We start from the raw sequence: 288358 nt of genomic DNA on the forward strand, positions 1-288358 counted from the left end.
AGTGGGCAAAATGGTTAACGTCTGTTACGAACGATCCTAATAAAGCAGAATGTATTATGTAAAAAGAAAGAAAAAAAATTCTTTAAGTAATAAGGGAATATAAGTTGTCACAAGCCACCCCACAGGTACAAAACATATTTCTAAGAGTAAGTGTTTTCAGAAGCAGACTCTTGTATCTAATCTTTTCAAAGCAAGTGTGGCGAAATTAAACTCTAGTAGTTCTGGTTAGTCAACATTGTGTTCTCCTTCCAACATGGATTCTTCCGATACAAAAATCCATTTCGTACAGTCTTCTGAAGAACTTCATGGTATACATGGTGTTGTTCCAAGTGCCAGTAAAACCACTTCAGACCTTTGTATTGTTTTTTCGTTTCTTTACTAAGTTTTTAGGAGCACGTCTTATCTTCTTCGAAATTAACAGAAGCATTTTTTTTTTTTTTTAAAGAATTCTTAAGTTACAGCTGCTCATTAAAGAGAAGGGTGGCCATTTTTTTTTTTTATATATATATATATATATATATAGAGGTTTAACGTTGATATGTAATATTATTTAAAGATGTCTTATAAAGTTTCTTCACTAGCTCAAGTAGCAATTCTTTGATTAGCTGATGCTGGTTTGCCTATCTGCTTTTATTAGCCTTTTGTATGGCTCTGTGTCTACTGTATGGTGTTGCAAACGGAAAGTAGCTGATCTTTCGCAGCACACAGGTTGAGAATCACTGGCCCAAGCTTTTATCTAGCTCTTACAGGCATTCATCATCAGTACACCACTGTCTTGTTAAATGTCACCGGTCAGGGAAAATGGTTGGTCTTGCACCTGGAAATCAGGGAAAGATCAGGAAAAATGATGAAAGTAATGTTGTAAGAACCCTGGTTCAATAAATGTACAAGATTTCTGCCGTTTAATAAGTAAAAACATCGGTAGTGCAGAAAGAAGAAACATCATTAATAAGTTTCTCTTTTGTAAGTTCAGTATTTACACGTGATGATTTACTATATGTGGTTTGAAAATAATGTAAAGATACGCTGTTTCATAGAAGTCCTGATATTTTTTCCGTTCTCAGTTGGCAGTCGGATATGTATTATCGTATTATTATTATTATTATTATTATTATTATTATTATTATTATTATTATTATTATTATTATTAAAACGCCTGTTCATTAGTTTATAATAGGAATAAGTATCTGTATTTAGTTGCTTATATAGTATCTTTATAGTTTTCCTTCATCATGAAACTTTTTTTTCTTTAAAGTTTGTAACACTTTGTTTATCCAAAGACATTGTAATGATGTTTTCTTGGGGATTTTATTGTAAAAATTGTAAGATATTTTCTTGTAAACATTCGTTACTACTATATTGGGGGCCGCGGTGGCTCAGTGATAGAGCGTTCATCTCTGGTGCCTGGGGACCTTGGTTAGATCCCAGCTCACACCAAATGAGCTTTGTGGTAGGCAGATACCGTGTGCGTGGGTTTTCTCGGGGTTCTCCAGTTTCCTCCCACTTTATTCATTCATTTCTCATCATCATCGTATCCCTTAGCTTAGCCGGTATAACCGTGGGACGTAAAACTTAAAGATTTCCTTTCGTTACTACTATATTATTAGCGACATTATAAGAGCTTCCTACATTAAAATTAGTTGGGTCTTATATATTATTGTGAGCTTGGCTTTCTTAAAATTATGTCAGTGGTAAATGAAATATGATGTTTATCTACCTTCACTAACACAGGAGAATTGTAAATTAATGCCTCATTCAAATTTGCAAATTTGTTAAGAACAAGTCTAAAATCTTGGTGTTATTATTGAAGCCATGTAGAAAGTTAACTTTGTTTTATTTTATTTATTTATTTATTTATTTATTTTTTAAGATTCAACTGTATCTCGTATTTCAATTATTTTTTGAGCTGTTTGCTTTTCTTAGAGATGTGTAGCACAAAGGCCTTTTAAATTCCAGATAAAATCAAGATCTTAAAGTCACTTAACTATTTATTTCTTAATATACAAATATTTAATGTAAAAGGGTTGCTATAAAATCACAAACATTGGTATCAGAACAAATGTAATGGAGTCTAAATTTAGTCATTATAATGTACTGCTTGTTAGTCAATCTAACCTCAAAATTATGCCCATCAAACCTATTGGTGTTTTAGAAGGTTAAAAATGATGGTGATAGCAAAACCACTTACCTTAGATTTGTCTGTTGGTTTAGTACATCTGTTTATAAAGAGTTGAACACAGAGTCCTGCAATCGGATTGCTTCTTGGTTCTTCCTGTGCACTATTTTGATGTCAACAGTACTGGTACCATAGAATCGAATGACAAAATATCAATATTCCAGTGTTCTGAATTATTATGTTATACTTTTTCATTTATTTACTTATTTATTCTTGCAGATAAATGAAAAAGTGAATATGTGTTAAATATAATTCTTAACTTTTCGTGTGCTTCATTTTGTTCTGCACAAAATAAAATTTATGTTTCCTCTCGTAATCACAGGATGTAAACATGTTATAAATAACACTTTACTTTCAAGGTTGAGTCGTTTTCAGTACATATCATCGTGTTTTCCTCTTCACTAGCATAAACCCGTCGTTTTTGTTCAGGTCAGTTACTCTCGACTGGATGTTTAGACAGTAAAAACCTAGAAAATAGGCAGGCAAATAGGCACTAGGCATTAAAACGTAACTCGAAATAATGAAGATAAATTCTCAATACAATTAAAAATAACTTCGTCATAGATAATGTTCAAAGAATATAGAAACATACCTGTTTGTTAATATCTTCTTTTACTGTATATATAAAAGTGAAGCTTGGCATGCATTCCATGTATATTTGTTAAATACATTCTATACAGCACTTTATCACTACACATAACATTCCAAATTTTATACACTTTATCAGCACACAGCAGTCCAAAGTTTTACTACACTTTATCAGTACACATAGCAATCCAAAGTTTTAAGACATCCTATCAGTACAAGCAACAGTTATATTTCTCAGAAGAGGCAGAATCCTTTCTTGAAATACTAAATTATATATATTTTCCCCAATAAAGTCTTATTTTGAGGAAAATACATAGAATAGACACCATTAAGCACTAAAGCAATTATTGAGGCTGGAATGGGCGAAATAGGCAAAATAGACAAAAGAAAATTGGCTAAAATTGAAATGGTAACCCTTATATAAACTTTAAAAATCATTTTTGATCATATCTTTAATATTAAAGAATAGGCATTTTCCCTAACATCCGGTCTCTAGTCATAAGCAATAAATAATAATAATAATAATAATAATAATAATAATAATAATAATAATAATAATAATAATAATAATAATAATAATGCAATGTTAGCTCACGATATACTGTAAAAAAAATCTTGTCATTATTCATTATTTAAAGCCAATCGGAGCACGCTATTGTTTTGGTATTATTAGGCATTTAGTTTTACATTCCATGTGCTACCCAGATATCTCATACCCAGAGGAAATGTTTGGTAACTTCCGAGCTCAATTAATTTTTATCAGTGCTTTCTATGCATATGTAAAATATTCGTGTAACATTGAAATGCACTAAATTCTACTGTTCCCAAGTTACTGTTGACGAATTCTTTCCTTATTAAGATATGCTGATAAATGTAATACTTTTTCCTTTACGTCTGATAAAGGTAGTTTTAATTCATACTCGAATAGATGGGCAAATTTTGAAGAGGAACTGATTTAATTTCAGGTGGTACTAAATTGGACAAGATGTTCAGAAATGTTATAAAAGGAAATCTTTGTACTTTTAAGTACTCGAGACATATCCGCCGTATATATATAGTTTTATTTACATCCGCATAACGCATGGTTGAGCTGCTGTATTATTCATAATGCTATAAATTAAAAATAATTTGCTGACGCTACAACTCACAAAAACCACAGCCGACTAAATGGATCATGTTGAACTGGACGGTGCGTAGTTAGCGTATCAGCTTGTATAACCATTACATATGGCCTCCACCACCTCTTAATTCAATAGTCGTCCATTATCTCATGATGTTAGGTGAACACTGAATGCTTTTTAAGCAGTCCCTCAAACAGTACAATCTTTATGGTTCACATTCATATGATTAATGTTTTATTTCCCGGAAAGCAAATATATATATATATATATATATATATATATATATATATATATATATATCTTCTAAAAAAAATATCTTCTAAAAACCTATATGGATACTTGTAACCAAGACTTGATTTTCACGAAGATATTATTTTTAACATGAAGCAGTTATATCGTAAGACGGTCCCAACAAGCTGTGTTCGACCTAACAGTATTAAGTCTGTAACTTAAAATCGAAATTTATTGTTCTTCAAGAGTTGAAAAGTTATTACCATTAAAAAAAAATTCAGGGTGCTTCTGGTGCTATAGAGGTGTCAGTGATAATTTTTTTCTACATCTTTTTGATCATGAGCTACAAGATTATGGAGTAAGAATTGGGCTGTCTGCAGCTATTTGTGTATATATATATACAGGGTGTTAATGAACTATACCGACAAGCTATAAGATGTGATTCCTCTCATCAAAATAAGAGAAAAAGTTCATATGGACTTAGGGCGAAAAGTGCATAGTTTCAGAGCTAGGACTGTCCAAAATCGCGAGAAAGCTAAACTTCAACAGGCCCTATTTCAAATTCCAGAAACTGTGGATGGTGGTCCTTATCAGCGTAAAGGAAGCCAGGTATAAACAATCCAAAAGTGCATATTTCATCAATTTTCAATAAGTGTACAAGATATTCCCTACAGGTTGTAATTCTCAGATATGCTCTCAATAGAATTTTCAGATTTCAAGGAGGGTTGACAACAATGGGACATCCAGTGCTTCGGAGGGAAGTCGTAAGTGTTAAGAACCGGCAGCTCCATATTTTTTTGTGTTCAGAATAACGTGTAATGTGATGATTTCGTCATGGTATAATTTACGTTTTTTCCACTTATAAGCGTGAAAGAAAACATTCCAGCATGCGTTTTCCCAAGTACGAGAGACCGTGCTGCTGACGGTTCTCAACACTTCCGACATTACGCCAAATGATTCTGTGTTCACTGCTATCAAAGTTTATCATTTGCCTACTTTGGATCAATCATAAAGTCAGAGCATATCTCAAAATTCGGTTGATGGCATGTCTGGGAATCTCACCCTACAGGAAATACTCTGGACACCAATTGAACATTAATAAACCATGGATTTTTGGATTGCGTATGCGTGACTTATTTTACGCTGATAAGGACCACCATCCAGAGTCTCTCGAATTCGAAGTAGGGTCTGTTGAAATTTGGCTTTTTCGCGATTTTGGACAGCCCTAGCTCTGAAACTATGAGCTTTTCCCCACAGGTCCATATGAACTTTTTCTCTTATTTTGATGTAAGGAATCACCTCTTACAGTTTGTCGGTATAGTTCATTAACATCCTGTATATATATAAATGCAACATTTGGGAAATTATATCGGTTGTAAGGGCGCCACAGTTAAAAAATTTATATTCACAATTTGTGTCCGTGTGGGTATTGAGTTACCTTATTCTGAAATCCAAATTTATCTGTCCTTATTCCTTCTAGGATGTACAAGGCTACAGACGGACGAATAACATGAATATATAGGTATGTCGTCATTTCGCTGTGACCTCAATACTAGAATGTGTGAGAAACTGTGATGATGGTACTCCACCATCTTGTGTCAAATGTGATAAATGTTGATCAAAAAATGGCAGAGCAGTATGATTATATATATATATATATATATATAATAGATGAACTAGTTATAATATTTATTTCTTTATTTGTTACAGGCGTTGATGGCGTGGGTGAAACACGATGTCATCAATAGAAAGAAGGATGTGGGTAGACTTTTGAGTCTAGTGAAATTGCCGCTGTTGACTCCTCAGGTAAAACATTGCGCATTATAATACGTGTAATTGTTAGGAATAATGCTTCTGGACTTACGTCTACATATTATTTTAGTTGATTCTTTGCTTTGAAAACAAAATTAATACTTTCATCTTCAAGAGCACAATTAACTTAAACATTATAATTTTAATTTTTAATTAATTGATATAACCAATAGTGCATTATTATGACGTTAATTCAAAGTTCGAAGTTGATGAAATAATTTATATTTAAAATTAACGTCAAATATGTAACCAGCATTCTAAGAGTAGAATTTCAAACTTTAATAACTATTCAATTTCTCAGTACTCAACTTCATTTGTATTACTTAGACGGATGCAAAATCTTTGGAGTTAAGCCTAGGAAGAGATGTAGCTGGCCATGTACATATCAGATGTGTAGTCAAAGACGTTATAATTGAAGTTCCGTCCAGTCGTGCACAAAATAATACACTGAGCTCCCAACTACCATTTTTCGTACTGGTTCCCCATGATCAAAATTTGAAATAAACAAATTAATAATACAATAACATAGCTTGGAATCAAAGGAATTTAAGGTACTTTTTCCAGAAGAAAAGGTAAAATCCGTACTCAGTTTTCTTACCTTTATTAGTAGATGTATTCTAATTAAATTTCGAGTCGGGAATGATTTTTACCTATAGTAACCAATATCGTAGTTTTAATGTTTACAGCAGTTTTAATTTCTGGTGTAAATTCGTTTGATTCAACATAACTGGGACCTTGTTGAGTTTATTGGAAAGCCCAGTTTATACTAACAAAACATAAACAATGGATACTTCTGTTAGTTATTTTTTGATATAATTTATAGTAGACACCTGTAGAAATTGGTTTTTGGGGAAAGCAGGATTTATTAGGCAGGGATAAACATGCAGTCACATAATGGTATATGTATTTTGATGCATTTTTCTGGGTGCTTCAAAAATCCAAAAGAGCAAATGTTTAATCTGCTCCTTCTATCATACCCTTGCCTTTGTAGTGTCCATAGTTTATAGTGTTTTCATTGAAAATCGTTAAGGTGAACCTGTTTTCCACTTTTTACTCACCTAAATTACACATACAATACTTATACAAATTGATAATTGACCTCTCTCTCTCTCTATATATATATATATATATATATATATTTAAATAATTTATGTGTATGCTGATTCCTGTTTATTTTACAGTTCATTGCTGATTATGTTGAAACGAACCCTTTATTCAAAGAGGATCGTGTTTGCCAAGATCTGATCATGGAGGCTTTAAAGTATCACCTGCTGCCGGAAAGGAGACCCATGTTACAGTCGCCACGAACGAGACCAAGGAAATCTACTGTTGGCGCCCTCTATGCTGTTGGAGGAATGGATGCAAATAAAGGCAGGTTGAATAGCTTTTAAATAGTCTTATAGTATGCATAAAACCCGATGAAAGTAGCCGAATCTGACAAGTAAGGGACCATATGGTTGTCACGCAAATCAGATGCAGACATACGCCATCCGATTGAGCATAAAAAGATATGGAGAACACAGAAATTTAAGGTGCTAAGGGCCATAGGGAGCGGAGCGAGGAAAGAGGAAACATTGAATGTCGGCAAAATTGGAGAAAGTCAGGAATGACGGGAAAAGTTAATTTCTTGCAAACAGGGAAAGAAAGTCAACCAAAAGGACGAAACTAAACATAGCAAGGGCATCAAGGACGAAGAAAGATCATAATCAGGGTTGCCATCCGGACCGCAGTGTTGCCAGCGCTGCATAACATTGATATGGAAGATATAGCACAGTATAGCAATTCATGCACAAGGAAAAATATTAGTAACACAAAAGACAATTGAAAAGACTCTGTACACGTGCGTAAAAAGGTTTAACGTAGTCGTGAGTGAATATTACACCCGCGTGAATACAAACGGAGGAAAACAGAGAATAGTACGCACCATTTGTAGTTTAATTGCAGTTGACGTGAAGATCATGTGTACCCCCTTCACTTTCATGTCTATATTTGTCCTCCCTCATGTACATTATTCACTCACGACTATCGTTAAATCTTTTTACGCACGAGTACAGAGTCTTTTCAATTGTCTTTCGTGTTACTAATATTTTTCCTTGTGCATGAATTGCTATACTGTGCTATACCTTCCATATCAATGTTATGCAGCGCTGGCAACACTGCGGTCCAGATGGCAACCCTGATTATGATCTTTCTTCGTCCTTGATGCCTTGCTATGTTTAGTTTCGTTCTTTTGGTTGACTTTCTTTCCCTGTTTGCAAGAAATTAACTTTTCCCGTCATTCCTGACTTTCTTCAATTTTGCCGACATTCAATGTTTCCTCTTTCCTCGCTTCGCTCCCTATTGCCCTTAGCACCTTAAATTTCTATGTTCTCCATATCTTTTCATGTTCAATCAAATGGCGTATGTCTGCATCTGATTTGCGCGACAATCATATGGTCCCTTACTTGTGAGCAGTTAAAGTAATGCGTACACTTCGCAATTCGTTGTAACAAAATGGAAGTAATAATATAGTAATACAGTAATACATACTACAGTAATGTAGTAATACAACAAAAGAGCTTTGCCAAAAATTCATATTTAAAATCAAGCGTGTCAGTATTTTACAGATTAAACTCTTGGGGGCTACCACCAGAGATCTTTAATTTTTTACTTATAGTGATTATATCCTTTAAACATTGCACAGTATTCTTACCGAATTTGGTATACCAGAAGAAAAGTAATTATGTTAATGAATGAGTTAAGTGATTTCGTCACTTTCGCTCTCAACCGAAGTGAAACCACACATTTTCGGTTTCAAATAATACATCTTCTAGGTAAAGAAAGCATAGGTCCTTGTGCGTTTCATTTTAGTTTCTTGTAAATAAGTTTGCCTCCCCTGTTTATTTTTGATCTATTTGCTCTTTAAAATTTTCTCTTTCAGAAACTTAAACAGAAATCGCAGTTCTCTCTTTCATTATAATATTTAGAAGTTGATGCAAAACAACAAGTTCTATATGCAGCTCATGGCTTTGGAACTAGCGGAAACAAATGAAAAACAAATATTGGCGGAGATATGTAATGCTTAACCGGTCCATTAAGATGAGTTTGAATGAAACCCAAAGTGAAGTTCGAGTAGGGAAGTACGTGTCCACGAGCTTTCGCATTGTGAGTGGTCTGAAACAAAGAGATGCGTTATCGATATTATACAATTTTGCTTTCGAATATGCTATAAGGGAAGCAACCAAGGCCTACAGCTGAATAGCACTTACCATGTTATGGCTTATGGTGATAGAGTATGCCAGTTTAATAGGAGATGATATAAAGACAATAGAAAGAAATGCATAGGTTTTATTAAACGCTTGCAGGGATATAAGTTTAGAAAAACTTGTCGTGACCGTAATTCTACAAACTGTGGGTTTGTTACGAAAGCCTTTCCTGCTGGTCTCGTATGGCTAATGCATGTGCCTTTAGTACACGTGGTCTTGGGTTTGATTCCCGGTGAGAGAGCATAAAAATTTTAATTTTACAATGATTTACTTTCATCAATCATCCGTCTCCTTTAGCGTATAGGGCATAACCGTGAGACGTTAAAGTAAATAAGAAAAAGATAAAATATCAGGTATACTTTTAACAAAGTGAACATCTTCAAATATCAGCATTAATAGGCCAAAACTATGTTCACGGTGAAATTAAATGTCGACTGAAAGCAGTCAATTAGTGTTATTATTTAGTCCAAACCCTAAGTCTTCGCAACTTTTGTAAAGAATTTGAAGCTTAAAATTTAGAAAACAATAAGTATGCTTGTTAACCTGTATGGTATGGTTTGAGGGTAGAACTCAGACTAGAAGTATTTGAAAATGAAATCCTGAAGCAAGTATTTGGTCCCAAGAGGGACGGGAATGGGGAATGGCTGAAACTTCATAATGAGGAACTGTATAATTTATACCGTTTATCTAACATACGAGAGAGAATCAAATGAAACCGCGAGTATTTTTTTCCCACTGTTCTCCCAGCAGCAGGGAGAATGTTTTTTTGATATTATTTTTCTACATAGTTCCCTCCCAGTTCAGTGCATTTACGTCATCGGATAGGAAATGCTTCGATACAGCGTGAGAAAAATTCTTTTTTTGACACTGTAGCCACTCATGCACCACCGATTGGACGTCTTCATCAGACTTGAACTCCTGCTCTCCAAGGTACTCCTTTAATGGACCAACGATATGGAAATCTAACTGTGCCAAATCTGGCGAGTATGGCGGATGTGGAGGCGCTTGAAGCGCAGGTCGTCGATGATTTCAAAGCAGGATGAGGACGGGCGTTATATGTTGAAGCAAAACACCTGCACTTTAACAATACCTTTTGCTGTGTGCGTATTGCTGGCTTCAAATAATTCTTGAGAAGGTCGGTAGGTGGCACTACTCATATAGTGGGACATATAGTGTTCCAGAATAGGACCATTCTTATCCCAAAATAAAGTCAACATGACTTCCCTGCAGGCTGCGAAACGTCGCCATTCTTTGCTTGCACCGTACATATCTGGTTGAGAATGGTGCACCCAACTTTCATCCCTGGTGACAGTCTGAGCTAGCAAATTCTCATCCTCCTCTTCAAAATGCGTCAGCTGTCGAGGAACCCACCTGGCGCACACTTTTCTGTAGCGAAGTTCGTCATGTACTATGTGTTACACTGAATCGAAACTCATTCAGCAAGGAAGCCATATCATCCTGGATTTTCCTGAATAAGCAAATCTGCTGCTGCTATGGACTCCTCTTTCACAACTCGATGAGCCTAACCCGGACGGGAACATCAGTCAACCAAGTCATACCTTCTGTGAATTTCTTGCACCACTCGTGGATTTGCCGTTGTGACAGACAGGCGTTACCATACTTCGTTTTCATTCTTCAGTGAATATCAACCGGTTTCACACCTTCATTCCATAAAAATCGAATAACGCTACGCTTTTCTTCCGTAGTGCAGCTGCGTAGTAGTGCCGCCATATTGAATCAGCTATTACTCAGCTCCATCCCCATCTACCGGCACTGCTTTGTACTACAAGCTCGGAAAGAATTCAAGGACTGTGTTTGCAAATTTCGCAACGCTTCGAGAACAAAACAGATTTTTAATGCACTTTTACGGTTCTCTTGCGGTTTTCATTTGATTCTCCCTTGTAGTTAAGGTCATTAAGTCTAGGAAGTTCAGGTGAGCATATGTAGCCAGAATGGATGAAAATAGAAACATTTTCAAACTTTTAGTTGGAGATCCAATCAGTAAAAGACAATTAGGAAGACCTAGGCTCAGATAAGAGAACAATATTAAGATGGATCTCGCGACATGTAAATTCAAAGTAGGAACGATCCAGTTCGCTAAGGACACAAGTCAGTGGAGAGTTTTTGCGAATGCGGCATTCATTAAGCCTTTGCCTTCGATGTGCCACAGAATTAGTTAGTTTAATTATATTATTTACGTGTGATTAAAGGAGACATGTAAATTCTGCTAACATGGCCACCTGTCGAACTTTCTGACCTTGCAGTTTCTCGTAAGATAATATTACTAGTTACTCCGTAAGTTTCCCACCTGTCTATTCCGAAAGTTAGCCACTGGTTAGCAATTTTATTTATACTTACAATGTTAAATTCATTCTTATCTTCACCTTTGAAATGAGAAGGTGATAACACGTTGTCCTAGTTTTTTTTCGATACATAAAGTTGTACCTTTCCAATACATCTTAATTAATGTTCATCCAAAGACCTAAAAGCAAATGGGAAGCCACAGAAAGCCATATTGACTTGTACAAGAACACAGGAAATAGTGTACTTAGAAAGGTAAATAGATAACTATAGGTATATGTATAGATAAACAAATATATGGATATACAGGGTGTTCCGGGATTAACTAACATATATTTCACACATGTTTCTCATATAAAATCAATAATAGAAATAATATACAGTCTCTGAGCAAAGTACAATATTTTTATTAAAATATTATGAGTAACAGTTTCACCCTAAACCTTTGGCTTCGTTCAGACACATTATAATCATATAATCAAAGAGTCTCAAATTACACAGTCAGAGAGATCCAATTAAAGAGCACATCATATACAATAAATAAAACAGTTTCATATCTTCCATTACGTATCTAGCGTATGGAATATATTCTAATATTTCTTGAATACTTGAACTGGCGATATTAGTGCGTCAGCGCGTGACATGAAAGGAATTCTCCATAAGTCACTTTCATTTAATTAAATGTTTCTTTTGGTGTATGGGCTGTCATGTACAGGAACTTCGTCACCACTCAGAATTCAAATGGATTCATCTTTATACTTTCATTCGCTCTAGTACCTGTAACTGCTCATAACCTATAGAGATGCATATCAATACACGTAAAATTTCATTATTTTACATTACCTTCAACTACGTTAGAGAAAATCTTTGATGAACCTCCCTCGTACTAGAAGTAAACCTGTGAGTCTGAGTTTCGAGTACTAAACCTAGGCTATAGTAGTAAAAATAATTATTATGATATATTGCAACACTAATATGGTTATTTAGCCCTGCTCGGTTTAGTGATTACCGCGTGCGCCTTTAGTGTACGTGAACCCGGGTTCGATTCCCGGTGGGAGAGCACAAAAAATTTAACTCTACATTCATCCACTGTCATTAATCATTCCTCTTTTTTAGGCTAGATGACATAATCATAGAACGTTAAAAAAAACAAACAAACAAAAAAACACCATAAATATTTGTACTTTACGTGAAATATTTTTCATAAAATTGAATAAGCAAGCTGATGCTTTCACATCTAAAACATCAAAGAGCAATTTTGTTTGATGCACATACTAGCACACCAGGGCGCTGAGGTTGAAATTGCCTGCAATTTCTTTGAAAAATAATACAGATTTGAAATAGAACATACGAGAGTTATTCTTCTAAATCTCGTGCGATTTGATTAATAAATGAATCAGTTTTGTCAGTTCCGATGACAACGAAAATGCAGGGTCCCGAAAATTAAATATTTAGCTCCAAAGAGTATGTCTGCTAGGTAAGGGAAGCATAGGCCGGTATGTAATTTACATTTATTTTCGTTCCATACATTTCCTTGCTTCCCTTATTTTTCTCTATTTGTTCTCTGAAATTTCTTGTTTCAGAAATTTAGACGAAAATTGCGATTCACTCATCCTTTTTATTGTTTATGTAGCACATTTCTTTCGAACACACCGAAAACAAAGTGCCGAAGTACTTATGCAAAATGTCATGTTTCACTTATCCATTGGGACAACAGAAACAGGTCACCTGCGATCGTTCCATTGGTAATTGCTTAAGGTAAAATAAGTGTAAGAGAAACTAAGCAACATTATCTTGAATATACACTAGAAAATTGTAACGCTACAATCAAATGATAAGCTAGAAACTATAAAATTAACAAAGTGAAGTTGACGACAATAACAAATACAATATATATATATACAGGGTGGTCGTGCATGAATGTCGGAAAATTCGAGAGATGAATCTACAGGTAAAAACAAGCAAAAAATGTCATGTGAATATTGGGTGAATGCGGCTTCGTTTGGACGCTAGAGGCGTCTGAAATGTCACCTTCCGAGGCGGCAATTTGCAATATCTCAAGAACGGAGAGAAATACGAATGTCGGGTCAAAACATATCAAAGGAAACCCCATCCGAAGAATCCAATTATGCATAAGTAATGGCGAAACAGTGGCGGCGCTAGAGAGGGGCACAAAGAAAATGAATGAAACATGGAGAAAAGTGAACAATTTACACTGAAAAATTGTAGGAGGGGATGTTACTTGGAACATGCAACAACAAATGTTAATGAACAAAGGCAATAATGGCTACGCTGTAGGGACACTATGAGAGGTGGAATGTTGAAATACAGTATCATTTTAACGGATAGAAATAGAAATGTCGGGTGAAAAGATATCAGAGGAAATCCCACCCGAAGAATCCAATTATGCACACATACTGTGGAACAGTGGCGGCGCCTGGGAGCTGCAAAGATACTGTTAAACACTCTTAGTGATGAAACGTGCAGATCGTGAAAAACACGTATGGAAGATGAGACCCAGTGTACTGTAAAAGCATGAGGTATTGTACTTACCATGGTCAACATAATGCCATACCATAGCAGCTGTTCAATATGTCCTCCTTGTTCTTCAAAGCAGACAACTACACGATGGCGTAAGGATACTCTGACTGGTGCCAGTATCGCTGGCGTTTGCCGTAATGTGGCAAATGCAGCACATACACGCTGGCGAAGATCTTCAACATCATGCAGGGGCCGTGTATACACTAGACTCTTCACGTAACCCCACAGGAAAAATCTAGGGGATTCAGGTCGGGTGAACGTGAGAGCCATGCTTGTCTTCCACCATGACCTATCCACCTGCGTGGAAATGTTTTGTTCAGATATCCACGAATGGTATGACATGAGTGGGCAGGGTCGCCGTCATGCATAAACCACATACACTGTCGTGTCCTCAGTGGCACATCTTGAAACAGAATATGTAGGTTCTGAGTCAGAAACTGGAGATACGGTATTGCGGTCAATCGCTGTGGTAAGAAGTGTGGTCCCATAATGTTGTCGCCAATAATACCAGCCCACACATGCAATTGGAAACGCTGTTGATGCTTCGTCTCTACAATTGCATGCAGGTTGTTGAGTGCCCATCGATGGTCATTGTGGAAATTTGTGATGCCATCCCGTGTGAATAATGCCTCATCCGAGAACAATACCTGTGTTAGAAAGGCTGGTGATACACGGCTGCGGCGGTATAACCAACGACAGAAACGTCGTCGGGTTTCATCGTCACCATCGTATAACGCATGCGTTCGTTGTACGTGGTATGGTCTGAGATTATTACTATGCAAGATGCGATTATTACTATGCACGACTTGATGCGAAGCGTGTTCCTGCTTTGCTATTCGTCGGGTACTAATATTCGGGTTCCGGGTCGCATGTCGGAGTACCCTCTCTTCCAGTGGGGGTGTTCGAACGCGTCGTCGTCTCGAAATGTCTGTGTTGGGAAGGAATGACCCAGTATCCCGCAATCGCTGATGAATACGAATAAACATCTGGAATTTGTGGTGCTGGAATTTGTCGATCTGAGTAGCGTTCCGCATACAACCTACGTGCTTCTTCTGCATTACCTTCCGCTAAACCGTACATCAAATGCATATCTGCCATTTCGGCGTTAGTGTATACTACCCTATTCATTGTGGTGCATTACACATAGCACTTGTCCGTCCGCGCTTGTCAACATCAACACTGTTTCACACGACACAAAGTAAACCACATTCACATACACATGGATCACTGCCCTGCCTGTAGAGTTTAGCACTAAAACGCTTGTGCTATTACTGTCATTGCCCCATTCAGTACGAATGAACTGTGCGCTGTCCTCTGCACCTTCGATGCGAACGCTCTCGTTACCACGCTTTCACTACTCCTATAACCAACTCTACTACGCGACGCTCTGCACGCCCCCTTGTTCCACCTACTGTAGCTATGCGCCCTCTGTCATCGGACATGTATCATACAGTACACCTAGAGTTGTATTCCTTGTTTCCTGATTGCTTTTAAATAGTTGTGTTTTCACCAATTTCAACTTTTCTCCGCGTTTCATCCACTTTCTTTGTGCTTCCCCTGGCACCACCACTGTTTCGCCATCACTTATACATAATTGGATTCTTCGGATGTGATTTCCTTTGATATCTTTTGACCCGACATTCCTATTTCTCACCGTTACAAAGATACTGTATTCCTACAATCCGCCTCCCATAATGTCCCTACAGACTAGCCGTTGTCCTTTTGTTCATTAACATTTGTTGTTGTATGTTCCAAGTAACATCCCCTCCTACAATTTTTCAGTGTAAATTGTTCACTTTTCTCCATGTTTCATTCACTTTCTTTGTGCCCCCCTCTAGCGCCGCCACTGTTTCGCCATTACTTATGCATAATTGGATTCTTCAGATGGGGTTTCCTTTGATATGTTTTGACCCGACATTCGTATTTCTCTCCGTTCTTGAGATATTACAAATTGCCGCCTCGGAAGGTGACATTTCAGACGCCTCTAGCGTCCAAACGAAGCCGCATTCACCCAATGTTCATATGACATTTTTTGCTTGTTTTTACCTGTAGATTCATCTCCCGAATTTTCCGACATTCATGCACGACCACCCTGTATATATATATATATATATATATATATATATATATATATATATATATATATATATATATATATATATATATATATATATATATATATACAGGGTGAGTCAAAATAAGTGTTACAAGCCAATATCTCGCGAACTATACATCATATAAGAAAAATATTAAGAGACAATGTACAATACAGAGGGGCCTAAGAAATGAGTCAAACATTAGGTTTCCCCCGCCCCCCATTTTGGGGGGAGGGAGGTAAACGTGAAATTTTCAAATGAGAACATAGGTCGAGTGATACCTCGTTCGAAAGAGCTTGAAAAATTGAACATTTTTTGTAGGAAACAATTTTTGATATGGGGCACCGTTTTCAAGATGGGCCCCAAAAATGGTCCTGTATCCGATAAAATTTCCAGTACTTATAACTAAGTGTTACAAGCCAATATCTCGCGAACTATACATCATATAAGAAAAATATTAAGAGACAATGTACAATACAGAGGGGCCTAAGAAATGAGTCAAACATTAGGTTTCCCCCGCCCCCCATTTTGGGGGGAGGGAGGTAAACGTGAAATTTTCAAATGAGAACATAGATCGAGTGATACCTCGTTCGAAAGAGCTTGAAAAATTGAACATTTTTTGTAGGAAACAATTTTTGATATGGGGCACCGTTTTCAAGATGGGCCCCAAAAATGGTCCTGTATCCGATAAAATTTCCAGTACTTATAACTAAGTGTTACAAGCCAATATCTCGCGAACTATACATCATATAAGAAAAATATTAAGAGACAATGTACAATACAGAGGGGCCTAAGAAATGAGTCAAACATTAGGTTTCCCCCGCCCCCCATTTTGGGGGGAGGGAGGTAAACGTGAAATTTTCAAATGAGAACATAGGTCGAGTGATACCTCGTTCGAAAGAGCTTGAAAAATTGAACATTTTTTGTAGGAAACAATTTTTGATATGGGGCACCGTTTTCAAGATGGGCCCTAAAAATGGTCCGGTATCCGATAAAATTTCCAGTACTTATAAATCGGAAACGTATGAGTAGGAAACGATTAAACAAAAAATAAAAAACGGAAACATCATAGGCAATGTGGAATGATGTTGTCGTGGTGTCCGCAGGGCCCTAATAATGGGGCTCCGGGACCAATTTCAAAATTATTAATGGGAATATACCTGTAGGTTGAGTGATACCTTGTTTGATAGATCGTGGAAAGCCAAACAGCTTCGTACGAAATTTGTTTTCGTTTTGGGCAAGCCTGTTTCAAAATGGCCGCCAAAAATGGTTTCACATTCAGATAGAAAGTGCAGTGTTCAATTTGAGTATTACACGCCAATATCAACGCAACGAACTACGCATCAAATAAGAAAAGTGTTAAGAGTCAATGTACAATACAGAAAGCCTGAAATTTGTGTTAAAGAAGTTCCCTCGTCCCGCTTTTGTATGGTGGGGTGTACATGGAATTTTCAAATCGCAACATAGGGCGAGTGATACCTCTTTGATAGATCGTGAAATACCAAACAGCTTACTACAAAAGTTGTTTTGATTTCAGACAAGCCTGTCATAACAGCATTACCACAACCTAATATCCTGTAAAGTAGTAGGATAACGTTTAGTAATTCTACGGGTATGTGCGATGTTAAAAATTGTAATTTCAATCACTGTAAAGCAAATAATTTCAACACTTACCATGTTACAAATGATGCTCGATATGTCCTCCATCCTGCTCCACACACCTCCGTAAGCGGCGGCATAGGGATGTTCGTACATCATGTAGCATCTCTGGAGTGATAGATGCACACACACCTTGGATACGCGCCTTCATATCATCAGTAGTTGTTGGTACGTTGGACATTACCCGATCCTTAACATAACCCCAGAGGAAAAAATCAAGTGGGGTTAGGTCAGGAGATCGTGGAGGCCAGTGAATAGGACCTCGACGCCCAATCCATTTATTCGCCATACGGTGGTCCAATAAGGCTCTGACCTGACGTGCGTTGTGTGCTGGAGCACCATCATGTTGATACCACATTCTTATACGTTCAGCGAAAGGAATATTCTCTAACAACTCCGGGTATAGTACATCACTGATAAATGCGGCATAGGTATCACCAGTAAGACGTCCATCAAAAAAATATGGCCCAATGATATGGTTACCAAGGATGCCACACCATACATTAAGAGACCACCGATGCTGATGAGCAACTTCTCTCTGCCATAGTGGATTTTCCCTAGCCCAATAATGCATATTATGTCGATTTACGTGTCCTGTGTTTGTAAATGTAGCTTCATCGCTAAACAAGATGGTGGATATGAAGTTGCGCTGTCTGTTTTCCATACCTTCCAACCATAGACAAAATTGCAATCTGGCATGAAAATCATTGCCAGATAATTCCTGATGTAAGATGATATGATACGGATGAAACATGTACTCGTGCAAAATACGCACTACAGATCTTTGGCTAACTCCACTGGCCTGAGCGAGATATCTCGTGGTAACATGTGGGTCTACGTGCACTGCTGCCAATATTCCTGTTGCACGTTCTTCATTGGTTGCAGAGCGGTAACGACCCCTACCTCGTCCCCGGACAAGACTACCATGTTGCCGCAAACGTCTCTCCAATCGCAGAAATGCCATGTGAGATGTTTGTTGGCGTTGGGGATAGCGCATTGCATACATTGGTGCCGCGCTACGATAGTTTCTTCTACATTCCCCCAACACCAGCAACATATCTACACAATGATCAAACACCGCCATTGCTCTATTCAAACGCTACCCAAACTAATAATATCAATACGATAGTGTTCGTTTACTTATACGGAAAACTTATCACCAAAGTTTATATCCCGTTCTTTCTACGTCTGCACACTTACACTTACATTTATTACGTTTCCATAGCGATTACATTAATAGTTGACGATCAAAAATAATCTAAAGATATTTCTTTGCAACTTTCTTTTCTTTGTATAAAACGGCTCAAATAATTCGCCTCTGATCCTTTTTTTTTATAAGATGGTACAGATTGTTAATGCAATATACAACGTTATCGTTGTACTATGTTCCGAAGGCCATCGGTTCCATTCCCCAGGCAATGACATTGACGGGCTTTCCTTACTCTAACTGGGCACATGCTGAGATGTTGCCTACAAGTAGGGCCTAATGTTCCTATGTTACCTTCCTATCCCTTTCTCATAGGATTGTAGTGATTGAGGAACGACGTCTTTTTGCGCATACGTATTAGTATTATTCATTGTCTTATTATTTTCATTCATATTATTATTACTAGTTTTATTATTATTTTGCGTATTCTTCTTCTTCTTCTTCTTCTTATTATTATTATTATTATTATTATTATTATTATTATTATTAATATTATTATTATTATTATTATTATTACGTTATAGGTCGATTTTGCCTCCGAAAATTTTACTTGTTATTCACTTACAGTATGATGATGGAACCTCGTGTTCGACATATTTTTAGGCCTGTTTGTATTGTACATGGACTCTTAACACTTTTTATTTGATGCAATAATTCGCGTGATATTGGCTTGTAACACTCAGTTTGAACACTGCACTTTCTATCTGAATGTGGAACCATTTCCGGCGGCCATTTTGTAACAGGCTTGCCCGAAATCAAAACATTTTTTTTTCTAAGCTGTTTGGTTTTCCATAATCTATCAAACAAGGTATCACTCGACCTATATTCAGATTTGAAATTTTAAAATTGTTCCCGGGGCCCCATGATGGGGTCCTGGGGCACCACAACACCATTCCACGTTGCCTATGGCGTTTACCTTTTTCATTTTTTGTTTTATGTTTTTCTACTTAGCCGTTTCCGATTTATAAGTACTGGAAATTTTATCTCTTACAGGACCAATTTTGGGGTCTATCTTGAAAACGGTGCCCCATATCAAAAATTGTTTCCTACAAAAAATGTTCAATTTTTCAAGCTCTTTCGAACGAGGTATCACTCGACCTATGTTCTCATTTGAAAATTTCACGTTTACCTCCCTCCCCCCAAAATGGGGGGCGGAGGAAACCTAATGTTTGACTCATTTCTTAGGCCCCTCTGTATTGTACATTGTCTCTTAGTATTTTTCTTGTATGATGTATAGTTCGCAAGATATTGGATTGTAACACTTATTTATAAGTACTGGAAATTTTATCGGATACAGGACCATTTTTGGGGCCCATCTTAAAAACGGTGCCTCATATCAAAAATTGTTTCCTACAAAAATTGTTCAATTTTTCAAGCTCTTTCGAACGAGGTATCACTCGACCTATGTTCTCATTTGAAAATTTCACGTTCACCCCCCTCCCCCCAAAATGGGGGGAGGGGGAAACCTAATGTTTGACTCATTTCTTAGGCCCCTCTGTATTGTACATTGTCTCTTAATATTTTTCTTATATGATGTATAGTTCGCGAGATATTGGCTTGTAACACTTATTTTGACTCACCCTGTATATATATATATATATATATATATATATAGGTAAAAATATGTATCAGTAATATGTAAGTTAATTGTGTATACTTATAATATGGTGCTATCAAATCATCTGGCCATGTTATATTACTTACTAAAATAAAATGAATGATAAAGTATCTTTGTTATTTACATAGAAATATATTAACATGTTCTGTACTGCATGTACAATTGCACAGTGCTGTGGTCGTGGTCGCTTGAACGCAAAACAAATAAATCAGTGTTGCAGTCCAGTAATAAGACTCTGAAGAAAGAGTAAAACCAATTACTCTTCTGAGTTCTTTAAATTTATTTTTAAAACTGTAAATGCAATTATACCGGACTTCATTGAGAAATAAACAAAAGAGCAGCTTTTTATTAATCAACTAATCAGAACAAGACATCCACATTTAATACTGATATCCGCAAGAATCTCTTTAACAAATTCTACCATAGCATCATTATCAATTTCATGAAATACTCAGAATCGTAATTTGTGAACTATTCTTTAGTCTTTCTTCGGAATCTTAACAGCAGGAATTGGCAACATTAATTACTTTCTATCTAACTTTTTTTTTCCAACTTTCTCTTAGTGTTATGTGTTTTCAGTATGAATGCAGAAGTATCATAATGTTTATTGTTTGATTCTTTTAGGAGCAACCAGCATAGAGAAATACGATTTGAGAACAAACAGTTGGACGCATGTAGCCAATATGAGTGGTCGACGATTACAGTTTGGTGTTGCTGTGATCGATGGCAAATTGTATGTTGTCGGTGGAAGAGATGGACTGAAAACTCTTAACACCGTTGAGTGTTACGATATTAAAACTAAAACATGGACCATGCTTCCTCCAATGTCCACTCACAGACATGGATTAGGTAAGTATCTTAGTCTTAAGTCCTATAACAGACTGAATTTAAATATGTTTCTGTACACGAAGCACATACTAATCCAACATTTCACCTCGAAATTTCCTTATCAAAGTTGCCTAACTGTCCTACATTTTTCAGCATATTGGGAAAACCAAAATATGACGCATACGCAATTTTTAGTACTTCACAGTTTTTATTATTATTACTGAGCAGTTTTTATCATTATTTATTTATTTTATTCATTTATTAACTAATTCCGGACAAGCAGTTGGCCTTCCCCTCGTGAAACTAACGTCCAAAAGACTGACAACGACCATAACTTTCCCTTTGCTATTAATTTCTATAGCAAGCTTTGTAGTTTTCAGATATGTCTGTAAAATGTCTTCAAGAGAGCCTTTTATACGAATTTTGGAAAATCACAAGAAAACCTCCGACTGCTGGGGAAAACAATTCATTCGTAAATATTAAAGGAAGAAAAGGTACCGTACTTATCACAAGTTAACCTTATTACAGCAACTTGTACAGTTTCCCACTAGTCTAGTGGCTGATGTATGCACTTCCGGTGCCCATACTCCTGGGAATCGAACGCATTACCGTTGTTCGGATTTCACCGTAAACTGTAAGTAGATATCCCATGTAGCCCGGGTTCTCCTAAAAAGGGATTCTGAACTTTATCGAGCTGACTAACTTATAACATATCGTATCCTTATCGTGTTTAGATTACTTTTAGCTTTTCGTATCAACAAGCTGCAGAATGACGAGCATCCATAAGTTCACATATTAGTTAGGGTTAAACTGTGTAAAATGTGGTCCATTATATTGATGGACATCAGTGCACAATTTGTTCGTACAAGTAGAGGTGACCTAGATGAAGTTATCGTGAGATTCGCCTAAGGGACACCCGTTTAACATTCGATGGAAGATATGTGATTGTGGCTAAAGTGTACTTTAGAGGAAATACTATATCTGGTACTTTATTTTCCCGAAGACACTCAAGGAAACCACGAATTTTCCACGTCTTTCATTTAAGCACCATTTTAACGGATGCGAACCCAAGCTTCAAAATCTAAAGTGGGACAAATTGGCAATGCTACAAATTATTGATATTGTATTATGTTTTAAATGCATATAACATACTATTGTTCCAATTCTTGAAATCGCTTTAAATTGAAGGCCACGGTGGCTCAGTGGTAGAGCGGTCACCTCTGGTGCAAGGGATCATTGGTTCGATCCCAGCTCGCGCCAAGTTAGCTTTGTGGTGAACAAACACCGTATGCGTATGTTTTCTTGGGGTTCGAGGTTCTCTCGTCTCCTTTAGCCTAGCCGGCATATCCGCGGGACGTAAAACCTTAAGATTTCATTTCATTTTCGATTTAAATTGAAAAATTCATTTCATAAATTCTTTTTTTAGAGAGACATCGCATATTTTAAAATTCAAGTAACAAGGTACCTAGACCGGCATACCGATTCGTACCAAAAAAAAAACTGCTACTTACTGAAATAATTTGTTGTTGATACGTTCCTCATTTCTTAAAAAAGCGTTCAAATGAATTACATATAGTAGACTTAGATGAGGAACTAGCAGAAATCGACATCTCAAAAACATTACTCAGTAGTATTTTGAACTTAGTATTTTAGAAGGAAGTGGGCATTTACTACTTCTTCAAACCCCGTGTATGTGGGTTTTCTCGGGGTTCTCCCGTTTCTTCCCACTTTCATCATTCCACCATTTCATTCATTTCTCATCATTACCGTCTCCTTTAGCCTAGCCGGCATAACCGTGGGACATAAAATTCAAAGATTTCATTTCATTTTTACTTTTTCAAACCGCAAGTGATATACCTAATCACTTTGGCTTCAGTTTCGGCTTTCTGTAGAGTGAGCACGGTAAGGGATGGTATGAAATATTTTAAACTGGGTTAGTGTAAATGTCACAAGACTAAGCTCCTTCTCTAATTTTTACCACTTCCGTTTTTAATACAGGATCCCCGTAGAGCAAAAACGGGAAAAGATAGCGTTAAATGTATTGTTGAAGAAGATTCAGCTTTCCAAGAGTAGAATCCGTACTTACTCCTCTGTTGAAACCGAGAGTCGTAGATTTAATCCCATTCATTTTCTGTATTGGATTTTCTTAAAGCGAAAGCAGTAAGAGGTAGCAAGAAATGTTTCTAATTTTTTTTTTAGAAAGAAAAGGAAAAAGAAACAATTGATGATAATAGTTAATAGTTTACAGATATTAAACGCTCTTGAGGGACAGCTTATTATATTTAAATTTGATCAAATAAGATTTTCTGTTTAAGAAACAAAATATTGCTAAAAGTCTGTAAATTTATGTGTTAAAAATATTCAAGAATAATTTCCAAAATAATAATTACCACATATATACTGGTATCAAAACAATTTTCTGAAATAAATGTAAACATATCTATAAAACAATATTTCCTGGAGCTAAGTTAAACATTTGTAGTCAACGAAATAGCATCTTCATACAAAATTACTGTAAGACAAAATTCATTATTAACCTTGATATAAAGTTGTTGCAAGTCTACCCTTTGCCCTTTGCAAATATTCCAATGAAAAAAAAATATCAACATGTAATATTTTTGTCCTTACCAAAGTGATCCTGGGAGACGTGTGTGTACAAAAGTCAAATATTTATTAATATATTCAACATACGGAAACCATTTTTAATATATTGTCTCTTAATGCTAAGTTCTTTTAAAATAATATATTTTTACAGCAGAAGATTTTGATAGCCAAATATTAAAGTTGAGTCACAGTCGCTGTTTAGGATGACAACATGATTTATAACTAATATTACGGCAAAGGGTATTTGTAAGGGGAGACTTATCCACTTGTAAGAAGAAACGAGTAATGTCTGACAACACGCTGCAGATTCTATTCCAAATTTTGGTCCTTCCTTTTTTCTTACAAGGAAAATACGTGGGCACGAAGGGTGAATACGCACAAAAAAGAAAGCATTTGTAAGTTAGCACGCCGGAAGCAAACAGTGATGTCCGTTTTTCTGCAAGATGCTGTAAACGTCTGCAAAAGCAGGGCAAAGTAGAACATGTGTCGTAATTACAGGGAGTCTATAAAATCTGACCCCGGGCCATTTTTGCGGAAACGGTTGGGTGGATAGAAAAAGTGGCGAACACGTATCCCATTATTTTTAGAGCACACATTTTGAATGAAAAAGTTGTGTCTCACGGTCCCCAGGAGGGTCCTAGACAGGGTGCAACCAAAATTTTTCAAATGGTAAGAGGGGTCAAGTAGTATATCGTTGGAAAGGTATTGTGAAAAGAAACGAGAATGGGGTCTTGACGCTCATTCTGTTCTAAATGGTAGACAGGCAAAGTTTCAAAACAGTTGTCATGAAAGAGTCTGTGACCACCATTTTGCATAGGGTGCACATACAGACTCGGGACTTCGTAATGTAGTAGCGGGACTTCCTCCACGTTATCTACGTGCATCTCCTACTGTGACCTCTCATGGAGGTTTCTAACATCTTGCAGACAAACGAACGTCACCATTTGCTAGATTGTAAGAGAACTTGTTTCATATCTTGTTTCTTTTCAACGATCTACTACGTAACCCCCTTACCATGTGAAAAGTTTGGTTGGATCTTGTCTGCGACTCTCCGGGGAACTCTGGGACACAGCTTTTTTTTCATTCCAAATGTATGTCCCTAAAAATAATGGGATACATGTTCCAATTTTTCCATCCACCCAACCGTTTCCGCAAATATGGCCCGGGGTCAGACTTTATAGACTCCCTGTAATTATGACACATGCTCTACTTTGCCCTGCTTTTGCAGACGTTTACAGCATCTTGCAGAAAAACGGACATCACTGTTTGCTTGCGGAGTGCTAACATTACAAATGCTTTCCTTTCTGTGCGTATTCACCCGTTCGAGCCCAAGTACTTTCCTTGTTAGCCAAATTGCCGTACGATGTACTTTTCGTATGAACCGAATTCAAAGCATGAAATGATCTGCCTCACTATATTAGCTTCTTCGCCAACAGTAGGTGTAGTCTGATCTTCAGAATGTTTAACTGATCTATATTTGAAGTTGCCAAGTTTTTGTTTCGAGTTTCGAAAATAATTTCAAATTTTCTGTCTTTCCGTCCAGAATATTAACGCGGTGCGTAAATGTAGAAACCAAAACTGAAGTCGACGCCAAGCAAGTTTTCCAGCAAATTAGATATTTTTAACAGGTTTAGTCTTCAGAGGTGAAAACAATAGCAGATACAACGTGGAGTTTTGATGCTCAAAAGTGGAATGACAATAAAATGTAGTACGTATTTCCTCGCAGCACGAAGCTATTAAAATTAGCAGTGTGAATTTTCTTAGAAGAATTTGAAAATCTTAGTTTTCCAAAGTACAATCCAAAATTACGATATCTATTTAAGATATCGTAATTTACCTTCTTTCTCCAAACGTTTTTCCTTTGGCATGAATCCACGCTCTCTTTCGCTACGTCATATTCTTTCATTTTGAATTAATATCCTTTTCCCCAGCGCCTTATATGTGATGAAGATGAAAACGTAGTAGGATCCTGGGAATTTTAAAATCCCAGTCGTTTCTGTTCTGTTAGTAAATCGTCCGCGCGATCCTTTTTTGCTTCACCTCTTTTTTGTTTTCTCAATAACGTTTAACAGATTCAGCTGTTTAACCCTGCTTAACGGAAATTTTTGTGGTCGAAGATGGATCTTAGTAGAATCAAAATAAGTGAGCAAATCTTTGTGCCCCAACTCATTGTGAAAATGTACTATAGATCGAAATAACATTTAGTAATAAATCTTAGATGCATCGTTTTACTTGTACAAAATCAGTGTTAAATCACGTAGAGGAGAATAATAAGTTTCTTTTGTCCAGTTAATAGTCCGTAAAATAAAAATGGAGATAAAAAATATCCAAGTAACGTACTACATTGTTCATTATTTATTTATATAATAATGCGAAAATGTAATGTAGAGATTGCCTGGCATCAAATAATTGGAAAATCATTTACACCATTATAGAATTTCTACAACTAAATGAAATTTAATTATAAAATAAATAAATAAAAACGGACTAATCTGATAAAGCAATTTAGCGAAAACTCATAATTAGAAGATTATAATTAAAATTTATTTTTAAGACCAGTCCGTATAATCAAATGGAAAAAATATAGTAATTTTTATATCCAAGACTGATAAAATTTTAAAAATTTAATTTTATGTATATCAACAGAGATCAACAATTTCAGAGAAGACCTAATAATTTGGTTTCAAGGATTATACGGAACCGCACTGACAAGGAATTTTAACTTACATTTTGGACTATTAAGACAGAATATATAACTTATACCAAACAAACCAATAAAGTGTAATAAAGAATACAGTTCGAAGCTGCCTAAATAAAACCTAAACCCTACTTCTGGGTTAAAGAAAGAAATAAAAACTACGGGTGAATCGAGAGTGCGTGAGTTATTTGCATAGATTTTTTTAAGAACTTATACGTATACACTCAGTTTAGAATCCAAAATATTTCATATGAAGACAAATACCTCCAGTATTATTATGTAGTAATTATCTCTAATGTTTACGAAGATATAAATATATATATTAATAACTAATAAAGAAATATACACATTAATAACTAATAAAGAAACTAGTAAGATGAAGATTTCTAGAAGAATCGAAACATCGTTTCAACGGCAAGCCTAAGAAAGCAAACTACATAATATTCCATTAATGATAGACTGTTTTTTCAAAACCTTTTTATACAATTATAACAATGAAACTAATAATTTTTAGCATGTCTTTACTTGCGGCGGTGGTTAAGTGATATATATGTAATAATATATGTTAATCTTTTAAACTTAACAAACACTACAAAGTGACATTATTAGTATTATGAATAATAATATGATATAATTTACAATATCGTCGCCACTTTAAACAATTCATGTATTAATGCAAAACTAATATACGTAATATTCAGCAATATAATTGACGTGGACTTAAGGTCTGCAATTGTAATATTATACCTTGTAAAAGGTTAAAATAAAAACAAATATACTGTAGTAAATGTAGTGTAATGTAATGTTTATATTCTAATCAATAGTAACTATTTTACTATATAAAACATACGAATTAATTTTAAAGACTATTGAAAACACGTTTTAGACAGTTTTTTTTCATTAATATTGAATTTCATTAATATTCATTAATTAAGAAGCTGTTACATTGGGAAGCCTGAGTAACTTGCATTTGACTGTTGATCTTTTATTTATGTTTCCTGTTTTTTCACTTGACTTCCCTGGTTTTGATGACGTTTTCCTAAATATTAGATTGCCGATAATGACTGTGGCTGAACAGACGAAAAATATGTCAAGATATTAAAATGCCTCATATCGCGGATTGTTAAGGTGTTTCATTATATTGTAATACCGTGCAGCTTTAATAGAGATGTACCATCAAGGCAACCCAAGAGATTAAGATCCAGAAGTTATTTAACTTTTTTTTTCTGAATATTTAGTTATATTTAATCAGAACATAGAAAGATTAAGACTTCGTATGTATTTGTGTATTTTAGGTGTTGGCGTACTGGAAGGCCCCTTGTACGCTGTAGGTGGTCACGATGGATGGAGCTACCTAAACACAGTGGAGAGATGGGATCCACAGGCACGCCAGTGGAGTTATGTTGCTCCCATGTCTACACAGCGTTCGACTGTAGGAGTTGCTGTGCTCAATACGAAGTACGCTTTGAGAGCTATTAACTTATTTTTCTACCAGATAAATTGATATTAAACATTATTGACGATCCAACAAAAGTAATGAAATTTTCGTGAACAGTGCTGAAGTAAAGTTTTTCAATTGCGGAAAAAAAGTCGTAGTTCATTGGTTTTTAGGCAAATCTACATTAAAATTATTTTGCGAAACTATTGGTCTAAGTCCAAATTTGATTAGTCATGACTCAGGAACAAACAGCATGGAAGAGGTAATGTTTCTCTAACTTGTATAACAAGTCAAGGTTTACTACCATGCCAAGTTTGGTCTAAATCAGATGAGTTCGGTTGAAGTAATACGATATATAATGTCCTTGATGTTTCGGAGGAAAAAAAAATCAGTGAAGAACGAAAATATGTTTCTCTGCATATTATTATAACAAATAAATGAAACTTTTTCTAGCATGTATGCAGGTGAAGTGAGCCAATTTTTAAGGGTCGTAAGTAAGTCAGAACTAAAATCATTTAAAGTGTTCATTATTTTAAGATATTGCGTAAAGTTCTTCTGTTTGTTATATTTGTCTAAAGGTTCACTTTTCCTTTAGAAAGTAATAGATATTATTATTATTATTATTATTATTATTATTATTATTATTATTATTATTATTATTATTGCTATCTACTAATAATAATAGTGCTGTGCATTATTGAAGTTATCGATCGCTTCCTCTCACTAATGTCAACCTCAAACTATAGGCGTAAATTTCGAATCTTCAACAGAATACATACTATGTTCTATATAATAAGAATCTGAGTGGTTTTAATATATATTCACAGAAACTATGTTATTTACAACTGGGGAAAATGCACTCCCTAATTATTGGCCCATTTCAACTCCCAAGAAATTGAAACGATTGGAAATCGTTTAAAACAAAGAGAAAAAATCCTTTTTTTAAAACGAAAGTTATCATAGAACGTTTTCTTTTAATCTTGGGAGAAGTTCTCATATTTGGTGATTTCAACTTAATCGGTGGTTACGAACGTTATCATAAAACATGTTTTCTAAACGGGGAAGGGAGATCACTCTTGTTCTCGATTAATTTTAAATCAAAGTATTGAAAATGATTCTGAGGCCTCAAAAAATAAGTGCCATATTCCACAAAGATCTTTTTTTTTAAAAAAACGAAATATATCGTACATTATGGTTTTTAATCGGGAGAAGGGGGAATACACAAATGCTGATCGAGTCGAATGGTAAAAGTTTCCCTACGTTCGCTTCAGCTATTACTCCATTGCTAAAATAATGGAATGACGGAATGACTACCAACTAAAAATAATAGTCGCTCATAATACGTAGGACAAAAGTAATTCAACGACTAATATTGTCATTAGTAGTGAACGTGTTAAAAATGCTATCAACTTTGACCTTTTTTTTTTTTTTAATAATAAACTGTAGAAATGAAAGAAAAACCTTATAATTTCTCTGTGTAACTTACTAATACCTAGTTACGCCATAAATTCCGTCACAAAAAAGATACTCGCGTAACCGCTACTCAGGAAATAACAGGTGGTGTGATTGTATTTATGACATAAGAGAACCTTCTAGCAGTTAACACGGGCCGGTTGAAAAACAAATCTCAATGGGACGAACAGTTGCTGGGACGAACAGCTAATTGCCTTGCACATGTGTGGTGAAAAACCGAGATACATATTCAACCTCCTGTGGTCACTGAACATAACTTTGCGATTTCTTTATCGTGCCTTCACAAGATTCTGTGAACTTTCAGCTGTCAATGATCGGCCAGGATCAGGACATCTAAGGTCAGCACTGATACCAGGGGTGGGGAAAGTAGTGCGAGAACACATACGCCGGAATCCACCACGGAAATAGAACACTATGTCCAGAGAGGTACAAATTTCGACACGAACAATGTCACGAGTCATCAGGGATAATCTTCGTATGAGGACCTATCGTCGGACCACAAGCCATCGCTTAAATGACAGGCTTAAGATCATTAGGTGTCAGGGAGCAAAACAAATGTTCCAGTGGCATGCAAACAATGGCCATGAAAATATCCTTTTCACAGGTGAAAAGGCTGAGGAAAGATGTAATAAACAGTGTGATTAAATGTATGCCAGGACATTTTCAGAAGCAAAGACCAAAAACAGTAGGTAAATTGATTTCAGGTGTGACAGGCTAAAGTATTATTCACACTTACGGAAGCAAAGTAAATTTTAAAAAGTTTATATTGTGATTATATTTGGCTTTGAGCATTGAAATAACTGACTGTTTTCTTCTCTCTCTTTCTAGGTTGTATGCTGTTGGAGGAAGAGACGGTAGTTCATGTCTGCGCACAGTAGAATGTTTTGATCCTCATACCAACAAGTGGACGTGTTGTGCACCAATGTCCAAACGTAGAGGGGGTGTTGGCGTCGGGGTAGTTAATGGCTATCTGTACGCGTTGGGAGGTCATGATGCACCCGCTTCCAATCCTTCTGCATCAAGATTCGATTGTGTTGAGAGGTAAGAATACGGACATATTGGTTTGTTCGGAATTCAACTTCACATCACAACACCAAGACCACACAGAAGTTGTAAGTGGAAACTTCATATTTACCAAAGAAGTCGACTTTTCGTGGTGAGCAGAAAAATGTGTTCAAAATCTCTGCTATATGTCTTTTGCTGAAGACACGTGTATTTACAGGCATTCTTTGAATATCAAAATAAATTTTTCACCCAAAATTCACGAACTAAGTGAAGATTTTTGTTTCAAAACTGAAATTATCTGTAATTCAATTTCGTATCTTCGTTAGAAAATGTGCGTTTTGCATTCAGACGTTTCGTATGGAATGTGAACCGATAACTTCAATGTGAAATCCGATCAATTACACGTGTTCTCACCAGATCCTAAAACAATTCCACATGAAAGGCAAAATCTCTTAACTTTTCGGAAGCCACAGAAACATAATGTATGAATCTAATAACTGATGTCTGTAATAGGAATATTGTTGTTGAAGTTGTTTACGTGAGCTTGCATTTCAAACTCATAACGCTTGTTCAAGAATAGGAAAAGAGGGCAAGTTTTCAGTCAGGTCCCAAGATAAACAGTGGCATAAATTCACGAAATAGTGCAGCTATGAAACTCTATTTCTATAAGCAGGAAATATTGCATTTTTGTTTTGTTGTGATTATCAGTCGTTGCTGGACAGTAAGTAATTTAACTCCGAAAATGAATAGGGAATTTACTGAAACGGTTCCCCTGTCGTAAGAATTATTCTCGTTAAATTGGTCATCAGTTGGAGATTTCCTCTTCTTTTCTCCTTCCATTCTGCCTAACACATGTCTCAGAACATAGTTTATCTCTAAAACGACCTTTTCAATTATGTGCTTCTCCTTTTAATTTTCTCCAACAAGGTTCTCCTTCCAACTCTTGTGTATACAACCTCAACACAGCCTCATTACTAGGGACCGCGATGGCTCAGTGGTAGAGGTTTACCTCTGATGCATGGGGCCCCTGGTTCGATCACAGCTCGCGCCAAATTAGCTTCGTGGTGGACAGATACCTGTGCGTGGGTTTTCTCGGGGTTCGTGTTTCCTCCCACTTTCTTTATTCCACCATTTCATTCATTTGTCATCATCGCCGTCTCTTTTAGCCTAGCCGGCATAACCGTTGGACGTAAAATTTAAAGATTTCATTTCATTTTGCAGCTTCATTATTTTTCCGTCTACTAGGCCAATCTTCTTCGTACCTGTATCGTGAATACTTCTAATCTTTTTACTTCCATATTGCAGCGAAATCTCCCTTAACGGATTCCTTCTTAAACAGGCAGGAGGTTATGCGTTATCCTGGTAAAAATATATTATTTCTGGGCAGAAACTTTCCCTTTAATGTTCAATCTCACATACAGATACAGACAGTATTCTTTTTTCTAACGTTTTGGTAACGTCTTCGTATTATGGACAGGAACTATTCTCAATTCACTTATTTAACACAGAAAATATTTTCTGCAATTTGAAAATAAACCTGCTATAGAGCACAGTAGACAGAAAATCTGTTCTCCACAAAATGTCTTTGTCATAAGACTGAACCTCGTGAGCTGCTACCGGTACATTGAAACAGAACACGGAACAGTTGCAATCTGAACTTGAGATATTATGTTCTCTGTCTCTGTTTACTTGTCTCGTACGCATGTTCTCTCGTTAATCACTTCGAAACTGAACAATTAGAATACAGTTTTCTTTGACGTACAAATGTAACATTTATTCATTATAAAGTTACTTGAATCCTTTATTTGGCACTGTTGCTCTCAAGCAACGTCGCATTCTATTGCATCATACGCACGAATTATAACTTCAGTGATCATTTAATTGATATTATTCCTTTCATACAATATTCATATACATGATTTACGGGTCGCTTGTTTAGATATTTCCAATCTTTGTTAACAGAGGACAGTCAAATTTAGTATTGCAGCTTTATTTCCTGCGTTGTTGTTGTTGTTGTTGTTGTTGTTGTTGTTGTTATTATTATTATTATTATTATTATTATTATTATTATTATTATTATTATTATTATTATTATTATTATTATTATTATTATTATTTTAATTGGTGGTTTCTTTCTCTGTAGGAACATATTTCAACGAAACTGGTGTTAATTACTGAAAATATTCTTATGATACTTGACCATAATAGGGCAATGCTGCTCAGTAGCAACACATAAGGTCTACTTTATGTTGCTTTGAAATAAACATTCTGCATTTTGTAACCAAAGTACAAAAATAAAATACTACGACAGTGTTTCTTCCAGACATGTTTTTGAGGCACAGCCCTCCCCCCCCCCCCGGAGCTCTGAGAGTGCTCCCCGGACGAGACCAAAATAATATGTCTATAATATAATAATAAATAAAATAGTACCAGAAGTGCCCCCCCCCCCCGGAATACTGCCTGTGCCCCCCGGAACATTTTTTTTTTTTCTGAAAGAACGACTGGACTACGAAAATACGATCAGGAAGACATGGTTCAACCATAAAAGCAAACTAAATATTTTAATGGTGATGCTATCAATGCTTGCCAATTAAAGGGTTTAAAAAATGTAAAGGAGAGGATATTCACTTTTACTGGCAGTTGTATGTAGTGATTTGTTTCTCCATAATATCTTCTATCTTCTATTATCTACCTATCTTATCCGTTAGTTTATCCTTATGTTTATTCCTGGAGAATCTGAAGTCTTCAAACAAATTTTTCAATATTAGGTTCCCTCTTTCTTAACCCTCTATTCAAACCTGAACTGATAGAAATCAAATATTTCCGTTTTTAATATTGATCACCGTAAAGCAAAAATTGTAATAGGTAACGAGAAGCGGTTTTCTACAATCAAGTAAACGTTCCAAAGATATATATCATCTGTATTCTTAACATTTTATTGAAGCAGGAAGTGGTATAAATTTTCAAGGCCATTCTTGACGTAAAAGCTTGTGGTCAAGAATTTTCCTACTCGGATTTTACTTTCAGATTCATTTAAACACATCTTAATTAATCTGACTAGCTTTTCGGGATTTGTACAATGTTTCCCTCCTAACCGACTCGTAGGTCTTCCTAAAATCGATAAATAATTGATGTACCGGAGTACTGTATTCCTATTTCCTTTCAAGTATTTGTCGAGTGGTAAATATCTGGTCGGAAGTTGATCGATTTCCCTTAAATCTGCACTGATAATCTTCAATAATTTCATCTAGTATGAGGTCAGTCTTGCTAATAGGATGTTGGAGAGGATTTTATAGGATATTGACAGAAGAGAAATGCCTCGATAATTATTGCAGTCAGTTTTGTCGCATTTCTTGTGAACTGGAACAATGATTGATTCTTTCCACTCTTGTGAAAAGTCCTCCTCGTTCTTCCCGTACAATATCTGATGATATTTCGGACCCTAATACAACTAAAAATAACTTAGCACTCTTCATCCCCAACAGTCAGCTTACCTCAATAGCCATTGTGCAGTATATGATGTTTCGCAACACAATACAACTCTAGCCTAGCACTCTTGATCTCCAACATCAAGTTTTACTGTACAGTATCCAGGACTGCATTAAGGTGTAAACAATGTGACTATACTCTCTTACATTGTTCCACCACCAGTGAGGCGGAGTGTACAGAACCAAATGCACGGATTACACTGGTACCGTTATTGCGGGCTACTTGGACCCATACCAAAAACTCGTTTAAAGTCCCATATGCAATGCAATAATGAGTGAGTTCAGAGTTAGATCCGTTAGATGGGATCATAATGCAGGCGTACACACATTGAAACTAGTTCTCTGGTAGGCTACGATTGAGCAGCATTGGTGAGAAAGGTCGTTGACGAAAAGAGTGTATTTATTGAGCGCCAAACTTTTATGTGTGGACACTATTTGCAAGGAAGTGGAACCAATGCTAAGTAAACACATAAGTAGTTACATATAGGTTAATGTAACTGACATGGTAAACTTTCTCATATACAATAAGATGTGTGCGTAATTGCATTATACAGTATATGAAGTGTGTACATATGACCTGGAAAACATGGATATTTTGTCCCACATCTTTTGTTATCTTTATCCCACCCCATCCTTTGTTATCTTTATCAATGACAAATAAAGGTCTGTTGTCACGTGTCACACAAGTAAGGACTTTTCATTGTTTCCTTAAGGATAACGGTACAAAATGGTACATCAATATAAAAGATTGCCTGCAGGTCGAAAATATGCTGATTTTTCATAACAGCTTGAAGAATGTTTATCAGCAATTCAGTCGGGGAAAATGTCGCGAAAAGAAACAGAAGCTCACTTCAAGATAAGTCGTTCCACCATAGAAAGAAGATGAAAGAATAGGTCAAGGCAGAATCCGGGCCATCTGAAAGTGTTCACTGAAGAAGAAGAATTAGCCTTCGCTAGTCATCTTGATAAAGTTTGTGATTTTGGATTCCTCGTTAATTAACTTGATTTCAGATTTATTGTGAAGTTCTATTTAGCCATGCATGGGAGAACTGTCATTGCTTTCTAAAACAATCTTCCCAGTCGAGATTGAGTGAGGTTATTTTAGAAAATGCACCTCCAGTCAACGACTAGATTCGCTGCTAATATAGATAGGGCTCGTGCAGCTGCAGAAGTAAACGTAATCAGCTATTACAATCATTATATTTGATAATACCTCTTAACATGTTCTCTTTGTGGTTTGCAGTAAATAAAAAGTGTTGTTCTTTGAACACCTACGTCCTACTTAGTCTCAGAGCAGATTTCAATGGTTTTCTGTAGGAAAATATGGGGGTGGGTTCAAGTAGCCCGAACGCGAGTCTTACTTGGACCCATTTTTTACAATAATCGCCTGTGCTTTGTTTTCAATATATGTAACTAAAACTGTCCTCGATATGTGCAATAAAGCCTGTAGTTCCACTTAATATGGGTTATAACAATAACTTTCGAGTTTTCGTGGATGAAAATAGGCCGAAAGAACGAATTTGTTGCAAAATTGGGTCCAAGTAGCCCGCATCTACGGTACCTAATAAGCGATAATGGGAAACTCGGTCGCCATGTCATGTCAACATTATTTTTAGTATAGCTCTCCCTTAAATTTCTTCTGCCGCCCTGGGTCCAGGCCCACAAGCCTGACAGTATCTGGTGATTTTTCTCATTCTAATATAACTAACAATAAGTTAGCACCTTGTATCATACCAGAAGTTTCACTGTATAATATCTGGTGATATTTCACATCGTAATATAACTGAGTTTTGTAAAGTTGGCCACGCTTGGTTGTACAAAAGCTGACTTAGCTACATAAGTATAGTCAACTTATGAAATAATTATAGAATATGCCTGATAGTATTACCTCAAATGATTCAAGGGAGCAAATTAGCAGTGCCAAGTAGTAGCCAACCAAGAAACCTATTCCTCTGTGTCCTATATGCCTTCATCGATCGGAGTAGAAAAAAAAATCAAACTGTTTAAATACTTTTTGCGAAGAGCTTCGCCAACCAAGTTTATAATGTAGTTACTGAAGGTAGGTAGGGATCCCCAGTGCGGATGTCCACATGAACGTTGGCATGAGGCAGCGTGTGTCATGGAAAGTGAAAAGTGAAAGAATTAAAGAAAAAAAGTATAAACATTTATAATAGTAACTAAAATAATGTATTAAAATATTTGTAATTTATACAGAAACATGTTTTAATTAAGCTTGTCCCTTGAAGGGGACAGACTTATTATGTATATTTAAAAGCAAGTAATGTTTTTGCGAGAGGACATATCAGGAGAATTTAAGCTTATGCATCTTGAGCATTGGGAGCACGAACGAATTCTGAAGCCAAATTATTATCGATAATAAGAAAAATCCTTAACCGAGTTTTTGATGAATGTTTCTCGACAGAATAAATAGAATTCAGTTGAATGTTCTTATCAAAGCTGCAGTCGATACTCATTACTTTATACTTTGTATAGCCTCTGATGATCCCTTTTATATGAATAATTTTGTCTCGTATTATTCGAGTTTTACGTATTCCATTGGTCTTTTACCCAACAAAAGTATTCGCTCGTTGCAAGCAGAGCAACCATTTTTAATGTGATAATACAGTTGCTAACAGAAGTACGTACTTCTTACACGTTCTCTTAGCAGTAAGTTTGAAACGAATAGCTGATTTTATTATTTATTTATTTTACTTGCGACTAAACAGTAAAACCCCTCTAAACCGTACATCTGCGGTTCTTTCGAAGCTGACGTTGTTAGAAGTATATGTCTGAGATAAAAGGGTAGAGGTTTGAATCATAGCCTTACTGCGTAATAAACAACACTACATTACTACATGCGTCAGTACATTATAGTATATGCGGAACAGTACTAACATATCATGTTGCTAGTGTGAATTCTTTTACAATATCATGTGGAAACATATCTTGGATTGAACTGTGTAATGCAATACAAGGTACATATTGTACAATGCAGTGTGTAATGTACATAATATGTTAGCAGTTAACTAAACACTTAACACTTCAACAGTAGCAGAGACACAGAGGGAAACAAAATTCAGAGAAAAAATAATTTCTGCAGCATATGGTTGTTTTTCGAGAATTTCAATTTTTCGTGAACAAGTCAGTTACGAGGGTCTCTTTCCTCTTCTGTAACTTATTCTTCCAATTTTCTCACACCAAATACAGTTGGCCACTCTGCCAACCCCCCTTCACCTGATCTTGAAATCTCATCATTGTTTTTTTTTTTTTTTTTTTTTTTTTTTTTTTTTTTTTTTTTTTTTTTTTTTTTTTCATGAGAATAGGTAATCTGTTTTACTCCCTCACCTTCCGAATTCCAGCAATCTTATCTGGCGTATCATGAGATCATAACTTGCTGTCAACGGTTGATTCATTCTCGTTTACCTTTGTGCTGTCTCTTTTAGGTGTCCAGCTTTGTTTCAAATTTTCGTGGCCAGTATGCAGGACAGAGAAGTATCCAACGTACAAGATAAGTAGAAATCAAAGTTAAAGGGTTTCACTGTGAGATGTTTAAATCTATTTTTTATGGCAGCTTAAAATTAACAAGTGTACTTTTTTACAGATACGATCCGAAGACTGATACGTGGACGACAGTAGCCTCCATGAGTATAGGAAGAGACGCAATTGGTGTATCCCTTCTAGGAGATAGACTTTTTGCCGTAGGTGGCTACGATGGTCAACAGTATCTAAGCCTAGTTGAGGCTTACGACCCACAGACTAATGAATGGCAACAGGTTAGCAGAGTTCATGTATTCAATATTACGTTGTATTTTCAGTTCGTTTAATTCATTCAAATTGTTTTCTTTGTATTTATTTATTTATTTACTGTGGATGTGCGGCTCTGTATCTAGTATAATTATTATTTAAATTATTTTATCTGTTTTCTGAAATCTCATTGCCTTAAATAATGAATGGATCAAGGGAGGAAGATAAATATATATAATACTAGAGTGACACATATCAGAGATAAAATTTATATTACAGATGATTATTCCACTATCTGATGATCAGTCATAATTAATTAACAACACAAGACAGAACTTTAATGCTTCGCACCAAAACAAAATTAGAACTTACCTCTGTTCCGGTGTATCAATATCTACACGATGTTGTCATCAATAATACTTTACTTTCTTCTTTCATTCCTTTTTGTATTTTATTTTCAAAATATAATTGTTGTAAATACACTTATTCCTGGGATATTTTTCATACCTGATTACTTATCAAACTTACTGCTTACCAACAATAAATTTTTAAATAGTACGGCTTGGGATTTAGAGAAGAAAAAGAAAGGTACCTTTCAATTTTAATATCTTTTAAATAGGGAAATACACTCAATTTCGTCTTCCACTTGGTCCGTCCTCTATTTTAGCTTTTCTCTTCTTTATGTAAAATATTACAACATGCTTAATATTATAATATATGTATCTTTTCTAATGTAGTCAATTATAAACTAATGTGCAATATAATATCCCGTATAATTGGGATATTTGTTTAAGACACGTCGGTTACACGCTAATCCTTAAACGATGTATTTGTTAATATATTCAATATGGGCTATTTAAGTCACACTTCACATACTGTCAGTAGGATTTACGATTTACATTTTTGGGCTTTCGGCATCTATGGCCATTTAACCCGTCAACATACGAGGAATGACGTCTCCGGGGAAAGAGAAGGAAGAAAGGATTGGGGAAGGAAGGAAGCAGCCTGGAAGCTATAAGTTAGGTACCACCCCGGCGTTTGCCTGGTGTGAATGAGGGAAACCTCATTCAGGATGGCTGGCCTGAAAAAGCTTTTTACACTTTTTGGACCGATTGCCCCCACCGAGAATAGACCCCGGGACCGCTCGCACCGAAGGCGAGAGCGTTAGCGACTACGCTACGCGGGGCCACCACGGACTGTCAGTATCATGACAGTGAGCGTGCTGCGAGTCGGTTCACACAATTATGTTGAAAGCATACAGAGCATTGCAAAATGAGCCCCGGAGCAACGATCAATATCATACTCAGGTGAGCTCCTTAGAAACACCGTGGAAGTGAACCATCGGAAAAATGTTCCTTCCATTGTAGATGAATTAGGCATACTCCATACCAGTTACTTAGCGGCTCCGTAAGATTAGAAATTTGAACTCAGAGTACTACATGAGTTGACACTTGCCAATATGAATCGCTGCCTTAAGGTATCCAGTTCTCTAAATGTAAGTTACAATCGGAAAGATTCCCTGCATCAGATTATCACTTTCGATGAGAAATGGTCTTGTAACTATGAACTCGTGAGTATTCATAAGAGATAGATCATTATATTCATAAGAGATATTCATAAGAGATAGAACGTTTTTAAAAGATACTAGGTAAAAGTTTTTTTTTTTTTTTCATTTTTCAGTTTTACATTACAATTGAAATAACATTTTTGTCTCTCTATTTTCTTCAGGTGTCTCCCTTGAACACTGGACGCGCTGGAGCTTGCATTGTAGTCATAAAGAACCAATATCCCTGTTGATTAAGACCGGGATATAGCACTGAATATTTCGACGTATTCATCATGTTTCCGCAAGTTTAGAATATAAAGAAAAAAAGAGAGAATCATAAACTAGAAATTCGTGAGATATTTTACAATTCCATACGATATCGTGTACCGGATTTACTTTAAAGCGTTTATTTCGAAACATTCCAGGTAAAGACTAGTAAAGCAAAGGCAGCGAGAAGGTAAACTTAACGAAGCAAAAAATGTTAGTAAGTAAATACCATCTATAGTCATGCACAAATAATTTTGGATAAATATTTCTTGGCATAGTGGTGCCAATAACGCATTCTTTTATGATTTGAATCTCAAGTTATAACACAATTATGTTTGTCATGTTAAACACAAATTTGTGCGTAGAATTTCCCTGGTTTAACATGCAGCATGTAGAAATCACAGATATATCAAGTTGACCTTAGTTAGTGCCATAAACCAGTGAAAGTTGTATTATAATATTAAAATTTTTGTGTATTCATTTTGGGAAAATTCCTAGTTATTTATTTTTATATCTTCAAAAAAGGTCTCAAGTTATAAACATTTCACTTTTTAAATAAGAAATTTTAAACATAAATATGGAATAATTAAATGGGACATTACTTCTTAAGTGTGAAGCACAATTTATTCGTTAGCCGCCATTTTGCTCAGAACTCTGTTCCAATAAGGCTTATATATTCTTTTACAGTTGCCAGCAAAAGGGGTAGACTCTTCCCTGTGTAATATTCCATCAAAAATTCGGAAGGGTATGAACCAATTTGAATGCAGTTTTAAGTAATTTAGGATTACGCCCCATGTCTGTCAAAGGAAATCGTACTTAAAAATAGTTACTCATTGTAGTCATTCATGCTCTTTTTTCCCCCCAATTTCATTCTTTGTTTTCTTTATTCATTCAAAGAAAGAAAGAAAGAGAAGGAAATATAAATTTGTGGGAGCCCTAAGAAAAGTTCCAAATGAAGATTTTAGGTTTAAAAACATGTTCTTAAAAATATTAGAAATTAAACTTTCATATGATAAATTTCCGGTTTCTGGAAAGAAACATTCTTTCCAGAAAGAATATTGGAAACAAAATTTTCAGATGGAAAATTTCAGGATTAGAAACATGCTTTTTAAATATATATATATATTCAGATGTTAAATTTCAGGTTTAGAAGCATGCTTTTCAAAAACTATTGGAAACAAATTTTAAAGAATAAATTTTACAATCCATAGCTTCAAAGTGACAATTGTCTTCTATCTATGCACTACTGGTTATTATTTAAAAAGCGTCACATATGCGTCATTTCTATAAATAGTTGATGCGTGGCTGTCATTGTATTAACAGCTTCAATCTTTGTTGTTCTTGGCCAGTTTACTTTTAGAGAGTGATGTGTAATAAGCATATTATCTGTTGATTCTGAGTATGTAGAGCGGAGTCCACTACATCTTATTTCAGATAATCCCTCTTCTCAATTATCTTACGATCCTCAATCATCACCAAAAATTCTGATTTTCTACCTAAACAAATACAAAATAGTCTTACGGAGAGACATTATTTCATGTAACGAAATAAGAGATGAAAACGAACTGATGCTCTTGAAAATAATTAAAACTCGACTGGCTGTAAACTTCATTTGTTATATATTTTTAAAAGATATGTAAACTTGGACCTTTTGTAGAAAACGAAAGTGAAATGTTTGTAGTTTGAATAGTCATTATGATAGTCGCTAAACTTCCAGAGTAATAGTTAACCCAAAAAGTTGCTCTATTTTCCATGGTTCGGAATATATATATATATGCATTCCGTATGTTTAACTATTTTCTTAATTATTTACAGTTTATATAGTAGAACCATGGGGTATAACACCTTAAAGAACATTATTTCAATGTGCCGTGTCTCAATTTTTTTATGACATTTCAGAAATTACAGTAGTTTCTTCAAATATTAAAAAAAAAAAAATGGATGTTAACGTTTTAAACGCTTCGTTTACAAACGATTAATAAACAAAAGCATTTTCTAGCATACAGATGTTTAAAATTACTGAGAAAACGGTTAATTAACTAAACGTTTTGTAAAACAGTTTTTGTAGAAAAAGAGGTTAAACGTTTAATAGGGTACACTAAAAGGAGAATGCATAGTCATATTATTCAACATAAGTTTTTGTTTTATTTACTATTATGAATATCAAATTGTTTTCTAAAATATAAGTCTCAAAATAATTCATTACCTCTTCAACGTTATTAGTCACTAAAATAATGTCATTTAGATACAATTATACGTTAATTAAAAATATGCGCATTTTTAGGTAAAATAAGTCGTGTGCGCATTATCTGTGGCGTCGTATTGACCACCATTAATAATAATTATTAACTTAGAGTCCATAAAATGTGTTTTTTTTATAATAAAAAGATTCAATATGTGAATGAAATTTCCATATATATATATATATTCTAAAAATATGATTGAAGTCAGAAATCTGAAAGTTAAGATATCAAAACCCATGTACAAAATTCTATCTAAACTACCGAACCAAATATCTTCCAATATTAAACTGCCAAATGAATTTGTAATTTAAAACGAACGTGTACAGCTATATAATTATTTCCAGACGTTTGAATAGTTTGGAATATGGTCATTTCTTAAATATTATTCCTAATTACCTCCTTCTATTGGTCATTTATAAGGTTTCATGCTTCTGTCTAACGAAGAAGTTGCATTTTTCTTTAATACTTTACTTATGGACTATTTAGTATGTCTTTTGCAGAATTCCGTTTATGCTAATAACAGAAGTTATTAACGTGTAATTGTTATTCTGGCAGAATTAACATTGTTACGATAAATACATATTCCTTCTTGAAATATGATCTTTGAAAGAAATACTAGTCATGTATTTAACAACATTCCAACGAAAGTGTATTTGAATTCTTTGTTTAGTTATATTTATGCTGCTTTTATTCCGCTGGAAATTTGATATAAATGTATAAGGATAATAATTATGTATTATTTGTATTATTATCAGTATTAATTATTATTCTTACTGATCTCAAAAGAAAGGAATAAAGGATTGTTAATAATTCTTGGTGAGAAATTTTTATGTGATTAGAAAGGGTGTATTTTACTTTTTAGAATTAAGTATTTACAAACAACTGAGGGTTTTTTTAATGCTTTGTTTGTATTCATTGTACAGTCGGCAACAAAACTTCTGTTCAATTTTTAACCGTTTAATTTTTTTCAATATTTGTAGCATAAGTTAATTTTCTTCAAAATATGTGTTAATTGAGAACTTGTTCTCAAAATACATACATATATATATATATATATATATATAATAGGGTGTTCTAAAAATGGCGTCCACGGACCACAGAGTACTATTCTACAGGCCAACATAAAGCGAAAATGTTATATGATGGTTTGCCCTCCGGGACCTCCTTCAGCTGCTGTGGCAACGTCGCATATTAACTTGGAACATTAGCATCCAAATACATTAAGGAGTTAAATCGATTGTTATACTAATAAGTGATGATAGTATTAATCTATATCGACTTTAGCTGCCATCTGGAAAGAATCGATGTAACTATTTGATGGAGTCGTAGATCTGTTCTATGGTTCTTTATCTGCAACGTTGCCACATAATACAATTCGCGTCTCCAAACTAGATTCCGAAAGGTATACAATTATATATATTTTTCGCTTTATTTTGACTTGAAGAATAGTTCTCTGTAGTCCGTGGTCGCCATTTGTAGAACACCTGTTACAAAGAAAGAAAGAAGATCGTCAGTTAACGCTCTTTGCTGAAACTAAGCTAAAATGTCATTCTTTCCAGTGCCGAGTGTTTTTTTACCATTTTCAAAACTTCAGTTTACTCAGTGATTAATTTGTAGCAAATCAAACTGACAAAATAAATAAACAAGTAAAACTGGAAAATATTAGTAAAATATCTCAAGTAATAACCAAGCTGAATTGAAAAAGTTGCAAATACGGAAAAAAAGAAAATAAGATTTTGACATGAGGAGTATTAAATAATATTACAGCATTGGTGAACTGATGAATTTATTTATTCATGTAGACTCGAGATAGAATTTTTGTTGCCGACAGTACTGTGACAAAGTTGCTCTTTTTAGTTTTTCGGTAATGTATCATTCCAGTATGGTGATGGTGTAATGAATGAAAAAAATATCCGTTCTTTAAGCTTTGCAGGACAAGCACAGAATAGAAGCCATAAATAATTAATGATAGCATGTGTAGGAGTAAATCTATAAATTATATTCGTATAATACTACAAGAGACCAATTTCACACTAATGAAGTGATACTAATAAACACATCAAAGAAACAGCTAATACACTGTTGTTTCCATAACTAAGCTCATTTTTTTGTTACATTCTTCCTAGTACTTTGATGTAAATCTAAAGATAAAAGTTATTCGCTTTAAGTTTACTTTTTGCTTTAGTGCAAGGAGGCTTCTTGTAAGACACATTGTAGTCAACTAACATGCAAGGCAAAAAAGTTCGATTTGTACTGTTAGTTACATTTGCGTTGTGAGAGGTAGAAATGCACACTTGTACTAAAATGTCTTGCATATGAGTGATACGAGGCCAGTCCGGAGAATAAAGTCTTTTTGTATCTTCGAAATGTAATGACGGTTTGACGTTTGCGCAGCAACCGCAAAAATGTTAAATTGGTTCAGTTATTTACTGCAACGAGGCATCTTAATTGAGATTTTATAGATTTTTTTCAGCCATAATAGACAGTTATGTCATGTTTTTACATGACAAAATTACAAACTTCGCCGAAAAAATCCTCAAAAGTAAATTACCCTTTGTAGATTTTTTCATAGGAAATTACTTATGCTATATGTTAAATTTTATTAATGAAATATTTGTTAATCAGATATCAACAAAATCGCATGAGTCGTATTTCACAAACCCCCCTCCCAAAAAAAGCGTAAAGTACCCCTTGTGAATTTTTTGTAAGACGTAATTTACACAGCCTTATGGAGTTATTAAAGAAATATTTATTTATGAAATATGAACAAAATCGCCTTACTTGTTTTGAGAGAACGGTCCGAAAACACTTACCCCCAAGAATAAACTACCTCGTATATCTTTTCACGTCAAGTTAGTTATGCACAGTGTCACGTTATTATTAATGGAATTTTTTTTATGAAATATGGAAGGTAATCGTTTGATTCGTTTTGGAGAAATAGTCTGAAATTCACCCCAAGAATAAACTACTCTCGTAGAGTTTTTCAGGAGAAATGAGTTATGGTTTATTGTAAAGTTATTGATGAAATATTTATGTATAAAATATGACTTTTTTGCGAAAATCGCTCCCCCCCCCCCTTCAAAAAATTAAACAACCCCTTTTTGATTTCCCCAGAGAAATACTTATATCACGTATGAGATTTTAATCAGAAATTAATTTACGAAATCTAAACAAAATTTTTTAGATCCATTTTTTAGAAAACTGTAATCTTTTATATTCACCCTTGAGTAAACTACTCATATTTTTAAGAGTTGGAATAAAATACGATTCTTCTTTCCCATGAAGAATCACATAATAATCTCAAGTTTAAAATTTGGTTCAGATACGTTGAACAGTATGGCTTCTAGGCGACTGCACCTCCGGACGAACAGACGGACGGATATCGAAAAATATTTTTTCGACGTGTGTAAATCTGGTAAAATCTTCAGTTCGATTTATTCATGATCACATATTTTCTTCTCACCTTACGTCACTCGAAAGTGAAAAGGCACTAAACTTCAGCAAATAAACAAACAAAAAAGGCTTAAATGAAGACACTTGCATGAATTTAACCTGACTCCTTTTAGAGAGATAATAAAAAGTGAAACATGATTTCGTATTTATCAGATTCAGTACAAAGCTTAGTACAAAAAATGGATCATTTTTCTTTTCTACATATTGTAAAATTCTCTCTGTAGAGAGGTAGGTAAAGGTAGGTGGAGTAAAATTAGACTTTGGAATTGATTACAAAAAAATTACAAAGCCCCAAAGTAAATTAAGCAACTGAGGTTGAAATTCCAAGAGCTCGGTGCAAGCTAAAACAGAAGGAAGAGAAGCCTAGAGTTTCGCAGCAAACTAGAGGCATTAAGGTATTGCTTTTCCTAGAACTCCAGGCAAGCTGAATAAAAAAAAAAAAAAGCAACCAATTGCTAACTAATAACTGTCCATCAAATCCTCTTCGTTATATAGACACTTCGGCTGGCGGTGGCGGAACTGCTCCCTTGTCATCATATGACTGTAAGTGGTGCTGATAGTCTGTCGTGTGCTTTTGTAGTAAGCCAACGTGAGGTGTACTACTTCATTATAAAATACATGTTGTTTACAAACAGGAACATGTGTGATGTTTATAAACACAAGCACGTGGCACATTACAATATACAAAGCGAGATTTTTGCATCAGCCATTCGAATTACCGGAGTGTAAGCAACAAACTATAGGTTCTGTCCCAAACGTATTTCGAAGAGCGCTACGGCATAATTCGTGTATTAGTACATTACCCGACTTATGAGATACACTTGCAAGCACTTCTTAGTTCATACTAAACTTGACGTTTATTTTAAAGTTTCTTTTAAAAATTATAATCTGGCTTTATTTTCCGATGTGCCTCGTATACGCTATTGTAAATTTCAATTATTTGTAGGTGTGTTTTATTTGTAGGCTTATGATAAGTATACCATTTCATTAATCAGTGTGTTTTGTAGCTGAATTAGTTATATCTCATTAATTACTTCTGTAGAAGTTAGTATTATAATAAATGAGAAAATAAATACAGGCCAATATGACCTTTCAAAATTATTACAATGTGTTCAAACCTGTGATATAACGTCTTTTGGGAAAGACCAATGTTCTGTATAGGATATGTACTTGATATTTTTTTTTAGTATGGTGCATTCAAACAACAGGAAGAACAAATGGATGAACACCACTTTAGCTTAATAAATTGTGAGATTCGTATATTAGTACAGAAGGATAAATTTTTGAATTTCCAAGCATATTCTTACCGTCAAAATGTGAACCTTGTCAAATGTTTAATGTCCATATTGTGTACATGATGATGTTTAGAGAGAAAAATTAAGTGCTTCGTTCAAACTATTTTTTACGTTGCACCTGACATATGAGTAAAAATTCATCTGAAAGATCTCGATTTCATTATAATTCAATTTATTGTATAATTCCCTTTTAAAATAGAAATGTAATTGGAAAGAGAAATGGTGCTGAAAATTTTGTACGAAGAATCGTTGATACTGCAGTAGTATTCGAATTATTGACAAGTCTAGTTGTTTCCGTGTCCTAATGAAATCTTGAAGTTTTCAATGAGCAATTAAAACTCTTTCGCTTAGAGAAAATTCAAAATATGTACTATTACGTATTTAGTGCACTATGGAAGATCATAGTGTTGAAATGTTTCATAGTTTCCTGACACGTAAGTGTAGAGTATGTTGATAAAATAAAAGGAAACAAATTATTTTTGAAAATATCTGCTAATGTGCAAGAAACTTTCTGATTTTTGCAAAAATATGAAAAGTTGCGAAGCTTCACCATACATCCTAGTTGAGAAGTTTCTAGACTTTTGCATACAATTAAATTACACTAAAAATGTCAGCGTCACATGAACACTTTATTCGTGGACTTGTTTAGAATGTACGAATTTCCTCGGTTTTAAATAATTAAGTCACATTTACTTTCAAGTGTGACATTATTATAGTGTGGATAGAACAACTTGAAAACAGTTCATTACTTGAAATATCAAGTAATATTATTCAATATGTTAACCTTCTTTTCACACATTTATCCCAGTGGCTGATAAGCGGATAAATAAGTATTAGATAAAGAGGGTAGCCAGATCATCTTCACGTTGGTTTTGAACTTTCACGTGCTAAATGTAACATTAAATGGGCGAAAGGAAAAGGAAAAAAAGTACATAGATTCTTCCGAATACGTTGGAATTATTTCAGGTACTTTTGCTTCTACTATCTTCCCAGTTATGTTCATTCTGAACATTTATGCGACCATTCCCGAATCGTTCATACCTTTTATACATTTTTTAAAAAATGTAATGAACGTTTGTGAAAACCGGTTATGCTTGTGTATAATATTGATTACGTAAACTCGAACAGAAATTTGTAAAAATGTAAATCCACATTTCACTTTCTCTCGACTTAAAAAAATTGCAGACAGCATTAATTGTTTTCAGCAGAACACGTGTTTCTTTATGAAAATGGGGAGTCTATGTACATGTATATCTAAATTCAATTTCTTACCAATTTACTTTCAAAAGCGTAAAAGAAAGAACAATTTCAAAGTTCGGGTTTCGCAATAATTTAGTAGTTAAAAAGTACTGTGAAACAAAAAGTAATAATTAGTACCTTTGAGGGTCTGGTTATCACCACACATTTTACCCGACTGTGTAACAGATATAGCAGCCAATTTGATAAATTTAAATTAATTTCAACACTTCACTTATGCGTTTGAGGTTTTTCTTTTCAATAATCACCGCTTCTTCGTATAAAACTTTCCAAATTGTGTATATATGTATGTATATGTAGACTATGTATAAAAATAATCCTAAATTGTAAACTGTTTACATCTCTTCATACGTGTTGTATAGTCCTATATTTGTGTACAATCGAGATAAATTACTTGATTCATTAAGAATTGGCTTGTCAAAATGATACAATTAAACCTCGAGTTTAGAATGGAGACATTTTACCTTACTGTTTCGTAAGTATGAAATAGCAAGAGTATGATATAATAGAGAAGCACATAGATAGCAAAATTTACGGTACAGTGAGATAGTTTTAAAAGGACTATAAATATAATTGCGTCATTTTCGTTGTCATTTTAGTAAACTTTATCATTGTTGTACTTAGATTAGATGAAATCTTTGTATTTAAAAAAAAAAAAATACTTGATGGGACATTTTTGAAGTTATTTGAAAGTGTAACACTATTTTTTATTATTATTAAACCCGTCGTATTTAGATATGCTTTGCTTTAATAGATTGGAAAAGTAGCAAGTTTCTACTGTTCAGTTACCATGGCGACGTCCACGCTTTGCTCTGAAACATGTTTTTAACTAGAAGTAACTACTATTCTCATTCCGTTTACGTATTAGTTTGTGCTCGCCAAGTTAGTTGTCAAAGCAATAATATTCCGTTGTTACGGCAGGTTACGGTGTTTACTGACACATAAAAGCTGAAATTAACATAGATATACTTTTAGGTCAGGAAGACCTGGTGGAATTTAACCAGAATACCCAAATACTTTTTTTTTTTTTTTTTTTTTTTTTTTTTTTTTTTTTTTTTTTTTTTTTTAATGTCCACACTTTGAGCTATTAGAACAAGAGAATAGTTAGTGAATTGGTAAATTTAAGAACACTTATGGCCGTTAGCATCAATGAAGTCCAACTGCTGAACGAGGATCATAACCAAGCTCGGTGAAAATGTCTGTTGCACCAACAACGTTCAGGGTTAAGTCTCAGTCAAATGGTAGATAAACTTGGTTTTAACTTGAACTGCCAAATTTGGGGGTTTAAACTTCGTTGATCCAAGTCAGTCTGTTTACATTCAGTAATGTCTTTGTATTTTTCCACTAATGAAATTAAATACATTTCTCATGTTCAGAAAATTTTTTTACTCGCGGTTTCATTATGTTTTCCATCACAAATACGATCACTGAAATTAGACTACTCACAACTCTATACACTCAATCTCGAAAGTCGAAAAGACCGGCACGCGGTATGTTTTCTTCATTTATTACTTTGTTAAACGAAGATTAGAGACAAAAGACGACAACCAATCAGAGTCGATTTTACAAATTGACCGAAGTTTACTTAAACGAGATGTATTGAACTTCGACTTTCAATGATGCAACAAAAGTCCTGGAACCACGTTTAAACTTGAAAGTTTAATGTTGAACGCGTGTGAGTGAACGCTCGTTTAAACTTCGTTGGTGCACACGGCTGTTAATGAGACACGTTGTTTTAAGTAAATAACGAAATCTGACCAAATTCACCAACTATATATCAATAATTTGTGTTAATATGTCGGCAGTTTACCACTGCCCTCATCAGATACACGATGAAGAATTATTGAAACTGTTCACAAAAATTTAAAAAAATAAAAAGTTATTCTTTCGACAGAATTTGTTACTTATTTATTGTCAGGTATAGGTAAGATCCAAAACTATTATAAACATTACACTAGCAGCTTAAGGTACTTTTACACTGCTAGAAGAACCACTTTTAATACTCAATGATGAAATTAAGGTAATTACAAAACTTCCTTAGTTCTAATAGAAATTTATTTGAAAAATGAATTATATAAATTGTTCAATTGATATTCTTGATGTTTTATGGTAGGAATATTGTACTTTTCAATTTTTTCATTGCAATCCTAATCATTACATAAATTTGGTTTTTAGTCAATACATTATGTATTTGTTTTCGTGTTCTTCAGTTACTTAAAGATGTTTAGTCAGTTTGGTTATAATACCATTTTATATGGGCATCTTTTAATTGACAAAATAAATCATTTTTACGTGTTTGAAAAAAAAAATAGAAGAGTAAGTCACTAAAATGCAATGTTCTCACTGCGTAGAGTAGTTCTAGAAAAAATAGAGCGGAAAAACCTGCAGAAAGAAGAAAGAGAAAACTCAAATACAGAGTGGCCCAAAAAGTAGGTATACAGACCGCATTGATCGAGTATGACATTTTAATTTATTAAGATAGTGAAATTTATTTGCTTTGGTTTGTTCCGAGCTTAAGATATAATTGAAAATAAATTGAGAACAGATAAGGAAGAAACTAAGTCAATACCTGTATGGATAACAATAAGTAAATAATATAAAATGTCATGACCAATCAGTACAGGACTGTATATCTACTTTTAAGCCACTCTGTATAAAAGTAAACAATGAGTGAGTTCATTAATTTCCTCACTTCCTGTGACAGCGGAAGTGTAAGATTTCAAACGTTGCAATTTCGGTTCCAAACAGTAGATTGCTAGATAAAGAAATCATAAATCAGTATATAACTCAGATTTTTTTTCATGCAGTAGTTTCTTCAGTTGATTCTTTGAAGTTCCATTTTTCAAAAGTAAAGGTAAAAAATAGTTTTCTCTTTCAATATAATATTTCAAGGCCAATACAGAACATAGCCATTGTAATACACATGTAGCACATGTTTGGAACCCACTGCAAATGATGGCGAAAGTACATGATGCTTGACCCATCCATTAGTAGACCATATACTGCTGTCTACTATTTAGGAAATAAAAAGTAAATACTGAAAATATTTATGCGTTATCCACAGATGAACTGTATTGCTGTAGGCTACTACCAGCAAACGTGGTCGTCACCATGGCAGTAATGAAGATTTGATGCCATGACTTTTCCAGCCTGTTAAAATTGTCCTTTTGCATAGGTTTGGTTTATAAATTGTATCTTTATTACTATTATTATTTCAAATGTAGGTATCGAAAGGTTCACTTGTACACAATCACTAGCAAATAATAAGTATTGTCGTTGAGCACATATGTTTCTTGTAGAAATTGGAATGTAAATGCACCATTAATATTATTATGTTCCACAATATATTGTTATTTAGAGTCAAAAAATAGATTCGTATATTTTATATGTCTGTTTCACTTTTTATTAAGGAAAATAAACTCATCTTTTCCTATAAGTTCCTGTGTTGTAAGTTTTCCTTGTCTTTTATGGCAGAAAAAGTTTATCTCTGTCAGGATGTTTCTGCAGATATTTGATTTGCATTTCCATGAGTCACATGTGAAAGCAACTGACTACTCTCAGACAAACAAAGCGCTCGGGCAAAATTTGATGTCTATGTAGAGATCATTAGAACAATAGGGGTCCGGCCATCCGATCCTCAACTCCGGGTATATCTATTAGGGAAATGTTAAAGTGTTTCGGTAAAACGTGACTTTTACGGAAATACTGATTTTCACATCAAATTTTAATTAGTAGAAAGTATTTTACATTTTTTTTTTTTTAATTAGTGGGTACCAAAGACCGCTTAAATAAAATATTTTTGTACATCTTAGTGGTAGCCTAATCGGCTAGTAATACATAATTCGCTAGTCTAGTGGCTATTGCCTGCATCTTTGGTGTATGGGAATCTGATTTCAATTGCCAGTGAGTCGTAAAATTTGAGCACATTAGGTGGTTCGATTTCACCTTAAACTGTAGGTCCATGTTTCATAGCCTCGCTTTTGAAAAGGAATGCTAAACTTCAACAAACAGTAACAATTGAAGCCTTGACTTCCATAAGCACACAAGTCCAGCTGAAGAGATATTGAGAAAATCAATTAAAAAGAAAAAACTTAATATTTCTTGGAAATTTGAACTTTGAAATCAGATTTTTTTTCATACTTACACGTTGCTGAATAACAAATGCCACTAAGTTTTTAAAATAATGAGTATTACAAGTAATTTATCTATAATAAAATAATGAAAATACTGGACTTGTGTTATTATGGAATCTGTTGTATTAGTTTTAGAGACTATAACTCTGATTTGGAAAAGGAATATACTGATGTTTAAGCAATAATATCTGGAAATGAAATAACAAATAGTCAGTATGCATAAACCCACTCTCTATTTTCACAATAATGTAATACAACAAACAACACATTTAGTTTACTCATATCTTTCCTTCACTTAATCAGAATCCCACTTCACTTCCTAATTCCTCAGCACTAGGAGTCTGGTATTTATCATACTGGTCCATAAGTCTCTGAAAGTAAGGTTCCTTTGCAGGTAAAATTGAGGACAGGTATTTTTCAAATCCCTGACTTTAGCAGCTTTCAGAGGGATTTCACCTTTGTATGCTCTCTCCAAGTTTTTCTCATCAATTTTTGCTTTTCGTGTTATTATGAATATTTCTGTAACTAAGCCGCTTGATGTCTTGCTTGCAGTTATGGTTTTTGATCTGTATTCAATTATTTTATTAAATGTCGGCTGCTTGCTTACCAAAAAAACACAGGTCCATGGACTTGAGTGCTAATAAAACTCAACACGCGAGTAACATGCGGAAGATACGGGAACCTGTGTTGTTTTGAATGTCAAACGATAGAGCTCAGATGAGTGCCAAAAAGTGGACTTATGCTGTTATGGAACAAGCAGCTTCAATTGTACACTTGCTGGAGTAATATACAGGAGTCTCCATACTACATATTCATCTTTCAAGGAATGTCTGTAGGTTATATATTATCGCTACCCCCTCCCCCCAAAAAGAAAACAGTCACTGCTTCTTACTCTTTTCCAATACATGCCTCCAATGGGATAACCATCTCGCTGCGTTTCCTAACGTCACACTTCATACCAGACTGCGTGTGTTAGAACCTACAATAAAAAGAATACGAGGGTGGGTTGATAAGTTCTGGCCCTCACCAAGAAAACAAGTTGATAGGAAGGGAAGTTTGGTGTTTTTATTCAACATTCCCCTTGTAGTGCAATGCACTTTTCACATCGCTACTGCGGTGCTAGCAGGCCAGACAAATAGAAGTCGGATGAATGCTCTGCAAACCAGGCCTCTGTTTCAGAAATGACGTCATCGGCGCCATTGAAATGCATTCCCTTTAAAAACATTTTCAATATAGGAAAGATCCAAATCAGGCGAATAAGGTGGATGTTCCTGTATTTGAAACCGTAGGTCCTCCAATTTTTGCAATGTCAGACGTCCTTGTGTGGAGGCGCATTGTCCTGGAGGAAGATTACCCCTTTTGACAGCTTTCCACGTCTGTTCTCCTTTAGTGCTGCTTTCAGTTTGTCCAGAAGAGAGGTATAATAAGTTGCATTGCTGGTTTCACCCGATTTCAGATAATCCAGCAATAGAATTCCTTCACAATCCCAAAAGATTGTAGCAAGGACCTTAGCAGAGGAGCACTGTGTCCTAGCCTTCTTCGGACGTGAAAAACCTCTGTGGCGCCATTCCGCCGATTGCTGTTTCGTCGTCGGATCATAGAAATATAAGCAGGTTTCGTCCACTGTTACCAGGCGTTGCAAAATTTGGCCTTATCCGCTTAAAATTAGGACAGAACTGCCGTACTTGCCTCCACCCGTTCACGCTTCTGATCTGCGTTCAAGAGTTTTGGAATCCATTTTGCCGCGACCTTCCTCATACCCAAGTCTTCATGGATAATTTTCCACACCCATTTATGACTAATGCCTAATGTGTCCTGCCCCATAGCAGAACATGCCGCGATCTGCGATGTGATCGCAGAAAATTTGCCACGCCTGTGCAGAAAAATTGCCAGAGGAAAAAAAAAAAGTAGCCACCAGAAAAGTATAAAAACATGCCTGCTATGTGTAGGTGTCTTAAATGCACGAACGACTCGCATAAATATAGTCTGTTTTTTATGTCGCGTAAAACGTTATTTTTAACAATCACAAGTGTTTCTTCTGCAGAAAATTTTTTACTTAAAAAGCTCATCGCAGAAGGAAAGTTCTGCCATCGGGGTGTCCTCTGTCTGTTTGAGCGGGATTCGGCGATTGTCGAGAATCATCCGGTGAATGGCGTCAGTCATCTCGGGAGAGGTCACTGAAATTGGTCTGCCACACCTTGGATCATCGTTCAGACCAAACTGCCCAAGTTTGAAGTTCACTGTCTGTTTCTTCACAGTGGCATACAATGGTGCCTTGTCCCCCAATGTCGTGACAAGGTCGTTGTGAATCTCCTTCGGCGAGAGTCTCTTTAGGAAGAGGTACTTGATGAATGCACAGTGTTCAAATTTACTAATTTCTGGGATGTAGGCTGATATCCTCACTTTGGGCCTTAAAAAAAAATAATAAAATAAAATAAAATAAAATAAAATAAAATTGGTTTAGTCAAACCAAATTTTGCACAGTAGCTTCACAAATTATAAGCCTCATAAACGTATATAACTTTTATATCTAGCTTTGTTTGAACCTGTGTAGGCTGAGAACTTACCAACTTATCCTCGTATATAGCTGTATCCTCGTTATCAGCACAGTACGACTATTTTTTGAGTAGAAGGAAAAAGTTGATTGATGTTTATTGTGAAACGTAGACTTTGCAACTCTTCCTTTAGAATTTTCAAAAGAAAGACAAAATAAACTTCTAAACAAGATCACTAAGATAAACACTCAAGTATGCTATTTTGTAGAGATCTTTCAGTAGCATACAAAGAAACACAAAAAGATAGGAGAAATATCTTTCTTTATTATCCTTTTTAAAAACATTTTGTTGAAGTTCCTAGCATTTTAAAAGCCTTATTTCATGAACACGATGGATATAAATTTTATATATATAATTATTATTATTATTATTATTCAGTATCCAATAATCATTGCCGCTAGAAAACAAGTCTAATCATTGCTGATCTAATAGACTGCTGTTGTATAAGTGACGTCTGTTAAACCTCTGCCGTTGAGGAAATAAATCAGGCATTGAAAGTTATATTAATTTATTGTTAAAAATATAAAATCTAAGGTGAAGAATTTTGTACTAACTTTTCGATCATAGAATACGGAAATTATCTAAATAATATTGTAACCGACATCAGTAAGATGTGAAACAGATTTCTTCCTTTAACGGGCTTAGCAGGTGAATATTTCTTGTGAGATATAATATGGTTCGATGAGTCCTTTATACCTTATTTCAAACAACAGGCCATGTCTACGTATAGCTGACGCTCAAAGAAGCTTATGCTCCGATGTGACCTCCCTATCGTGAAACATGGTGAAATCTCTGTGACGCTGCAGGCCGCAATTCTATGGTATTACATGGCTCTTGCAATTACATTCGCATGACGTATTATTGACAGTAATTATGTGGACATTACGCGTATCATTTAATTCAGACGCTTCCGAACAAAAACGAAATTTTCGAAGATGATGAGTCAATTGATATCTCTGGAGCTGTTGCGGCGTGGTTTCATAAACATTGGGATGAACTAAACACATCTGGTCCATCCTAACTTCAGACTTCAACGTTATTAAATACCTTCAATACTATAATTCAGACTCCAGAGCAGATATTTTTTCCTATCCTCGCTGACAAAACTGAGTTCTGCATTGCATGAGGAATTGTAGAATTTTCGTCTAGAAATTATTCATGGCATATACTTCAATATCGTGACGAAACAGCTGATCTGAAGACTGATAGTGGCCTTACGCAGTATTAATCATGTCACGTTGTCATTCATCTTTTTGGAAGCAAGATAATGTAGTAGGGAACGACCTGCTCTGCACCCATGATGGCCTGTGCACTCATTAACTGCACCGAATTTACTGGAGTGCAAAGTTCAGAGTCCAGGTAAGTAGTAGGTGGAGCTAATTCTGTAGATCAAAAAGTTCCCAAACACATCCATATTCATAGATGCATTGATCTTATAATATAAAAATAGAAATTATTAATGGCATTTATTACCAATAGATGAGTCAAGTAATTCGTCACTTCCGATGACAACGAAAGTGCAAGCTTCCAAAATTTACAGTTTCGTTTCCAAACAATGTGGTTGCTAGGTAAGAACAGCAAAGGCCGGTTTATGATTCACTTCTGTTTTCATAAAATACGTTTCTTGTTTTTGAAATTCAGACGCAAACTGTAATTCTCATCTTTATAGTGTGTATAAGCAACATAGATCATAACTACTGCAAGTTCTATATGTAGCACTTTTCTTGGAAATCCGCCTCATACAAATGGTACCTGAAGTGCTGGCGAAAATACATAATGATAACCCATTCATTCTAAATATTAATTGCTTGAGATTCGCTCTTCTAAATTTTTGAAAAATGGTCTATTTTTCTTTCAAACTAAATCTATTCCTCTTTCTCTGTACTTCATAGTTAAAATAGTGATCCAATACTAATCTAGTGTAATACCCAGATTATTTTGCTGTATAATTTTGTCAAACTGCAGATGATTTTGTCACGGTTATTTGTTTAGCTCCATAGAAGCCTTAGTGTTCGTTGGACTGACAAGTCTTTTTAAATTTTTTTCCTTCTTTTTCCTCGGCAGCAGTATTATACGTACAGTAGATACAAGCAAATTAAGTCTGCAGTAACATGGGTAGAAGATTAACTTTTTAGGGGGCATTACCTCAGATTGAATTAACATGTTTCTACCCTGATGTTACAGATTATGTAACAAACTCACACATTACAAATTCCTGAGAACTGAGCTAGAAATTGCTCTTTGCCCTTAGCATTCACAAAGTTCACAAAAACACGAAGAATTGACAGTGGCTACTACATCCGAGATTTAGTTTTACCAATATGTGAATAGAACTGACACAGCTGTTCTTACGGTTCTTCAAGGAGAGCATGATAATAATGTTGTTACATAAATTGGCAGAATATAAAACAAAATTTTAAGATCTCTGTGAAGATTATCCACTCGAAATTATGCATTTTCAGTCGTTTACAAAGTAGTGCTAAAGAAAGATATATATATATATATAGTACTCTCCCACTTTCTTTGGCTTACCAGCCTGATAGATGGTGAACAAGTAAAGAATACAATTAAATCTGGCAACTATCTAACTGTATAGGCGATAGGAGCAAGCTGTTTCTCTCCTGACAACTTAAGAACCCAGAAAAATTATGTTTTCCTGTGGAAGCGACACTTTTTGGGGGGAAAGCTGCAATATTGCAATATATATGATATATATGATAGTGCACTCAGCTGGAGATAGTGAGCTTCCACGTTCTAGTTATAATAAACATTTAAGTCAAAATTAGATATAATGGCAGAATAGAAACGTTAAGTGGTAATAAAGGAGTTCAAGCCAATATTATTACTTCAATCTGTATCGTAGATTACAATTACAGTGAAACCTCTCTAAAGCGGACAGCTGTGGGGAATCAAAAATTATCCGCTATAGAGAGATGTCCGCCTTAGAGAGGTTTCAATATTTTCTTACGTAAATTAATAAACAAGGTAATATGCAATTAGAAAAAAATATTTTTGCATGAATCGCGTATTTATGAATATTACCAAAATGTTACTGTTCCTGCATTATTTTGCGTCATCCAATTCCCTATGTTCGAGGCACAACATGGGAATAAGATGTTATAGTTCTCTGTACTTTACACTTATCGCTACTTACTACGTTTTCGGTGTGTTGCTTTAATTTCTGAGTTAATTGCAGTCCAGTAATGACTTAAAAAAAAAAAAGACAATATGCGTACCCGTGGTCAAAATTACGTAACTTATCTTCTGTTTGGTTAGAGATTCCAGCGGGACAGTAGAATGATGTGTCATCCCAAACATTGGGCAACTGTCAATCACTTTTGTTTCTGAAGCAGGTTGGGTGGGAGTGGAATGCAAGCAAAGATATAAGGGTGTTGTGAAACAGGGTACCTTCCTCTGGGTTGCTGAAGAGACAGTTGAGGAGGCAAAATGTTGTCACACCTTCATGTTCTTCCTTGATGACTTACGTATGAATTACTAAAAGTGTATTTTTACTGTACTTTTCAATTGTTTTTAGAGAAAGTGTCCGTAATACGGAGGTAAATAATTCTATAAAAGACAAGAAAGACTGTCCGTGTCCGTACTAGAGAGTGTCCGCTTTAGAGAGGTTTACCAATATGTTTTTTCCTATTACAGTGTTTGGGGATTACAAAATATGTCCGTTATGGGAGGTGTCCGCTTTATAGAGGTGTCCGTTAGTAGAGGTTTCACTGTATTATGAAAAGAAATTCAATATTCGTACCCCAAAATTGATTTTATCGAGCATGATTTGACATGAAGAGACAATTAAATTAAATTAAACAATAAAATATGTTTACCCGTTGAGTTTTATTACATGGGTTTACTAAAATATTAAGTTTCATAAAAATTAACAGTTTCAACGAGGAAGTGGAGAATCGAAATTGGGATGTTCAATTCCAAAATCAATTTGCTAATCACTTGGCTAAGCTAATAGTTACTTTAGAGTTTAACGTCACTGAGCAATATGAGATGATCGCCTACATTTTAGAGAAGTTTCCAAACCTTATGTAATACGTTCAAAGTTGTTTCATTAGAAATCGAGCTGAGAATTTAGTGTCACAGACATGAGCTTCATGGTAATCTTATAAAATACGTTAAATTTGACTTCTCGTCACTGCTAGATTAGTCGATGAATTATTCATAATTTATACTAAATCCCATGAACATTGAAGCAAAATAAGTAAAATGATGGGATTGACATTTTAACCTGTCCACTATTGCAAGACTGACAGGGCAAATGGTCATACCATTACGCAGAATGGATTTCAAATACATCCATTATTACACACTTCCTTTTTCAGAAACTTGTTCTTATAGCAATCTATTGATTTCCTAATTAAATTCAATTTATAGAAAACTGTATCTTATATAGCAGATAATACTCATGCTATAAGGTATAAAACAAGTAAACATTTGATGTAAATAAATAAGAAAATTAAGATATTACAGATTACTGTAATTGCGATTTAATTCAATTTTAAGCGGTATACATTTTCTATACGATTATTCAAATCGCTTTATAAAAATCCAAATTATGAATTACACTAACTTTCGTAAATGAAAAATACAAACATACAGTCTTGGGAAGTAATGTAACGGAAGTAACGCGTTACTTTTTTTCCAAAGCAACTGTAAGGGTAACGTGTTATAAATTTTTAAGTAACATACCTAGTTTGCGTTACATTTCTGATGAGTAACTACAATATGTGTATGTTCTTTTCGGAAACATATATTTCTTTTCTGTAAGTGAATTTCTCAAAATAGAACAATGGAGCATGAACTACGTATGTCAGTAACCGACACACAGAAAAACAGATAAGGTCATAGTGCCACTTGCTGTTTTCGGAAGATGAAGACAGGCTCAGGGAAATCACGTGTACTGATTGCAAGCATCTTTTGGTCATAGATTTTAACAGCTCCAAATCAATACATTCAGTGAGTGAACTACGAGTGCAATGGTAGTCTATTTTACTTTGATTGGTGTTGTTTTTATAAAGATGGAGAACGAAAATATTTTACTGTTCGAACATTTGAGAGAATACTATTTCTTAAAAGCTGAGGATGATGCTGGACAGAATTTAAAGTAAAGAGTCTGAAGTGCCCCGGCGGGAAATATTCCAACACCTAGGGTGCAGGGGCGGATCCAGGGGGGGGGGGCAATCGCCCCCCAGAAGAGGAAACTTTCTTATTTTATATTAACGTGGGTTCCTGTCACCACGGCATGGCGCGTCCTCAGGTTGCGGATTGAGGGAGGCCTCTAGATATAGAGGTTAGCTGCGAATATACTGAATAAGCAGTCGCGGACAGACGACTAGGAGTGGTCCTCCAGCTTGGGGGTTTGGGTAAGACTAACACCCTCATTCTGTAAAAAAAGGTACTTGTTCAGAAACATTCACAAAAGCCTCGGACAAGGACTGATAACTTGGCACGACATCAGCAAAAGAAAATGGACATGAGATTTGGAACATGGAATATTAGAAGTCTTTATAGGGCAGGCGCGTTAAAATCTGTAACGAGTGAGTTAGAGAAATACAGGATGGACTTAGTAGGAGTTCAGGAAGTTAGGTGGGAAGGAAATGGATCTGAGAATTCCGGAAATTTTACGTTCTTTTACGGGGAAGGAAATAAAAATCACTAGTTAGGAACAGGGTTTTTCGTTCACAAACGAATATTACCAGCAATTAAACGGGTTAAATTTGTTACTGACAGACTTTCTTTTATTACTCTTAAGGGACGGTGGTGTGATATTATTGTTTTAAATGTACATGCTACAACTGAAGATAAGGGTGACGATATAAAAGATAATTTTTACGAAGAAGTGGAACGGATATTTGACCAACTCCCGCGATACCATATAAAGATTCTATTAGGGGATTTCAATGCGAAGGTAGGACGAGAGGATATTTTCAAACCGATTATAGGGAACGAAAGTTTGCATAAGGAAAGTAATGACAACGGTGTTAGACTCGTGAACTTTGCAATATCCAAAAACCTAATCGTGAAGAGTACAAAATTCCCACATCGCGACGTGCATAAATACACTTGGACATCACCAGACGGAAAAACACATAATCAAATTGATCACGTTTTAGTAGATAGAAGAAGACAATCTAGCATAATTGACGTCCGGTCGTTTAGAGGGGCTGATTGTGACACTGATCACTACCTGGTAGCAGCGATAATATGGGAGAGATTATCGTTGAATAAAGGTAATACTCAATGTCCGAAAACGGAGAGGTTTAATTTAAAGAAATTAGAAGAGAGCCAGGTAAGAGAGGAATACCAGATTGAAGTTTCGAATAGATTCTCGGTTTTAGAAGACTCGGAGTGCACTAGTGTTGAGGATACTTGGATTGAAATTAGAGATAGCATTAAAAGTTCAGCAATAGAAAAATTGGGACACGCGGAAATACGTAGGAACAAACCATGGTTCGACCAAGAATGCATTAAACTAGTAGAGAAGAGAAAACAGGCAAAATTACGCTGGCTACAAAATCCGAATGAAATAACTACACAAAATTTCGCAGATATCAGGCGGGAAACTTCCAAAACTTTTAGAACAAAGAAACGGGATTTTTTGAAAGCTAAAATTAAGGAACTTGAAGATAATAGTAAAAATAAAAATATTCGGGACATGTATAAGGGGATCAGCGAATTTAAGAAAGGCTATCAACCTCGTGCTTATATATTAAAGAAATCTGACGGAACAGTTCTCACTGATACGGATAGCCTCTTAAATAGATGGAAAGATTTCTTTGACGATTTGCTTAACACGCAGCCAAAAACTAATGTGCGTGGAGAAAAGGAGATACACACCGCAGAACCGTATATTCCAGAACCCAATCGAATAGAAGTGGAAGCCGCTATAAAGAAATTAAAGAAACACAAATCTCCGGGTATAGATGAAATTCCGGCTGAGTTAATTTTAGCTGGAGGCGAAAAATTGTGGAACAAGATACACAAACTCATTCTCCTTATCTGGAACAAGGAAGAATTGCCACAAGAATGGAAAGAGTCAATCATTGTTCCAATTCACAAGAAAGGCGACAAAACTGACTGTAATAATTATCGAGGCATTTCTCTTCTGTCAACATCCTATAAAATCCTTTCAAATATTCTGTTAGCAAGATTGACCCCATACGCAGATGAAATTATTGGAAATTATCAGTGCGGATTTAGACGAAATCGATCAACTATCGACCAAATATTTACCATTCGCCAAATACTCGAAAAGAAGTGGGAATACAATACCCCGGTACATCAACTATTTATTGATTTTAGAAAGGCTTACGACTCGGTTAGGAGAGAAACATTATACAACGTTCTTACAGAGCTTGGAATACCGAGAGAGCTAATTAGATTAATTAAGATATGTTTAAGTGAATCCCAAAGTAAAGTCCGGGTAGGAAAATTTTTGTCCACGAGCTTCCACGTCGAAAATGGCCTGAAACAAGGAGATGCGTTGTCGCCATTATTATTTAACTTTGTGCTGGAATACGCCATAAGGAAAATCAAAGATAGCAACCAGGGTCTAGAGTTGAACGGCATTCACCAGGTTATGGCATATGCTGATGATGTAAATTTAATAGGGGATGATAGGAGAACAGTAGAAATAAATGCAGAGATATTATTAAACGCTTGCAGGGACATGGGTTTAGAAGTAAATGCAGAGAAAACTAAATACATGGAAGTGCATCGGGACCGTAATACGGCAAATTATGGAGGCGTTAAAATATTAAATAATACTTTTGATAAAGTGGATACTTTCAAATATTTAGGATCAATATTAACAGACGAAAATCATATTCACGAAGAAATTAAATGTCGACTAAAAGCAGGGAATTCGTGTTACTATTCGGTTCAAAATCTCTTGTCGTCGCGAATTCTGTCGAGGAATTTGAAGCTTAAAATATATAAAACGATAATCATGCCTGTTGTTCTGTATGGTTGCGAAACATGGTCGCTTACTCTGAGGGAAGAACATAGACTGAAAGTATTTGAGAACAGGATCCTGAGAAGAATATTCGGACCCAAGAGGAACGAGAATGGGGAATGGCGGAAGCTTCATAACGAGGAACTACATAGTTTATACGGTTTACCCAACATTGTTAGGGTCGTCAAGTCTAGGAGGCTTAGGTGGGCAGGTCATGTAGCTAGAATGGAAGAAAGTAGAAACGCTTTCAAAGTCTTGACTGGTAGACCCATAGGAAAACGACCATTAGGAAGACCTAGGCGCAGATGGGAGGATAATATTAAGATGGATCTCGCAGAGATAGGAATACAAAGTAGAAACTGGATCCAATTAGCTAAGGATAGAAGTCAGTGGAGAGCTTTTGTGAACGCGGCACTGAACCTCAGGGTTCCATAGGCCATAGAGTTAGTTAGTTAGTTATATATAAATAAAACCCATCCCAAAGTTTGGAGCCCTTAAAAGTAGCAGTATGACAACCCCCCCCCCCCCAGAAGTCGGTCCTGGATCTGCCCTGCTAGGGTGCCATAATTAACGATATACAGTAAGGGGTTAATATGAAAAACTGTGTTCTGACGAGCAGGCCTACTTCATTACTAGAAAATAGTTTGTTGATGGTATGTAATATTGGAGTTCTTTTAGATTAGTTTGCGTATCCTAGAGTCTCGTTGATTATAGAGTTTGGAACAACTAGATTTAAAAAGCATGTATCGATTTTTAGAGTTACTGGCAAGTTTTGATTCACACCCAGTTCATGTGTTATAGTCAGTGTTGGGTAAGTTACTTGTAAAAATGTAACGCGTTACAAGTTACTTTACTTTCTCTTAAAATGTAACGCGTTAGTAACGCGTTACTTGCCTCAAAAAAGTAACTGTTACTTTACTTCGAAAGTAACGCGTTACTAACGCGTTACTTTTAGGTCCGAAACTTTGAATATGGGAAAAAAATCTTATTACTTCAGTTTTCCGTACTGCTATTATACCGCTATTATTATTATTATTATTATTATTATTATTATTATTATTATTATTATTATTATTATTATTATTATTATTATTATTATTATTATTATTATTATTATTATTATTATTATTATTATTATTGCAGTTCTGAATCGATTTATGTAATTGCAAGGACAAATTTTTACTTGATAACTATATGAACATTTTAATGTAATGTAACATTGACTAAAATGCCATACTGCGTTACTCGTAGGGATGGGCACTTGTGAATTCGAGCAAGTTTTCTTTGAAACTCGATTCGACTAGAAAGACATCTTTGAGCTCGACCCGAGAACTCGGCTTAAAAAATTTCCTCCAACTCGATTCGAATTCGGGTCGAGTTTCGAGTCGAGTCGAGTCGAGCTAAATCTGGTGTATAGTTTCGAGCACTCTCTTCAAGTATCTTACATAGACAATATAATTACTATCAATGGTACTACTACTACTGCAACTTTATTATTATTATTATTATTATTATTATTATTATTATTATTATTATTATTATTATTATTATTATTATTATAACAATACTGGGTATATACATGAAAGATAAGCGGTTTATATATGAATACTAAAAAAGTAGTTGATTGCCAACCTCGGTAGTCGTGAAGTTTAGGAGTCAAGGACATTGTTCACGAACTTCTGAATTTGGGTTGAGGGTCTAGGTTGAGTATTCGGGCTCGAGCCAAACATTGTTAAAAGTTATAGGGCACTGTCCAAATATCTTCAAAACTACTCGGCCCGGGTTTAGAATTGTCAATGACTCGAGCAGATCGGCTCACAGCTCATTCACTATCGACTCCAACCGAGAAGTGAGCTGAGCCAACAACTCACCCAACCGAGTCGGCTAGAGCCCTTCACTCAGTTGAGTCGAACCGAGCAGATGGCTTATCCCAACCAAGCCAGCTGGAGCCGATGGTTCATCCCAAGCAAGCCGGCTCGAGCCATCGGTTTAGTTAAGCCGAGCCGAGCTAAGCTTGTATAAAACAAATCGCGCTATCGAGACGAGACGAGATGCGAGCAGTGTCCCTCTCGTGAGCAACACTAAAAGTATTTCATATTACTGCTTAGCTTACATTTCTCATGGCTTTCGCTTTCCAGTGTAATCAGGCCATGATTTCAAAACGAGTTAAAACGAGCGAGCCATTTATCAAACTCGAATCGACTCGAAACTCGACGCCAAAAACAGTGAATCGGCTCGGAACTCGACTTGAGAATATTACTTTTGACTCGAGTCGAAACTTGACTTTGATTCGAGTCGAGTTTTAGCTTGACTCGTGCCCATCCCTATGCGTTAGAAAAATTTTTGCTTATTATTATTCTGCTAAACTAATTATATAATAATAACAATGTTGCTATGTAAAATTAAAAATACAGAATATAGAGGAACATTACACTACAACTGACAAAATGAGAACACATGAATTGGGGGTTAATCAAAATTTGCCAATAACTCTAAAATTGATACATGCTTTTTAAAGCTAGTTGTTCCAAACACTATAATCAACGGGACTTCAGGATATGCAAACTGATTTAAAAGAACCCTAATATTACATACCATCAACATTACATCAATAAAGTAGGCCTGCTCATCAGAACAGTTTATTCATATTAAACCCTTACTGAATGTCGTTAATTATGGCACCCTAGTTGTTGATAAATATTTCCCGCCGGGGCACCGCTTTTATTTTTAAATTCTGTTTACCAATGGCTTATATACGATTTTGTTTCGGGGGCTTTGCTAACTTTCGGGGGGGGGGGGGGAGCTTTGCCTGAAAACTTTACTATAGTAAGTAAGATTTCGGGGAGGATTAAGCCCGGAAGCCCCACCCCTAAATACGCCACTGCTGTTCACCATCATCATCAGCTTTTAAGAAAAAGTATTCTTTCAAATGTTCGAACGATAAACTATTTTCGTTCTCAATCTTTATAAAAGCAACACCATTCAAAGTAAAATAGACTACCAGTACCATTGCACTCGTAGTTCATTCACTGAATGTATTCATTTGGAGCTGTCAAAATCTTAGACAAAATCTTCCAGGTGCTTGCAATCAGTACACGTGATTTCCCTGAGGCTGTCCTCATCTTCCAAAAACAGCAAATGGCACTATATTTTGTTATGTAAATAAACAAATCAAATTGTATTTATGAATGTATTTGCAAGCCTACCAACGTAAAGTTCGTAAGGCAAAACGGGAAAATGCACATCGAGATTTCCCATTCCGCCTTGCATTAAGGTGAAAAGTGATAACAGGTTTTACATGCAAATTTCATTGCTAGAGGTCATAAGGCGAAACGGGAAAAGGCGAACAGTGCAGGAATTGTCGGTCACTGACATCGTTCATGCTCCATTGTTCCATTTTGAGAAATTCACTTACAGGAAAGAAACATTTGTTTCCGAAAAAAATATACATATATTGTAGTTACTCATCCGAAATGTAACGCGAAAAAAGTAACGCAAACTAGGTACGTTACTTAAAAATTTGTAACGCGTTACCGTTACAGTTACTTTGTGACAAATGTAACGCGTTACTAGGAAACGTTACTTGCGTTACGTTACTTCCCAAGACTGGTTATAATTTTATTATTTGTAGTGTAATTCTTCTATATAGTCTGTATTTTTTAATTTTACATATTATTATTATTATTATTATTTAATTAGTTTAGCAGAATAATAATAAGCAGCCATTTTTTCTAACGCATAGGGATGGGCACGAGTCGAATCAGATTTAATTTTCTCGAGTCGATTCACTGTTTTTGACGTCGAGTTTCGAGTTGAGTCGAGTTTGATAAATGGCTCGCTCATTCAACTCGTTTTAACTCGTTTTTAAATCATGGCCTGATTAAACTGGAAAGCGAAAGCCATGAGAAATGTAAGCAGTAATATGGAATACTTTTAGTAGTGTTGCTCACGAGAGGGGACACTGCCCTCGTCTCGTCTCGATAACGAGACCTCAAGAGATTTTTATAACGAGCTCGGTTCGGCGCGGCTCAACTGAGCCGATGGCTTGAGTCAACTCGCTTAGGGTGAACCATCGGCTCGAGCCGGCTTGGTTGAGATAGCCATCTGCTCGATTCATCTTAACTGAGCCGAGAGCTCTAGCCGGCTGTCTCACGTGTTGTTGTGTCGGTGAGCTGTTGTCTCGGCTTACTTTTCGGTTCGACTCGATAGTGAATGAGCTATGATCCGAGCTGCTCGAGTCGTTGACAATTCTAAAACTGGGCCGAGCAGTTTTGAACATACTTGGCCAGCACCCTATAACTTCTAAGGATGTTTGGCTCGAGCCCGAATACTCAACCTAGACCCTCAACTCAAATTCAGAAGCTCGTGAACAATGTCCTTGACTCCTAGACTTCACTTCACGACTACCGGGGTTGGCGATCTACTAGATTTTAGTATTCAGGGACAAACCGCGTATCTTTCATGGTAGTAGTAGTAGTACGAAAAATTGAAGTAATAAGATTTTTTTGACATTCCAAGTTTCGGACCTAAAAGTAACGCGGTAGCAACGCATTACTTTTGAAGTAAGATAACAGCTATTTTCTGGAGCAAGTAACGTGCTACATTTTTACAAGTAACTAACCCAACACTGCAAACATAATATGCCTATATTTCATTTCTCTCTCTCAGATATATATATATAATATTGGAATAGGTTTCAGGTACATGAGTAGTTTTAATTTTGGACGTGCAGTTTCAGGTAGCTATTAAACTCAGAAATCTGTTCTCATTATAATCGTGTTAACTAGCTCATTTTAACGTGTTCCTATATAAATGATAGACATGGCGAATAAATGTGACTGAGCTTTGAAATATGACAATTCATCTAATTTTCTTTTTTCAAGCATTTCAAAGTAGAATTTTATATTTTTTTTAAAAAAAAAGTTTCTGTATATTAAAAAACGTTCCGCACTCAGGCTCGAACTACCGTCATTTGATTGTTGAATTTCAACAGCATTACTAAACCCGTTTGACCACGGAGGCAACTTATAAGAGAATGCTTTGTAATATTCCTAATAGAATCGCTCCAAGCGCAGGTTCACACTTGGAGTTTCAAATAGTCTTTATTTTTTTATTTTTTTTATTTTTTATTTTATTTATTTATTTATTTATTTTTTATTTTTTATTTTTTTTATTTATTTTTTTTTGTCTTTTCCAGTAATTGCAACTAAAGATACTGATTGATTAGTTTACATGGAAACCTTGCAGCAATGAGAACTAGTCAAGAGTAGAGATGGGCAGAATCGAATCCAAGAATCGATTCCACTCGATTTCTTAATATACTCGATTCCCTATACTTGGTTTCTCTGGAATCGATTCTGTATTCGGTTTTATGCTCAATTACTAGCTCACCTCACCTCCCTGGCAGTGCATTCTACAAGCCGCGTACGTACGCGTATATATACAGAACACATTTCTGCTATTCATATACCAACTGATGGGAAACTAACCCTCACGCAGCGTAAAGAGCTCTGACTGAATTCGTTTATGTGGCTTACGCTTTGTTTCGTCCTGTTATCAGGGGAAGGGGACAGTAAAACAACTCATGAAAGCAGTAATAAGTCTGAAACAAGAGAGATTCGAGTCCAGCAAAAACAGTAGGAAGTAAATAGCAACGAAATGCGGCAGAATGAACTGCAACACGATTATGTGCACATGATGGACTCCCTGTTTTTTATAGCGTAGAATGGTTGTTTACGTATTAAAATATTTTAAAAATGCTAAAGCAAGATATATTAGGGCTTTAAAATAAAAATGAGTGGTCCCATTTAAAAATGCAATTTATTATTATTGATTTGTACAGAAGAAAATAAAATTTTTAAATTGCATGTATAGAAGAAAATAAATTTTTTAAATTTGCAAGTATAGCATAGTGGGTTGCGTGCCACTCAGGAGACTTACACCCACAATGATAAATGACTCGTTACATGCCAGATGGCAGAGTTTTTGCTGAATCTCCTCTCCAAAGTGAAAAGGGATATTGTAGTAAAAAAAAAAAAAAAAAAAAAAAAATTACAAGGTGAGCGGCTACTGAAAATGTCCGCATCAACAAAATAATAATAATAATAATAATAATAATAATAATAATAATAATAATAATAATAATAATAATAATAATAATAATAATAATAAACTTTATGCATGGAGTGTGGAACGCAAGTTTAACAGCCATTGGGGATGGCAGAGTTTTTGCTAAATCTCCTCTCCAAAGTAAAAAGAAATATTGTAGTAAAAAAAAAAAAAAAAAAAAAAACTTACAAGGTATAAGTCCCAAGCTCCACGGCTGCTTCTTGAAGTTTTAACCCAAACTGTATAAAACAAAGGATGGATCAATTTTCTTCCTGTCTTCTGCCTCTTGCCCGTGCTTTTTTATATTATTGAATCTCGTGACGTATGATGGTGAAAAATCCAAAAATTGTTTTTAGTAAGTATTTTTGTTCTTATTTTTCTCTAGAAAAGTCCATCACGTCACGAGATGTTTGTTTTGGAAAAAGCAACGGGCCGAGAAGCTTATGTAAAGGTCACCTGGCTGTTGTCTTCGATGAGAAAGTTTGTTTCCCTATTCACACAACCTTAACCATGTTGTCACTTTCTAATTACTGTGTACAAAAATGTACAATAAAATATAATTCCAATTTTTTTTTAAAAAAAAACTTATGCATTTCCAGGTGCCAAGTATTATATAACAGTATTCACATTGGCGAGCCAGAATTTATTACATAAGTTTACCCGATTTCTTTTAGTTGGAGAGAATTTTAAATTGAGGAAGAAAATATTTCATAACAGAATATAAGAGGTAACAGAACATAGGAAGATTTTAGTAAATATAAATAATATCTTTGTAAATAAACTGAGGTAAATGATAACATTCTAGCCCCACTAGTCTAGTGACTAACGCGTGCGTCTTTGGCGGAATGGGTCCTGGGTTTGATTCTGGTAATTACAGCAGTGAATGTGTTGGCGTAATACAACTCTGGACCCACTACATATCTCATAATTCCCGTGGTTCGTTATTATTATTATTATTGTGAGTGTATTTTAACTAGTGAATTGTGAGTATAGATTAGCTCACGAATTTCTGCCGCGATTGACAGTAACGAAGAATTAGAATCGCGGCAGAGAACCGTGAGCTAATCTATAATGAGTCCAGAGACGGTTATAGGAGTTAAACACTATAGGACCAGTTAGACCTAAGTCTGTGATAGGTATATCATGAGTTTTCTGTACACTTCCAAAAATACATAAATAATAGCTTAAATTATTTTCGTCACTCAAAAACTGGGGTACATACGCCCCCGGCCCCGGGTTATAACCGCCACTGAATGAGTCGAAACAAGAAAAAATACTGAGTTGTTGTATTGACTAGCGACGTATACAGGAATTTATTTTGAGGGAGTCCATAGCTTTTCCGGGTGCGTTCAAATTCAATTATACTAAATTTACAGATAAATCGAGATTTCGAGGGCTCGAACCACCACGACCCACCCTGCCTACACACCTGGTACTGACCACGTGTCATTCTGTGGAGCGTTATTGTCTGGCGCAATAGGGACATTCATAGAATGAATGCTACAATTATTGTAGCAAATTAGTGTTAAAATACACGTATGAAACACATGCAATTTAGAAATTGTGATGGTGCCCAGTGGCGTATTTAGGAGTTTGTTTCGGTGGGCTGAGCACAACAAGTGAATAAGTACTTATATATTTTTTTTCCTTTTGGGTGTCGACAAATTTTAATGAAGTTATGCATATAACAAATTTATTTCGAGGAGGCTTGAGCCCGATAGCTACCCCCTAAATGCGCCACTGTTGGTGCTATTGACGGTGTTGCTATTCACTCTTTATTCAATTTTGATAGACCAGTAACGAACAAAATAGGCTGACAAAACAGCTGCTTTCCTGTACTTCCACTTCGAGCGCAGCCGGTCTCAATTCTGCCTCTGCTCACTTTTCACAACCGAGTCCAGGACATCTGCCTGCAGAATAGATTCTGTTTGTACTCGGAATCGTTCTCTCATAAATGATTTCTGAGTTTCGTACTCGATTCCCTACTTTTGCTGGCTGGAAGGCGCGACGATTGGCTGGAATCGATTCCGAATTCCTTCGGACAGCATGCACCGTGGAGTGTCATGCACCTCCAGAACTCCATCCCCTTACTTGGCGAGCGGTAAACAGTGAGAGTGAACTTCAGTTAGTCGGTGAAAGGGCGAAGTGGCGTAACTTGAAAACGTGATTTTGAGTTATGACCACCATTTATCCTCATTTAACCTTCTCTATCAACTATAAATTTCATACCGGATAGGGCAGAATTCGGTTCACAGAAACACAAGGGCGCCGATTTCTCTGTACCTTTGGGAGGACCCATTCATAAAAACTACATATAACAATACATGTAAAAATATACATATTCCTAAAAATACATGGGGGCCCACATGAGCTTTGGAAGGGGGGCCGGGCCCCCCAGGATCGGCGCCCTTGCAGAAACAACGGGGATACAATAGATATGAAAAGGGGAATGCACAATGAAACATATAGCTATGCATAAAAAAGTGGGTGGGCTATACAAAATCTACTTCTAGTTCGTGTTGCTCATCGTGAAAAAGACCAAGACATACTGTACTTTAATTTAAAAAAACCTAACCTAACCATATATACATACATAATTGTAATACCAACTACTTAAAATTGTTACTACTTAACGGAGAATGTGTAGATCGCAAGAGCCCGCTAGGGACGGGGGGCTAAATATGAAGAAAACCTATTCCGAACAAGTCCACAATCCGGATTCAAGAATACTCAAATTATAAAGCAGCAACGAGCCCAAAGACTCAGAGCTACCTTTACACAAAATAACTTGAACTGATTTTTAATTCAAAAATTTGACTGAACACACGTACACGAACCTAACCCCAACCATTTAATTCACATTTACTACATTTGAGAGGTGTAAATTCTGACGTTAGAACTTCTGTAGCGACAAAAATGTTTTAAATTTGTAAACAAATTTCAAAGAAAATATTAGTCTGATGTGTGCGAAGAAGTACATTCATGAGAAGTAAGCAAGTTCCTAGTAAATTTCAATTGATGTGAAAAGAAAATATGTGCTGCCATCTAACAATAATAATTTAATTATAAGTAATACATTGCAATCTACGACAGTGGTTCTCAAACTTTCCGATAACGCAGACCCCTTGTGCATTCGAAAAGTGATTCGCGGACACCCTTGCAATGCTATCTGAAATTTTACATGGTATTAAAAACTACACAGACAAGAAAAAAATCAAGAAAAAACATTGCAATAAGTCATTTATTTTACATACGTGATTGTTTCCTAGTGAACGAAATTTCAATTGAAAACAGTAACTTTCAAGACTGAAAATCATTGTACTTTCTTTAAAAAAGGAAGTTCACTTGATTAGCAACGTTCTCAAATGTGGGATCACTAATATGAGGAATGAAATTCTTTCTGTTTTTCCGTAATTGCACTGAAATCCGGAATAAGTTTTGTCATCACCAATCTTAGGTCCGATTCCACATTAAGACGATTTCCCTTTGAGGCTTTAACATTGCAAAGAGCAGAAAAGGTCTATTCACGTAAGTAAGTGGTAGGGAAATGCATCAAATGTTGCAATGCCTTTTTAGACAACTCTTCAGACAGGACAGAAATTTAGTTAAGTAGAAAAACATTTATTTACAAACGTAAGTATAATTTCTAATTGCTTTTTTTTTTTTTTTTTTTTTTTGTAACTGAAAAGAATATTTCTTGCATAACAGCTGTCAGTTCCATTTTATTATAACACATTTCAAATTTTAGACACGTCGCGGACCCCCTGGCTAGGTCCCACGGACCCCCAGGGGTCCTCGTACAACACTCTGAGAACCACTGATCTACGATATAACTAACGAAATTACAGTAAGTGAAAAGAAATAACATTGACTGTCCATGGTACGATTAAGAATGGTAGATGCACCAGCGTATGAAATGCAACCATTGAGTTCATTAAGAATTTATATGAAGAAATTAAAAATAACTCCGCATACAACGAGAACGTAGGCGAAAAGTGTCTGAAATTGAGAAGATTGTTTCCAAAACCTGCTATTTGCATTCATTGCGATTTTACAAAAGACCATAAATTCTTCTGCCCTTTTCTGAGGACACAAACTAATAACGATAAAATAATTATCGTTAATATAGAAATATAACATATTTCATGTTTTGGTATAGGCCTAATTCTTTTATATTGCAAATTCAAATTAGTTTTCATTTCAAACCTTTTTTTTAAAACAAGTTTCTTTTTCCAAAACAAAAAATTAAAACCTCCCTTGGGTTATACTGTATTTTTTTTTTAAAGACTGTGATATAGAATAAAGTTCAAAAAAGATCTTCATTTAGAATATTGGTGGTGTCCTCATTTGCTGAGGGGGGTGCGGTGGCTTAGTGGTAGAGCGTTCACCTTCGGTGCTTGGGGTCCCCGGTTCGATCCCAGCTCGCGCCGTGTGGACTTTGTGGTGGACAAACACCGTACTCGTGGATTTTCTCGGGGTTCTCCCGTTTCCTCCCACTTTCTTCATTCCACCATTTCATTCATTTCTCATCATCACCGTCTCCTTTAGCCTAACCGGCATACCGTGGGGCGTAAAACTAAAGATTTCATTTAACTTTTTTTCCTCATCTGCTGACTTAATTGCTGTTTAAAAACAATGTAAAATCCAGTCCCATATCTGCTAACAGTTGTTTGACATTATTGGCTTTTGCTGTTGAAACGTGACTGGTTTTCTTCTGTTCTCTCAGTAGTAGAGGAGCATTAGTAAACCGAGTGTTCCTCTTCAAGATTTTGTGGTAGGTAGAACTTATCGACTATACTGGTTTGAAGGAGATCTCATCTGGCCGATCCCAATCACCTTTGCTTCTGTGATTTTAAATCCTTTTTCACCTTTGAGAAGTTTGTTCACTGATGAACTCCAATCTTGTACCAGTACCATCACGCTTCGCCCAAGAATGTGCAAGACACAAGATCATCAGACACAAGATCATCATATAGTCTGTGGACAGAATCATAGTGTCCTTTCTCCGTATTTTCTTTTCTAAGATTCCAAATGCCCGGTCCGCCGGCATATAGAAATGTCCCCTAACTGGAAAGAACCACTCACACTCAATGCTGCTTGTTAGGCAAAATTTATCTATATATATAAAAGAGAACGTACAATATTTTGTCCGCTCATCACGCTAATACGGCTGAACCAATTTCTTTCATTTTTGGGGGGTTATTAGGATTTGGACCCTAGATGGTTTTTATCATATCACTTTAATTTTTAATTACCAGTGTCTTGAGATAATTGACCATTCAAGTGTCCATAACGTACAAATCCTTTGTTATTAGTTCATCATAGGTAAAAATAAACGTATTTATATGCAACCCGCATGACCGTGTCACTCGGCGGGTTAACATAAATGACAGGCGATATACAGCGGAAAATAGCTTGAATCTTCTGTTTAAAATTTTTTAATTGATTTGCTTATTTTTACAGACACTTTTACAATATGCCAGCACCGGGATGACCGCAGCGAAGCGGGGCGGGTTAACATAAATGACAGGCGATATAATGTTAAGATTTACTGCAATCTTCTATGGTTTTTATCATATCACTTGAAAGCGAAAAAGTAAAAATTATCTAAGTAACAAAGTTTATTGCGTTCCGGGGTGACCGCAGCGAAGCGGGGTGAACGCTGCTAGTGCAACATAAATAACATATCATAGTTTTTATTTTGCCCTGTACAAGAGTCACAGAACAGTCTTAACTTTTTCACTGTACCAACTTTTATCGTTGGTAGCACAACACTGTTGAGGAAATGGTGAAGACACCACACAGTTTCATTGCTTTTTCGTAAATACTCGCTTTCAACCCACCTGTAGAAATGTACAGATTGAGGGTTAAGTGAACCGTTTTCATTGTGTATGACAACTGCAAAAATATAGTAGCAGATTTGCCTAGAACAATATGCCTGACCTATTGGAGTAGGTTGATTTTGCATTAGATCAAAATTCAATCTCAAGGAACCTTCTGGCCATAGACTAAGCTTTTGGAAAAATGTTTTTGCCAGTGCTTTGTGTATCTTGAAATAAACTGTTAGCATATGTTTTTGTTCTTGCGTGCTTGAGTCAGAGTTAGTTTGGGTCTTTAGTTTCACACATTCACTGCAGGCCTTTAGCCAGCCTAAAACTGTAGAGGGAGCCCGGTAGAAGTTGGGGAGCCAACCATATTATAGTTCATCAAATAGTAGGCCTAACATCAGCAATTCATCATATTTGCTCTTGAATGTTTAAGTATTTTGCTTCTACATAATTCTATTATCCCCCTCTACACACACACACATGAAGTTGACATTCTGTAATCTACATGAAAAAGACGTAAATTCTATTAAATATAACTCTAGGTATTGTTAACTACACGAAATATAATTAAAATATATATGTTTTAATAGTCCCACATGTAATACTAACATTAAGATCAAGAACAAGAGATGATCTACTGTGAAATAAGGAAATTAAACTTTACTTAGGCTCTTGTTTAGGGTTTACTTGCGAAGTTGCCCATCCGTTTTTATCAAAATTTTGAAAATTTACGTGGAAGAAACTGATAATTTGATTGCTTGTGTGCTTGATAACATATAAGTCAGGGATGAATTCAGGGGGTACCCCGGGGGGAATGTCCCCCCGAAGAAAATTCATTCCCCCCCGGAGAAACTCCCAAAATTTCAGTCACAAATGTAGAAATTACTTCACCCAATTATTTGTTTTTCTTTCCTTGCACGTGAAGACGAAATCCGATCTCTCAATATACATATAAATGACGCAGACTCATTCTATATAAATATTAAACATGTAACATCTAAGATAGAATGACAAATAGTCAATAAAACCTGTATTTCTTAACGCTATGACCCAGTTTGACAGAACATGAAATTTTCAATTGTTGAAGAAAGGTTTGTATTTTAGTAGGTACTATAACGTCCGTGAACTTGCCCCCCCACTTTGAGTACTAACGATAAAATTAGTGTCAATCGTTAGTGCATCGTTAGTGCTTCTTAGTGCCCCAATCCCTAACGTTAGTGCTTAATTAGTGTAGGAGCTACAAGCAAAAAACCTTTGGGGGGCCAAGTTCACGCTGCCCCCCACTTCAAGCACTAACGAAATAACTAGTGCCATTCGTTAGTGCATCGTTAGTGCTTCCTAGTGCACAACCCGTGACGTTAGTGTTTCATTAGTGTAGGCTCTAGAGCCAAAACAATGGTACACGCTGGTCCCCCCACTTCAAGCAATAAGGAAAAGAATAGTGCCGTTCGTTAGTGCATCGTTAGTGCTTCTAGAAAATACTAAAAGTTTCGTTAGTGCTTCACTATTAGTGTAGATATAGCCAATTATAAGTCACGAAACTCCCATAAGAAATACATGGAGAATTTTTCATTGGGTCAAATTACCGCCAAATTCAAAAGCACTATTGACCTCTGCTAGTGCAATCGTTAGTGCATCGTTAGTGCTTCTTACTGCAAAAACCGCTAACGTTAGTGCTTCATTAGTGTAAGAGTTATAAATAAAAACTTTTGAGGGGGACAAGTTCACGCTGCCCCCCCACTGCAAGCATTAACGACAAAATTAGTACCAATCGTTAGTGCATCGTTAGTGCTTCCAGAAAATACTAATAGTTTCGTTAGTGCTTCACTATTAGTGTAGATATAGCCAATTGTAAGTCACGAAACTCCCATAAGAAATGCATAGGGAATTTTTCATTGCGTTAAATTACCGCCAAATTCAAAAGCACTAATGATCTCTTTTAGTGCAATCGTTAGTGCATCGTTAGTACTTCTTAGTGCACCAACCCTAATGTTAGTGCTTCATTAGTGTAGGAACTACAAGTGAAAAACCCTTTGGGCCTAGCGTGAACTTGGCCCCCCCACTTTGAGCACTAACGAAAAGATTAGTGCCATACATTAGTATATCGTTAGTGCTTCCAGAAAATACAAATAGTTTCGTTAGTGCTTCACTATTAGTGTAGACATAGCCAATTGTAAGTCACGAAACTCCCATAAGAAATGCATGGGGAATTTTTCATTGCGTTAAATTACTGACAAATTCAAAAGCACTAATAATATTTTTAGTGCAATCGTTAGTGCATCGTTAGTACTTCTTAGTGCACCAACCCTTATGTTAGTGCTTCATTAGTGTAGGAACTACAAGTGAAAAACCCTTTGGGCCTAGCGTGAACTTGGCCCCCCACTTTGAGCACTAACGAAAAGATTAGTGCTATTCGTTAGTATATCGTTAGTGCTTCCAGAAAATACTAATAGTTTCGTTAGTGCTTCACTATTAGTGTAGACAGCCAATTGTAAGTCACGAAACTCCCATAAGAAATGCATGGGGAATTTTTCATTGCGTTAAATTACCGCCAAATTCAAAAGCACTAATGACTTCTTGTAGTGCAATCGTTAGTGCATCGTTAGTACTTCTTAGTGCACAAACCCTAATGTTAGTGCCTCATTAGTGTAGGAACTACAAGTGAAAAACCCTTTGGGCTTAGCGTGAACTTGGCCCCCCCACTTTGAGCACTAACGAAAAGATTAGTGCCATTCGTTAGTATATCGTTAGTGCTTCCAGAAAATACTAATAGTTTCGTTAGTGCTTCACTATTAGTGTAGATATAGCCAATTGTAAGTCACGAAACTCCCATAAGAAATGCATGGGGAATTTTTCATTGCGTTAAATTACTGCCAAATTCAAAAGCACTAATGATCTCTTTTAGTGCAATCGTTAGTGCATCGTTAGTACTTCTTAGTGCACCAATCCTAACGTTAGTGCTTCATTAGTGTAGGAACTAGAAGTGAAAAACCCTTTGGGCCTAGCGTGAACTTGGCCCCCCGCTTTGAGCACTAACGAAAATATTAGTGCCATTCGTTAGTATATCGTTAGTGCTTCCAGAAAATACTAATAGTTTCGTTAGTGCTTCACTATTAGTGTAGATATAGTCAATTGTAAGTCACGAAACTCCCATAAGAAATGCATGAGGATTTTTTCATTAGGTCAAATTCTCACGAAATTCAAATGCAGTAGTGGTCTCTTTAGTGTTGCCACGAGACGAGACGAGACGAGACTTCAGGCTGTCTCGTCTCGTCTCGTGCAAAGCATGTCTCGTCTCGTGTCCCATCTCGAAAAAATGTGCTCGTCCCGTCTCGTGTCTTGTCTCGAGAGGTTCTGTCCCGTCTCGTCTCGTCTCGTTTGTCTCGTTTTGTCTCGTCTTGTCTCGTAAAAAATATAGCAGCATACCATGGGAACGAAAGTTAAATGTAGCAGGCTGCACCATGCTAATCAAGATCCAACTAAGTTGCAAGTATTAACCAGAACACAAAGACAAGAAATGTCACGGTAACTACACCGTGAAGCCTTCACCTCTGGTGTATGTGGTAGTCGGTTCGATCTCGGTTAGTGCCATGTGAGCTTTGTGGTGGACAAACATCGAATGTGTGTGGGGGCCGCGGTAGCTCAGTGGTAGAGCGTTCATCTCTGGCACTTGGGGTCTCGGGTTCGATCCCAGCCCCTGCCAAGTGAACTTTGTGGTGGACAAACACCGTGTGCGTGGGCTTTCTCGGGGTTCTCCCGTTTCATCCCACTTTCTTCATTCCACCATTTCATTCATTACTCATCATCACCGTCTCCTTTAGCCTAACCGGCATTACCGTGGGACCTAAAACTCAAATATTTCATTTCATTTTTCGAATGTGTGTGTTTTCTCGAAGTTGTCTAGTATCCTACCACTTTCTTAATTCCACTAATTTTCCCATCATCATCCATTCGGGGTGAGCCAAAGTTGCCTAAAGATCTTAAAAATAAATTCAAATAAGCTCACAAGGCAAGGACAAATAATTTACAAGATAATATATCTCTGCTGTTAGTTGTCTGAGGCTTCTCGACCCTGGCTTTTTTTTTTTTTTTTTTTAACATTCTGAAACATTGAAATTTGTTTCACTAGTTTCAATACACGAATATACAGTAAATTGCTACGTTGAAGATGAAGACACTAATGTCAAATAATGTTTACACGACAAGCAAAGTTCGATGTAAAGGTGTCACCATCCACGACACTATCTTATACTATCAGCCCACTTGCTTTATAGTGTCTGTAAAGATATATATATATATATATATATATATATATATATATATATATATATATATATATATATATATAGAGAGAGAGAGAGAGAGAGAGAGAGAGAGAGAGAGAGATGGGAAGATATATAGATAAATAGAGAGATAGATATGTGTGTACACTTTGATTTCATACATTCCAGCCTTTAGGTTTCCATACCAATCCAAAAACTACTTTTCATTTTAGCATGTTTAGATTTGTTGCAATTATTATTTTTTTTTAAAAAAGCTCGGAACCAAATAATTTTATTGAGTAATGGAAAGTATTTGATTTAAATTTTATATGTTACTGCACAGTAAGCTCTACTTAAAGTGCCATAGTAATGGGAGCTGAACGACACATCGGACCAAAGAACACTTGGGGCCAGTCTTCACCTCCATGGTATAAATCTGTTCCCATAACCGCGGGGTGTGTGCCACTATATGGTGGTTGCCCCGTTTGTGTAACAAACTCATGACAGTACACCTAGATTAGCTAGTGGTCTAAAAAAAAGTTGATTTTTGGGTGGCCATTTTGGATTAAAGTTTCTTATATTGTCGTGATCTATTCGCAATCATACAACGTCGAAATGTTGACACATTGGGTACGGGGATTCGAACTTGTAACCGCAGATGATTGTATAATTTATCAATGAGGCATGTTGTGTTAATGCACGAATGATATCTTAATCAATCCATCTTAGTTTTTTCTTGCCATTCATTAGCATATTTACTTGGCCCTGTATAAAACTTTTTCATAATATATCCACCACCGGTTATTAACCACTTTATTGAAACAATCACAATATTATATTTTAGAACTGGCCTTTGAAATTAATTCTTTATTATATTTGCTTTCCAATTCTTTTAACTTCGTTTGTAAACATATTTATTTGGCTTTGTATATACATACTGTTAGACTTCAGTTTTTCGTTCTCTTTACACAGAAAGGAGAGCTCTTCCTTTGGTTTATGCCCCTTACTCTCCACAAAACAAACGAAAAATAACATAAACAAATAGTTTTTCTTTTTTTATTTCAGTCACAATAGTTATTTCATCTGGCTGCACCCCAATGTCTGATTTGTTTTTTCTTTAAACACCTAACTTCCGTACATTTAATTCTTTCATTATTTACTTCAACACGGTTCCGTATAGTAAAGGTAAGTTTGGTGAAGGCACGTCTTGTTTAAACTTTTTCTTGGGTAGAATATTTAGAAGCTCACATTTTAAATTATGTCCATAAGCTTCGGGAATAAAATGATCGGAATAGACGCTGGCGTTTTCAACTTTAAAGATATCTTTCCGACAGCATTTCTTTCGCCAAACTTTCCGCAAAGGAACCGAGGGAAATACATGATAAATAACTTTGGAACCCGTAGTATTTCTACTATAATTGCGACAAATACTTAGTGTAGAATTCGACATGCTTATAGGCTAACACGAGCACTACAGTAATTAATGTTTTCTTAATACAGGAAAGCAAGAATCACTCACTTTCCTGCAAAAATCAAAGAAACAAACAAGGGTGAATGACAAGAACCTTGGGCGAAAGCTGTTTCTGCTCCCGCCGTGACGTCACAATTTTACTGCATCTTCGGTTTTCAAAGAAGGGTAGTTATGACGCGACCTTAAAAGAGGAAAGGAACAGTAGGGTCGGCGAACCTTGGAAGCAGAGGGCAATTTCGCACACTGGTCAGATCAAACATTTCGGCGTAACAAAACGAAGGTCCCCCTGTAAAACCTCTTCATTTAAAGTGTTATTGTTAGTATCATAAATTTGCTGAAAGCAAACAATTTGAAGGGTTCGTCGACAATATCTGCTTTTTTTGTCCTGCGCCCGCCTTCCAAACGAAGAGGTGAATTTTACAACATGACTGCTGTATAATAAGCGAGCGATTGGTAAAATGGTAAAAGTGTATTTTTATGTGTATGTGTGTGTGTGTGTGTGTGTGTGTGTGTGAGTGTGAGAGAGAGAGAGAACGAGAGAGAAGACAAAATCTTAGTTGCAAGATGACATACTTCAATTGCCGTTTTCGGTTAATTTCGGTTCATATAGCAAAAAGAATACCGCCACCAGAGAATCCGCCATCTCAACCAGAACTTTCAACTACAGCCTGTAATGAGTGTAGACCTTATCCAGTTTTCAAATTGAATAGATGGGGTGGTAGTTCGGTTTCTTGACCTTGTAAAAATCTTCCCTGTCTTTGATTTTGTTTGTCATCATTCCAGCCAGAAATGAAAAAAAATGAGAATTCCTCAGTTTACAGCAAGGGGAATTGGGGACAAGACATTAAGGATGATATTCCTGGAAGCTCATGTATCTCGATTGATTCATTCAATAGACAGAGGACACTTTTCTATGAAGGCTTTTCAACATGTTTTCTCACAAAGGGGATTTTCCTTTTGCAATCTATATGACCACTGGCAATTTCAATCTTGGCCATTCCCGCCAGCGTTTGCATTTTCGAGACACGAGACGGGACGAGACATTTCACGAGGCGTCCCGTCTCGTCTCGTTTTCGAGACGGGACAAGCAGTCTGTCTCGTCTCGTGTCTCGTCTAAAAGGGTTCCGTCTCGTCTCGTGTCTCGTCTCGTTTACGAGACGAGACGAGACGGGACACGAGAAATGTCTCGTCTCGTGTCAACACTAGGTCTCTTCTAGTGGCATCGTTAGTGTTTCGTTATTGCTTGCTAGTGCACCAAGACGAAAATTAATGCTTCTCATCGTGAATGCTTTTATATGCTAGCGTATAGTTAGCTTCCCCTAAGTTTTATTTTCTACCATCCATACTGTTGATGCACTAATGTTTGCAGTTCTGTAATAGGTGGTACTAAACTACACTACACCATAACCATTACACTATATGTAAAGTATATTACACTATATGTAAAATGCTAAGTGTCTAAATTTAGCCCCGCACGATTCTCAAGTTCTAGTAAAACTATTTACATGTTTAGTGCTAAGTAATTTCACATTAGTGCACTAAACACTAATGATAGTACTATCATACTTTAGAAGTTATTAATGAATAACTCGTTCGGGGCTAATTTTAGATTTTTCAACTTTTACACATTTTCTTAGTAATTGGGCCACAAAAGTGGGACTAAAACCAGTGGGTTGTGCATTAATAGAGCCCTATTAAACACTGATTGCTATCATAGTTTAGGAGTTATAAGTGAATAACACATTCCGGGCTAAATTTAAATTTATCGAAATTTACAATAATTGTCTCACAAAGGTGGAATAAACGTCAAAGGTTAGTACAGCGTTAATACTCCAAAAAAGCTCTAACCGCTAGTGAAATCGTAGTTTGGGAATTATTAATGAATAACTCGGACGAGACTGAATTTAAAAGTATCGAAAAACACTAATTTTCTCATAAAGGTAGGACAAACGCTAAAGGATAGTGCATCCTTAACGCTTCAAAGAATATTAAGTAATAACGTTAGTGCTATCATATTTTTGGACTTATTAATGAAAACTCAACCCGGTCTAACTTTAGGTTTTTCTACTTAAACAGTTTTACACTAATTGTACCACAAAAGTAGAACAAACACAAGCTCTTACTGCATTGCTAGAGCTCTATAAAACATTAAGCATTGTCGTTAGTGCTTTGATGAATAGTCCGGATAGGATTGAATTTAAATTTTCGAACTTCACACTAATTGTCCCATAAAGGTAAGATAACCACCGAAAATTAGTGACTGTTAGTGCTTCATGAAACACTAATCACTTAACGTCAGTGCCGCCACAGTTTAGGAGTTTTACCAAATAACTCGAGCGGGGCTAACTTCAGGTTTTTCAATTTTTACACAATTATTGTAAAATTAGATAAATTTTAATTGAGTTCCGTCCGAGTTATTCACTGATAACTCCTAAACTATGATAGCACTATCGTCAATGCTTAGTATTTTTGAAGCACTAAAAACGCACGATCCTTCAGCGATTATCCTACCTTTTGATTGACAGTTATTGTAAATTTCGACAAATTTGAATTTAGGCTCGTGCGTGTTATTCGTTAATAACACTTAAATTATGATAACAGTAGCATTAGTGCTTATTCAGCGGAGGACTAAACGCTGGTTTGCTCCATTTCTGTCAGACAATTAAATTTAGTACACAGTGACTTATTCGCTTATAACTCTTAAACTATAATTGCGCTAACACTAATGCTTCGTGTTTCGAGAAGCAATAAGGATGCATTAACTTTTGACGTTTATCTCACCTTTGTAGGACAAAAATTGTAGAATTAGAAAAATTTCAATTTAGTCTTGCAAATAATATTCACTAATATAGAGTTGAATGAAAGCACTAACGTTAGAGTTTAGTGTACTAATGGGTACTAACGATGCACTAACCATGTCCAACGTTTTTTTTTTTTTTTTTTTAGTATTTGAGATGCGTGCGGGGCTAAATTTAGACAAGTAGCATTTTCCATTTTGTAAAATTCTTCCACCAAATTCAAAAGCACTAATAACCATATATTAGTGTAATGGTTACTATTACGTTCGGGAAATTAACACAGTGAAAAATACCCCATGCATTTCTTTATGCGAGTTTCGTGACTTATAATTGGCTATATCTACACTAATAGTGAAGCACTAACGAAACTATTAGTATTTTCTAGAAGCACTAACGATGCACTATCGAATTGTAATAATCTTTTCGTTAGTGCTCAAACTGAGGGCCAAGTTCACGCTAGGCTCAAAGGATTTTTTTACTTGTAGTTCCTACACTAATGAAGCACTAACGTTAGAGTTGGCGAACTAAGAAGCACTAACGATGCACTAAGAATTGCACTAAAAGAGATCATTAGTGCTTTTGAATTTGTCAGTAATTTAACGCAATGAATAATTCCCCATGCATTTCTTATGGGAGTTTCGTGACTTACAATTGACTATATCTACACTAATAGTGAAGCACTAACGAAACTATTAGTATTTTCTGGAAGCACTAACGATATACTAACGAATGGCACTAATCTTTTCGTTAGTGCTCAAAGTGGGGGGGCAAGTTCACGCTAGGCTCAAAGGGTTTTTCACTTGTGTTCCTTCACTATGAAGCACTAATGTTAGGGTTGGTGCACTAATAAGCACTAACGATGCACTAACGATTGCACTACAAGAAGTCATTAGTGCTTTTGAATTTGGCGGTAATTTAACGCAATGAAAAATTCCCCATGCATTTCTTATGGGAGTTTCGTGACTTACAATTGGCTATGTCTACGCTAATAGTGAAGCACTAACAAAACTATTAGTATTTTCTGGAAGCACTAACGATATACTAACGAATGGCACTAATCTTTTTGTTAGTGCTCAAAGTGGGGGGGGGCAAGTTCACGCTAGGCCCAAAAGGTTTTTCACTTGTAGTTCCTACACTAATGAAGCACTAACATTAGGGTTGGTGCACTAAGGAGTACTAACGATGCACTAACGATTGCACTAAAAGAGATCATTAGTGCTTTTGAATTTGGTGGTAATTTAACGCAATGAATAATTCCCCATGCATTTCTTATGGGAGTTTCGTGACTTACAATTGGCTATATCTACACTAATAGTGAAGCACTAACGAAACTATTAGTATTTTCTGGAAGCACTAACGATGCACTAACGAATGGTACTAATTTTATCGTTAATGCTTGAAGTGGGGGGGGCAGCGTGAACTTGGCCCCCCAAAAGTTTTTTATTTATAACTCTTACACTAATGAAGCACTAACGTTAGCGGTTTTTGCAGTAAGAAGCACTAACGATGCACTAACGATTGCACTAGCAGAGGTCAATAGTGCTTTTGAATTTGGCGGTAATTTGACCCAATGAAAAATTCTCCATGCATTTCTTATGGGAGTTTCGTGACTTATAATTGGCTATATCTACACTAATAGTGAAGCACTAACGAAACTTTTAGTATTTTCTAGAAGCACTGACGATGCACTAACGAACGGCACTATTCCTTTCCTTATTGCTTGAAGTGGGGGGCCAGCGTGTACCATTGTTTTGGCTCTAGAGCCTACACTAATGAAGCACTAACGTCACGGGTTGGTGCACTAGGAAGCACTAACGATGCACTAACGAACGGCACTACTAGTAGTTATTTCGTTAGTGCTTGAAGTGGGGGGCAGCGTGAACTTGGCCCCCCCAAAGGTTTTTTGCTTGTAGCTCCTACACTAATTAAGCACTAACGTTAGGGGTTTGTGCACTAATAAGCACTAACGATGCACTAACGATTGACACTAATTTTATCGTTAGTGCTCAAAGTGGGGGGCCAAGTTCACGGACGTGGTACTATACTCTCGCTCTATATTATATATTAGTAGGTCGCACTAGCACAGATTGAGATAGGAAAGGAAAGATAGGGAAGATCGTTTGATCATTCCATATGATCTCTGATGTCAGCAGACTTCAGTTCTTGAAAATGTACAGTTTTTGCATTATTTGAAATACAGCGTCTAAATCTCATTTCTCGCATCGGAAGTAACAGGCGTAAATGTGTTTTACGATTGTTAAAATAAACACACCTTTCTTTAACTAAAAATAAGTCAGTTAAAGGGTGAGATTCAGAAGGCGTCATTTAGAGGGATCAGGGAGGAACAGTTATCCCTCCTGGATTAAAGATTTATATAGAATTTATCAATATAATAGTAGTATATAAGTAAAAGATTGCTATTGATGGTGACGAAGGAGGGGCAAGCGGAGTGACGGCCCCGGGCACCGAAGAAAGGGGCGCACGATTCGGGAGAGAAAAAGAAAAGAAAAGAAGGAAAGAAAAAAGAGGGAATAAAACACATGTGCACATGTGGGCATGTGCACATATTTAAAATGAAAGGAAAAATGTAATAAAAAGTGCTCAAAATCAAGGGAAAGCAGGGTTTACGAGGGTCACTACGAAAGTTTTGAGATACGCATTGTTGTAGCACAGTATTTGAATTCCAACAATTGCGTTCGGTAGTGGTATCCAGAGCGAAGAAGCGAAGTAAGTTTCAACTCGCATCGCTTATCGGCGTGGTCGTATCGCCTTCATTTGTTTGTTGATGTGAGCAGTATTTGGCTGTCTAGAATGGAGCTCGAAAGGGAACATTTTCGGGCAATGATCCTTTACGATTTCAAAAGTGGTTTGAACGAGACACAAAGCCTTGACCGTTTGCAGAGGGCATTTGAAGACCTTGTTCCTTCCCGTGCTACAATTTTTCGGTGGGTGTTTTTGTGAATTCAGAAGAGGCCGGACATTGCTTAAAGATGAAAAGAGAGCTGGTCGTCCGGCAACAGCTGTTTCAGATGAAAACATTGCCGCTGTTGAACAAATGATTCGAGAATATCCTCGAATAACTTTCAAGGACATTGAATCTACAGTGAACATTGGATCGCTAGCAGTAACAAAAAATCTTCATGATCATCTTCGGCTCAGGAAGGTTTCATCTCGTTGGGTGCCTCACACTTTGACTGAACAGCAGAAGCACATGCGTGTGGAATGGTGTGAAGAAATGCTTGCAAAATTTGATGGAGGCAATTCTCGACGCGTCTCTGACATTGTTACTGGTGATGAGACTTGGATCTATCAATCTGACCCTGAAAATAAACGCCAGTCTACAGTTTGGATCTTTCCAGACGAAAATCTACCCACGAAAGTGAAGCGACCGCAAAGTGTGGGGAAGAAGATGGTCGCAACTTTCTTCTCCAAATCTGGCCATGTTGCAACTGTTCCACTTGAAGAACAAAGGACTGTTACTGCTCAGTGGTACACCACTGTTTGCCTAACAAAAGTGTTCCAGAAGCTTTGGGAACGGCGTCCAAGAACTGGATTGCGTGGGATCCTGCTTCATCATAACAACGCCTCCGCACACACGGCCAACATCACAATTCAGTTTTTAGAATCTACGTAGGTCAAACTTATGACTCATCCGCCGTATAGCCCTGACCTGGCTCCGTGTGATTTTTTTCTGTTCCCCATGATAAAAGATCGCATGCGTGGGAAGAGATTTTGCAGCCCTGAAGAAGCTGTAGTGGCTTACGAGAATGAACTTTCAACACTTGAAAAACAAGACTTGCATCCTCGAAAACAACTTTTGGAAGCAGTGATGCCAAACGGTGTACATTGTAATGCTGAATATTTTGAGAAAATGTAAGTGTTAAATTGATTTTAAGTATGTAATTTATTTCACATCTCAAAACTTTCGTAGTGACCCTCGTACTTTTTAAAATTTTCTCACCTTTCGCAGCTGGTCTGTGGACCTCACTCATATGTACGGAGGTTCCGTCGTATACCCTCGCCCCAAACGCTGAGTTTCCACGACACGGCACTAATCCTACTGAAGATTTCGTAAACTAAACTATTGATGTGTATGAAGTAAAGAAACCAAGGCTAATATACTTGATTTAGAATCAGAAGTGTGAGAAAGAATGATTACTACTTTTTGTTAAGATATTCCTATGTATGTTTGTTTTAGAACAAAAAATATTTGAGTTAATTTAAAAAACTTCTACATTAGTAACAAACAGGAAATACTGAATATAGGAAAAAAATAACTAAAATAGCTACTGTAAATAGCAGTTAAAGTTTAGTCTAAAATATTTTTGCCAGTCTTTATTTAATGTTTTAGATAAAATTAAACGATTTTTAAAAATATAATCTCACATTGAATATTTATCAGCAATTAGTCTCAATATTAGCTAAGATGTGCATGTGAATGGAATTGTTAAATATGCTGCTTTCTTGCAAAAATACAGAAAAACAACCTCCCCCCCCGAAGAGTTGACATCCCCCCCCCGGGTGAAAATGTCTGAATTCAACACTGATATAAGTAAAGCGTAATTTATGTGCAATATATTTTGATAAGCGGTTATAAAGACGGGACTAATTAGCAAGTACAGAGAACTACTTAGATCTAGGTTCAGGATGGTATGATTGTGGATAATTTTCGAGTAAACATGCCTACAAGTGTTCAAGGGTCTTTGCGCTGGATGTGAATTGGTATTACTAACATTTGTAAAACATGATGTTGATAATGAGGCTAATCTTTTGAATACGTGTAAAATTCATGGGTTAATGAATGAAAGAACAAAGACCACAAATAATCGTTCACGATTTTCTGATTGAAATAGGAGAGCTCTACAAACCTGAGTACTTAGGTAAGTGGGAAGTAGACATAACCTAACCTAAGTAACCTAGTAGTGCGTCGTCCCACCTTACTTCGGCTTCTCGCTTCCCTCGTTCTTCCCTCTCAACTCCGCACTCCCCATTACTACCCACAACTGTGCTCCGCGCGGCCCGCCAGTCTCACAGGTTAATAATGGATTTCCATATGTAATTGTGGTTCCTCCCCTCATACTCCCACCCTCGAGGCAACGTAACAGAACATAAAATGAGTAAAGTTTAAGTAGAAATTGATGATTGTAGATTTTATTACTATTTTGTTGAAAATTAGGTGTCGGGTAACTTTAAAGTAATTCCCTTGTTTACAATTACAGTTGTATTTTTTTTTTTTTTATTTAATATCATTTCTACAAGTAGTCCAACCTTCGACTATAACACTTTCTCACAAGTGAACTGATAAGCATTTAAACAATACAATAGATGATAAAAAAAGGGGGGGGGGGGGAAAGAGACGAAATAAATTGTGGATCACCACATCGACCTCAAGGATGTTATAAAATAGAGGATCTGCCCTTACAACAAAATCTTGAAGCCATACGTCACAGTTTCGCCGCCCCTACTCTGGCCACTCCGCCCAATAGCCAACAATCGTGGCGGAAACGAAAGTAGCCAATCAGAAGATGGCAGAAACGAGAGTAGCCAATCAGACGTGCCGATGCTCGGTTGTTTTTTGGCTTCATCGATTTAATAGAATGAAGATACATATGGGCAGATCCTTTATTTATAACATCCTTGATCGACCTGCTGTAGCCACGAGAAATCAAAAATTCACAAGGGAACAGTGTTGCCACAGTCCCAGCTGTGGAATGGGCTTAAAAATAGTACCAAATTAAAACAAAAAGGGCTGAATTTATTATTTTATCACAGTATAATAATAACATGGCTCTATAACACGGAACTAAAAGAAGTAAAGTTCTAGAACACTCCACCCCCTTTCTCCAAGAAATCCAAATCAAGAAATGGTTCTTTTTAAAAATTACTTTTTAAAAACATCCTAATAGAAAGATCTGAATAATTGTGGAAGTAGATGAAACTTTTCACGCACGTAGGAAGTATAAATAGAGGCCGCAAATTAAAAAGGATACCATGTTTAAGGAATCGATTAATATCTTTCAAATTGGATACCTAGCTTGAATAAGCTACGTACTGTATGTATGATAACACACCAACAAACGAACTGTTCACGATCTTTGGCGTGTTTCAAAATGTCAACAGTGGAAACAAATGAACGCATAATAAATAAATCAAGAAAGTTGTTAATCAGTTTTGCCAGTCTGTAAAAAAGATATTTTAAATAGGAATGAAATTAATTAAAATTACTCACATAAGTAAAATGTCATTCCTCTTAAATACGATTTTAGCATGTTTTGGAAATAGACAATAAAGTTCACGACAAAAAAATATTACTTTTAGCTGGTTTTGGAAATAAACTGTTATTAGTAGGTTTTGGAAATAAAAAGTAAATGTTAATAGTTTTTTTTTAAAAAAAAAACAAGGATTTTACATGCTATTTTCAACGATAGAATTATGTTTTGGGAGCAAAAGAATGTTGAAAATTAAATCTATAGCTAATGAAAAACAAAATGATGTGCTTAACTCATTTTCTTTAAAAAAAAAAAAAAAAGCGTTGTTTAGCAGGTTTTGGAAACAATCTTCTCAATTATCCACTAGCTTAAAAAAGAAGAAAAGGAAGAGGATATATATATATATATATATATATATATATATATATATATATATATATATATATATATATATATATATATATATATATATATATATATATTACATTTTAGGGGATTTAGGGCGTTGGTGCACCCTCACCCTTCGTTGTAAATATACACTATCTAAAATGAGAAGCTAGCAATGAAAATAGCAATACTTTCCGAAACTTTCTGCCATGTTTCCGTTTGGGGCTTAAAAGAAAGCAGAGCTTTGCAAAAGCAATAGTTTAAGTCGATTTTCTAAAGGTTAAAGGAAAAGGATTCACCAAGCAAAACAATATAACATTTGTCAAGTGGGGAACAAAACAGAAGCCAGGAGGAGATAAGAACATTTTTTGTTTCCAGCGTAACACTTGCGATTCCTCCGTTCTATGCATCAGTGTTGTCAGGGGTAAAGAATATTGTCGCATGTCACTTTGAAGAGTTTCACTGTGATTGATTATTTTGGTAGATATTGGTGTACCCCCTTAGACAATCCCTGGACATCCCTGGACGAAATATCCCTTGGACCAATTGTCTTTTGGACGAAATGTTCTTTGGACCAATTCTCTTTTGGACGAAATGTCCTTTGGACCAATTGTCCTTTGGACGAAATGTCCTTTGGACCAATTGTCTTTGGACGAAATGTCCTTTGGACAAATTGACCTATGGACCAAATGTCCCTGGACCAAATGTGTTTAGACTAAATGTTTCTGGACGAAATGTCCTTTGGATGAAATATCTTTGGACAAAAAGGGTGGTAACCGAGTCATAATGTTATAGGCATAAATTTTTTTACACTTCTAACAGAAACAAACCCTGGACTCCCAAGCGTCACCGGACCAAATGTCCTTTGGACGAAATGTGCTTTGAACTAAACATTCCTGGACGAAATATCCCTTGGACCAATTGTCTTTTGGACGAAATGTTCTTTGGACCAAATTCCTTTGGACGAAATGTCCTTTGGATCAATTGTCCTTTGGACCAAATGTCCCTGGACTAAATGTCTCTGTACGAAATGTCCTTTGGACGAAAAGGATGGTCACCATATAAATGCTATATTTGTGGTACATAGTTGCAAATATCAATTAGGTGTAACAAGTACCTAAAACTGTAGGTAGCTGAAGTACATACTTAGCACATGAATATCATATGTGCCAAGTGTCGGGTACCTAAAAGGTAGCTGGGGCCAGTGGCGTCGGAAATATTTTTCTGCTGGGGGGGGGCAAACTGTTGTCTTGAAAATAGACACGGGAATGTAACATAGGCAAGATAATACGAATATATGTACTGTAACAATAATTTGATTTGATTGGTTAATAATAATAATAATAATAATAATAATAATAATAATAATAATAATAATAATAATAATAATAATAATAATAATAATAATAATAATAAAGCCATAAACAGTTTCGTGAGAGTGAAATTTCCATCTATTAGAGGCATCTTACAAGGGACATCACCCAATTGTCCGGCTCCGATTTCAATGATTTTTTTCCAGCTGATAGAGGACATATATGTATTATTTGTGATGACAGAAATTTTTGCCATGGTGCATGTTTTCTATTTCTATATAAATTTTAAGAGTTGTGATTTGGTTATTAGAGATTACTGCAGAAGTCCCTTACTAACCTTTGTAAACAGAACGTTAATGAAAGAACAACCATGTAGATACATATAAGGCCTAAGGGGAAGTTGTATGGTAGGTATAACCTTGACGGCAGCCATCTTGAAATTCGCCATTTTGAATTAAAGTCAAGTTTTTAAAATAGGAATAGGGTAATATGATACATAATTTCGGGCTAGAATTTAATCAGAAAGACAATGGTGAAGCTAGTTTTGAGATACACTCATTTGGGGAAAAATTACAGGCATTTAATTGTTCACTTACTACGTGCGAAAGTCCCTTACCTCCGCTTCTAACCCGCGTATTAATGATAATAAGTTTATAAAAGCTTCGGTAATTTAATACATGTTATGCCTAGAGGGAAGTGATACGGTAAGGCTATCCTTGACGGAAGTCATCTTTAAATCCGCCATTTTGAATTAAAGTAAAGTTTGAAAAATGAAAACCATAGCATGTGCCACCTCATTTTAATAGCAAATTTTCCCAAAAACCCAATGGTATGCTTATTTTTGTTCTATAGTTAACCAGTATGAATTTAGGACTGCTTTTAATGTGCACCAAACTTCCATTACTCGATCTTTCAAACTGCCAACACTCCTAATTTTCACGCATGTTTGAAGATTCTAACTGGCACTTTGCAATTGTTACCATGGCTCATGTTTTCTAAATTTATTACATTTTTTAAGAGTTGCTATTTATCAGTTCGTGAATAGTGTTGGGATAAGCATCCAGCAATCTTTCTGAATTTTGAAGACTTGCAATGTAATTATTTCTATTAAACGAGAATACATGAAGAACCTATTTACCTATGTGACGTAAAGAAATACAAATGAAATTATAACAAACTGGTGTTATACGGACACAAAATTATCAGGAAATGTAGCCTGCATGTTGCGCAAACGACAATCAATAAAATATTTTTAATAAATACAACTTTAAAAGAACAGCAGCAATGATAGAAAATATCAAAGAGGCATAATATGACTGTTCCCAAAACATTGTACCATGAACATAATATGAAAACAGGTAACTTGTTTATAAAGAGGTATAACTTAATTGAGTTCCCGATCAATACTGATTATAAATCTTACAAACATGAATCATCGACAACAATCGCTAGAAAACGAATGACTTTTTTGTCTGACTAGCTAAAAAATTGCCATAGAAAATAAATAAATAAATAAATATACAATAAAGAAATAAATATAAAACAAGACAAAAGAACCTTGATTTACACAACAATCGTATTTCGTTTTTCTTTTTGAAGTGAATTTTCATTTGATTTTTGTCTCATCTACTATACAAGCTAAGTCTTCGGTATTACCTGAATGTAAAGTTGGAGTTCTTTCCTTGTGCGATGATTCATGTCAGTAAATGAGTTTTTGAAGGGCAGGTATTGGAAATAAATAATTACATGGCAAGTCTTCAAAATTCAGAAAGATTGCTAGATGCTTATTCCAACACTATTCATGAAGTGACAAATTACAACTCTTAAAAATGTAATAAATTTAGAAAACATGAGCCATGACAACAATTGCAAAGGGCCAGTTGGAATCTTAAAACATGCGGTGAAAATTGGGTGTGTTGCCAATTTGAAGGATCGAATAATGGACGTTACTGGTTGCCAATTTGAAGGATCGAATAATGGATCGAAATTCATACTGGTTAACTATAGAACAGAAATAAGCATATCATTGGCTTTTTGGGAAAATTTGCTATTAAACTGAGGTGGTACATGCTATGGTTTTCATTTTTCAAACTTTACTTTAATTCAAAATGGCGGATTTCAAGATGGCAGCCGTCAAGGTTATCCTTACCCTATCACTTCCCTCGAGGCATAATATGTATTACAGAAGATTTTATCCACTTATTATCATTAATACGCGGGTTAGAAGCGGAGGTAAGGGACTTTCGCACGTAGTAAATTTTAAGTGAACAGTCAAATGCCTGTAACTTTTCCCCAAATGGGTGTATCTCAAAACTAGCTTCACCATTGTCTTTCTGATTAAATTCTAGCCCGAAATTATGTATCATATTACCCTATTCCTATTTAAAAAACTTGACCTTAATTCAAAATGGCGGATTTCAAGATGGCTGCCGTCAAGGTTATACCTACCATACAACTTCCCCCTAGGCCTTATATGTATCTACATGGTTGTTCTTTCATTAACGTTCCGTTTACAAAGGTTAGTAAGGGACTTCTGCAGTAATCTCTAATAACCAAATCACAACTCTTAAAATTTATATAGAAATAGAAAACATGCACCATGGCAAAAATTTCTGTCATCACAAATAATACATATATGTCCTCTATCAGCTGGAAAAAAAATCATTGAAATCGGAGCCGGACAATTGAGTGATGTCCCTTGTTAGTTTACATCTTTAGATTAATTAATTCCGTGTTAGTTTTGTGCTGGATTTTTGTCTGGTGCAGAAATTTTCAACCATTGAAATCAGAATTAAAAACATATAAAATTGTAAAATTTCTGCTGCTCACAACGACTGTTTTTAAGTACAAATTTTACCATTTTATATACTGGTACATATTTTTAACTGTATTGGACATGGTCACACAGACACTATTAAAGAATCTTAAAGCTACTTAAATCACTTGGAAACGAGGAAATTAAAATTATATTTTTAAACATCCAGCTCTGGTGTTGCAGTACACTGTAATATTAGAAATAGCTATTTAGAACTAGAAACTTTGTAGCACTTTGTAGTAGAAAGTAACTTGTACATTATAAAGCAGGCTACATAATTAAGTAAAAAAAAATAAGAAAATATATTTTTTCTACGTACTTGACTTCGTACCAGAAATGGAAAAATGGTATTTTGACTAAAGACCATAAAATTTATATAGAAAATTCAATTACACTGGATGATGACTTCAAAACATCCAGTTTGTTATTACATTCACCTCTCTTCCTAATCTCATTATATTCACTTCACTTCACATTAATAAAGTACGACACAATTAATAAGAAATAATTCAAGTTTATATTGAATTTTAGTGCTATTTTGTAATTGAAATAATTGGTTATAATACGCATAATATTATCACTTACGTAATTCTACATTTATTTCTTTTCAAAATTGACCAATAGTATTTTTTTTTTCGCTTGTCTTTGATTTGAATTATCTTGCAATGGTGTTTAAGTCTGGTCGCTACACATATGCAACAACAGCAGATGAGCCAATCTTTCCTGCGTCATGAACTTCCTCAAATATGTCTTTAGACGACGCAAATAGCTGAATGATCTTTCGCAAATGCTTAAGAAGCTGGCATAGTGAGAACGAAAGTCCCTAGACGAACAACTCTGGTCAAGAAGGCTGCGAACAGTTGGGTTTCAGCACTAATAGTTTTTAATATTCTGATGGTCGTCAGCGACTCAGTCGTCATCAAAGTAGGTGGAAGCAGCCTGAGCTGAGCTCATTATTTATCCAGGTTAAAATCCGATAAGTAAACTCCCAATTCCTGATTCAAATATTCTCTTGAGAGAGGCCCACCAGCACATATAGCTCCTTCAGAAAGTATCTCCTAGAGTTTTATGAGTTGTTTGAGGCCTGGCTGATTGAAACGACGCTGCACTTCATTCAACAAATAGTCAATGATTTCAAAGTACATTTTTGGAAGATCTGATACAGGTTCTAGGGTTGGTGCTATAGAAGGATAATCAAACTGCTCCAACCTAATTGGTGTTCTCTTTTATCTTGAAGTGGACAATTTTAAGTGTAGTCTGTCTGCATTTTCCTTTGCTTCCTTATAGATGTTTTCAAATACACTGTTCGTTCGTAGGTTTCTCAGAGTATCCTCTAGATAGAATCGCTGCTGCTCTTTTAGCTCCAGAAGCAGAAGCTTCATAATTTTGAAGCACTTTCGCCAGTTGTCCGCAAGGTACAAAAGCACGTATACTGACTATCAGAAAAAATATTTCGAATTTGTTTTCTTTTCAAATACCCTTTTAGAGTTACTTTTTGATCATCATTTGGATCACTTGTATTACTGATGATTCTTTTCCAACGTGATTTGAATTCGTTTGTAGTAGATTGAAATCTGATTAGAGATTTTCGCCTAACACACCAGCGAATGGGACAAACAGGCAGCAAATGTTTAGGATTACTTTCATTGATGGTTTTACAGGGTTCAAGAACAATGTCGGCGTGCGTATATTGTCTATCGTTTTGCAGAATCCAGGTTGATGTTTCAAACATCTTTTACTATGGCCCGCATCTTTTACTATGGTCACACAAATATTCGCATTTCCGTGCTACTTCCTGCAATGGAAGATCTAATGCATGATAATTGCAATGAATGTATACAGCTTTCGGATGTTGAGTCGAAGTTATCTTCTGCACACCATTCACTCGTCCTGACATGATAGCTGCACTATCATGACACTGTTCGCGTATATTTTCTGCGTTCAGGTTAGGTTTCGTTAGAATATCTTTGATCGTGAATTCTGTTTCCGATTTTGTGCCATGTGGGGTGATCATTTCCATAAATATTTTGTTGGGTTTGATGAATCAGAGTCAATACAGCGCATACAGAGACAACTGTTTTTCTTTAAAATATCAGTCGTGGAGTCGGCTATAATTGCATAAAATGGAGATTCTTTAGCTTCTGCTACTAAGTCTCTCTATACTGCATGTCCCATAATCTTTAAAATTTCATTCTTTCAGTTAGCACTAAGCCAGATATCCCGTCGATTAATCCATTTTTCTTTCAGCCAGGAGTGACATCAAATTACCCATACTAAGCAAATGTCCACTGATTGCTTGACCACTGCGATCTAAATATCTAACACTACTAGCTATTATAAGCAGTGACTATCTTCCTTATTCTTGTTTACAAACTTGGTCTGAAAGGAGAGCTGAAACAGGTGTTCTGTTTCTGCATTCATATCTTAACCCTTTCACTACCACTGGGACATATGTGTCCCACGATACATTCTCAGAGAACCCCTGGGAATTTACCACATTTTATTGCTATGAATCGATGTTCCACTGGTAAAGAGAAGCCTGATAATGGTTCACAGAATTCTTATTAACATTATCAAATAGACAGTAGTGGAAATGAACGTGAACAATGAAAGTGATAATGGAACAGATGAAAGTGACGAACAATGTGCTAGTGATAAAGCAGTGGTTGCATGTACTGTAATTTGGAAAAGGATGCCGAAATGTAAAATATTTGTAATCATAAATACGACCCAATTGTTTTTATGACAATATACGTTTGATAATTGAAAATACAAAATGATCATTCATGTCAATACCACTGGGATATATAGGTCCCACGTAAAAATATCAGAGGAATACATAATGTCCCACCCTTCCCACGTCGAAAAACGAAACGGTGGAAAATGTTTTTTTTATATATATTTATACGTTTGAAAGCAACTTAAAATAGCCATATATTAATGTTTCTCACTCCGAAAAAAAATGGTAGTGAAAGGATTAAACGAACGGAACGACAATAGAGTTCGCATTTTTCATATGCTCTGAATTATTAACCCTACCTTATACATTTTTCCTCCTCACTATAAAACTTACTGCACTCTGCATATTGTTTGTAAGAACATTAATTTAACTTTATGGAAAATGTATTTAGACCCTAAATATCCTGTTACTCATTTAAACTATTATATTTTCCAAACTTTAAAATCTCGCTCAACGACTCGTTTCATATTGCAGACTTACGATTACTTAAACAACAATTTTAAAAGAATTTACAGTGTTTTGAGAATGTACACCAATGGAAATAAAGAGAATTTTCAATTCTTTTTCCTAACTCTTTTTGTCTAACATGGGGGCAGAAAAAGCGCCCGGTCCCTTGTTTCAAAGAGAAAGATGAATTTGGAATAGAGATTTTTTTTTTTTTTTTTACATTACTACAAAAGCAAAATTTAGTTCACATAATCAGTGTTGTGTGATGTTTTTACAGTCTGAAAGTGAGGGAGCAAAACGAGTATCTTGCCCCTTTTGAAAATTTCAGGCGGGGCAACTGCCCCCTTGCCCCCCACCCGGTTCCGGCGCCCTTGGCTGGGGCACTTAATAGCACATGCCTAGCACACCTTGTGCTGTTAGGGTATGAATAGTCCCGTGCAGTTTCTCGAACCTGCTCAGGCGACCGCAGCAAAATCGAAAATCAATTGTTTCTATCTGCACTTGAGTGATGCCATGCGGTGAACCAGCGTGTCCCACACACGCTACGGCGTCCGGTCGACCTGTCGATGAGCGCCTGTGCATTTGAATCTCTCTGGCAGGCCGTAGAATGTGGGACTGCCTTATGAATGATCAAGATGATTAAATCACAAATACAGTAATTATATTTTTTCAGCCCAAAAATGTGATAAAAGGAATTCAAATTTCTAGATTAACCTACATCGCTGCCCTCTTTGCTATGTTAAGTACATTTTTAGCTTATATTTTTCCTTCAAAAGTTTACTGTACAAATGCTGATATAATACTAGATAGTTGCTGCTGCAAACGATATATACTGAATCTCTAGACGGGGATAAATAATTCTTTTTATGAACTTTTAAAACCGCGTTATATTTTGTGAATAACATGTATATTCCTATCACTGAAAAGAGGGTTTGTAATGCACAGTAGAAATTTAATGTTGAGACATGTTGTCCAGAGATACTAAATTGATTAATGCTTTAATGTAACAGACCTGACACAATCTAAGTTATTTTGACATAGACATGATAATAAGAGCATATAACACAAAACCAAAACAACACAAAATACCGCTGCCCCTGCAGTTTTTTCTCAAACGATGTCTACAAAGTAATTTCAACTGTACTCAGCTGATGAAGAATAATGCGCTTTTAGTTTTTGTTCAGCTTGTCTGTTTAGGGCGAATGACATATGACCGAGCAAGCAACTAGCATCTATCATCTGATCTCAACGAATGAAGCTAGCAGACAGCTTGTAGCCATCCGCAGGCGCCGACTGCTTCTGCCATCAACAAAGCACAGAAGCACACTACATTCATACTTTGATAGCGTTGGAAGAGGATTACGCCATACGAGCTGTGACTGCGCTTGTAAAACATTTCGTCAAATGCTGCACTAAAGAGTTCACAAGAATAATAATAATAAATTGTAATATAATATGACTGTGTGAAAATCAGTTGTTCTTAGATGAAAATGGCTAATCGTTGTGTGGTTTTTGTTTTCTTCATGTGTGTGTTAATAATTCAAGAAATTCAGTGTAAAAGAGATTACTCCTATTGGGAATCTTTAGCTAAATTCCACGGGTAAGTATAGTTGTCTTTTTTTTTCTTCCTTCGAGTTTTTAGTTTAACGTGCCACGATTATGAACGGTGGTAATGAAATGGATGATAATGATGAAATAAAGAAAGTGGTAGGAAACGGGAGAATCCCTGAGAAATACGCATACGTGTTATTCTACAAGATTCACTATACGGGACGGTGTGAGCGGCCCCGGGTTCGGTTCCCGGTGGGGTCACTCGGTCGAAAAAGTGTAACAGCTTTTTCAGGCCAGCCACCCTGACTGAGGTTTTCTTGGGTTTTCCTCATTCACACCAGGCAAATACCGGGGTGGTACCTAACTTATAGGTCCCAGGCCGCTTCCTTCCTTTCCCAATCCTTTATTCCTTCCGTTTCTCCGGACTGTGTGCTCGCCGAGGGACGTCATCCTTCAAATCGTGAAGGGCTAAATGGCCTTAGATGCCGAAAGCCCAGAAATCCAAATCCTAAATCCCTAAATCACTTGACGGGAGCTAGGATCGAAACAAGGACACTACGCATCAGAGGTGAGCGCTCCATCAGTAAGCCACCGCGGCTCTACAGACAGGCAGAGAGAATTGTATAACTGGGAGTAATTCGCTATGTGAAAATTCATTAGCAAAAGATTGCACTACGAGAATAACACTTCGTATGTTAGTTTTTTTTTATTTCCTTAGGGAAAACTTTTTTCAATGTATTTATTTAAATAGTTCCTTGATTAAGTTTAGTTATGTACTATTAGCTTCTTTTATGCCAGTTTCCTTACTATTAACTCTGAAACAAAATATTGTATCCTATACCATGAGAGCTATACCGTATACCATGAGCCGTGTACCTGTATACAATGACGAGAGCTTTTGTATTTATTTAGTAATTTGGATTAGAATTAATTAATTATTAACACATATTTACATTTCATCGGTTTATTTCTTGATTTAAATATTGGCATACTAATTTTAAGTGACCTCAATATCCAATTCCACAGATACTACACTTACGGGGTGAGGAAAACATATGTCCCTGTAATGTTTAAATTAGTGTTTTTTGCACCCATACTCTCCCTATAGTGGGCACGGTGGTTCAGTGGTAGAGCGCTTACCTCTGGTGTGTGGGGTCCTTGGTTCGATTCCCGGCTAAGTAAGTTTGTGGTGGACAACATCGTGGTTTTCTCAGAGTACTACCGTTTCCTTCCACATTCTCATTCCACCAATTCTTCCATTATCATTCACTTGCCTTAATCATCCGTCTCTATTAGCCTAACAGACCTCAATCGTGGAACGTTAAACTGATTTTTTAAAAAAAGAAATCTATAGCGGCCCTTTGTGGCCTAGTTGTTAATGCATGTGTTTCTGTGTGGATAGTCTCAACAAGTAAAAATGCGAATAGGAGATTCCATCTCACACAGCCTCGGTATTGAAGAGAGATGTTAAACTGCAATTACTCAAGTACTCTCCCACAACAATAATGATTTGAATTTAGAAAATCCTATCGGACAAAAAAAAGTAATTTTAAACATATATCTTCAATAACGCTCTGCTTTCTGGAAGTGCTCAGCTAAACGGATTCCTGGGTTCTAGGCACACGCCAATGTATAAATTTAGCTGCAAATCAAAAATGAAATAGGCTACTCTACCTTTTGGCGGTTGGAATAGTATATGCACCAGAGCGCCAAATTGAGAACTCAAAATCATGGATGCTTTCTAATATCTTATTTCGACGACTACATTAACATCTAATGTGTCCTCCTTTGGCTCACAGGTCAGCAGCAATGAAGTTTGGAGTGGAAACGATGAGGCCTTGGTAGATGGCTGGAGGAATGGCGCACCACTTATGCATACGAAAGTAACTTACTTTTTGTAAGTTCCGCAGAGGAAGGCGATGAACTCGTATCTGACGTTTAATGACATCCAAACGATGTTCCATTGGGTTAATATCGGATGAATTTGGGGGCCATTGCAGCATTTAAAAGTTACCGCAGTGCTCCTCGAACAACTGCAATACAATGTTCTCCTTATGACAGAGAGCGTTATCCTGCTGAAGGATACCATTGCCAGCTATAAACATAGCCTACATGAATATGTGTACACGATCAGTAGTGACCTGCCGATATCTAGGAGACATCATGATGCTCTCCACACGCACTATTGAGCCTATGGGTAACCATGTGAAGTCATAATGGAGCTACCGGCCTGTGGTCGCCTTACTCTATACGTCTCGAGCAGCTGTTTCCCTGCAAGACGTCAAATTCTGATCTGGCCATTAATATGATGGAGGCAGTAATATGATTCATCTTACCATGCAAGGTTGTGCCATTGCTCGGCAGTCCAATGATGATCGGTATGTTTCCATTCCAGTCGTAATCGACGATGTCGTGATGTTAATATTTAGTATGTGTGTAAGACCTCAGGTACGGAAGTCTCTACTTAATAGTGTATAGTGAACTGTGTGCTCAGACAAACTCGTACTTTATCCATTGATAAAGTAGATATGCTATTAATTGTGCCATAGTTTGCGCCCTAGCCTGTTTCATAAACCTCGACAGTCTATGACGTCCGAGATCTTTAATGAGGTGTGGCTAACCGATGCCTCATCGTCTACTCATGGTTTCAGTGTTCTTTTCTTACCTTTGGAAGACACTAATAGCTAACACTCATTAAACCGCGCTGTTTTCAAGATGGTCATTCTCAGCCGTTTGGCCCCTATCAAACTCTGAAATACAGTATATTGCCGGCCTTCCCCATTCTACTCACGAGCACCACAATGACTGATTGAGTGAAATCCTTATCAATGTCTTCGATCGGTTCCGCTGTGCCCCGTGCCTTTTACATCAGCTTAACGACTTCGTTCAAAAAGTAGCGGGAGGATATAATGATTTGGCTGTTAAGTGTGTATGCTATAGCATTTATCATTATTCTCCTGCAAACAAGTTTCTAACCATGTGATTCAATTTATGACTGTCTTCTACAATAATTTTCGTAAAATTTTCTGATTTTAATGAATCTTGGTCTGTGCTTTCTTTCAAGTTTGAGAGATAAGTTGACAATAAATAAGTGCATAAATAACCAGTAAAAACTCCCCGAAATTGAGAGTTTACGCATAAACTTTCGTAAAAAATTATTTGATTTTGATGCAATGTCATGCGTATTTTCTTTAAGGCTTCCAATAATTTCATTGCCTGGAGTTGAAATATATGAACTTCATCTTATAAAGTATGTTTCTACGTATTTTGTTACATGAGCACTTAATCCATCATTGCTCTTTTCAATTTATCGTCATCTGTCTTTAGAGAAGAAATGCTGCAAAGAAAATTAAAGGTATTCATTTATTTTTAAAGCATATTTAATCAAGACAGACAAATGTTTTCATTTCCGTCTAATGGACATATTTAAATATCTAAACAATGGCTTTCTCTTACCTATCTTTGTTCAAACTAATGTATTCACATACACTGCTCAATTCCGTTTCCTTTGTTTAATGATATTTCAATGCTATTTAAATATGCGACGAGACGGAAAGTAAACCGAGTCCCGATTTTTAACTACATTCAACAACGGGAAGATGGGTTTTAACTATTCATCCCCTGTCCTGAAATAGTTCAAGGTCAGTCGTTGGTGACTTCGTATTTGTTTAGATTCTACTTTAATCTGTTAGTTTGATGAAAGTAAGCCCATTGTTAAAGAACCAAGGAAACAATATGGCTCCTGAAAATGCATATTCAGTTTGCAAATGTTGGTCTCATCACAACTATTCGCCAATCACTTGAACGAACGATCATTCCACTATAAATTATTTTTAAAAATACACATGCATAGGGTGCCGAGAAATGGGATTTCAAATTTACGAAGTTTTGAAGTTTAACGTCCCACGATTATGACCTTTAGGCTAAGGGAGACGATGTTTAAAGCAAGTGAATAATGATGGAAGAATTGGTGGAATGAGACAGTGGGAGGAAATGGAAGTACCCCGAGAAAACCCACTAGCACGATGTTGTCCACCACAAACTTACTTGGGTGGGGATAAAAGCAAGGACTTGACTCGACAAATAAAAGCCACTGCCCCCTTCTACTCAGCCATCGTGTCTCCTTCAAATTTCGGATATAAATAACCATAAATATCCCATTTTTATATCACTTTTCTTGTGATCTTATGAAACGATATATTGATATACTTAATAATACTTCCATTGGATTCAGCGTCCTCAAATTAGTATAAAAAGTGCAATTAGAAATTAGTATAAAAAGTGTAATTAGAAATTGGTATAAAAGGTACAGTTAGAAATTAGTATGAAAGAGCAAATACAAATTAGTATAAAAAGTGCAATTAGAAATCTCTATAAAAACTGCAATTAGAAATTAATATAAAAAGTGCAATAAATTAGTATAAGAAGTCCAATTAGAAATTACTATTAAAATGCAGTTACAAATTAGTATAAAAAGTGTAGTTAAAAATTTGTAAAAAAAAATACAGTTAGAAATTAGTATTATAAGTGTATTAAAATTAGTAAAAAAATGCCGTTAGAAAAAAGTATAAAAAGTGCAATTCGAAATTGGTATAGAAAGTGTAATTAGAGATTACTATAAAAAGAACAAGTAGAAATTAGTATAAAAACTGCAATTAGAAATTAGTATTTAAAAAGCTGTTAGAAATTAATATAAAAGAGGAAATGCAAATTAGCATCAATGTGCAATTAAAAACATGTATAAAAATTGGGATTAGAAATTATTATAAAAAGCATAATTAGAAATTAGTACAAAAACTGCAATTAGAAATTAGTATAAAAGTGCAATTATAAATTAGTATAGAAAGTGCAATAGAAATTATAAAGGTAACCAAGAAAGTTCTGTCTATTTTTGTGGAGATCTGTGTTTCATTGGCCCTCATACCGGAAATAAGGCTAGGTCAGTTGTTGGTGTGGGTATATTCAACATACTTCAGTTACACCGTGAACTTGCATAAAGACAGAGTGAACATGGGACCTCCACAGAGCGACATAAAAGCGTGTATACTGTACAAGTTCAAACTGGGGTCAAACGCCGCTGCAGCGTATGCCAGGTCTTTTGTGTCGTGACTACGCGGACAATTTCTCGGTGGTTTAACAAGTTTAAGGACGGTGATGAAACACTCAAAGACGCACCACGTACCGGAAGACCAACACGTACAAAATGAAGATCTTCAGGTAGCAATTGAGGCGAACAGTGCCCAGACATGTGAGGAACTGGAACTACAATTCAGTGTGAGTGGAGAAACCATTCGACAACACCTCCATCAACTTAGGAAGCACTACAAGTTGGGTTGATTGGTTACCCATGATTTGACTCCGGGTCAGGAGGCAACGCGAACAGACACCTGTGTTTCTTTGCTGTCTCTTCTGAGGAAAGAACCATTTCTGGACAGGATGTTGACATATGATGAGAAGTGAGTCCTGTACGAAGCTCCACAGCGCCGTTATCATTGGTTAGCATCCCATGAACCGGTTCCAAAACAGCCGAAACCAGCACTGCACAAAAGAAGGTACTCCTGTGTTTTTGGTGGATGCTCGCGGCATCGTGCATCGGGAACTGCTACCAGCTGGTCAGAACATGAATGCAACCGTGTACTGTGAGCAGTGGAGCCGTGTTCAAGTAAAACTCAAAACTCTGGAGCCAGTACTTCTGAATCGCAAAGGGTTCCTCCTGTTACAGGACAACGCTAAGCCCGACGTGACTAGAATGACCTGGGACACCATTCTACCCCTTGGATGGAAAACACTATTGCATCCACCATAATGACCGCACATTGCACTGTCCGATTATCACCTGTTTCATTCCTTAGACAATCACCTTAGAGAACGCCAGTTCAAATCCCTAGCAGAGGTGAAAAATTCACTTGATACCTTCCCACTAAGTTCTACCGCAATGGAATCCATCGCCTTCCAGAACGTTCATAGAAGATCGTCGATCTGATGGAGACTATTTTTGATCTTCCAGGTACGTCTTAGGTTACATATCGATATTCGAAGGTGGAAGGTGATAAAGCGACGGAACTTGCTTGATTACGTTTATAGTAAAAATAGCGCAATTAGAAATTACTATAAAAATTGCTATTAAAAATTAGTACAAAAACTGCATTAAAATTAGTATAAAAAGTGCAATCAGATATTAGTATAAGAAGTGCAATTAGAAACTAGTGTAAAAAGTACAATTAGAAATTAGTATAAAAGTACAATTAGAAATTAGTTTAAAAAGAGCAAATAGAAATTAGTATAAAAAGTGTAATTAGAAATTAGTATACAATACAATTAGAAACTAGTGTAAAAAGTGCAATTAGAAATTAATATAAAAATGCAATTAAAAATTAGTATAAAAAGTGCAATTAGAAACTGGTGTCAAAAGTGAAATTAGTATGAAAATGCAATTGTATAAAAGTGCAATTAGAAATTAGTATAAAAATGCAATTGCATAAAAGTGCAATTAGAAATTAGTATAAAAATGCAATTGCATAAAAGTGCAATTACAAATTAGGATAAAAATGCAATTAGAAATTAGTATAAAAAGTGCAATTAGAAATTAGTGTAAAAGATGCAATTAGATATTAGTATAAAGAGTGCTATTAGAAATTAATATGAAAAGTAAAATTAGAAATTAGTATAAAAGGTACTAATTATTGTGAAAAGTGCGATTAGAAATTAGTATAAAAAGTTCAATTAGAAATGTATCCAAGTGTGAACATTTTTTACTAGTAGGACTTTCTATACAATATTGGCTTCTCTAAACTCTTTCTTTCTGCTCTACTAATTACCCTCTATTTTCCTCAATTAGACCTACATTCTTCTTAGCTTGCTCACCCGACCCCAATCAGCTTAGTAAGCGCAAAATTTAGCTAATGGAAACTTAAGGGTCTTCACTACAGGAAAAATAAACTACCGCTAATTTCAGAGTTTTTCTGTAATACGTTCGAAACAAATAAAAATATTCGAAAAGCAGAATCGTAGTGAACTAGACAATACGATTTTGCATATGATACCATTATCACAACTCATCTATCTGCTTTCGATTTGCAACTGTGGAGAGATTTAGCATTTTTTGCGGGTTCTTTAAATAGCAGAATACCAAAGGCAGATAGGTGACTTGTGGTAAAGGTATCACATGCAAAATCGTATTGTCTAGTTAACTACGTTTCTGCTTTTCGAATATTTTTATTTGTTTTGAAGATATTAGAGAAAAACTCTAAACTTAGCGGTAGTTTAATTTCGCTGTAGTCGAGTAAATGCGATTCTGAGGTATAGTGAGCATCATTAGGGTTGGGCGGTCTTACTTTTTCCTGTAAGTTTTATATTTTTCTTGTATGTTTTACGTTATATGCCGTTATTTTCCCCATAAAATTACTTCTTCCGCACACCCAAACACTATGTTTTATCATACTTGGGTTTTATCATCTGATCCTTCCTCTGTCAAGGTTCTCAACCATATCACAGTTTCGATCGATTGTGATATACTGGTATCAGAAACAGAAGCTATTTGAACTAATAGAAGCAGAACTCCAAATGGTTGTGATTTTCTATGTGTCCCTCATGGATTATTTGAAAGTATAAAGGATATCGGACTGTTAAGCATAAGCGGAGTTAGGAATTTTCTGCTGGGGTGCAAACCTTTTAGTTGGTCTCGGACCTGTGGAATACTTCATAAACAGATCTTGGTAGGTGGCCATCTTATATTTGGCATTTTTATTTCTTGTCAAAAATGCCCCCCATACCTCCGCCCATGCTGTTAAGAGGTGCAAAGTTTTCATTAAAATACAAATTACAAGCCACAAAAATTTGTAGAATATTCTTAAGTTGGTTGGGTTTGACTTTATCATCTCTTTGGTACGCAAGTTATTTCTAGATGAGAACAGGGGACCCAGCAAGATTTTTGCAGGCAGGCCCTTGACTTTTCTAAAAGCGAATTGAAAGTCTATTTCAGAATGTAAAAACATTAATAACTCGCCATGCCTAGACTGCGTGCATTATTCATTATTATTAACATTTGAAACATGGGTTTTAACACTGTGCAAAATTAGAATCACAGGTTGTAGCAAATGTACAAATAAATTATTCTTAAAAAAAAAAAAAAAAAGTTTTAGGAAGTTCATTTGTTTGACTTCGCCTTTATATAAGTGAAAAATTATCCTACCTTGATGAACCGAAAGTGCGCCCTGCTGCAACAGGATAACGCAAAACTACACTCGACTCGAAAAACACAAACAAAAAATCAGTACCTTTATCGTATCGAACTGATTTCACACACTGCATATAGTCCTGACCTTGTCCCTTGAAATTACTACCTATTTTGGTCCATGGCGCACTTCCTGAAATCATGATGCTTCACCAACCAGCAGGAAGTTGAAACAGCAGTGATTCACTTCTTTGCATCTAAGAACAAGATGCGGTATCGACACGCTATAGTTTGAATGTTAATTACAAGTAACCCACCAGAACTTCCCTTCCAGAAATTGGAGGTGCACTCGACATCACCTACGATTGGTTACCGACCCACATACAATAGATTTAAGACTTATCAATTGTTCAAAAGAGTGATTGGGCAGGTTTTATTTCATCCACGATTGCAAAGACGACTTCTCCAGACTACTTCCCGGATATTTGTCTTAAATATTATATTTGATATCTTAAATATATTATCGATATAAGAGGCATTCAGAGCACCAGGGAATCTAGTCCAATCACCAAAGTTGAGAGAGAAATAGACATAAAGCTTATAGATACGCTGCTAGCTGAACTTGATTCTCTTAAGCTCTGAAAGAAGTTTCAGATGGAGATTTTAAAGTTGAAGCATTTCCAAAATTACGCCCCCCCCCCCAAAAAAAATGGATTTGATTCTCTTGTGCGCTGAACTCACTATTTATCAGTTAGTGTTGCTTATGAGACGAGGTAGAATTTTCGTGACGACATGCAGATAAGACAGAGCTCTTTCAATAAAAACAAATATACTTTCGAGACAAATAATCACTTTCACTACACCTTTGTTGACACTAGGGATGGGCAAAACCGGTTTTTATAAAAACCGAAAACCGGTTTCTATAAAAACCGAAACCTGAAAAACCGACATTTTGGTTTTCTATAAAAATCGGTTCGGTTTTCACCGAAACTGGTTTCGGTGAAAACTTTTCGCAAACACATAAAACTATTTCTGTGGAAATGGATTCGGTTTCCGGAGAACAACGAAACACCATTCTCGTCAGAAATAGAACAAATTTTGAAAAAAAAACGGATCAGGTGAAAAACCGAACCGGTTTTGGAGAAAACCGATAACCGGTTTAGGAGAAAACCGAACCGGTTTTGAAGAAAACCGAAACCGGTTCCGGTGAAAAACTCAAATCGATTTTTTGAAAATTTTCAGAAACAGGTTTCGGTTTTTCTAAAAACTGAAAACCGAAAAACCGGTTTTTGTGACCACCACTAGTTCAGACAAGACAGTCCCAAATCCAGTCTCATGGGCAATAATAATTATCAATCTAATCGTCTACCTCTTGAGCTTAAAAGAATGGTCTCAAAATGTTGCCAAATTTAACCTTGTGTTTGGAAAGCTATTCCATCAAAGAATACTGACCAGTGATAAATCGTTACAAACCAGTGATGCCAACCTGAAACGTTACAAAATCCCATCTCGAGAGGCAGAAATTTCTATTTTGTTCTTGAATTTCCTACACTGTACTAGTTTAAAATACTTCATAACTTATAAAATAAGGAAAGTGAAACTGCTGTATGTCACTCGCTTTCTTCAATATATAGGTGAAATATCCTTAAATTCTGATCTTATACATTTATCAAATAGTTTATGAATAGGTATCTTCCTTAACTGGAAGAAATAATCGAAAATTTTGACGGAAACGAGTACAGTCATGTCCCAAATGATTGTCGCATGACTATAAATATGTTGTTGTAGAAATATAATTTGATAACGATTTTGCCAGGTAGGGCCTATTTCTTATAATGTTAGTATGTGTATTAATGGGCAAAGACGTGTATGTGGTAAATTTCATGTCAAAAGAGCAGTAAATAAGAACAATATAACGAAAAAAATATTTGCTTGTCCAACAGCAACATTTTGTTTTACTCATTCTAATTGTCGTATTTATAATTCTTTTCCTATGAAATTTACTACAAATATATATTTCCCAATTATATGCATAGTAACAGCATTAAAAGTACCCTACAAAATCATTATCAAAGTATATTCCCACAACAAGGCAGTTATACATATACGACAATCATTTTGGACATGACTGTACATGTCAGAACTTCAAAGTTTAAGCAAGTTTTTGTGCTGTAGTTTTTTATTTTTTTTTAATTATTTTTTTATGGAACTTAACGAAACTAAGACCACAATTATTACGTGTCGAACGTTTCGGAAGTTGGTTGTTTCCAGGCCCGTATCCACGGGGGGCTAGGATGGGCCGGGCCCTCCCTAAATTTTCACTGTTCCCCTAAGATTTTCACGGTAGGCTTTCAAATGAACTATAATATGGTTGGGTCGCCCCCCCCCCCGTACATTTTTGGGCTGGCTACGGACCTGGTTGTTTCTCGTTTGATATTTTCTTTCTTCCTTCTTTATTTTTATTAATATTTTTTTTAAATACCAGGTTACAGTTTAAGTTCCTTGATATTTGTTTCTTGAGATTCTCAAGTTTATAACAACAAAATCTGACAATTAGGACTGATTTCATATCTATTGAAAGCTCAGTAAGATTTTTTCTTGACATTGATGAAGTAATTGTATGAAAAATCCTATATATCCTGCATATTTTTACGAAAATTCCCTTTACCCCTATTCGGAAAATAAATGTCAAAAATCCCACAAAATGGGATTTTCCCACAGGTTAGCATCACTGCTACAAACTACAAATATCTCAGCGCGGGATCAAGAAACGATCAGAATGAAAAACATTGGTTTAATTGGTTGAGTGAGTTTCTAAGTATCGTGATTTAATGGGATGAAATGTGTTTCTTACATTGGTGCCACCTGTTGCCAAAGCAATGCACTTCTCATCATCAGCTTCTGGCACAGGCTTACTGTCAACCCAGCCATACATTCTTCACGGATTCCTCTCCAAAGAATTCTGGGTCACTAACACTTTCATATCTTATACACACACACCTTCAGATTCTAAATTGTATGTCTGTGTGTACGGTTTCGCAGTTTAGATTCTTCTGAAAAACTCATCAAGCATTCTTATGTGCTTTTGAAGGATGTCTGTAGACGTTAGATCTTCTAGTTCACTTTTAGGAATAACTGTATTTAAAAAAAAATGGCATTAAGGAGTGGTTACAAGCTGTTGTTGGTGATTTATTAAGAAGTCAACCATATTACAGACTAGATGAATGAGTGGTTCTTTTTTTGAAGAAATAAATGGATGTAAACATCTGACTGATATAGTCATAATGGAATTGGTTCATTCATTCAGGAGTCTCCCGTGGGTGGGAAAGTGGCGCGGTTGCTTAGGGCCCGCACTCGAAAGGTCCGGTGCCAAAAAAATAAGGTTAGAGATAAGTTTACTATTTCTAATTCATTCTTGGAATTCAAAATATGCTATTTAAAGATGATGAACCATCACTTTTATAATATCTTTTTACGACTATATATTATTCATGTTGCGAAGTGTATGCAAAATGAAATACCGCTGCCAACGATAATGTAAAACAGTCAAAATTCGAGCCAAATGATGTATTTATGCTGTATGTAGAATTCTCATCTACGCCCTGAGCCCGCAATTTATTTTCGTCCAAGGCTGAGCAAATTGGCAGGACAGCCCTGCATTCATTCAAAAATCAAGAGAAATCTGTACTACTACTTTTTTTTTTTTAATCATTTGGATCAAAAGATCCAATGTATTTCAATCAAAAATTTTCTTGTACGCCCTAGGGGAAGTGGGGACATAATGACCCCCCGGGCAAGATGGTCACCCCGGTGTATAACGATGTTTCTCTGGTGACAAAGAACTGATACTACTGCACAAGCCCCCGTAGTTAGTGTGGCGCGAAGTGTTGAGAAAGGAAGACGTCGCTACCGTGTGAAATAAGCGGAGAAAACCCTTCTCGTAGTACGATATAAGGTATGTGGTCAATGTTCTACCTGTTGCTGAAAAAAGTAATTACTTGAATAAAACCTTACATACGTAGATAGTGAGAAAGGTTTGGCCAATGGCCATCAATCATGCATGATTTTCTTGTAGAAGATGGCGGATAGCAGATAAAGGGTTTTTGAAAGTTATATCGGTATTGGGGCAAAATGATCCCATGAAATTGTACAGGGAACCGAAATATCCTGTGACGAATTGAGCTGGGTACCCGTGAATAGTACGAGTTAGTGCGTCTTGTGGAATTTTTCGTAGTAATTATTGTTAATAATGAGACTTAATTGTGTAATATAATTAAAAAGGCACAGAAACACGAGCTTTGAAGGCACGATCAATAGTAGATCTGGAAACTACCTATTATCAAAATGCACAACTATCGATACACACAGTCTGCTATTTCTTAACACACTGACGTATGAAGGTGATCGAGCGTGTGTCCCTGTTTTGTCATCTGTTGACATGTTAGAGACCTAGTCTTGAATTTTTTTGATAGCCCCTCTATTCCACTTTGTATTTTGTTTTTCATTTAGTTTTATTTTAATATTATTTTCGTTTTTTATAGTTTTCCGCTCATTGTTTTATAGTTGTACAACTAATTGTTTCATTAACATTTTCAATGAATAAGGAAACTAGCATTTTCTTATCGAAACAGACATACTTTTGGTTAATATGTATATATTCCAAAGAGGGTCATTCGCAATAGTTCAATTTATTTGCACATACAACTTGTTTCGTAAAACTTTCACGCCTTACACCTAAGTTATTTACGATTCTAGAAGAAATAATAAAGAATATTGTACTGCAAAATCATGGACTTTCCATTCATAATGACGTTACTATTTCAATTCCAACCTTAAGGTGTCCATTATGCCCCCATCTCCCCTATATTTGGAAAACTACATACAGTGTAGCCAAACCCAAACTATGACTTAACTCAGTATGATGTGCTTATTCCGCAGAAAATACGAAAGCTCGATTTAGAGGTCATTCAAAAATTTTGTGGCCCCTGATTCAAAAACTAATTACGGTATTCGCCAAGATCGCAGTCTTTTGATGCATTTTTTTTTATTATTCCTAAAATTCTTGTTAATGAAAGCTCTGGCCTCCGTTTGTGGAACTTGGTGTTTCTCATAAAAAATGCAAGATGTATATTATTGACCATATTACTTTGTTTTCTTTAAGTTGACCGCTAAAGAATTATGAGATTTGGCTACAGTAAAACAACTCATCATTTACATATTGCTAATGTTGAATTTATTCTCTTTCTTGTCTGTGGTTTATTTGATAGCAAAAATGGCAACTTTGAGCAAAACAAAACTTTGATGCGGTGCTCCAAGATTTTAATAATTTAAACCCATTACCCATTGTAGATCATAGTTTGCTGATTTCTCTACGTATCATAATAATCCAAATCACTTATTTCGACATTTTGCAACATTGGGTCAATCAATGTGAAGTGATTCAATGAGAGTTGCTTGACATTTCTTAATTTATATAAATATATACTCTCTCTATATATACACAAACTATACTACATACAATTACCATGTACTTTGGCAGTACGAAACTGGTTTTAAAACATATTAATGAGTGGCGGCAATTTTTGTTGAGCAGCGCGTGTCAATTAATGACTTTGCAGAACTTTGTGTACGTTTATATATCTAAAGACTTGGTAATTCAGAACCATTGCTACAAATACCATATTCTCAGCACTTTCTCCTCTTTAGTTTTGTTTCTTAGTAAAACCCTAATTATTCACTCCGTACGTGAATATTACTCCCTAAACTTAGTATGGAAATTTAAGAAATTCCACATTTTACAGCTGCAAAGAAGTAGAGGGCACAACAAAGCATGAAGTAAGTCAAGTGAAATTGCAAAGAACAACAGAAGACCAAATCCTCAGGAAAAAAATGTACGATTTTTGCACAGGAAACATTCAATGGGTATTACCTATTTTCTGACACACAAGATGTAATTGTTACTCATATAGGAGCACTCAAACGAGATTTGAAAATTGTATGCTAGTCAAAGAAATAAGAGGGGCCGCGGTAGCTCAGTGGTAGAACATTCTCCTCTGGTGCATAGGGTCCTTTGTTCGATTCCAGCTCGCGCCAATTGAACTTTGTGGTGGACAAACACCGTATGCGTACGTTTTCTCGGAATTTTCTCGTTTCCTCCCACTTACTTCATTCCACCATTTCATTCATTACTCATCATCACCGCCTGCTTTAGCCTAACCGGCATAACTGTGGGACGTGAAACAATGATTTCATTTCATTTTCAAAGGAATAAGAAAATATAAATTTTAACGTATCAATAATTTACAGCATTACGGTCACAGCGAACTTACATGTCTATTTTTTTTCTGCATTTACTTCTAAACCCACGTAACTACTGGCGTTAAATAAAATCTCTGTATTTCTTTCTGTTGTCCACATATCAGATTTACATCATCAGCATAAGCCATAACCTGGTGAGTGCCATTCTGCTCTATGTTTTGGTTGCTATCTTTGATTTTCCTTATAACGTATTCTAGAACAGAACTGAGTAATAATGGCGACAAGCATCTCCCTGTTTCAGGTCATTCTGGACGTGAAAACTCGTGGACAAAATTTTGCTATTCGAATTTTACCTTGGGATTTATTTAAATTCCCATTTCAATTATTCTGAATAGCTTTTTCGGTATTCCAAATTCTATAAGAATGTTGTACAATGTTTCCCTCCTAATAGTCGTATGCCTTTCTGAAATCAATAAATAATTGATGTACCGGAGTACTGTATTCCCGTTTCTTTTCGAGTATTTGACGAATAGTAAATATCTGGTCGATAGTTGATTGATTTCCGTTAAATCCGCACCGATAATCTCCAATAATTTAATCTGCATATGGAGTCAATCTTGCTAACAATAAATTTGAAAGGATTTTATGGAATTTTGACAAAAGACAGATGCCTCGATAATTATTGCAATCCATTTTGACGCCTTTCTTGTGAATTGGGACAAAGGTTGATTGTTCCCATTCCTGTGAATTTCTTTGTTCCAGATGAGGAGAATGAGTTTGCATTCCTCGTTTCACCGTTTTCCTTCTCCAATTAAAAAGCTATATTTTCTGTATCCGTTTTTTTTTTATATATATATTTTCATATTTAATATTTCGAATCTTCAGATTTTTCGATATTTTGATTTGAATAGCTGATATTTTTCGCAGTTAATATTTTTTGTGTATGCGCCTTAATTTCGGGAGACCAGGGTTTAATTATCGGTGGAAACTCATATAGTTTAGATTCCACTACAAGCTGTAGGCCCACGTCTACAGAGCTTCGAAGCTGAACGGGATGCTAAACTCTAAATCAATTTTCCGATAGTTTTCGGTATTTTGATATTTCAATTTCCGATATTTTTGATACTTCTTTATATTTCGATAAATCGATCGAGTATAAAATATCGTTTCCATATTTTACTTATATAGATTTTCGATATCCAAATCAGAATTTGTACAACTCTATTGGTTGCCGTTATGGATAATGTCAATGAAAGAAATCTTCTTCCCATGGACAGTGATATAATCCTAGTGTGATCAGAGACGTCATTTAGAGAGGGCAAGAAGGCAATTCCCCCCCCCTGAATTTGAAAAATACATATATTTTAATTGATTGTATACTAATAAAAGATGTGAAACCAGTGACGACGCCAAAGGGGGGGCAAGGGGGGCGAGCGCCCCCCTGGTGGCTACTCCTGTCCCCCTGACTGCCATCCAGACTGCCCCCCCCCAGACTCCTACAATCATAAAACATTCTACATATAGTATTTTATATCAGTATCATAACCAATCTCATTGTCAAATTGTAGTCTACTTTCCATGCATTTACTATGTGGCAGATTAGTCCTCAAGCTTTCTTCTTTGAGCGTCTGGGTATTCACGTATATTTCTGTTTTCTAATTTAGCGCCTTTTCCGGTAAATTTTAGTTACAGTTCTTTCTTATGAATTTTAATTACTGTGCCTAGCGAACAATAGTGATTTGGTCGACTTGTTTTCTTCTCATTGGATCAACTTCGATTAGAAACAAAAGAAAGGTAAAACCAACTGCATAACTTGTTTATATTTATCCAGTTTTGAAGTTTTTGGTTTCCTATTTTGTTTTATTTAAAGGTTTTATACTTCTATTTCCTGAAACATTATTCTCGGCGTTCAATATTTAGAGGATGGGCTTATAACAGCTTAATTTGCGACTACCAGGGCTTAATTTTTTGAAGGAAAAAAGTTGTTTTCCCTTCCTGCAAATAATAATAATAATAAATGTATGGAATTAACTCGATTATTTGTTTAGCTCCCAATAAAACGTATTGTCTAAGTGTTGATCTTTAGTTAGTAATTGATATGCACTAATGCTCCCTTACTTATTTTGTTTCAAAGTACTGACATGACGTCTACCATATTGACTAGAAATGTACGTGGAGCTGCTGAAAAATTCGTAGCCCAACCCAGGAGTGCACGTGGAATGGTGAAGTTTTACTTCTTCTACACTTTCCCCGAGAGTCAATATACTACCTTGTACAGTGCTCCAGTTTTGCAGAAGTTAAAAAAAATCTGGAACTTCCTCGCACCACTGTTCGTAACACTACCCTTATCAGATCTAAAGTTCAATCAGATCTAAGTTTGGGAAATAAATACAGGCAATAGTTAGACGGAGCTAAATCTGGGGAATAAGGATGAGTTCTAGACATTGAAATCCTAGATTATAAAATGCTAATTGTGTTCGCAGGGGTTCGATGGACAGGTGTATTCTCTTAAAGGAACACAATTCCTTTCTTTTCATTTTCCGCGGTGTTGAACTTTGAATTTTTCTTTCAGTTTTGTGAGTAATGTAGAGATTCTGAATTAAATATCTGACCGTTGCGGAGGTAGTCTATGAGTACGTACGACTCCATACTTATTCCAGAAGAATGTTGCAAACAGTTTTTCAACCTACTTCTGTGTTTCTTGGGGCGAGGGAGAAATGAGTGCTACTACTCCATTGGCTGTTGTTTCTTTTCAGGATCATAGTGGTACAACCATATTTCGTTCATGGTTGCTATTCGTGAGCGAAATGATCAGCATTACATTCAAATTGGAAGAAGACTTCTCTTAATGCCATCACTTTTTAATTCTCCTGACAGATTTTTTTGGGAACCCATTGTGTCAAGAACTTGCGCATACCCAAGCCATTCTGAATTATACTACCGACGCGTTCCAAAGAAATGCCCACAATCTCTGACACAAGTTTTACTGAGACGGTAAAAACTGGGGAAGGGGATTGCAGCCAAACCTCAGACTATAATAAGTATATCGTGAGTTTACTATACACTTTAAAAAGTGTATAAATAATAGCTTAAATTCTTTTTGACAGTCAAAAACTGGGGTGGCGTAGGAACCCCGGCCCCAGGTTGTATCTACCACTGGCTGAAATGCTGCAATTTTCAAGAATAATGTTACAAATTGCATCCATGATTTCGGGAACAGTCACTGGATGTAAAGTCATCCTGGATGTAAAGCATAATTTGTTGAGAAACCGCCACGTTTGAACTAAGCCATCACTTCTTCACCACTGTATATAATGGAGGAGAGTCCCGTAGTGTTTCACTGATTTTTTCATTAATTTACTTTGGTGACTATCTTTGGTGGAACAAAAATCTTATAATAGTTGTGATCTGGATGTTCGTGAAATTCGCTGTTTGGGCACACATAATCACTTCAGAGGCCTGAGAAAGCAATAAAAATTTCATTATTAATATGAAAATTTGTTGAAAACATCTTTTTCAAAACCACAGTTTCATCTTTCTACCTAGTACCTACACCCCTTCTGGGTTGGAGATTTTCAGCAGCCCCTCGTAAATTTATATATATATATATATATATATATATATATATATATATATATATATATATAGCATATAGTACTAGACGAATTTGTTACTTGTAGCAAACGCGAAAGTAATTCAATTTAGGTGTCAAAAGTTGCATTGAAAAATATTTCATGTGCAAACGCTACTTATTTGTTAGTTACAAATTTTACTTGAAATAAGTTTATCATATATTCGTAATATAAAAACAACAACGAAATACACAATGTAAAGTAAGTCAAACATAATAAATGTCATTTTTGGTGGGGAAAATAGCCGCCCCCCCGAAAATGTATCTGCCCCTCCTTTGCCCCCCTAGGAACTTACAGCTGGCGTCGTCACTGTGTGAAACACTTCTGTCGGTGGAGAATCTTGCGCTACTAAGCGAAATCTGATTTGACGCTACTGAGAGCGATCCTAACAATGTAGAAAGTGATATAATAGCATACACCCTATTATCGTTCGAACAGTGCTAAAAATCTTAAGATTGGAAACTTGAGATTGTTGTTAGTGGTAATGGTTCAGCATCAAGGCTATATGAACGTGGAATCCAAACCACCATAAATCATTAGCATAATCATTAATTAACTGGACCATTCTTCCAAATTATACCCAGTAGTGTATTCCGCAATTTTAATCGGATTAACACTTCTTGTTGCGATGTGCACCTAGAATGACCATTTGCCACTCTCTGTTGTATAAAATCTTAGTTCCGATCAAATACGTATAGGTAATGAATGATTGAATGGCCTATGTCTCCTGATCGTTCATCGTAAACGAGTAAACACAGGAAAGATATTTTACTGGATGAAGTCATTCATAAATTTTCTTAGCAGCCTAACCCCCTTCAGCTAGCGTTCAAAACAGTGAGGGAGGAAAAGTGAAGAAGGTACACTCATTCCCAAAATTATTGTCCCATGTCTATAAATATATTGTTGTAGGAATATAATTTGATAACGAATTCGCCCGGTATTTCTTATAATGTTAGTATGTGTATAATCGGCAAAGACATGTATGTGGTAAATTTCATGACAAAAGAGCAGTAAATAAGAACAATAAAACGAAAATAATTTTTTCTTGTCCATTCAGCAACATTTTATTTTACTCATTTTAATTTTCGTATTTATAATTCTTTTCCTATGAAATTTACCACAAATATACATTTCCCGATTATAGACGTAGTATCGGTATTAAAAATACCCTGCAAAATCATTGTCAAATTATATTCTTACAAGAAGACAGTTATAGATATGCGACAATCATTTTGGACATGAGTGTACATAACTAATTGTTTAGCTCTCATAATGAAATACATACAACGTGTGTTAGGAAAGTAATGAGATCTCAGATTGAGGAGAAATATTACTGTGACACTTTATTTTATTTTATTTTATTTTATTTTATTTTATTTTATTTATTTTTATTTAACAATCACCAGATACACCTCCCCGATAAACACCACCTTTACGAAGACACTTATGTGTCGGGTGGGGAGGATTGCGTGCTACAGTGAAATTTAGAGCTGTGTCGGTGGTAGTTCACTACCAGAAGGGCCACCCCTACCGAATTGGTCTAAATGGAGTAGCCAGACGAAGAGTGTTCTGGAAGAAGGCAGCAGTTCTCCAGTAGCCAAGTTGGCGGAAATCATAGTGATTGGTACGGCAACTTGGACATTAGTCCCAGGCGTGGTCAGAGTGACTTTAACGGCTGGGATACTGCGGGGTGGAAGGCAACGGGAAACCACCACTCTATTTTCCCTAGTTTGCTAGCAGCGAAAAGAGAACATATGAACAATGGTCTTTCGCAGGTCAAAATGTAGTTCCGGAGGTAAAATATCCCCCCATTCGGATCTCCGGGAGGGGGATGGCTTGGGAAGGACTATTGGACGAGAAAGTAATAATAAGGGGAAGACAAACAGAGAAAGAAAGACAAGGAAAAGCAAAAGATTTAGGGACATGGAACGTACGTACTATGTTACAGGGAGGAAAATTAGAAAATCTTAAAGAAGAAATGAAACAAAATAATTTAGATTTGGTAGGAGTTTGTGAAGTTAGATGGGAAGGTAATGGGGTATTGAACAGCGAAGGATATAGAATGTTTTACTCAGGTAATGAAAAGGGCGGTCATAATGGCATAGGAATAATTCTTGGAAAGCGCTTAAAGGAGAAGGTAGTGAAAGTAGAATTTATTGATGATAGAGTTATGATGTTAAGACTTAAAGGGAAAACGAAGGATCTAGTGGTGATACAGACATATGCACCGATGACTTCGCATGCAAATGAAGAAGTAGAGGAAAATTATGAGAAAATAGAAGAAATTATAGATAGGGAGAAGAAGGGTGCATGCATAATTCTAATGGGAGATTTCAATGCAGTTGTGGGAGAAAAACAGGAAGGTAGTATCGTAGGCAAATATGGTTTAGGCGAAAGAAATGAAAGGGGAGAGGGACTGGTGAATTTCTGTAGACAGAATTCACTAGTAATCGGGAACACTTGGTTCAATCAGCACAAGAGAAGAAGATATACATGGAAATCACCAATAGACGGCGGAAGATATCAGATAGACTATGTTATGATTCAGGACAGGTATCGGAATAGCTTAAAGAACGCGAAGACCCTTCCCGGGGCTGATATTTTTTCTGATCATAATCTTGTGCTGGCCGAAGTAGATATTCAACTGAAAAATGTAGGCAGAAGAAAAGTAGGTAACAAAGTGTTGAATACTGAAAAGTTGAAAAACGAGGAAATAAGAAATCTTTTCGCTGAAAAATTCGAAGAAAAATGTTCAAACGAGGAAAGGATAGGCGCAAGTAGTAACGCACGGTGGGAACATATTAAACGTTGCTTACAGCAGGCTGCAGAAGAAGCAGTAGGTTACCGCGAACACAAAACTGCTAAGAAACCATGGGTTACAGAGCAGATGTTGCAGAAAATGAGGGAGAGGAAAATGTGGAAACAGGTTGATACAGAAGAGGGCAAAAAGATGTACAGAAAGTTAAATAATGAATTACGAAGAGAAACAGACAAAGCGAGGGAAGAGTTTTACAAAAGAAAATGCGAGGACATAGAAGAATTAGAAAGAGTTGGGAAATATGAGGAAATGTACAAGGAGGTGAAATCTATGGAATTTCGGAGGAAACAAGGGAGTATCATGATGGCAATAGAAAATAAGAATGGGAAGGTAGTCAGCGAGAGAAATGAGGTCATAGGAAGGTGGAAAGAATACGTTGAAGACTTATATGAGAGTAGGGATAGACCGTGTAGCCTAAATGTTGAAGTGGAAAATGAAGTAGGCGAGGATGATAAAGGATTTAGTATTCTTCGGGATGAGTTTGAAAAGGCTATATCCGAGATTAGGAATGGAAAGGCAACAGGAATAGATAACATACCAATTGAATTCATTAAAAATATAGGAGACAAGGGAAAGAAAGAATTGTGGCGACTATGCAATGAAATATATGAAACAGGAGAATGGCCAAGAGACTTTCTGAAAACGATCATGATACCGATGGCTAAGAAATCGAACCCAAAGAGATGTGAGGATTGTAGAACTATTAGTCTCATATCTCATGCAGCTAAAATTCTGCTCCGAATACTGAACAGAAGGTTATATGGAAGAACAAATAAAGATGTTGAGGAAGAGCAGTTCGGGTTCAGAAGAGGCAAGGGCACAAGAGATGCTATTGGATTATTAAGGGTGATCGGTGAAAGATTTATAGAAAAAGGGAAAGAGGTGTATGTTGTATTTATTGATCTAGAAAAGGCTTTTGACCGCGTGAATTGGGAATTGTTGTTGGGAGTTCTAACAAAGATAGGGTTGGAATGGAAAGATAGAAGACTCATAAGAAACTTATACATGAACCAACAAGTAAGTGTTAGGATAGGGGAAGAACTGACGGAAGAGAGTGCAATTGGAAGGGGAGTTCGACAAGGATGCTGCCTCTCGCCAACACTATTTAATGTCTATCTAGAAGAGATAGTGAAAAAGAGCCTACATGATGATGATGGCATTTCGGTAGAAGGTAGAATGATTAGATGCATAAGATTTGCAGACGATATGGCCCTTGTTGCAGAATCTGAAAAGAAAATCAATAAAATGTTAGAAAAATGAGAAGGGGCTTTGAAGAATATGGGATGAAAATAAATGTTAGGAAGACAAAAGCCATGGTGATTGGAACAAAGGGGTCTGTGTCAAATATAAAAGTAGGAGGGGAGAAAATAGAACAAGTGAATAGTTTTCGATACCTGGGTAGTGTTCTTAGTAATGACATGAAATGCGAACGTGAAATAAAAGCAAGGATAGGAATGGCGAAAGAAGCCTTTAAAAGAAAGAAAAGTCTGTTTTGTGGGACCTTGAACAAAGAGTTGAGAAAAAGACTCATAAAATGATTCGTGTGGAGTGTTGTGCTGTATGGGGCGGAAACGTGGACATTGCGTAAGGGTGACGAAAATCGACTGGAAGCCTTCGAAATGTGGGTGTGGAGAAGAATGGAAAGAGTTAGTTGGGTAGAGCGGAAAACGAATGAGAGTGTGTTAGAAATGGTGGGTGAGAAAAGAACACTTTTAGATATTATTAGGAAGAGGAAGAGAAACTGGTTGGGACATTGCCTAAGAAGAGATTGCATCATGAGGGACGTCCTAGAGGGTATGGTGGCGGGAAAGAGAGGGAGGGGGCGAAGGAGACTACAATTAATGGATGATATTAAAACAGAAAGATCATACGCGAAGACGAAAAGGTTAGCGGAGGACCGTGGAGCATGGAAGCTTCTCAGCTGCGGCAAGTGACCTGCCAATAAAGGCAGAATACCTATGATGATGAGATACAGCTCAGAGGCCATTTTACACTGGATATCTAACAACAATAATGGAAAGGATTTTGGGGAAGGTATCGGCCAGGGCCTGTTTAGTAGGTACCATCCCGGCATTTGCCTGGTAGGACTGAGGAAAACCGTGGAAAACCCCAGTCAGGATGGTCGGCAGCGGGAGTCTAACCCGCGACCTCCCGAATGCGATGCCAACCCTCTACCACTTCAGTTACTTTGCTCGGTAAATTATTGCGTATCTGGTAAAATTATTACATAAAAATCACTGCAAAACGACACTTTGAAATTGAAAGGACCAAACAGTTTATAAATAGAGATGGACGCAAGACGAGACATGAAAAATGCTCAAGTCTCGTCAGTTGTTTCGCAAAAATATTTGAATCTCATCTCTTGTACATCTCTTTCAATAAATTAAAGACTTTTATATTTTTCCGATTTTCTGTGAAGAAATGCCCTCTTTCAGCATTCAGGCGAGAAATCATTTCCCAATAGAATTAAAAAAAAAACAGGTGTGTCTTCAGGTTTCGAGGTGGAGGGGGTATTAACTTCAGCAAATGAAGTTTCGTCACTGCAAATCCATTATTCGACGTTTCCCCCCTATGGATACGGGCCTTCTTTAGAGGTATTTCTTTACCTTATATTAGTAACGAATTTAGGAAGAACCCGTTTTTATTAATCTCGGAATTGAGGGTGGAGTTTTTAAGCATATCATCAGTAGCTTCTTTCTTCTTTAGTAATTCCACAAGTTACGGACTTCAGCCCGAAAGCTACTTCCCTGTAACCGCCTTTGCCTTACATAATAATAAGCTACAGTATAATTCCCAAATAAACATGAATAACTTATCTGACATTCCGATTTCAATTGCTGATGTTGTTTGTGTTTCTTATTGCTGGAACATTCCTCACTAGTTCTATTAGTATGTCTTTTATAACCAAATTTAATAGTGCAGCAAAACCTCTCGAGCATAGACACACACAATCCTCTGCAGACGAAATTCTAAACAAATAAAGACTTTATTCCGTGCAGCGCTTCAGGAAGATTCAATGAGAACACGAGCCACAGCGATGCTTCCACTGAACATCGATGCAAAAATAAACTTGGTTGTTTATCATCGCGATCACTAATTCATCCGAGCAGTCGACCTCTAGGTCGCGATGTAGCTTACATCTTCAGCATGCGCTTACCCATTTGAATCCATGTGTTTGTGCCAGTATCGAGGGTGCGACCACGACTTAAACCTTGACCTCGATTGCGAGGTCTCTTCGGTATGTTTCTACCCTTAGGGAGCTACATAGTGATGGATGCGTTGTTTCCATTCTTCCTAGCAGAACCAGGAAGGCTTTTGCTGGAATACCTTTTTAGCTTGTCGCTTACCTCTTCAGCATATTATCCAAAGTACCAAAATGGCGCCCTTTGAAACGGTTTTTGAGATCCAGCAGAAGCCTTGGCCAAACAAAGATCCGGCCAGTAGAGGTCTGAGGAATCACTTAAATGTTTTTTTCTCCAAAAAAAATTCATTGATAAAGACAGCAGTGCGACACAGTGCAGCATCCAAGTGCATACAATGAGTAATTCCATACGTGCCATCTGTTTCCTGAGTCTTTCAAGGACATCCCAATAAAATGTTTGATTGACAGTTTGTCCTGATGAGACATTCCTTATGGATGATCCCTCGACGATCTGACCTCAGTAGAGACTTCACTCTTTCCACATTGCCATCCGTTTCTGAGGTTGAAGATCTTCCCTCACGAGGTTCGTTTTCCACTTGTTTTCGGCCTCCTTAAAAGTACTTGTGCCATATGACCTCTTATTCACCTAGATAGAGAATGTACTCTATAAGCCCTTTGTTTATATATATATATATATATATATATATATATATATATATATATATATATATATATATATATATATATATATATATAAATATTACAGTAGCGGATCGCCAAGCTTTACACAAAATTTGATGGCACAACATGCTCAAATTTTTGCCGGTCCATTTTCGTTTCACATTTCACATACACAACTTAACCCTAAATGCCCTCGACAATTGTGTAGCAATTGCAGCAATTACAAACTTGTACTAAGGGTTAACTTAATTCCCATGTGAATGTGGAGGCAGAAGCATTGTCGATTGATGAACAGTGTTTCCAGTCTCATTATTTTTCTGACACACCTTGTATTTTTTATTTCAGATTATACAAGGCGTACACGGAAAGTAAGTATCGTTTCGAAAAAAAAAAAAAATACTAAATCAAGTTTGTTCAAGCCAAATTTACTTTTACATGAAAGAGCACACTTTAAACTATTTTTCAACATAATTTTCACCAATGTTCAAACATTTGTCAGTGCAGGTGACCAACTTGTCCAAACCTTCGTCAAAGAAACATCTCGCCAGTGAAGACAATCATATCTCCATTTCGTGGTTCATCGTGGGCATTTGTCCATCCTTCATTGAAGTGCCTCACCCATTTTCAAACTATTCTCTCGCTCATCGCATTTTCACCGTAAATCTCTACAATTTGACAATAGATTTTGGCCGGCGTAACGTTCCTTGCATTAAAAAAACGGATAACAGAACGAATCTCTCAGTCAGCGGGTTCAACAAGTGTTTCAAATATTGTAAAGGATCATAGGACACAGTGCACTCTCGACAACTCACCCGTACTGGCGTTAGTAGAGAGGCAATGAACCAGTTAAATTAGTATCCATGTGTGGAATGCCGACTCTAGCGCTGCAGTAGTGTTGAAACGAAACGGTACGTATTAGCTGGACACTGGTGGAATGTTTCGTTGAAGAAGGTTTGGACAAGTTGGTTATTCCCTGTAACAAGTGCTTGAATATCGGTGGGAACTGTCGAAATTGTGTGCTCTTTCATGTAAAAATAAATTTGGCTTAAACAAATTTGTTTTAGTATTTTTTTTCGGATACGCCTCGTATAAAAGCATTGATAATTTAATATATTGTACTTATTTAATAACACAAAATATTAATTCGTAAGAAATAAATCTGTTCTCGGCCGTATATACAGGGTGTCTCAAAACAACACCGACAACGTTTGGGAGGTGATTCCTGACACTAAGATAAGACAAAAAGTATAGATCAATCTGGGTGCAGAAATCCGTCATTTCGGAGTTATAGGCTGCCGAAAATATGAAAAAATGAAGTTTAAAGGTCCATAGCACCAATACTATGGGACCGACCGTAATCCGGCCAAGACTTCACTGAGAAACTATGTGCGCTGTCCAAAAATATATGTTTCAGAATCCTGCCGTACTCACACAACATTTTTTATGGAGGCAGTTTGGCAACGGGCATACAATTTGAAGTACTTACCAACTACCTCTATAAAAATTATTGCGGAAGAACTGCAGGATTCTGAAACATATTTAGATAGGTCACATACTAGTTCCTAAATAAAGTTTTGACCCGACTACTGTATATCCCATAGTATTGGAGCGATAGACCTTTAAATTTCATTTTTTCATGTTTTCGGCAGTCTATAACTCCGAATGACGGATTTCTACACCCAGGTTGGTCTATACTTTTTGCCTTAGGAATCATCTCCCAAACGTTGTCGGTGTTGTTTTGAAACATCCTGTATATATTACTTATATACAACGATAATCGAGGTTTCAAATGACCTGTTTAGCCTCTTTAATGGTCTAAAAACATAGAAGTATTCGAAATGGAAATGACCTGACTTTGTCCCTCCCTGAAAAAATCCTGACGACGATCATGTCTCCAAGCTATTCAAAAAATGTGTTCGAGCAATGAAAGACGCGCTAGAAATGATGCATTAATCGCGCAGGGAACTTCTTTAAAGAAGGTAAATATGAATAAATTCCACGAATTGTGGCTAAGTACCATTATATTTAGCAAGTTCAATTTTATTCTAGACCGATCTTGTATATCTAGGTTCACTTTGACATATTAAACATTATTTCTTATTTTTTCATGTTTCATTTTGTAGTTCTAGTTAATTTTTTTTAATATTTCCGAATAACTCTTGCAAAACCAAGAAAATTAAAATAAAGTTGTATTTCTTCTTAATTTCAGTCCTAACGTTTGTGTGGAAGAAAGTGTTCCCAAGTTGGGTCTTCGGTATTTCAGACCGTGGATGGGAAAGTCTTCCTGTGGTAAGAACACGTAGGTAATCTCAGGATAATTCTAGTATTTTACAGATTGCACTCAAATTTTCAAAAATCTTTAAGAAGTGATATTAGTTTGTTTCAAAAAATATTGAAAATCCAAATATTTTGAAAATTTTGGCATATAGTAATAAGTAATTTATTTCTATTCAATTTAATTGTGAAGCCGTAGAATGAGGTTATTTTTTTTTTCAATCGGCCTATACTGTGGAATTATTGCTTGAATAATTCGCAATTGATTAGTGCTAGTTCAGAATTAAAATATGTAATAGTTTTTCGATTTTAAATAACTTTCAAACGTAAACCTTACACCGTCCCTTAAGAATTCTTAAAAAATCGGCTACTTTTATGTATAATATTTATATATATATATATATATATATATATATATATTAGGGTGATGATTTTTATACATCTCGTTTTCCTGTATGATAATTTGACGAGCTTTCGTTCAAGATTTGATAAAATCGCACTTTCAGGGTAGTATGATACAAAAACCTCACGCACAAAATGATTTTAAAAATTTTAATTATCAGCTTTTTTGCCCGTTTTAAAGTAAATATAGGCAGATACAAAATTGAACATAAGCTTTAGAATCATGTATATAGAACATTAAATAGGGTCACCAAACATACAAGGAAGTCAATTATTCACTATAGTGTCATTGGACAGGTTGAATCTCAGCGGGAGGTTGTCCTTTTTGCGGCAGAAGTCGTACAAGTCTTGCATAACTTTGATCGCACGCTCACAGCACTGGTTGCTTCGGGCAATATTAATTGGAGATTCATCTGTTTTCAAGCATTTGAGACCTGTTGAGTAGTCACTCAGAGCTGAAGATAGTTCATCAAAATCTTCAGCGTGAAAGAATTGACTGCTGAACCGATTGGTCAGCCCATGAGTAGAAATGAATGTACAGATTTTACGCAGCCTGTTCCGGGTTTCAGGCATCAGAATAAATGCAAGAAGGGCTAGAATGGCAGGAGAGTTTCGGCTTGCATTGCTAATGTTTGGGATCTATTGAAACTTCATTAAGGGGGCCTCATTCCTCTCAGTGAAGCGATGGAAGACACGATTGAGGTGGTAGAGAAACTCCATGTCTCTCCAGCTGCCTTTTTCCTTTATCTTAGTTTTACCATTGCTGAAGACTTTCAATTTATCATATTTGCTCATCAAACCCTGTTCAAAGAAGTACTTGATGTTTGGTGTTTTAGTCGACCCATATAGCTTATCGTCCATGACAACGCGAAAAACGCGATCCTGCCTATGGTGCTGGCAACTGATGAACTTGGGTTTGGGGTGACCTTTACTTTCGAACATTTGTTATAGCCGAACAACACCTGTCTTCTTGCCGGTATTCAAGTTTGTTGTTTGGGCAACAATCATAACAATGATTCCCACAGGTTGAACTCCTCTAACACAACCTGGAGTCCTTCTGCAATTGTTTGAAGTTTTCCATCTTTCAATTTGAGCGCAGTCAACTTAATTTATTTTGCTTCGTTCTTGAGGACCACTGCCAGATATTCAAAGCCATCAATGCATTTGCCGTCGAAGTGTATCCTCCACTTCTCCAAATGAAGCGTACTCAATAAGTGCTTCTTTACATGAGCAGCTCTCGTGTAGATAGCCTTGTGGATTGCTGACTGACATGAGGTTAGAATTTCACTGTCCTCATCAGAAAGCTGGTTGCACACCTTTTCTGCTATTTGGGACGACAGCTTGGAGTTTGTAGCAAGATGTCTTTCAATACCTGTTGTGTTACGCTTCCTTGTGCTCGTTGATGCTGCATTCTCATCCTCCCAAGGACTGTCTTTGCTGTTGTTCGATGAGTCCGTGTTACTTGCAGAATAATTAGGTGGTGCTGAGTTGGTAAATGTCGACACAGTCACTTCCATTGCCTTCCTTCGCTTGGATGGGTGTATGGTCTTTGCAATAGAAAGTTTGCCAGTGGAATAACCAACCTGGCCCTTGTTTTCAATTTGCAGTTTGTAGAAGTAGTTATACTCTTTGTACATCCATTCGCCTTGTACCTTGGTCATGTCAAACAGTTCATTCAATGAATTAAAGTTTTGTTTCTTTCTGCAGCGCTCATATTCTTTCATAAGGTTTGCTAATTTTGCACAAAGGACTTGATCAGATACATGCGGGAAGTTCAATGTTTTGCTCCATAGGGCTTTAAGGTCCACCGCAATTATACCGATCCTCTCTCTCTCCGTTCTTTGGTAGTGGATTCAAGAAATTTGAAAAGTTCAATAACGCGGTTTTTCAGGGGCATGGGATTCCATTCACTGAAGGATGCTTCATAAATTGCCGCGTTTGACTCTTGCTGATGGCGCTTGAAACTGGCCAGTTCTTTTTCCAGGTTTCCTTGTTCTTCTCCGTGTTAGAAGAGCTCTTCTTGAGCGACATATTGTCTTCTACTCAGCAACCGAAATAGAAAAGGCCTTAGCGTAAAATTACATACGTAACAAATTAAAGGAACTGTTATTGAGTTTTCACATATTTTATTTACATACAAGGAAATAAAATTACACAAAATAAAAGAGGCAGACACTAATAAAATATTATATGCGCAGTTATAATTAGCGAGAGAGTCCAATGTAGCTCACCAAATAATACAAGGATCTCTTTATAATAAACTCTGGATATTTCTCCATGTAACCTCCACTTTTAGTATCTATTAAATTCCCTCCATCGCCAGATTGATACCAGAAAGGGTCACTTTGTAATCAATAATAATAAGTCGGTCGGTACAAGTTAACATATAAACATTGTTAATGCAATTATATAAAATGCTAAAATGGCCTACATAACATTTCAAAGTGGTTTGTGCGTGACCTTTTTCAATATTTCAATGGAATAAAAGTAATTTTAGTCATGAATAAGCAAAAAGTTCATTCATTCGTCCTACAGGAAATAATTTTTGAAAAAAAAATTAAAAAGTTATTACCCTAATATATATACAGGGTGTTAATGAACTATACCGACAAACTGTAAGAGGTGATTCCTCACATCAAAATAAGAGAAAAAGTTCATATGGACCCATGGTGAAATGTGCATAGTTTCAGAGCTAGGGCTGTCCAAAATCACAAAAAAGCTTAATTTCAACAGGCCCTAATTCAAATCCCAGAAACTGTAGATGGAGGTTCTTATCAGCGTTAAGGAAACCACGCATACACAACCCAAAAATGCATATTTCATCAATTGTCAATACATGTAGAGTGTATTCCGTACAGGGTGTAATCCTCAGATATGTTTTCAATAGAGTTTTCAGATATACCCTGATTTCAAGGAGGGTCCAAAGTAGGCAGGAGGTAAGCCTTGACAACAATGAACATCCAATGCTTCGGAGGGAAGGCGGAAGTGTTAGGAACCGGCAGCTCCATGTTTCTTTGTGTTCGGAATAATGTGTGCTAATATGTATTTCGTCACTGTATATTTCACGATTTCTTCACTTTTAAGCGTGAAAGAAAAAATCCTACCATGCGTTTTCCCGAGTACGAGAAACCGTGCTGCTGAAGATCCTTAACACTTCCGTCATAGCGCCAAAGGATTCCATGTTCACTGCTATCAAGGCTTATCGTTTGCCTACTTTAGACCAACCATAAAATCAGAGCATATCTCAAAATTCAGTTGATGCCATGTCTCGTAATTTCACCCTGCAGCAAATAAACTGTACACCCATTGAACATTAATGAAATATGTATTTTTGGATTGCGTATGCGTGACTTCCTTTATGCTGATAAGAGCCACCATCCACAGTCTCTGGAATTCGAGATAGGGCCTCTTGAAATTTGGCTTTTTTGCGATTTTGGACAGCCCTAGCTTTGAAACTATGCACTTTTCGCCATAGGCTATATGTATATTTTCTCTTATTTTGATGTGAGGGTTCACCTCTTAAAATTTGTCGGTATAGTTCATTAACACCCTATATATATATATATATATATATATATATATATATATATATAGGGTGACTGGTAATTTGATGCATTCCTTGCAAAGAGATATTTTAGAATTGCTTTGGAACATTTTCACCAATATGAACCGGAGGTCGCACAAATCCATAGTTTCTGAGTAATTTACACATTTGTAATTTCTTTGACATTTGTCTGCTAATGACAGGTGCGCGAGAAAGGTTTAGCCTGACCCAGTTCCACATATCGTAGAGCGATGAAATGTTGTATATGTAATTCTGCATACCTATGTAGGTCATGTGGTAAATGTACAGCTCGTAAGGATCCGAACGTGAAGTAAAGTGTAGTGGTCCAAAATCCATTACTGCACCTCAGAAAGCAGCATGGGAACATCGCAAAAGTACTTGTCCCTAGGAAATGACTGCAAGATTAGGAAAGGGTGGAACGAACGAAAGCGGTGTTAGGTCAAGAGAAAACTCGAACTATGATTGATTTCATACCCAGGGTTGTGCATCAGTCTGGCCAACTTTTGAGTAGTGAACGGGTGCGTTATTTTCCAAGAGGTGGATACCTTTTGTCAGCATGCCACGCTCTGAGATTTCACAGAATCCCGCAACGCAAGCAGCAGCGAGGCTTAGTATATCCTGGTAATTGTGGTAGCCTTTACCTGGAAACCAAGTAATAATAACCCAAGCTGATCCCCCCCCCCAAAAAAAAACTATCATCACTTTGGTCGCTCAGAGTTGAACACGGACTTCCTTTAGTGTTGGTACTCCGACACGCTCTCATTGATTTGACCAGGTTTTTATGCATGTATTTATGCAAGTGAATGACTCAAGAAAGGGTTCGGACCTACAATTCCGGGGTCACATCGGTCTTATAGGTGGGCCTAGCATTAAGAAGGAACTGGCCTTGGCGTTCTAGGAGGTACCGTCCCAGTCTTCGCCTGGTGGGAGTGAAGAAAACCAGGGAAATCTCAGTCAAACCAATGACATCGTGCCAACATACCAACACCAAAGGAAGTCCGCGTTCAACTCTGAGCGACGAAAGTGATGATCTTTTTCTCGGATCAGCTTGGGGAATTACTACTTGCTTTCCAGGCAAAGGGTACAACAATTACCAGGATATACTATGCTTCGGTACTGTGTGCGTTGCAGGATTCTATGAAATTCGAGAGTGTGGTATGCTGACAAATGGTGTCCAGCTCCTGGGAAACAACGCACCTGTTCATTGCTCGAATCTTGGCCAGACAGATGCACGACCCTGGGTATGAAATACTTTACAGTTCTCATGTTTTCTCTTGACCGCATACCATCTTCATTCCACCTCTTTCCAACCATGCATCCATTTCCTAGGAGCAAGTACTTCTGCGATGTTGCCACGCTGATTTCTAAGGTGCAGTAATGGATTTTGGACCACTACACTTTACTTCACTTTCGGACCTATAACACAGCATCGGTGCAGAGTTACGAGCTGTATATTACCACATGATCTACATAGGTATGCAGGATTACACATGTAATATTTCATCGCTCTGCAATATGTGTAAGTGGGTCAGGGTAAAACTTTCTCGCGCATCTTTCGTTAGCCGGCAAATTTCAAAAAAATCACAAATGTGTAAATTACTCAGAAACTATGGATTTGTGCGACCCCCGGTTCATATAGCTGAAAATGTTCCAAAGTACTCGTAGAATATCCCCTTACAAGGAATGCATCGAATTACCAGTAACCCTGTATATATATATATATATATATATATATATATATATATATATATATATATATATATATATATATATATATATATATATAGTATTCTGAATATATTTTTCCTAGGTTATTTAACTCTCTTTTTCTGCCTGTTGCTTAGATCAAATATTGTAATACATATTTTTTTAGTTCATTTATACCTATTAGATTTTTCTATTTCGCGTTGATACTTATCTCTGATGATAACACAATATACAACCAATTCTTATTCAGGATTAATGCGTTAATCATGATAAAATATGATAATTACAGAGATAGTTCTTACCTCGAACTCAAGATGTCACTACAGTGTTTCTTCCAGACGTTTTTTGGGAGGGCGCTGCCCCCTTCCAGGGAGCTCTGAGAGTGCCCTCCGTAGGAGACCAAAATAATACGTCTATAATATAGTAATACATAGAATAATACCGTGTGAAAATAATATGTATCCTCCGAATACTAAGTGTGACCTCCGGAATATTTTTTTCTGAAAGAAATATAGTAGTTTAACTTGAATAATCTTATGCAGCTGTAAAACTAATAGGCTTTTCTTGGCAAAATAAAGTAATAAATTAAATATAAGATTAATAAGTACGTGTAATATATGCGGACGGCGTAGTTTAGATATGACGTAGGTGGTGGTGTGAGCATGCAGTACTGGTACAGCAAGTGACACCATGGTGCGCTGATGTGGTTGTAAAGAAACTGACGGGGTTCACCCGAGATCACATAAATTAGAATTACGAATGTGATACAAGTTTGTACACTACCAATGCTGTTTTAAGTGTACCTTAGCAACTCTTAATAAGATAACAGTGCAGTTCAAACTGGACGAAAATACGTGCGTAGGCCTAAGATTGGGCACACTGGAATCAACAGGAAGAGTACTACAGTTGCAGCGATGTTCAGAGCAGTGTTGCCAAGTCTGTTGATGTTTCAGTAAAAATCCCCTGAATTTTCAACTTAAACTTACTGATTTACTAATGAATTTTTAAAGACAAACTAATATACCTTCTAATATTTACATTAGCAGCCGTGGAAGATAGGCTTTTGGCTGCAGAAACTGTCTTTCAGAGACTGAAATACTCTTGCGAGAATCTGTACGTACAATTTATTGATTTTGTATTGCTTATATTCACTAACTTAGACAGATACAGGTGAAGAATCCCAGATGTTCATATTACAGCAGGAAGTGTGTTGTCTGGCTATAATCCCTTTATTTCGAAATGGTATCCCTAATGTTGGTAGCCATAGCAAGCTTCACTGTTCCAACTATATATTTAAGAATTGTTTAAGCTGAGATTATCTTCAAATGACTTGTGGTGGATTTGCATTGGTTAAGTTCTTAAATACAAAATTCGATAAGTTGGAAACTATGAAATAACTAACAAAGTCCCCATTAGGCCTCATGACCAAAAAAGTCGTTTTAATTCTTTATTTTTCATTTATTTATTACATTATACTTTGCAATAATACTGCTATGAACGGTTAGCGTAAATTGTTAAAATTTCATTTAAATCCGATGAAAAACATAAATTCTTAAACATTTTCGAAAAAATATATGGAAATGACGTCTCTAATAAGCCTTCCAAAAACATAGATATGGTGTAGATACAACTTTTTTTTTAAAAAAAATAATTAGACCCCTAATTAACGAAATTTTCTTATGGTACATGTCTTGTAATATTTTATTATTCTGAACCGGATTTGACAAAAGAAAAACTTTTTTGTTCTTCGATTTTTTGATTTCACATAGAAGGTTTGGTGCTGTTTACTGAATCAAGAGACTTCATTGCTCAAAAAGACACAATTCTTTATTTGTGAATTGATAATATAGTAGATAAACCTTTCTATAGCCATATTAATGTGAAATGGTGGAATCAAAACTCACTCGCTTTAAAATAAGAGCCATTTTACAGAAAATACATAAATCCTGTAATTATTTCATGAAGCAAAATATTCTAGCAAAGATAGCACATCAAAAGTAGTATATTGTGTCTTAATTTTTATCTTACGATATGCTCAAAATTTCAGCTAAATTTCGTATATCTAAAAAGGAAAGCAATGTATATTATTTGGACCCAAATAGACCTCAAACAGCTAAAGAGATAAATAGATAGATATAAATTCTTAATTTTTTTAAAATATATTACAGGAATCGAAAAGACGTACCTAAGTCTTGAATATAGCTTCGCATTTAGAAGCACTGAGAATCATAGTACGTAGTCTCTTATCCTGCGTAAGGATTTCCTTGATTGGTTGAGTTGACGTTGAACACCGAGGTTATAACAACTTAACATTGGATTCGAACCACATGAGCTCTCGCTGGGAATCGAACCCGGATATCCAACACCGAAGACGCGTACGCTAACCAAATAGCCACGATGGAGCTCATTTTAGGGATTTTCTCATTTACACTACACAAATGGCAAAATAGGCGCTGCCTTTATAATTTCCTTAGATACTATAACGAAATACCATATGTAAAATGTGCAATTTTTGTGGGTCTCGTACAGGGTGTTTCCGTGTCCTGAGGACAAACTCAGGGTGATAGACGATGACAAAAGAAGTCATTTGAGAACAGAAAGAAGTGTCTAGAAATGCGTCGTTTCGGAAAAAGAGGCACTGAAAATTTGTCGCAACGAAACAGAAATGGCCATAATTCGAGAACGAAAGGTCCAGTCAAAGGCTACGTTATTCGTAACTAAGATTTTATTATTCTAGTAATGAATTGGAAGTAGGAGCGATACAAGGATAACCCGAAAAGAAAAAGGCAGGATAAATTGGTACACCTGAAAAAAAAATCGACCAGAAACCATCAATTGTACGTTATCAACTTATTTCAGTTAGTAAGATGTCCAATGCCTTAATCAGATGGGTCTGCGAAAACATAAGATACGGATTGGATTGGAACTGTGACCGTAGGACACATTAATAGAAATGGTGGGCAGTCACGAAAGAAGCATTCTGAGGTTAGGTATCACAATCTGGACGTAAATCAATTACACGGTATAAGTATTTACCATTGCAGTAGCAAGCAAGTGTAAGAGGTCAATACATAAATCTCGTAAAAGAATGAAAATAATTCTGGAAAGCTGGTTCTATGCATGGGAACACGTACGTCAGAAGGGAAAGAAAGCCTTTCGAGACAGGAAGTTATCTGAGTAATTCCGTGTGTAAACAATGAAGGTGAAAATATCTTCGAAAGACAACAAACTGTAGCTACGCACCCGCTAAAGAAACTACGAATAAACTCTACCATCTAAAACAGTTAGTACATTGAAATGGTAGATAGTGTACTTAATCTTCATATTAGATGTTCGAAATAACGTTCTTTGGCGTCGATGCGTCGTAGCGTAATAGCGTCATAGTAAGCTTTGTCGCACGCATTCAAATATCCGTGGTGTCGTTCTAATTATGTTACTGGCAGCGAAGATTCGTTGAGTATTTGTGTAAGAAGTTTCTCTTCGATCTCTGCGGGAGTTTCGTAGACAGGACATTTGACATAGCCTCAGAAGAAGAAATCAGATGAGCTGAGATCCGGTTAACGATCTGGCCAGAAAACAGGATCCCTTCGTCCCATACACTTATCGGGAAAAGTTTGATCGAGTTAGATCAAGGCACTAGAAACAATAGCAAAATGGGCTGGCGCCCCTTCGTGTTGAAACCACATATCCTGATTAAGACCAAGCGGGACATTACTCATAATTATGAAACCTATGCTGCAGAAACACCGCGTATACTGGTGCAGTTAAGCGGAGAGAAAGAAGATAGAGGTATGTTAAATGGTCGCAAACGATGCCTAACCACATCTTTACTGCAAATATTTGTTGATGACTCTTGACATTTGTCGCGTAGGAGTTTACATCGGCCCGGATATAACTATTCCGTCTATTAAATACACCGTCTCCAGTAAAATAGGCTTCAAAGTGAACAATACAGATGCATGAAACTGAGAATCGGCCACACAGCGCTGCACTTGCCATTCACAAAATATGACACGAGAATTGAAGTCAGCTTGGCTCAGGTTTGTAATCTTTATGGATGGTAGGGATGCAACTGCTGTTCATGTACTACTTTCCACCCAAATGTGTACCACAACCATTTTATGTGCTGTGATCCTCGTGCTTGTCGAAGGCTGTTCCTCCACACGATCAAGCACCACTCCTTCGTAAATGGGAGTCCTTGTAGTTCACTTTCCCTCTTCATCGTGAAGTTATGGTTGCAAATGCCCCATTTCCAAACGTGGAATGCTCCTGATGTTTCCTTTGTGAAAATCTTTGACGATATAACACAGCCTCTTTATGACAGTTTTCATTACCATTTCCATAGGTAAACACCATATCTACAAGTTTATAAACCGCAGACTCCATAGCACTGCTAAAGTACTTACTGGCACACAAACGACACACGGATTAAATCACTACATCAGTCTGTCAGTGCAGCTAAACGATTGCCAACAAGCCTTCGCATAACATGAAAACGAAATACCTACCTCACAAGTAAGTGATAGTTGATACGATAAGCAAATGACGCCTATGAACTGCACTACTATAGTGGATAGGGCGTGATTACATTGTTTCTATCACTAGTTCCGACTGGTACTGCATTTACTGGTTGTTTCCCGGCACACCATGTGTTTGTCTAATTTCAGACAGAAAAGAAACGTGTTTACGGTTATGGAACGGAGCCGTTGTACAGATTGGCTTGGAGCTTCATTGAAACGAGAAACAACTCATGCGAATCCCGACAAGACTACAAAGAAACCTGAAAGTCTAGTACTAGAGATGAGACAAGATTTTCCTACGAGACAAGAAAACCGTAATTCAGTCTCGTGAGCAAAAGAACAACAGCTTCGTACGTATTTCTTTTGATGAGATCAGATTCCGACATTTTATTTTCAATTATTGTATGTTCCTACCACTTTTCGGAGGGGAGTGCTTCGACACGAAACATTTCGGGGCAGTGGTCCATAACCCATATTCGTTCTTCCGTGATTGCCCACCATCCCGGTCAATGTTTCCCGTCCAATTTGTAGCTTTCGCAGACCCATGTCTCCTCATTTGACTCGGGTATTGGTTGACTGATGTTTAATGGTTGAATGTACGTGTCTTTGCAAATGCGATCCCAGATTTGATTCCAGTTGGTAGACATAAAAATCTCGGCGCGCTAAGCATAGTGAAATAATTGAGGGGAACTATTTTAATTAAGTTCTATTGAACTCTGGTGTAGGAATCTACAATATTAACAGTAACCGGAGCCTAAATTCTGGTCATATATTATTCAACCAAACATCTGGCCCACCACAGCTCACACCAGAAATTTATAATACTGAACTCTTGATATTTCTTGCTGCAATGAGAAGCAAACATGTGTTTGCATTAAGTGTTCTATGTGGTTCTACTAGAATAAATATTTATTAAACATCTCTATTGATTACTATAATGTTCTCTCTAACAAAAATGTTAACATTATTTGGTTTCACCCTCGAGGTAGCTTGGTCCGCTTCAAGTGTTGCGAGGGATATGGTATGTTTCCAGGAGAATATGGATGTCCTTTAGGTAAGTAGTTGTCTTAACTTCATTTACTGTCACTAGAGACTGAATGTTAGACAAAAGGTTTATTTCTTATTAGAGATGAGACAAAATGAATGCGCTGAATTTCATTTGGGGGCAAAAGCTTCAATTTGAACAAAATTTATATTGCCTATTTTCAATATATTGCCTATATTACTGTTTAAATGTCGAATATTGTCTATTTTGCCATGCATTGCCTCTATTATTGTTTAAATGTTAAATATTGCCTATGTTATTTTTAAAATGTCGAATATTGTCTATTTATCCTATATTGTCTATATTATTTTTAAAATGTTGATTATTCCATATTTTTTAAAAAAACTTATTCAGAATCAGGAAGTCGTTAGGGTAACGACTTATTCATTGATCTTTTTCTTGCATTAATGATTCCCGGGCACTTTCTAGAAATTTAAAAATACTAGAAACAAACTTTGTGTAGGTGAAGGCCATAGTCCATCCACATACATGGAAAGAATGTCGTAGCAAGAAAATGACAGCGAGTCATTTTGTCTCATAAAATCTTGGACAAATTAAACAGAAATGGTCGATCAGTGCTTGCAAAAAGTTCAGGGATTGTCAAATTTATAACACGACAATTTAAATTTGGCTTCGATCTGTGTTTGATTGATGTTAAAATTATATGAGATTGTAAGTGTAGATTTGGTCAAATTTAAATATTAAAATTTAATTTTAAGTTCGGATTCATCAAAGATCTATTAGCATTCAAACGAAGTCTGGATAAGTTATCTCGGTCAGAGAAGATAAGGATTGTCACGTGATTCATTGCCTGTATTACTCAAACTAGGCCACGGAAGGGTTTGAATTTTAGGTCTTGCAACATAAGAAAAAGTTGCGAGAACTCGGTTTGGGCCAAAAGGGAATTCTTAGATATTAAATCATCCACAAAATCTTCGAGTTTCCTTAATTGGTGTTTAGTGAGAGGGTAGGGTTGTTGAATCAATGGGTTTTTATCTTCCATTTGACTTTTCATAGACGTTCCTTTAGTACAACCCAATTTATCCGTAATAACATGAGAATATCTATTAACAAGATCATTAACATAGTCTACTAAATTGTTATTATAAATATTATTCAACACTTTACTTTGTTTTTCTCCATTGCCAAGCATAGCCTGGGATGTAGAGCTTGGCTGGGAACTTACTTCTTGACATCCAGAAGTTGACGGTGCTCCATATGAAACTCCACTGGTTCCATCTTCAGACTCGGAAGGCACCTGTAATGATGAGGATCCGCCACTGGAATCAATCTGTCGAAGTCGTGAAGATCCGCCACTGGAATGAATATCCAGCTGATCTGAACCTTGAAGTCGTGAAGAAATGCCGCTGGAATACATATGTTGATATGGACTTTGAAGTCGTGAAGATCCTCCTTCATGTTGGTTAACCGTGACCATTCTCCTTCATGTTAATTAACCGTGAAGATCCTCCTTCATTTTGGTTAACATGACACACATGTGAATGTTGTTGTGAATACCTCTCTCTTGAGGCGCCATTGGTGTCACCTTGCAACAAGTATCTCAAAAGAGCCGCCATTACCTCGGTTGTCCTGAAACGGAACGGTTGCCGGAAACGGTTGTCCTGAAAAACCACTTCTTCTCCTATAAGAAGACCACGAAGACAGTAGTCGTGAAGAGCCTCGTTCACCCTCGCGATATGGCAACGTCTATCATAAGATTGTGACGCGCTACTACTAGATCAACCTGAACACCCTACATCCAGTATCCTTGAAGAACAACCACAATGACATCCACTTGTGGAACACCCTATAGTAACAGGCTGCTTCAAATTGACAGAAAAACCATGTCATTTTCCCGCCGCACAAAATAGGGACCTGATCTGGCCACCTACGAGACAAGGGTGGAGCACAAAATTCATTATTACCACCGTCATTCAAAATGATAAGCACAATTAAATTTTGTTCCGTAAGTGTAACCAAGCGTCGGGAATAGTCAACATGAATCTGATGTTGGAATAAAAAAGGGCGAACTATCCAACAAGTTTAAGTCCGGAGATTCAAATACGGCGAACCAATCGCTAAATCTTTTATATTTTACCAAAAAAGAAAAATGCACCACATCAGTTAAAGTTTTCCTTCCAGGAACACCAGAAATAGAAATATTCACACGTCTCACCTGGGGGGTACATTTTTCCCTCAATTTAGTAAGAAATGCTTGCACAACTAAGTTTATAGAAGAGGCAGAATTCAGCACAAAATATGTGTTGAAGGATATTGCAACCAAAATTTTAACTGCTTGATGCTGTTCAAGGAAACCTAAGAATATATTTGTCTTGGCCCTCCCAAAATACTTCCATAACGGCCATCACTTCGCTATAATCTTCATTTTTTATTTTTATTTTTATTTATTTATTCATTTTATTTTAGTTATTTTTTTTTGTCCCTGAGCTCTTCCTTGAGCAGAGACAGAGGTAAAAGTTACTGAGGGCTAAATGCGGAGAATAGGTCTGGTGTTCGAGCAGTTCTATGCCTCGGCAAAGGTTTTTCAAATAAAGGTACTTAATGACACCTCTCAGTTCGTTTTCCTCCAGTTTCGTGTTATCACCTCGACTGCTAGTATTCAAATGAATGTATATCTCAGAGATTATGATCTATTTGCATGTATGTTTTTACAGAGAATTATTGAAGATATTGAGAAGCGAAATTATTTTATTTCGATTTTTATATGTACTACAAATGTCTGGCTATCATTACTTTTCGATGACTCCTCGTATGCACTATAGTAATATATCTGTATGCTTTTACAAGATAATTAACGAGCTGCTCTCTGAGCTTTTCTGCCTCTGTCTACATTCAAACCTGCTTCAGTAATAAAATCCTGCTCTTTAGAAAAATGACAGAAAATTTTATTTCCGTATCGAGGCTGGCAAAATAAACTTGGAAGAATAAGTCATCTATGGAGAGGAATTGAAAGCTGGTCACTATACTGTAATTGATACTACTTGTCCCTTCTGACAGCTGGCTACGCGCACGTGATGCTCAGCTCAATGCTGTGTTGCCAGCTTTTGCGTCTGGTGTTGAAATATGAAATTATTTATTGCAAGTAAATCTCAGTTTTAGAAAATTAAATAGCACAAAAGAGAATTATAAAGAATTTTCTCAATAGCCAGCAGATCCGCTACTCAAGTTGACATTTGACTAAAACAGTTTGCGTTTCTTTATATTGAAATTGGCAACGTGCGGAAAGGGTAGAATGTTTACCATTGCAGAGCGAGAGAAATCAGCCACTATAATTGGCTGAACGTGCTGTTGCCATAGAAACAGTTCTTCTTGCCTGATTGTTATGACCACGTGCAGGAAGAAAAAAACAGAGGAAAGCAACTGTCAGAAGGGACAAGTTGCATCAAATGGACTGTAATACGCAAGCTTCTATTTTGCCGTGGAAATCACTTATGTAATTAAAATGTAGAAGGTAAGAAGGTTCCGAGGAAGAAAGTGTTTTACATAGAAGTGCCAAAAAGCGTAATTTATGTCGCTGTTGCATTCTCAGTCAGTATAGCTTTAAAATTACAACTATAGTCAGCAGAATGATTTATTTAGACTTGGGTTTAAGCAACTTCATATTCTTCTTAGGATGTGAAGTTTGGTTCTTGATAATAATACATTTTTTAACGTAAATATTAAAGTTTGGTTTCAGATCGAATACATTGATGAGTTATTCTTGTATATAGACCTACATGAGTACGCTTATTTTTGACACCCTGTATATATCAAGTAATAGTTACAAAAGAGAGAGCTTTATGAATCTTATAGAAATAAAAAAAATGCGCGACATTTTTTTTATTACTTTTTAAATAGTGAAGCCATTGGAAGGATTGGTGGATACAATTAAAATGGCGGGTGCAACAGCATTTGCAACCATGTTTGGATATGACATTCAGACGTTATTATCAGCGAAGGGACAAGATGCTGTTACAATTCTGGTGCCAACTGATAGAGTAAGTATAAATATATAACCTTTACTTTACTCCTGTAGTCTGGTGATTTCTATATTTATAATCTGATGGTTTCTTACACAAGTACATGCATTTTGTAGCTCGAGAGGTCACAAAATCAAGCTGATATTCCACCTTTTGTTAGGTTATTTTCCATTATGTTGGGAGCCAGAGCACCTGATCGAAGAGTACACTATTTCATGTCGCTCTTGTACGAAGGGGTGCTAAAAAGTTTCTTTCATTGCCCAGAAAGAATAGAGCTAGATAGATTAAATGGCCCAATTATTTAACATATTTCCCCATGCGACTGAGGTAATTGGAACAACGATGTTTCATCTTTTCCGATCCTTGCAAATAAAATTCCTTTAGTTGATCCTGAAATTAGATCTCTACAGCATGCTGGACGTCAGGAAAATCTTCAAGATGATATCCGTTTAAGTTTGAGAATATATTATAATCAAAGAGAACCAGATCAGGCGAATAAGTGAGGTGGTGGAACAATTGGAATCCCAGAGTATATTCAATGTGGCAGCTATGACGTGGGATATATGAGCTGGCCAATTGTCATGCAAAATGAGAATACCTTTGGACAGCTTTCCGCTGCGTTTCGTTTAATTGCCTCCTATAATAGGTCGGCATAATTCTTGCCAGTGATACTAAAGTTTCGGTGTAGGTAGTCCAACACAATACTGTGTTGTTCCCCTTTTCCCCTCCAAGAAAATTGAAGCTTCTTTGCTGATCCTCCATGATATTCTTTGCTGATTTCTTGGTGTGGAACTTCTTTGACTGCGAAGAGCCGGGGTTACACATTCTATTGACTGATCCTTCATCTCGAATCACAGATATGGAACCAAGTATCATCCTCAGTCGCCAATCGGAGCATTAGCCCAAAATGGGCCAAAACTGTGATTGGATGCATCAACTCGTTCCTTCTTCTGATCATTGTTTAATCATTTGGCACACACTTTGCTGGAAGCTTGCGAATCTCCAGAGTACTACTGATAATGAACCCAACATACGCCTATGAGATGTTAAGTGTCTGGGCTATTTTTGACTGATAGTCGCCTGTCTTCAAGGATCAGTTGATAGACAACATCACATGCAATCCGGCTGGTTGAAGTTGGAGGGTGCTCACTGAGGAACTCATCTTTAACGTTAAAATGGCCAGTTTTACATCTCAGTGTGAATAATCTTCGCAGAAGCAAAACCTTCTGCCAATACGCCAAAGCCTCCATCATCGCTGCTTCAGGAATAAGAAAAGTTCATTTAATCACAAGAAACCTATATTTACACCATTACATACTAAGATACCGAGCTTTCATACGAATCTATGTTCAAAGTTTTATATAAACGGGAGGGGACGAACCCAGGAATTTTTCAGCACCCCTTCGTATATACAATTATTTCTATGCACAAACGGGTTTTGATCCATGGGTTTCGGCAGCTAAGAACTTAGCGGGAAGCCTCTCATTTTTACAATTTCATATACCGGTAGATGCTTTCATGATTTCCAATGACAAACGGGTACTAGTAATCTTAAAAGTAATGCTAAAGAAATCTTGTAATGATTTCCTATCGGCTGAGTGTGTCCCTATCGCTTTAAATATGAGCGGATCTAACAAGTTCCTTGTTCTCTAATCAGAAAGCTTGAGCTTACTTGTTGAAATATATATTCTTAAAAAGTCGTATTTTTGGAAACATTTTTGATTAATTATACATTTTAATCAATAATAGAGAAAATCTGATGTTTGAGAAGTTTTAAATTAATAATTTGCTCGCAGTTTCTTCGCTTGGAAATAGCAAAACAATATTTTTGCGTGATTCCAGCGGTGATTCCACAGATTCAAATCCCATTTTAACCAAGGGATTTTTAAACTCCAATTAATGAAATTAATCAATACTTTGATCATAATGTTCATTATTATTTAACTTTCCGTCCAAAATAGATTTCTCATTTTGCTACTGAGGAAGGATAGCAAAACCGCTTTTTTTCCAAAATAAAATTAGCTTTTTTTTCCTATTTGTAATTTCATAAGTATTAGTTATAATAGCATATTAAGATTGGTGAAATTAATTATATAACAGAAGTGACGATTTTCTTCAAATCTCTGATACGAGATTATGGACAGATGAAATGCTTTTGTTAAAAAGAAAAACTTTTAAAATAGTAAAGAAAATTTCTGGTGGACTTAAGAACTTGCTTCGGGAGTCATTGGACTCATATCAACCGCACGATATATAACTGGTATTTTAGTTGGTAACCTAGTTTTCAGCACATGTGAGATGAAAGAAATCCATCTGTGTTCTGAAGGAAATTAATCTGAAACCTTACATAATAAGCAGCCGTTTAACTGGATTTGGGCATTCGAGATTCAGACATTCACATTCAGATTTACATCCACATTTGACTTGGTTCATGTGACTTCTTTGGCTCTTGAGTTAAGCTCTTAAGTCCACCAGAAATTTCCATTGTTATTTTTATTAAATAAAAAAAAGTTTCATCTGCCCATAATCTCGTATCATCTCACTTAACATCAACATTTGGCCACGAGATATCCTTTCACTCTTACACGTGTTAGTACTAATATGAAGGTGGAAGTTTGAGGTCTACCCTCAACTTCATAGCTGTTCACATAAGTATTAGTTACACATTTTAAGAGTTTGAACAGACAGCTATGTAGAGAAAGTTCTAGGTTCGAGTCGGTAGCAGGCCATCTTAATTGAATTTTTCTTGAGTTTTTCTTCACTTCTACCAGGTAAATCCCAGAAATTTTTATGTGTAAATTGTGAAAACAATCATGGTCCATGTTTAAGGGCATACACCGTATATGCAATCTATATGGCTCTCAAATGTCCCAGATTTACATAATCTTTCCCTCTCGCAAAAAAACTGTTCAAAACTCGAAATGTCGCGGTTTTTCTCCAAAACGTAAGCTAATATCATTGTTGTAATATTTGAAAAAATATCATGGGTAAATTTTACAATACACGCTCCCAGTTGCGCATCGATAAGTAGGAGCAAAAACGCTGACTCAATGGTAGAGACCTTACCTTTGGTGTGTGGGGTCCCTGGTTTCATCCCCGACCAAGTAAGTTTCTGGTGGACAACATCGTATCCGTGGGTTTTCTTGGAATACCACCGTTTCCTTCCACATTATCATTCCACTAATTATTCCATCATCATTCACTTGCCTTAATCATTGTCTCCCTCAGCTAAACAGCCATAATTGTGGGATGTTAAACTAAAACATTTCACTTTTTTTTCATTTCATTAAATAGAACCGCTTTAAAAGGATATATTATAGTAGGGTAGAGTACGAGTAGAATAGGGCAGGGATAAGTAGGGTAAAGTAGGGTCGGGTTAGCTTAGGATTAGGGAAGTTTGGACCAATTATGTCAAAATTAATCAAGTGCAATTTCTCGTGTTTGTGTGAGCATAACAACTGGAGCGGGTATTGTAAAGTTCGCCTAATATCGCTTTTATTAGTCGTCGATACTCACCTAATAGAAATAATATACTCTCTGTCACTCACGTCTGGTGAGTGTTGATTTATTAGAAATATTTTGATTTTGTTATTTCAGCAAGGAACAAGTGTATAACAATGAATGTACTGCAAATTTTCATAAATTGTCTTTTTTTAAGTCTGAAAATCTGAAAGCCCTAACAAAGTGCGAAATGGAAAAAATCTCTATTATACTCGATCAGTTGAAAGAACCAAAACTTAAGGTGACAGGTATTACAAACTTACAGTATTTTTTTTTTTTTTTATTTGCGCTACAGGTACACTCATGTCCAAAATGATTGTCGCATATCTATAACTGTCTTCTTGTAGGAATATAATTTGATAACGATTTTGTAGGATACTTTTAATACCAATGCTATGTGTATAATCGGGAAATGTGTATTTGTGGTGAATTTCATAGGATAAGAATTATAAGTAAGAAAATTAGAATGAGTAAAACAAAATGTTGCTAAATGGACAAGAAAGTTTCATGTTCGTTTTGTTGTTTTTATTTACTGCTCTTTTTACATGAAATTTGCCACATACACGTCTTTGGCAATTATACACATACTAACATTATAACAAATATCGGGCGAATTCGTTATCAAATTATATTCCTACAACAACATATTTATAGACATGCGACAATAATTTTGGACATGAGTGTACATATTCATTCTACGCATATCTGTTAATCTGTACAGGTATGTATGTATTTCTTTGTAGGCAATCGAAGAAGAACTGTCATCATCATCTTCGAAACTTCATCAATTCACCGGAAGAGTGCAAATGAATGGGGCGCAAGTTCCCATGTTGCTTCTGTACCATGCTTTAGATGGAAGACTCAATCTGAAGTCTCCACCAGAAGATCAACTTATTACGTCGCTATACCATCCCTATCCTATTAGAATCAATTCCTTCCCAAATGGGGTAAGTTAAGTGTTAAAAAAAGCTTTAAAAGAGTACTAATTATGCTAATATGAGATTAAGGTAAGCTACCCAGTGTTTGAAAGAGCAATTAAGCGAGCTTTGACGGAATAGTTTTACTTTTACACTCTTTTTTTTCTATGTTGTTGTTATTGTTGTCTTGATTTTTTTCTTTCTTTTGTTAGCATGTCCCTGTGTAAAATGGCAAAGTTATGCTGTATCTGGGAAATTGTTCAATAAATAAATAATAAGGAACAACTAATCGCCAACAGACGTATCCTATGTCTTTTTAATGCATTGTGGATTGTATGACAATATTCACAATAATTGAATCAACAACATGAATATTCAAACTTTGTCCAAAAACAAATTGAATCAATAAATGCAGAATAGCCTAGGCCATGGCGCAAAATTTCAAAGTCAGACACGCAGTCGTCAATCTCAAAAATGATGGTCCCCAGTATCTTTCACCTCGCTAGTATCCTCAAATTATGAGAGGTCCTTTCCCCCTTCCCCCACACACGGCCTTTGGTTTAACAAAGAAAGATATTGCATCAGAGCATAGGATTTCAAAACTAGACAATTAGATTCAAGATAATCAATTTTGAATTGGACAATTCATATGCATGGTAAAACATATCTTAAATTAAGACTTCATGTTTGTGTAACGCGCTCTCTTTGCACTGAAGTACCAGTAGTCGATTGCAGTTTTCAGATCAAAGTCCTAGGGCCTTTGATGGAAATTATCAGCAAACCATCCAGTGTGTCAGTCTTCTGTGAATTTCTGTAGGCAGTTTTAAATCTGTTGAGACTGCTGAAGCCTCTCTCACATGAACCAGTACTCATAGGTGAAACTTCACAAAATGTGACAATTGGAAGCAAGTTTGGGAATCTCGTAATGAAGTTTACGATTGAGGGTGGGGAAGGAAGGGCGAATTACAACCTTACTAAGACTTCACTTTCCATGTCCCTTGTGAAGATTTCACATTCCGTGTTTTCTCTCACTCAGTGACAATTATCTTCGTGCGATAGAGAAACTAGCAGCCCTGTGAGTTTTGGTAGAAACCATTTCTAATTTCTAGGTCGCCAGTCTAAATTTCCGGTCGCCAGCTCTAAATTTCTAGTCGCCAATGGCGGCCTGGCGACCGGAAATTTTGCAACCTGGCGTAGGCACCGTCGTGATATAGTGATATATTGTTTTTTTCATTGTTAACAGTTTTATTGTTAGAAGCATGCTTCTGAAGAGTTAAATTAAGTGCTCTGTACAATGAATAAAACAAAATTACCAAAACGTGCGCGGATTATTTCTCTACTAGGATGTTACGCTAACCCGCTCGGCTACGAGTTCCGATCTACGCGGATTATTGTCTATGAGTCATCGTGTTTTTGGATAAAGTTTGAATATTCACCTCTTGTAGTTGATTCAATTATTGTGAATATTGTCACATCATACAAAATATATTGGAAATGTAAGTGCTGCCATCTGTTGGTGATAGTCAACCCTTTACAATAATTGAATCAACTTCAAGAGATGAATATTCAAACTTTGTGCAAAGACAAATTGAGTCAATAATATATTACAGAACAGTCCAGGCACTTTTGTGATATTTTGTTTCTTTCATTACTGACAGTTTTATTGTTGGAAGCCTGCTTCTGAAGAGTGAAATTAAGTGCTCTGTACAATGAATAAAACAAAATTGCAAAAAGAAAAATTAAAGAAAAGTGTACAAATTATTCTGTAATTATTATTGATTCAATTTGTCTTTGAGCAAAGTTTGAATATTCATCTCTTGAAGTTGATTCAATTATTGTGAATAATGAAACGACGTACACAATACATTATAAAGGTATGTGCTACCATCTGTTGGTGCAAGCCTTTAGTGTCATCCTAATGTAGATGTTAAGAAAACGAAATCGCTGGTGATTGGAACGAAGGAAATTGTGTCGAGTGGAAGTTTAAGCGAAATAGAAGAGTTAGCTACTTTTTGACCGAAGCAGCTGATTTTCTGATTGGCATCATTATTCTTGACAATATTGTGCCTGACCCGCTGTGTTTCACACTACGTATTTTGACAGTGAGTATAAACTAACCTTAAGATTCAACAAATTATGGGGAATTGTATACGGCAGTAGTTTCCAACTTGGGAGGAATGAAGAACTTGTACAGGAGACGGAAGTTGCTGACAGAAATAAACTGAGTTCGTAATTACAAATATTACGACTAATGGAATTAACAAGATGCTTTGACTTAAAAACCGTACAAACATGCATAACTAATGAGTAAGAACTGTGGTTTCACTAAGGACAAGGCTGGTAAAATAATAATAATAATAATAATAATAATAATAATAATAATAATAATAATAATAATAATAATAATAATAATGCACTACTATGATCTTCAGAAAATGATAATGATTTGGGAATTCAATGCTGCAACTTGAGTCAACTTCGCAGAAGGAGTTATACAAAAAGCACCAACAAAGGGGAAGGATGGAAGCCATGAAATGTAGATGATTTGGAAAAGAAAGGCCAGATAAACATAATTAGGAGGAACCACCGCAATAATGATTGTGCTCACAAGTAAAGTGTCCAAATGGATGAATCGAGTTTCGGGATGAGATATAGTGCGCAAGATAGAGGATGTGAAAATATGGATATGTGCAAAGTTATAGTGGCTGAGCGCCATAAGAAACGGAGGGAATCGAAGTTGGTTGAGTTGAGTTGATTTTGAGTTTAACGTCCCGTTCAGCAGCGAGGCTATATGAGACGTGGACCTACTGATTAATGTGGAATTCAAACCACACGAGCTCCCGAAGGAAATCAAGGGTAAATTTGGTGGGAGAAGGGCAATGCTATGTTGTGGGAAAAGGACAATGCTATGTTATTGAAATACATCAATTAAACTGTTGAATCGTGAAAATAGTGAAAGATAGACAATGCCAACGGTGGTAATTTCACATATTGGCAAAACAAGAATGGGCAGAGTAGATCACGAACCTCCGCCGCCATCTTGAAATCCGCCATTTTGAAATCTGTATTTTTTTAAATAGAAAGGTAGATAGTGAAATTTGATAATAATAATAATAATAATAATAATAATAATAATAATAATAATAATAATAATAATGTAATTATATACAACTTGGATATTAAATTTGACTGTTAGTTTTTTTGGCTTGTGGATATGTGTAACTTAGGCCTACATGTGCTTTCGTGATAGTACAAACTTTCAACATACGGGTATCAATCTCCTAGATTTTCGTAAATAACTATAAAGATGATCCTAAATCTTTCAAATGAGTACAAATAACGGTCACTGAAGTTCATAATTGACTTTTTGAGAGCATGCTGGCCCTAATTGATATATCGCATGTCTACCTTTCTATTTTAAAACATATCACAGATTTCAAAATAGTGGATTTCAAGATGGCGGCGGATGTCGTGATCTACTCTGCCCATTCTTGTTTTTTCAATATGTGAAACTACCACCGTTGGCATTGTCTATCTTTCACTATTTTCACGATTCAACAGTTTATTTGATGTATTTCAATAACATAGCACAGCCCTTCTCCCACCAACTTAGACCCCCTCCGTTTCTTATGGCGCTCAGCCACTATAACTTTTCACATATACATATTTTCACATCCTCTATCAGGCGCACTATGTCTCATTTCGAAACTCGATTCATCCATTTGGACCCTTTACTTGTCAGTAAGCGATTAAATACGCTTATATTACAGTTGAGTAAGATATGGAACTATATAATTTTACTTCTATAATTTATTACATATTGTTAATTTGATGTATATTCTATAATAAGAATCCTTTTAAAAAAATCATATTTATGGTAATTGGATTTATACTAATTTTGTATTTAGACAAAAGAAAGAAAAAAAAAACCCTTCTGGTATATAATTGTAAGTTGGTAAAGTAAACATAATTTTGAAAGACTACTATTATATCGCAAACGCAATACTCTTCATTTAATGTATATATACAGGGTAGTCCAAAAGCGTTGTGGAAACACCACAATAAATGGTAAACGCTGCAAAATTTAACCTAAGTAACAATGTAGGTGGGAAATAGAAATGGGGAAAATGTTCAAAGATACATCATGTGATGTCCGTCATCTTGAATTATACGTAATTGTCTTAAATGAAAAGCATGGCATCTGATACATCATTTTATTAACATTTTTTCTTTGTAGAAATTGAATAGCACTGTTATTTTTGTTCTCGTCCTAACCGTTACGACTTTATGACTATTTCTTTGTATATTTTCACAGGCACGTAGCCAGGATTTCGTGAAGGGTGTGGGGTCCGTGACATGAAATACTGTGCTCATCACATCAGGGGCTCGATCTTTCTAAACTATTTTACTGGAACATATATTGGTTCGTTTAGCCAGATTTCGTAAAGTGGAAGGGGGGAGGGGGCATGACATGAAATTCTGAAGGCCCAGAATCTTCTAACCTACTTTACTATCAACATGTATTGGTTTGTTAGAACAATAACATAAGAATATGTTGGTAAGCATTTTAATAACAAACTATGAAGAAATCTCGAGTAAAATTAAAAAAAAAAAAAACGTATTGAAAAAGATTATACAACATTTACGTCCTTCCTCTGTTTATTCAAATATAACAAGATTCCTTTCATTATGACCGCAACTATTATGAAAAGTACATATTCACTATTATAAAAAGTATATACATACTCAATAACGTCTTGTAAAATATTTTACAATATCTACGTTCCTTTTTCTGTTGAATCAAATGCTAACAGAACTTTCTTTCCACATAAATGTTGGTTTTATTATTCCGTCAACTACTGCCGGTTCCAAATGACAGGTTAAAGGATCAATAGAAAATTGTTTTTGAAATAACATGTTTGATACTGCAAGGATGCGATGATGAAAAATTATGATAAAAAATGTCCACGCTGTTACACAACGGCACTATGCTTTCGGAAGCTTGAAATCTCCCTGACTAGTAGCAGAAATTCTGAGAATTCCGTAACTTTTCTAGAAACTTCAAATTCCCTGACTCTTCCAGGATATCTCGCCCACCTCGCCACCATGTATTGCAAGCAATACAAATCTCCTAATAAGAAAGAGTAACCAAAAGCTTCCTGTAGTTTATTTTTAAGGCTGGTCCTTCTTTTTCTTATTTCATTTTGTTTCATCGTTCCTTAATTTTTCTCATTTCTGGTCCCCCCGGACCCCCCTTAGCTACGTGCCTGATTTTCAAGTGGCTTACTAGCAAAAAATGTCCTCGATGCATGCAGAGCGCATTGAGATTCATGCTGATCTCTGGAGTACGAAGTATCAGGATGATTGCAGACGATTTTAACCGGTATCATGAGGAAAGGATTCTCATCAGCAATGGTACTGTGAAGTTCCAAGAAACTGGATCTGTAGCTGATTGACTTAAGACTGGTAGACCATGCACGACGACAGACAAAGCAACAACTGTCGCAGTGATGGCATTATAAACACGCATAATTTAGCCTTGAAAGTATGTTAGTCGCACTTCAGTCATATGTGTTATGTCACTGAATAAGTGGCATACTTAAGCTCCAACTTCACCAACACCTTACGGAAGATGATCCAAATCGCTGTCTGGAATTTCCTCAATGGACTACGGAGCAGCATGGACGAAACCTCACATTCCCGTCCGACATGTTGTTTACTGATGACGCAAATTTTAGGTGTCGGGTAAGGTTAACAAGCAGAACGTGCGGTACTGGTCGAATAGTAATCCGCATGGGTTTGACGCATCCGCAGATGTTCCCGGGAAGGAGATGGTATGTTAGGGGCTCGCGTTATGTATATATTCTTCATAGATGGAACTCTGACGGCGAAAGGTTACCAGTGTATATAATAGTATAACATCTTGCCATTCTTGTTGTCGGGGGATGGGTCATTCCCTAAGTTTTTCCAGCACGATGGCAACCCACCGCAATATAGTACCCGTGTCCGTAAGTACCTCTATCAACAATGTTTTTAATGCCTGAATCTTCCGGCAAGATACTGTAGAATGGCTTCCTGTTTCCCTGATCTGACCCCACTGGATTACTACCTGTGGGATCATATAAAGTCTGTTGTTTATGCAGTGAAAACTATGGATGTTCAGCATCTCAGGGATGTTCAGCAAGGACTGAATTGTGGGTGGATGCATGTTGCAATATTACAGCCGACACTTTGCGCAATGTTTTGCGTGATTGGGAACCCAGAATACATCTGACAATCGACAACACATTGCACACATCCTGTAACAGTGAGTGATTTTTGCTGTATGATTAACCTCTTTTGTTGGGACACAACAAGGAAAAAGTCATAACCTGGAAATCGCTATAGCAAAAATACTATCCATTGAATTTCTACGAAACTTTACTCTTAAAATGATATGTCACACGCCGTGATTTTCACTTTTAAGAAAATTGCGTAAAACTCAGGATGGCAGACGTCATTATGATGTGTCATCAAACTTTTCCCCTAACCATATTCCCCACTTACATTGTTACTTTGATCATATTTTCGGTGTACTTATTATGGTGTTTCCATACTTTTGGATCACCCTATATAACAAGTATTTAAAATAAAAACCTGTTGATCTTTCTAACTTTGTCTCTTTCTTTTTTGTTTAAGAAGTTTTTCCTATAAAAATCCCAGAGAGTGTATTTCAAAAATCAGGGTTTTATCTCCATCACTGTCATGGGCGCGCGAAGAAAATTTTCTAGGAGAGGGGGGGGGCTCAAATCCCTGATTGCTATATTACATTTGGTATTTTTTATTTGTATTAAGAAAATCTTAAGAATTTTAATACATTTTCTTGAGCTAGAGGGGCTCTGGCCCCACCCTGCCCTCCCCTTCGGGCGCCCATGATCACTGTCCTCCTCGCTCCTGTTTAATCGCCATTTTAAAAACTTACCAGGTCGTACTTCACTAACCGTAAGCTAACTGTCGGTAATCCAGCTAGGCTCATTGAGTGCAGTGCACAGCTAGTTACTACCTTCTTAGATATAAATCTGTAAAACTGTTTGTTTTCTCTTAAGAAAATGCTACTGTCCGTTTATACCTTGTACTTCAGTCTAGATAGTATTTCTTTTGTTGTTTGCTTTTACAGCTAGTTACGGCTAATTGCATACCTTTTGTGCAAGTGAATATAGAAGCAACAGATGGCGTCATTCATCTAGTGGAGTCTGTGCTCGATCCCAGTCCCCAACACACCATAGCAGACCTTATTATGCGGCGACCGGAACTCAGGAGATTATCTACATCAATTGTCCAGGTAAGTCAACATTTTCTTATTTTATTATTATTTTGGTTTCGCACAAAAAATAAGATAATAAAAACCTTAATTCCGAACAGTGTTCCTAAATATTCAGCATTTTTAAAAAGTTATATGTGGTTCATTGGTAGTCTGTAATATGGCCGAATGGTTTCAGAAATTGGCTGAAGATTGCGAGGTGAGCATGAGAGCAATTGGAAGATTGAGCGGAGATTGAGTCCTACTAGAACAGGGCGCGAAATTTCAGTTCTGAATCCAGTAGCCGAATCACATTTTACTGACCATTTGCCATTTGATAACGTAAAGGACAAATACCTATCGTTAAACTAAAATATTTTGTCATCAATGGCGACCTGGCAACCGATAATTTTGCGCCCTGCACTAGGAAAGCATGAATATTATTAAGCAGGGCCACGGGTAGGTCAGTGGTAGAAGGCTACCCTCTGGCGCAAGGGGTCTCTGATTCGCAGGGGTGTAGCCAAGGGGAGGCCCATCGGGGCCTGCCCCCCCAAATGGTTTCCTGCCCCCCCCAAACGACCAGCTTTTAAATCATCATAGTAAAATTATCTCGCTTCATTCATTTAAAAGTAACAAAGTTTATTGACAATTAATAATTTATGGTAAAATAGTATGGAGAAATATTGCTTTTTCCATACCGATCGAAAAAATAGTATAGTATTTCTTCCTTATACCGATCGAAAAATAAGATACTTTTTTGTGACAGCAGATTACATAATTTACTGCGATTTATATTTGACAGTTTGAAGACAAACGTTTTAAGAAGGTACTACAAATACAACCATAAAACAAAGGTACTAAACTGATTTGTAAGTACAGTATATTTTTATATGCTTTAACAAGTGTTTTAAAAGACATAGAGGATGGAAAATTTGGTGAGAAACAATGTTTTTATTCAATTTGGATTTCATTCGCTCTCTCTTTTATTTCTACTCAGTGTAATAAAATAATTGTTTTTCTTAGTCACGAATAATAAATAAATATTTTTGTCAGGAAACCGTAAAAAAATTAAATGAAATTTCAAAGAAAATCAATCTTGTGTAGATAGGTTCTGTATACAAGGTCTTAAATTTAAATATAAAGGTAACCAAGAGAAGTTTTGTTGCTTTTTCACCCACCACCTTCGAACATCGATATGTCACCTAACCTGGAAGATCAAAAATAGTCCCCATCAGCATTGACGACCTTCTGAAAACATTCTGGAAGACCATGAAATCCATCGCGGTAGAACTTGGTGGGCCGTGAAACGAAGAAAGTATCAGTTGCATTTTGGACTTTTAGTAGGGATTTGAACTGGCGTCCTCTAAGATGATTGTCCAAAGAATGGAACAGGTGCAATACCCGGGGAATATAGTGGTTGCAATATTGTTTCCCATCCAAGGCGGAAAATGGTGTCCTGAGTCATCCTAACCACGTGGGACTTAGCGTTGTCCCGTAAACGAGGACCCATTTGCAAGTGATGGCTCCAGAGTTTTAAGTTTTTGTTGAGCACAGCTCAACTGCTGACACTACACAGTTGCATTGATACTCTGACCAGCCGGTAGCAGTTACCGATGCACGATGCACCAAACACACAGAAGGACCTTATTCTGGTACAGTGCTGGTTTCGGCTGTTTTGAAATCGGTTCATGGGATTCTAAACAATGATGACGGCGCCGTGGAGCTTCGTATAGGACACACTTTTTATCACATGTCAACGCCCTGTCCAGAAATGGCTCCGAAACACTAAATAAACACAGGCGACTGCCCCGTTGCCTTCTGGCCCGGAGTCAAAATATGTGAGACCCATCGACCCAACTTATAGTGCTTCACAAGTTGATGGATGTGCTGCCGAATGGTTTCTCCACACACTGAATTGTAGTCCCAGTTCCTCTTTGTACATGTGTTGGTCTTCTGGCACGTGGTGTTTTCTGGTGTTTCGTCAGCGTCCTTAAACTTGTTAAACCGTCGCTGCACTGTCCGCGTCGTCACGACACCCTCACCAAAGGCCTGGCATATCTTCTGTCCCGCTACAGCGGCGTTTGACCTCCATTTGAACTCGTTCAGCATACATGCTCTTATTAGTCTGGCAACCAGTCCATAAGATTTGCAGAGTACCTTGCATTTTGGGGTGACTAAGGTTTTTTGATGTCTTCTTATAGATTTTGATGTGCTGAATCCAAAACTGCCGAGTGCAACGCTGGCACCCTTGAGCATTTCCCACAAAACTCACTAACGATTTCCCCTCCGCCCTTTTTATTAAAAAATCGTTGACTTCGGGAAAATTATCTGTAACTCCTACAGTAGTTAACGTAGAATAAAAATTCAAACCTTGTTCTGCTTCTAATTAAACTGTCTTTCCAACTATGTTAATCACTCGGGGCCGCGACGAACAGGAAAGGGAAATAAAATGGGGAATTCTGGAAAATTCCCTCCCAAAGCATCTTTCGGCTCTTAATATTCAAGAGCCGTACCTCGAATCTCCATCCAGAAAGAAAATATTTTTATATTTTCATGAACTTTCGACACTAGCAAACAATATTAGGAAGGATACCGCCCTGGTACCCTTGAACATCTCCCACAAAACTCACAATTTCCAATCATTAGTATTTTACCAAAAAATTATTGACTTCTGGGAAATTATCTTTAACTCCTACAGTAATAAACGTAGAATAACGGTTGAGACCTTGTTATGCTTCTATTGGAACAGTCTTTCCAACTATGTTAATCACTTGGGCAGCGACGAATAGGAAAGGCAAATAAAATGCGAAATTCTGGAAAATTCCCTCCCAAAGCATCTTTCAGCTCTTAATATTCAAGAGCCGTACATCGAATCTCCATCCGGAAAGAAAATATTTTTATTTTTTCAGGAACTTTCGACACTAGCAAACAATATTAGGAAGGATACTGCCCTGGCACCCTTGAACATTTCCCACAAAACTCACTAACGATTTGCCATCATTAGTATTTTACCAAAAAATTATTAACTTCTGGGAAATTATCTGTAACTTCTATAGTAATAAACGTAGAATAACGGTTGAGACCTTGTTATGCTTCTATTGGAACAGTCTTTCCAACTATGTTAATCACTTGGGCTGCAACGAACAGAAAAGGGAAATAAAATGGTAAATTTCGGAAAATTCCCTCCCAAAGCATCTTTCAGCTCTTAATATCCAAGAGCCGTACATCGAATCTCCATCCGGAAAGAAAATATTTTTATTTTTTCAGGAACTTTCGACACTAGCAAACAATATTAGGAAGGGTAGCGCCCTGGCACCCTTGAACATTTCCCACAAAACTCTGAATTTCCCATCATTAGTATTTTACCAAAAAATTATTGACTTCTGGGAAATTTTCTGTAACTTCTATAGTAATTAACGTAGAATAACGGTTCAGACCCTGTTATTCTTCTATTGGAACAGTCTTTCCAACAATGTTAATTACTTGGAGCTGCAATGAACAGGAAACTAAAATAAAATGGTAAATTTCGGAAAATTCCCTTCCAAAGCATCTTTCAGCTCTTAAAGTACAAAAGGGATGGGGTGTATCTCCTTCCGAAAAAAATATTTTTATATTTTCATGAACTTTCTACAATTGAAAATAACCGTACACACGTGAACTGGAACCGTGCGATACACACTTTAATAATTAAAATTTAAAAGGAATTTAAATTTGTAGAATTGATAAGTAGCACAATAAATGGTACAATTATCTTCCTCATATAATTTGGGCAGTAGGATATATTTAGTACTTGTATTCGCTTTTGTTTTTAACAATTTAAGTTTAGTTTACGATTCCTGGCTAAAAGTTCATGAATCTTAATGTTTAAATTTCCTTTTATTTTTTCATCGTTATTAATTCAACCTTTTTATATATCTACAGGTAGCAGCCATCACATAGACATAACAGTTTTTAGTGATCATGTGGATGAGTTTACAGCTGACTAGTGCCAAGTGAATAAACTGTTACTGTTTTATGTGTGTTAACACGTTTCAAAGTAGTGTTTCATAGTGCTCTTTTTAAAAGCACGGCGAATGAAAAGAAGTGCATTTTCACATGTCAGAAAACACAAGAGCGGCTTATAACTGGAGGACCAGCTCAAGTTCGATCAATTATGTTGGCAAGTAGTCTTAGACGTGACGGACGGTTTATTTCTCTTGAGGAAAATGTGCCAGTATACTTTCATAAGTACTGCGTATCAACATATACTTCGCAGTGGCATATCAAGAAAGCCAAAGACAGTCAACTTCAACCTCCTCTGAACCACAGGTGAAACGGATTAGAAGATCAGACGCAAAACCTTTCAATTTTCGTACTGACTGTCTATTCTGTGGAGAGATCTGCTCCGATTCTGATCCAAAAAAAAAAAAAATCCAAGTCGATGGAGCAGATATCACCTTCTTAGAACGGTCGATTGTCCAGGGCAACCTCAAGAAGCTATCCTCAAAATATGTGATGTTAGAAATGACGAATTATCCGAAGCTGTTCGAGTGCTTGTAAATGGAGCTGTTGGAGATCTACATGCGGCAGACGCTCGTTACCACCAAGACTGTTACTATTAATTTTTGCACAGTAAGTCAGCTAAAATTTGTTCACTGAAACGCAGCATAAATAAAGGAAGTGACGGAAATGGAATCAACGCAGTCACGACAGCTTTAAAAGAGGACGCTTCTCGTATTTGGAACCCCATCGAAGTTTACCATCTTTATCAACAGAACGGTGGGTCTAGAACTAATCGTCTTGCAATTATAAGAGATGTTCAAGAAAGAATAGGTAAAGACCTTCTAGTATTGTCCTCTCCTGGTGTATCCAGCATTCTTGCCTTTAAAAATCAAGCTGCTCTTGCCATGAATATTACCGAAGATGACGACGATGATGGAGAAACAATAAAAGAACTAAGTACAAAGATAATGAATGAAGTGAAGAAGCCTGATGATAGATTGAAAAGTTACGAAACTACCCTTTCTGAAGACAATATTAAAAATAATGTTAGTGAAACTTTACTTTCCCTATTAGAGATGTTTGGGATTACTGAGCTACCTGCAATACTCAATGGAAACTACCTACAATATCGTAACTGCAGCATTGACAAAGCAGCCAACTACTCTCCAGATTGCTCTTGCTATGCTTCTGAACAGCAAACGTCTCACTGACGAATTCTATAAGTTTGGAGTCACTTGTAGTTACAGTGAGACCCTAAGATTTAAAGCGTCAGCTGCAGCAGAAGCCAGCAAAGCACCAACTTTGCAAGGACTTAATCCCTCAACAGACGGATTTGTGCAAGCTGTTGGTGACAACTTCAACACGTATATTTCATCTCAAAATGGCCTACGTCAAACTCACAGTATGGCACTGCTGATAACTTAAGTGGAGAAGTCATGGAGTTGCAACAGTAACAAAATTTGTCGCATTACAAAGGAAGAAATGAAGGAACGTGTGACTAGTGGAGTGCCTGTACACCGGTACACAGGGCCAAAAAAGCCATCAATGCCCCAACATTTCTCAGTAAAAGAAGTGCCAACTCTAGTATTACTTGCATCTCAAGTTTATTCAGTGTACAGAGCACAGAGAATAGATTTCGAGTTTGTAAAGTCGATCATTAGGAGTCCTGAAGTCACTCCTGAATATGGTGTCTATAATACAAGAAAATCAACAGCCATTAAACAAGTGTTAAAAGGAGTTAGCTTGAAAAAATTGGGGTCTCAGGAAGATATAACCAGTGATATAGAACAAGAAGCAACTGACTTTGTAGCTACGTGTTGTGAGCCTATGATAGAAGTTTGTATTAACGTTTGGAAGAAAAAAACTGCATCTGCTCACACAAGAGCCCCACTACTTTGCTCTCTTCCACCGACGTCGGAAGCTTTTAAACTAAATGTAAAGCCCGAACATCTACAAATGCTAATTTGGCTGAGTGCAGACAGGGCAGACCCACCAAATGTTCATTCAACTTGTTATGGATGGACACGTGATGAAACTAACAAATCGTTAAGGCCAGTTATGCTTCCTCCAAATGTTGAGCCAGCTCCTGCCGATGTACTTCACCTCATCAAATGTTCCTGTTCGTCAGAAAAACCTTGTTCAACAAGAAGATGTAGTTGTGTAGGTAAACTACCTTGTGCAATACTTTGATGGTAGATGCTACACCAAACTAAACACGTACTCACATAACGACGCTGACGAGAGTGAAGAAAGTGGTGAGGAATAATATTACAAATAAATATGACATACTTAAATCATTATGTAAGTTTATCTTGAATAACCATTTTTTTACAGATAAGTGTAGCTTTTAGAATACCACTAGAACATTCATTTTCTAAGTGTGCGAAACCTCTCGAACTACAGATGCTACATTTTAATCAAAATCATAAAAATCGAAGAAAGTTATAAAAATATTTTTTTAACGTACGATTTATTAATACACTTTACTGATAATAGAAAATTTTGGAACAGTCTAAATACATTACATTCGTACTTAATAAAAATGTCTTGAAATTGCAAATGTTGCCCTAAGGGCTGATATCGTTGGAAAGATTATTCGAACAGAAGCAGAAAGGGATGAAACATTATTCTTTGTTAATTTGTATAGAAGTTCAAGGTACATTTCCCGCAATTAACCATTTTTAATATAGATGATGTGAAATCATGAGTTTAATGGGAAATGGTAAAGGTAGAAAGTTCATGAAAATTGAAAATATTTCTATCGGAAGGAGATACACCCTATCCCTTTTGTACTTTAAGGGCTGAAAGATGCTTTGGGAGGGAATTTTCCAGAATTTCCCATTTTATTTCCCTTTTCTATTCGTCGCAGCCCGAGTGATTAACATAGTTGGAAAGACTGTTCCAATAGAAGCATAACAAGGTCTCAACCGTTATTCTACGTTTATTACTGTAGAAGTTACAGATAATTTCCCAGAAGTCGATAATTTTTTGGTAAAATACTAATGATGGGAAATTGTGAGTTTTGTGGGAAATGTTCAAGGGTACCAGGGCAGTATCCTTCCTAATATTGTTTGCTAGTGTCGAAAGTTCATGAAAATATAAAAATATTTTCTTTCTGGATGGAGATTCGATGTACGGCTCTTGAATAGTAAGAGCTGAAAGATTCTTTGGGAGGGAATTTTTCAGAATTTCCCATTTTATTTCCCTTTCCTGATCGTCGCAGCCCAAGTGATTAACATAGTTGGAAAGACTGTTCCAATAGAAGTATAACAAGGTCTCAACCGTTATTCTACGTTAAATACTGTAGAAGTTACAGATAATTTCCCCGAAGTCAACGATTTTTTAAATAAAAAGGGCGGAGGGGAAATCGTTAGTGAGTTTTGTGGGAAATGCTCAAGGGTGCCAGAATTGCACCCGGCAGTTTTAAATTCAGCACATCAAAATCTATAAGAAAACATCAAAAGACCTTGGTCACCCCAAAATGCAAGGTTCTCTTGCTCTGCCACCAGACTATTATGACGCTCTGTGGATGTCCCATGTTCCCTCTGTCTTTACGCAAGTTCACGGTGTGTCTGAACTGTCACAACCAGGTAGTATGTTAGATATACCCACACCAACAACTGACGTTCGCCTTATCTCCACTCGCATTCAACTCACGGTGTGAGGTCCAATTGAACACAGACCTCCACGAAAAGGGACAGAACTTTCTTGGTTACCTTTATAATTATACACAAAAGTATAGCGTTTGGTCCCGGGCAGTAGTTCTTGATTAAGCATAATAAAAACTATCTTGAATATAATTTATGGATAATAATAATAATAATAATAATAATAATAATAATAATAATAATAATAATAATAATAATAATAATAATAATAATAGGAAGAAGAAGAAGAAGTTAAAATAGTGTTTTTAGTTTTCCAGAAGAAAACCAAAATTTTCCTTTCTTTCAGGCCTCAAAAACACTAGTAGCAACACTTTTTTTGACTTTGTACATTGTAGCAGGCCCCCCTCAGAAACGACGGCCCCCCCTACACAAACCTGCTGGCTACACCCTTGCTGATTCGATCACAGGCCAGGCCATATAAGTTTGTGGTGAGCCAAAATTGAGCTTGTGGGTTTCCTCGAGGTTCTTCCGTTTCCTCCGTTATTCATTCCACCAATTCTTTCATAAACATTTGCCTTCATCAAATATCCGTTTCCTACATTATTTAAACATGAAATTAAAGACTTCATTTCATTCTCCACGTTAAGGATGAGCGGAGTTACTGTATAGTTTTGTTTCTTTAACCCGAGTGCAGTTAGTATATAAAGAATGCCGCTTTCTACGTGTGGTGACAAGTTCCATAAATAAGTCATCGTCCGGGAGATTTTGCGGAAAACACTCCTAATAACTAAACGGCCAACCAGAATCCTCATTTCAAACAATTGACAGTCAACTTCACGTGGAGTCTTAGTTGCTACAGTTCCAAATGTTGTCCTTTAAATTGGTGCTCGATTCCCTGTTCTCAAGACAAGCCTCCGTATTCTTACATTGCCTGAGATCTGTTTCATATTAGCCGTAGGATTGGGAAGAAAGAACAGATATAGTGGGTGTTAAGACGTTGCAACCCCACAAATGTGCTCCAAAGAGGGATACGAATGAGCCCGGCAAGAGTGACGAACCGAATATTCATCTGTCTTCTAGATAGGAAAACGAACCGGATATTCACCTCTTTTCTAGATAAGAAAACGAATCGAATATTCACCTGCTTTCTAGATAACAAAACCAAATATGGATGGAGAGAGGAAGGGATGCTGTTGTAAAAATCAGCATGGGAACTTCAAAGACATTTGCCGAACTGCACTCCTATTGAGTGAATAACAGAATCTTCCCCGTAACCAACTCTAGAAGTCATTACAAAAGGCGATACAATTCATATGGAAAAAAATAATAGTTAGTCGAATATAATTCGGAAAAGAAGAATTGCCTCTTACAGTCAACCGATACGAATGAACCCGGCAAGATTGTCGAACCGGATATTCACCTGTTTTCTAAATAAGAAAACCAAGAAGGTCTGGTTCATTATCAGTTATGGAAAATAGGTCATTAACTGTACAAGAAGTGGAGGCCGCACGTGATAACATCTATGAACTTCATCCTGTTATGAAGAAACTTGAAACAGAAAGTATTTCCAGGAAAGTCGAAGCTAAAAAGAAGCAATAAATGGACTAAAGAAGGACAGGAAGATTAAGTAAATCGAATGCTGGAATATTTGAAGGAAAATTTAAAGAATCGAGAAGAAAACAGCTGAAACAATGTCGTCCATTCTTATCCTAACGCTATGAATAATACTAAGAACAAGAAGGAAAAAATATGCGTCCATCTATGTACGGTACCAAGTATTCAAATAACGTCGAATCAATTCTAGCATCGCCATTTTCGTATGTTTTAACCCTCTGTAATTTCATACGGAGAACACACACATACTCACAGATGAATATATAAAACCATATGCGAATAAACTACGCAGTTTATCAGTAAATCTTAATTAGAAGGAACTGCGGCATCAGCAATTATATTTTATAAAGAATTCTGTTCCTTAGAAAAACAAGCTGTAACTAACAACTGTAAATGAGTTGGGTGAGGTTGTGAATGGGCGCTCTTTTTCTTAACTATCAAATTAACACTGAACCCAGATGGAAGGAAATGTTTTCTCTTCTCATTTGAGAAAGACTACTCATTCAAAGGCAAAAATTGTAAAACCACGCGGCATTTTTAAAACAGATCCATATGTAGGAGTTTCTTAAGAACAGGAAAGGGTTGCACAAGTGGTGGTTCCCAGACTTGATGCGAAAGAAATAATAATAATAATAATAATAATAATAATAATAATAATAATAATAATAATAATAATAATAATAATAATAATAATAATAATAATAATAATAATAATTTCTGTTGTATAATTGAGGGGGCACGGTGGCTGAGTGGTAGAGAGTTTATCTCCCGTGCATGTGATCCCTGGTTCGATCACGGACCAAGTAATTTTGTGGTAGACTACATCGTGTCCAGCGTTTTCTTCGGGTTCTCCCGTTTTCTCTCAGTTTCTTATTCTACCAATTCTTGTTTCTACTGGCTTAATCATCGTCACCCTTAGCCTAAAGGGCATAAACGTGAGATGTTAAACTGAAATGTTGTGTATTTGAATTTTGGTCCAATGGCTGGCGGATCTGCACTTAGGCTAAAGGAGACGATAAAAAAAATAATGGTAATGGTTTAATAAATGGTGAAATGATAACAATAACAGGAATGTCCTTAGCGGAATTCGAGTCTGTAATACACAGACTTTGCCATCGTCACCCTCATCATCATCATGATAGGTATTCTACCATTATTGGCAGGTCATTTGCGATGGCACAACTGAGAAGCTTCCATGCACCACGGTCTTCTGCTAACCTCTTCGTCTTCACGTACAATTTCTCTGTTTTGATATCTTCCATTTATTGTAGCCTCCCTCGGCCCCTTCCTCTCTTTGCTGCCACCATACCCTCTAGCACGTCCGTCATGACACAATTCTTTCTTAGCCAATGCCTCAACCAGTCTCTCTTCCTCTTCTTAATAATATCTAAAATTGTTCTTTTTCCCTCCACAATATCTACGACACTCTCATTCGTTTTCCGTTCGATTCAGCTAATTCTTTCCATTCTTCTCGCTGGCGGAAAATAGGTTTATGGAATATATTTGAACCGTTTACGCCTTAGGGTACATAGGCTTAATTTCTTTTAAAATATGTAATGATGGAAACGGATTAAATACTTTATATTTGGTATAGCTATATTTTGAACCTCCTACCTACTCACAGTACGCACTTTAATATAACTGACAATAAAAATCTAGTTCGAGGTGGATACTAACTGTGTCAACTTCTTCGTCGACTGGTTGGCCAGACCTGGGGTTCAAATTCCAAATTATTGCTTAACACAAAGCATTTATGCGGAGTATACTTACATTTGGACACATAGCCTGGTGTTCAGCGCCTCCGAAATTTTACAATAGACTTGAAATTCTTGAGAGACATGCTATTCGTCTTGCATTTAGGATAAAACTTCCGTATCATAATGCTGACTTGTATGACAAAATTACCTTTCCTCCGCTTGTTCAACACATAGCACAATTGCGTCATAAATTCATAACTACCAGTCTCCATGATCGTAAGGATATCTTTCTTGACACCATATTTACAGATTTACAACAAGAATCTCAATCTAAGTACTGCTATACACCACTCAGAGTTTTGCTTTCCATATACATCCGCACTCTTCCAGCATATCACCACCATGCCACCTTCTTCCGTCACCAACTCATCCGTCAACATCTTCCACATGTTTTTCCATCATAGCACTTGTCTCACTACAACACTAATCTGGGCTTACCCCATGTTTCTCATCAGTCCTGAGCCGCCCCAGGACAGAAGATTAATCTGCATTTGTCTGTACTAACATCTATATGTTGTGTTGTGGCGTTACGAGCACCTCACTCATCATCATTTTTCCATTTTCTACGTTAATTATTAGTTTCAGTTTTTTCCGCACTTTTTTGTTATCTTTTGTATGTGCACCTTTCCTTACTAGTTTGTTATTATTCATATATTATTAATGTTATTGTTATTTAATATCTTTATTTTTTGATTTTTGTTAGTGTATAATATAATAACAATAATTGTTTCACAGCTCTTTGACCAGCTATGAGTTTAATAAAGAATAATTGATGCTCCCACACCCCTGGCCAAGAGAGAGGGCGAAACCCTCTAGTGGCCGTTTCTTTATACCCATTCATTCCAAGTTCTTCAGCAATCAACCAATGTTATACTTAAATTGATGCCCAACACCCTCCAACTCAATAAATAAAGTACTGTCACTACCCACCACTCAAAAAAAAAAAAAAAAAAAAAAAAAAACCTGTGTCATAATTCGTTTCAAAGTGCCAAACCGTTTCTCCGTGATGCGATCACAAACAACAGGCAACATCGTTTCCAATATAGAGAAAACCTTTATAGAAAATGGCCCCTTTCCCCTTAAAACGGGAATTTTCAAATAAGCTGGGACACACATCCGGTTATTTTTAAGTTTCATCTTCCCAACATAACGGGCTCGTAAGGTGCTAAATTATTCGCTTAAGTTTGACAACCTTCCCTGTTCCTACCCTCCCCTTTAGGATACCCATTTTAATCAAAAGGACATGATAAAATAAAAACAATTCGAGGTACGTTGTAACTATATTCAAAAATTAATTTAAAAGAGTTCAGCCATTATAACTTTATGAAGTTTTATAAATTCTTCAATTTATAAATTGGTAGGGTTTTGCAGAGAGTCTTGTTAATTTAAGTAATATTTATTAGAACTTTATTAGTGATATATTTACTGAACAGAACCGATTTCTTGGAACAATTGCCATTTTTTCGTAAAGTGATACTGACAGTCATGTGCTTTATAGAACTTTTGGAACGAATGGTGATTTACAAATATTGTGAGATAATAATAATAACAATAAGAATAGTTTTAAAGTATACTGGAACGAACTCTATGCGTTAATACATATTATTTCTAACCATTAGCGTCAGCAGCATATAAACTTTAGGGGGGACTACCGAGTGGACTGAGATGTAGAGAACACCGGGAAGTGGGGGGGCCCGGGGTCTTCCCTCAGAAAATTTACAGGAAAAATAGTCTACGCACATTGCACTTCAAAACATTTTTGATTTAAAAAGCAAGCAAAAACTAAATATGTTATCTTGGATAGTCTAATTTTGGAAAATGTGGTGAAAAAAAAAAACATACACACATTTTACAGTTTGTTTGCTTATTCAAACAGTAAAATTCTACCTTGTTTTATACAATTTTTATTCAGAGCTCCTTCGTGGCTGAGCGGTTAGCGTACGCGTCTTTGGCACGAGAGACTCGGGTTCGATTCCCGGCGGGAGCTCATGTGGTTTGGATTCCACCTTAGTCAGCAGGTCCTGTCTCATATAGCCTCGCTGCTCAAAGGCATGTTAAACTGAAGATTAACTCAACTCAACAATTTGTAGTTAAATAATGCCATGTGCATGTCAAAAACAAAATATTGATAAAAGGTAGTGTGAAGGGATTACTAAGAAACAATAAAGTTTTGAAAATAAGTTTTAGGGTTACAAACCTACAACTAATGTAATGTTTTTTTTTCTTTCTTTTGTAAGCTAAACTTGGGCAAAAAGAGTTCATTACTTTAGTTTACTCCCCCTTCACAGGTCCAAAAACTGACTCCATTTTTTTTTTTTTTTTTTTTTAATTGGAAACAAACTTTTGGCTACTTTTTTCATATCCACTTTCTCTAACATTGTTTTATGAACTTAGTAAACTGCTACATAGTTGAGCCTCTTTAGGGTCGTAGTTAACCTACTAAAATGTCTTCGAGGGAACGTAAACAATGTCACAAATATTATGGGGGTGCGGACACGTCGCAGTCCCAGGTCAGATAGACGCCCGTATCACTAAACGAAAAAGGAATAACGCGTGCAAATGTAATGAAGGCCTTTTTTATTATTTCATATCAAACGTGAATAATTTTCACGTTTTACAAAAATAGTTTCCGAACCACTCGGGTTTAACGTCCCGAGGCTATATGAGACGCACGAAATCCTCGACATTACATAATGTACCCTAAGTATAAGAATATTGTATACGAAAGTTGTGATATATTATAAATTTTCTCTTACACTTTAAATATGCATAACGAAAAATACGTTACTTTTTCTAAGCGTATAATTCTACGCTGAATAGTTTTCGAAAATATTTTAGTGCTTGCAGAAATTTCACAAAATGTTTAAAACGCCTTGAATGTAAAAGTGCTACCATCTATTGGCAATATTTTCCAACCGCGTAATTCACTGGTGTACGACTGTGATAAATCTAAAGAGAGGGAGATAGAAATAAAGGAAGAAAAAGGTATTTTTAAAAATTCTATTTAAGGAATGAAGAGGTGTAGAAGCTCAAAAAAGAAAGAATGTAATCATTTTTCGGCCCAAATTTACAATAAGGATCAAGTCACACAAGAACGTATTTAGAGAAAGCTTTGGCCCTCCCCGAAATGACTTTGATAAGAGTTGTTTCTTCTTAGGAAATGATAAATGTAAATTTAAGTATCTATGAAAATACACCAGAAACCTATGAACGGAAGGGAAAAAGCACTTGTTCGAATGTTCAAGTTGATGATGATAGTTACTTTTCTCTTGCTTTCGTTTCTCGAGTGCGATTCAGAAATATACATTATCATAACACACGCTTTGAAGTATTCCAACTAAGATGTTATATCAGTGATTTATCTACACCTCCCTAACACCCTCCCCGCACCCCCTAAAATTTTCGGACACCTTCGTAAATAAATTCCTTACACCCCTCCAACTAGGGGAGTGCAATATTAAAAAGATTCATTCTCGTTCTGCCTAAAAGCCCTCCACGACTTTGTAAAAAAATGTTTTAATCCATTTTATTTTTAAGCAGAACAGGAATTTCCGTTCTGCCTAATCTTTGGAAACAGGGAATTCTATGCGAGGAGAAATTTTTTAGAGAAATGCAGCAAAGAAAAGCTTGACTCCTAGCGTGTTTGTGTGCAGATCGGAACTCATATATAAAATGGATGTAGAAACGAGGGCGGGAACTAAACCCAAGCGGTCAAAATGCAAGGAAAATTCTGACGAGCACAATCACAGGAGTATTTATTGGATGTACCAATGCACACCCTATATGATTTTTTTTTCTTTTCAATTGTCATATATTCTAAAATGTTATCTATATATTTTTTAACTGAAATAACTTTTTCTTTCTTTAAAATGCTGAAAACTTAATAAAACCTAAAAATGTTATAATAAAAGAGCAGATTAGCTTTAATTACTTTCACACATATCCATATGAAAAGTTCTGGGTATTCCTATTCATTATACCTTCAATACATTTAAAACACGTTTAGCATATTACAGTAAGACCATTCATTTTAATTAAGAAAAGTAACTGTGATGCTATTTGATTAAAAAAAAAGCCATTCTTGTGTGGTAGCATACAGCAGTCTTTTATTTTGAGTAATGTATAAATATTTATTTTAATTCTGAAATACTGATCAAGATTTTTTTTTTTTTTTTTTTAAGCAAAGATCAAAATGTGAAATATATACAGTACTTACTATAACAGTCTTACATCTTTTATTGGGTTTTCAGCATTTTTAAATGTTATTTCCATAAAGTGAAGAATTTTAGATAACATTTTTAGATGCATAACAGTCGAAGAAAAAATACATTCTTTTATTAATCTGCGCCTATGATTCTATCGCTTGAATTCAGTCCGTTTTGTCTGAATTTTCCTTGAGGTTTGTCCTCTTAAATTTTGTCCTGCATTCGCAACAATCTGTTTGGTAATTCTAACAGAGGCTGTAACAAAAATAATTATTTCTTCAAGTTTCATCATAATTTTTAGACGTTATTCTTCTTGTTCTTCTCGGAAAAATGACGAGGATACAGTTTATTATCAGCAGTGTCATTCACATCTACTTTGGTAAAGATGAATGTGATTTAAAAAAAAAAAAAAAAAAAATACCTGCGGACAAATGGAAAATTGATTGACTCAGTTGCAAGAAAGCCGTTTGACATTGTAACTGAAGCGAACATAAAATAAACTTAATTCGGTATAATATCAAATTATTTCACATCAAGATTTTATTCACTTTTTCAATAGTTCATCTCTAACATGCTAAGAGTCGCAGTACGTAAAAGGTGCCACAGTTCATATCCTCAAGGCATGTTTGGTCTTATATTAAGTAATCAATGCAAGAGGATGCATAAGGCGACTCTTAATGTTAATGTGCTACATCACAACTCCTTTTTCGGCATTACCTTATCAGCTGATTTATCTTATATACATAATTCTATACTATATGCAATAGTACCATATGTACTTCTATTTTCATATTTATATTGTCAGTGTAAATAGCAACAATACAAAATATTAATATCAATACTGAAATACTTGCATGTTTATTGTAGTTTCAATCAAATCAAAAGGTAAGATGATCGGGGATAAGGGTCGTCTTACGCATCCTTTTGCATTGCTTGCTAAATATGTGGTCAAACTTGTTTTGAGGATATGAACTGTGGCACCTTTTACGCACTGCGAGCAGTGGCGGTTTTGGCGGGTAGGCCGGGTAGGCACGGACCTACCCAAAAATTTTGAAAAATATATAAACACTAAAAGATACAATAAAGAGTAAATATATTTTCCACTTCTTATATTAATGGTAAATATTTACTTAATAAACAGCATCAACCACTACTGTAAAAGTAATTTCCTATTGTCATTAATCAATCAAATGTGAATATGTATCCATACGCGAGGGAGCGGCCCTACCCAAAATTAAAATCCTAAAGCCACCCCTGACTGCGAGTCTTAGCATGTTGAAGGTGAACTACTGGAAAACTGAATAAAATTTTGTGAAAAGACTTGATACTAGATCGAAGTAAGTTCGCGTTATCTTTGTTTCAGCTACAATGTCAAACGGTTTTCTTGCAACTGAGTCAGTCAATTTTCCGTTTCTCTGCAGGTAGTTTTTTTTTTTTTTTTTTTTTTAAATCACATTCATTTCTACTGAAGCAGATGTGAATAACACTGTTAATAACAGGACTATATCTAGTCATTTTTCCTAGAAGAACCAGTAGAATAACATCTAAAATTTATGATAAAACTTAAAGAAATAGTTATTCTTCTTACAGAATCTGTTACAATTACTAAAGACAAATTCTCTTGAGTAAATCCCTCTCTGGACAGAATTCCTCGTCTCGAAAGATTAGGCAGAACGGGAATTCCCGTTCTGCCTAAAGACTAGATCATTTGAAATATTTTCTACAAAGTGCTTAAGGGCCTTTAGGCAGAACGGGAAGACACCATTAAAAAAACTTGCTATTTTGGTTCTTAAAAGATTTTGAATTCTTGTTTCTAAGTGCCAATATATTATAATAAAACAACTTACTTTCGACAAGATAAATTTTCAAGCAAAGCACGCAACGCAAGATTGAATGGGAAATCAACCTTTACACGGCTGTGATCGTCACAACAACGTTTGATCAATCGATTCCCAACGATTTCATCTCGACTTCACACCGAGGATGAGAAAGTCGACGCTAATTCGCTATAGCTGAGGAAGGAAATCCAACGCAATCGTTCGTTGCATCATCGAATTTTAGTTTTTTTTTTTTTTTTTTTAACTAATTGAAAAGACGATAATAGTATACGACCTTAATTCAAGATTGCACCCCCCAGATTTTTCGAACACCCCCCCCTAAGTTCAAAATTCTGCATAAATCACTGTGTTGTATAAGGGAACTTATTTCCTGTCTTTACCAAATTTTAAAATAGGAGGAACATAGACAATGGATTGCCCATAAATATTCTCCGTTGACATTTCTATAGAGACATTTTTGTTAAAAAAAAAAAAAAAAAAAAGTAAAAGAATTTCGACTGATCAGCAGTCCTCTATTTGCAGTAGGAATAGTAGAGGCAAAGGTTATTATGTCTGAATCTTTTTCTTCCTTCCAAAAGAAATATCCTATTCTTTAGACAGTGAACCAAAACCATTGGCTCTAATATTCCAAGCATCATTTCTTTCTATCTTGTTTATAATTATTCATCTATGCTATAAAGTTAACGTTCCACTTTTCTTTTAAACATAGGGCTATTTGACGTTATTCCGAGAAAATTTGTTATTTATGCTATTCCGAGAACCATGAAAAACCCCACGCATATGGTGTTTGCCCACCACAAAGTACACTTGACGCGGGCTGGAATCGAACCAGGGACGTGGCGAACTAGAGATGAAAGCTCTACCACTGAGACATGGTTGCCCCAACATGAGGGATAGTCTGCTGCCTCGATGTTTTTAGGAGGAGCTATGTACTAAGTGTACTAATCGTTAACACTCCACTTTGTGTTCTTGTCATGTTGGAAACATTGACGTCACTAGCTTTTATTTCTTGGGGCAGAGGGGGAGCAAACAGAGGGGGAGAAAAATTGGGGCAGCTAGTTTTTTCTATATAGTTTTATATTGCAATACAATATCTCTGGGGGGTAGCCTCCACTGGCGACCTGTTGCCACTTGGCAGCAATGAAACTCTTTTGTCAACAAGACCCATAGCTAGGGAGTGGTCAGGGGATACTCCTGCCCCCTGCAACCACTTTAACACATGAGGCTTTCAGTTGTCAGCCTTCCTTCCCCCCCCCCCAAAAAAAAAGTTATCTTACCCTTTCTATTTCAGTGTTCTGACCAGAGTTAATACTGACTGAAGTTGTGTTTGCTTCTCCCCTTTCTGCTTTAATAGAATGTTCTAAAGATGTATCAGAATTTTTTGAATCTATCTATCATACTGTAAAAGGCCCTGAGTCATCACTTACTCAGTTAACCAAGTCTTATGAATGTTGACTTTTATAAATAAAGATTTCTTTTTATTTTACTTGACCTTGTACATGACGTTAAGAATTGGCTGCTCTATATTTCGGAAGATGTCTTACTTTTTGCCCTGCAATTAAACAGTTAATAAAGTGGTAATTAAAGGTAATGCACTTCGTTAAAACTTAATTGTTTAATTGTTCATATGGTCTCTGCTAGTTAGAGAAACATGTCAAAACATGTCACTTTCATTTCCGGTGTTTTATTAAGTGAATCCTCTCTCTCTCTTCAGTAAATGAACAAAACGTATTATTTTATTACACATATGGATAAAAAGTGTAGAATGTTTTATCTTGCACAATTATATTTTTTTAAAAAAAGTTACTTCAAAACTATGTTCATGATGTTATTTCCCTTTAATTTAAACACAACTTGTGTACATTTAAATTGTGACATGATACCGGAAGTTGTAGCAAAAAGCATGCCGCTTAATATTAATCGTCTGTCATATTAACTAGCTAAACTTCTTAATTGGTTAAAGAAACACAAATATCCTTTGGAGCAAAAGGACCGCCATTAAATCCTGATGTCCTCCTCTTGTCGCTCTGATCCAAAGATGGATAGTTTTATTTTTTTCTAAATTGGGTTGCCAATTTTTCCGTACTTGGTCCATCTTTTAAACTTTTTCCCGTCCCTCGTTTAAATTTAATCCGGGAGCTCATATCTCTCATATTTAAAGAAAACGTCAGTAAAATGTTATTTAATGGAAATGCCTAGCACGCCTTCGTTTTTATGGTACTCCCGAAAACAGGGTATTTAATAAGGAAGATAAAATGAATAAATTTCCGTGAAATACGTATTTACGTACATTATTTTTGTTGAATAACGCACACAATAATTCGTATGTACGTACGTGAATCTTAGTTGGTAATAGCTTTTCAAAACGCATATGTCCATGGGTACAGATACTAGAGGGCTGAGACGGATCGGGCAACCAAAGGTTGATTGGACCTATCTTATTTCTCTTCAAATTCTCATTGATGGAAGACACGCATCTGAATGCCCCTTCCCCCAAAGCAATACAGAAATCTGGCGCCACTGCCAAGGGCGCCCATCAGAGGGGGCAAGGTGGGGCGCTTGCCCCCCCTAAGAGAAAATCGTACTTGGGAATGTCGAAAGCCCAATAGAATTTTTACATTAGTTATAGTAAAATTTGAAACTATATTTGAAACCTCGCTTATATTTGCCCCCCCCCTTGGAAACCACAACATGGGCGCCCTTGGCCATTGCATGTAAGATTGTTTAACCCGAAGTTACAGCTATATTACTGGGGCATCACGGCTCTCTTCTGGAAACAAAAATTAAATCACTTTTTTCAAAATATGACTTACGTTACAATCAAAATCATACGTGGTTAGACATACAGACATAACATGAGATGCCTATAGTACGAAACATCTATAAATGATATAACACGTCCCTCTCCGATCAATTGGTGTGGCGCCCTTCCAATATACACCTCTGATATACAAGATACACCTCTAATCGTAAGACTAGTGAAAATATGTCTCAGAGAAACCAGCAGATTCGAACAGAAACATTTCTTGGATTTTCCTTATTTCCATCAGGCAAATGCCGGATGGTACCTTGCATAAAGGTACCAGGCCGTTTTCCTCCCTCCCTATTTCCCTGCATATTGTGTTCGCTGCAGAATATCACCCCTCAACTGGCTAAATAACCAGTAGATGGCGAAGCTCAGAAATAAAATTCCTAAGAAGGGAAAGTTGAGTCAACTGCTAGAAATCTTAATTCCGGGCCTTACCTTGGCATATACATGTCGTATATATTATATTGAGAAACTATTGTATTTTATGTATAGCTTCTTAATTCTTATAACTAAATTTCAGGCCCAGATGGGAGCAACTTTAAGAAAACCTGGTCCCATTACATTTTTCGCTCCAACTGATGAAGCATTCGAAGCTCTTCCCAGGGAATTGTTAGCATCTCTTCTATATGATTCTCCAGCTCTGACAGGTAAGTGGAAAAAAAATTATATATATATTAGTTTATATCCTTGCATACATTTAATATTAATACACAAAGTTTAAAATATATTATATTAGCGTATATATTTAGTAAAACATGTTAAGTTTGCCACTGTATCACTTGTAAAACACATTTGATTTGGTCGCTTATCTGTTTAACAATGTACACCGCTATCAATTGAAGATATAGCAGTTGGACGATATGTTTTCCAGACACTGTATTGTAAAAGGAAGGACGATGGAATCAGTGTTGGGAAGTAACGTAACGCAAGTAACGCGTTACTTTTTGAGTAACGTTTCCTAGTAACGCGTTACATTTTTCCAAAGTAACTGTAACGGTAACGCGTTACAAATTTTTAAGTAACGTACCTAGTTTGCGTTACTTTTTTCGCGTTACATTTGGATGAGTAACTACAATATATGTTTTTTTTTTTCGGTAACAAATGTTTCTTTCCTGTAGGTGAATTTCTCAGAATGAAACAATCGAGCATGAACTATGTATGTCAGTGACCTCGGGATCGATACACTCACAGACACACAGAGAAACAGATAAGTTCGTAGTGCCACTTGCTGTTTTTTGAAGATGAGGACAGCCTTAGGAAAATCACGTGTACTGATTGCAAGCACCTGGAAGATTTTGTCGTAGATTTTGACGGTGTCCCGACAAAACGTACCAGCGACAAAACGTACCACTTGAATTTTCGCGACAAAACGTACCACTTTTGACGACCTGTCATAAATGACAACCTATCATGGATTAATTAAAGCATTTCTGATATTTATTCCACGACAAAACGTACCACCTATATAAATTACAACCTGTCATGGACTAATTAAAACATTTCGCATATTTAATCCGCGACAAAACGTACTACTTCATGTTAGGAAACTACTTCCTCATGAACAGGTAAAACAACGGCAGTATAAGGTTGAGAAGAACAGACAGGTAATGTATCAAATTGTCAAAGTGCGGAAACTCATTTGTAAAAGAGGTCTCATTTACAGAGGAAATGTAGCAGCCTATAAACTGAAAGACACAGCTATAGATCATGGAAACTTTTTGGATATTATTCCTTTCTTAAGCAAATTTATCTTCCGCTTAAAAGTAATTTAGATAAGGTCACCGAGAAGAGTCATATACGAGGAAGTAAGCAGGATAGTGGTCGCATAACTTTTACTAAACACGGTGAATTATGTTTTGAATGCTATCAGCACACTTATCAGAGAAGATATTTCGAAAGAAGTCTCTCAAGCTTCAATATTTTCTGTTCTATTAGACACTACTCAAGATATAGTAGTTTCAGGCCAGTGCTCTGTTGTTTTACGGTATATTGTTAAAATGATTGTTAAACAAAGTATTGTTGTCATCGTAAAATGCATATCTACCACAGGCCAGTGTCTTTGCGGTTTACTGCTGGAAATTCTGCAGAAGTTGAACCTTGATATTAAGAAGTGTATTTGAAATTCAACCGATGGCTCAAGTAACATGCAAGGACAATATTCGGATTTTTTCAATTCACCTATGATCAGTTATACGTGTGATTCAGTTGATTTTGAGTTTAACGGCCCTTTTAGCAGCGAGGCTATATGAGACGCGACATATTGATTTACGGGAAATCCGAAGCACATGAGCTCCCGCCAGGAATCAAACCCAGGTCTCCCACGAGAAAGGCGCATACGCTAACCGCTTAACTACTAAGAAACTCAGTTACACGTGTGGTGTTACGCTCATATACTCAGTCATGTCATATGTGATCTGACAAAAAATTGCACTGATTCTGTGTCATTGTTCTGCTGAATGACTGTGCGATATTTATGCGTGAGTCTTATCAGCGAATGTACATTTGGAAGATCAAATGTTAACAAAGGCGTCTTACAGTTATTGCGGAAACAAGATGGTAGAAAACACACTGTTTTTCAGAAAAAGTTTGATCATTTTTCGAACCCAAAAAGTGCTTTGTATATAGAGTTGACAATAATAATTAAGAAAATTGCTTCTACAGAAAATATCAAACCAAAAGCTAGGTGTAAAGCGAAAGGATATATAAAAGATCTTCAAGTTCAAAACAATTCAGACAGCAGAAATGTTCGTTAAGATATTTCAAGTGACGACCTCTCTGTCAAACTATCTCCAAATAGAGGGTGCTGCTAGTGTAGTCCTATCGGATGGTGCAGACTACTCTGTTCCAACTGAAAGAGTAGAGAGATGATTTTGAATCCGTTAAGAATGCAGCATTAAGCTTTGCAGAATGGGCCAACAACAAACTTGAAGACTTAGAACGTGATTTTTTTTTTCTATTGACCTATCGACAATTCGCCTTCAGAGATGGACAAAGATCTTTCCTGTGAATATGAATATGAAGCTGCTTCTATCCAATGACCAGGTACTGCATCGAAGCATTCAACACAATATTGGACATGGTAGTTTTGAGTATTCCTTCAAGATTCAAGAAGCAATGTACTTTATGGATTGTTTGGACCCTAGCCACCTCAACCAAGTAACAGAACTTCCAGACGTGCTTTCGATAAACTTACATATTTTCTGAAAAACTTCAGTTAAGAAGTTTCCAAGATACTATAGATGTATTCTCTTGGACTTTTGAAGGATGTGGATATCCTTGAAAGTCAGTCTTGATGACGAGCACAACCGAGGAAAAACGACTGTGCTGATAGTGCAAGTGATTCAGAATTAGGAGAAAATACATTTGTTTGCAAGGAAAGCGAATGCAAAACGTGTTGCAAAATTGTCCAATGTGCTGCTTTTAAATTTTGCAGAATTGTAATTTGTGCAGTAATACTTATCCAGGTTTCCAGCATACAAATTTTTATTGACTTTGCCCGTAACTCAGATAACATGTGAAAGAAATTTTTCAAAATTGAAATAAACTGAAATACATTAAAAATAGGCTAACGAGTACCATGTCTCAGGAACATTTGAAAACATTTTGTTGATGTCTATTGAAAAAGATTTGTTAAAAAAAATATTTCGAATGCAAAAGTGATAGATACAGTAGCACCAAAAACTAGTACACTAAAACATCTGCTAATTTTGTAATATAGTATACGTTCTCCTTTAACTTCATATAATATTTTGAACAATTCAGAATAATACACTGATGAAAGAATATCAGGTTTTAATTGTCAATTGTTAATACTATTGACTTACTGTAGAAAGAAAACTGCAATTGATATATGACATTGAGATGCTGGTGGCCCTTGTGGGAGAAAGCGCCCGCGCCCCTCTAATAATGCCTATCCGTCTCTGATCCAAAGCCTGGATAAAGTGTGATGGAAATCAGCAAATATTCAAATATTGCATATGCAAGATTCTTGCTGGTCTTGGCCTGGCGAGAATCTTGCAGGTATGGTCTTAGTCTTAGTCTTGGTCTTGCATCGGTACTTTTCTCAGCACCAATCTGTTCAACTTTTAACCTTATTTTGGCCGATATATATATACTTATATACCGTCCTATCAAGTGGTACGTTTTGTCGCCTGACATTATTTGATGGCTGATTGGAAGACTCTTCGCAAGTAGCCCTCCAGGCAAGTGGTACGTTTTGTCGCTTGTCATTATTTAAAGTGTTTTTAGAAAACCCGTCACAAGCAGCCCTCAGGGTAGTGGTACGTTTTGTCGGTGGTACGTTTTGTCGCTAGTACGTTTTGTCGCGTATTCGATTTTGACAGCTTCAAATCAATACATTCAGTGAGTGAACTAGGAGTGCAATGATACCGGTAGTCTATTTTACTTTGATTGGTGTTGTTTTTATAAAGATGGAGAACGAAAATAGTTTACCCTTCGAACATTTGAAAGAATACTTTTTTCTTAAGAGCTGAGGATAATGGTGGACAGAATTTAAAAGTAAAGTATCTGAAGTGCCCCGGCGGAAAATATTTATCAACAACTAGGGTGTCATAATTAACGATTTACAGTAAGGTGTTAATATGAATAAACTGTGTTTTGATGAGCAGGTCTACTTTATTACTAGAAAATAGTTTGCTGGTGGTATGTAATATTGGAGTTCTTTCAGATAAGTTTGCTTATCCTAGAGTCCCGTTGATTATAGAGTAGTGTAATGTTTCTCTATATTCTTTATTTTTAATTTTACATAACAACATTGTTATTATTATATAATTAATTTAGCAGAATAATAATAAGCAACCATTTTTTCTAACGCATAGGGATGAACACGAGTCAAGCTAAAACTCGACTCGACTCGAATTCAAGTCGAGTTTCGAGTCAAGTCAAAGGTAATATCCTCGAGTCGAGTTCCGTGCCGATTCAGTTTTTCGCGTCGAATTTCGAGTCCAGTCGAGTTTGATAAATGGCTCGTTCGTTTTAAGTCGTCTTGAAATCATGGCCTGCTAACACTGGAAAACGAAAGCCATGGGATACTTTTAATGTTGCTCACGAGAGGGGACACTGCTCGCATCTCGTCTCGTCTCGATAACGAGACCACAAGAGATTTTTTATAACAAGCTCAGCTCGGCTCGGCTCAACTGAGAAGATGGCTCGAGCCGGCTCACTTGGGGTGAACCATCGGCTCGAGCTGGCTTGATAGGGATGAGCCATTTGCTCGGTTCAGCTCAACTGAGCCGATGACTCTAGCTGAGTCGGGTGGGTGAGCTGTTGGCTCGGCTCACTTCTCGGTTCGGGTCGATAGTGAATAAGCTGTGAGCCGAGCAGCTCGAGTCGTTGACAATTATAAACCCGAGCCGAGCAGTTTTGAAGATATTTGGCCAGTGTCCTATAACTTTTAACAGTGTTTGGCACGAGCCCGAATACTCAACCTAGACCCTCAACCCAAATTCAGAAGGTGGTGAACAATGTCCTTGACTCCTAGACTTCACAACTACCGAGGTTGCCAATCAACTAGTTTTTCAGTATTCAAATACAAACCGCCTATCTTTCTTTTTATATACAGTGTTGTTATAATTAATAATAATAATAATAATAATAATAATAATAATAATAATAATAATAATAATAATAATAATAATAATAATAGGCTAATAATATAAGTTGTAGTAGTACTAGTGTCATTGATAATAATTATACTGTCTATGTAATATACTTGAAGAATGTACTCGAAACTACACACCGGATTTGGCTCGAGTCGACTCGGAACTCGACCCCAATTCGAGTCGAGTCGAGTTCGAGGAAATTTTTCGAGTCGAGTTCTCGGGTCGAGCTCAAAGATGTCTCTTTCTAGTCGAATCGAGTGTCAAAGAAAACTCGCTCGAACTTGCTCGTTCCATCCCTACGAGTAACGCAGTATGGCATTTTATCAATGTTACATTATATGAACATGTTCATATATCAAGTAAAAATTTGTCCTTGCATTTACATAAAGCGATTCAGAACATGCAATAATAATAATAATAATAATAATAATAATACAGTGAAACCTCTCTAAAGCGGACAGCCTTGGGGAATCAAAATCTGTCCGTTATAGAGAGATTTCCGCTTTAGAGAGGTATCAATATTTCCTTACGTAAAGTAGTAAACAATGTAATGTCCAATTAGAAAAAAAATAATTGCATGAATCATGTATTTAAGAATATTACCAAAATGATACTGAACCTGCATTATCCGCTGCCATTCAATACTCTATGTCAGAGTTTCCTAACCTTTTTCAACTTGCGGCACACTACAGGTGTAACTTAAATTTTCGCGGCACACTACGGGTGTAACTTAAATTCTCGCGGCACACTCATAGATATTATTATTATTAGTAGTAGTAGTAAATAGAAAATACCGTCGTATTTTTTTCTGTGATTACTGACCACCTTCTCACAGAGAAAAAAGCTCGATCACTGGTTTTCCCCCATCGTAAATCATTATACTTATTTTTCATTCTAATTCAAAAATAGAAAACAATTCCAATGAAATATAGGACTCAGCCTTTTAAAAATAAACTTACTTTTTGAAGACTGTATCCAACCTTTCACTAAGGAAGATCACTAAATCACAAACGAATAAACAAATCAATTGTACTTTTAAAACAGATGGAGGTAATTTGTATGAGTGTTTGCTTTGTCGAAAGGGTAGAATGAGATTTTAAAATTTCAAGTTACGAAATAACCTGTAACAATAAAGAAGCAATAATGGTCATAATAATGATAATAAATATTTTTTTGAACATTAAAAATGTACAGACAAGTAACACAGTGTAAAACTTATAATTTATTAACATGGTTAATATACATCACAATTTTTAAATATTAATAAAATTCTGTTTTCGAAACAGTCTGTGTAGTAGTAATGTATGTATATACATTAATATATTACAATTACAGTAAATTTTTCCATTCTAGAGGTTCATAGTAATGTGAAACAAAAATACACATTTTTCCTGTCTTGTAATTTTGTTGCTATATAATTAATAATTTTGTTTTCATTTCCTCGCGGCACACCAGTTGGGAAACACTGCTCTATGTTCTAGACACAACATGGAGATAAGATGTTATAGTTTTCTGCACTTTACACTTATCACTACTTACTACGTTTACATATGTTCCTTTAATTTGTAGGTTAATTGCAGTCCAGTAGTGTCATTTTCTTTTTTTTTAGACAATATGCGTACCCGAGGACAGAAGATACTAAATTTGTCTTCTGGTTGGTCAGAGATTATAGAGGGACAGTAGAATAACGTGTCCGCAGGCAACTGTCAATCACTTTTGTGTCTAAAACAGGTTGAGTGTGAGTGAAATGCGAGCAAAGGACATGAGGGTGTTGTTAAACAGATAATGCTTCGTCTGGATTGCTGAGTAGACAGTTGAGGAGGCAAAATGTCACAATGCTTCCTTGGTGACACATGTATGAAGTACCGGTACTAAAAATGAATTTTTACTGTATTTTTCAACTGTTTCTAGAGAAAGTGTCCGTAATACAGAGGTAAATAATACCTATAAAAGACAGAAAATAATACTGTCCGTGTCCGTACTATAGAGTGTCCGTTTTATAGAGGTTTGCCAATATGATTTTTCCTATTACAGTGTTTGGGGATTACAAAATATGTCCGTTACGGGAGGTGTTCGTTAGTAGAGGTTTCACTGTAATAATAATAATAATAATAATAATAATAATAATAATAATAATAATAATAATAATAATAATAATAATAATAATAGCGGTAGTAATAGTAGTACGGAAAATTGAAGTCAATTTTTTTCACATTTTTAAAGTTGCGGACCTAAAAGTAACGCGTTACTAACGCGTTACTTTCGAAGTAAAGTAACAGTTACTTTTGGGGGGCAAGTAACGCGTTACTAACGCGTTACATTTTAAGAGAAAGTAAAGTAACTTGTAACGCGTTACAGTTTTACAAGTAACTTACCCAACACTGGATGGAATATCCATGACGGTCACCTAATCTCGAGGATTTCATCACCGTCGTAAGAATTAGTACCAGTTGCCTGTTGGAAACTTAGAAGTTTCTACACATGACGATACTCAGTTAATCTTTCACCTTCACGTACAAGCAGGGCCGGATCCAGGATTTTCTGACGGGGGGTGCACCAATAACTACCAGCACATTTGAAATGAAATTTGAATTTTTAAAATGCTTTCAGGCATAGTCTATCTGGGGTGTGAATGGGAAACTGCCCTGGAAATGCTGTGTCTGCTTTCGGTGAATCCTTTTCCTTCAACCTTCAGAAAATTGATTTAAACTATGGATTTTTGCAAAACTTCGCATTCTTTTAAGGCCAAATGGAAACATGACAACAGAAATTTTCGGAAAGTGTTGCTATTTTTACTGGTAGCTTCTCACTTTAGGTAATGTATATTTACAACGAAGGGGAGGTACACGTGCACCTTTGTACCCCCCTAAATCAGGCCCTGCGTGCCAGTTATCCATTTTGAACACTGCCAATCACATGTGGTTTTTTTAACTAGATCGAATTACCAAAAACTTTTATATATTTACTCTGTCTGTCCGTGTGTCCGTCCGGGAGACACAAAATCTCAACAACTACTTGATGGATCACCAGAAAATTTGGCCAGAATATAGGTCAAACCTTTGGAATAGAGTTCATTGAGAAGAGGTGATTCATCTAGTTGATTTCAAGATTTGGGCAATCAAAAATCGGTTATTCAGAATGAACAAAAAGTTGGTATTTAGATTTTTTAAAAATATGACTCTATACTAAACTCATAACTTTTCTTTTGTTTTTATTTATTTTTAGCTTTGTTGCAGCACCATCTTGTAGAAGGCGTCCATTGCGCAGTGTCGCTACATTCTAACGTCACTCTGAAGACAGCTGCTGACACAATCCTGAGAGGGAAATGTGACGTTAACGGAACAACTCGTATAAATGGTGCCAAAATAGAAATACCAAATTTATTAGCATCCAACGGGTTCGTGCATATTGTTGACAAAGTACTCCTTCCACGGAGAGGTAAGAAACTTGTATATAGGTGTATCGAGGTAACTTGTAAACTCGAAGCGCTAATCCTAGCTATCAAAGCAAATTTTAAAATATGGAATGTAATTAAATGGGTCCTTATTAGTGATGAAAGTTTGAATCAATTTCTAGAAATGTTTCTTTTCAATCAATTCCAACGGATTCGTTTTTCAGGCGTCTGAGCGAGTCTCTTTTTCATCTAAAAGTATTTTTTTTTGGGGGGGGGAAGTCTCTATCAGTCTCTATTTTTGAAACATTACTACTATTAGTGCAATGGTTTTGTTATTACGTATATTATATATAATGTTCCTGAGATGTCAAATCATATTGATGTTATTGCATCTTTGAAAAAAAGCCCGTCCCCATCCAGGACCAAAAATAAAAGCTTTGTTCTGTTCAAGACTTTACAGCTGAGTTGTCCCTCAGCTTTCTTTGTATATGTTCAAAAATTAAAAATGTCTTTAATCTTTTATGAAGATTGGAAAATAGATAAATATATTTTTTATTTCTGGTCTTAACTGGCATCTTGGTAGGGGTAAATCACTATAAAAAATGCTACATTTTCTAACTTATGACTGAAAGTTGCTTTCTGAAGTTTGTTATCAGAGGCAGGTTGGTCTACAAAGTATCCTTTTTCGCTTTATTTAGTCTACGAAATCTCCTTTCTTTTGTGCTTCATTTGGTTTACAAAGTAGCTATTTTCAATGCCATTAGACGTTGCGATGCCTGGTTTGCTATACCGAATCCTTCGTCTGGTAAGTTGATGTGTTCTAGAAGTCTCCCTTGGTTCTGTAATCTTGTGTTTTCAAGAGAAATCATGCTTTTGTTAAACATCGAAATGGTCTGGCTTCAATGGACTTTTTTCTTTTTCGGACAAAAGGTTGCAATTTAGACACACCATCGGTTGTAATTTAGTTTTGTTTTCAATATACCACATACTAAAAATCTCATAAATACAGGGTGGTCGTGCATGAATATCGGAAAATTCGTGAGATGAATCTACAGGTAAAAACAAGCAAAAAATGTCATATGAACATTGGGTGAATGCGGCTTCGTTTGGACGCTAGAGGCGTCTGAAATGTCACCTTCCGAGGTGGCAATTTGCAATATCTCAAGAACGGAGAGAAATACGAATGTCGGGTCAAAACATATCAAAGGAAACCCCATCCGAAGAATCCAATTATGCATAAGTGGTGGCGAAACAGTGGCGGCGCTAGAGGGGGGCACAAAGAAAGTGAATGAAACATGGAGAAAAGTGAACAATTTACACTGAAAAATTGTAGGAGGGGATGTTACTTGGAATATGCAACAACAAATGTTAATGAACAAAGGCAACAACGGCTAGTCTGTAGGGACTTTATGGGAGGCGGATTCTAGGAATACAGTATCTTTGTAATGGTGAGAAATAGGAATATCGGGTCAAAAGATATCAAAGGAAATGCCATCCGAAGAATCCAATTATGTATAAGTGATGGCGAAACAGTGGCGGCGCCAGGGGAAGCATAAAGAAAGTGAATGAAATGTGGAGAAAGGTGAACAATTTACACTGACAAACTGTAGGAGCGGATGTTATATGGAACATGCAGCAACAAATGTTAATGAAGAAAGGCAACAATGGCTACGCTGTAGAAACACTATGAGAGGTGGAATGTTGAAATACAGTATCATTTTAACGGAGAGAAATAGAAATGTCGGTTGAAAAGATATCAAAGGAAATCCTACCCGAAGAATCCAATTATGCATACGTACTGCGGAACAGTGGCGGCGCATGGGAGCTGCAAAGAAACTGTTAAACACTCTTAGTGATGAAACGTGCAGATGTAAAAAACACGTATGGAAGATGAGACCCAGTGTACTGTAAAAACAAGAGGTATTGTACTTACCATGGTCAACATAATGCCATTCTATAGCAGCTGTTCAATATGTCCTCCTTGTTCTTCAAGACAGACAGTTACACGATGGCGTAAGGATTCTCTGACTGGTGCCAATATCGCTGGCGTTTGCCGTAATGTGGCAAATGCAGCACATACACGCTGGCGAAGATCTTCAACATCATGCAGGGGCCGTGTATACACGAGACTCTTCACGTAACCCCACAGGAAAAAATCTAGGGGATTCAGGTCGGGTGAACGTGGGGACCATGCTGTCTTCCACCACGACCTATCCATCTGCGTGGAAATGTTTTGTTCAGATATGCACGAATGGTGTGACATGAGTGGGCAGGGGCGCCATCATGCATAAACCACATACACTGTCGTGTCCTCAGTGGCACATCTTCAAGCAGAATAGGTAGGTTCTGAGTCAGAAATTGGAGATACAATATTGCGTTCAATCACTGTGCTAAGAAATGCGGTCCCACAACGTTGTCGCCAATAATACCAGCCCACACATGCAATTGGAAACGGTGTTGATGCTTCGTCTCTACAATTGCATGCGGGTTGTTGAGTGCCCATCGATGGTCATTGTGGAAATTTGTGATGCCATCCCGTGTGAATAATGCCTCATCCGAGAACAATACCTATGTTAGAAAGGCTGGTGATACACGGCAGCGGCGGTATAACCAACGACAGAAACGTCGTCGGGTTTCATAGTCACCATCGTATAACGCATGCGTTCGTTGTACGTGGTATGGTCTGAGATTATTACTATGCAAGGTGCTTAGCACGACTTGATGCGAAACGTGTTCCTGCCTTGCTATTCGTCGGGTACTAATACTCGGGTTCCGGGTCACATGTCGGAGTACCCTCTCTTCCAGGGGGGTGTTCGAACGCGTCGTCGTCTCGGAATGTCTGTGTTGGGAAGGAATGACCCAGTGTCCCGCAATCGCTGATGAATACGAATAAACATCCCCGGTGCTGGAATTTGTCGATCTGGGTAGCGTTCTGCATATAACCTACATGCTTCTTCTGCATTACCTTCCGCTAAGCCGTACATCAAATGCATATCTACCATTTCGGCGTTAGTGTATACTACCCTATTCGTTGTGGTGCATTACACATAGCGCTTGTCAACATCAACACTGTTTCACACGACACAAAGTAAACCACATTCACATACACATGGATTACTGCCCTGCCTGTAGAGTGTAGCACTAAAACGCTTGTGCTGTTACTGTCATTGCCCCATTCAGTACGAATGAACTGTGCGCTGTCCTCTGCACCTTCGATGTGAACGCTCTCGTTACCCACGCTTTCATTACTCCTATAACTAACTCTACTACGCGACGCTCTGCACTCCCCCTTGTTCCACCTACTGTAGCTATGCGCCCTCTGTCATCGGACATGTATCATACAGTACACCTAGAGTTGTATTCCTTGTTTCCTGATTGGATTACTGCCCTGCCTGTAGAGTGTAGCACTAAAACGCTTGTGCTGTTACTGTCATTGCCCCATTCAGTACGAATGAACTGTGCGCTGTCCTCTGCACCTTCGATGTGAACGCTCTCGTTACCCACGCTTTCACTACTCCTATAACTAACTCTACTACGCGACGCTCTGCACTCCCCCTTGTTCCACCTACTGTAGCTATGCGCCCTCTGTCATCGGACATGTATCATACAGTACACCTAGAGTTGTATTCCTTGTTTCCTGATTGCTTTCAAATAGTTGTGTTTTCACCAATTTCAACTTTTCTCCATGTTTCATTCACTTTCTTTGTGCTTCCCCTGGCGCCACCACTGTTTCGCCATCACTTATACATAATTGGATTCTTCGGATGGCATTTCCTTTGATATCTTTTGACCCGACATTCCTATTTCTCACCATTACAAAGATACTGTATTCCTAGAATCCGCCTCCCATAAAGTCCCTACAGACTAGCCGTTGTTGCCTTTGTTCATTAACATTTGTTGTTGCATATTCCAAGTAACATCCCCTCCTACAATTTTTCAGTGTAAATTGTTCACTTTTCTCCATGTTTCATTCACTTTCTTTGTGCCCCCTCTAGCGCCGCCACTGTTTCGCCACCACTTATGCATAATTGGATTCTTCGGATGGGGTTTCCTTTGATATGTTTTGACCCGACATTCGCATTTCTCTCTGTACTTGAGATATTGCAAATTGCCACCTCGGAAGGTGACATTTCAGACGCCTCTAGCGTCCAAACGAAGCCGCATTCACCCAATGTTCATATGACATTTTTTGCTTGTTTTTACCTGTAGATTCATCTCACGAATTTTCCGATATTCATGCACGACCACCCTGTATATCTCTTCGTTACGGAGATACAACGCTTCAAACAGTGCAAAAATTAGCTGTGTACGTCACGGCAACAAAAACAAGCGTTTTGGAATTACGTCATATCTCGATATCGCTTTCTAAGCCATATTGAAAGCTTCACGGAATATTGTCATATCTATTGCAGTTTCTTACTGTAAACTACGAATAAATTTAGTGGTACAGTGAAAGAAAACGTGACAAAATAACTAAAACACTTACCGTATATAAACGTAACGTGTTAATAAGATCTACTCTCCTAGTTTCTCTAGAATTCAGCACTATAATGACCTGCACTGATGGTTTTACCTCGCCTCAGAAAGACATGATGGATCACTACGTACAACTATATACCGCCATACCAGCCACATATCTTCTGTGAGTGGAACGAAATTTAGGAAACGGTACTGCATTCATCACGATCCAACTGTTGTACAGGCCGTTTATGATTCTCAGAGCAAATTCAATTTTCATCTAAAGCGACAATCTGATGCTGAATACTTTTGTGGTTATTCCATATACTTAGAGAACTGAACAACTCTAGACAGCAATTGTTGTTGGCCGATTACTCCAATGAGTCCAACATTTTCACCTCACCAATTTTAAATGGAGCTGTTGAACGACAGTGGCATGGTGTTAGTCTTAACTCGTCTGTAGTGAACGAACACTTCCCCCAGGGTCCACTTCAGAGCTCTAGTCGAGGGTACATGGCGGTACATGGCGTATACCTCTGCTTAATCGTAGTCATTAGAGTGTACCTTCTGCTTCAAAGCTTACAGTACTTTCTACTTTTGTTTCGTTTATATTTTTATTTAATTGGGCTATGACTCCAATGATAACCCGGCGTCGGGATGTGGCGCCTCCATCGTCCACTTCGGATCTGCAGTCAGCCTGGTCCTCCAGGTTGGTGGTTGTGCCGGGCCGATCACCCCGCATTTATAACCTGGGATCGAGCACAGTACAAAGACAAGTCACGGATGTGGACTGCTCTTTTTGGATGCCAACATTGCTATGGCCTGTTTATGATAAATGAATTTGTGGTTTTAAGACGCATGGATCCGGAGCCATGGGACGGAGTAGCGAAGCGCATGGAATGGATCGAATGTTGCCGTAAATGGTTGGTGGGAGTCTTTAGAAGTGCTGATTTAAGTAAGAAGTGTCATCAAAAAGATGACATGAAATGCTTTTACACTATAAAACAGTAATGTATCCTTTATATTTTAATTGAATAAATACATACGTTTTCATTTAAAAAGATACATCTTTTATGATAATCATAGATGAGCGTATATCCTCTGAAAATTTTAGGACTACAGCACTGGTCCACTTCCACGAAGTTCTTGATGAGCTCATCCAAACATGATTACTGATGGGTTCATTTTGCAATGCTGTATTACCGGAACGAAACTTGTCAAACAAACGGCGAATGGTGCGTTCATTCGTCATTCCTCGATCAAATGCACTGTTAATGTTTCTCACGACTTGTTTTCTTTCTCCGTTTGAACCATGATAAAGAAACACCATTCGCAATTGTGTGTTCTTCATAGTAGGTCTACACTTCATACGATCCTGTTCAAAAGTGCGCTGCCTTATGGCTGACTGTCTAGATACCCCAACCTGATTACTGGACATGTATACAGTGAAGTTTGTGGTGTTAGATTTGTGACTTTAGTCCATCCCTCTGTTGTGTTATTGAGGTGAGTTCCTCCAGACGTTAAATCACACATTTCATTTGCACTAACTTGACATTACCATTTATTCTAGAAGTCAAAGTGCTGGTATACTAGTATTCACATCCTTATATACATATATATATATTATCATTTGTGCAATTATATTTCAATTAAATACATTCCTTATAATTTTACCAATAAATATATATCAATAATTTACTTTAAAGAAATACTTTTAAAAAATCTTTTTCTTCAAAACGGTTAGGCTGTTTATGTGGTAGATAAGGAAGCGTTTCATGTAATCTAATAGCCACCGAGGCCCGAAACTTTCATTGTAGTTTATAGATATAAATTTGACTATGGTTCAATGCACTTTTCCATCCAGCTGCGTAAAAAAATATTATTACTATTTTATTATGAAATTGTTTTTCTAAGATTTTTTAAAATTATTTTTCAGCCCGTCAACTTCTAGATATTGCTAACGACATCGGACTGTCGATTCTTCTGTCTCTCCTGCCAAATACAGGGCTCCTAAGCGCCTTCACTGTGAGGGGACCATTCACCATATTTGCTCCGACCAACAAAGCTTTCCAAGGTAAGCCTACAACAAATTTAAATAAGTATTTATTGCCTTAAACAAATGATTTACCAATCTTTTTAAATAGAATGTATTACTTAATGTGAAGTAGTATTGATATGCAGATACGGAACAACTGAGGGGACGTTAGAGGATGAATCCTCTGGAAAGAAAAAAAAATATATTAAACAACACGCAAATTTAAGCAGATTCATACTTTTTGCTTTTCTATAGAATTGTAATCCCTATACGTACTTCAGGCCTCTGTTGTCCGTAATTCGATCCCCGACCAAGCGAGATATTGTGGTAAAGAATATCATGTCCGTAACTTTCTCGCTGTTCTCTAGTTCCTCACACATTAATATTCCACTGATTCTTTCATGGTCATTCGGTTTCCTTTAATCGTCTGTCTCCTGTGTTCTTTCTCCTTTAGCTTATAGAACATAAGCAGAGCTGGATTTAGGTTTATTGGGGTCCTAAGCTACTGAAGGTAATGGGGCTCTAAACCCAGATAAACTTATTCACTCTATAGTATATATATATATACAGAAACGAAGTAACTAGTGATATTTTAGGAAGCAGGCTAGCAGAAGGGGACCCATATAAAGAGCCTATACAACACGAAGCACTGTTGCTAGATGTAGATTTTATTTAATTTATGTTTTTTTCTTATATTTTGGAAACGTACATTTATTTTTTCCTTTCATTTTCGGGACCCCCAAGTGAAGGGGGCCCTAAGCTATAGCTTGTTTAGCTTATACGTAAATCCGGCACTGGATATAAGCATGAGACGTAAATATGAAAGATTGTTGTTCTTGTTGTTTCAACATTTTATGTTTTTATGTACGTGTATATTTTAGCATCGTACACATCATAAAAGTTATAAGTTCCTCTTGGCGCCAATTGTTGCACAATGATGGCTTAGTGCCTAACGTTAAATTTCCAATCTCGATAATTGAACCAAATACAATAGACTTTCGACTATCGAGCCTAATATGAGGGCAAAGACAGGCTGGATAACAAAAAAAGCTAGATAGGCCAAAGTTCTATGATTCTCGTTTCCTGCCGCATCCATAACATTAACAAAACACTATGACCTCGTAGGCTAGTAGTTTATAGGAATAAATGTTTGTTATGCAGTGTACTGTAAGTATTTTTTTAATATATTAAAGAATGAATGAGTATCGTCTCATAGTGTGAAACTGAGACTTTCAAATTATACGAATTCAATACCCAAACTCGAATTACTGCATCTTTAAGTACTGGTTGGTATAGAGTAATAAGATCAAAGATAGCACCTGTTCCTCGGACGATGAATCCATATTAGAAAGCCATTACTTGCTATCCTTTAGTGGTTTTGTTCTATGGTGATAAAAGTTGAAACAGAAAATCGTTTTATTTCAACCACTTCCGGTTTGAATGGAGGGCTAAAGGAGAACATAATACCTATTCTTGAGACAATGAATCGATTGGCAAAAAGCCTGTCCATGATATCTTTTACCGTTTTGGCTCTATGGAAATCATATTGAAACCAGAAATAATACTTAGACCCTAATTTGAACCACTTTTGGTCGTGGTAGTGTATTGTGGCTAATCATGATATGCTGTCTTCACACGCAGAATCATTTGCAAGGAACAACTACTCACTATTTATTACCGTTTTTGTTCTATGGTGATAAAAGTTGAAACGGTGAATGGTGAATCAGAAATGGTGAATTTTAACCATTTCCGGTTTCAATAGGGGATTTACGGAACAGACAGAACGTACTCTTGGGACGCTGAATCGATTGCACGAAACCTTTTCTTGTTAGAATTTACCGTTTTTTCTGTACGGAAATCAGTAGGGTCTTTTGAAACAGGAATTAATAGCAAATTCGAACCACTTTGATTTAGGTAGAGTGGTGGGAATAGTCATAAGACGTTGTGTCAAGACGCTCAATCGTCTTCAAAATAAAAATCCTTCCTACCTGTTACAATTTCCGTTCTATGGCGATTAATGTTGAAGCCGGAAATGGCTAATTTTAACCACTTCTGGTATGAAGAGAGGGTTTTAACGGAACACATGGAACCTATTCTTGGTACACTCAATCGATTGCCAAAAAAAAAAAAAAATCTTGATAGCATTTATCGTTTTTACTCGACGGAAATCAGTATCCGAACCGGAAGTAATAGTATATTTGAGTCCCTTCCGGTTTTGGTAGTGTTGTGGTATATGTTGTCGTAGGACGCTGAAACGTTTGCAAAAATAAAGAATGGCAAATTAGAGATATCAACATCGGTATTTAGAAATGACTATTACTGTTCTAGAATTTTTACTTTATATTTTACGACTTGTAGGAAACATATTACAAGATTTGTTGCTTTGAGAAATAGACCCCATTGTACCTTTTCGAGACGAGATAGCCTCAACTGTTGTCTTGTTAGGTGTTCAGGGAATAAAAATAATCTACGAAAGTGTCTTGGTAAGCGCTATTCAGTTTTATAACTAAGAGAATTTTCTATTTATTTATTTATTTATTTATTTGATTTAGAAGAACTAGTTCCACATGAAGATTTGGAGCAAAGAGGCTCATATAACTAACTAAAACTAACTAACTCTATGGCCTATGGAACTTGGAGGTTCAATGCCTCGTTCACAAAAGCTCTCCACTGACTTCTATCTTATCTGACTTATCTAACTTGATCCAGTTTCTACTTTGTATTCCTTTTTCTGCGAAATCCGTCATAAAATTGTCCTCTCATCTGCGCCTAGGTCTTCCTAATAGTCGTTTCCCGCTTGGATTTCCATTTAAAACTTTTAAAGCGTTCCTACTTTCTTCCATCCTGGCTACATGACCTGCTCACCTTAGCCTCCTAGATTTGATGACCCTAATAATGTTTGGTAAACCGTATAAATTATTAGTTCCTCGTTTTGAAGTTTCCGCCTTTCCCATTCCCGTTCCTCTTGAGTCCGAATATTCGTCTCAGGATCTTGTTCTCAAATACTTTCAGTCTATGTTCTTCCCTCACAGTAAGCGACCATGTTTCGCAACCATATAGAACAACAGGCATAATTATCGTTTTATATATTTTAAGCTTCAAATTCCTCGACACAATTCGCGACGACAAGAGATTCTGAACTGAATAATAACACGAATTCCCTGATTTTAGCCGGCATTTAATTTCTTCGTGAATATAATTGTCGTCTGTCTATTGATCCTAAGAGGCTCATATAGTAAAGAATAATAGATAAGTGTGTAAGTTAAAGTGATATATGATTGGTTTGTTCCACAAGTTAATTGAATTACTCAGGATACACTATCCTTAACGTTATTGAATTACTTTAAGACTATCTCTGCTTAGCACCGTAAATTACCGCAAGATCGAGCTATTGATAGTTCTTATATCATTTGCCTAATTCGTAACTGGCCCGTAAAACTACAGTTGGCACTGTTTAAATATAAATTCATGCTTCCAGATAGTCAAAAGAAGTGGAGAAGTAAGAAGAGAAGTAATAGGGCTTCATTCTCTTCACTGCAAGCTTTCGGTGATTAAGTTGGTAAAGAGGAATCGGTTGTACTTAACATCGTTTTCAACAAATGTGCATATCAACACCTGTCTTGCCATAAGATATAAAAGGGGAAACTTCCTTGTCGGCGATAGGACCAAGAGTTTATGAAGATTTAAACTATTTGTGTGCACTAAGTGTGGTATATCCTATGATAAGAAATTCGAACAGATATGAGTTGATGTTTGTACATATTGGCGTGAAAACAAGTGAGAGTGCGGAAACGGTTTCCAAAAACATCACACCGTCAGTTTGTGTTAACTCTAAGAAAGCAAGCATCGTATTGAGATTAGGATGCTTAGGACATGTCTCATCCAATTTGTATTTGGAGTTCGTAACGAAACGGCTCGAAGATGCATAAACCTGCACAAAAGCTAACATATTAGTAGAAAATGGATCTGCCAGTCCAGTACAGCAGACAGAACCTGTCTTCCTTCCTTCCTTTATTTATTATTATTTTTTTTTCCTTACACCAAAAGCTACGCTTCTTAGGACGGGTACCAAATAGAGATGGAGAAAGCATCAGAAGCAAATGTAATAAAATTACAAAGATCGTCAAGCTCATTTTCTCCAGCTTTAGGTTCTATCAGTCTTTTTGCATAGACGCAAACAGACATTACCCACTTGATATGCAAGTGGTGTAGAAAATTCATCCCGAAGGATACCGTAAATGTCCAGTCTGAGTCAAGCAATGGTTTCGCAATTCAGCAGAAATCGTTTTGCTTAAGCGTCAAATAAGGTTTTAAGACCATCAAACCTATACAGAGAGACGGAGTTCAACCAAATACGACATAAGAATCCAAGAAGTTCAACGTGTGTTTAACTTATTAGATTGATTGAATTCATATCGGAGAAACAAGTGTCTTAAGTGTGTGTGGGGGAAGGGGGGATTTGGACAGGTCGTTGCCTGATATTAGTCACGAAAAATAGTATTGATACCTTCACGGGAAGAGTTACAGGGTGCGGATATTGGGAAGTTAAAGGCACCGCACACTGATAAAGCGGGAAGGAAGAAAGAGATGTGATTTCAAGTTGTTGATAGATTCGAAAAACAGTGAAGAAGAACAGACCACGGCAGAGGAGAAAAAGGAAGCCAACCAAAAGTAGATGATATGAAATGGTAACTTTCAGTTTAACGTCCCTCTTCTAGGTTAAGGAGTTGGATTATTAAGGTAAGTGAATAATGATGGATAATTAGTGGAATGAGAATGTACGAGGAAACTGGAGTACCCCGAGAAAACCTATGACATGATGTTGCCCACTACAAACTTACCTGCCGGGGATCGAACCAAGGACCTCATGCACCAGGCGTAAACGCTCTACGACTGAGCCACCGTGCCCCTCAGTAGAAGAAGAAGAGTGGAAGCTTAGAAGTAAGAAGAGAACAGAAGATAGTATAAGGGAGCAAGACAGCAAGAATCGGAAGCAGTGAATTCAGAAGACGGGAACAAAAACGGAGGAAGAAATGTGGCATGAGGTAAAGAGGAACAGAACTAACAAAGGACTGAATCAATGAACCAGTTGTTACTGGTTCATTACTATACTGATGAAGTTTTATAAATTGTTGAAGAAGTCAATTTAGAAGAAGGAGGAGAAATGATTCTTCTGTACTTTCTGAGGGGACTGTTGAGGGAATGAAATAAAGTGTCAAAGTGGTTTTGTATTTGCGCCATTCGTTTATTGTTATTGTATAATAACTAGGAGAGTTATCTGTTTAGATATTTATTGATTGATTTAGAAGATTCAAATTCTGTATGAAGATTTAAAGCAAAGAGGGTCGTGTAGTAAAGAACAATAAATAAATGTGTAACTTGAAGTCATCGATGATAGTTTATTCCATAAGTTAATACGTTATTGAATTCAGTAAAGATTATCTGTGATTAGAGTTAAGTAAATTGAATTACTCATGCTAGTCCTTCCTTCATTTGCTTATTTCGTAACTAGCAATAATTAACCCGCGTATCACAAATAACAATGGGCAACTATATGGAGCTCAATTCCTGTAAATCGAAATAAGTGAATTGTTACAAGCTGGGCTAACTGATTGAAAACCAATTTACCTTAGTCAGTGATGAATTTAGACATCTTGCAGCCTTAGACAACTTTTAGCCTTACTTAAGGCTCCCTCGCCTGTAAATTTATAATATCCAGCGTAAATCTGCTTATTCCGCTAATTCTTACCTCTTACATACTATCTCCGTTCCGCTTTTCTGCGAGTTTGACAATAAACAACTGATACCTAGGGGCGGATTAAGGCTTTGGGGGCCCTGGAGCCATCTATTTCAAGGGGGCTCTATGTTACGAATAATTCCAGCGCATAAATTTTCTTTGCTGCCTTCCACAAGCTCATAAGCTTACCGAAACACCGAGAACTATGCAGTAATATTTTAATGTCATTAAAATATGCTGTTATAATTTAATGTCATAATGCTGTTATTATGTCATTAAACGACATTGAAAAGGGAATTTGTCACAACAAGCTAATAATTTGGTTTGCAATAGAGGCCCAAAATAGCTCACTCGCTCACAAAATAAATATCGTAAAGACGCTGGTGGATACCGCCAGCGTAGCAAGCAGTAAAAAATAGTGTGGTTCTGAAGCCTATAATATAATAAGTTGATTGCTGTATTTTAGTATTAAAGAAAGGAATTTTTTTTTGGGGGGGGGGTCCCGGAGGCTGAGTTCCATTGGCTTCTGCTAACACCTCGTCGCAATGCACTTGCAATACTTCACGAAGAAGATTCCTTCAACACTCTTTTCGTTCTCATTACGAATAACCCACAATAAAATATTTCATTAAAATTAATAATCCTCTTTCAGCAAGTCAAAGCAACAACAAATTATCACAATAACATTTTTCTTACAATGTAAGTCTATGGATAACCAAAAACACCGGCACGACAAGATATATACGCTAGGGCCGTATTCAGAGTCATTTTCGCATCTGATTACCGTCATACTAAGGCTTGGCAACTGCATGAAACATATGTTAGTCGAACTTTCTAGTATGGTGCTAGTCACGCATCAGAACGACTCTGAATACCATTAGTAGTCTTTTGAAGCGAGAAACAATCAAGTCGTTAAATAGTTAAAGTTAGAAGCAGGAAAAAAAGTATTAAAAAAGAGACGCAAGTACCATTTGTCTTCCTTCTTATTCTGAAAGAAGGAAAATAGTCGTTTGGGGAAAATAATGCTATTTAAATTACCTGCAATAGCCTTTTTTCAAAAAGTAAACAGTATGTTTTCAAAAGGAAAATATACTGGAATAATATTTTGTCAGGAAATTGTTTTGTAGAAATAAGAACACGAAAATGACCTAAAACATAATGGGGGGGGGGGTGCTCAAGGGTTCTGAGCCCGGTTTCGGCACCTACCCCTCGCAGCACAAGCATTCCCCCTTTCTTTCTTCTTTCCACAGATCAACGCTTCTTTCCAAATTCTAGCGCACATCTGGGTGATGATTATTCCAACGCTACCGCGGCCACGCTGCCAGTGCCTGCGGGCTGTTCTTCCCTGCAACTTAAGACACTGTGTTAATAGTACATAGCATTGCTACCAGATGGCAGGCATGTTCAATAATCCTTCTTCAACACGTGAAGGTAGTTTCGAGTGGCGAAAGTTATCGGGTCGATCGACACATTGTAGAGTATTTCTTAATACATTTCAATAGGCGTGGTGCGTTCTATTTTCCTTTCAATGTACTTCTGTGTCTTAAGGAAGTATGGACGTGGGGGTGTAGCTCAGATGGTAGAGCGCTCGCTTAGCATGCGAGAGGTACTGGGATCGATACCCAGCATCTCCAGAACATTTTATTTTCTTACTGCTCCTCCAGCGTCATTTAATTAATTTCGTTTCTAAAGCTAACGTAAGGATTTTGAAAATTCCTGACTTGTTTTGTACGTTAATTCATTGAAGTTTTAATGAATCTTCTCAAGCTACCAATGCCTTTTTGAAATCAGCTCACAATATGCATACACAACACGACAAATATACATATATTAATTGATAATATATAATTTAATCAATATCTCCAGCATTTCATATATTTGAAGAAAATAACCAGAATCTATTTTTTTCTTTACCTGGCTATATATGTTAATACAAAACACTATCGACATCAAGGAGGCAGGAAGTGAGATTGTTGGTCCTTTTACTAAAAATCAAATAAATCAGTAATTTGAATTAAGTTTCCAGGCAGGCTCGCAACCAGAGGGGGCTAGGGGGCCTGCCCCCTCAACTTTCCGTGGCCCCTCCAGACCTCAATACAAATTTCTATTATTAATACAAAAAACACAATTCAGATATTTGTAAGAGTACTTTTAATGACCTGCCCCCCCTAACATACGCACACACCCCCAAACCTCTGTGGCTGAATTTGGGCCTGTTTCCAGGCAGGAGCAGCATTTTCTAAATTTAATTGTCCAACATTTTGCTTTATCTTCTTACGTTTCCAACGTCTGTTGTAAACATACTATACCTGTTACGTGATGCTAAGGTTAACAAAATACAAAAACATTTGTCTCTTTGCTGAGACTGCCGTGAATATTAAGATAGCACTCTACCACACTCTTTCCCACATCCTTACCGTTCCCTTATCCCAATTTGAATCATTTTCAAAAAAAAAAAAAAAACTATTATTAATAATAAAATAAACAAATTTTGCCCTTTCCCCCCAAAAAAATCTGCCGATGTCCATGCAAAATACATATTTTTAAATAGAAATATTTTAACGATGGCATGTAGTTTTAACTGAGCACTTTGGTGGTGGTGGATGTGAACACCCCAAAATTTAATTCCTGCTAGTGACAAAACATAGTACAAATTTCGACTGACGCATCACTGGAAAGCCAAAGAAATAATTTATCGTAATTGTGTATTGGCAAATAATAGATGTAGTCCTGATTTTTTAAAAGGAACTTTAATTTGTATTTACAATAATGTAAGTTTCTTACTAGTTGCATTGTATATATTTGTTTTTTAATTATTTAAAATTTTCTTTCAGCGCTACCGAACGGAACTCTCGAAAACTTGCAAAATAATCCACAAGAGGGCAGAGCATTGCTACTGGGTCATATGGTTCCAGGTAGAGTGCTCACAAATCATTTAGTTGACAAGATAGTGCTGCCATCTCGTCAACCTGGGCGCAGTCTACGTATCAAACTCTTCCGAGGAGTGAGTAGTTTTATTGCTTTTATTTGCGAGGACTGTCCAGAGAGTACGAGACGTTTTGATTTTTTTTTTTTTTTTAAAGTAATAGAATGAAGAAACCAAATTGTATTACCTACTCTTAAGCTATTTTTCCACATAATTGCTATGCAAATTAATCGCTATGCAACTAACCATACCATGGCACAAGTTTTTCAATACCGTCACGGTAGAAATCTGCCGTGTGCGATTTCAACCACTGGCTTACACCGGCATGTAGTTCGGCGTCAGTGTCAAAGCGTTGTGTAGCGAGCCATGTTGTCATCGCTGGGTTGAGGTGGTAGTCGCTCGGCGCCAAATCCGGGCTGTATTATGGGTGAACGAACACAACCCATCCAAAACCATCCAAGAGCTCTCAGGTACGCTTGGCCGTATGTGGACTGCGTTGTCGCGGAAAACGTGGAAATTATTCCATGTCCGTACACTTCACAGAGTTGGCGATGGATTTCAATTGGCTTGTGGTTTTTTGCCAACAAAAACCTAATCACAGAACGCTCCTCACAAGAGACGGGATTTTCCATTGCAGCGCATATTGTAACACATCACAGGAAGCACAGTAAGAGCGTCACATTCCTCGCGCTATCACAGCTGGATGCGTACTGAGTGTGGCAACATTCTGACATCAAGATGGCGACTCTAGCCCCGCCCATTGCCACAATAGGCCACTTTCTGGACAGCCCTCGTATTTACAGTATTTATGTATTTACTTATTTACTTTTGGAGGAAACCGTAGCTCAGTAGTAGAGCACCTAGCTCTGGTGCATGGGGTCCCCGATCAAGTATGTTTGTGGTGGACAACATTGTCTCCGTCGGTTTTCTCGGGTTACATCTGTTCCTCCCACTTGCTTAAATTATCGTCTCCCTTAGCCTAAAAGGCATAATTGTGGGACGTTAAACTGAAATATTTTATTTTTCATTTAATTTTCAGATTTACATCTCATTCTCGTGCCCTTTAGATTAAAGGAGAAAATGAGAAAATAATGGTGAAATGGAGGGTGATTTCAGGGAGTGTCAAGGTAAGAAATTCTTCCGGAGATACTAATTTTTTCCTCGGGAAGTATCTGCTGACATGGATTACCAGAATTTTTGCAGTACTACCATGTTTTCAACCCCTTTTATGTTGAAATTCCCCTTGGAGGAAATCAGAAATCCACTAGATTGGAACCCATAATGGACAGGTCTTGCGATCATTACCTACGAAAACTAAAGGACACCAAACTTCACGAGACCATAAAGCTTTGTGAGCCCGTCCATTACAAATGCCAAAAGATATGGCCTTTATAAGGTATACAATACAGGGTGACCACAAATTCGCGCTACCCCTGAAAATAAGTAACATAAACCACTAAACGTAAGTAAATAGCTGCACGGAAAGAACTGAATGACATGAACAACAATGCTTTCGAGAAGTTTTATTGAGATAGGAAACATTAAGTGTTCAAAGAATCAGTCTGTCGATCGTCATTCTCATGACAAAGGATAATACACCACTAGGTTCTGTGCGACATTTTGCGGAGCATTGTAGGTGTAACTTGAGTGAAAGGTTGTTTCACAGCTTCTATCAATCCGGCAGTGGTATTGTAACGGTTCGAGGTATCAGAAAGTGGATCTTCTGACTCTGAGCAAAAGAACAGCACAAACACGGCACCAGTTTCACGTCAACTGACGGAGGTGAGGATATTTACAATGAGGACTCTCCTGTCAAACGCTCATTGGTACTTAGTCCTCTGCGACCAAAGAAGGAACACAATAAGTTGCATTGATTCAAGCCAAATCGAGATCATTCTGCAAGAAAAAAAAAAAGACCGAATTATTTCCGTGATTTCTTGACAAATTGTTATCGAAAGAGAATAAAACAACAACGGTTATGTCTGTGTTTAAGCTCATTTCCAATAACCCTTACAAACATTCACAAAATTACAATCCTGACTGAGGTACTTTTTTATATATCGTTCTGTAAAATTATATCTCAAAAACTGATTTTAGAAAAATGTGGTCGTGGTTAAAGAAATCCTTTAACTTCATCCTTTGTTAGCTTAAGAAATCTCAGCTTAATGAATTGATTCAGATTGATAACGTTCTTTTTTGTCACATAGATGTCCCTTAATGAAACATAATTTTTTATTTAACTTGTTGAAAGTTATAATATATATTTTAAAAATTTGATTTCATTGCTTAATTTTCCCTACGTTTTTATTCTGCTTTTCTCAGGTTTGTGCCCCCTTCCCTATAATTAAGCTTTCAAACTGTGTAATTGAATGAGCTCGTCATGAGCGCATGGGCATAACTGATAAACAAAATTACGGGTATGTTGATCGTAATTTTGAAATGTTGCAATGTTACAAAATGTAAAATATTACAACAGTAGTAACAAAATAATAATGATCCTGTGTTAAGATTTTTCTCTGTTCCAGAGGTCGATGGTGGAAAATGCTGTCCTTTTGAGGCCTGACATTGAGGGCAGTAATGGAGTGATTCATATTGTAGATAAAGTGCTACAACCACCACAAGAGAATATTATAGAATATCTACAGCGGAAAGGAAATTATTCTCGTTTCATCAATGCACTTAACAGGGTAAGTCATTGTTATTTTTAAATAGCTCTTATTAGGGAAGTACGCAGGGATTTATTTCGGAAGGGTGCAAATTCAGTATGAGCTGAGGCCTCATTATATTAGAGTTTGTCAGTTACACCTAAAATTAGATTAAATCTACAGAAAAGTCTGGATTCCCAACCCTTCGTTCATCCCTGGTCTTAGTTTAATCAAACTAACTGCAAATGTTAGTAAATGTACTGTTTGGCCAACCAGTGACATGTCGTGCGGCAAAAGAAAACATTTGAGAGGCAGAAAACTAACATATAGCATTGTTAACTTTATTTCGTCCTGAATCTGAGGAGAATCAAAGTTTTCATGGGATTTCCTGAGGGGAACGTTACTTTTCCACTTTTCTACATCAAAATTCATTTTAGTGCCCGTACACCGTAAAGATTATGAGCTCCATTTACCTCGAGAAATCAGTCTTACTCGAACCACTCCTGGTTTCTTCTTAAATATAAATCCTGAAAATGCTTTTTAATAGCCTTTCCTAAAAGCTTAATTCGCTTGTTTATGCTACGAAGCTAAGATGAGATGGTTTACAGAAGGATGATATTAGACGAAATGGTAAAATGAAGAAACTGAGAGAAAACAGAACCCCGAGAAAACACACACACATACTGTGATCAACATAAAACCCACTTGGTTTAAACTGGGCTTGAACCAGGGATCTCATGCACTAGAGGAGAACTCTCTGCCACTGGGCTAGAACGGCCGTTGTTATAACTCTCTGGTGTATTACATATCTCATTTTCAACCGACTTCAAAAAAGGGAGGTGGTAATTGATTCGACACTTTTATCTCTCATCTTTTCTACTCCATACTAACCAACATTAAATCCCAAAATGGTTGATTTCTGCCACTTACTTCCGGTTTGAATAGAACGTTAAGGGAGATGGTACGCACATATTCTTAAAATGGTAAATCGAATCTAAAAACAAAAAGATTCTCGCTACCTCTTTTTGTTTTTGCTCTATATAGGTCAAGGGTCAATATTGAAACCGGAAGTTGTAATGGATTCCTGTCACTTCCGGTTTTAGCTAGATAGTTAAGGATGGAGTTAATCTTGGGGCGCTTAATTGATTGGAGAAAACCACTTCTAGATTGTTCTTTCTCCATTTTTAATAACCCTGAACTGTCACTTGCCACGTTTTTTTTTTTTTTCACGTTGGCAACAGTTTACTGCACAAATGGCGCAAAATTCAAATCTTGCGTGAATTTTGGAACATCTATTACTTACCCCGTCCGTCCAGTCATCCGTACGAGAAAAAAAAAACTCAAGAACGACTTGATGGATCACCGTCAATTTTGGCCAGAATATAGCAGGTGAAAAGTTGTGGATCGAATTCGTTCATGGAGGTGATATCTAGACTAGAAGTGATAGAATCCAATCATTTCCGGTTTTAACGTTTATCGTTACAGACCAAAAACGATAACGGATATCTAGAAGTGGTTTTCTCCAATCAATTTATATATATATATATATATATATATATATATATATATATATATATATATATATATATATATATATATATATAAAAATTGATTGGAGAATTTTTTATATATAATCCAATCAATTTTATATATATATATATATATATATATATATATATATATATATATATATATATATATATATATATATATATAAATTGATTGGAGAAAACCACTTCTAGATATCCGTTATCGTTTTTGGTCTGTAACGATAAACGTTAAAACCGGAAATGATTGGATTCTATCACTTCTAGTCTAGATATCACCTCCATGAACGAATTCGATCCACAACTTTTCACCTGCTATATTCTGGCCAAAATTGACGGTGATCCATCAAGTCGTTCTTGAGATTTTTTGTTTGTTTGTTTGTTTTGTTTTGTTTCTCGTACGGATGACTGGACGGACGGGGTAAGTAATAAATGTTCCAAAATTCACGCAAGATTTGAATTTTGCGCCATTTGTGCAGTAAACTGATGCCAACGAAAAAAAAAAGAAAAAACGTGGCAAGTGACAGTTCAGGGTTATTAAAAATGGAGAAAGAACATGTTTTCATTGTTGAGCAATTTTTTTAAAAAAAAATAATGAAGATTTGGCAGCTACAGTTCTCAATTTTCTTACAAAATATAGTAGGAATAGTGATTTAACTCTTTTCAACTGAGAAGATATTAATTTTAAAAAAGTAGGGAGACTGAATCAATTTGTGATCTTAAATACTTTGGGGTTCAGAAAATCCACGAGTGATTGTTGCGAAACGAAATGCATCCACAACGTGTCAGTATCTGGTGCGAATTTTTGAGCTGGAGACGTCATTGGACCATTCTTCTTAGAAAAATGCGGCTGGTCAGGCAATAACAGTTAATGGTGCTCGATATTGCGATGCGATAAACCCGTTTTTTGTGCCTAAATTTACGATGTGGATGTTAAGGACATGTGGTTTCAACAAGACGATGCCATGTACCATGCAGCCCGAGAAACAATTCAATTACTGTATGAAACCCTGTAATTTCCCTTTTTTGTGATTAGAATTGGCAGCCCAGATTCATTTTACTTAACACCGTTTTACTTTTTTCTTTTGGGCTTTTTGATGTCTAAGGCTTATGCCGACAAGCCCACGATCACTCACGTCTTGAAGGAGGAAATTGAGCAGTGTATCAACGAAATTTAGCCACATTTATGCAAAACGGTCATGGAAAATTTCAACAAAAGATTGCGTATGTGCCAGCAAAACCGGGAAGCCATTTACCCGATATGCTATTCCATATATAACCCTATATTGTAAATTTTATGAAACAATAAAAAATTTACAATTTTATATTTATAAACGTGTTTTTTCTATCAAAATTACTTCTTGCGTGAATTTTGGGACACCCGGTACTTCGGATATAAAAGAGTTTTGATAAACCAAACTCCTTAAAAATCTACTTACTTCTGATGTATGGGATTCTTGGTTCGATTCCCGACCAAGTAACTTTGTAGTGGACAATACCGTGTCCGTGGGTTTTCCCAGGGTACGACCCTTTTCCTCCTATATCTCATTCCATCAATTCTCCATCATCATTCAGTTGACTTAATCTAGAGGTCTGCACGCAGTGGCGTAGGGAAGGGGGGGGCCCAGAGGGGCCGCCCCCCCCCCAAAGAGGTCCGACAATGTACTTTGGTACTTTGATGTTTGTAATTTTACATATATTTTTATGTGTATATATTTTTTTGTCTGTAATTTTTCTATATGTACCTATAACAGCACTTGGCCCCCCCCAAACACACATCCTGGCTACGCTACTGTCTGCACGGGCCGGAATTTTTAATATGGGACCGGTCCGGCCCGTGAATTTATAATGTGAGGCCCCACCCGATTTCGAAATACGTTTTAGCATTTAGACCCGAGCCCGGCCCGAGCTTGTGTGGTAATCAAATGTGCCCGAAATGAGCCCGAATTACAGAAACTTAATAATTAACGCAAAATTGTTTTTATTAACAGCAATTAGAGGTTTGATTTTGCAGTTGTGCTTTAAAAGTTCTCCTGAAAGAACGGTGCAATATATATCGTTGTACAGTATATTCACAAAGTTAGGCCCGAAAAGGCACGAGAAATATGGTTGTATATTTAAAAATTTACAACCCGAGCCCGGCCCGGGCCCGAAGTGATATATGATCTTTAGGCCCGAACACATGCAGACCTCTACCTTAATCATCGTCTCCCTTAGCCTAAAGGGTATATAATCGTGGGACGTTAAACTAATTTTTTTTCAATTTTTTCCTTAAAAATCAATAAAAGATGATTTTTTTCAGGATACGAAAACTTACTAGTTAAGAGCCTGCCTTACTAAAAATAATACAAAATTTATCGTTTTTCTTTTGCTTGATTATTCATCAGTGAAAGGAGATAATGAAATGAAAGCTACCACAATCATAGATAATGCTATTCTACAACAGAAAATATGAACCTGAAGAATGTTCAGTGTTGCCATCCATATAAATTACAGTGTTGCCAGAAAAACAAATTCCCTAAAACCTAAGTTAAGGCAGCGAATAGAGGAATGAATTCAACTGCATTTCATTAGGCATCATGTTCCTTTGGTTTCTTGTGAACTACTTTTTAATAAACATTATTATTTAGTTTTAATAACTGTATGTTAAAACTATTTTGTTTATTACAAACTAAATAAAACTATTATTTAGAAAGTAGTTTACTGGAAACCAAAACAATATGATACGTAACCAAATGCAGTTGAGTCTGTTCCTCTACTCGCTGCCTTAACTTACATTTTAGGGAAATTGTTTTTCTAGCAACACTGTAATTTCTATGGATAGCAACATTGACCATTCCTCAGGTTCACATTTTCTGTTGTAGGATAACATTATCTATGATTGTGCTAAGTTGCATTTCATTATCTCCTTTCACTAATGAATAATCAAGCAAAAGAAAAATGGTAAATTTTGTATTATTTTTAGTAAGGCAGGCTCTTAACATTCAGGATCAACATTAATTACTTTCTGCTTTCAAAATTTTCTAAACACCTCTGCAAACAGAGTGTGAGCAATTACGAAAACGTTGAGTGGAAAGTATCATATTGCAAGCGTAATTGAAGATCACGTAGCCAATGTGCGTATAGAGGTAATGTGCGTGTATCTCAACTCAAAATTATAGTTTCATGTAGCTTTTCTTTTCTCCATTCAAAGATTGTAAACCAAATACGCACGTACAAGGATATTTAAGCCATGAATTGAAAATAGTACGTCATGGTGATACCTATATTATATCTTAAAATATCTTTCCATTCAACTCTTCAAAGCGAAAACAGGCACGAAGTGTTTATGGATTGCTATTTGCAGCTATTAAAAGCATAATACATCAGACAGACATAACCATGTCTTGGTTTTATTTCCTGTTCTGCGCTTCAAAGATTTTTTTTTTCAATCTCATGCCCTTTCTTTTTTTTTAAAAAAAAAAATGGCCGTAGTGCACCACCTTCGAAATCTCATGTAAAAAACCACTTTCACTTTTGAATTTCGCAATCGAATTATTTTTTTTCTTTCTTTCTTTCTTTCCTTTCTTTTGCAGCCAACAGTGGGGAAAATAAGGAGATGAAAAGGACCAGATAGATAATGACCGAATCGTTTCTCGATCTGTGAGGAAACAAACATCATCAATTCTTCTCTGCGTGACCTTTCGGGCTCGAGTCACATAGCTTTCTAAAAAACCCAACACATCATATCCATTCATTTTTTGTAATCAGATAGATGGCGCTAGTGTAGCAGAACGGATCGGGAAATAAGAATGATGTTTAGGGAGGGAAAAATACCTTGACCAAAATACAAAAAATGAAAGGGAAAAGACACACACAGAAACCGTTGCAATGTATGTTATTAGAGTGCCAAATTGTGTACCCAACGCCTACAGCTTGACCCATACGGAATATGCGGAAGATTCAAACATTTTTTTATTGTTTTTTAAACGAGTAAAGTTAGTTTTCTTCCGTTGTTGCAAACCTAATCGTATCTTTTCACAAGTAAAATTAATTAAAGTTTTTATTTAAACGTTTCATCTTGTAGATAGTTAATTTTGCTGAAGCGTGAAATTGTTTCAGAACAATACATCTGCGATAACGTTAAGCTATGTTTATTTTGTCTCATAGACGTATAAGAGCTTCAATTTATTTTGTTTGTAGATAATAATCACGCTTTTAAATCAGCTAAATGTACCACGGTTCTGCGAACACTTCCTTAAAAATCTACGTTGATTTACAATTTCTTATGTTGCCGGAAGTAGGATTTTGAATGAAATAGTAATAATATGGATTAGCTAAAACCATTCAGACGGGGAAGTTTTTATGTTTTCCAGGGAATGGTAATCAATATAACTGCCTACAAAACATATACTATGGAATCCGAGTTTAATTCATTCTATACAGGGGCAAGGGGACAATTGCCTTCCTCTCTGAGTTTGAAAAACACATGATTTTGAAGAAATTTATACTAGTAAAAATAGCGAAAATCCTACGTCGGCGTACAGTCTTGCCCCTGGCAAAATCTAAAATAACACTACTCGTTCCATGACCCCATTCGAAAAAGATGAAAATGAAATGAAATCTTGCAGTTTTACGTCTGACGGTTATGCCGGCAAAGCTAAAGGAGACGGTGATGATGAGAAATGAATGGAATGGTGTAATGAAGAAAGTGGGAGGAAACGGGATAATCGCGAGAAAACCTACGCACACGGTGTTTGTACACTATAAAGTTCATTTGGCGCGAGCTGGGATCGAACCAAGGACCCCATGCACCAGAGGTGAACGCTCTACCACGAGTCACCGCGATCTTAACCCCATTCGAGTTTCAAAACAATTTTTTCCCCTTTAGAAAATAGGAGTTAAGTTGTTTCGCTTCTAGGTCCTGAGAACTCGAATTTTCAGAATGATTTTAACACTAGATCTTGAAACAAATTCTAATAATATTTCAATAGTATAAATTAATATAGTTTTAGTTTAACTTAAGACGATTATGGCCCAAGGGGAAAGAAGATGGTGATAATGAGGTATGTGATGGCTGGATGAATAAAGTGAGAGAAAACAGGAGAACTTCGAGAAAACCCACTCACGCTTGGTGTGAATTGGGATCGAACGAGGGATCCTACGCCCCAGAGATGAGGCCTGTGCAACTGTACCAACCATTAATAAGATTCATGGATTAGAGCGTACGGTCTCTTTCAAAACCGAGGGTATATGAGACCTGGACTTACAGCTTAACGTGGTATCCGAACTAAATGAACTGCCATCGGGATCGAATCTGGGTCTTGGGTAACGAAAGCGCGTATACTAACCATACAGCCAGGAGGGAGCTTATAAATTAATCAAATTAACAGAACAAACACCCGTATTTGGCTTAGAAAGGAATGGAGAAGACGCATGTGTAGTGTTAGCCACGAAATGAGAAATTTCTTGTATCATCTCGATTCTTCTCCCAAAAATGAGACGAGAAGTTAATTCTCAAATTCGAGACGAGATGAGAAACATGATAATTCTGGTCTCATTTTCGAAATGAAAATCGAGACAAGACGAGTAGTATTATACTTAGGTACAATATGATCGTCTTGTCTCGATTTTTCAAAAGAAAAAAAAAAAAAGACTTCCAAACTATGCTTTCCGTAAGTGTCGGAAGCCTTACAGAACGACTTTGCCCTTTGTCTGTCGACATTTATCAGAACAAAAATTGTTGCTAATTTATAGTCTAAACATGTAGGCAAATGTATCAAATTAGATTTGTGTTATTACGGCGTTTGAATATCAGAACTGGCGCCAGAGTGAGAAGATTTTTTTGCAAAGCATTGGTTATGTGATAAATATACTGAAATTGTAAATGCAGGTTCAAAAATACTTATCAAGAGAGCTGTAGGCCAGGGTATATGACGGTATATTTAGAGTATACCTTTTGTTTGAAGGGGTATGGTACTATTATTTCCTTTATACTATTTGTTTATTTATTAGTTAATATAATAATGACTCTAGTGATAAAGTTATCATATCAGAGTTCAAGTATATCAATCACGCGAGAGAATCAGTTTTTTCTCTCTACTCTGCAACCACAAAAGAGATTAGGTTGATAAGATTTATATATATATTTCATTTTTGTAAAATGTTATGATTGTATATTATCCAGCAATTATATATTTACTTGGTAGTAACGTGAAGATTGCCTATTTCACGTCTAAGACTACGCGTGTTACTCTCTACCAGAATGGAGGGAAAATAATTCCCTGTAAGCACAGATCTGATGGTCGTAAGGGTATAGATTTTTTTTTTTTTTTTTGTTTCTTTGTTTAGTCTTTGGAAGGCGGTTTAGGTTTCTGTGACCAGAAGTGTACAAAATTATTTACTAGAGATTTTAGCCTTGCGTTTTCGTTTCGTATTTATGTGTTGCTGACGTGTAAAGTAAGTTAATGTTGGTTTAACAAAGAGTAACGTACAAAATATAGAAAGAGAAGGTTATAATATTTTAAAATTCTTGAAATTTGACTTACACATAATTTATTTTGATGCCTATTATAAAATGAAATCTTTCAGTTTTATGTTCCACGATTATACCGGCTAAGCTAAAGGAGACGACAATGATGAGAAATGAATGAAATGATGGAATGAAGAAAGTGGGAAGAAACGGGAGAACCCCGGAAAAAAAACATGCACACAGTGTTTGTCCACCACAATTCTCACTTGGCGCGAGTTGGGATCGAACCAAGGACCTCATGCACAAGAGGTGAGCCACCTCTGTCCCTGATGGTTATTATAGTTCTTAAAACGAGCAAGATGTTACTTTTTGGAAATTTCCCTGGAAAATTATGCCATATAAGTAGACACGGTTGAAATCCGAAAATAAGTTACGAGTCGTTTTTAATTCGTGTTTGATTGATTTTTTCTGTCTTTTGGTAATTTACTAAAACTTACAGAAAACAAGACATGACCGAACTTCTAAATGTACATTACCCAAGCGTTATTGGCGTAATCGCTACAGCTGTTTGACTTGCCACATCCAAAGAACAAAGGGAGAGATCAGATTTAAACAAGTTTTCACGAAACTTTAGACTTTCGCGTGTGCTGAAAATTCTTTTAAATATTCTGCATACGACATGTGTTTATGTGAAGTATTACGTATGTTCTGGTATGCGTACAGCGACCTATGCCGTGACGTCCTTCGACAAAACCAGTCTGTTGATCCAATGAACAAGTTACCATAATGATCACCGACGGAGTCCAGAAAACCAAAAGAACTATCTTCCTGTTTTTCGATACAGTTTGACCATCGATTGACTTTTTTTTTTATGAAGTTACTGTTAAGTTCAATCACTTTTTCTTTCCTATAAGTTTTTTTTTTTTTTTTTTTTTTTGGTCAAAAACAAGTTTGTCATTTGTAGATTTCTTAAAAGGAAGTTGATTGATTTCTGTATAGGATAGCTCTGTGTGACCTTCACGTTTTTTTCTCTCTTAATTGTTGTTAACGTCTTTGCCTAAAACCTGTCTTTCTTCAGGAAAGGAAAGTGAGGAACTGAAATGATATAAATAACGGTAACATGGATTACAAACAAAAAACTATTCTGCCGAAGAAGATACACAAAACACACGTACAAAAATTCTTACATCTACAGGTTGAGACGTTGAGTGAAAAATCTCTAAATTGTCAGTATTGTTTTCTGATTACATGTTTTCTGAAGATTCTCCGATATAAGTACAGGGTGAGGCAAAAATCAAGCACCACCCTTGTATTTTTGAAACGGCTTGAGGAAAGATGACGAAAATTTGGATGTGGGTAATTAGGGTAGGAACGCACAAGATGGTGCCATTTGGCATCATGGCAGCCACCTTGAAATGAATTGTGGTGCACCCTCCCCCAATAACCCACATTCAAAGTTTCACCATCTTTCTTTAAACTATTTCAAAAATACAAGAGTAGTGCTGGACTTTTGTCTCAACCTGTAGATTGTTTCACTTGTTTATTATTATCGTATTGATTAAAATGTTTGTAAATCTCAAACTCTTAATTGCTCCCTGGAGCAGTAGCGGTTCTAGAAGGTAAAAACTGTGGGGGCAGTCAGACCCCAAGCTATGACAGGTATATCATGAATTTACTATACGCTTTCAAAAACACATAAATAATAGCTTAAATTATTTTTGTCACCCAAACACTGGTTGGCCTAGGACCCCCGATCCCGGGCTAGAACCGCCACTGTCCTGGAGCCACAAATAATGCCTCTGTATAGTTCAAAATATGCATAATATCCGGAATAGAGTAAAACAGATACAGCTATCTAAGATTTTAATTTATTGAAGAGAATCTGAAGAAGCTTGCGAGGAAGTGTATTAAGAGTAGCAGTAGGCAGTAGGAAAGGTATTATGCTATTAAGGTAATATGCTATTTATATTTTATCGTTGGTTCTAGCTCTTTCATAGCCACTTTCCGGTAATGTACACTGTGGGAAGAAATGCTGAATTGCCAATATCTATGTCATATTCTCTAACCAGTATATAATATTCTGTAATCCAGTAAGAATTATTCGATAAACAGTTGGGCAATATTACGTCAAAGTTTACCAGGCGATGTATCGAGAGATTTTAAGGAACGAACGAATATTGCGAAACTTGTAACAAAGTAATAACTTGTAGATAGGTATTTGTGCTTAACACTGTGTTGAAAATGGGTAATGAAAGAAACTTTTAAAAATATTATTATAAAGTGCTCGATTTCATTAGTGGATATCTTATCACGGGGGAGTGTAATGGCGAGTGAGGGCCGCACCGCAAGATGCCTGAATCCGCAACTGCTCGTGACCAATGCTCTTTTTAGTCTTACTCCAATTTCTTTCTTTTACCCACCCTCAAAATTCTTCCTTTTCTGTGCGTTTTAGAAAATCATTATTTAGAAAAAAGTTTTAAAAAAACATGTTTTTAAAACTAGCCTGTATTCAACATTTTTAATTGCATTTAAAAAGCAACAGTGTCTTACATCTCATTGTGAAGAGGAAAATGCTCGAGTTTATGTCAACAGAACGTGTGGTTTTCTGCAACCAGCCAAACTTTCGTGAAACTTTAGTTGTATAAGCATCAGGCGCTCGATAATTCTTATTTGAGGCTATAATATAGACTAGAGCGAAAATTATGTGAAAATATTGCATTGTCATTGGGTTTTCGTAACTGTATTCAGTGTTCTACTTTACGAAGGAAGTTCCTGGAATTTAAGTTGCAAGATTTGAAGTAACTAACTACCAGGAAATAACATAAAATAATATATAACGTGGCAAACAGAAAAGTTAAAATGTTGGTGAACAATCTTGATCGAGCTGTATAAAACCAACCAATAGGAATCTGGCTTGTAAATACAAGAAATGCGAGGTCTTTGTGTAAGGAAATGTCAGTTCTCTCTGCAAGTGATTATCTGTGTTATGATATCATTAATTCAGTTCCTGTATAGGTAGCATCCTTACCTCTAACTCAAACTATCATTTCACTCTAATACTGTTCATACAATTTTTCATATGCTCTTGGAGGTACAGGGTGAGCCAAAAAGTCTCGTTACACCCACTATGTATTTATATGCGTATTTTGCGATGAGGTAAAGTTACGAATCAAAAAAAAAAAAAAAAAAAAACATAGAATGTAATAAGAGACAAAATAGAAACTTAGTCCAGAGGGTCTGTGTGGACACTATCATTTTCATGACAAATGTTTACGCGCCTCCAGATATGTTCTAAAATGTTCATGACAAATGTTTGCGCGCGTAATCGTGGAAAATACATGTCGACAGCTTTTTTCAGTTCGTAAGTTATGTGGTAACGCGTACTGGCAATCTGGTGTTTGATATAGTCCCACAATGCATTATCAAACAATGAAGATCAGGACTTCGGGGAGTACAACTCGGAGGTGCTGGTAAGTGGAAAACCACCTCCGAATTAATCTGTTAGGATACACTTCGTTGGTGCTTCATCTTGTTGAAATCAAATCCAATCAATAAACTCCTCCCCTTGTAGTTGAGGGACAAACCAGCTTCACAATATGATTTCTTGATAACTGTAGTATAGGATGTCTCGTCCTGTACATATGTGTAACGAGATTTTTGAATTATCCTGTAGAGGGGAAGAAATTAGCTACATTCCACCTGCTCTACTGGTTTAGTGCACACAAGATATATTTCAGTATCGTACTCATCCAAAAGTTACAATGCTACACTAACATCGAAATACGTATAAGCTTTGTAATAATTAGTATACTGTTTCTCTTCCAAAACTAGACTTCGCCATCGCTTTTGGAAGTGTTGGCGTCTAATCCTGGTCCTTACACAGTTTTTGCTGCTACTGACCAGGCTATAGACAAGTGGGCAGCTGATCTTTTCACGTACGATAGGATGTTGGCTGATACACAGATTGTCAATTCGGTGAGTTTATTGGTATTTTTTTAAAAGTAAAACTTGTTTTTACTAATTACGTGTTAATTTCCTTTCTGTGAATATTATGATTTAATGACAATTAATGATTTATAAGTACAGATGTCGACAGAACTTTCTACATAATAACTTCTCAAATTTTGTGGGTAAAAGATCAGGCTAATAGTGTAATGCTCCAGCTTAGCTTGAACCTCATAGTTTTTTTTTTTTTTTTTTTTTTACTTTATTGATCTTTAGTGGCGCTTATATATATTTGACCTGCACAATTAAATTTATGTTTGTTTGTTATTTGTATTTGAATGCTATTTGCTCATTTAAATATATTTTTTTTTATAATAGTTGAGGTAATCTGAATCTGCACCAAAGATTAGTGAGTGCCGATTGACAATACAAATAACTTTGGTGCCACAATATACATACGAGTATAAGTGGTGTTCGTTAAAAGAAGAAACAATTGTGATTACTATTACAATGCACATGAAAACTCTTATACGTTGAAGAAAATGTAGCGTTATACAACTTAGGTTTGATTCCGATTTCCTGGATTTTTGACGAGTTTTCTGTAAGCACAAAACGAAGAGGATTGTGCATAAGTGTTCAGAATATATTTTCAATGTTAAAATAATTAAAGCAAACTATTTTAATAAGTTTGTTGCAAGTAATAATAACGCAGGAGTAAGTAGATATCTTCGTCAGCATTATCCTGTCAGAGCTAAATTCTCCCGACGAATGTTCTCTATAATGTATTAAAACAAATCTTAAAAACAAATCTAAATTCTTGTGTAAATTCAGTTATCAAATCTGGAACTTTTAACTGTGATTATTAGTAACCCAGATATTAAAATTTTGAGACAATGACTTCATTAAATGCGTAGATGTTTGTGTCCGGCGTTACTTATAGTTTATATGTAACTATCATTAAGATAATTGGCAATTGGAGCTTCAACAGGCAAACTTATGTATCGATGGCACGGCTTTGATTAATAGATTTGAATGAATTTTAGCGATAAATGAGATATGAAAGACGATGTTTTTTTTTAAAAAAAATAAGTATAATAAGTATTTGATATGGAATAAAGAAGTAACAAATAAATAAAACAAGAATTTTAGGAATGATTCAAAAAATGCATTAAAAAATTGCGATCTTGGCCAATAATTGGTTTTTGGATCAGGGGCCACAAACGGCCCCTAAATCGGGTCTTCGTATTGTTTTGTACGGAATAAGCACATCATATTGAGTTAAGTGATAGTTTGGGTTTGGCTACACTATATGTAGTTCTCCAGATATAAGGCGTATAAGAAAATTTTTGCCTGAAGCATATTGGATGAACCAATAATGGAGCTACGTATGAAAAAAAATGAATACATAAATAAGAAAATGATAGAATAAATAAATAATCTAAACTAGCTGAACCTGCGCTCTCTATACAGCGCATCATTCACATATGAGCACGAATCTCCTTGTCATTCTTCATAACATCTATATATGTCCCTTTAGAGACACAACTGAAAGACGTCTTGATAAAAAAGAAAAAAAATTGCAAGGGATACCATAAAAATGAGATTTTTTCAATATCTTGCACCGTTTGCAAGATTGAGCCTACTTTCGGTTGGAGATGAGAGAGATCTTTAAGTTTTACGTCCCACGATTATGCCGGCTAGGCCAAAGGAGACGATAATGATTGCAAATTGAAGGAAATTGTGGAATGAATCAAGTGGGAGGAAAAGGAAGAACCCCGAGAAAACCCACACACACGGTGTTTGTCCACCACGGTGCGAGCTGGGATCGAACCAAGAACCCCATGCACCAGAGGTGAACACACTACTACTGAGCCACCGAGGTCCCAACTTCCGGTTGGAGTTTCTAATTCATGTATGATCAGTGTTTTCTTTCTTCTTGCATGCAATATGTAGGTCTAATAAGCAAATACATTACATACACAATTAATTATAACGTCAGTGATATATGGTGTTCATTAGGCAAAACACTACAAAGAATGAAGATCCATCTGAGTCTGGAGAAATGGTTATCCTTCGTTTTTCATTATCATTTCTGGCCATGAAACAAACGTACAATCCCTATATACAATTATGTTGTGTTGGAATGTATAAGTCGTAGGATATGATGCTTTACTTTTTTCTTTTTTTAATTTCAACACTTCCAGTCTACTCCTAAAATGTAATAAAGAAATGACGCCATTTTTTAAAAATATCGACCAACGAAAACGACACGTTTCTAGCACTTACGGTTTTCGAGATCTCATTGTCGAACGGATTGGAGACAAACGTATAAGCTTTTCTTTGAAGACAAACATATGAAACCCTGGCATTTTAATATATAGATAATATATGTCTATGACGGTATATATAAATATATTAAGCTACAGTTTAACCAGCGCAATTATAATTTATAATTAATTACAAAGACTATCTAACTGAATGTTTCGCATAATCTACTGTTTCTATTCTTTGCTGTGTACATATATATTATGGTTTCAGTCATTCACTGTATAATGCAGCCGGATTCTCCTGAAGTACGTTATTACCTGAATAGATATGTCATTAAAGAGAGAAGTCTAACAAAGAAAAAAATCAGCTATTGTCACGGCCAACATCTCAGCAAATTGAAGATTGATGATGGAAGATAATAGAATTATGCCATCATATGAAATATCTTCGTTAACGCAAAGAATAATTTAGTTGTAATTGATTTGTTTTGACATTTCTATTTTGAACAAAATATAAACCATAAAAGTTGGAATTCAGTTGTTACAAGTGTTTGTGCAGAGATAGTTATTTTTTTTATACTATAATTTTAAAATCAATCACCCTCATATAGAAAGTTTTCGCTTTATATCCGATCATTTTTTGACGGGTATTCACTTTAAGAGATACCGCGCCACCACCACCAATCATATTCTATTGGACCTCCAGCATTGTAGACTATCACACAGCATTGCAGTTTCCATTGCAGCAAGCTCCGACGCAGGACAGGCATGGGAATTCTGTCCCACTCCTCCCTGCAAGCTTTCCATAGACCATCCACGGTGCGCGGGCGGCGATATAGAAGACGCCATTTCAGCAGTATAAGTCCACAAAATCCATTGGACTGTCATCTGGGCTTTTCATAGGAATGTCTTCAAACGGAATGGCACACATTTCTAATTCCTCTGTTATCATTTCCTGATAAACGTAATGATATTCGGGCTGTATGAGTCGAAGTCTTGTTCATGTGGATCATCAACTGTTTCGCGCCCATTCTATATAATTGTAGGATGTCTCTCCGACAGATAGGTGTCAGAATCGATTCTTGAAAGTATCTTGCGTTCACCTTCACGTGTTTGCCCATTTTGCATATCATCAACTTGCCCACATATATGAATCCCGTAACAACTATAAAGTCACGAGAGAAACTTTCCCTGCACTGACGAACAAAGTTGCTGTGCCCCTTGTCACGGTATGTGATCGTCCGAATGTGACAACCAGCAGTGAGATGGACATATCATTCATCTATTGTGACACTTTCTTTCATTTGGACGGTTCGACTTATGTGACGATTGCCAGCGATAAACTGTTCAATGACTGTTAAGGGCTGGGATCGTCAGTGACAGACGCACAACCGTCTTTGAATGGCTTGCATCATTCAAAGTCTTACTACGGCTGAATGTCTCGTGTATTGTGAATGAAGTATTCTGTTAATTCCAGCTGATTCTATGCTCTCCTTCACTATACGCTGTTCGGTGTACACGTCCGCACTATTGTCTGCTGTCTTGAATAACGGTCTTTGGGCTGGCATGTGAAACGAGTGTCGCCTGCCAATAACAGGACAAACTTGCCAGTTCCTACTATTTGCACTGCCTTCACCCTGGGGTTCGATTTTAAATTTTTGAAAATGTCCCGGATTGACTTTCACGGCCCTCTTATTATTATTGTATAGCATCCAAATACACACTTAATCTTGAGTGCTGCCCTCACGTGTACCAATCCAAGTACAGCGACGTTACCAACTCTGTAATGAGGAAATTCGATTTAGCTGGTATGATACATGTTGTTAGTAAGACGGGAGAGAACATCACCAACATGTCACAACATTCACTCGCTGAAAATAATTTATCTCCGGAGGCTTGACAATAGCGCATTACAAACTAATTGGCTCACAGCAAACATTAGTGTGGTTACATCTTAGTATATTTGAAACTAATTTTAATATAATTGAAATTGAAAGTACAAATTTGCCAAGAGGATTATGTGCTACTAAACGAAACTTATGATTTCCGTAAGAATTCGTCCGAGTCATCGAGAAACCCATGACTTCCATTCTTATTTAAACTTGTATAAATAAAAATAAATGTAGCGATGTTTGGTGGTCAATTTCTCCTAGACTATTCGACCGATTTTTGACGATTTTTGGTACATGACTGGGCCATGACCTAAGCTAGTTTCTTTTTAATCATATTAGTTTTTCCGATACACCAGTAGCACATGTAAAAATAATGGAAAATGACCGATATTAGAATCCAATCTATAATTTTCGGATTTTGAGGTCGGTGAGATGACATAGTGACATTCGTGAAGCAGTTTAAATTCAAGTTCTGTCCTATAAGCATGGGGAGTAAGAAGAAGTGAAAAATAAAATGACGAAAATCGGTGTTTGTGATTGCATCGCGAAAAAACGTTGTGAAAAATAAAATTTCCAAAATCGATGATTGTGATTGCATCGCGAAAAAACGTTGTGAAAAATAAAATTTCCAAAATCGATGTTTGTGATTGCATCGCGAAAAAACGTTGTGAAAAATAAAATTTCCAAAATCGATGATTGTGATTGCATCGCGAAAAAACGTTGTGAAAAATAAAATTTCCAAAATCGATGATTGTGATTGCATCGCGAAAAAAGGTTGTGAAAAATAAAATTTCCAAAATCGATGTTTGTGATTGCATCGCGAAAAAGCGTTGTGAAAAATAAAATTTCCAAAATCGATGATTGTGATTGCATCGCGGGAAATCGTTGTGAAAAATAAAATTTCCAAAATCGATGTTTGTGATTGCATCGCGAAAAAACGTTGTGTAAAATAAAATTTCCAAAATCGATGATTGTGATAGCATCGCGAGAAAACGTTGTGAAAAATAAAATTTCCAAAATCGATGTTTGTGATTGCATCGCGAAAAAACGTTGTGAAAAATAAAATTTCCAAAATCAATGATTGTGATTGCATCGCGAGAAAACGTTGTCAAAAATAAAATTTTCAAAACCGATGATTGTGATTGCATCGCGAGAAAACGTTGTGAAAAATAAAATTTCCAAAATCGATGTTTGTGATTGCATCGCGAAAAAACGTTGTGAAAAATAAAATTTCCAAAATCAATGATTGTGATTGCATCGCGAGAAAACGTTGTGAAAAATAAAATTTCCAAAACCGATGATTGTGATTGCATCGCGAGAAAACGTTGTGAAAAATAAAATTTCCAAAACCGGTGATTGTGATTGCATCGCGAGAAAACGTTGTGAAAAATAAAATTTCCAAAATCCATGTTTGTGATTGCATCGCGAGAAAACGTTGTGAAAAATAAAATTTCCAAAACCGATGATTGTGATTGCATCGCGAGAAAACGTTGTGAAAAATAAAATGTTCAAAATCAATGTTTGTGATTGCATCGCGAGAAAACGTTGTGAAAAATAAAATGTCCAAAATCGTTATTTGCGGTTGCATCGCGAGAAAACGTCTGACCCATTTGAAATGACTTTTGGAACATAATCAGTACTTGCCTCAAACTGGATTCTTATCACGTTATTTTAATTAAAGGGCGTATCCTAAATGGGTAGAGTAGGAGATTCAAACATTTATGCCGAAAATAAATTATCTTACGAATTTTTATCATTATGCTTTCATTGAAATGTGTATCGTAAAGGTTGGAAGGGGTTCAAATAGTTTTCGTAAACCTTCCATGTAAAAAAATGGGTATTTCAGCTAGTTCTTCAATTAAATCCGGAAGTCGTAAAACTCAAAGCTGTCATTTAAAACCGGAAGTGGTAGATTTAAGAATATTATTTCAGGGGTCTATTTTCAAAAACAAATATTTTTACAATTGTATAAACATGACAATAAAATTATGACTAATTATAAATACTAGTATCAGCATTAGTATATAGAAATGACTTCTACTATTATTCTAGAATCCCTACTTTACGATATTTTACAACTTGTAAAACACTTAACAAGACTTGTTGGTCTTGAGAAATAGGCTCCAGCTGACTAAGGTGCGTACTTGGAGAATTTTAAGATTTCTTTGTTTCTTTCTTTTTGTTTCAGGTAATGGGTAACCACATTGTGGAAGATTGCATATTTACTTCTGGACTTATGTCTGGAATATACCACCAATTTCCAACGTTAACCAACGAACCTATATTGATTCGACGTTCTGGCAAAGGACCCGTCTACGCTGGAATTGCGCTTGTTGAGGAACCAGACATACACTGTTCAAATGGGGTTGTGCATCGTATCAATCGCCTTATACAAATATCAAATCCTGCCATGTCCTGAGAACTTCAAGTTGTGTTTAAGTATAAAAATAGTCTATTTTTTCCGTATTTTTGATAGTCCATTTAGAAAGACTAGTTTTGTACATATTTTAATTAATAAAGGTATGAAAATAGAATAACTAACAACCACAGTCATTTTTAGTCAGTGTTGCATTCAGATATTTTTGTCTCTCTCAGGGCAGTATTAGGGAATCCTGAGACATGTTTGAAGTATAAGAGTATTTCAGTATCAGACATATAAGGTAATAGGTATAATCTTGGGAAGAAAAATATATAATTTTCAATTTTCTCAAGGATGATAAAGCTCTGGGTAGCAAAACATCTGAGACATACTTGAATTCAACATTATCACAGCCAGTGCTTCTTTTCTGAAGAATGTGCCGATATGTACCATGAATATGTTACTGTAGCAATTACTGTATCACATTTTAAATATACAGTATTTTTCGTCATACCCATGTCATCTCCTGATTTTTTCTAGCTGGGATTTGCTGTATGAAAGGCGGTCTACTATCCTCATGAATATCAGTGCATAATTTGTTCATAGAGATAACCTAGATGAAGTTACCATGATGCTCTTCTGACCAAAGTGTATTTTAGAAAAAATAGTATATCTAATACTTTATTTTCTTCCAAAGTGCTTTAGAGGATATAGTATATCCGGGACTTTATTTTCCTCCAAAGTGTGCTTTAGAGGATATGTCTGTAATTTTATTTTTCTCCAAAGTGTGCTTTAAATGATATAGTATTATGAGACTTTATATTCCTCTAAAGTGCTCTTTAGAGGAAATAGTATGTCTAGGACTTGATTTTTCTCCGAAGTGTGCCTTCGAGGAAATAGTATGTCTGGGGCTTTTATTTTTCTCTAAAGTATGCCTGTGAGGAAATAATGTCTGGTACGTTATTTTCTTTCAAAGTGTGCTTTTAGAGGGAATAGCATGTCTGGGAATTTTATTTTCCTCCAAAGTATGCTTGAAAGAAAATAGTATGCCTGGGACTTTATTTTCCTCCAAAGTGTGCTTGAGGGGAAATAATATGTCTGGGATTTTAGTTTCCCTTCCCTAGCCCCTCTGTTTACTTTTGCAAATATCAATTTTTTTCTTCTCTATTTCTTTATAAGTTTTCTGGTACATGTTTCGTATTCTCATTGGCTGAGACAAATACAGTAGGCCCTATGCGCCAAATTATACAGTACTGAAATGAAAAGATGAACTAAATTGCATTATTGTTATCTATGAGTTTATTTCTCAAAAGAAATAAATATACATACGTACACACACACTATTAGTGTATTAATTTCCCACGGTATGCGTAATGTAAGTGTTCAAAATGTGCACCACTTCGCTGTAGACAGTGTTCATATCATTCACACAGATTCTCAAACATATCCTGAAACAAAGGTTGCTGCAGACCCCTGCAAAAAGAGATTATTTGCTCACATAATTCAGGCACAGTTCTTGGTGGATTTCGTAACAATAGACAGCATAACTGTGTTACTTGATGCCGTCTTATTAAACTCCTGTCGGAATTGTTCTGCCACCTTTTTTAAACTTAGTCCATCCTCATGACCGCTTCAGTATGAGCGGAAATATTGCTCAACTATGAATACTTTTCCTCTGTCAAGAGACCCATTTCCAACAACTGCACAACACAACTTCCTTTTCACTACCGCGAACTCGCGCAGCTGGAGTTATGCCCAAGGGCGCCGGTCCTGGGGGGGGGGGGCTCCCTACTGTAATTATGAATATACAATATTTGTCATAATTTGAATGCAATTTGTCTTAACATCCTCATATATATACCTTCTGCGTCTGAATGTGCCCCCTCGAAATTTACAGAGAAATCGGGATATGCCCGTCGACAAACGCAACCACGTGTTCAAAATGCGCGTAATACTGTATATTTTGGTGCATACTGTACTTGAGGGGTTCATTCAGTCGTCTTAGGCCAAGTCAGAGCTACCATTTCTAGTTTACGTGTACGTAGAATTATTGATTTCATTCCAAACGATATTGGTTTATAAGTTGAATAAATACTTCCACCTCTTTATCTGAATAGGGGAATGGAAAGATCGGCGTTTAATAATAAAATATTAAGAAATTAAAAATTCATATTACAAAGTACCAGTGCTTTTTTCCTGGCGGTACATAGTGACACCTCTTTGGTTAATTTTTTTTTTTTTTTCAAGCATAAATTTCCTATCCCTTTAAAGATGTGTCTATGAAATTAATATTCTACTTTATATCGTTTTGAAGACTGAAAAACAGTATATTACGTAAGATAATACTACGAATACATGACGGGAAGTGTTAATTTCTTTCACTTGCTTATGCTTCGAGTCTTTCCTCAGGAACCAATCACGATTAATAGAATACTATATTCATGGTGAGTACCGGCTTTTCTTTAAAAATGAAATGAACGTTGCAAAGTAGACCTACTATTCTCATTTCAAAACATTGTCCTCGGGTTTCATTATGCATCTCTGAGTCAATTCAACGCAAAATTTGCGTTTTACTTCGCTATAATCTGCGTCATAGTTATAATTGCATTATGCATTTTTTTGCGCTGCGTTACAAATCTTGCGAAGACTCATACGTAATGAGGCCCTAGAAATGAAAATAAAATTATTTATTTGATAGTAGTTTAAGAATTTCGATTTTAATAGTAAAATTCTCTCGCTTTATGTGTGCAATTCTTTTGCTCAGCAACAACTATAAATTTTATCTTTGATTTAGACAGTTGATGAGCAGGGATACTAGAGAACTTTAATGTCGATTCTAAGCTTGATCTAAAATGATCTTGCTATTATAATTATTTTTATTTAGAAATTTAAACATATTGTATCATGTACATTTATACACAATAATTTTCCTTATTTGTTCACTATTATTTTGTTTTGCTTCTTAAAACTGTACCCAAAATAACTTAAAAAGAAGCCGGCGTATGACCTGGCAATATTATTCTCAAAGTATAAACATTGTCAACCATGGTCAAGTGATTCTACTGAAAAATGTAAATATCTGTTCAACTACTTGACTGCATGTTTACAAACATCAGGCACAAATAAAAGAATAACGCTCGGTTGTTATGAAACTCAAACTACTTGTTACGGTAGTTGAACCACACAATAAGATTCTTATGAAAGTTCAAACTTAGCGAATGTATTTTTTTAAAACCTTGTTCTGAAAGTTTAGATCTTAAGTAGTTACTTAATTCGTCCTTGAAAGGCTGATGTAAATTTAGATTTACTGATATTCATTATGTACAGTAAAATCTCTTCAAGCTGACCACCATGAGAAAGGAAGCTGCAACTGAATTATTGTAAAATTTGTCGTGGTTCCTGATTCTTATAACCGCGCTTTCGCTTCTGTAATTGACCATTTCCTTTAAAACAAAATACGAGTGTAACTAACATACAGTTTATTAATTTAAGTTGTTCAAGCTCTCCGTACAATAATTGACTCATAAAGAAGACAAATCATTCAAAGAAGCCGAGACAATTATTTTTAAGCTTTTGAGAAACTCTCAAACTCACAGTGTACACTATAAATACTGTGACAGCTGAAATAATACAAAAATAACAAAGAAACATTCATTGAGCAAAAGATAATCACCTCAGTTGCTTCTACATACTAGACGTTTGTCAATTAGTTTGCTGATAATTTCTGGAATTGCATTTTCATTTTTCTCTAATGTACTTTAATTTGCCACAAAGGGACTATCTACGTATTAAAAGTAGGCAGGATTGACACTTTCTTTGAGATACGCTTAGAAGGATTGCATCGGAAATATTTCTGACTTCCAGACTTCATTCAATAATCTAATCGGGGCGGATAATCAATATTATGTGGCCACGTTATAATGCTGAAAGTTCTTAATTCGACAAACCATATGTTTGTAGTAAACTGGTTATCTTAAACGGGGTTAAAATAGTAAATTTTGGCAACAAAAAGAAAATCAATTGTCTTCGGTTGAGTTGTGGCCGTCGTGTAAAGTGGGTTGAAAGGCATTACTGTTAAGGAACACCCTAACAAAATCTGGTCGTGATTAGGAGCAGGATGCGAAATCATAACAGTCGAAGTTGGTGAAAGACAGAAGTGTCAAAGAAAAAAAAGCAAAAAAAAAAAAACTCTTTGCACTGGAATATTTCGACATGGAGAGTTCACATAATTGAACATCCATAATTATTAAACTATGTAAGATTGACGATACCGTAACCACTAGTTCACCCATTAATTAGATCTACTTGTCAAATATATATTAATTAGCCCTATGTGTGAATTATTGTAATTAATTTCCAAGCTTCTGACAGTACTATCATTTCATTCACTCCTTCAGTAAATTTTAGCGAGGGGAAATTTTCTTCCAAAAATATTAAGTTGGGAATTCCCCCTCATTATCTCTGGATTTCGCACCCTGTTTCGACCTAAAGACGTGGTTGTTCAGAAGATTTTTACTGCATTAGGACTAGTTTCATTGTCTTAGATACAGTAATTGATGAATAAAATAAGAGAGATTTTCTCGTATTTGAATAATTACATTTAAAAAATGTCGTTGAACTCGGTATTCTCCCTGATCCTGGGTTTTACGGCATTTTTAAGAAAGACAAATTAAAGGATTGACAGCATGAAATTGAAATACTTATCAAAAGGATTAGTATCCTTTTTATTATTTTTAATTTTATGTATCGAGGTATATCTCTTGAAACCATATTAACAATCAGTTTCTGCAAAAATATATTTCTTTTTTTGAAATTATAGTTGAAAGTATGTCTGAAAAAATCGAATTAGTGCAACATCTTTCCATTGAAAACTGTAGCAAATATATATGCCTGACCATAGCTACCAGGAAAACACGCTGAATGTTCTAAGAATACTTTTCAGCATAGCTTAGTGACTCATTTTAGGAAGACCTTCAGGACATCCCGACTGTGGGACTTCTATTATATGCAGGTTTAAACTTATTAAAGTGTCTATAAAAATACATATTTACATGTTTTCCTCTTTTGGATTTTTAAAATAAAGAATTGAAAATTCTGAAAAGAGTGGACAGGTGAATTTTTTGTTTGTTATTTTAGTTTTCTATAAAAATTCAATTGTAGAAGCTGCTTATGCACAACATATCCATTTTTCTTTACAATAAGAGATTAACGCCAAAGGTAATCTTTTTCCAAATCCTTAATATATAATTCTACTTTATAGTTTCTATATGAATTCTTCAAATGTAGAGCACCTACTTAATTGCGGTTGACTTTAAATATACATATCGTAGCGAATAATTACAGTATAGGTTTACTTTACGAGAGCCACTATTTCATGAGCAACTGTCACAAATACTGTGTAGATATTTCGTTCAGTACTTGTAGTAGATAAAAACAAGCACAGGGGAAGCTATCTAATGGTATCTATCTTTCAGTATTTACAGAGAAAAGGAAAATTGTATCACAATTGACGATGGGAAAATCGAACGTAATGGTCAGTCAGGACTAAAGCTGCTACTACATAAGTGTCAAGAGTTACGGAGAGCATAAGTTCACAATTCTTCCTCTGTGAGAATCCATGAACGTCGCCTAAGATCTAATTTCAATTTTTAAAAATATCTTTGTGATGGCATTCGTAAAGCAAACCAAAAATAATCTCTCTTGTTTTGAAGGTGAAGAAAAACCATTTTTATTGAAGATGTTCTAGTATTTGTTCGTCATTATATTGTAGGAACCTCTAGTGTTTGTCAATAGGTATGTAAGTTGATAAATTTACTTAAAATATATAAATCTACAGCTATTTTTAACTTTTATTTTGAGTATTTCTACAGTAAATACTTAATGCACTTTGTTACTTAACGTTAAAGCAATTATCTGTGTAATACGTATACGATATTATTTTTTCTTCATATTGCCATTGATTTTTTTTTTTACGATCTTTTACCGTATGTCGCCTTAAATTAAGTGTATTTAAACATAACTTGTATATTGACCACTATTATTGTAAGGTGCTAGAGTAGCAAATAAAATAATTTTGAAATAATCTAATATAAATTCATTTTTGTAAAGTTCATGGAGTTTGTGTTAAACTCATAATTTCATTAGCTTTCGTTTACATTACATTGTAGTTTCTTTAAAACTAACTTCCTGTATGAAACTAAACTTTCCGGTTATATTCAAAGAACTTCATTGAAGTTTCTTTTATTCATCGATCTACAAGTACCATTAACTTCTCAAACTCAGAGGATAAGGATAGGTGCTAATTGCCACGGGTGCTGACTGCCACAGCCAATTATTGGTGCTGATTGCCACGACTGTCGCTGATTGCAAATATGAAGGTGCTGACTGCCACGAGCCTGGGAGAAACTGTATTTGGAAAGAAAGGAATTAATCCCTCATACTAAATTTATGATTATTAATTAATTTAGTAGGGATTAATTTAGTAATCATCACAGCAAATCTATGTGGCATACTATAAGTTACAAAGTTGCTCACTAAGTGGAACGACATACATTTGGATGTTTATAAAAGGATTGTCTTTTCTGTTATATGTATAATTTGCACATTTCATTGTTTAAATTAATTGTTTTATTGTATTATTTAATGGATATGATGGTCTGAAGCCAGCTGGCAAGGGAAGTTTGGGAGAAGCACTCGCCCGCAGAGAAATAAGCATGTCATTTGAAGGACCAATTCATGCTGATTACAACAGGTAATAAAACTCCTGTACGTTGAGAACTGTTCGAGATATTCAGCTTGGAAATTTGTATGAGAAAATGAGTGGATGCACGTTTCAATGCGTTAAGTATTCTCACCCATGGCGAAGCCTGATGGTTTGAACTTATTATTGCTTCATCACTGGGGTCCATTCACAGACAAATTGTCCATTACAAGTTGCATGACGGATGGCCAAGACGTAATGGTTGAGAAGATACCAAAGAATTGCACACGATTTGTGCAACCATTGATGTATTTTGATTCCGATCAATCAAAGATTATGGCAGGAGATTTGTACATAGTATGAATCTTCTTCATCTGGACGTTATAATGTACCAACGAAACAATCAAATAAAGTTCGTGTCCGTACGATTCACTTCCGATCACCGCGATACATTGGATTGTTTCAGTTTGCGTTCTGCAGGCAGGTTACGAACAAATTATAAGCCTATAACGTTTGAATCACTTGTCGAATTTGCTTTTTGCTTTGGTTCTGCGAACTGTTCTCTTGACGGATGCAACACAATTGTACATATAAAATGTTCATGGTGCAAGGGAGTATTTTGCCTGCGTCATTTCTTCATAAAACAGAAGAACAACAGTGATCAATTTTCATCTCTAACCTATGATTATTGTGAACATTGTAATGACTAATTGTATCTAACAAACCCGTTAGTTATTGCAAAATACTTTTTTTTCTGTTACTTCCTATAGCTTTCAATTCGTATGTCAATATTCGTTACTAATTATGTACTTAACGCGTATAAATGCGTATATCCTCATTTTCTCATATAAAATTCCAAGTTTAATATCTCGAACCATTCTCAACCGTATAGGAATTTTATTAGCTTGTTATAATCAACATGAATTGGGACTTCAAATGGCATGCTTAGTTTCTCTGCAGGAGAGTGCTTTCTCCTGAACTTCCCTTGTGAGGGACAGCCAGCAGTGCTTTTTTGATGGAACTTTCAAGAGCTGCTCGAAACAATTTGCGCAGCTGTACACAGTTCATGCTGACATAGGGAGTTCAAGTGAGAATACATAAAAAGTACCAATTTTGTACGCACCGCTCAATGACAAAACAAAGTACACTCATGTCCAAAATTATTGTCGCATATCTATAACTGTCTTCTTGTAAGAATATAATTTGATAATTTTGCAGAGTACTTTTAATACTTATATTATGTGTATTATCAGGAAGTTTTTGTTTGTGATAAATTTCATAGGAAAAGAATTATAAATACGAAAATCATAATGAGTAAAATAAAATGTAACTAAATGGACAAGAAAATTTTATTTTCGTTTTATTGTTCTTATTTACTGCTCTTTTGACATGAAATTTACCACATATTTGTCTTTGCCGATTATACACATACTAACATTATAAGAAATACCGGGTAATTCGTTATCAAATTATATTACTAGAACAACATATTTATAATCATGTGACAATAATTTTGGACATGAGTGTACATACAGAGACCTGTTTACCTTTGTTAGGTGTTGGTCTGAACAACACGATCCTAAGGTTCATCTAGTTTCTTTCATGCTTCTTGGCGTCCGGTAATGTTACGTCTAGCAACTTTCTCTCAGACTCGTGGCAGTCAGCACGCCATCGTGGCAGTCAGCACCTTGATATTAGCAATCAGCGCCAGTCGTGGCAATCAGCACCAATAATTGGCTGTGGCAGTCAGCACCCCACCAACTCAGAAACCGTACACACACAAAGGTTTCTCCAGTACTGAAAGAAGTAATTGTGGTTGAAAGCTAGATTAAGTGAATAAGGTGGATATGATAATAATTACCATCACATTTCTTTTGACACTTCTTTCGTTGGGTGAGATTATGTGGACTTGCATTATCATGTTGCCGCAATGATAGGTAGGTTATTGAGCTTTCAAGGCTGGTGTTTCATAAACATTGGTGCAGTGGACCAGACAAAATGTTACAATAATATTCTACATGAACTGGGGTTTCTTTTGGTTAGTAATCCATCAGAATTAGCTCATCATGACCATGCAATAACGCAATCGTTCTGTATGACTTATTTTTTTCCCCTCCCATCAAGAGGGATCAAGATGTGGCTTAGGCTCCCTCGAGTTCTTACCTATCACAATCATCTCTAGTTGCACATCTATAAATGTAGTAATGTTGTACTCACAGGCTGGTTATAGAGGAAAGCTCCATATGTTTGCACGTAGAACAAATCGCCGCTGCGCTTTGACAAACTACTATGTGCAGAACTGGCAACTTACCTGAAGCAAAAGAAAAATACTTTCTCGTCAGTGTTTCAAAGTCAGAGTGTTGCAAAATTTGAGAATTTGAAAGTAAAAAAGCATGGTAAGTATGAGCATAAACCATTTTCATATTTCTGACTGGATAACAGTGTCATTATTATTATTATTATTATTATTATTATTATTAAATCTTCCCTATATCCTTCCCAGCCGAATTTTTCCTCTTAGAAATTGAAATTTTTAGAATGCTCAAACATGTGTTTGTTCAACTTCTTAAAAGCTGAATTTTGCGGATCGCTCAAGCGTGTGTTTATTTTTAATATAGAATTTATGTGCTGAATTTCATATCTCTAACTTCAGTGACTTATGAAATGGCGCATTCTTGAAAAGACAAACCATTCCTTTTAGAAACTGGACTTCCAAATTCTTTCTTGACTTTTGTAGAGTTTGGGCACAAAATCCCGCAGCCGAAACCTCGCAATCAGAACCTCGCGAGTTCCAATCCCACCCGGTAGAAACCACACCGCTCAAAACCTCGCGAGCTAAAATCTCGCCTGGGACAAAATCTAGCAATCCAAAATCTCGCGGGACGAAATCTCACCATAGCGTTTCCTTTAGTGTAGAATGTTCAAAAATACCGCTGTATGCATATACATCTATTAAAAATAACATAATGTAATCTACGGTTACATCTCCACTAACGGATATCATAGTACGTACAGATTATTTTTCTCGCCAAAAATATATGTATTACGGGACAAATCCTTATCTTTCACGGATATCCTTCAGACATGGAAACGGACAATCTTCTCCCCCCCCCGGAATGTTTCAGTAACCTCTTCATAACGGCCAGGAACTACTCTCACTTCAAACGTGTTTAGCACAGAAAATACCCCCTGCAGTTGGGAAATAAATCTGAGTACAGTATTGTACACAATAAATACATTTCAAAATAATTCAGTCATTTTTCGTTGATGGGAGAGATAACGTTGGTTTGAATGCGGAGAAAAAGAAGTATACAAATTGCACCATTTCCCTCCTAAAGCGGAACATTCGAAACACTGGAGTATGTGTTCGCTGATTATTAATGAGGACTTTACATTTCGATTTTCATTTTCTTAACTTAAGGGGCTCGTTCGATACTCTATTTTTGTCAAAAATTTTGAACTTCTCTCTGCCTCCTTAGAATAAGCACTTAATGAAACAAGATTGCTTTTATTTCTCGAATTCGGAGGATAAACTATAGAAATTTCTCCCCTTCCACATTTAAAAGCGTAATTCTCGAAATTCTTAATGAGTAGTTTATGTACAGAATTTCGTTTTCTTAATTTAAGGGGTGCGTGAGATTAATAGCTAGTTGGCACAAATTTTAAACCCCCGATAGGATTCTCAGTTGACGCTCACCAAATAATTGAACTAAAATCAAATCAGTCAATAAGATTACTTTTAGTTAGGGACTTTACAAATATAAATATATTCCTTTTGAATTCCTAATTTTTTTTTTTTTTACACTTCAAGTGTCTAAAGCAAGCATTTATGGTTCCGTGTTAGTTGTCTTTTAAAAAAATTATTATTATTTTGTTAGCCCACAAACTCTTTATATGGTTATGACGAGGTTTTGTTCATGTAACGTTTTAGCTTGTGAGGTTTGAGGTAGCGACGTTTTGGCCACGCGAGATTTTAGCACGTGACGTTTTCTGCGCGGAGATTTGGGCCTCAGAATATTTTAGGCAGCAAGGTTATAGCGATGCAAAATTATGGCCTGTGGAATTTTGGATGGGAATTTCGGCTCAATTTCCACATACAACAATGTCGTTTATATTAAAAGAAATATTAATTTAAAATCATTATAAATACTCGTAATCAACATAAACTTAGTTCCAGACACATTAATACAATATATTATATTTTTAAAAATGCAAGTCATAATTAATGAGCAATAGGGTGGAACGAAAAAAAAAAACTCGAACTTTAAAATTTTATTTCTAATAATGCCGAAAAATTTTTAATAGTGCCGAAAATTTTTTAATAGTGCCGAAAAATTGCCTTTTGATGTGAAAAACAGAAAAACTAAAACTTTAGGGTAATCGAAGCATACTTTGAGGTGCCGCAAGTACGCAAGTAGCTTCACAAATTTGACATTTCTTATTCCATTTCAGCCTCTTTCACTCTTCTTTTATTTATACTGCAAGAATATTGATTGTACTTCTTATTTCTTTTTATTGAAGAAATAATCTTCTTTTGGAGGGAGAAGGAGTACTAATTCTATCTTCGAATAGAGTAATTTTTCCTTTAAAAAGTAGGTTTTTTTGCGCAATTTGGGTTATGATTTACTTTTTTAACTTCACTATAAATTTAAATTCCTTCACTTCCCCTTCTCCGGAGTTTGTTTCATCAATAAATAGATATAACAAGTACTATCAAGACTTTTATAGTGCAAATACAAGAATGAAAGGGGATGAAACAGGGCAAGAAATTTTCAATTTATAAAACATTATCGTACTTGCCGCGGCACCTCAAAGGATGCTCCGATTTCCCCTAAAATTTTATTTTTGTCTTTTTCACATCAAAAGATAACTTTTCCGCACTATTAGAAATATTTTTTTTAAAAAAAAATCATTTTTTTCGTTGCACCCTAATGAGCAATATATCCAAGAAAATCATTTTTGCTCCGTCAAATCAAGACAAATTATTCTATGTACGAATAAAATGAACTAACATTAATTGCTTGATTCGATTGGGGTTTAGACTCAATATCAGCACAGAGGTTATATGAGATGTGGACCTAGAGCATAACGTGAGATCCGAACCACATAAGCCGGGAATCGAACTCAGGTCACCTGCGCCGAAGACGTGTATGATAACCATAGAACTAACATTAATAAACTATCAACTATTTTTTTTCAATGTTCAACATTATATTTAACCGTGATATATATCAGTACATATCAGTACCGTGATATGTATCGTATTTTTCCCGACAATATAATTTATGTTAAATATGCGTATCATAATGGTATTCATGAGAAATATAATTTGCTGAAAAGTCCATACTTATCTCTAGTGTATTTAACCAAGTTAAAGTCTTCATAAAAGGATGAAACAGACTACATCAAATGCATACTTCACTTTACATCAAGAACTCATTACTTCCGTGGTGAGTTAGCTATACGTGAAACAAGCATTAAGTCAATGACGGCATGGCTTTGTTATAGTGCAAACACTTTTGGAATTTTCGAGGGTTATTCAGTACTCTTTAGAAAGGCTTTATCCCCGTTATATTACGAATATAATTAGTTTTTTCTTCTTTTACATGGTCGACTAAGTCGTTTGCATTAATATGTAGAACTGTATTTAAGAAAATTCTTATGTCTGCAACGAAATAATAATAATACTTTTTTTTAATGGTATCTATGTTTTAGATCAGTGATTTCCAATCTGTGGTACGCGTTACTTGTAGAAGTAGTCCCCGAACCATTCAGGGACACTCAGAAAATAATTGTAATTGTGGAAAGTTATCTTAATCTTTAAAGAAATGCTCAATGGATGATCACATATGTCAAACAGATTATATTATGATACAGAAAGAATTTCGGAATTGATTATAGAACACTAACGTTCTCCCCGGGTTCGACTTTTCTCTATACCTGATCATAATCTTGTATTTGGACGAACTGAATAGCCAACTAAGAAAGTAGCCAGAGGAAAGTGAGGAACAAGAAATTAGACGCTGTAAGGCTAAAAAATGAATTAAGAAATTGATTTACACGAAAATTTAAAGAAAATTCAGAAAGCATAGACACAGGTACTAACGGGCGCAAAGTAGGGTCCAAATGATCGAATTTCTGGCAAAAACTATTTTTGAGCTTCGAACCGTCCCGGGTTCGATCCCCGGTGGGGGCACTCAGTCGAAAAGTGTAACAAACTTTTTCAGGCCAGCCACTCTGAATGAGGTTTTCCTCATCCATACCAGTCAAATGTCCGGATGGAACCTAACATATAGGTCTCAGGCTGCTTCCTTCTTTCCCTATCCTCGGATAGTGATCGCCAAGGGACATCATCCCTCAAAACGTGACGGGCTAACATTGCCTTAGATGCCGAAAGCCCAGAAATCTAAAATTCTAATCCTATTTTTGAGCTTCTTTCCTTTCTAAATTGTACTGAATATACATATATGCATTGGTAAATATTTTTAATCATATATATATATATATATATATATATATATATATATATATATATATATATATATATATATATATATATATATATATATATATTTATTTATTTATTTATTTAACAATTTGCATATAATTTTACGAAATTTAAGCGTTACTCTTCTTTAACTGAACAAAACTTGAATTCTTATCAAACTGAAGTTTCAGTTTCGTAGTTACGCTCCGACTCACTACTGCTTTCTTGAACAGAATCCACTTCTCTGATAATAATATCTCGGTTACTTCTCTTTCAAATTTTAAAGCTAGATTTTTCGGGGGTTTACCGCAAGCTTGAAATCACAGAATCTGACGAAATAATGAATTCAGAAGATCTTCATTGGTTTTTGCTTTTGGAAACCATTTTGGAAAAATCACTCTCTGTACGTTTTGGACTTTTTGGCTCGTTCCCCCTAGGTTTCTTCAGTGAGTTGCCGCACTGTAATCAGCACGTGTTCAATTACAGTCGAACCATAGATGAGTTCGGGGCATTGGTTATCAAGGGTTCTTCTTCACGATCAGATTTGCTGTGTCCAGAACGTAAGTGTGAAACTTTCCTATTTCTATTTCCTGACCGTTAGAAATAGCTTGCAGTATAATTTTAAATCTTCTGATTATGTCGGCATGAATGTCAAAAATATTTGACACTTGGCACACTGTAATTCAGGACAGTTACCAAAGTTGTAAGAAAAAGAGTAAAGTTTATACTGTACCCTTAAGTACATGAAAAAAACTGATTTTTGCATTATAAGAGTTACCTATAATATCTAGGCATGCACCTTTGAAGCTCTGAAAGGAGTTTCAGATAGAGCTTGTAAAGTTGAAATAGTACATGTCCAAAATGATCTACAGTGAACTTAATTCCCAGTGACGAATCTAGAAGGTAAAAACTGCGGAAGAGGGTAGCCAGAACCAGACTATAATATGTATATAAACCCTAATGAGTTTACAGTTTTTCATGGATCCTGCAGAAGTTTCAAATTTAATTCTCTCAGGATGAATATTATGGCTAGGTTGGACGTTGACGTTCTGGACTTCAAGTAATAACAGAAAAACTGCAACTGAAACTATACCTAATGTTTCAAGAGTTTTTAAATAAAGAATAAAAGATAACGATTACTATAAATTTTCAAAAAAAATATAAATAATAGATTCAATTATTTTTGTCACTCAAAAAACTGGGGAGTCCTCCCGGCCCCGGACTGGACCCGCCGCTGTTACTTCCCTTATGCACTGAATTCGCTATTTCTTGATTTGCAAAGAAAGACAAGGAAGATTTGCCACAATTGTGCTCCCAAATACTGGCTTTGGTTTGTGGAGTAGTGAGCCCAATTCCCTTTTGAATTTGTCCTGAATGCATTTCTTTCCTTTCAGCTACAATTTTGTAAAAAATTATTTCCTTCACCACGAACTTATCACTTTTTATCAGATAGTTTGTAGCTAAGGTGCAAGAAGACGTTGGAAGAATCTGATAACGTGCTTAAAGCACCGACAATCCAAATTCCAGTGCTGAGGTATTCAGTATTTCTTATCTGAATTTTTTTCATTGTCATTCTGTGTGTATGTATATGTGTGTGTGTCAACCTATAGAATCAAAAGCGATTTATCGAAAAGTCTCTTATATGCGAAATTTCTGTTAGTATTTTTGGCACAAACATGTATCATACAAAACAGTGCATCTTTTTCAATATGCGCTGATATAGAAGAAATCTCTACAAAACAAAAAACGAACATATCAAAAATGTTATTCTCTTCATTTAACGTTCTGTTTCAAATTACCAAAGTAAAACACACAGACGGTTATTAACGATAATTAAATGTAAAAAATATTAAAGGTGATATTAGCAACGTCCTTAAGCTGAAATCAAACACTAAAAGCACTGAAGAAGTTTATTGCTCCTGAAGTTTGTCCATGAGACGGCGCTTAAATTAATGGTGAGCGATAACTGTAAGAACTGCAACCTTTAGGTATGTCATGCGAGACGTGCACTTCCTTGCTTTCAACTAAGCAGAGGTCAGCAATACAGGGTGAGTCATAAGTCTCCATACAAATGATGGTAATACTACACTACAGTCATTAGTCATCTTGTATGGAAACTTACTACCTGGAATATGAAAAGTAAACATTAGTCATCTTGTATGGAGACTTACTACCTGGAAAATAAAAAAATAAACATTAGTCATCTTGTAGGGAGACTTATGACTCACCCTGCAGGAGCGGATCCAGAACGGACTTCTGCGGGAGCGGTGGGTTGTAATACTGCTATTTTAAGAGTCTTCATCCCGGCGAAATTAAAATACCGCTAATTTTACAGTTATTAGGTGATATCTTCAAATAGATAAAAGATAATTGAAATATGGAACAAGAGTAGATATCCCTCACTATAGAAGGTCGAGTCAGCGAAATTTGATCTTGTTTTCCTAGAAATCGATATCATTTCCTGGAATTGGGAGGCAAGTTTCGACAAGCCTTTAGTTATGTTCATAGCCTTTTACAGCTACCACAGGAACCCGTGGGAAATTTTGTGTTGGTTTGTGAGAGCCGACTGTTGCTATGCTCATAGTCTTGGATGCTCATAATCTTGGCCGGCTATCGGATCTTCATCAGAGTCCTATTAGTTATCACGATCGAAGCTTCCCAATTGAATGATTGATTTTTGTCTTTTCGTTATGTTTGTTGTGGGAACCGGGTGTTGTTATGCTCATAGTCTTGGATGCTCATAATCTTGGACGGCTATCGGATCTTGATGAGAGTCCTATCAGTTATCACGATCGAAGCTTCCCAATTGATTGATTGAATGATTTTCGTCTTTTCGTTATGTATTGAATAGCTATTTTGCATAGCATAGGTTAGTTATTTTAGACCTTTACCCCAATCCTTTGATATTTAGTGATCGAAGCACTCCAATTAGATTGGTCTTCGTCTTTCCCCGACTCGTTCCTCCTGGGAAACCGAAGAGCATACATAATGTCTTAAAATATTCAATGCTTTCTCATCGAGAATCGAACCTGAACACTAAATATGCTTTCATTTTGAAAGCTCTCTCACCGGAATCGAACGCAAGATCAGTACTTCACGATTTAGAGTTGAATTAGTCCTTGCATGAAAAAGAAAAAAAAATAATTTCACGTATTGATTTTAGCGTAGCATATGATATACATTGTTCGAAGCTCTTCATTTCGAAGCACTATAATGCTTTCAAGTGTTCAATGCTCCCTTTCTCTCTCTCTCTATCATCGAGATTCGAACCCGGACCAAAGTGGTATTAAAACGTAAATAACAAACAAAAATAAATTTAAAAAATACAGCATCACATTATTATTATTATTATTATTATTATTATTATTATTATTATTATTATTTTGGGAGTGAAAAGTGAAACAGATAACTAACCTATATTGTAGCTTCGTTAACTTACGATATAAAGACTGTACACAAAAATCTACTTTGGTAGGGAGCTGGGATCGAATTTGGTACTTCATGATTTTAAAGTTGAACTAGTCCTTGCATGAAAAAAAAAGAATTTCACGTATATAGCACTTCGTTTTCACGACAGAAAGGATCGAATTAAGTTAATGTCTTAAAATATTTAATGTATTCTCACCATGAATCGAACCCGGACCCCCAAGGGTCGCGGTTCTTCGTAAGTGTATGGGACATGTATAAACAAGATGAAACATGATTTCCTATTCGTCATCCCTTCCTCCATCATGTATGTGTGCACAGATATCTGTATGCATAGTGTCATTAGTCTCTGTTGATCAGCTGCTGAAATAACATGGCTGTGTAAATCATAAGTTACTTTATAATATTGACTTTCATAGATTTCGAACATAATTGAACATAGAAACGTAAGCAAGATTTCATTTAAGCAGACGATTAGAAAAATACGAATAGTGGAAGATTAAGAATGGAACTGCGACCAAATTCTGTACCTGAAAGGATACCATTCCAACAAATGCCAGAATTACTATATAGTAGTGCATATAAATGTTTTGCCCCTCAATATAATCAGTATTGTACAAAGGAATTACGTTTAAGAACATTCGAACATTGGCCTGTTTCATCAAAACAATGTCCGGATCAATTAAGTGATGCTGGATTTTTTTACACGAACAAAAGAGACCAAACTATATGTTTCTATTGTGCTGGTGAATTAAAAGATTGGACTGATAACGATGTTCCATGGATAGAACATGCGAAATGGTTTCCTAATTGTCCATTTCTTTACCTTAAGAAGGGATATGCATTTATTAAACAAATACAGGAAAAGTGCTCTGATATGCAAGTATTTCGTAGTGTTCCGAATGATGTTATACATAAAAATGCCAGTAAAAGTTGCAATAAGGAACTTAATTTTCAATATGGTACAATTTGAAGTGAATTTTGAATAAAGTTCCATTACATACTTTTTCTTTGTATATAACTGTAAAAAAAGTACATGTACATATTCTAAAGTTATCAAAACAATATGTATTTATACAAATAATTTACGTATGTGCTATTATGTATAACCTCCAGGGATTTTATTGATAATGATGCATTAGCATTGTATTTGGAAAAATGGAAATATATGTTTAATATATAAAGGAATGAAGATTAATTTATCTGGACGTAACATGCACGATCTTGAATTTACTGAACTGATATCATAATCGTAAGTGTATAGGGCATATATAAACAAGACGAAACATGGTTGTTCCTCATCCTTGTCATATTAAATGTTGAATATGGTCTTAATTTAATGAAAGCCAAATTAATTTGTATTGTACTGAAAAGTGGCACATTTGAACAAGTGAATCGTGTTGGTAAAGGCCTTGTATTTGGATTTAAGTGAAATTTTAACAGAATGGGAAAACTTGTACATTTGATTCCACTTGTTTTCAGACTATAAACAAAAAACTCATAGATTCAATTATGACTGATTTATTTGATAGTGTAAAACACAGTCAAGTTTGACGGGAAAACGAACTCTACCGTTGATGTGTGTCAATGAAGTGGACTTCTGTTCATAAAGAAGCAGAAAATATTTTTCATTTATACTGAACAGTGTAGTACTAATTCTAGTGCATTTAATAATAATAATAATAATAATAATAATAATAATAATAATAATAATAAATAATAATAATATAGTGAAATTGAAATCTTTTATTATTTTCACATAAAATTTGTATTTTGTGATCGATCAATACGGTAGGATTTTTAAATTACTATACTAATGTTGTTGTTATTCCGATACTTCTCTTTTAGGAATTAAGAAACTTCATTTAGAATGGTTGATCTGAAAAGAAACCGTACGGACGTCTTTTTCTTTTTACTAAGGAAACGATGTATACTTATCTTTATTCCGACAGTCTTTAGTTCGATCACAGTACAACGTACGTTTACGGCGAACAACATTGTGTTTGTAGATTTTTTGAATTTATCAGAAAGTCCACACGGTGTGAACCGTGATCGAATCAGGGACCCCAAAAGTACTAGATGTAAATCCTCTATCACTGATCCACCATACTCGTCAACTCTAAAATGTAATAGGTTTGTACATCATGTAAAGACCCCCACGGAAAATAAAGATCGGATCGAATTTATGATAATCAGTATTAAAACCCAAAATAATTTCTATCATTTCAATTTGATAAAGAGATGACAGAATTTATTTTGGAACGGTGAATTGTTTTCAAAGAAACCAGTTCTTGATCTTGCTGTTTTGAGTGTTGATTCTCGAAGTATTCTCAAAAATCTTTTGTCGTCTTATTTCGTTTTTAAAATGTAAGTACAAAATGATGATGTAGAAGTTATCAGCATCCTTAAAGCATGAAAATTTCAATCAGTCAATTAGACGGATAGACAGCTCTTTCATCTGGCTTCCCGTTGCATTACATAGTCTGGAAGTCAATCTTCAGATTGCATTGTAGTGTGAAAAAAGACAAGCATACAATGCAAGGCTACGAAGAGATTTGTATGTTATTTCCTTGTTTTATCACATTGCATGAAGAAAGAGAAAGAGAGAGAGAAAGTATATGGCTGCGATATCTCGTTTCTGAGAAGTGTGATTATAATAATCTGTATTCGTTCACAGAGGACGACGATGTGGTTATGCAGGCCAGCGGGAAAGACTAAAAGAAGTTTTTCTTTATTACTACAAAAACATCCGAGAATCGTAAGTAACATTGGTTCACTCAAGTTTAGATCACAAACACTCTTAATGTTACATGAGGTGTGTGTGTGTGTGTGTGTGTGTGAGTGTGTGTGTAGAGTCAGTGATAAAGCAACGACTTATTCTTTCAGATGTCTACTTAGTGTAGTACATCAATGTTCCGCAACCCAGTGCATGCGGTCCCTAGTTCGACCTCCAAATAACATCGTACACTACATGTAGTTCTCCAGACCTAAGGCGTACAAGATAATTTTTGAGTAAAATATAATTATTGAATCCTGAATCAGGGATCACAAAATTTTTCGAATGGCCCCCTCCTAAATCGACTTTTTGTATTTTTAAGGGAATAAAGTTATCATAGTGAGTTAAGTGATAATCTGAATCTGGCTACACTTTATGTAGTTGTCCAGACATAAGACAAATAAGAAACTTTTTGATTCAAAATATATTGGATCTTGGATCAAGGTATTACAATCTTTTTTAAACGTACCTCTAAATTGAGTTTTCGTATTCGCTACGGAATAAGAACATCATATTGTGTTAAGTGATAGTTTTCGCAATCATTTGAGACATCATGCTCTTCCTACGAGAGAGAGAAAGAGATAGATGAAATATTTTAGTTTAACGTCCCACCTAACAGAATTTCTTCGTATTTTCACTCTTCAGTGCAAATCAACGTTGCCATTTTCTTTTATCATAGTATGTTTGCAAACACATTAGTGACAATACTACGAGTTTCGGATGTTTGTGTTTCATTTCAAATTTGAAAAAATGTACTTGTCGATTTGCGACTTATCTCTTTTCGTACCGAAAAGTTTCTCGATTCGTTGGCAAATGAATCTAAAAGTAATAAATTTTTCTTCACGAACTATGAGAATTGCCTGAAACAGAGAGATGTGTTTACGCCCTTATTATTATTATACTGAACACCTAACATCACCATCATCATCATCAGTCCTGAAGAAACATGAATCTAGCAAATTCCAAACTCGTTATCTTTCTTTTTTTAGAGTAATTAACTGAAGGTGTGATGATTACCAAATCTGAGGCACGGATCGTCATTAAGTTCGAGCACTTGCTTTGTACAGGATGCATGCCAAAAACTTCAGCATTTGAAAAATGAAGTACTGGTTGTAAATCCTTTACCAGTGAGACACCACACTCCTCAAACCTAAAATGTAATAGGTTTGTACATTACGTAAAGACCCTGAAGAAATAAAGATACGTCCCACAAATATGCCCTTTCTCGGTAAAAGGACACATGATTAAGACAAGTGAATGACGAAAAAATAATAGTTGATAGAATGACAATGTGAATAAACGTTATATCAGTGAGTCATTATGCATCCTGAAATCCATTGAATTTGTGAGTAGAAGAACAATACACGTACTAAAAAAAGATACATGTTCTTCTAACCTGACATAATTGCTTTACAAAAATAACAAACATAAAATAAAAAATACAAGAATGAACAAAATAGAAGTAAACAGGAGAACTAATGCTCACAGTTTTTTTTTGTTTACCACAATTCCCTATTAACATGAACTCAGATTGAGGCAGGAACCCCAAGCACCAGAAGTGATCACTCTACCCAGGCCCTTATCCACAGGGATGACGAGCGCCCCTAAAATTATCACGATAGGCTTGCAAATGAACTAAAATATGATTGAATTGGGTCTCTCCTAAATTCTACTTCACCTCTCCCTATATTTTGGGACTAGCTGTTGCCAATCTACCATTGGGACTCAACCATTGATCCATCATGGTCGTTAAAAAATTAAATTCTGATTACTCATCACTCTTTTACAAAAAAAAAAGTTACGAATACTGTCAGCGAACTTTCCATTGTGATAATACCAAGGAGACAGTAGACAGTATGGCTAATGAGGTAATGGTTAAAATTACTAATATTTGGCGAACATGGCCCCATGATTAGCAACCAAAATTAGCATGTCCATGCTCCCTTTTAGAAAATTTTGTCCCAACTGGACCTGATTCAAAATGTTAGTGGGTTACATTAGACAGTATTTGCAAAGATGTGATCTGCACAAGAGTAACATGTAATCATTTCTTAGAAAATTAATTACTTTCAAAACGAAAGTCTAACATTAAAAATGAATCGAATGACTCCATTAAAAGATTGAAACCTATTGTACATGTTCATCATCATCATCTTCAAACATCGCAAGTTTACTTTTTTTTTTAATGAATGAACTACATACGTGTGAAGATAAATATTAAACCAAGACATTCATCAATAAAAGTGAGAAGTGTTAACGTGATGTTCTGACGTAATGCTGAAGAACAAAAGATAACATATATCTAAAGAAACACTGACCTATCCTATATACAGAAGGAGTAGCAATGTAATATTCTGCGATATAATACATGATGCATTTTTATATAACTCTGCATATGTCGACATCAGGTCCACAATTTGAATTACACTAGTGAAAAAAGGTTGCATCACGTAATGGCCAATAAGTTTTGATCTATATTTGTTGGAGATACAGTAGAATCATTACTATGTATAGCCATATAATCTTCCTGTACACACGAAAAAGAAAGTATTCTACAGTTGACAAATTTTCTTTTTCGCATTAACTCGTAAACAAATGATTTAATCTGTTTTTTCACGTTATCTTTGGAATAGTTATAATTTGATAACTTGTCAAGTCGGTACTCTAATAGGAAAAGAAATTTTCTCAACTGAAGAATATTTTTCCTGGCTGTATGTGCGCTAAATGATTATCTGCGAAGATGTATTGCTTTTTAAGACAAACAAGAAATGGTGATTCAGATGACGAATTACAATAGTCTTGTGTTACGTTTTTTGAACAAATCTGAGAAAGCGGATAGATCTAGCAATGTAGTATTCTGTGATATAATACATGATGCATTTTTACATAGCTCTGCACATGTTGACATCAGGTCCACAATTTGAATTACACTATTAAAGATGTACCTAGACTTATATCCGGTTAATCGAATCTGTAACTGTAACTGATCACTTACACTTCGAAAAATTGCACAAATCTGAAATTTTTTAGATGAACCTTTAATGCGAAAAAAAAGTTGCATCATGCAATGGTCAGCAAGTTTAGATAAGTGATGACACTACGGATAAAAATATCTATATCCTCCTAACTCTAGGAATTCCCCAAAGTCAATGCTAACAGGGGGTAATATAAATCAAAAACCATCGCTGATAACGGGCTTGCGTGTACAAATTTCTAATTTCGATATCGTTTTTTTCTGAATATAATGTTACATACTCTTTAAAGGAACATAAGACTCTATAATTCCCTTGGTAATACTTAGATTTTGTAAACAAAGTAGCTGGAGGTCCATCCGTTTGTAGTATAGGAAAATGAACTGAATAGTTATGTAAGAGGAACTTCATTTCAAATTCTATTTTAAAACAAACAAGAAAAGCGTAATTCAAATGATAATACGTATAATAATTTAAATAATCACTATCTATAGCAATTAGGTACCACATTAGAGGTGATTAAATTCCCCATTCATTATCAATTCTTTGAAAAACTTAGTCTAGAAGGACTAGGTTTGATTATATAAGACGTAACTCTACAGCCTAACGTGGAATTCGAACTACATTATCTATCATCAAGAGTCGAACTCAGGTTTCCTATAATATAGGTACGTACATCCACGAAAAACAATGAAATATTTAATTCCAATACTAATACTATCTACGTTACGAAAATATCATTTAAATAAGCACTGAAATAATAATCAAAACCACTACTATTAAACTATATAAATACTATACTTATAAAATGATTTGATTCCGTAATGTTAAAGAACAAGAAATAAAGCCCTACATATAATAGCAGTAATAGTAACTAAATAACTAGCTACGGAATATATAATACAATGCTAATCACTATATTCAGGTAAATATTACAATTAAACTTCATTCTATTCTACAAGAATCAGAATATCTCGAGGCTATACGAAACATGAATCTACAGATTAACTTGGAATCCGTCAAGAGTCGAACTCAAGTTTCCTACACAGAAAGTACGTGCACTAAGTGATTGGACGCGAATATGTATTGCTTTCAGCAAGTAGCAAGAGATACATTCGGAAAACTAATGTCCTGATCAATTAAGTGATGTTGGATTTTTTTACACGAACAAAAGAGACCAAACTATATGCTTCTATTGTGCTGGTGGATTAAAAGATTGGACTGATAACGATGCTCCATGGATAGAACCTTTGTGGTGGACAAATACCGTGTACGGGGAAGGTCCCAGGTTCAAAATTCTGTTTCCACCAAGTGAACTTTATGGTGGACAAACACCGTGTACGTGAGGGTCCCAGGTTCAAACTCTTGTTCCCTGGAGACAGTTAGAAAGAAGAGAAGAAATTGATTGGAATATTATTTGAAAAGTAGTGCCTTGTACTTGTTCCATACTTAACACAAATTGGTAAATGTATCAATCAAACCTTCGTTTTGTAACAGTTTCTCCCAGAGCTGCAACTTATGTTCTAACGTTTTTATTTACGTAACGTCTGCAGTAATTATGTTTTTTCAATCTGGATCTGGCTATACTTTATGTAGTTGCCCAGATATAAGACGTACAAGAAACTTTTTGATTCAAAATATATTGGATCTTGGATCAAGTTATCACAAACTTTTTTGAACGTACCTCTAAACTGAGTTTTCGTATTTGCTACGGAATAAGAACATCATATTGTGTTAAGTGATAGTTTTCGTAATCATTGAGACTAGAGTTCTTCGTAAGAGAGAGAGAAAGAGAGAAAGATGAAATATTTTAGTTTAACGTTCCACCTAACAGAATTTCTTCGTATTTCCACTCTTCAGTGCAAATCAACGTTGACGAACTAGTATTGCTCACAAGTCTCGGATGTTTCTATATCGTCTTGAATTTGAAAATGCATTGTGTTCGTATAACTATTTTATCAATTTAAAGTTTTTATATATGCCGCATGTAACATTAAAACAGTGTTTGGGATCTAAACTTGAGTGAACCAGTGTTACTTACGATTCTTGGATGTTTTTGTATCATCTCAAATTTGAAAATGTACTTATCGAATTGAGACTTGCCTCTTTTTGTATCGAGAAGTTTCTCTCGTTTCGTTGGCAATACTAGTTTACCCTAGTGATAGTATTTTGAGGTTTCAGCCTTAGATCTTCATAATAAATCTTTCAATCCCCCTTCATTTGTACATTTTGTTTCTACTTTTATATCTCTGTAGTTATTAGATAAAACAAAATGTGAACGTAATTTTGAAACAAAGATACAGTAGGAATGTTGAAAGAAGCATTTAAATAAGAAATAACCTATCTTTGAATAAGAAGTTAAGAAAAAAATTCTATGGAATAGAAACATAAACGCTACCCACGCACACACGATGTTTGTACATCACAAAGTTCACTTCACGGGAACTGTGATTGAACCCGAACCCGTACACAACATTTGAGGTACAATTCATGTTCATTCCTGTTCTTTGTTTACTGTAATGAAAAGGTGTGTTCTAGGTCAGATCATCACCATTCCTTAATTTTCCGACTTTTCTGTAAATTTTGTCTAATGTGGACATCTTCCTCATCGAAAACTTGGGTGAATTAGTATTGCTCATAAGTCTCGGATGTGTGTGAATTAGTATTGTTCATAAATCTAGGATGTTCTGTATTGTCTTGAATTTGAAAATACATCGTGTTCGTGCAATTACTATATCAATTTAAAGTTTTTATATATGCCACATGTAACATTAAAACAGTGTCTGAGGACTGAAACTTGAGTGAACTAGTATTGCCTATGAGTCTCGGATGTTTCTGTTTCATTTCGAATTTGAAAAATGTACTTGTCGATTTGCGACTTATCTCTTTTCGTACCGAAAAGTTTCTCGATTCGTTGGCAATACTCGTTTACCCAAGTAATAGTATTTTGAGGTTTCAGCACCTTGATAAATGTTATTCATCGCGTTCGTACAATTATTTTTTTCAATTTATAGTTTTTATACATGACACATGTAACATTAAAACAGTATTTGAGATCTAAAACTTGGGTGAACTAATGTTTGAAAATGTACTTGTCGATTCGAGACTTGTCTTTTCTCGTGCCGAGAAGTTTCTCGTTTTTTTGACAATACTAGTTTAACGTTTAACAAAAACAAACATTTTAAGTATTTGTACTTTAAATAATCTAAATTAGTTAACTATATCTTTTTCATAACGCTTATGATATAAAATTAGTGCTTAAAGCCTTTGTATTTTAATAAGTCTTCTCTAAAATCAATGCATGTGAATTGTGCTTCCACCTTTCGAGTTCTCTGAAACTATATGTTGAGGACATTTATATGTTTGTGGCCAATCGGAAACTACAGGCTTTAGAAAGATGACGTTTTCACTGGTCGATTGGAAATTTTGCGTAGAGGGCTTATATATGTCTCAGGCGTTTGTTTCATGGCCAAATAATAATGCAAAAGGAAGGAAGGATAACCATTTCTCAAGTCTAAGATAAATCTTCGTAACTGATAATCTAGATATTCTATGCTTGGTTGCCCTCTTCCTGGTTTTCCTTCTGCCTTTCTCTCTATCAACACGGATTTAATAAGAAAAGTCGTGAGAAACACTAAAAGTATTTCACATTATTGCTTATATTTCTCATGGCTTTCCTTTTCCAGTCTAATACGCCATGATTCCAAAACGAGTTAAAATGAGCTGAACGAGCGAGCCATTTATCAAACTCGACTGTACTCGAAACTCGATCTGTAAACAGTGACTCGACTCGAAACTCAATTCGAGAAAATTACATTTGACTCGACTCGCGCCTATCCCTAAGATTTACGCATGTAACCTACGATTTTACGTACGCTACATAGTTTTTCTTTGTGGCATCATGTCTGTATATAATTGGTTCATATTGAGCCTCAAAGTCTTCAAAATCTTCAACTTCAGTCCATATAATGGAAATTTAAACCATTTTGAGAAATGTTGGATAATGTTGCGTGATGTGTGTCATCTTCTTTTTTGTCCATTGACTTATAGAGGATTTATTTTTCTTTCTCCTTTGAAATGAACTGGAATGTTAATAATTTATTCTACTAATATCTTCTTAAATATTCCTTACTTAATAAAAACTAAATTTTGGTAGATCTACATCAGTTGTCTGAAAAGCATTGGTCCTTTGAAGTTCAAAATTGAGAATACACTTGTGATTTGAAAATAACGCAATGAAACTTCAAATACAAATGACCTGCCATTTTCCCGGTAACAGAATTAGTCCGTAACTGTAGAACAAGTATTTCAAACTTGTGAGTTGCATGTGGCCCTTGAATCATTTGTTTGTGACCCTCGGTTCACCTCCAGAAAACAACAAACAAGTACTCGTATATATAGTGGCCCAAAAGTAGGTATAGAGCCCGTACTGATCAGCTCATGGGATTTTCATTTACTTATTGCAATCCATACATACAAATATTGACTTAGTTTCTTCATTATTTGCTCTTAATTCCTTTTCACTTATGCCTAAAATCGGAATAGACCGAAGCATATAAATTCATTATCTTAATAAATTAAAATGTCATACTTGATCAATGCAGGTCTGTATACCTACTTTGGTTCACTCTGTAATACCTTCAAAGATAGTTCACATAGACAATGTTTTTAAATCAACTTCATATGGCTTAAACCAGCGACAATTTGCTGTTTTCTTGGAGATTTTGCATAAATATTCTAGGTTTCCCTATCGCAGAGAAGTGTGCTGGGTATCCTGTGCTCCACGGGTCTGAAAAGTTCCTGGAACTTGAGAGATGAAATTAGCAATTTTCTTCAAATCAAAGAACAAAGCACAAACTTACTTATAGATTCTTTGTTGTTACAATTTGTTTCTTTCATGACAGTATTACGAAATATTTGTCACATTTTAATTTGAAACTTTAAGGAAAAAACATAATTACTGCAAACGTTACGTAAATAAAAACGTTAGAACACAAGTTGCAGCTTTGGGAGAAACTGTTACAAAACAAAGGCTTGATACATTTACCAATTTGTGTTAAGTATGGAACAAGTACAAGGCACTTGCTTTGTACAGGATGCATACCAAGAAGCTTCAGCATTTGAAAAATGAATTCAAAGAAAGATTCCGCGATATCAAACATTAGCTCTCCCTGTATTGTGCTTCTTTCTGAACTGACATTAAGGAATGAGGAACTCGTTTCCACATGGAATTAACATAAATTCAGCCCGATATAACTCGAAACAAAAATTCCATGAAGAGGGTTTACCAGAATTTTACAAACTAAAAAATAGAAGTAACTAAAAAAACAATAGGAGTAACTAAAAACTAAAAAAATGAATCTACATTATTTCCATGTTCGGTAGTTCGTATCACTGTGAAGAAATTTTCTCACTTATGAAAAGAACAAGTCCGTAGCGAGATTCACGTTAAAAACATTATCTGACTAATGTTATAAAAATTATTTATGTGAGCATCATGTTTTTATTATTATTATTATTATTATTATTATTATTATTATTATTATTATTATTATTATTATTATTAAGTTTTTTGCCTTTCGGTAGGTCTTGGGACTAATGAGGATTTTTTTTAAATTTTAGATTTGGGACTGGAAATGTTTCTTCCACTTTTGTCGACTTTCAGCTTCCTCTTTTAACGCCCAATATTTTCTCCTATCTTTCAAATCAACGATCAGCTGTGTTCTTCTTCTTCCTATTCCTCGCTTCATTTCCATCTTTCCTTCTATGGATGTGTGAAGAAGACTTTTTTTTTCGCAAGATGTTTCCAAATCAATTGGCCTTTCTACGAAGGATGGTGGCTAGAAGTGTTTTTTGATAGTTTTAAATTGTGTAAATGGACAAAAATTTTCCTACCCGGATTTTACTTTGGGATTCACAAAAGTTACAGCCATTTCAAATTGCTAATTTTACCTGTCACGCATCGGAAGAGAGAGGTGTTTCTGTACCTTAAAGAAAATAAAGCGGAAAATATTTGCAGTAGCGATGCTTTCTATTCAGAAAAACTTGACGAGCAGCATTGCAGATTTCAATGAAGTCATAGAAAAACTTGAAGCTCGAAAAGAACGAAGAAAGACCATAAACAAACTCTTTATTTTATTAGCGCCGTATCAAATGAAAAACCTTTATGTTCCATTGTGATGTTTATGTTGGATCCCTTATCAAGTTGGGTATGGTATTGATAGATATCAAACATTTTAAATTGCAACGTTGGGCCAACAGTAGATTGTGTACAGTGGGCCAATCAACCAATAGACAACAGTGTGCTACGTTGAACCACTGTTTTGTTTTCGCTTGTTGGCATCGATGGTTGTTGGATTATCGAATTTGCCGTTGACATTTTGATAGTGGCTTTGCCATCGATGTCTACAAATAGACAACAGTTGACACACCGTTTGACAACGAAAATGTTACTTGGGCACTCGTGCGAGGGCCTTCACTTCAACCCCTTAAATGATATTTACTGATTTCGGACATTTTATATTATTTTTTATCTTTTCGGTTCACTTCTCTGATCCCCCAAGACCACATACATACAGACATACAGATAGACAGACAGAAATATATACATTTAGATATATTTACATTTATATTTCGCACGTATAGGGACAAATGTTCATGGGGTGTCAAAAAATCATTGCATGAGTAATATAGTTTAATCTTTCGTTCCAGGGGGGCACGGATGCTCAATGATAGAACGTTCACCTGTGATGCATGAGGCCCCCGTGTTCAAATCATGTCCCCCAAAAAGTGAACTTTATGTTGGATAAAATCATTGAATGAGTGCTGTGCTTTGACCTAGGGGCCTCGGTGGTTCAGTGGTAGAGCGTTCACCTCTGATGCATGAGGCCCCCGTGTTCAAATCATGACCCCCGAAAAGTGAACTTTATGTTGGATAAAATCATTGCATGAGTGCTGTGCTCTAACCTATGGGGAAGTCCTCGGTGGTTCAGTGGTAGAGCGTTCACCTGTGATGCATGAGGCCCCCGTGTTCAAATTCTACTCCCGACAAGTGAACTTTGTGGTGGACAAACACCATATGAATGGCTTTCCTTGGGAATTCTCCCATTTCCCTCCACTTTCTTCACTTCATCATTTCACTCATTTCTCATAATCACCTTCCATCCATTAGCATAGTAGGCATAATCGTGGGACGTAAAACCCATTTTGTTTGATAGCTTTTCGGCTCCCTTCCTCCATTATCATCGTAGGCATAAATGTGGGACGTAAAACTCAAAGATTTCATTTCTTTTTTCCCTTGTTCCACATTTTTTTTATTCTATTATCATTACTTAAAGATAAAGTGAATCGATGTTTCAGGGCTCTCCCAAGCACATACCTACAGACATACAGGTAGACATGTTATTATAAAACTTTAAGACACATAATATTATTTAACATGCAATTAAAACTACTCTACCTTTTAACTTCCGATGTTTACTAACGTTTCTCACGGCAGTTGGTATCATTCGTTTAGGAGGACTGTAGATCAGTCTGTTGCCTAGTTGCAATGCGAATCATGAAAACATTTGGAAATGTTATCTTATCTGTTGCTCTTGAAACTAAACACTTTTAAGACGGAATTCAATGTGCTAACAAACAGAGAGAGAAAGAGATACTAGCAAGCAGACATCCACATATATGTATGCATGTGTCTGTGTGTGTGTTTGTGTATATGTGTGTGTGTGTGTGTGTGTGTGTGTGTGTCTTTTTTTTAATGTTACAAACTGAACTCAGGCAAATTGAGCTATGAATAAATACATTTTATAATTTGTTCTTTCAACTGCCTTTATAACTAAATGAAGAAAGAACTTGAGGCCGGGGCAGATCGGTTGCGATGATGTGCAAGTCAGTCGAAAATGTTTATACATGTCCCATACACTTACGAAGAACCGCGACCCTTGGGGGTTCGGGTTCGATCCTCGGTGAGAAAGCATTGAATATTTTAAGACATTAAGTTAATTCGTTCCTTTCTGTCGTGAAACGATGTGCTATATACGTGAACAATAATAATAATAATAATAATAATAATAATAATAATAATAATAATAATAATAATAATAGGGTTCAGGTTCGATTCTCGGTGAGAAAGCATTGAATATTTTAAGACATTAAGTTAATTCGTTCCTCTCTGTCGTGAAACGAAGTAAAATTCTTTTTTTTAACATACAAGGACTAGTTCAACTCTAAAATCATGAAGTAACAAGTTCGATCCCAGCTCCCTACCAAAGTGGATTTTTGTGTACAGAGTCTTTATTTCGTAAGTTAGCGAAGCTACAATCAAGGTTAGTTGTCTGCTTCACTTTCACTCCTCCAATATAATAATAATAATAATAATAATAATAATAATAATAATAATAATGTGATGCTGTATTTTTTAAATTTATTTTTGTTTGTTATTTACGTTTTAATACCACTTTGGTCCGGGTTCGAATCTCGATGATAGAGAGAGAGAGAAAGGGAGCATTGAACACTTGAAAGCATTATAGTGCTTCGAAATGAAGAGCTTCGAACAATGTATATCATATGCTACGCTAAAATCAATACGTGAAATTATTTTTTTTTCTTTTTCATGCAAGGACTAATTCAACTCTAAATCGTGAAGTACTGATCTTGCGTTCGATTCCGGTGAGAGAGCTTTCAAAATGAAAGCATATTTAGTGTTCAGGTTCGATTCTCGATGAGAAAGCATTGAATATTTTAAGACATTAAGTATGCTCTTCGGTTTCCCAGGAGGAACGAGTCGGGGAAAGACGGAGACCAATCTAATTGGAGTGCTTCGATCACTAAATATCAAAGGATTGGGGTAAAGGTCTAAAATAACTAACCTATGCTATGCAAAATAGCTATTCAATACATAACGAAAAGACGAAAATCATTCAATCAATCAATTGGAAAGCTTTGGTCGTGATAACTGATAGGACTCTCATCAAGATCCGATAGCCGTCCAAGATTATGAGCATCCAAGACTATGAGCATAACAACACCCGGTTCCCACAACAAACATAACGAAAAGACAAAAATCAATCATTCAATTGGGAAGCTTCGATTGTGATAACTAATAGGACTCTGATGAAGATCCGATAGCCGGCCAAGATTATGAGCATCCATGACTATGAGCATAGCAACAGTCGGCTCTCACAAACCAACACAAAATTTCCCACGGGTTCCTGTGGTAGCCGTAAAAGGCTATGAACATAACAACTAAAGGCTTGTCGAAACTTGCCTCCCAATTCCAGGAAATGATATCGATTTCTAGGAAAACAAGATCAAATTTCGCTGACTCGACCTTCTATAGTGAGGGATATCTACTACAAGAGCGCCCTAGACAATATTATTTTGCGTGAGTTACCGTTATCACAAGTCACCTAGTGGCTTTCCGTTTTCAGCTGTTTAGAAACGCGAAAATAAATGCCGATTTTCAAAATGGCTCGAAATCGAAAGCAGATAAGTGAGTCATGATAACGGTTTCTCATGTAAAATAATATTGTCTAGGGCGCTGTTGTTCCACATTTCGATTATCTTTTATCTATTTGAAGATATCACATAATTACTGTAAAATTAGCAGTATTTTAATTTCGCCGGGATGAAGACTCTTAAGCTACTTTTAAGAGCTCCAAACTCTGGGATGGGTTTTATTTATACATAAAATAAGAAAGTTTCCTCTTCGGCGATGGGGAATTGAATCTATTATCGCCCCTCCTGGCCCGCCCTTGATATTCCATTAATTCGCGAAATTGATTCAATTAATTTGCGAAACTTATATTTTGAAAAATTCGAGGGTTTGGCTCCACTGTTGGGTGGTGAGAACATACAAAACTTTGCATGCATCATGCTGCAGAACAATAGTGGGTACCGCTAACTGAAGTCGCAGAAGATAAGGGAAAGGAAGATATGGAAACAGGGTAATACAGAGGGAAGCAAGAAGGTGTGCAGGAAGTTAAACAATTAATTACGACGGAACCAAGATGAGAATTTTAGAGAAGAGAAAGTGAGGACATAGAAGAATTGAAAAGAGTTTGGAAATATGTGGAAACACACAAGGGAGTGAAATCTTTGTAAATTCGAGGGGGACAAGAGTGTATTAGGATGCCAATATAAAAGAAAAATGAGAAAGTAGTCAGCGAACTGAACGAAATCTAATGAAGAGAGAAAGAATGAAGACCTGTGTAAGAGTAGGCATAGACCGCATAGTCTAAACTTTGTAAAAAGAATATACAGTAAGCGAGGGTAATAAAAGGTTTACTACACTTCATGACGATATTGAAGGAACCATATCCGAGATGAGGAATGGAAAAGTAACTGGAATAGTTTGGGCAGAAGGGCAAGAAAAAATATATATATCCCAGTGTCTAATAAATTAAGTGAAACGAGAGAGTGGCGAAAAGAAGAAATCGATACAATTGGCTAAGAAATCGAACTCGGAAAGATGTGAGGACTACAAAACTCTCAGTCTCATACTTCATGCAACAAAAATTACGTTTTCAATACTGAACATAAAGCTATATGCAATAACAAATGAAGAAACAGTTTGGGTTCAGGAAGGGTAAGATGTAAGAGACACTATTGGCTTATTAAGGGTGATCAGTCGAGAAAGGAAAGGACATGAACTGTATGTTGTTGTTTATTGATCTAGAAAAGGCTTTTGATCGAATGAACGGAATTGTTTATAGGAGTTCTAAAGAAGATGGGATGGAAGCCTAGTCGTCATTTAATGTTCAGCAACTGGATATTAAGATCATTGTTTAATATTAATTTTATATACTTATTTTTCTCTTAAATATAATAAATTTAAGTGTTCTGACATCACTCACAAGAATTCGCAGTTTGAGAGTTTCTATGGTCCCTTCAGTGATGTAGCAAAAGGCGGTGAAATGTGGATAAATTATTAAAATATTGAAATTTTTAAATTCTTGCCTATTGGGAAAATTTTAAAATTGGCGTCTATGCTCAATCTTAGTTTTTCTCTATGGTTGAAAATTCTATGGTTTAACGAAAGTCAACATTCGTACGCTCGTATGTAATTCAACTTATATCCTGTCTGACGTATTTTTGAATTGTCATGCTGAATACCCGATATAAAAGATTTAGTGAGTTATTTCCATAACTATTCCTATGTTTGTTTTTATTTTGCGTTGTTTCAGACAATCATAAATTGACGAATAATGGTACGTACCTTGGCAGTGGCGGTGATTGGACGTTAAAAGTGAGGAAGCAAGACATCATCTGAATATTTGTATATCAATGTTAGTCTTCTTGTTTTTAACACTTTGTTTGACGAAAGATTGTATAACTAATAGGATACTATCTTTTTAATTTAAAATCCCGTGTGAGCAACACAACTAAGGTACTAGCCCTTTATACTCTTAAACAACGAAAGTACAAGAAGAGATTTGATTCCTTTCTCATGACCATCTTAAAATTCTGTCTGGAAAATTGTGTGATTAGATTATTTAATAACAAATTTTCAAAACAAATAAATAGAAAGAATAATATTAATCATAGTAATGAATAATGAACCTGTTTTGTAAAAGTTATATTGAAACTTCTGAATTACATTCAAACAGGATTAATGAACAACTTTTTTAATTCTACACATGCCGAAAGACAGTAAATACTACAAGCATATGTTACAACATTTAAAGAAATACGCAATTGCAATATTAATTGCTTTGAATGCATTTAAAACGCAATTCCTGTAGCTTTCTTAACTCCACGGGAAGACAAATAACCAATACGTACTCACGCAACGGCAAATATTATATGACAACATTTTTTCTATGGATCACAAATACATAAAAAAATTCTACATCTCCAAATGAAACTATATACATTAAGGGGTCACGGGAAACTGCCCCCTCTTGCCTTCTCTAATCGCCGTCCCTGTATCTAGGTATAGTCATGTTTTAATTTCTCCTCTCGAACATCAGGTTTCCTTAGTTTCAAGTACATCGTGTTATGCAAAAGTGAACTAAGCGCCAAATTTTGAAAATCCACGTAAATGCGACGATTGGTTCCTGATAAGCATTAGAACGTTTTGCACAATCGAAAAGAGAGGAAAACCAACACCTTTCCAAAAACAAGAAACATAATTTCACCTTAGATTACGGCTACCTTAATGCTGGACATCAACCTTTAAACGTAATTTTCTTAAAAGTATGAAAGTGGCGCTTAGTTCGTTTTCGCATGACACGGTACATATTCTTTTTTTATTTTATATTTTTTTTTCTCTTAGCCCTTTACATCTTTTGGTCTTGAATATAAAGTAATCGTTTCTTGTGCCTTCCACAAAGCATAGGCTATAATAAAGACTTGCACAGCACGGTTATAGTTTGAAATGCATAAACTTGACACTTTTGGACTAAATAGACAAAGCAAATGGCGCCAATTCAGTGACCAATAAATCTTCCTCTACCTGTCTATATATCAAATATAGAGAGCACACAATTGATTCTTTAACACTAATGTCATCTTGTGTTATGAGTTGAAACCTGTTCAGGTGACATTTATGATGCTATTGTGCTTGCAGATCGTGCTCGCACTCTGAGGGTGTGGCAGAAAATTTTCTTTGAAACAACAGAGAGACATACCGCACACAACATGTTTAGATACAAAGCACACGTGCCAACCAGAGCAAGTATGGCCGCGCCCTCGAAATATAACGGCAAACGGCAAGAAAGATGGTATTTAAAAAAGTAAAAAATACAGTATGCAAACATTTTTGACCTTCACCTTTGCCTTGAAGGTCAAAATTTAAAGTTGAAGATGTTACGAGTGCATAAACTATTAAACAACTCTTTCGTTGGAGCTGAGCTAAAATCCAGATCTCCAGGTGTGATGCAAGAACGTTGTAGATTAGAACGTTGTTGAATTGTTGATAAACACTTATGAATAAATTGCATTCCGAAAGCTCTTTTATTATTATTTACCTATCAGTTATTATTTCAAATAAATTTCTATTATGTTTACCAAGGTTATTTAGTAAGCAATGATGTAAAGTTTATTTTTTTAAATAGTTTTACGTGCCGATTCTGTTCTTTAAGCTAAAGAAGACGATGAGATATTAATAACGAGAATGACATGAATAGTGAAAGTACTAAATGTAACATTCATGCCTAAGTAGAATTCTAACCTGCGATAAACATATGATATAGGCTATTGCTATCAAGGGCGCCGATCCTGGGAGCGGGGGGCCCGGCCCCCGAAGCTCATGTGGGCCCCCTGTTGTATTTAGGAACATACAATATTTGATATAATTTAAATGCAATTTGTCTTAAAATCCTCATATATATACCTTCTGCATCTGCATGTCCCCCCCCCCCAAATATACAGAGAAATTGGCGCCTTTGATTGCTATTACCCTTTTAATGCTTTAGATCACTTTTATTTTTTAAAAAAAAAATACATTATATTTGTGCCTCTTATAAAATTGTAATGTCATAGGCGCGTCTGTCCGTTACTTCACAAGATAAATGTTGAACGAAAGCAAATTTTTGAATTCTACCTTTTGACAATAGACAACAAGAGCGACTATCTCAACCGAGTTTATTAATGGAGTCAATCCGTAAACATCTTCAAGAGTAACCGTCAGGGCCGTAACTTATGGGGGTTGCAACTGCCCCGCCAGAAAAGCTTCCCACCGTTCGAGAGGGGCCCGTTTTATGACAATTTTCTTACTCCATATACGATACGAACATGAAATTATAAATGAAGTATCAAACAGGTTTACTACATTACATAAACAAAACAGCACACAAAAGGTAAATAAAAAAATGAGTCGAGGGCCCATTTCAGTAAAAAATATCTACTACATATTAGGAGCCCTAGAAATAATATTAGTTCGTAAGGCTTTGAGATTTGTCAATATTGTCCCCTTAATTAATTTGTCATCTATGGAACGGGCCCAGGGGCGTATAGGGATGGTTACGAGTCGAGCTAAAACTCGATTCGACTCAAAACTAGAAGCGAATTCGAGTCGAGTCAAAGGTAATTTTCTCGAGTCGAGTTCCGAGCCGTGTCACTGTTTTGAGGTCGAGTTTCGAGTCGAGTCGAGTTTGAAAAGTGGCTCGCTCGTTTAGCTCGTTTTAACTCGTTTTAAAATCATTGCCTGATTAGACTGGAAAGCGAAAGCTATGAGAAATGTAAGCAGTAATGTGAAATGTTTTCAGTGTTCCTCACGAGGTGAGACACTGCTCGCATCTTGCCTCGTCTCGATTAACAGGACGACAATTTTTTTTTTTTTTTTTTTTTTTTTTTTTTTTTTTTTTTTTAATAACGAGACAGCCTCAAATGTAGTGAGCACTAACATAAGTATATACTGTAGTTCTCACCACCAAGGCTGAGACCTCCACGGTGAAAGTTTTGAGCCAAAACAGAAGCCCAACCCGTGTAGGAATGTTAACCGGCTTAGCTAGGTTCAACTGAGCGAACAGCTCGAGCCGGCTTGGTTGAGATGAGGCACCGACTCGGCTCAGGTGAGCCATCGTCTCGAGCCGACTCGGTTGGAGTGAGCCATCAGCTCAGTTTGTTTTTGCTCGTTTCGGTTTGGGTGGGTGAGGTGTTGGCTTGGTTCGATAGGGAATGAGCTGTGAGCCGAGCCGCTTGAGCCATTGAGAACCCTAAACCCGGACCAAACACTTTTAAACATGTGTGGCCGGCGCTCTCTAACTTTTAACGATTTTTGGTTCGAGCTCGGATACTTGCTTCTCCGGAACTCAAACCCAGAACCTCGTGAACGATGTCCTTGCCTCCTAGACTTCACGACCACCGAGGTCAGCAGTCAACTAGTTTTAGTATTCAGATACAAACAACCTATCTTTCATGTTTATACACGGTGTTGTTATAATAATAATAATAATAATAATAATAATAATAATAATAATAATAATAATAATAATAATAATAATAATAATAATAATAATAATAATAATAATAATAATAATAATAATATTGTTATAGTAGCAGTAGTATCGTTGATAATAATTATATTGTCTATGTAGGATACTTGAAGAAAGTACTTGAAACTACACACAGCATTTGGCTCCATTTGGCTCGACTCGAGTCAAACTCGAATCGAGTTGGATGAAATTTTTCGAGCCGAATTCTCGAGTCGAGCTCAAAGATGTCTATTTCTAGTCGTGTCGAGTCGAGTTTCAATGAAACCTCGCTCAAACTCGCTCGTGCCTATCCCTAGGAACGTAACTAACGCCCCGCAGACCTTGCCGTGGGGCAGGGCCCACAGGCTCCGGGGACCCATAGAGTAAGAGAAAGAGGGAGCCCAAGAATTAGAAAAACGTTTTCTAGGGGGCCCAAATACGCGTTAATGCTTACCACCTCCAGAAAAAATCTAAGGCCGTGTCCAAAAGATACAAGAGCTAGGTTCAACTGAGCGAACAGCTCGAGCCGGCTTGGTTGAGATGAGGCACCGACTCGGTTCAGGTGAGCCATCGTCTCGAGCCGACTCGGTTGGAGTGAGCCATCAGCTCAGTTTGTTTTTGCTCGTTTCGGTTTGGGTGGGTGAGGTGTTGGCTTGGTTCGATAGGGAATGAGCTGTGAGCCGAGCCGCTTGAGCCATTGAGAACCCTAAACCCGGACCACTTTTGAACATGTGTGGCCGGCGCTCTCTAACTTTTAACGATTTTTGGTTCGAGCTCGGATACTTGCTTCTCCGGAACTCAAACCCAGAACCTCGTGAACGATGTCCTTGCCTCCTAGACTTCACGACTACCGAGGTCAGCAGTCAACTAGTTTTAGTATTGAGATACAAACAACCTATCTTTCATGTTTATACACGGTGTTGTTATAATAATAATAATAATATTGTTATAGTAGCAGTAGTATCGTTGATAATAATTATATTGTCTATGTAGGATACTTGAAGAAAGTACTTGATACTACACACAGCATTTGGCTCCATTTGGCTCGACTCGAGTCAAACTCGAATCGAGTTGGATGAAATTTTTCGAGCCGAATTCTCGAGTCGAGCTCAAAGATGTCTATTTCTAGTCGAGTCGAGTCGAGTTTCAATGAAACCTCGCTCAAACTCGCTCGTGCCTATCCCTAGGAACGTAACTAACGCCCCGCAGACCTTGCCGTGTGGCAGGGCCCACAGGCTCCGGGGTCCCATAGAGTAAGAGAAAGAGGGAGCCCAAGAATTAGAAAAACGTTTTCTAGGGGGCCCAAATACGCGTTAATGCTTGCCACCTCCAGAAAAAATCTAACGCCGTGTCCAAAAGATACAAGTACACATTCGAAATACGCTTCTTTCCGGAACTGACATCATGTAGTGTGCGTCAAAAGGTCCAAGTTCACAAGTGTGCGAGTGCATAGTGCTTAGTGCGCGAGGATGTACACTTCGTTAGTATATTTGTGTGCTTAACATGGCGGTTTCTCGTAAAATGACCTAATAAAATTTTAAAAGGCATATTCTTAATATTTTTGTTGAGGTGAATAGGGGTGCACGCGAGACGAGACGAGACGAGAAAAGGAAAAGTCTCGTCTCGTCTCGTAGCCTCAAATGTTGGTCTCGTCTCGCATAACATTTTGAGCCTCATCTCGCGTCTCGCGCGAGACTTTCTCGCATGGTCTCGCAGTCTCGCATATATTCTGGGTCAAAATTGTGCAATGTGTTATTCTATGGCTGTTAATGAATGATGATGTGATATTCTGTCCGAAGGCAGGTATTTGACCTAAAAGTCCCTTGGCAAGATGAACCTATGGTGGTTTGCCATTGCTTTCCATGGGATGAATGTTCATAACATCCTAAGGAGACGGAACCTAGAGTTCAACATGGTATTCGAACTTGTGTCCCCTCCGCTCCAAATTAAAAGAAAAGTTGTGCCTGAATTTGATTGCTGGACCATTAATTTTCGTCAAATTAATAGCATAATTTACAGCAAAACCAGCATAAATTGTTGCTGGATCCAACATTGTTTTCCAGCTTAGAGGTCTCCAGCAATATTTGGCTCTTCTAAAATATCGTCGCTACTATCAACATTTAAACGTTTTGGTCGTTTCCTTGAAGGGCGATTTTCCATTATAAAAATGTTTTAATACCACCAAAAGCGCTTATAGACAACAAAAGAACTCCTCACAACACAATACGACCCAATTCTTTCGGTTCGTTCGCGCTAGTAGCAATGTTGCATTATCGCATTTTATCAACTTTCGCTTTCAACTTATATAGTGTTGCCAGATCTAGAAAATAAAATTACTGACAGATATAGGGCCATTTCTACCATCTAGTACTCCGAAACTGCCTCTCTAAAAATGATTGTACAAATATCGGAGGTTATGAAAAATGGATATTTGGATAGTTCACATAATAGTTCTCCAGTAATGTCTTGACTCGACTACGATCGGTCCTACAGTGTATATTAGTGGAACAATGAACCTTTCAATTTAATTTTTTCAAGTTTTCGGCGCCCTATAACTAGGAAACTATGACTTCCGACCACAGGTCCATATGAACTATTTCTTGTAAGGAATCTATTCCCAAAATATTGAGACAATTTTTTGTAACACTCTGTATAGCTCAGCGTTGAGCATTAATGAATTAAAATCAATTGCAATTAATTAATTAATTGAAATAAATTGTTCTGAAAATTAATTGCAATTGATTAATCAATTGAAAGATATTGCTCTGAAATTAATTACAATTTATTGATCAATTGAAAGAAATTGTTCTGAACATTAATTGCAATTTATTAATCAATTGAAAGAAATTGTTCTGAAAATTAATTGCAATTGATTAATCAATTGAAAGAAATTGCTCTGAAAATTAATTGCAATTGATTAATCAATTGAAAGAAAGTGCTCTGAAATTAATTGCAATTGATTTCAATTGCAAATAATTTCAATTCGTCCTTTGCAATTAATATCAATTGCCAATGAATTCAATTATAAAACTTTGGTAAAGGTGCAATTGAAAAATTTAATTGTTAATTGAGATTGAGCAATTGAAACCTGGAATTGTCAATTGCAACTAAAGTCAGCAATTAAAAATGAAGAAAATGAAATGAAATCTTTGAGTTTTACGTCCCACGATTATGCCGGCTAGGCTAAAGGAGACGGTGATGATGAGAAATGAATGAAATGGTGGAATGAAGAAAGTGGGAGAAAACGGTAAAACCCCGAGGAACCCCACGCACACGGTGTTTGTCCACCACAAAGTTCACTTGGCGCGAGCTGGGACTGAATCAGGGACTCCATGCACCAGAGGTGAAGGCTCTACCACTGAGTCACAATTAAAAATAAAGATAAGAAGATATCTGTAGAGGAAGGTTACCAAAGAGCACGCACTTAATATTCATCTTGAAAAGCTCCAAATATAATGAAGCAAATTTATATAAATTGAATATAATTTTAATTGAAGGTTAAGCTACATTGTAAGAAATGGAAAACTTTACTACTAAATGTAGATATGGAGATATACGTTAAAAAGTGAAAAAAAAAATGCGTACTCTTAAGAACCACTGTCCCAAAGAGTGCGTTTCGTAGTCCCTAAGAGGGCGCACTCCACACCTATCATAGTTGAAACCCAACCCTCTTCGTAAGACGAACACTGATCATGTCACCATCGTTCACAATTAATGCACTGAATCCAGTCCTCGTCAATTGGTTCTTCATACAATTCGTGACACATTGGGCTTGAAATTTGGTTGATCTCAGTTGCAATTTTCTCTGTTGAAGTGGATGGGTCATTGAGATGATGAAAAAGTTTTCTCTTTGACTTAACATTTCCTTTAATTCGTTTGCTCTGAAGGATCTTGTAAAATGAAGCACTAGTAAAAAATTTCAGATCGACGTTTGGTCTGTGCAGTTTGTCGTGTTTCTTTTTATTTCGGAGGAGGAATTATGTATCTCGAATGAACAGACATGTTTGAAGTTGCAGCGTCTGTACGTGCAGTTTGTCGTTTTTTTTTTTTTTTTTTTTTTTTTTTTTTTTTTTTTTTTTTTTTAACAGGAATGGTGTATCTCTCGATGAACAGACGTGTTTGAAGTTGCGACTTCTGTACGTGTATGACGTTTCCCTTTCTCTATGACAGTCGGAGGCATGTTTAGCTCAACGTCTTCGTTCGAAACACTTCCAGGATTTTCATTTTGATCATTTCCTTCGTTCATTTCCTCACTACTTAGGACGTCGTCGCCATACCATGAAAGGCAATAGCAAACTACCATGGATTCACCATGCCTGTGGATCTTCGGACAGAACAGATCATCATCATTATCATTGAATTTAAGAAATTCTGTAAATTGAAAATACTTCTTATAGAAGATTTACAGTTGGTGCTTGAATCGGTGACAAACAATTGCAAATAATTCTACAATCAATTCAAACATTCTGTTACACTTCGCTTTCTTAAACTAACTAACTACAGAGAATAACCATATAATCTGTATGATGAATGCCGCTACCCACACACTCTCTTAATGAAATTATCTCAAGGAGTACGCGCGCGCTCTTTAGGAAACAGCAGCCAATTAGAGTGAAATTCATCCAGGTGGCTGCACATGCAAGACCCCCGAAACTAAGCCATGGCAAACAATTCTATCTACATTCATGTTTTCTACCATGCAACAAAAGTACTGTACTTAGCTATTATATCAGAAAAATTTCTTAACTAAGAGTACTAAAATATTACATCAAGAATTTAAAAAAGTTATTTTTATCTGTATTTTCTGTTTGGAGCTATAAGTTAAACTCTGTTTTCTTCGTATCAACACTAATACAAAGCCGCATCAAACAGCGTAGCAATAATAATTCTGTGTGTTACCATTTCAGCGTTAATTGGCGCTGCGCGCTCTTAGGGTGTGCGTACTCTTTGGTAACCCTCCTCTATATTGTGATTGTGTTTTGTAAACTAAGGGAAACGCATGATAATTAGAAGTAAATAATGATTCGTCGAATAAAAATTCTGAAAGGAAACAAAAGAAATCCAATAAACTCATAGAAATTATGTCGAACGAGAGAAAAATGAATGTGCATTTTCTTTTCTAGAAACTATAATTCTTATTATGTCGAATGAAAGTGTAGGTGTTTTAAAATTCACGACATAGTGTTGTCAACCGTTATATGGTAACATCCTGCTTTTTTTTTTTTTAAAAAAAAAAAAACGAAACTTTCTCCACATATATATCATTGTCTATAATACTGCATCTCCATCACGTATACACCTAGTTGAGACTTTCTTCAAATGTTGGCTGCTCTTTGTGTGGATGCATTTGGCTTTGTGGTACAGCAGACGAATACTAAAGATATCAGTACAAACATTAGGAACTTTTTCCTTTCGTTCACTAGTCCTCATGGTTAAATGAAACGACATTGTGTATGTATTTATGTATGCAGTTACCAATGTGTTATATGACATGCATATTCCCGAATGGATAGCACACATATCCTTTCAGAAAGAGAGACAATAAATATATAAAGTTCTCTTCCAACATAGGCGGAATTTCCCAACGAGTGGATATTATGGTGGAACACTCAATTTGCCACCTTTTTCAGTTAAATCAAAACAAGTACGGAACGAAATTACAATTTTGAAGCTCTAAAATATATGCAAAAAAGATCTTGGTTTGTTTTGAATCTTAAACCCTTATAGCAACTTAAATTTCAATACCACATCCTTATTGATAATCCAATCTTTAATCTAATATTTTTTTAGCATCTTAACTCCAACTTCACATAATTATTTGCATCTCAACTTCAATCTCAAAACCTTATTAACATTAGGGACGGCCATTTCCGGAAAAAAAGTTTTCCGATTTCCGGAAATCACATTTTCCGTTTTCCGTTTTTCCGGAAAATTTTCCGTCTTCCGATTTTCCGGAAAAATTTCCGTCTTCCGTTTTTCCGGAACATTTTCCGTCTTCCGTTTTCAATTTTCCGGTTTTCGGAAAAAATATTTTCCGTTTTCCGGAAAAAAAATATTTTCCGTTTTTCCGGAAAATGTGGCCATCCCTAATTAACATCCCAAATTCAATCTCAAGTTCTTAATGACATCTCAACTGCATTCATGCACCTTAGTGGCAATATTAAGTTAAACCTCGAAGCTTATTAATATCAGAAATCTAATCTCACATCCTTAATGATATTTCCTTATTAAATTCTTCTTTTTCTTATGTTTACCCATATTAACATCTTAACTTCAACCTCACATCCTTATTGATATCTCAACTTTAGTCTCAATTTCAATCTCACGCCTATGTTAATATCTCAATCTCAAAACCTTATTGACATCTCAAATTCTGTCTCAGGTTCTTGATGATAACTCAACTTGAACCTTAGAATCTTATTGACATCTCAATTTCAATCTTAATCCTGTATTGGTATGTTATACTAATTGATATTCCCAGTTTCAATCTGACATCGTTATTGAGATTTCACTTTCAATTTCTCGTCTTAGTTAACATCTCAACTTTAATCTTATACCTTTATCAATAGAGACCGGATGTTACTCAAAATGTCTATTATTTAATATTAAAGATATGAGCAAACACAACGTTTTAAAGTTTATATGGGGAGTTTCAATTTAAGCCAAAAGACTACGTTGGGACAATATATATATATAGATATATAGATATAGATATTGATTGATAGATAGATAGATAGATAGGTAGATAGATAGATAGATAGATAGATAGATAGATAGATAGATAGATAGATAGATAGATAGATAGATAGATAGATAGATAGATAGATAGATAGATAGATAATGGCTTCTTGCAAGTACTCGCTAGCCAAAAAATCTAGCAGTCAGACCATTTTGCAGTCACGGTGTTTATACAAGTAAACAAAGATCACTTTGCGACACAGTAAACATATCAATATGTTGTTTGTTTTGTTTATTGGCATGTCTTCTATAAATAAAAGAGTGACATCTGCTATTTATTCTTGAATTCACGTATTTGACTGATCAGACTTTACTTGCCAAATGTAAAAAAGTACTCACCACTGGTGAATGGATTTTTCAGGCTCTGTATATTATATATATGGAAGGCATGTCAAGTTTCGTTTTTAGATATAGTAAAAGAAGATATTAACAAAACAGCTATGGTTTTTAATGCCTAAACATCCGGTCTCTACTTATCAATATGTCAACATCAATATTACATCCTTATTAACATCTCAGCTTCAATATCACACACTTATTGAAATCTGAACTTCAAGTCTGGTATGATCACACTCTTTCTGGTATGACTTCATGTCTGATATCATACCTTTATTGATATTTCAACTTGAATCTCACACTCTTATTGGCATCTATGTTTTAATATCTTATCATTATTGACATCTTAACTCCTGTGTTAACAGTGATGAAAATTTTCCGATTCATAAAAACATACTCCACTTATTCCTACATCGTTATTTAGCCCTGATGTGAGGTGGAAAATTATCTGCTATATTTTTCCGGAAAATTTTCCGTTCTAAACAAATATCGGCGATCAAGTAACAATTCCTCAGTAATCGTAAAATAGATTGAATTCATGCATAGAAATGTTAAAAACTGAAAGATCGTTTAAAGAATCTCAAAATTTTCATGGCTCAGACAATTTCCAGTACTATGTAGGAACAAGTGAAACAATTTGACATGAATCGAAAAATTGTCTGTCCTGTATGGAAAAATTGAAAACATTTTTATGAGTCGGAAAATTTTCATCAATTTGAAGCAAAAAGTAAAACAACTTTTTGTGAATCGATGAATCGGGAATTTTTCATTGTGACGTAGATACAAGTGGAAAAACTTTTGATAAGCCGGAAAATTTTGGGTATTATGTATAATGGTATTAGGTGGAAAATTTTCCACTACATTTAACTGCACATTGAGCTATAAAATTGAATTCCTGTAGAGGAAAGTTAGACAGCAACAAATTAGAATTTTCCAATTAGCTTTCGGGAACCGGAAAATTTTCTAATATTTCAAGTTGGATGACACATTCATGTCCGTTCCTTGTCAGTACCGCATCCACAATTTTATTGAAAGCGGAAGAGGGAGCGTAATTTATTATTATTATTATTTCATTTTATTTGAAAGGATTTATGAAATTATTTTATTTTAAATTGATTACTTAAACCGATCTGGATTCATGTTCTAGTAAGAGCACCGGTCACGAACTTGTTCAGAATTCCGCACGGCGTGGGAGACGTTGGTTCAATTCCCGGCGGAAGCTCATATGGTTCGGATCCAACGTTAAAATGTAGTCCCACGTCTCATATAGCCTTGCTGCTGAAAGGGCTGCTAAACTCAAAATCATATCCGGAGTACTACTTGGAATTGTATTTTCGATGAGGACTTCTATCAGAAGTCGAACTCTGAACCACGCAAACAGAAAGCATGGAATATTTTTTGCAGTGGTAGCTCTTAATTTAATATATCGAATGGAACTTTCTTCTGAAGTAACCACTGATTTATTGTCTGAAAATAAACTACTTACTGCTACTCCTACTACTACCACTACTAACATTAATAATAATAATAATAATAATAATAATAATAATAATAATAATAATAATAATAATTATTATTATTATTATTATTATTATTATTATTATTATTATTATTATTATTATTATTATTATTATTATTATTATTATTATTATTATTATTATTATTATTACCTTTGGCAGAACACCCTGTTCTAAACTCTCTTCTCCCTTCAAATTTTCTGATGTGAAAAATGGAAAGTACTGTTACAGTATTTTTGTCTATTTTCACCTTTGGCTCTTTCAGCACAAGTAGAGAGCAATCCTATTCCCGTCATTCCATCACGAATTGCAATTTATTTCGCATTGTTGTCACCATTCAACATTTTCGTGTATTGGAAACTAAAAAGCAGAATTTAACGTTGTGCGTTTGAGGAAAGTACCTTCAAATGAGTGGTGTGTATGTGTGTGTGTATATGTGTTGAGTGTGTATGTAATATATAACAAGCGGAGGAAATGCTAAACATTTCAGGGCGACACTTTTTTTTGTTCATTGTCTGTGTTTGAATATATGTTTGTATATCCCTTTTCAACTATTCATTGTGAATTTCTATTGTGTCAATGTGTTCTGTAAATAGAGTGCTCTTTAAAAAAAAAAAATCTTTCTTAGAGACAGTATATCATTTTTTTTTTTTTTTTTTTTTTTTTTAGGGGGAAGAAAGGGAGCGTTGAACTTAGTGGTTAGTTTAAATGAATGGACATCTTCCTTTTTTTTCCCCTTTCTTAACCCAAGCAGGTTATACAGCATATATTTGTTCCATTGTTGAATGTAGCAGAAACTTAGTTCATTTTCTAGCTGCACGTAGGCTATATGAAAATTTTCTTTTCTGCTTTTACGAAAATGTGTAAGGGGTCTGTCCTGGTTCGTATTTTAGTAATCTTCAAAATAATTCAAAACGTTTTAACACTTTCTTAGCTGGTTTTTAATACTTAATCATGAGAAGCGTACATAATCAACTTTCTGCATATACAACAAGATGTCTACACCTTTATACATACACTTATTTTCTCGACAAGATGTCTACGTACATGTACATTTATTTACGACGTTGCTATAGTAACAACTCTCTTTTCAGTTACCGATTACAAAAAATAATATCTCGAAATCTCTATATGTCTTTCTTTTTCTTTATACATAATACTGCTCAGATAATTCGCCTCTGATCCCTTTCTGTAAATTGGCACAGATTGTTAATGTTATATACAACGTTATCGTTGTAAATGAAATGAAATTGAATATTTCAGTTTAACATCCCATGGCTGTGTCCGTTAGGCTAACGGAGATGATGATCCAGATAAATGAATGATTATTTAAAAATTGGTGGAATGAAAAAGTGAGAGGAAACAGGAGTAGCCCGAGAAAACCCATAGATATGATATTGTCCACTACAAACTTATTTGGCCAGGAATGGAACCAGAGACCCCAATCAGCAGACGTGTGCGCTCTACCACTGAACCACCGACTTTTTTAAATTAAAGACTTAGGTTGTAGGTAACTTTAACACATTTGTAGTAATATATATGTATATTTTTGTGCCAAACCGAGGATGCACTCAATCTCCTCCCTCGCTGCACGTATTTTCTTTGGAATACTTGTTTTGCGTTCAGCTGAAATTTCAATGTTTGTGTCATTCAAGAAGGCACCTTGTTCTTTTGCCCCGGGATGTACATCTTCTGCTCACTATGATTAGACTTTCAAACAAATTCCACAAACTTTCTTTCTCATTGCCTGGCTAAAGATTTACTAATTTATCCTTGGTATCCTTGGGTATTTAGTAGTTAGGTAACCCATAGAACGCCTAATCAAGGTGGGTTGCAGAAGTAACAGGAAAAAGTTCTTTCTTTGATGCATAATAGTCCGCAATCACAGAAAAACAAAACAGAGAAAGAATTATGGTGTAGGGCCTATGAATTGTTAGAATATTTATCAACATATGTATGCGTTGTACTCTTTCTACATGAAATTCTTCAACTAAAGAGTCCCTCAACTTTTCTTAAAATCAACTTCTGAATCTAGAAAACTGATAGCTCGACATGATTCCTATTGTCTTTGCGTGCTTGTAACAACAAAATTTCACAATTTTGGTATTATTATGTTAATTGTCTTGAAGTACGATTGCCCACTTCTAGAAGTGAAAAATCGGGACATACCTTGTATATAACAAGAACAAAAACTGCATCTATATGGTAGGAAATACAATTTTACCCTTTTCTCCATATTATTCTCGTTTAAATTCGTTAATAGTTTTCACTTTTTTTCAGTTCCTTTTGGAAATTTGTAAAAAATTCTTATAGATAGTCTGAAAACTTGCCTCCACGATCAATTCAGCTTCCACTCAGGTTCTGCTTAGTCTGTGGTGTTTCATCAACCCATAGATTTGCTATGATCAGAAGAAAGGTCGACTTCCAACGTTGCTCACAGAAAACAACAGTACAAATTCCAGAATATATTTCCTATATATTTCGTTCTCTCATTCTTCTTTACTCCTTAAGAAGGAGCATTGGTCTAAACTTTCCTGATTAGCTTGATTTTCTAAATTTTATTTAAGGAAACTTTTACTCTTCAGAGCACCGTAAACTGCTCGATGCCTATTTTACGACTTACATCAATATTTGTGCCTGCACTCAATGAAATCCATGCTACGTTACATTGAGTGCAGGCACACAATTCTTTGTTTGTGTATTGAAGTTTAGCACCCCTTGTCAGCATTGAGGGTATATTAGACGTCAGGCATGCGACCATTTTTTCATGGGGGGGAGGGTCCAAGCTTTGGTGGGTACAATACTACAAGCCAATACGTCTATGTAGTATTGAATGGGTCTGCTCCCGAAAAGACGATAAGTAATTGTAAAATACTTGTACCTATATTTTCAGGGGGAAAATGAAAGAACTAAATGGTTTTTATACGTTAAAGAGTACGGATGAAGTGCAAGATCAAATTTTCATGCTACATCAATAATTTCCCTGTTAAACAAATAGTTATAGTTTTATTGAGAGAGTGTACAAATATATGTTGAGTCAGGAAGTTTTGGGGGCCCTGGACCCGGTGACGTGGAACCCCTGTGGGTACGTCCCTGTGAGACGTGAATCTACAGTTTAAGGGGAATTCCGAACCATCGTAATGAGTTCATTTTTTTTTTAACTCTGTCCTACTAAGGATCGAATTTGGGAATCCTGCACCAATTAATATTACGTATTTTACATGTTAATATTTCTTGATAGCTATATTTCCAGTGAAAAAACGGGATAAATATCGGCCAGTGAAAGACAAAGGTTATCCTAGAACAAAATTTGGTTTCCCGTCAAAAGCGGATGGTTAAAAATCCTAGGAGACTCTCTTCGCTAATCCATTACTTCAAAGAGTAAATATGAATTCGTATTCACTTGTGTTAAATTCAATTTAATCTTTTACCGTAGATACGCATAACATGAATATTTATTGAATTCCACACACACACTTGAGCATATCAAAGGACATCGAAGGCAGCACGGTGAATCACTTAGCAACGAAAGGGATTTATACAAATAGTAGTATAGCAAGGGCCGGATTAAGGGTGCTTAGTTCAGGGGCGGATCCAGGGGGACGATCAGGGCAATCGCCCTCCCAGAAGAGAAAACTTTCTTATTTTATATATAAATATAAAAAAGCCCATCCCAGAGTTTGAAGCTCTTAAAAGTAGCTCTAAGTAGCAGTATTACAATCTCCCCCCAGAAGCCCGTCCTGAATCCGCCCCTGGGTGCTGTAGATCCGAGCCTTCAAGTGGATGGGGGCCTCCACTCTGATCAAAATCTCAACTTTTTCTCTAAAAAGAATCATAGAAGATACATCATTACAAGATAAAATATGACCAAAATTATGGAACATTTTTTTTTTCGTTTGTTACATCCACCGTCTTAGTAAGTTAGGATAAATCAGTTTTTTTAAAAAAAAGAAAATCAAATATAGTGCATGAGAATCATGACTCATATTTTTCTATGTATGGCATCTATTGTATACTAGCAGCGTTCACCCCGCTTCGCTGCGGTCACCCCGGAACGCAATAAACTTTGTTACTTAGATAATTTTTACTTTTTCGCTTTCAAGTGATATGATAAAAACCATAGAAGATTGCAGTAAATCTTAACATTATATCGCCTGTCATTTATGTTAACCCGCCCCGCTTCGCTGCGGTCATCCCGGTGCTGGCATATTGTAAAAGTGTCTGTAAAAATAAGCAAATCAATTAAAAAATTTTAAACAGAAGATTCAAGCTATTTTCCGCTGTATATCGCCTGTCATTTATGTTAACCCGCCGAGTGACACGGTCATGCGGGTTGCATATAAATACGTTTATTTTTACCTATGATGAACTAATAACAAAGGATTTGTACGTTATGGACACTTGAATGGTCAATTATCTCAAGACACTGGTAATTAAAAATTAAAGTGATATGATAAAAACCATCTAGGGTCCAAATCCTAATAACCCCCCAAAAATGAAAGAAATTGGTTCAGCCGTATTAGCGTGATGAGCGGACAAAGGATTTTGTACGTTCTCTTTTATATATATAGATAGATCGTCTAATGCATGGCACGATTAATGTCGTAGAACTACGTGTATTTCCTTAACTTTCCTAATGTACTTTCACACAACTGCATTAGGCGAAATCATCAGGGGTCACATATTTTTTGTAACCGCGGGTCTCCAGATGGGTTAATCCGGCCTTAAGTGTAGCCGATATTAAGCTCTTCCTATTTTTTTAAAACTCAAGCGGAACACACTATTTTCTCTTTAACACTTGTCTCGCACTAAAAGAAAATACTGACTACGCCCCTGTTGTATCGATACATGTTATATATGCGTATCAGAAGTGAAAACAAAATGTCATTGTGCGACCTTAAACGAGTTAACTGCGTCTATGACCTCGAAACAATTTCAAGTTATACAATTATGGGTTGTATCATCTCTTGGAAAAACAATCACCGAAAAGAAAAACTCATCCTTGCAACTCTTTTTTTCAACCATACCAGTCCGCCTTTTTCTATTATACGTGTTTTTTTTTTTTTTTTTTTTTTTTTTTTTTTTTTTTTTTACAATTACGCTTAATAAGACGTTTTCAAAGCAAAGGATGACAGGAAAGAAACAATTGAAATACGAGCAGCAAAGTGTTTTTTGTTATAGAAGCGCCAGGTGTGCTGTAGATTGCTCCAACGGTGAAGGCACCGCCCGAAAGCGGTATGTCATTTGTCAAAATTGCTGCTATATGAAACAAGAAAGCGATTTAAAAAAAAAAAAGAAGAAGAAAGTGTGTTTGTTATGAAGATGACAATAAGTCGTTGTACGATGACAATGTACTAAGTCGAAATTTGAAAATAAGAGAAGAAATGGAAGTTTATAACAAGAATTTCTGCTTTTTTTTAAAAGGTTTTTGGCACTTTTTGAACGAAAGAAACTTACGATAGATAACGAATTATAACAATAATTTTGAGGAAAGCTGAGTTTCACAAAATTAATTAATTACTTAAGCTCTTTTCAGATAAAAAGCAACACGATCAGTAGCCAATGATACGCGATATATAGCACAACGTTGCCAGATTGCGAACTCACCTTTCCCTTCTCGCTTTTTCTCCACTTAGCGTTATAGCAAATTGGGTTAGCAACATTATTCATAATGTCAAAAATGTTATTCCAATAACACTTAGAATGTTCAATGTCGATGCTAGAAATATAAACATGAACTAAATTAATTGTCTTTTAATTTATCCCATTAGGACTGTTAAAAGCTCGTCGTTTATTTTGTTCTGCTATTAGGATCATCTGTGATAGTTCACATTTTGCCATTTGTTAGCTTGAGTCTTAAATTTGTTAGGGATGGCCACAAAGTCCGGTTTCGGCGGAACCGGCGGTTCTTGGATACCAGGTTTTCAGAATAGGTTCCGGAACTGGTTCCAGACCTGGATCAGAAAAATTCGGTTCCGGAACCGGATCTTAGGAACCGGTTCCAGAACTGGATCCAAAAACCCGATTCCGGATCCGGATCCGTTCCGAGCTGAAAACCAGTTCCACCAAGAACAGCTCCGGCCATCCCTAAAATTTATTATAATACGCTACAAATTTTGTTAATCATTACTTAATAAGAGTCTTCTCTTCTGAGTTTTCTATGTTATGCCAAGGATCATTTCCATTCTTTTTACGTGGTTAGTTTCCTCGTTCCCCCCTTGCTTCAGCACAGATGAATCATACAAACGAAATGAATTGTAAAGCTTTTGTTTTTATAGTTTTTTCGTACTTTTTTCCTCCCTGATGTGAATTTCTTTCTTACATTGAAAAGAATTAAGCTCTAGAAATAATTATTGGAACCACTTGTAAAACTCACAACCATTTTCTAACATTTTTTCAAAATTCGAAAGAAATATTCACCTATTTTCTTTATTTGTACTACTTGTACTATATTATACACACAAAAATGTTTGTCCTAAAATACGCAGCTACATTTATGCATTCCTAAGCAAAGAGAAGACCAAGTAGTGTTACTAAGTTACTTTGTTTACTGTTCAGTGATACGTTACGCATTCGATTTCATGTAAGAGGAAAATACTTAACAAAGGCTTGAAATAAAGTTTACTAGCAGTTATGCGAAACAACGTATTCTAACCCTTTCAAACCTGATTTTTTGTTTACTCTCTGATTTTATTTTTTATTTTGTCTTATTATGCTTTTTGATTTAACAAATTAAATACACTGCTCCACAAAACTTAAGCAACCCGAGAGAATGTTGAATAAGTGATGTGCGGGGCCCAGGAAATACTAGTAGGAAGCATGCACATACAAAGAGACGTACAGGCAGACGAGGACCAGCTGTAGCGCGTGCGTAGCACCGTCGCAACCGCAGTGCACAGATTTTGCCACGAAGCGTACACGACAGCTCAGTTGTGTCCAAGGCTGCAAGTAGTGAGTTGTTGGTTCCTTTGTGGGATATCAAGCGTAGACACCTTGCAATGGCTGGCAGACGACATTTGAGTGACGTTGACCCAGAGAGAATGGAACTAGGCGGATCCCAAGTGGACGTAGCGCAGGAATTCAATGAAAACAAAAGTGTTGTGTCAAGGCTGTGGAGTCAATTCCAAAATGGACATACAGTCAGTAGACGTCATGAAGGAGATCGTCCGAGGAAGCCGTCGGCCGCCGATGACCGGTTTCTCACAATTGCTGCCAGACGTGACCGTCAAGCGTCAATCTCTCAACTGGAAAATGATTTGTTTCGGGCAAAACAGCGTGCTAGTCGTGGAATTGTTCATTGGCGGCTCAATACAGCAATACTGTATGCCAGGAGGCATGTGCTATATGTGTAATTGAAACGGAAGCACATACATGCGCATTACGCATCGTATCAGGAACATGTTGCATGAGGGACAACAGTGGGTGCTCGTTATGTTCTCCGATGAGTCTCGATACAACATGTCTAATTCTGGGCGGATATTAGTGTGGAGAGAGCCAGGAACACACTATCATCCAAACATCATTGTTGTACTTTGGAAGTGGTTCCATCATGGTATCGGGTGGGATCATGCTGGAGGGGAAAACGGACTTCCATATTGTGGAACATGGCATTTTGACGGCACAACGGTACCAGAATAAAGTTCTCCATACACATGTGCGCTATTTCCGCGGAGCATTTGTTCCGGAATTTCTGTTTATGAATAACAATGCCCGCTGGTGTCCGAATATATGGAGAGTGAAGACATTTCGCTCATTATATGGCCTGAACACTCTGGGAACTTGAATCCCATCGAGTATGTATGGGATGTTCTTGAGCGGCGAATAGCGTAGAGCAAACCACCGCCACGCACTCTTTCTAAGCTGCGAACAGCTCTCCTTGAGGAGAGGCACCAACTGCTTCAAAACTTGATTAACACTCTGATTTGCAGTATGGAGGCTAGATGCCGTGCCTATGTAAATGTTCGTGGCGGTCACATGCCATATTGACTGCCTATGCCCTCGCACAGTCCAGTTTTACATGTTGAGGTATTGTTGTTCTGAACTTTCTGATCACCCTGTACATCCTAAATATATTGTTGTCCTTTATTTGTGTCGCATTGTGCATCTGTACCGTCTTTCTATTGATTATACTTGGTGCAATGATCCTGTCATTTTATTTTCTGCTACCTCCTTCGAGTTACTTAAGTTTTGTGGAGCAGTGTACAATCGTCAATTTGTTTGCGGGGGACATATTTAGAGAATTATGGACGAAACACTGGGGTTAAAATACGTATGTAAAATACAAAATGGCATTAATCGAAAACATCATTGTGATCTACATACTTTAGAAACTCAAAACACACCACTAAAGCAGAAGGAGAATTTATTGCGAATAGTTTGTTTCGCCAAGAATAAACAGCCTACGTGGCTGAGCTTTGTCCATCGTGATAGCCCCCTGCAAGTAGCCTACAAGAAATGTGCGTTGGTTCCTGACAACAGATGAAAGCACCAGATAAATAGCGGAAAGTGATTTAGACAAGTTCAAAGAATACTGACATGAAAACCCAGCCATTTTGAATCCTCCAGAGTAATTATATTAATCTTAATATATGATGAACACAAATGTTACCACCAGGTCCGAAAGGGCTAAAACATTGTCACAATTGTTTTGCATGGAAACATTTAAAAGTCTGTATCATGACAACCAGTTGACAGAAACATGCGGTTTGCACGTATGTGTTCATAATTCATTTTTCTACTTGCCAAAGACAGCAATTTATTTATACAATATTTCTAGGTAGCGAATCTGGTATTGACAATATCCGCAGTGGTGCGAAAAGTCTGTATATACTATCTTGCCACAAACTGACAACACTGCGTAACTGCGATTTGAGATAACAGACAGCCCACTCAAGACTATGTAACTTATTATTTGAAAAGCTCTATAATAAAAGTAATACCTTTACCTTACCTTACCACACAGATCTACAGCCCCATATGGGCCTTGGCTTCTTCCACCAGTTGCCTCCATCTTTTCCTGTCTCTGGCTGTCTGTTTCCAGTTAGTCACTTTCAATATCCGGAGATCCTCTTGCACATTATCTATCCATCTCTGTTTGGGTCTCCCTTTTCTTCTGCTAGAAAAGATCTTCTCGTTCATGATCCTTTTGGGAAGGCGATCCTCTTCCATGCGTTCCACGTGACCCAGCCATCTCAGTCTTTGTGCTTTTATGTATCGGACTATGTCTTCGTTTTCTAGAATTTCTAGTAAATAAACATTATATATACTACAACGACTCCCCTATGCCATTTTAAATCAGCGAACAGTGTGTAAAGAGGGAAATCAATTTATAAAACTATTTATATATCTTATAAGGTGACACATTCTATCATGTTTTTCAGGGGATCTGTGGCTACTAGAAGCTCAGCTGTGAACAAATTATTAGCAAAATTGACTTTCAGAACAAGATGCAGTATTGGTACCATCTAGAAAATAACTACAGTCTCTGTGATGTCTCTGCTGTGTTTCTCTTATGCTTCATGAGATTCTCAGACCTGTTTTTAATTCTTATGAAGCAAATGACAGTTCATTTTCATAATTTATATTTGTACTATTGTATTATGTAATAAGTGATCCATTTATATTTACTTAACGTTACAAGAAGAGAAAAAAATACCCCATGATCTGGAGGAAAAGAATACCGTTAATCTGGTAACTTCCAATATTTAAACATAGGATATTGAATTTCTGAATTTGTGCTAAACATTGATTCAATGTACACCTACATTCATCCCTCGTTTCGATGAACTAAAAGGAGGAATAGCGGGCTTCCGGAAACCGCACAAGTCTAAAATTTGAGAATATCTAGATCAGTGGATTTTTGCTTTAGATTTGAGTTTGCACTGAATTTCTAATAATTTCAACTGTAAATAAGTTGGCAATTTTACAACATGGCTACAGCGATGTAAATTAGACCTCGTATATTATATTTTCGGGGTGAGCTCAGGGCCGCAGAAAAATGAGTCAAGGGCCCAAAAGAATCCTTCTTGTCAAGTCAGTAAAGACAAAAATGTTAACGATAACGGATGATCGTGGAAGAAAATAAAGATAAAACGGAAGGAAAGAAAGATAAACTTTGTCATCTTCTCTCGGAGTAACAATGGGACGGAAATACAAAATTTGGCTATGTTGCAAACTTTTTTTTTTTTTTTTTGGCTTGCAACGCTATAAGAATTTCTTGTTTTTACATTTTAGCATGTATTTATGTAAATAGAACTGAAAGTCGGAGAGTGAGCACCCGATCACCCTCTCTCTTTTACCAGCTGCCTCTTTGCAGATCTTTCCCTCGGACAATTGACAACACATGAAAAAAGAAAAAAGAAATCCTACTGTAGTCGGGTACAGGTAGAAATTCACTCGTCTCCAAGCTTACAAGCTACACACAGTGCTCAATCCTAGTTCGCTCGTTTGCTACTAGATGTCAACACACGTAATACCGCATCGTGCGCTGTGAACGCTGTTAAAATACAACGAATAAGAAACGCGGGGATAGATTTTTTTTAAAATAAAAAGTTGCTTTTCTTCTTTCTCTCATCCATTAGATGTAATCTACAGTAATTTATCTTGTACTTGGCATAATTTCCTTTTACTTCCTTATTATTATCATTTAATATTTTAACGGGTTTGTTTTAATTTATTTTAATGGCCTTTATTCGAGGGTACTCATTTCTTTTTAAGTTATTCTTAAATTTATCTGTTTTCATGTGAAGGTATTTTTTTCAAAATTTTTCAGACAAAAAAAATATTTAATAACATTTAAGAAACCATTTTTCAATAATTCCAAGGAAATAAAATGACTTTTTTAAGAGGTTATATTATTATTATTATTATTATTATTATTATTATTATTATTATTATTATTATTATTTCCAAATAGCATATAATTGAGGTTTATAAATTTTAAAATGACATTTTAATTTCAAAATTCTCAACATCACATTTTTCAGCTTACTTAGTGTGAGAATTGCTTCCTTGCCAAAGGAATGACGGGAAAATTCCCTTTTGTGATATATATAGATATGAAGTAAATAAAACTTATCTTTGGGAGTAAATGATTTTTGTTTTTGCTCAAGTATCCTGTTTATATCTATATAATTATTTGACTTTTTTGAGTAAAGGGCAGTGGCAGATATAGAAGGTTAAAAACTGCGAGGACAGCCAGAACCCCCGCTATGGTATAGGTATATCATGAGTTTACAATTTTTCATGGATCCTGCACATGTTTACAAGTTAACTCTCTCCCGATGGATATTATGACTAGGGTGATCGTTGACATTGTGGACCTCAAGTATTGTTTTACATATTACATAACAGAAAAGCTGCCACTGAAACTATATCTAATGTTTCAATAATTTTGCAATAAAGAATAAAAGGCAACACTTACGGATTACGGTAAACTTTCAAAAATATTCAGATAATAGTTTCAATTACATTTGTTACTCAAAGAATTGGGGCGTCCTAGGTCTCCCGGCTCCAGGCTAGATCTGCCTCTAGGGATGCGCACGAGACGAGTCGAGACAGGATTTTCCTGACAAAATTCGAGTCGAGGCACGGGTCTTCCAATAGAGAAATATACATTTTTTTGAGTCGAGACATCACTTTTACAGCACATTTTCGAGACGAGACAGCCACAAATCTTGTCTCGTGCGCATCCCATTCTGCCTCTGGTAAAGGGGTGACAAATCGTTTCGCTTCTCGCACGTACTTTCTTTTCAAAGGCGTAAAATAAAATCCAAAGAAGCAGGTATTTAATTATTTTAAAATACAAGTCTAAATACCAAATTTCATGTCTCTAATCTGAAGGGATTCCGAGATATGATCACATTATAATAATTTGAGCCAGGGCCGGCGCGAGGGGGGGTCGAGCCGTGCCACCGCCCAGGGCGGCAAAAATTGAAAAGGAAAAGAATACTATCAAAATATAATGCTTCGTAATGGGCCCACATGGAAAAATAAAATTGTGTTCATCTGAGAATATAATTGAACTTACCTCACTCACATTTAGGAAAATACTTATTCAGGAAATTCAGAGCATTTTTCCTCATTTTCAATTATCAAACAGGTATTGTTCAATATTTCTCTTGCAGCGACGTAGATGAGATTTTCAGCTAGGGTAGATAAAATTATCAAGGTATATTTTACATGTTTTTCTATTCAACAATGTTCTAACGCTCCACTCCAAGTATGTAAAAGGTACACTCCCACTTGAGACCCATGGGAGGACCAAATAAATACCACCATTACTTAGGAAAAGATGTCCAAACTGGAATCATTCAGATTCTTAGTGAACAAATAAAAAGTAAAATGCTGTCTTTGTTGAGAGTTGCAAAATATTATAGTATAATACTAGACTGTACGCCAGATATTTCTGGTACCGAGCAGATGACAATAATCGTTCATGTACAAATTACATACAGTAATGGAGAATGCCCTGTAAAAATTTGAGAACACTTTCTTCGTTTTGTAGCGGTAACAGACACCACTAGTCTAGGACTGACAGAAGTAAAATTAAACATATAAAGGAAATTAACATTCCTATCGAAGACATAAGGGGCCAAGGATATGACAATGTTTCCAATATGAAAAGCAAACATTCAGGTATTCAGAAGAGAATTTTAGAAATAAATTCCGAGTCTTCTATGTTCTTTGCAATAGTCATTCACTAATCCTTTCGTTAATGATGCAGCCACAACATTTCAGTACGCCGTTCCATTTTTTGTATAGCTAAAAAAGTTAGAATTTTTTCTGCATCGGTTCAACATTGGGCCATACGAAAGGAACATATTAGCAGTCTCACTTTAAAACCATTGAGCACCACAAGATGCGAGAGCCGAATTGATGCTCTGACTCCATTCAGATACGAGTCCCTCGTATCAAACAGGGAAAGTTTATGATGCCTTACTTCAAATAAGTAATGGCAATAGAACAGATAGAATGGTCGCCGTCGATGCTCTGTGAATAGCAAACCAGCTGCATAACTTTCCTTTCCTTTACTCACTAGTTATTTGGTATGATTTTTTACTCCACATAAACATAGTAATTAAAAGTCTCCAAAGCATTGATTCTCATGTGTTGGATGCAGTTGGGGTTTCTTGACAATATATCTGAATACTTTGAGAGGAGCAGAAATGATGCAAAGTTTCAATCTTACTTAGTTGATATGATGGAGTTGTCATCAGCATTAGACATGGATTACCTACGGATAGGTAATACAGTGCAAGCTCGAAGTCAAAAGAGGAAGGGACAATTTCAGTACGAGGCAGAGGATGAAGCTATTGAAGATCCACAAACAAGATACAAGAGCGATTTTTATTACGAAGTTCTAGATGTGATTGTGCTAGTTTTAAGAGAAAAGTTTGAGCAACTTAAACATCACATCGAGCATTTCGATTTTCATTACGATATAAGTAATCTTAAAGATGTGTCACCTGAACTTTTGTCTGAAAAGGTACTGAATTTGCCGGCATTTTAACACACGAAGAATTGAAAGATATTAACCCCAGTGATATGAAAGACGAACTAAAAGTGTTATCGGCTATAGCAGCGTTTCCCAACCGGTGTGCCGCGAATGGACTGCTGGTGTGCCGCGAAGAAATCGAAACAAAATTATTAATTCTATAGCAACCAAATTGCAAGACATACAATAGAAAAAAAAATGTACATTTTTGTATTTCACATTACTATGAATTTCTACCATGGAAAAAATACTGTAGTTGTAATATATTATTCTACATCTATTACTGTGTAGCAGACAGTATTTCGGCTCGTACACATTTCCACGGTTAGCTGCTATGTTACGCTTCAATTGAAAGTCATACTAACACCGAGAAATGGAACCACTTGTACGGTACGCGTCAAGTGAACGTTCGTAGAACACTCATTCGCACGTGAATGACAGAACAACACTTTGTTCAACAGCTGTGTTTTGACTTCGACGCATCGCAAGCTGTGTGATTGCAATAATATGCATCGGTTTTGGTTAAAACAGCAAAGTTAAAAGTACAAGACATTTGTTTGTTCGTTCGTCATTTAGTGATCTTCGAGAAGATCACCTCTGTGAGAAGATCAGTAATCGCAGAAAAAAATACCATGGTATTTTTATATTTGCAAAATAATAATAATAATAATAATAATAATAATAATAATAATAATAATAATAATAATAATAATAATAATAATAATAATAATATTTGGTCTAGGAATTAATTCGTGCGGGTGGACAAGAGATGGCGCAACGAACGGAGCGTCCCACAGTTCCGTGTATCCACACATGTGTTGCAAACCCCTGTCATCGCGTATCGTTCGTAGTATAGGGCAGTGGATTAAAGCGTCAACAACACCAGTTTGTAGTTAAGTGAACATGGCGCAATTTGTGCCTGATAAAGTGTTTTTGCGGGGTGTCCTGCTGCATTACTTTAACATGCAGAAAAGTGCGACTGAAAGTCATTTTTTTTTTTTTTTTTTTTGGAAGTGTATGGTGACCATGCTCTAGCTGAGCGAACGTGTCAGAAGTGGTTTGCACGGTTTAGAAGTGGTGATTTCGGCTTGGCAGACCAAGAGCGAGCTGGAGAGCCAAAAAAATTTCAAGACGAAGAATTGACAGCATTGCTCGAGCAGGATTCGTGTCAAACGCAGAACAACAGTCTCCAAACGCTTGAAAGCCATGGGAATGATTCAAAAGATGTCACATTGGGTTCCACATGAATTGAAAGACAGAGACGTTGAAAGACGAAAAACCATTTGCGAATTGCTGCTTCAACGACAGAGCAGAAAGGGGTTTCTGCATCGAATTATTACGGGTGATGAGAAGTGGATCCATTACGAGAACCATAAACGAAAAAAGGCCTGGGTGAAACCAGGTGAACCAGGTCCATCACAACCAAAACGAGATATTCACTGTGCAAAGGTTATGCTGTGCATATGGTGGGATATGAAAGGTGTGGTGTAGTATGAGCTGCTGCAACCGGGTGAAACTATGAATGGAGAACGTTATCGACGACAATTAATGCGTTTGAAGCAAGCTCTGGCCAGAACACGATAAGAATGGGAGAACAGACATGATAAACTTATTGTTCAACATGATAACGCTCGCCCACATGTCGCAAAACCGGTCAAAACCTATTTAGAAAATGTCGGATGGGAAGTTTTACCCCACCCGCCGTATTCACCAGACGTTGCTCCTTCGGACTACTACTTGTTCGATTGCATGAACAACGATTTGATTGGACAGCGGTTTACTTCTTCAGAAGATATCGAAACATGGGTCTCTGACTGGATCGCTTCCAAGGATGAGGACTTCTTTCTCCACGGAATCCGTACATTGCCTGACAGATGGGCGAAAGTGGTGGCTAGCGATGGACAATATTTTTCTTAAGGTATTTATGTATTTTGTGTTTGTACTACAGCTTCAATGTGTGCGTACCAACCGCACGAATTAATTCCTAGACCAAATAATAATAATAATAATAATAATAATAATAATAATAATAATAATAATAATAATAATAATAATAATAATAATAATAATAATAATAATAATAATAATAAATATAATATATATATATATATATATATATATATATGAGTGTGCCGCGAGAATTCAAGTTACACTCGTAGTGTGCCGCAAGTTGAAAAAGGTTGGGAAACTCTGGGCTATAGTTAAGCGTAAAAGTTCAACAAAAGAAACTTTAAAATTAATTAAGGAACATGACTTTACTCCCAATGTTAGTGTTGCACTTAGGATTTTGTTAACCTTACCGGTAATCGTGGCAAGTGGAGAAAGAAGGTTTTCGAAACTTAAGCTTATTTAAAACTATCTACGTCTTCCATGTCTGAAATACGCTTGAAGGGCCTAGCGATGATATCAATAGAACACGAATTGGCTGAAACATTGAACTACGCGAATGTTATACAGAAATTTGCTCATATCAAAGCAAGAAAAGTTTCTTTCAATTAAGGTTAAATTCATGTATCACTATTGTGTTCTAGTACATCATAAGGCTTAGGCCAAGCACTTAGTTTTGCCATAATAGCTGATTCACTATTATTTTCATGCTCCATACTCTATTGGAAACACCTTTGGCGTGGGAGACCCGCGTTTGATTCACGGCGGGAGCTCATGTGGTTCGGATTCCACGTTAATCAGTAGGCCCACGTCTCATATAGCCTCGCTGGTGAAAGGGACGCTAAGCTAAAAATCAACTCTATTGGAAACACCTTTAGATATAAAATAAGTTTAAAAATTAAAATTCTTAGTTGTGACTTTTTAAATTTTATTTTCTGTGTGCGCTGCTGTATATCATAGGTGTACAGCGAAATCAATCATACTGAATATTGTGTTATATATGGAGTCATTTAAATATTACGTAATCATTCGAGAGAGGTAGTTTAATTTTTTGTTTACTTTTCCATTTCATACATGTTTTTAAACGGGGCGTCCTGCTTTTTCGTGACACTTGAATGTTTTCTGTCAAAATAAGGTTGCGGGTTAAAGGGGCGGCATGTGAAAATACCGCCCAGGGCGGCAAAACTGCTAGCGCCGGCCCTGATTTGAGCCTCCAGTCCATCCCGCTCTTCCAAGAAAAATTTCAAAAAATCCTTCATCAGTGGTATCTTACGTCACATATCCCTTGTACTGCACATATTTTAAGTTTGGCCTGGCGGTTGATTAGTCAGCAGAACTTGTCTTTCAATATATTTATTCGTAATCATATTGATGGATTTCCTAAAGTTTTTGAAAAGCTTATTGTAACACATAATTATATAATCTTGTGTTGTCTTTTCATAACTCGGGAAAGGTTTAGTTCCTATATCTATTCCATTTGATTTACATAGAGTCCTTATAAATATAATCCACATTAAAAACTGCTTCTCAATTATTTTCTGCGGCCGACCACTTACTTGATTGATTGATTGATTGATTCAATCATTAATACATTTGTTTTGAGGATAACGAGGACTTCAATAGTTTGGCTAATTCCCAAGATGTTTACTACAGTGAAAGCGTATAACGCCTTCTGTCGCCTTAAACAAAATTTGTTTAAAGTGTGTTGGATTTACGATATTCTCTTTTCATCTGGAAAAATGTCTTAAAAGAGGTTCAAGGAACTGTTAGACTATGTGGAACTGTTAGGTTCAATTCGATTCAATTTGACTCATGAATCTACATAAGTTGGAGAGATACAGGATAGGTAAAATAATAATAATAATAATAATAATAATAATAATAATAATAATAATAATAATAATAATAATAATAATAATAATAATAATACTTGAGTTTGATATTTTAATATTCCTAAATAGGTGTTTTAAAAAAACGGGAAGACAACTAAGTTTATTATAAAAAATATTTTTAAAACTAATCAACTAGAATAATCGATATTGTTTCTGTTAGTTTCAAGAACAATTTTCCTCAAATTTACTAGAACTTTACTACTGGCAAAACTTCAAATGAAATAAGAAGAGCATGAAGAGCATGAAATAAGAAGAGCATGAGCATGACCTTCGCAATTTTTCTCGCTCTCTTATATATATATATATATATATATATATATATATATATATATATATATATATATATATATATATATATATATATATATATATATATATATATATATATATATATATATATATATGGACCTTTAAAGTTTAATTTTTTCATGTTTTCGGCAGCCTTTAACTCCGAAAGAAAACATTTGTACACCCAGATTCGTCTATACTTTTTGTTTTATCTTGGTGTCTTGAATCACCTCCCAAATGTTCTCGGTGTTGTTTTGAAACACCATATATATACAAAAGGAGAGAAGAAAGTTCGATGATTGTGAAAAAATCTAATTTGAGATTTCAACAAATTTACACATTTCATGGCCAATAAATACCGAAAAAGTGATTTTTCGACATCTATCCATCTATTTGTCCGCTCAACTAGAGACCACATTGCTCAACGTATCTCAATTCAGACTTTAAATTTAAGGTAAGATTTCGAATGTTCTTCCTATCCCTATTTCTCAAAAACAACTGAGTCAATTCTATTTATTCTTCATAAATAAATATTTCTTTAATAACATGAAAATATAATACAGGGTGCAAAATTTCGAAGTCAGACGCACTTTCACATCGAAAAATGATGGTCGCCAGTATCTCTCACGTACAAACTATGAGCCAAACCATTTCGATTTAGAGTGGGAAAGGAGGGGCGAATTACAACGTTGTGAAGACAACTTTCCATGCCCGTTATGAAGACTTCAAATTCCGTGTTTTCTCTCACTCAGTGACAATTATTTTCGTGTGAAACACACACTGCACAGCCCTGTGAGTTTAGCCAGAAACCATTCCTACTAAGGACTGGTCGCCAGCTCTAAATTTCTAGTCGCCATTAGCGACCTGGTGACCGGAAATTTTGCCCCCTGATATAACTTATTAAAAGCCATTAACATTTTTGCTTTCTGCGTACGTAATCGTTAACAATCCGTGATTTACAAAGGTTTTATCTCTGGAAAATTTGACACAGTATCATTCGTTCCACGAGGCTCAAACCTTCGACTTCTATTTCTTATAACTATTAATGATATAACAGTACGCGTTAAAAATTCTCATACGTTATTATTCGCAAATGATGTGAAGTTATATATGCTAGAAGTAAGTCAGTTGATGACTTATAAAATTACAAATCGACTTACAAAGTATACAGATATCTTGTGACATCAATAAATTTAAATTAAATTTACTCAAATGCAAAACTCTATTGTTTACTAGAAAAATACTAGTTATGGCAACTCTGTTGATGGATTAAACCTTCCAAAATCTGAAACAGCTCAAGATTTAGGAGTGATTTTCGACTCAATAAGCTAACATTTACTCGTCATATATAAAACGTAATGAATAGCGCGCATCAAAATCTTGGCTTCATTTCTAGTTTTTCTACGGATTTTCAAAATCAATTGACACTTTTGAAGTTTTATATTATTATTATTATGTTACATCTCAGAACATGCTAGTGGCATTTGGAATATGAATGTTGAAAAAATACTGTAAAATGATAGAAAATGTTCAGTGGAAATTTTTAAAATTATTAATTTACTGGAAAAACAGGTCTATACTCCTGCATATACTCACATACAGAATTCATATATATCTTAACATTGAAACAAAGACGAAATCTCCATGACTTAGTACTTCTTCATACAATTGTGAATAATAAAATCGATTCTATTGATTCAAATTCCAATTTAGAAATTGCATGTTCCGACATTCAAAATTAAAACTACCAATAGCAATATGTACAGTACGTTTTACTGCGTGAAGACACAAACGGATATGATAAATCCTCTGTATGGCGAATGAATACTTCTACGATTATATGGAATCAGTAGGCTCAGATATTGATATATTTGGAATGAGTGAAAATGCTTTTCGAAGAATAGTAGACCTGTATAATATAATGAATGGAGACCGATAAACAAAAGCACTATATGTAAAAGTAAGTGTATCTAAAATTATATTTGTATTGGATTACTATATCATAATCATAGTTCATGAAATGAAATGAAATCTGAGTTTTACGTCCCACGTTAATGCCGATCAGGCTAAAGGAGACGGTGATAATGAGTAATGAATGAAATGGTGGAATGAAGAAAGTGGGAGGAAACGGGAGAACCCCGAGAAAACCCACGCACACGGTGTTTGTCCAGCGGGATCGAACCCAGAACCCCAAGCACCAGAGGCGAACGCTCTACCACTGAGCCACCGCGTCCCCAATCATAGTTCATGTGCAATAGCACATCACGCCTGTTGTGTTGAAATAAATATGAAAGCGTACATACAGTTTGAAATGGAATCGTAATTATCACATGGTTTATATTTGAGAAAATTATCTGCACTGCGAATCAAACCTAGGTCGACGTGTATAGGAACTGCGTGCGTTAGCCACTCTACCACGAAGAAGCATTCACATATTCATCGTAAGAGTTAAGCACTATTGACTGTAGTACAGTGGAACATAACTATTTCAAAAAATACTTAAAGATTATATTTCATTTACTCGAGTTAACTCGTAGCAACTATGAAATAAGCAAATATCATAAGCATATTATATCAAATGTCATTATTACATTAACAACAAGAAAAAGGGAAGTGGCCCGCATGGGGCTCGAACCCACGACCTTCGCGTTATCAGCACGACGCTCTAACCAACTGAGCTAACGGGCCAATAAGGGTTGTTGCACCAGATATTGCTAGTCACTGTACTGACCCTAGACGGAAAAATACTGAAACATCAATTCTCTCTCGTGTAAAAGAAATTTAGGTGTAATTTAAAAAATAATATCTGTAAGCGACTAAAAACATTCTTCTACTTAAAAACCTTGTTCTTTTCTGTAATAATAGCTTACCTATGTTCTTAGTCCTCAGAAACTTGGTATTTTCCGTTTCAGTTCAATCTTTATGGCTTCCGTATTGATGAATTTCTCTCGTGCGTATCTTATTAACAATCACATAGTGTTGCTCTCGACTCGGAAACAGGAACGTCATTTAGAGGGGACAGGGAGGGGCATTTGCCCCTCCCCCCCTGAGTTTCAGATTTATATAAATTTTATCAATAGAATAGTAGTAAGTCAGTGAAAAACGCGAAATTTTACGTATATCAAGGGGTCTTGCCCCCCTCCCCCCAAGCAAAATCTGAAATGACGCTACTGCTCGGAAACAAGATGATTGTGAGGACAGGAAGTGCATTGTCAAATTCCAGAAGAGATTAAAAACATGACAGTTTAAGGCCCGAATTGAGAAACGTCCCTTATTTTTATTATTATTATTTTTTTTTTTTTTTTTTTTTGGTAGAAGGAACAAAAAGCCATCATAATATAATTTTTTTTTTTTTTTGTTTGGAAAAGTAGGCGTCGATCCTGGGCAACCGAGGGAGAACTCCCTCCCCAAATTTCTTTGGTTATCTATCCCAGGATTTGGATATAAATTTGCTTGTATCATTGCTTGGATATGTAACAACAAAACACGAATACCTGAACGGGCCTCCCCAAAATTACAGGGCCTATAAAAACCAGCGCCATTGTTTGGAAGTCCATAAAGTGCTAACTGTGTGGAAGTGGTAGGTAGGCAGGGCCGGCGAGATGGAGGGGCAGTAGGGGCCCGAAGCCCCAAAGGGGACCCGGCGGCCGAGGATAAAGAATTACTAAATGTTGTATATTCTTACTCAGTTCGCTTTCAATCAGTGCGCTCTTTGTGTAACAATTTTTGTGTACTGTGGTCTTGCAAAGAAATGACAGGTGACCACATCCAAGAACAAGCAGCTGCACTAGTCCAGCGATACCCAAAAGATTTAGGAGATGAGCTTTCTGATGAACTGCATAGCCTGAAATTAATATATTCGACCAATTTTGGTGAAAAAACACTTTCACCATGGGATCTCCTAAATAACATCAAAACTTTGAATCTAGAAACTTTATTTCCAAATCTGACAGTCGCTCTTCGTATATTCGCCACAATCCCTGCTACCGTTGCTAGTGCAGAGCGCTCTTTCTCTGTGTTCAATAGAGTAAAAATGTTACGCTCTACAATGTGTCAAGACAGGCGTGTTGGCAGTGGAGACAGAACTTTTCAAGTGTACCAACCTGGATGCTATCATTGATGAATTCGCCCTGAAAAGGGCAGAAAGAGAATTTTGTTGTAACTATACGTAGAAAAGGATACATTGTAACTGTAACAATTGTCTAGTAGTAATACATATAATAAATTTCTCCCACAGACAATTACTATTAATATCACATTATTAATCACACTATAATTAATTTGAGCAATATTTCATTGAAATAACTAAATTAGGCCTAATGCCTCATGTCTCTAATTAAGGAAGACTAGCTGTATAGCTTACTTCTATATAATTATTTATAGCAACAATTTGTGCAAAGATATTCATAATACAGGGTAGGTTGGATGGTTGAGAACATTTACCTTCTCAACTTTTATTAACTATTTAATACGTTATTTTTGTATTTCCTTCACAAATTATTTTGTTTTGAGCATTGGGGGAGAACTTTTGCTATTACAAGTAGATAAGTTACTTTTTTCTGTATTTTGATACCACTGTATTAAATATATTATTTTTTTTATTTATGTTAGTTTTGAAGCCTTCAAAAATCTTAGAACCAACAAATATAGGGTCTAAACAAAATCATAAATATAAAATTAATGTTTTTTTTTTTCCAGCGAACAGTGAACATAAACTAGGTTCAGAGTTCTTATTATTCACTTATTTGGAGATATAGCAATACTGTTTAACATGTAAATTAAACGCATTAATGGTCTAATAAAGAGTTCAAAATAAGCCTTAATGTTCATTTTAGTTTACCTCCGTCCTAAGTGGTAAGTACGTAAAAAGTCATAAGGGAACATGTCAGGGGCCCGGGATTGCTCAGCCCCGGGGCCCGCGACCGTTCTCGCCGGCCCTGTAGGTACGACCCGCTCGGGAGCGTAATACTCCCGGAAGTACGTTTTTCCGCGCGCTACTCTAGCCAGCTGTTTTACGCGCTATCCTAGCCAGTTGTTTTAAGTTGGTCACAAAATTTATATCATGAAGTACAAGGGTAACAAAACGAGCCCTATATCATGGAGTACAAGGGCATAAGTACTACAACTACTTATCTGCACAAAAATAAATAAATCACTTTTCTAAGTACTATTTTCATATTATTTTAATTTAATAAGCGTTATAAAAATGTAAAAAAAAAACTTTCCTCGGGCCGGGTTTGAACTCGCGCCAGCCCACTCGGCCACGAACGCCGACAGCAGCAATCGTTTGTTTTCTGCTATTTTAATGCAACGTGGCAAGAAGTGGTTAACGCCAACCAATCAGAACTGTGTTTCTCGTTTCTACTTCCGGGAGCATTACTCTCCCGAGCTAGTCCTCTGTAGGTAAGCCTATATTAACGTAAACATATGGACATATCATAGGCGTCCGAAGAAAATTTCCTAGGAGAGACATCTCCCTGGTTGCTATATTTCGTTTGGTTTACGGGTTTTAATGTTGGAAATGTACATTATACATTTTCGTGAGCCAGGCCTCTCCTGGCCCCTGCCTTCGGGCCAGGGGCGCATCCAGGGAGGAGGGCGATCGGGGCGATCGCCTCCCCCACAAGAGGAATCTTTCTTATTTTATACATATAAATAAAACCCATCCCAAAGTTTGGAGCCCTTAAAAGTAGCAGTATGACAACCCACGCCCCCCCCCTAGAAGTCGGTCCTGGATCCGCTCCTGCTTCGGGCGCCCATGGTATATATTCCTGTGAACTGATTTTTTTTTTCAATTCAAGTTTTCAATTTGAAATATTTTTGTGTCGTTAAGTACCGCTACATGTTGAAAATATGAATAATTATAATTGGTTACATTTTATTATAAGAATGAAAAACGTGAAAAACTACTTATATTGGTAGTCTTGTCTTTCTTTCCCTTCCCAAGTAAGCCCTGAAATACTGTGTTCTGTTATAATATTGTTAAGTGATTGTTGTGGTATTACGAATTAAAAACATACCAAGATCAAACAGCTAACAAAAGTATTGCCGCGTCGACTTCAAAAGGTGGGCGAAAGAGTTCAAATAAAGTTATTATTACATATCTGAGAGACGACACTAATTTTGGGGTCTCCTTGTTTGCAACTGAGGCCAAATAAAGCATTACAGCCGACTAATTTTTCCCCAGTCAAAAGCTTTCCATTGCAGCGACATGATCCTCTGAATGCAAAAACGTCCTAAATCCTTGCACTGAGTTGAATAACAACCCAAGTCCTTTTACTTGGAATGTTATTCTATATAGCTGAAATTATTTTGCATTAAAAATAGAATTTTGAGTTAAACTTACATTCATGTAATATTATCCAAATTAATAGCACTCGGAACATACAGTAGATGACGATTTTTTTTCTCTTTTTAAAGAGAGAAAGTGAACTGGGGATGTTTTTCAATTCAGGTAGTCAATTCTCATCTCGTTTTCAAGACGGCAATTGAGACGAGATGAAAAATTTCTCTAATTTCGTGAATAACGCTTGTTCACGTACTGTTTTAGTGTTACACGACTCATAGTACTGTAAAAAAAAAACTATAAATTGATAAAGTGATGGTACGAACACAATGAAGAGTATCAACATTTGAAGATACGCGAGTCATTACCCAATATAGTTCAATAATAAGTATGGCTTTATTATTGGTTACCGTGCCTTTTGGCATGGAAGACGTGGGTTCGATTCCCGGTGGGAGCTCATGTGGTTCGGATCTATCGTTAAGCTATAGGTCCACGTCTCATATAGCCTCGCTGTTGAAAGGGACGCTAAACTGAAAATTCAATCAAATCAAAGCAAAAGAAACGTTAGAAAGGAACAAGAAATGAAGCAGCAACCGACTGAATAACTCTGTATGGCACATTTTGGAATATATTGAGTGGAATTAAGTGTAGTGTAGAACATGGGTGACATATACTGAAAGACTCGTTTCTTCACTGCCCAGTGGTGGCTAGTATGGTAACAGTCTGATCTCATAAAAGAACGCCCCCTTCGTTGTAAATATGCACTATCTAAAATGAGAAGCTAGCAGTGAAAATAGCAACACATTCGGAACGTTTTGGGCTTAAAAGAAAGCAGAGGTTTGCAAAAGCAATAATTTAAGTCGAATTTCTAAAGGTTTAAGGAGAGGATTCACCAAGCAAAACAATGTAACATTTGTCAAGTAAGGAGGAAAGAACAACATTTTGTCCTGCATAACACTTGGGACCCTCTTTAAAATATTTTCCATCGATCTATGCGTCAGCGTTGTCAGGAGGAAAGAATATTGCCACATGTCACTTTGAGGAGTTTCAGTGTGATTGGTTATTTTGGTAGTTATTGGTTCACTCCCCTCAGACAATCCTGGATCCGGCTCTGCTATAATCCTAAGTTTTTTTTTT

The 288358-nt window shown here is 36.1% G+C and overlaps 2 protein-coding genes and 2 non-coding genes across 8 annotated transcripts in view; 3 read left to right on the plus strand and 1 right to left on the minus strand.

Annotated features, from left to right (window-relative positions):
• LOC145681029 (kelch-like protein 5) overlaps positions 1-50248 on the plus strand; it is a 589536-nt gene extending 539288 nt beyond the window's left edge. For all 3 annotated transcript variants that reach the window (XM_081752333.1, XM_081752334.1, XM_081752332.1), the window contains 7 exons: positions 5827-5922; positions 7110-7299; positions 21220-21444; positions 28021-28183; positions 30465-30677; positions 37731-37902; positions 39602-50248. In XM_081752333.1, the coding sequence (XP_081608459.1) occupies positions 5827-5922; positions 7110-7299; positions 21220-21444; positions 28021-28183; positions 30465-30677; positions 37731-37902; positions 39602-39670 (1128 nt within the window). In that variant the 3' untranslated portion in view covers positions 39671-50248. The remainder of the gene's footprint in view (positions 1-5826; positions 5923-7109; positions 7300-21219; positions 21445-28020; positions 28184-30464; positions 30678-37730; positions 37903-39601) is intronic.
• A 47963-nt stretch (positions 50249-98211) lies between these two features.
• On the plus strand, positions 98212-223583 carry LOC145681030 (transforming growth factor-beta-induced protein ig-h3-like). 3 transcript variants are annotated; one of them, XM_081752336.1, is made up of 14 exons: positions 98214-98572; positions 125437-125526; positions 136685-136749; positions 140599-140738; positions 144965-145168; positions 152295-152459; positions 172750-172876; positions 181076-181288; positions 187639-187776; positions 196309-196478; positions 198926-199087; positions 210875-211018; positions 217336-217586; positions 222981-223583. In XM_081752336.1, exons 1-13 carry the CDS (start codon positions 98457-98459, stop codon positions 217564-217566), a joined length of 1965 nt encoding a protein of 654 aa, XP_081608462.1. In that variant the 5' UTR covers positions 98214-98456; the 3' UTR covers positions 217567-217586; positions 222981-223583. The 3 variants fall into 3 exon arrangements, with proteins under 3 accessions (XP_081608463.1, XP_081608462.1, XP_081608464.1); XM_081752337.1 differs by having other exon boundaries at positions 98212-98572; positions 125437-125516; positions 136681-136749; positions 217336-223583; XM_081752338.1 differs by having other exon boundaries at positions 98215-98572; positions 136681-136749; positions 217336-223583.
• On the plus strand, positions 195036-195108 carry TRNAA-AGC (transfer RNA alanine (anticodon AGC)). The gene has a single exon. It is a non-coding gene; the product is annotated as a tRNA-Ala (tRNA).
• Positions 223584-283549: 59966 nt separating the features above from the next.
• Positions 283550-283623, minus strand: TRNAI-GAU (transfer RNA isoleucine (anticodon GAU)). The gene has a single exon. It is a non-coding gene; the product is annotated as a tRNA-Ile (tRNA).
• Between the last annotated feature and the right edge of the window lie 4735 nt (positions 283624-288358).

Source organism: Thermobia domestica, chromosome 3 (assembly GCF_964235325.1).
Source record: "Thermobia domestica chromosome 3, izTheDome1.hap1.1, whole genome shotgun sequence".
NCBI lineage: Eukaryota > Metazoa > Arthropoda > Insecta > Zygentoma > Lepismatidae > Thermobia > Thermobia domestica.

Coding starts and splice junctions, on each gene's coding strand:
- LOC145681030 (XM_081752336.1), top strand. CDS start 98,457: ATGAAAATGGCTAATCGTTGTGTGGTTTTTGTTTTCTTCATGTGTGTG. Junction 152,460..172,749: donor TATCTACATCAATTGTCCAG/GTAAGTCAACAT, acceptor ACTAAATTTCAG/GCCCAGATGGGAGCAACTTT. Junction 172,877..181,075: donor TGATTCTCCAGCTCTGACAG/GTAAGTGGAAAA, acceptor ATTTATTTTTAG/CTTTGTTGCAGCACCATCTT.